Below are 278,914 nucleotides of genomic sequence, written 5' to 3' on the forward strand. Positions count from 1 at the left end.
ACTTGATATTCTATGAAAGCCGAATCCATTGCATGAGAAATGACTGCCTATGTAGGCATAATTAACCAGCACAGTGTATAGAATCCAAACGTCCATGTGCAAAAGCAGAAAGTACACAACAAACTTGCTTCAGATCTCAGGTTGCTGTCTCCAGTGGCAAGCAATGGTTTTTGTCACCAACTTAGGGTTCCTGGGCAGATCTGCAGCTGTCAGAACAGCTAAGCATGAAGTTGACAACCAAGCAAACCCAAGTCTTCAGGATGTGATGGACACTTTTGAAGCAGTTGGGTTTTATGGGTGGAAATGGAATTGGTGTCTCGGGATGAGGAAGAGGCGGGGAGCCAAGGAAAGAACGGCTCTTCTGGGAGACAGGCTTTAACCATACTCCCAGCGCACACACTGCACCCCACCGTTGGTTTCACGCTGAGGAGTGGCCAGCGCTGTGTTCTTGTCACTCCGTCACCGGAAGGTGAACTCCGATTCCAGTTGCATCTATCATACCCTGAAGGTTGAAGACGCTCGTGACAAATTGGCACATCATTTGGCACATGGCACCTTCTCCATAAATGGCCTCTGTTAGTAAAAACCTCTATGCTAGACAAGCTCAGGGCTCTCTCTCCGTGCCGGAAGCCCTGGTCGAAGGGACCACAGGCAGGTGGGGACGCCGCCCGCAGTGAGTGAGGATGGGAAGGGCGGAGGCAGGTAGAGGTGGCGCCCGAGCCTTAGAGTCTGCGACCGGCCCAGCAGCCAGGGGCGGAGTCTCCTCCAGGGCCGGAGAAGGCGGTGGCGGTGGCCGCGGCCGCGCGGTCCCCCGGGAGGACACGGAGGGACCTGGCCGGTCCCGAGGCTGCCCTCGGCGCAATGGAGAGCGCCGTCCAGGGGTCGGGGCCGTGGCCTCCATTCCGGCTCCTCCTTCTCCGGGTGGCGGCGATGCTAGGGACGCTCGTGCCACAGGTGAGAGCAGAGACGGATGCGGAGCCTGCAGATTGGGTCGGCAGGTGACCTGGGGCAGGCTCGAGGTGTCGGAGGCGGGAAGGGAAGCAACTTCCGAACTAGGGCCACAGATCGTCCCAAGTGCGCCCCTTAGGTAGTAAAAGCCTTTCAGGTTTGGGGAGTCGTCAGTTGCTTCCCACAATCACTTACCCAGGGTGGCGTGCCAGCGTGGAAGGGCGTGGGTGAGGGAGCGGCCGGCCTCTGCTGCAGGGAAAGGAAGAGGGGGGGTGTGATGTGCACAGCACTGGGGAGGGGGCGGCCTGGCTTACAATTCCTGGAGCACTCAGTTTCCTTTGAAAAGATCCATGTAAAGGTTGGGGAATGCACTGAGCCTGCGCACTCACTTTTGGAGCCAGCCTCAGGCCCTCACCCCCAGCAGACAGACCAGATCCCAAGACCAGAAAGAGGGTCTGGGATAAATGAACCAGAGGCGCTGTGAACATCTGGTCTACCTTTGTGGAGCGCATCAGAGAGCAAGCTCAGAGACACGCAGCTTGAAGACCAAAGGAGGCAAGGCTGGCATCCTACCACCCCCGCCACCACCACCAGCATGGAGCCCGCATAGAACTAAGAGGACCAAGGCAGGGGCGGCCACTCTACCCTTCTCCCTAGCTCCCAAGGGTCCAACCCATGGTTGCCAAGGAACGATGGTGAGCCAGATTGCAGCCAGTTCCAGTGTTTCTGGGGGGAAAAGTTAAAATGCGGATTTTTAAAAAGCAGATTCTCCCTGTGTTTAAGATGTCACACTAGTTCAAAGTTTTAAACACCGTGGTGGTCACTCAAACCCAAGGCCGGGCAGCCTTGGTCACCGACCTTGTCTCTATTCTCTCTCCTGCTGTGTTGCAGGTGACAAAACCAGGGCCCAGAAAAGGGAAACTAGCAGGCCGTCTCCTAACTCCTCACCACACCCCAAATCTGGGAGGAGAGAAGCTCTGGAGGCAGGATGTGGCCCATGCCGGGGTGCAGCTGGGGCACCCGGATGTTGGCGTTCCTGCTGTGTGGTCAGCCTCACCCTGTTTGCTCAGGGAGGGGCTGGAACAGACGAGGAAGCCTGGCAGGGCCCGGACGTCAAGGTGGCTTTGGGCCGCCCTCCCACAGCCACCCCCAAAGCCTTGGTTTAGGGACCCAGGGAAGCTTGGCACCGAAGACAGCTGGGCTAGTTTGGGGAGACCTAAAGGGGTCATCCCCAATGGGACAGACATAGTGACCATCAGACACAAGGCGATGCAAGTCCTCGATTTGTCATGTTCAGCGTCTGCGCCTCTTTAGGCCACTTTAGCTAAGTGTGCCAGCCTCAGTCTACCATACCTGTGCAGTGGGTACAGTAGTGGTGCCAATCTCACAGTGAGGCCCTTGGAGTCAGGGAGTGACTCTGAAAAGGCTTTTAGTTTTCTCGGAAAACCAGAAGGAACCTGGAGAAGGACAAGAAAGGTCATAGGAGTTAGACACTACCCCTCAAACCCCAGCTACCCCTGGATCGCCCCTCCAGGGACTAGGAGGTGATGTGGTCCTCCTCTGGAGGAGGGAGAATCACAGCCTGATCAAGGAGCAAGCACAAAGAGCTGCCTTTGTTTCCCTCCCACCGACTGCAGGCCTACACCCTGAGCCCGGAGAGCCTCCTACTGGTGGCCACCTTGGATGGAAGCCTGCACGCTCTCAACAAAGACACGGGGGACTTGATGTGGACCTTGAAGGATGGTGAGCGAGCAGCTCCTGCCCCTTTGAGCCCCTGCTTTGGGCAAGGGAATCACTTGAGCTAAGAAGACAGGCTCTAGTATCCCGCAAACCAGGGCCTGCAGGAAGCTTCCTGCTGACCCAGCCTTCGCCTCCCTGAGCCTCAGTATCCTCACCTGTCAAATGGGGTGAAGGATAATGACCCTGCCTCCTGGAGTTCTTGGAACTCTGGGGGATGTTGTCTTGGTGTCAAATGTCAGGCTTGGCATTGGGTACCCAGTCAGCACCCAGGAAGTGTGAGCTATACTGTTCAATGAGGGTCTGGAGGGGGCTATTCATGACCCATGTCCTTGTCCTCCTGCAGATCCCATTATCCAAGGACCAATGTATGTCACAGAGTGAGTGCACCCAGGGCCTGTTGGGGACAGGGCGGCTGGGAGAGGGGGCAGCCGCCGTGGTTGTTGGGGAACCACCGTGGCGGGGCTCATGTTGGAAGTACAGGAAGAGGATGGGTTCTAGGGTTGATGCGGTGTGCTGAGCAACTCCATGGTATTGGCACTGCAAGGACAGGCTGGGAAGCTGGAGAGAATGGAGGGCTTCCTGAAGGAGGAGGCAACCTGAGCCTAACCTTCTCCCCGTTCCACTCTGCTCCACAGAACGGCCTTTCTCTCTGACCCAGCTGACGGCAGCTTGTACATCTTGGGGACCCAGAAGCAACAGGGGTTAATGGTGGGTGTCCTGTTGCATCCAGGGGAGAGAAAGGGTAGGACCTGCGTATATGACACTGCCTTCCCAAGCACCTAAGAGAAGCAGAGCAGCTGGGACTCGAATCGGTGCTCTGACGTGGAATGCCAGTGTTGAGCCAGAACCTAGGTGGTTTTATGAAAGGGATTGCAGACCCACATGTAGACAGCGTGCTAGATACTGGCAGTGGATAGAGCAATATTTCGTGGCCTCTCACTGTGTGGGTACCACATGCATCCCTATGCCATGGAGGAAGGGGCGGGAGCTGTTATCACAACCTGAACCAGAGGGAGCTACACAGAGGGTGCCAACTGGAGGGACGCAGCCAGCCTATGGGGACTCCATCGAGGGCAAACCAACACACATGGGGCCTGAGCTCAGCCTGCCCTCCACTTTCCTCAAACCCACTGAGAAGCTGGAGTGCAGGACACCCAATCCCGTAACCCAGACACAGCCAGCTCCCAGGCACGAGCGAGGCAGAGAGAGGGGAGGAGAGGGGATCTCCTCCCTTCACAGACAACACAAGGGTAGTATCCCTTTGTTGCTAGCATGACTCTCGGTCGAGTCTTCACGGTCACGGAGGGTTTTTGAAGTTTCTCAGTGTGCTTTTGAAGAGGTTATCAAACCAGGACCACATGGATGCATGGCATCTTGGCCGTGGGATTTTTGGTTATGCCTGTTAAAGGCTACATGGTAAACAGGTTATGAGTGCTGGCTCTGGAGGCTGATGGCTCGGGTGCAAGGCCTGGCATTCTGGAAAGGCTGTTAATCACGGCACCTAAGGGCTATTCTGGAGATGGACTCACTTGAGAAGGGCTGCCCCTCATGGTGAGTGCTGTGTGTATGTGTATATGTTTCTGAGCTTTCTAGAATTTGTCCTTCTCCTTAGAAACTTCCATTCAGTATCCCAGAGCTGGTGCATGCCTCCCCCTGCCGCAGCTCCGATGGGGTCTTCTACACAGGTGAGCACCTCTTCGACCTGTGGAGGTCCAGGTCCAGCCACATGGACAGGGGCTTCAGTGGGGAGGGAGCAGCTTGGATGCAGCCATGCCAGGATGCAGCCCTCTTCTGCGCCATCTTGAAAATTGGTGCACCCTCCGCTTGTACAGGCCGGAAACAGGATGCCTGGTTTGTGGTGGATCCTGAGTCAGGGGAGACCCAGCTGACCTTGACCACCGACGGTCCCTCTACTCCCCGCCTCTACATTGGCCGAACACGTGAGTCAGCCCCTGGCAGCTCTCAACCCATAGGCTGCTCCATGAGCCCTGGGCAGCCCTGCGTTTTGTGCTTTCCTGGCTGCCAATTGCTACCTAAGTGGATTCTAGGCCAGACGATCCATCAGTCTTCAACAAACATTCCATTGAGTACTGTTGGGAGAAGAGGGAAAGAAAATATAGAAAGATGGCCCTGGCTTCTCCCATTGCTATGTTTACCTGGTTGGTAAGCACTCCAGTGAGTTCAGTTGATGAGTTCAGTTCCCCAAGCACTGAGTGCTGGGGAAACCTTACAGGAGGAATGACCCCTGGGGTGAGAGACACATCACATGGGCCTTCCTCCTGGTGACCTTGTCTTTGGGGGTTCCCAGAGTACACAGTTACCATGCATGACCCCCGGGCCCGGGCCCTGCGCTGGAACACCACCTATCGCCGCTACTCAGCAGCCCCCATGGATGGCTCACCTGGGAAATGTGAGTGCTACCTGCCCTTGGTTGGCCCTACCTTGGCACAAGGGCTGCAACTCAGGGAATGCCGAGAATGGCATGTGTGATAGAATCCCATCACATTCTGACCCATCAACCTCCTCACCCACTAAATGACAACCCTGGCCATGGCCCTGAATGACCCCCCTCAATCCCTGGACTGCCCCCTGTTTTCCTGGGCCATCCCTTAGTATCCCGACTCTCCTAGACAACCCTAACCAGGGAACTCTTACTAACTTTCCAAGTCCCGAGTGATCCTAAATGGCAAACGTGCACGCGCACACGCGCACACTCACACACGCACACACACACACACACCTGAGCAACTCCCTGTGTCCTAACTGATCCTTCCCTGTTGAGGGACCTCCCAACAGATGATAACCTTGGCCACTCCCTCGACACTGTACCTGTCCAATCCAGCTGCTCGAGTGACCTCCCTGGCGTCCCTCCTAACCCCTTGAACCCTGACTGTCGTTCTGTCTGAGACCCCTCGTAGGCCACCCTGCCACGTCACAAGCGGCACCTCATTCCCTCCACACTCCCATGTGACCTGCTGGCTTCCAGACTACCACCCTTAGTGACCCATTCTGGTGGTCGCCAGTCAGAGCATGAGTGACCACCCTGAGTCACCCCTGGATAATCTTGACTGATCTCTAACCCTGTGAACTCTGACCTTCCCTTGTCCCTGCAATCCTTCAAGTACTCTCCTCTATCCTGAGTGACTCCCGCCCCATCCCACCCGATGCCCCATTCTCAGGGGGCTCTAGGGCCATGCTCAAATGCCAGGAGAGGGAGGTTGCAGAAGGATGTGATGAGTGAGGTGGTGAGTTCAGGTGTGAGAAACAGCTCTTGGCAGAGGTCTGGGCTGCACACAGCTCTGGCAATAGACACGTTAGCATTTTGATCATGATTGTTGCCTTACAAACCAGCCCAAGACTTAGAGAACTCACCAACCACATCTCCTCGGGTATCTTTCTTGGCAGACATGAGCCACCTGGCATCCTGCGGGATGGGCCTGTTGCTGACGGTAGACCCTAGCAGTGGCATGGTGCTATGGACACAAGACCTGGGTGTGCCTGTAACAGGCGTGTACACCTGGCACCAGGATGGCCTACGGCAACTACCCCATCTCACCCTGGCTCGGGATACCCTGCACTTCCTCGCTCTCCGCTGGGGCCACATCCGACTGCCAGCCGCGGGCCCCCAGGATGCAGCCACTCGCTTCTCCGCCTTGGACACTCAGCTTCTGTAGGTGCCCAGACCTGGGGCCTAGGGGTAAGGTAGGGCTTCTGAAGGTGGAACAGCCAGGTATAATACTTAGTGTTGCACACAGATGTGGGTTGAACTTGGGTGTCCCAGGGGCCGCTGGATAACCCCATTGTTCAGCAACTGGTAGGATGAACTCTGGCCGGGGAGGATGGCGCCAGGTCTTGGCCTGTTCTGAGTGGCAGGTGCTACAACTGTTTGGTTGTTAGACACTTTAAATATCAGCTTTCCTCATAGCACTTGACACCTCAGTGTCTCCCAAGATGGAAAACATACTGAATAATCAGGGGTTGCCTACTCATTTAATTCATTTCTCCAGATATTAGTGAAACATTTCTACGTGCCAGGTTTTAAAGATACAACATAAATCATACAGTCCTCATTTCTACCTGTAGGAATCTCCAAGCCTAATGTGGGATGCAGACATGCTAAGGACCAAATAGGATATAATATGATCAAGACTGACATAAGAGAAGGTTACAATGCCATGGGAATTTTCGGAAGGGTTATCCAGGGCAGGGGGCAGCGTGGAAAGCTTCACAGAGGATGTGGTAGCTAAGCTGAAAGGATGAGCAAGAAAATGTGGCATCCAGGGATATATATATATAAATAAAATGAAAGCTAATGATTAGATCTGAGCAAAAGATGAGGTGTGGGCTGGACAGAGATTTAAAAGTGGTGACAATAGTTCATGCCTGTTTTGTTGCATTACAAACCACCCCAAATCTTAGACAACGGCCATTGGTTCTTGTCAATATTCCAAGAGGCAGTGCAGTCAGCTGGTGCCTAGGACGGCCCTGCTGGCCTCTGCACAGTGGGTGGAGAGTTTGGCCTCAGGGTACCAGACCTGAGTTGTTCATCAATACTCCATGAGGTCCCCTGCCCCAGTAAGCAAACCTGAATTTTTTACATGCAGCTCCAGTTCTAAACAAGAACACAAGAGGGCATGTTCTCCAAATTCCTTTTCCAAGCCTGTGTTTGTGTCATGCTTGCTGTTGTCTCCATGGCTAAAGCAGGTGACTTGGCCAAGGCCAGTGGATCACACAAGAGCACATAGGAACTGCAACTACCCTCTACTGTCTCTCATCTCTCTCCCCTCTCTCTTCTTCCCACTAGGATGACACTGTATGTGGGAAAGGATGACGCTGGCTTCTATGTATCCAAAGCACTGGTTCACACTGGGGTGGCCCTTGTGGTGAGAAGGGGGTCACTGAGTGGGCTACCAAGAGGGGGTGGGGTAAAAGGAGAACCCCCACCTCACTCATGGCTCTCCATCTTCTGCCACAGCCTCGTGGATTGAGCTTGGCCCCCACAAATGGCCCCACCACCGAGGAGGTGACAGTCCAAGTCTCGGGGGAGCGAGAAGGCTCGCCCAGCACGGCTGTCAGATACCCTTCAGGCAGCGTGGCTCTCCCCAGCCAGTGGCTGCTCATTGGTAAGATTCCCCTAATGAAGATAAAAGATGTGGGGGCCAGGGTTACCGCTGAAAGGCTGAGCTCACACACTTCCCCACCCTTGACTTTGGCCATGCCCTTTAGGTCACCACGAGCCACCCCCCGTCCTGCACACCACCATGCTGAGGGTTCAGCCCAATTCAGGGAGTGGGTCTGCAGAGACAAGGCCCCCAGAGAGCACCCATGCCCCAGCGCTGTTCCTGGAGGTTAGTACTGAAAGAGTACAGGGTTCGGAGGGTGCTTAGCAGGTGGGTGAGCAGTTCTTGGAACTTCCTTGAATTGTTAGGAATAACACCTGGGCTTGGGTTCAGTGTTTTTATTACTACCAGACATGCTAAAAGTGTCCAAAAAAGATATTGACCACCTAATGAAACATGGGTCAGGTTTTTTTTTTATTCTTTCTTGGTGGAAAAATTGTTAAACGTTCATGAGGTGAGACACTAACAACAGGGAAAATTTTTTTTTGAAATGCATATTTTTCTGGGAGAGTTGGACCAGAGCAGCTAATAGTTCAAAGTTAGGAGGAGCAGCCAGGACCTGGAACAATTGCTCTCAAATCCAGTTTGATCTTCTGAATAACTTGGAGCCCCTTCCAGACCCGCTAAGTTTAGAACCTCTCAGGGTGGGTGCCTGTGTTTCAAAGCTACCTTAGGCAATGCTGCTTCTCTGTGGGATTTAGGAAACCACTCCTGTGGGTACCATGACAGTTCAGGACCACGGAGAGTGCCACGTCCTCCCCCGCAACTCCCACCCCTTCACAGCCCCTTCCACTAAGGCCGGCCTTGGACTGGGTGGAAAGGATGGGTTAGGAATTCCACTCCTGCCTCACTCCCTATCCCCAGCTCCTAAGCCTGAGCCGAGAGGAACCCTGGAACCTTGAGCTGCATCGAGAAGAGGGCACTCCAACCTCTGCTCCAGGGCTGGGCCCTCAAGACCTGCTGGCAGCCAGCCTCACCGCCATCCTGCTGGGGGGCTGGATCCTCCTCTTGATGAGGCAGGTGAGCCCCTCCCCTGGACCTCAGAGCCACCTGAGGTGCTACCCAAGACAGCTCCGCTTCTCCTGTCCTGAGCCACCCATCCACTGTTTCCTTCCAACCAGCTCCATTCATGTTCCCTACCTCCCTCCCAAGCCCCTACTACTGTCTTGTGAGCCATTAGAGGCACAGAGACTATAATGTCGCAGCCTGGAGCAAGGCTGAGCTCTCATAGCGTCCTTGTGTGGTACCAGCAACAGCAGCTGATGGAGAAGCAGCAGGAGACGTCCCTGCCAGTCCCAGGCTCTTCTCGCAGTTCACAGGAAACCCAGGCCACCCTACAGGGCCAGAAGAGACTTTTTCAAAGCCCCACAGAACAAACCCAGCCATGTGGTGACTCCGAAGGTGAGTAAAGGAGATGAGGGCCGAGTCAGGGACAGAGCCAAGGCAAGGGCAGATTCAAAGTGTGTTTGCTATTAGTTCCCACAGAGGATGGTTAAGGCTAGATAAGTAGAGCACTTCAGACAGTGGGTTCTGCATACCCAGCAGGTGTCCGCTATAATCATTTCACCGCTGTTATTATCCTCAAGGATGGTGGGTGTAGGCAGAACCGGGTGCAGCTGTAGCTCCACTCGGTCAGCTTCCACAAGCTGCTTGACTCTGAGCATCAGTTTTCGCATCCTTCAAATGGGAGAGTAGCAGTCATCACTACTACTAATCACACCTAAATCATGTATTTCATATTAGTGTTAAAAATACTATCTTGGGCCTGGCACGATGGCTCTGGCTAAAACCCTTACCAGGCCATGTGGGCACCAGTTCATATTCCAGCTGTGCCACTTCCCAGCTAGTTCCCTGTTTGTGGCCTGGGAAGGCAGTGGAGGACGACCCAAAGCCTTGGGACCCTGCACTTGCGTGGGAGACCCAGAAGAGGCTCTTGGCTCCTGGCTCTGGATCAGCTCAGCTCTGGCCATGGCCATTTGGGAAGTAAACCAGTAGACAGAAATTCTTCCTCTCTATATCTCCTTTTTTCTGTAGATCTCCCTTTGCAGTAAAAATAATAAACAGATCTTATGTGGAAATGATGATAGCAAGTGACTGGGTACACATGGAAACCTTTCCCCCCTCTTGAAGAATTTGGTTTTTTTAAATATGTAGTTATGATTCGAAAGGCAGAGTGACAGGAAAGACAGAAACAGAAATCTTGTGTCTGATGATGGTTCACACCCCAAACTCCCACAATGGCTGCGGTTGAGCCAGGCTGAAGCTAGGACTGGGAACTCCATCCAGCTGTCTCCTATGGATGGCAAGACCTGCCTACTGAGTCTCACCCAGCACTCCCAGCATGCATGTTAGAAGGAACTGGGATCAGAAGTGGGGCTGGGACTCTAATGTAGAACCCCGCAAACACCTACCCCCTCCCCAGGCATCTTGTGTTTTGTTTTCCTCTTAAGAATTCTTTCTTTATTTGAAACACAGAGAGAAATGGAGGAAAAAAACATCTTCCATCCACTGTTTCATTTCTGGCCAAAGCCAGACTCCAGGGGTTCTAGCTGGGTTTCGGATGTGGCACATGGGCACCAGAAACCCAAGTCCTTGCATGAGCTGCCATCTGCTGCCTTTTAGAGGCATCAACAGGAGGGTGGATGGGAAGCAGAGTAGCTGGGACTTGAATCAAGCACTCCAGTACAGGATGTAGGCATGTCACACAGTGGTTTCCCAGGCCCTGCTCCCAAACCTCTCTCTGACGTCCATGAGCCATGAACTTAGTGCATGGTGCCTGTGGAGCTGAGCAGGGCACAGCCTGCTCGGCCACACCTGGGTCTGAGTGGGAAGTCCTTCCGCAGGTTGCCCATACTCTCTACGCTCACAGTGACGCAGGGTGGGGCCATGAACACTGGGCCCTGTTTCACACACAGCGAAGCACAGTGTGTACGGAATTCCCCCAAGTACACACTAAGGTAAGTGGTAGCACCGAGCCCTCTGGCACCCAGGCCCGTGCTCTACGCCACAGCATCAGGCCAAGTGCAGATGGGGAAGGCCAGAGAAAGGTCAGGATGGCAGGTGCCAGGTGTGTGCATCCACCGCAACGGCGGGCAAGAGTGGCTGCGGGCAGCGCGCAAGCTCCTGATCCTGCGCCCACTTCTCCAGCTGAGCAGCTCACCGTGGTGGGGAAGATTTCTTTCGACCCCAAGGACGTGCTGGGCCGCGGGGCCGGCGGGACTTTCGTGTTCCGGTGAGTGGCAGCAGCCAGGAATGGGCGGCCCCCTGGAGGAGGCCACATCTTCAAAGCCGCCCCCAGAGGAGGTGTGGCTAGAGGCGGGTCTCCGGCGCACCTGTGGCTAACCCATTCCCTGAACTGTTCTTTCCACTCAGGGGACAGTTTGAGGGTCGGGCGGTGGCTGTCAAGCGGCTTCTCCGCGAATGCTTCAGCCTGGTGCAGCGGGAGGTGCAGCTGCTGCAGGAGTCCGACCGGCACCCCAATGTGCTCCGCTACTTCTGCACCGAACGGGGACCCCAGTTCCATTACATCGCCCTGGAGCTCTGCAAGGCTTCCTTGCAGGAGGTGAGTGGAGCGAGCGGTGGGGTGGATGGCCCGGAGGGAGGCTGTGGCCTGAATGGTGAGTGGCAATGCTTTGCTCCTCAGTATGTGAAGAGCCCTGACGACACGGAGCGCTGGGGGCTGGGGCCGAAGATGGTGCTGCAGCAGCTGATGTCCGGCCTGTCTCACCTTCATGCCTTGCACATAGGTACCTGCCATGTCCCTGCCGCCTCCCCAACCTCCCTCCTTCCTGTCTTGGCAGTCAGCTCTCTCTCTCTGTATCGCTCTGCTTCCATAGTGCACCGGGACCTCAAGCCAGGTAACATCCTCATTGCTGGGCCTGACAGCCAGGGTCAAGGCAGGGTGGTCCTCTCGGATTTTGGCCTCTGCAAGAAGTTGCCTGCAGGCCGCCGTAGCTTCAGCCTTCGCTCGGGCATCCCTGGCACAGAAGGCTGGATGGCACCCGAACTCCTGAAGCAACCCCCGGGCAGCCCAGTGAGTACTTCCACCTGCCCCAGGCTGCAGGAGCCCCTTCCTGCTCTCCTGTTCCCCATCCTTCCCCGCCCCCCCCCCCAAAAAAGAATGCCCAGGTCCTGCTCAGTGGGTCTGGCTAATTGGCCTGGGAGAGGGGACCAGTTAATTGTAACGTGGAGCTGTGGCCAAGAGCCACTGGTGTTAAAGGTTTGGAGGAGTATCAGCCCACAGCAGTGTCTGACTTCTACAATATGTGGTTGCATACTGAAGTTACAGGCATAGGAGACGGCTGCTAATCCAAGTTTACCCCATTATTAGCATTGAAGAAAACTGCACATGGTGGCCGCCAGGGGGAGTTATGAGCCTGTACTGGCCGTTTATGCTGGGGAGATGCCATATCATGGTAAATCAGCTCTGCTGCCCTGGCAGAGACCCCTGGGGCTAAGGCCCACTTGCCCCCAAGGACAGGGCCGGTGTACGGTCACGACTGTCCTCGCTGTTGTCCACTGCCACATGCACAGCTGGCTGCCTGTGCCTCTGCACGACTGAGGTTTGCTAAGCTCAGCAGGGGCAGAGGTATGGGATGGAAACCACGAGGGGCCTTGAGGGGCTGCAGAGCCACGGAGATGCGGTCCAGGGAACTTCCTCAGTTCCGGTCAGCACCCACCCTGTATGGCTGCTGTTGAGGCCCCTGGGAGAACTGAGGCTGAATTCCTGGGAACCGGGATTCCTTCTCATGTACACCCACCTCCCGGCCCCCAGACCAGCGCCGTGGACATCTTCTCTGCAGGCTGCGTGTTCTACTACGTGCTTTCTGGCGGCAGCCACCCCTTCGGGGAGAGCCTGTATCGCCAAGCCAACATTCTTGCAGGGGCACCGTCTCTAGTTCACCTGGAGGAAGAGGCCCATGGTGAGAGACCTGGGCCTGGCAGAAAGCAGGAGGGAGGGGCAAGAGCCTGAGTTGGGCAGGTCTGAAGCCATCGGTTTCCTTCTGTCCCCCACCTCCCCACCCCACTAGACAAGGTTGTTGCCCGGGACCTGGTGGAAGCCATGCTGAGCCCGCGGCCCCAGGCGCGCCCCTCTGCCTCGCAGGTGCTGGTCCACCCCTTCTTCTGGAGCACAGCCAAGCAGCTCCAGTTCTTCCAGGTCAGAGGCAACCCTGGGAAAGACCCCTCCTTTAAAGTCCCAAGTTGGAGGTCCTGAGAAGAGGGAAGCATGTTGGCCCTTATTCACTCCTCAGAAGGGAGCTAGGTCCCCAATCCCCACTCTTTAACCTAACCCTAACCACCTTGGGCCCTGTGGTCCACTCATTCACCTGCTTTCCCAGCCCTCACTGCCTGCTTCTTGGCTGGAAAGCAACCCCTCTCTTTTCTACCCTAATGTGTCCCATGTACTATGCCCAGGCTCAGATTGTCCTTTCCATCTGTGACTTTGAGCACCACACTTTGCGCCTTTGAGCCTCCAGTCCACGCATGCACAGCGTGGGAACAGCAGAGGTTGGTGGTCCCTGGCCCAGAGGGGCTGCCCCCTTCCAAGAGGCCAGGATCTGTACCATCGCAAACCAAGCAGGCTTTCACTGCTTCACTCCCTCAAGCCACACATGACACTCAGCCTCCCTCGTGGCCTCTCTCTGGTGGTCCTCACGAGGCTTAGGAGTTCTGGGGGTCCTAGGACGTCAGCGACTGGCTGGAGAAGGAGTCCGAGCAGGGACCGCTGGTGGCGGCACTGGAGGCAGGCGGCTGCGCGGTGGTCAGGCACAACTGGCACGGGCACATCTCGGTGCCACTGCAGACAGGTAGGGAGGGGCGCGGCTGGGGCACAGGAGGGGCAGTGAGGGGAGCCCCATGGGGACGGCTGTGCTTGAGAATTTCTGGCCCGCAGATCTTAGGCGGTTCCGGTCGTATAAGGGGACGTCCGTGCGAGACCTACTCCGTGCTATGAGGAACAAGGTGTGTTCTAGGGCCTCTGGGTTGGGGAAAGCCCTGGGGGTCAGGCAGACCAGGCCATGGCTGAGCCAGGACTCTGTTCTTTCCAACCCCAGAAACATCACTACAGGGAGCTCCCCGCAGAGGTGCAGCAGACGCTGGGCCAGGTCCCTGACAGCTTCGTGCAATACTTCACAAGCCGCTTCCCCCGCCTGCTGCTGCACACGCACCGGGCCATGCGCAGCTGTGCTTCCCAAAGCCTTTTCTCGCCCTATTACCCACCAGCCTCAGAGGCCGGGGAGCCATGCCCAGGGGCTGCCGGGAGCTGACGCCAGCCAGAGGACAGAAGCAGCCTCTGTGCCTTTGGGCCCAAGAGTTGAACCTGTGGTGGATGCCGGCCCCACTGTCCAAAAAGGCTGGCAGGGGCTTTTGGACAACCTGGGGCTGCTGAAGTGAAGACACACCCTGGAAACAGGGATGAGGCACCCACTCAGGAAACAGGAGAAGCGGAGGAAGATTCATAAACATTTAATGTATATAAAGTCAAAGAAGGACAGTCCCAAACTCAACAGGAACATTCTGTACAATTCATACAGTGGGGTTGCGAGGGAAGGGGAAGGAGAAGCAGGCTACAGAACCCGCACCCAAACATATACAAAAAAATAACTTATGCAGCAGCCCCACCTCCGGCACGCTGTAGCTCTTGGCCCAGCCCCCAGGGCTGAGGAGGAAGAGGGGCACGTGGCAGAAAACAGCACCATGGGTGCCAACCAATGCAGGCCCCAGTGCTGCGGGGGGGTGGAGGGCACCAGTCCAGAGGGGATCAGGGGCCTAGGAGGAAGCCTTGAGGCGGTTGTTGGCCGAGCGTGAGCTCAGCAACTTGTCCACCATGGTGCGGGCGTAGCGCAGGCGGCTGGCCAGCTCCTTGCAGCAGCCGAACTCCTCCAGCAGGCTGAGGCGGTACGTACGGAAGTCCCGCTTCTCGTCAATGTAGGTCACGGCCGCCATCAGCGGGCACAGGATGAGCTTGGTATGATCCTGGAGGGAGTCGAAGACCCCAGCTGCAGCTTAGGGTATGTGGGGGAATGAGACACCCACCTGCAGCTGACAGAGAAGGAGGAAGGCTCCCCCCCGCCGTCCCACCTGCTGCCTGGGCTAGGAACTCACACCTCCTGCGCTCCAGCCCAGGTGTGGCAGGGGGGGTACTGCCAGGCACTTCATCCTCCCACACGCTGGCTCACCTGGAAGAAGTTGATCTGCACGGTGCCATTGCTGAGATGCAGGATGATGGCACTGCGCGTGCGGAACCAGGTGCGCAGGTAGGGCAGCCTGGCCAGCTCATCGCCTTCCCGCGGCGTGATGTTGGCGCCCGCCTTCAGCAGGTGCTCGCTCATGTAATTACGGAAGTACTTCAGGAGGGTGATCTGGTTCGGAGAGCAGCGCAGGATTCCAGGATTAGGGGGCCCTGACCTCTGGCAAGATCCCCAAGAGCAGCCAGCCCGGTGGCAAATCGGCACTCACCTTCTTCATCAAGGAATTGGGGTGGGAACTCACGGTGAGGTAGGACTCAGTGCCATCCCGCTCTATGTACTGCAGGCTGTCGCCGTCGTTATAGAGGATGAGGCGGGTGGAGTCATTGAAGAGGACCCCTACGCTGTTGTCACACAGCTGATAGCCTAGAAGTGAGGGGAAGGAGGGTCAGAAATGGAGTGGGGACAGACATGGGAGTGAGGGAGACTGGGAGGCCAGGGACAGAACAGGACACTGTTGACGAGACCCACAAGCCAGGAGGCCGGAGCCCATCACAGCTGAGCCACTGACCCTCGGGAGGCACCTACCGAGGCCGTACTTGTCCGAATAGTCCACCCACTTGCTGACCCAGAAGATGGGGATACAGGCGGGATCCTCAGCCTCCTCTGCGAATTGAAAGAGACAGATGACTTGTCAGAGAAGCTTGCTGGGCACTGCCCCTGGGCTCAGCCGGGGGGCGCTGGGCCCAGGAGGGGCCAAATGGACCTCTGTGACCAACAGCTCTGACGTCTGAACAAGACACGGCCCACGGCTCACTCACCCCTTCATTCAGTTGGTCAGTTTATCTGGAAGCTACTGTGTGCCATGCACATCATAGTGCAAGAAGAGAGGGGAAACCCAGGTTTCGTGGCACTTACACGCTGGTTGTAAGGACAAACACTAAATCAAAAGTCCGGATGGACAAGATCGGCAAGCTATTTGTATCCTGGCAGCACAGCAGGAAACCTGCTTGGAGTCAGTAACAGTGACAAGATGGATTGTGGCAAATGCACTAACATGTCACGTTGGGCACCTGCAACCAATTCCTTAGGTGAAACACAATAAAGAAGGCCTCGCTGGCAGAGACGTGTTACGGAGAACTGTTTTGGTCGGGTGGGAGGTTGTGATGTGCTGCTGGAGAGGGGACACTGGGACAGACATCTAGAGTGGGTGGCAGTGAGCACATGGCTATCTAGAGGAAGTGTATTCAGGGCAGGGAACGGGACGAGTGTGCAGGGCCTGGAGCACGTGTGCACCTGCTGTGTCAGCACTACGGAGTCACAGGGGAGAGGACACAGCCCATTCGTGGCCACACGTGAGTGCACCTCCCGGCGCTGGAAGACATGCCTCCCACGTTGTGACAGCAGGAGCCACACCATGGTGGGCCCTGCACGGCCAGGACATACAGACACAGGTGCCAGAACTGGTTACTGAGGCAGTGCTGGGTGAGCCCCTTCCCGCCCTATTCTCCCCTCCCTTGGCCCGGCAGTGCCCACCTTGCCGCACCAGGCCCCGCTCGGAGGGCTTGGAGGCGTTGACACTGTGCAGTTGCTGCAGCATGTCGCCGAGGTGGCACTCCAGGACCTCGTTTGTGTCCCGGAGCACTGGTTCCTCCTTCTCCCGAGGGCGTTCGGGTAAAGGGTTCTCCGTGCCTAGAAAGGAGACGGTTATTAGCCACAGCACAGAAAATGGGGAGAATCCTTGCCGCAGCTGGCATCCTTCCCAAGAGGAAACCTTCTAGCTACCATTGTTTTGGACAGTTTGTGCCAAGCTAAATTAGGGCACCAGATGCCACACTCACGCCGACAGGTACCAGGTGGTCTCTGGGACTGAACAGCATGGCCCCGTGAAGACACCGCCTGGACCTTCCCAACTCCAGCTCTGGACAGCAATTGGGAACAAAAGCTTTTTGTTTTGTATCTTTCTTTAAGAAACAAGATAACAAGAAGAAAAATCAAAGATTACTTAGAAAGGCAGAGAGAGAGAGAAAAAACACGTTTTCCATTCAGGGTTCACTCCCCCAAGGGCTGTAGCAGTCCCGGATCAGGAGCTAGGCACTTCACCCTGGCCTTCCCAACATGCGAGCGGCAGGGACCTAAGGACCTGGACCATCCTTTCTATTGCCTCACAAGTGAATTAGTGGGAAGATGGATCAGAAGCCAAGTATGCTGGACTCAAATGAGAGGCCTCGTGTAGGTTCTATCAGCATTAGCTTAACCCACTGCACCACAACACTAATCCTCCTATACCTATCAAATAAAACTAAATACATAGAAGTTTATTTGAGGGCTTGGCGCAGTGCCTAGCGGCTAAAGTCCTCGCCTTGAATGCCCCGGGATCTCATACGGGTGCCAGTTCTAATCCTGGCGGCCCAGCTTCCCATCCAGCTCCCTGCTTGTGGCCTGGGAAAGCAGTTGAGGATGGCCCAAAGACTTGGGGCCTTGCACCCACATGGGAGACACGAAAGAGGCTCCGGGCTCCTGACTTCAGATCGGAGCAGCATGGGCCGTTGTGGTCACTTGGGGAGTGAACCATCGGATGGAAGATCTTCCTCTCTGTCTCTCTTCCTCTCTGTATATCTGCCTTTCCAATAAAAATAAATATTTTTTTTTTTTAAAAAAGAAGTTTATCTGAAGTTCCTTTAATATCCCAGAAGTAGGGATGTTGAAGGATGCATTGAGCAGCTTTTCCATGAACATAGGAGCTAGTCCCACCCGCAAATCTGCCTTACACATTTATGCATGACCCAAAGGAGACTGGAATTTTAACACTGGTTCCATTGGGGTGATAATAAGCCCAAGCTTTACTATCTTTATACTTCAGTGTAAATGTTTAAGTCTTTCCCCTACCAGTGTGTGTTAGTTCTCCTGAAATATTTCCTCAAGAGAAACCCTATGCTGTGAGGACTGGTGCATTCACTCAACTGGCTAATTCTCCACCCCCAAGTGCTGGGATCCCATATGGGCGCCGGTTCATGTCCCAGCTGCTCCTCTTCCCACCCAGCTCCCTGCTTCCGGCCTGGGAAAGCACTCGGGACAGCCCAAAGCCTTGGGACCCTGCACCTGCGTGGGAGACCCAGAAGAAGCTCCTGGTTTCTGGCTTCGGATTAGTTCAGCTCTGGCCATGGTGGCCATGTGGGGAGTGAATCAACAGATGGAAGATCTTTCTCTGCCTCTTCTCTCTGTAAATCTGCATTTTCAATTAAAATAAACAAATCTACAAAAATAAATAAAACTATGCTGTGGTAGGTATCTCTAAGTGTGAACTAATGATTTTCTTTAAAAAAAAAAAAAAAACTAACAAAAAAAGGGGGAGGGGATTGCGGGAAGTGAGCCCAGGGACAGATTAAAGCCAAACCCGGCTGCATGTGGGTAACTACTGACAAGGCCGATGACCGTTCCAGACCACACAGTTCTCCCTGCCATCGGGTAAAGTTGAAAATGTCCAAAACAAAGTAATTCCTAAAGTAACAGTAGCACATTATGACAGCCCAAAGAACAAAAGAAACGTGCCTTGAGTTTATTACTGACATAAATAAGCAAATAGGAAGGTGGAGAGGTCTCCTTAGAAGAATGTCAATTAAAAAAAAAAAATGAAAGGTAGCCTGGTGCTAAAGTTCTCACTTAGTGCTAAAGTCCTCGGGATCCCATATGGCGCCAGTTCATATCCCAGTGGCCCTGCTTCCCATCCAGCTCCCTGCTCATGGCCTGGGAAAGCAGGCAAGGTCAGCTCAAAACCTTGGGACCCTGCAGCCATGTGGGAGACCAGAAAGAGGCTGCCGGGCTCCTGGCTTCAGGTTGGCTCAGCTCCGGCTGTTGCAGCCACTTGAAGAATGAATCGACAAAAAGAAGATCTTCCTCTCCGTCTTTCTTTCTCAATCTCTCTCTCTCTGTATATATATATATCTGACTTTGCAATAAAAATAAATAAATCTTAAAAAAAAATTAAAACACCACTTGAACCAAGTGATCTAGACTGACACCACCAACAGAAAGATCGGTATGTACAAGATGCTTGCCAGGCATTCTCACATTCTCACCAGAAATGCACAGCTCAGGGGCAGCCTGAAGAACTTCAACTCCAAGTTGAAGGGCATCACAGAAGAGGACTGACCGGTGCTCTCCAGGGTGGCAAGGTCAGAAAGGCAAGCTTGGAAGGCGAAGTGACAAATATCACGTAGGGTCCTGCACTGGATCATGCTACAGAAACAGTGGAACTACGGAAAAACCTGAGGAAGTCCCAGTGAAATGTGGAGTTTGATGAAAGCACCGCTCTGTGTGTGGTTCGTGTGGTTGTTCTATGGTTACACGATATGCTGACCTTCCAAGAAACTAGCGGAAGGCCATACGGGAACTTTCTTTGCAGTTTTCTTTTACAACTTTTGTATAAGCCTTAAGTTAAAAGTAACAGAAATCAGCAAACTTTAAAGTGTATATTAAATTGGTGATATACCCAGAGAAAAAAATTGTTTCAAACTGCTTTTTATTAAACAAAACAAAAATGTACTATGGGCTTGGCACAATGGCTTCATTGGCTAATCCTCCCCTTCAAGTGGTGCATATGTGTATCAGTTTGTGTCCCAGCTGCTCCACTTCCCATCCAGCTCCCTGCCTGTGGCCTGGGAAAGCAGAGGAGGACAGCCCCAATGCCTTGGGACCCTACACCCGCGTGGGAGACCTGGAAGAGGCTCCTGATGGAAGATCTTTTGTCTCTGTCTATTCTTCTCTCTGTAAATCTGACTTCCCAAAACATAAATCAATCTTAAAACAAACAAATAATGTACTAGGACCTATGCTGTGGCACTGATGGTAAGGCTACTGTCTGCAGGGCCATCAACCCATGTGGATGCCGGTTCAAGACCCAGTGGAGGTCGGCCCAAGGTCTTGGGAGCCTGCACCCCCCGAGAGGAAGCCCCTGGCTTCAGAAAGGCCCAACTCTGGCCATTGTGGCTGTTTTAGGAAGTGGACCCATGGCTGGACAACCTCTCTGTTTCTGTAGCTCTGCCTTTCAAATTATTAAAATAAACCCTTTATGAAAAAGAAAATATCAGCTATATATTTCCAGAGCAAAGAACAAATTGAACTGCAAATACAGTAAGAAATAATTTAGTTACAGGAACTAGTTTATATAATGTGGGGGAGATAAGTACGCTAATGAAAAGCAGTAACTCTAGCAGAAGATGGCTGGGAGACTGCCACGTGTGACCCGCGCCCTGACGACCGTCGTGCACTGTGGCTCTGTCAAATCATCTCCGATTTTAGGAAACACACACTGAATAAGGGTAAAGATGGAATACTCACAAAACATGTACTTTCAAACGATTCCAGGTATGTACACATCACACGGTGTTGTTTTCAAAAAGTTAATGACAAATCCGTATTATAAAAAAATTACAAATTTCAATTTTGCTGCGAAAGAAACTGATCCGTGAATCACAGACATCATTATAAATCTGGATTTTTCCCTTTAAAGTAGTATTTGCTAACCCTGTCCCGGAGAACAGCTCAGGAAGCAGTGTAAGTGGTGCTAGGGTTTTCTATGGTATAAAATGGCAAGAGGTATGAAATTAACTTTAAGAATACTTTAGAGAGGCAGGTGCTGCTCCACTTTTGATCCAGCTCCCTGTTAATCACCTGGGAAGGCAGTGGAGGATGGCTCAAGTCCTTAGGCCCCTGTATCCACATTGGAGACCTGGAAAAAGCTCCTGGTTCCTGGCTTCAGACCAGCCCAGCTCCAGCCATTGTGGCTTTTGGGGAGTGAATTAATGCACAGGAAATCTCTCCCCTCTATTCTCTCTGTATAATTCTGCTTTTCAAATAAAAATAAAACAAATCTTAAATAATACTTTGGAGAGTGGCAGGCGCTGTGGCAGTGAGTAAAGCCATCACCTGTGACAGCAGCATCCCATACCCAGCACTGATTTGACTCCCAACTCCTCTGCTTCCCATCCAGCTCCCTGCTAATGATGCCCCTGGGAAAGCAGCAGAGGATAGCTCAGGTGCTTGGACCCCTGCGCCCATGTGGGAGACCTTGAAGAAACTCCTGGATTCCGTCCGGCCTAGCCCTGACCACTGCAGCCATGTGAGGAGTAAACCAGGAGTAAAATCTTCGACTCTCCTCTTTCCTCTATAACTCTACCTTTCAAAAAACAAAACACATGAACAAAAAACTTAAAAACAACCAGAGAGGCTCCCTGAGGTAGGTGTACAGTAGCTTGATGACCACATGTGGTCAGCTCCCCCACAGCAGACTCTCTCTTGTATGTTTCTGAAATTATTCTTGTTTTATTGTATGAAACATGGAACACATCTTTGCCCTCCCCTTGGTTTACCTTTGTTAAGGACCGTGAGAGGTTTCCGGTTGCTGGGGTCCAGGCTGCTGGGAGCAATTGAAAACCTGGGCGGGATGGTAAGGCAGGTGATGGGCAGGCGGGTAGGGATGTAGCCGGAAGTGAAGAACTCGTCATTGAGCAGCTCGTGGATGGTCGGACGGGCAGAGGGGTCCGTCTGCAGCATCTTCTGGATGAGGGAGGCAGCCACCGGGTTGATGTGCTGGAGCAGATAAAGAGAAAACCCTGAGCGGGCTGGGCATGGGTGCGGACCTGGACAGCAGTACTGCCAACAGGGATGGCAGCCCCCAGGCTCAAACAGACCAGGGTGTCAGGACTGTGAGACCTGTCACACTCTCCTGCACGGAGTGTCAGCCTGTTCCTTTCCTCTGAAGACTCAAACTTAAGGTGGACACTGGCCCCCTCCAACCCCAACACATGCCCTAGCATTCTTGAAGCTGTTCATCACTAGTACAGCATCTGAGAATATGGGCTTTGAGGTCCTGCGGAAACCCCATTTCTGACCTCACACCAAGTACAACAAGCGACCTGGACTTTGCAGGGTCGCCAAGCTCAGGGTCCAATCTGAAAGCTCAGTGGGAGAGGGCCTCGTACGGGCAGCTGCAGAGTCCCAGCCTAATGCTCGCTGGTCACTCACTTATGTGTCGAAGAGATGCTCCAAGCACTGCCTGGACAGTAACCCACTGAGCTCGCAAAACACCCATGGGGCAGGGCTCTCCCCTGCCTTTCTTCTTCCGTGGGTGAGGAAATCAAGGAGAGAGAGGGGGCATGCCTGGCCTAAGAATGCCCACCAAGAAGCCGGCACTTACACCCATGTCTGACCATGAGCTGATGACCCCTTGGGATGTATTCAAGCACCTGTCCCCTCCCAGAGTCAAAGTCCAAGACCACCACATGGGAAAGCAGCCAGGTGCCAGGCCTCTGAAGAAACAGGCCATCCCGGTAATGCCTTTGTGCCAACAGCTGTGATATTCTATGTATGATTCTGTGGGCACTCAGGGCACACTAGAAGTAGCTCCACTCTACAGATGGGAAAGTGCAATTTAGGAGGTCCAGGCCATTTGCTTAACGTGGAATGGCTGCAGAACCATTTGAATGAAAACCACTTCCTGAAGTGTGAGCTGGCCTGGGCGCCACTGCTTCCTGTTTTCTCCCCTGCTGTTTATACATCTTTTGGGTTATCTATCCAACCTTTGGGAACCCAGATTGTCTCCCACTAGCCAAAAATGTTTAAGATTCTGTGTTTAATTCCAGACCCTTTACAAAAGCTGTCAAGTTGACCTATGTCCTCAGGATTTATATAGCTGAGCTCAATAGTTTATTGGGGGGGCGGGGGGATAAATCATCATTAGTCACCTTGGGAATACTGTATTCATTCTTCTTGATCCGGAGGTAGGTCTCTTTTAGGCAGGATGTCTCAAAAGGTGGTTTGCCCACTAGCAAAGTATACCTGTAAGCACAAGGTGGGATTTGACTCAAGACTCCAAGTGAAACTCAGACTTAGGTCCAGCAGAAGGGGCCAGCATCCTGTGGGCACTCACGGACTCTGGGGGGCCCTATAACACAATCCCCAAGTCTGCTTAGCAGCCCAGGGGCCAGGACACAAAGGCTGGGATGAGCCTTCAGGGGCTCACAGTTGATGAGGCCTCAAGCCCACAGGTCAATGGTTATTTCCACTACAGCTGAAAGTCAGCCAGGCCTCAGAGGCCACCAGCTACACCTAGCAGCTCAAAGCAGCAGCACCTTGTGTGAACCTGAAGATGTCAGAAACGTGAAATGCACTGATGTACCCCAGGACCCGGGTCAGCAAGAAAAGGGACAAAAAGCCCCTCTTGGTGGTCTGGATGCAGGCAGGCCCCAAAGTACCTGCTGCTAAGCCTGTCCACCCAGGACAGCCCAGTGTTTTTAAAAACACGCTGTGCGCAGGAGAAAGGCAAGGGCCTGTTTAAATCCAGGTTCTGTTCCAGGAAGTAGTCTGGGTTCTGAGATTCTGCATTTGTAACCAAGTTCCTAAGGGATGCTGCTTCTGCTGGCCTGAGGGACCCCCCCCCCCCACCCTCACACTGCTTTAAGCAGCATGGGAACTACAGGACAGCTATAGAGGTCTTCCTGAAGCCCACAGCCCAGGCCACAGAAACCCTATAGATGACACCAAGAGTGACGACGGTACCAGAAAGCCGGCTTTGTCTGGGGGCGACTCCTTTGCAGAAGCTTAGCCACGGACTGTCCCAGAGGGCACCGTGCTGAGGCCAGCAGCTCCCTACTCACATGATACATCCAATGGACCACACATCCACCTCGAAGCTGTGCCCTTTCTTGCTCAGCACCTCTGGGGCTATGTAGTTCGGAGTCCCACATAATGTCTTCTTCCGTTCTCCCTCATATTCCACTTTGGTAGCCAGCCCAAAATCCCCTGGGATGGAGGGAGAAAGGAACACTCAGATGCAGGTGGCTGGTGTGGGCCTGACCCACAAGAACCACGACCATGGGATCCCACAAGTCCTCGTTCCCCGCAGACAGTAGGCAGGCCCAGGAATCCTGCCACAAACAAGGGTCCCAGAGAGGGGCCTGGCAGTAATCGTCCCTGTCCCCTTCCTTGGAAAGGAGGTCCAAGCTTCTGCAAGGGAATGGGGGATGACAAAACTCAAATGCCCCTCCTGGCCCCCCGGGTCGGGGTCAAGCAAGTCACCTCCAAGACTGTGAAGAGGCAGTAGGGAGTGGTGGAGGCTGTGTGGCAAACCTGAGGAAGGCTGAAAGGGGCAGCCAAGGGCCACCCGTGGGAATGTTGCCCTGTGTTGCTGGAACTTCCAGGTCAAAAGTCCATGTAGTGTACCCCAAATTCAATACACAAAAATGAACTCAAATTATTATTTTTGTAATGCTGTGCTAAGGTATAAAAATAACAGCAGGTATGGCAATGGTTTGTGGCCTGTGTCTCAAGCGAAGAGGACCCCTCAGCCAGCAGTTTGGCTCCCTCCCTCCTCCTGGAGTGGCCTAGCACCTTACCTATTTTGACCTCCAGGTCCTCATTCAGGAAGAGGTTGCCCAGCTTGAGGTCCCGGTGAATCACGCGGTTGCGGTGCAGGTACTGGCAGCCCAGCACAATCTGCCGCAGGTAGTAGCGGGCCTCGGGCTCTGTCAACGCTTTCCTCCTCTTGTGCAACTCTAGTAGAGACTGGGGCAGAGGAGGAGAGAGGGTGGCGGGAAGGTCCAAGGAAAGAAAGCACCAGAGTGGCTGCTGGGCCCTAGTCCCGGGGCCCCAGGGTGGCACTGAGGAGCGAGCAGCCTTGGCAGGTTCCTCTTCTGCCCGAACCTTCCCCAGGTTAACTGCCAGCGGGATCCGCTTCCACCCTTCTCGGGATGCCCGGCTCAGCTCCTTGCAGGAAACCGGGACCTGAGGATTCCCTTTCCCGGCCTTAACAGAGGTCTCGTCGAACGGCTCTCTTCCCCGGAAACTCCACAGTCTGGACTCAGCCCGGACCAGCCGTATTCCGGAAGCTCCAGCTCCATGGCACCGCCAACCCGGGCTCCTCCTTTTGCAACCTCAGGGCTCTAGCGTCCATGACCGCCCTCCCCCATCCCGACTCGCTCCCCAAACACCTGGCTTCCAGGAGCTGCTCTCCGCAGCAGCGCCGTGCCTCGGGCTCCATTTAACCGCAACTCCCTTTCCTAGCAGCTCCAAGCCCCGGCCGCCCCTTTCCCTTAGCACTGCTTCCTTGCAGCTAAAGTCCGGGGCACCCCCCCCAAACCCGGACCCTCTCCACCAGCCAGCAGCTCCAGCAAGCGTACTCACTTACCCTGCGGCGGCAGAGCTCCAAAACTACGAAGACGAAATCACTGTCCTCGAAAAAGCCGTGGAAGCCCACGACGTGCTGGTGGGCAAGGCTGCGGTGAATGGAGATCTCCATGGACATTTTCTCCTTCTGATGCGGCTTGAGCAGTAGCGACTTGGACACGATCTTGCCGGCGAACACCTCCTTGGTGTCTGCATCTGAGATCTCGAAGCATTTGGCGAAGCCGCCCTTGCCCAGGAAGCGGCCCCGCACATAGCGCCGCCGGCTGCGTGGGTCCACTAAGACTTCGGGGATCTCTTTGGTCGGTGGAGTAGCTGCCGGGACTCCGGGAGCTGCCACTCCAGGGCCGCCGGCCTTCCCTGGCTCGACCGGTGCCCTCGCCAGCTTGGCTGCACCCAACGCTGCACTCATGCTCCCAGGGCCACTCGGCCGACCTGGCAAGGGGTCCGGGGAGAGGCTCTGCACCGCTCTGCTCCTGCCCGAATTCAAACGCGGCGCTGGGAACGTTACAGAAGCCTGCGCGCCACTGATTGGCCGCGGGGATTTAAAATCCAAACCCGCCCGCCGCGCGGGACCATGGGAGCGCACCGCCCCGCGCCGCCTCTCCGCCCCCGACCCCGCCTGCAAAACACTTGATTGACAGGAAGGAGTTGACCGCAGACACGTGGGCTAGCCTAGGAAAAGCGTCCCCAGCATAGAGAGAGGCCGAACCCCAGCCCAGGAGACTTGGGGGGAATTCGTGCCCGCTTCTCCCTTTCTGTGGGCGGTTGGGAAGCTACTGCCGTTCACAGATTTCCTGCACTCCCACGCCGCGAGCTAAAGACGCACCTGCCGGCCAGGTCCTGGACCCTCTGCAAGCCACCCCAAATAAACTAAAATAAGTAAAAACACGAGGTTGGTCGAGTTAAGCGCGCCTTCGCGGCGGGCGACTCTACTGTCCCTCTTAACTAGCATAGCTGGTCCCGAGCCCCTGGGTTATCCACCGCCCAGGAACCGACGGCATCGCCAGCACCTGCGGGCTTGTTAGCAAGGCCAAGGCAAGTTTTCAGGCCCCAGCCCAGACCTCCCAGGTTGGGTTCTACTGCCCAGGTGATTCCTGCACGTACTGAGGTTTGGGGAAGCTCGGGAGCGGAGCCCCCTCAGGACCCAGGAAAGCTGCCCGGCTTGTTTTCTCAGCTCCTAAAATAGCGAGCACTGAATTTTTTTTCCCCATCAGAGGAGAAGCGGGAAGAGCTGAATGGAAGAATGCCTGAAAACTGTCAGGTCACGGCCACATCTGACCTTTCGAGGGGTGTTTTGTTTTGCTTCTCTTTTTGGAATCTTAAGTTTATTCCCAGCAAAAGAGAGCTCAAGCTGGCTTGGGGTTGTTTGCATCCTCCATCAACTTGGGGTCAAGTTCCACCTCCACTTCCAACCCAGCTCCCTGCTAATGCGCACCCTGGGAGACTCAAGGACTTGAGTTCCAGGTTCCTCCTGACTTCAGCTTGGCCCAGCATGGCTGTTGTGAACAAGTGGGGAATGAAAACAGGATGGAAGTGACTGATCTCTATGCCTTTCAAATAAATTTAAATATACTTTTTTTTTTTTTAGATTTATTTTTATTATTTTTTCATTGGAAAGGCAGATATACACAGAGGAGAGACAGAGAGGAAGATCTTCCGTCCGATGATTCACTCCCCAAGTGAGCGCAACGGGCCCATACTATGCCGATCCGAAGCCAGGAGACTCTTCCGGGTCTCCCACGCGGGTGCAGGGTCCCAAAGCTTTGGGCCATCCTCGACTGCTTTCCCAGGCCACAGGCAGGGAGCTGGAAGGGAAGCGGGGCTGCCGGGATTAGAACCGGCGCCCATATGGGATCCCGGGCGTGCAAGGCGAGGACCTTTAACCACTTGCGCCACCGCGCCGGGCCCTAAATATACTTTTTAAAAAAGACAGAGCTAATACAAAATTTCAGATTTATAACTTTTTCTGAAAAAATCCAAAGCACTAACCATCCTGGGCTTACCTTCAACCCCAGCTTGCCATGGGTCCCAGGTCCCTCCTGTTCTCATCTGCCTGTCTGGCTTCTGAAGGCATTTGACTCGCAACCCCTGGGATGACAAAATAGCAGAGGCAGCAGCTCTTTCTCTGTGCCCTTCTTGCCTGCGAAGGTTTCTGAGTAAAAACAGATTGCAGGGCCCAGCGCGATAGCATAGTGGTAAAAGTCCTCGCCTTGTACTCCCAGGATCCCATATACACGCTGGTTCTAATCCCAGCAGCCCTGCTTCCCACCCAGCTCCCTGCTTGTGGCCTGGAAAAGCAGTAGAGAACGGCCCAACGCCTTGGGACCCTGCACCTGTGTGCAAGACCTGGAAGAAGCTCCTGGCTCCTGGTTTCGCATTGGCTCAGCTCCAGCCATTGCGGCCATTTGGGGAGTGAATCAGCAGACAGAAGATCTTTCTCTCTTGTCTCTCCTCCTCTCTGTATATCTGCCTTTCCAATAAAAATTAAAAACAAACAAACAAACAGATAAACCGATTGCAAGCATCTCTTCACTGATTTCTCATTCGACTGAGACAATGAGGACAGCAGTGGGAGTTGCCCACCCCATGCCAACCAGCAGTGCAATGCGTGTGGAGGGCAATGCAATATACCAGAATGCTATGACTTGTACTGTAAGAGGTTTTTGCTCATGGTACCTCACTTCCTAAAAGGAGTTATAATGACTGTTTATTGAATGCTTAGTGTCACGGGATCAGTACCCATGCTCTGCTTGAATAAATGCAGACGAAGCTAGCAGGTGGCAGAGCTGGGATCTGACCCACATTCCTTACCACCACAGTGACTCTCAAAATGAACTTCTCAGGCCTCCAGCAGAGAACACTACTCTTTCCTTACCTTTCTTCTTTCCTAAGCTGTTAAGATCCCTATGGCAAGACTAGCTGCATCTTATCCTGCACTCTCTCCCTAGGTCCTAGTACACGGCAGTACATGGCACCCAGGAGCGTCTAAGTAAGTGAAGACACACCTTTTCTCCTTGGAGCGTGTGTTGGTCAGGGAGCCAGGAGACATGAGCTCTCCAGAAATCACGATCCCATTGCTGGGGGCTCCAGAAGTGTTTCTGTGACCCTGAGAACTGGCAAGAACCTGGCCGAGCCAGGGCTTTGGACTCACGACCTCAGCACTGCCAGCACCATTTCAAAGGCCTTGAGGGCCCACAGAAGCCCCTCCCTGAGATCAGCCAGCTGGCTTTGACTGCCCCTGGCAACCACACGGCGGGCCAGGTGCCGATCTGTTTGAGCAACTGGCAGGGGCTCACCAGGATGTGGCTGGGGAGCACTTCTGGGCTCTCAATGGTCAGAACCCGGAGACAAACCTCCCCAGTTACTAAAACCTCTTTGGGATAGCTAAGAAACTTCCAAAGACGTGTTAAAAAGAAGCAGTTTGGCTCTTATTTTTTTTTAAAGATTTATTTATTTTTATTGGAAAGTTAGATATACAGAGAGGAGAGACAGAGAGGAAGATCTTCCATCTGATAATTCACTTCTCAAGTGTCCACAACAGCCAAAGTCAGCCAATCCGAAGCCAGAAGCCAGGAGCCTCTTCAGGGTCTCGCACACGGGTGCAGGGTCCCTTCTTCTGACGGTATCACTCCCCTTCACAACCTTTGGCCACCACATGTACCATGTGAGTACATGCCCAGCCCTAGCCATTCGGTGTCCTCTGTTTTCCCGGCCCCAGTGACAGCTTAAGACTGGGTACCTCACTGGTGAGGACAGATTAGAACTATAGCCAGAGCATTTCACTTGCCCACCAATAACTGGGGTTACAAGGCCACACCACGAAACTTGAGAACAAGGCCAGCTCTAAGGAAAGGGAGAGCAGAGATGAGAGCCAAAGTGAGGCACAGCCCTGACAACACAATGCCCTGGGATCCAGTATGAAGACCATCTCCCGTGGTCTGTGTCGTGCCAGGAGCTAAACCCCCTGCAACTCCGCAATCCAACTTCAGCCAACTGGACAGAGTTTCAGTCGAGGTTTTCCCCATCCTCCCACTCTTCTGAGAACATTCTGAGGACCAAAAGGTTTCTCCTCGGGAAGTGTAAGAGCAGTTCTCCGATGCCAGACCGGCCCCGGGGTGAGAGCCACCAAGGAGACGGAGTCCAGCTAGCCTTTGCTAGGATACACACTTGGAAACGGCATCAGCACATAATTGAAGACTCGTTCACTGTTTGTGGTAGCTACAGTTTTATCTTTCCAGCCCCTGTTGCAGTAGTAGACTGCTGAGTCCCCACCACGGGGCACAGAGGAAAGATCATGACCCAGATTAGCTTTATAACAGGGTGAACATTGCCGGACACGTTGATTCAACTGGCAGGATATGGAATAACCCACAGCAAACCACTAAGAATTTTTTCTTAGATTTTCTAAATTAAAACTGGAAAGGAAAAAAAAAAGTTTCTTTTAGGGTAAGATAGGAGGATACAGGCCTGTGGCTGTCAGCTCTCGTGTCCCAGTTGCAGGAGGATGGAAGGAAGCCAACACAAGCAGCTGCTAAGGTCCTCCCCGCTCCCTCTCTCCTTCTGTTAGGAGAACTTTCTTCCTCAGAGTTTTGGTTCCAAAGCTGGCATCTAGATTTAAAGTTTCCCTTGTCACTGTGACCACCTATAAGAAGTGGGGTACCTGATGACATGACCGACTTCTAGTCACTTACTTGCCTTGGCCCACTTGCCGCTCTCCGGCCTACCTGCCTAACTGTGTCCCTTTAGTTGAGCAAGAAGGAAACTGGCCTCAGCCAGATGTGTCTCCATGAAGCTGCAGCAGCCCGGGCGATACTGATGAGAAGGTGAGACACAGAAGTCAAAAGTCAAAAGATATATAAATCCCTGATGGGGTTTATACCTTTGGATATCATTAGCCCACAAGAATTTGAAGTGCCAGGAACTGTCCTTTGTGTTTACCTATAGTTGCTGTTTAACTTATGTCAACTTTCTGAGGTGCCACTGTTGTTCCCATTGCATAGCTTAGGTATACCAGGGCATAGAAGAATTAAGTAATTAGCCATGACTCCTAAAAAAATAAAATACGTTGCTGCTCAAGCTAGTCTTTTCCATGAATTTTACCAGAAAACAAAGCCCTCTTTGTGCCTTAATTGCCTTAAGCTGGATTTCCTACAGCTGCAACAAAATAGGTCTAACTGGATTTGTGCCAAACCCAGCTTTCACATTTCTCAATTGGATGGATGCAGGTCATATGGAACAAAATTATAAGACACCATTTAGGGGGCCTGTGCTATGGCATAATACGCTAAGCCTCTGCCTGCAGTGCTGGCATTGCAATGGACACCAGTTCCAGTCCTGGCTGTTTCACAGCCCCTCAGTCTCCCTGATACTGTCCTGGAAAAGCAGCAGAGAATGGTTCAAGTCCTTGAGCCCTGCATGCATGTGGGAGACCCAGAGGAAGCTCCTGGCTCTGGCTTCAGATTGGCTCAGTTGCAACCATGGCAGTCATCTGGGGAGTGAACCAGAGGATGGAAGATCTGTCTTTCCTCACTGTGTAACTCTGCCTTTCCAAAATAAATAACCTTTTGTTTTCAAAAAGACACCACAGAATGATATGGTACAATTTTCCCAGGTACTGCCTGCCTGAGAAGCACAAGATGTCATTTCTTAGCTTCCTGTACAGGGAAGGCTGGCCCGCTGGCACAATTCAGGCCAGTGACAGCTATAACACAGAGGGATTCCAGGACATGCCATGACAGTTTGGCCTCTAGAGATGACATGTCTACACTCACGGTCACCTCAGCTTCAAGAAACTTTGGCAGCTCAATGAGCCTTGTTCCTTGGGGACAATAACTGAAGCCACCACACAGTTAATCCAGGCTTAAAATTAAGACATGTAAAAAGCAGCGGGGAGTACCTGGCACATGGTTGAGCACCCTAAATGTTTGCAGTTGGTCTCCTGGATTGTGCATAAGTGCTAATTTGGAACAAACTCTGTGACACATGAAGAAGGAAAGTGTAGAACATCACACACACTGCTCCCACGCGTACGAGCACGAGAGGTTGGATTTGCATCTCCACCTGCATACATGAACAGCCACCTTTGGTAACGGGGATCAAGGCGAACCGAGAAGTTGCCTCACGGAGTCGAGGTGGGATCAGGCACTGGGATCATCCACTTCACTTTATTTCCCTTCCTTACTAATTCGATGGGCTTTCTGAAATTGCTTATAATTTTAAAAATTAGGTTTTTTTTTTAATGCTCAGGAAAAAAGACCACCTTTCTTCTACTTCCAGTAGTCTATGCAAAATGAATAGTCAGATACATACAGTGGCAAGCTTCCTGCCAGTGTATTCAAACATAGGCTGCTTGGGATCTGTTATATGTATATACGCTGGAAGAAATCTGAGGTGAGCAAGAGGTTAAGATGAGAGAAACTAAACTTGGCCAATTCCCAGATTCTCTCTTTTTAGAGACACAAAATGAGAAAGGACCTGGTGGATACGACCCTACACTTGCAACCAATACAGATTTCTGGTATGAGACAAGATGCACAGCAGGTGTGTGCCAAGGGCAAGGTCATCTCATCTTTTCAGGACACAGAGAAGCCGCCAGGCTGCGGAGCCACACAGTCACGGTGGGCTACTGCTTTTCCATATGGATTGGACCGAGTATCCTGTGTCCCATCTGTGACGCAGGACTCCCATGCATGTCAGAGTGTGTGAAGGAGAAATAAGCTGGTGAGGGAAGTTGACGCCCAGAGCATTGCCCCAGGCATGGCATCAAGTGCCTGACAGACAGGAGTGGCTATGGTGCAGGTGGAGTGCGATCACATTCAAACGACCTGCTCTGTGCATCCCTCTCCCCATTAAAATAGGCAACCCCAAAGCAGCATTACATTCAACTAGTGCAGATGATTACACAGCTGTTTTTGCAAACGCTACAACTGGAAATCAAGTCTCCAGACTGACCTGTTCTGCCCTATTCACTCAGAGCAGACGACAGCATTAAGTGAGGCCAACCTTATCTGCCTTCTCCCTTCTCCCCACAACAGAACTGGAAATGTTCTGCTGGCTTCTAGAAGGAAGTGGTATGAACGGCACCAGCAACTTTAATTGTTCCTCCTTTTTATTTCTGCAAGATGATTTTAACAGCCTCTCTTGTGATGAGGGTTATGTACAGGTATTCTGGAGGCAACTTTGGGGTTTATGGCAGATACAGGCAGAATGGCAGATACAGGCAGACTGAAAGGGACTGCCTGACTCAAATCTGGAACCTGACAAAATGCAAACCTTGGACTGTTGACTCCTTCAGCGGAAGCCAAAGACCGAGAACAGAATACTAGAATATCTTCTGTAAACCACTCTAGGACAACTGTGGTCATTTTGGGAGGAGAAATGCTAGTCATTCCTCTCTTCAAATTGCAATAGCCAACAGGAATCTGGGCTCTGAAGAGGCCAAGTTTCCCCAGGGGTATGAGTAATCCTGGCTGCAGGCCATATGTCAGCAGCAGGACAGCTGAGGGCGAAGTGTGCGAGTGGCGCGGTTGTGAGAAGCATGCCTGTGACAAAATCTCCACGCGGGGAGGGGGCTCTGCAGACCCACAGCAGGCAGGATCCTGCCGTCCACAGGACCAAGGCCGTGGAGCACGGAGAACAGGCGATTCTGTGTTCTGTAGATAAAGGTATGCAGTGACTGCTGACAGATAAGGTGGCAACACAACCTTTGAAGACAACTCCTCCAGATGTTCTGTTATTAAATTCTTAAGAGCTCAGAGCTCTGGTGGATTGGAAAATCCTAAAAGAACTGAGTAACAACAACAACAGAAAGGAGGGTGGAAGATGTCAGCTCTGTGCAGATGCCAACCAGCTGACTCGGTCTCCAAGTTCATCTTAGAGTTCAAGAGAATTCAAGGCATGGAGCAGAGACACTAAACTTGTGTCAGGGGCAAAAACTTCTGGTAGTAGCTCTTGGTGACATCAATCATCAGCTCCTGGGTACACTCCGGGAGCTCCCCTGAGAAGAGTCCTGGGGAAAGAAAGACCTGGTCAACCATGGGGGTCCCCGAGGAGCCTGCAGCCGCAATTTCTGCCTAGCCTCCCAAACAGACATTTGCTTTAGCTCGAGTATCTACATACTAGGTTTTCTACCAGCAGTAACAGAACATTCTACTAATCGTATCTTCTACACAAGATGACATTTCTGCAGGGAGTAAACAAACACAATTCTCCAAATGAACAGAAATATTCCTGGTTAAAAAAAAGAAAAGTTAGTACATTATTGTACACTCTGAAGATCTGAAGCCTCCCTGACAGCTTCGGATTCATTCCAGACAAAGGTTGGCTGCTACTGAGCGGCCACGGTCAGCCACCCTGAGCTAAGAAACTGCTCTTCTATCCATCCTGTGAAACTGAACCCAGTGCCCTGTGCAAGACACAGCTAAATGCTGGAACAGAGTACAACAGAGTCCCATGCACAGACAAAACATGCAGAACTCAGTCAGGAGTTTCTAGGAGAGACAATCTCAGACGCTGCAAGTAGAATGTGTACACCAATGTGACTGCTTTGAAGGACACTCTGGAAGGATCTAGCAAAATTTAAGGTTCATAGCCTAAGACCTGACAATCCAGCTTCTAATAATTCATCCCACAGAAAATCTTTTGTTCAGTTGTACAACATATAACAGTGTCAACGTACTGGTTTTTTTAGTACTGAAAAACCACGTACAACTTCTAACAATCCACTCTACCACAATACTGGTTAGATACAGTATGGTGCATTTGCCTGATAAAAAAGTCTGTAACCATTAAAAGGGGTAAGGTGGAGCTCTATATACTAACAAAAAAAGACGCCTGAGTTATATTAAAGAAAGCAAGTTTCAGAAAAGTAGAAAGAGTAATCATACAGATATATAGCATACATATATACTCTTATCTATACGTTCATATACATGAATGAACATAAATTTGCACTTTAAGTGTTTGCATGTATATACACAGAATAACTGAAAGGATAGGAAAACAATTTTTTAAGTGTATAATTCACAACCCTGTGCAAATTAGTATCTTATGATAGACTTTAAAACATGTTTGCTATACACAGTATGGCATCATTTTTAACAATTAGTAGACAACGTTCAGAAGTTCAAAGACATCACGGAAAAAGCCCACTTTCCAGTAGCTCACAGACCACTGGACACGCACATGGTGGTAGGTGTGGCCCAGCAGCTACTCCTCGGTCATTTCCATGATCTGCCTGCCCGGATCGACATCCTTTCTGGATAACTGCCTTATCACTCTGTCCTATGATACAGGTTTGTGCTATGCAGTCCTCCCTGGATGCGCTAGTTGTCCTGGGACCCTAGGCCTCAGAACTGAAAGACGGAAACCGCTAATAGGAATATCTAAATAGTACTTACCTGCAAAACCACATAATATAAACACAGGAAGTATCCTGCCAACATGCAAAAAGCAGAGGACTCTACGCTAGAGCTTTGCCAAAAGGCAGGGTAGTGATTAAAAACAACCAACCAACTAACCAAACAAACAAAAAATCCCAAAAAACAAAAACCATGGGACTCTGAATAATGGGCCTACGTGATGGTCAAGATCTCCCCACTGATCAGCTTTGAAACCCTGAGAAACCTACCCTCTCACTTACTTAATTTTTTTCTTTTTTCATTTTCTCATTACACAGTGACCACTAAGACCCCACTGGAGCTTGACTCCTTCACCACGACCTCTAAATAAAACTCTTATTTGAGTTTGAAATACCAAACACTTCCCTCTCTGCTGTTATCTATGCTGAATGGGCATATAAATTGGTACTAAAAAACCTGAATAAACTGGATGAGGCTGAGATATTTCTCTGGGAGGGCTTTGCAGTGCAAGAGGTTAAGTACATCCCACATCAAAGTGGGATCCCGGTTTGAGTCTTGTCTGCTGTGCTTCCAATCCAGTTTCCTGCTGATACACTTGAAACGCAACAGATGATGGTAGGGCGGGCCTGGCCTCCTGCCACCGTGTGTGAGACATGGCTGGAGTTCATGGCTACAGGCTTTAGCCTGGCCGAGGCCTAGCTGTAGGGAGCATTTGGGAAGTGAAACAGAGAACAGTAGATCTCTGTGACTTTGGTACTTGCGTTTTTGTATTTTTCCTGTCCTCCTGGCAGAAATCTGCCCCCTCCTTAAGGGTAACCCTTTAAGGGCGTTTGCTGTATCATTCATCCACTTGAGCATCACACCTCAAGCCACATACTGTGAAGACACGTGCCTTCTGTACCAACTTACAACTTGGGGTTAGTGTCTTTGTTTTTGACCTTTGGTAACTTCCTTACTTTCTTGTAAACCCAGTAATGCATTTTGAAAGGTACTGTATTTTAGACTGAATTCCTAGGCGTTTTTTAACAGCAGAGTTTTGAAATAAGTTACATCCACCTACTGTCAGAGACAAAACTTGCATGACTCTGGTAATGGAAACTAATCTTAGTCCTAAGGAAGTTAAAATGATCAATGGCCATGGTTACCTGGGCAGCCTGAGAAGACGGTGAACGGGGGCACCACAGTCTCGGGTGGCAATACTGTGTTGTCAAGAATTTTGCAGCAGTCCTTCAGCACACACCGGCGCCCCTGTAAATTAAAATCCTGTTAACAGAAAACAGCTCCCAGGATGTCAGTGAAGCCAGTCTGGTTTGCTGTGTGGAGGGCTGTTTTGTAACTCTGTCTCTCAATATTGTATAGCAGCCGGTGACAAAAGAAATCTGGCTGCAATGCCCTGCTTCGGGTGGTACCTGAAGAGGACAGTGAGAGAGATGGTGGAGCAGGGTGTCTCTTTGAGAGAAGGGCTGCACCCAAGGGTAGCACAGCTTCTCTTAGGCATTATAATCACATGAACTTCAGTCCTGCAAGAGTGTTGCTTAACCTTCTATTCCATTTAGGGAACGCCTGTTCTTGTCACCTTTTCCAACATCCGCAATCCCTGTGTACTGGTTAGAGAACTTGCTTTTTCCTCATGAATCATCCTTATTCCCACTTCCCATGCTTCACCTTGGAGCCCACACTCTGGACCCCAATCCTGGCCACAGCTACTGGTGAAAGGGAGTTGGCAGGTGAGCCAATGTCTGACGGGTCTCAGCTCGAGGGCTTCTGTTGAGATGAATGGGAAAAGCAGCGGTTTTGACTTGGGTCTCCCGAAGGTCAGCCTTCACATGTGAGACTCAGCCTTCACACAACAGCAGAGAAGTGATGCCAACTGGACCCTATGGAGCCACTGGGCATCAAGTTAGGACCTACTGCAGTCCTACTAGTTTATTCTAGCCCAGACTGTGCTTTGCACCTATCAGTTTAAGGTTTGTTTACTGTTTGCTCTTTTTTTTGTCAATTCCAACTGGAATTTGGATATAAAATTATTAGTTCATCTGTTCTCCCACTGGCTAGTGGTAATTAATGTGAAAGTTTGGGTCAACTTTATCCACACTAGTAATGCTTTATTCACATTAGTAACACTTCCCAATCTTGCCATGGTCCGCAGCACTTTGATAGTTAAAAATAAAGTCTGGGAGACCAATCCGAGACTAAGTTAAGAGAAAGCAGGCTCTTCCTGCCACACTAACCAGGTAGCTAAAGTCCTTGACTAGCAAGCACCAGGATCCTAAATGGGCTCCAGTTTGTATCTTGGCTGCTCCACTTCCCATCCAGCTCCGTGCTTGTGGCCTCGGAAAACAGTAGAGGATGGCCCAGAGCGTCAGGACCCTGCACCCATGTGGGAGATCTGGAGGATGCTCTTGGCTTCTGGCTTTAGGTCGGCTCAGTTCCAGCCATTGCAGCCACTTGTGGAGTGAACCAATGGATAGAAGACCTTTCTCTCTGTGTCTCCTTCTCTCTGTAAATCTGACTTTCCAATAAAAATAAATTAATTTTTAAAAAAGCAGGCCCAGTTTAAGACAGTTTAAATTTTGCTTCAGAGGCCCAGCACTATGGCTCAGTAGCTAAATCCTCATCTTACATGCGCCAGGATCCCACATAGGTGCTGATTTGTGTCCTAGCTGTCCCACTTCCCTTCCAGCTCCCTGCTTGTGGCCTGGAAAAGCACTGAAGGATGGCCCAAAGCCTCGGGATGCTGTATCGACATGGGAGAACCAGAGGAGGTTTCTGGCCCCTGGCTTTGGATCAGTCTGTCCAACAAAAATAAATAAATAAATCTTAATTTTTTTTTTTTTTTTTTGCTTCAGACTATCAAGTAGGTGACAGTTTGTCTTTTTTTGTTTTGTCTTGTTTTTAAAGATTTACTTATTTTTATTGGAAAGGCAGATCAGATCTATGGAGAAAAGGACAGACACAGAGACAAAATTCTCCCATCAACTGGTTCATTCTCGAAATAGCTACAATGGCCAGAGCTAAGCTAATCCAAGGCCAGGAGCCAGTAGCTTCTTCCAGATCTCCCATGCAGGTACAGGCTCCCAAAGTTTTGGGCCATCCTCTACTGTTTTCCCAGGCCATAAGCAGGGAACTAAATGGGAAGTGAAGCAGCCAGGACACAAACTGGCACCCATATGGAATTCCAGCACTTGCAAGGTGAGGATTTAGCCATTGAGTCATTGTGTCCAGCCCAGAAGCAACTTACAACTACAGTTCTTTGCTCCTCTAAGAAACCTATCTTCTCTGTGTTTTCTGGCTCTGTATTTGAGGGGATATATAACACAGTGTAGCAGAGACTGATGTGTCCAGATGTGGAGACATAGTGCAGTATATCTCTCTGCATCGAGGCCAAAGATGGGCTCCCAGTGAAACGGTTGAAAATATCCTGACAATGGAATTCCTTCAGTGTCGGGAAACACTTCAATAGCAGAATTATGGACTTATGACTGTCCACAAAGGATTACCTACTGTAACACTAGAGTGGAAATCAATGGGCAGGGGGTACTTGGAGAAGGGGACAGAAAGTCCAAGAGTCTATGGAACTGTATCATAAAATAACAAATAATAAAAAGAAGAGAAACTACCTTCTAAGAAAGTAGCTACTTACGGCCATTTAAAAAATGTGGCAGCTGGCTCTCTCTCCTGGTCACTCCCAAATTAACATTAACCGAGCTCTAAGAAACAGCAAGTAGTTCAACCGTGTAAAGCTGTAGTTGGATACAACGAGTGGGGCTTACCTGTGAGCCAGGAACTGCTGAGCACAGGGCCTACTTATATTCAAACTCTCTACAGTTCCCTTAATGCTATGTAAGCCCTTTGGTATTTCTGACTCTTACACAGGCCATGTACTCTAAAATGCTAACTTTTTCCCAGTCTGCTGGGTCAATTTCAATTTATTCTTCAGGTCCCCTCACTTCCATCAGATACACATTTAATGAGGTAAGGCAACACAGCAGATTACATTGCTGGGAATGAAATCCCGGCTTCACCATCTCCAACTTAACACCTAAGGTCCCCAGTCTTCTCATCCGCAAATAGGGATTATGTATACCATGAAGCATCTAATAGGCTCAGATGATTAAAGAAGGGTGAAAGGAAGGGGCTTACAGCAGATGGAAGAAGTTCTATAACAGTCACTGGGGCAGTTCAGATGCTGGTTAAAACACCCATATCCCACATTAGAATGTCTGGCTCCAATTCCTGGTTCTGGCTTCCAACTCCAACTTCTTGTCAATGTGGTGATGGGTGCAATAATTAGAATGCTGCCACTCATGTGGGTGACCTGGTTGAGTTGCCAGCCCAGGCCACTGCAGGCATTTGGGGAGTGAACCAGCAGGTGGGAGTGCTCTGATTTCCTTCTCAAAAACAAAAGCAAACAAACACCTGGCAATTACTAAAGTCAAGAAAAACTCCAGATATAGCAAAAAAGATCTATCCTTGGAAAGCTGAGAAACAGCTACCCTGCTGGGTTATGGCTTTGAGGGACTGGAGCCAGAAGGCAAGGGAGGGTGCTCGGCCAGACAGGGCCCAGTACTCACAATGACACAGTTCTTGCCAACGTGAACGTAAGAACCAATCTGAGCTGCGTTGACCACACAATCTTCCTCAATAAAGACGTGGTCCCCAATATGTAAAGGAAAGAACGCAACACTAGAGAAGAAAAAGAGAAATAACGAAAAGCCAAGGTGAAGTACGTGGGGTCAAAGTTTAACAGAACTGTAATTTCAGTTACTTTGTCTTAATAAGGAATCCTTAGGTAAAGTCTACATATTGGATGAGATAAATGACTAACAGTTCAATACCAGAGATAACAGACCAAAAAGTGTACAGAAACAACAAAGCAAAAGAGACTTTCAAAGCCAGAAGAGCCGACATGAAATAAAAATGAATGAATGTGGGCTTGGTGGTGTGGCCTAGCATAGTGGTTAAAGTCCTCGCCTTGAACGCGCCAGGATCCGATATGCGATATGGGCACCGGTTCTAATCCTGGCAGCTCCACTTCCCATCCAGCTCCCTGCTTGTGGCCTGGGAGTGCAGTTGAGGACGGCCCAAAGCCTAGGGACTCTGCACCTGTGTGGGAAACCTGGAAGAAGTTTCTGCCTCCTAGCTTCGGATTGGTATAGCACTGGCCATTGCGATCACTTGGGGAGTGAATCATCGGACGGAAGATGTTCCTTCCTGACTCTCCTCCTCTCTGTATATCTGACTTTCCAATAAAAAAAAAAAATAATGAATGAATGTGTGCTCACTCCCGTTTCCTTTGAAACACTCATGGATCACACCTTGAAGGAATCATTCTAGGATGTTTTAGGGACTGATATCAGCTTCAAAGGCTATATTTTCCAGTACCCAATATTCCGAAAATTTATTCACTCACTGATTTTACTGAGTACCCATTTTGTGCCAGATGATGCCAGAGCAGGGATATCACAGGGAGCAAGGCACACAGTTCTGTCCAGGAGGAACTTAGAGGCAAAGAGAGATGAAATCAATGCTTACAAAAGTACTTACAGCTGTGGTAAGCACCACAGAGACACCATATCAAATAGGAGACGTCATGCAGACCAGAGGTATAGGGAAGGCTTAGCCATATTTAAGACAAGCCACGAAGGATGAGTAGGATTTCTCCAGATTATCCCATTACCCAGGATTCCACAAATGCCATTCACTGCACTGATCAAGTGATCTCCCAGTCTTTTTGAATGCAGTATCCTTGGAAACCAACGAATAGAAAGTAGTGAGATGTTCACCAGTTGCCCCCTGCATTATTATGTCATTATGTCAGAAATATTTTGTCAGAGATGAGGCCTGTCTTCTTTCTGTGACCTATCACCTATTTAAACACTCCTTCATCCAGCAGGTATTTTTAGTGTGGGCCCCTCATGCAGCTGGACATTTCCTGATCTTATTACTCTCTACTGTAACACGGACAGTTCTTCAACTTTAGACCAAAGATTTCTCATGTTTTGTACTTTTATACTCATACGTTTATACTTGTACATTTTATACTCATACATTTTGCACATAGGCTTTACCTATCCTACCATTCATCAAGAAACTTTGTTCATTCTTGGTGTCTGGACTTCCTACAAGCCAGTAATGCCTGCAGCAGAAGGTGGAGACGATAATCCTAGTAGAACATCAGGTACTGCGTGAACCCACCAAAGGGTAGCACGAAGTTGGGAGGCTTTCCCCAAAAGTCTTGTGGATGAATGAATGGATAACTGAGGGTGCCTCTGTGTGACCCCATCCCCGTAGGCAGTGGAAAGCCTGAGTTTCCACACCATCACAGGCAAAGTGAGATGATTCCAGAGGACAGGCTCACTTAATTTGGGCTGTTCCCCTCCTTCTTCTCCCTAACTCTGTTATATAACAACATATCCTATTATACAGCAGATGTTCTGCTACAATTTCATTTTATATAGTAGTTCGCTGTTCCTGTAATTGTTTCTCTTCTCCTCCCTAACTCTGTCATATAACAACATATCCTATTCCACTACATTATCACATTATATATCATATTATGTAGTCGTTCACTGCTCCTGTAATTGTTTCTCCCAATAGCTTTGGAGAACCTTGAGATTTGTAGACCTCTCTTTTATCTATCTTAATATGTCCAGCTTATAAACCCAGTGGCTGGCAGAAGAAAGCTCATTACTAAAATGTGCTCTAATTTATCACACGAAATGCAGGTTGGTCCCCTAGGACAGATGCACGGAACAATCCCGCAAGGAGGAGACACCACCACAGTGGGCCTCGGTCAGTTTTCCTGCTCTGCTCACAGCTTTTCTTGGACAGTCCATATCCCAACAAGGGATCTGACTTGACCTTGACCTTTGGCTTTAGACCAGGAGTGAGCATCTAATGTAGTCTGAGTTGGTCAGATTCTCTCATCCCAGAGTCTGGTCACAAGCTCTCTGGTCATTATCTGTTGGAAGCCTGAATGGAGAAGTGACATAAATATGGGGCTGAGACAGTAAGGTGGTTCCCATTGAGAAAATGAGACAATGCAGCCAGTGAGAGAGGAGAGGAAAGCAGAAATACACAGAGAACAGTAGAGAAAAACAATATAGAGAAGGGCAGACACACAGAGTAGCTACTGTAACTCTGGCTAGTTGTCTAGTTGCAGGTTCCAGCCCCTTGGGAGGCAGCTCCTTTTGTAAGTCCCAAGTTCCACCAGATGTGCCTGTTCCTGTCTAACCAGACCACTTGATTTCTGCCATTGTAAGTGGAATGTTTCTGCCAAGTAACCATCAGCCAGACTAGGACAAGCATGCCAAAGCTGTGTTCATTATGGCAAACACCACACTACAACTCAACACAGCGGTCCCACCACCAGAAACTACATCTTGCTCAAGATCAAGTCATTAAATTGCATACCCTTTGCTGAATTTCTTGAATGGTGGCCTTATGACACTACGGCTTTTCACAACACAGTGGCGTCCAACTCTTACGTTTGCCAGATCTCCTCGGATAATACAGTCATTCATCACAATGGTCTGTGAAAACAAAGTATATATTTTAAAAATCACCATGATAATCTAAAGTATAGAAGCCAGGAAGCCTGGAACTCTCCTTGGGTCTTGCACACAGGTGGCAGGGGCCCAAACACTCGGGCCACCTTCTGTTACTTTCCCAGGCCATTAGGAGGAACTGAGTTGGAAATGGAACAGCTGGGACTTGAGTCGGCACTCCATATAGGATGCCAGCATTGCAGGCAGCTGTTAAACCCACTGTGCCACAACACCAGCCCCCAAAGGGGTGTGTTGCAAGGAAAACAAGTTCTTGCAACATTGATCATAGTCAGATTTTGTTCCAGTATATCACAAGCTCTTCCTTTTACCCACCCCATAAATAGGACTCACTTTAGAAACACCTAAGCAGGCCCATAGCAGACTAAGTTCCCAGCATTTCTTTGGATTCACACAGTTCGACCTGCCCTCCAAGCTTTGGCTGTGTGCTTGCTCAGCAAGCATCCTGGCCGCCTCTACCAGCCTCTCGCCTCCTAACACTGCCAGCCGTCTCCAACCTTGGGCTCCCACAGGCGGGTCCGCCAGAGCTCTGATCTGCCACCCAATTTTTGCACTCAGACTAAGTATTACCCGATAGGTCTAAGATTTGGCTTCCTCAGAAAGTTCCACGGGGGAGGGGGACTAATGCAATCCAAAGGTCTGGGGGGCTGTCTCACACGTGGTAAAGAGTAAGCATTCTCAGCCTGGCACGGTAGCCTAGTGGCTAAAGTCCTCGCCTTGCATACACTGGGATCCCATTTAGGTGCCAGTTCTAATCCTGGCAACCCTACTTCCCATCTAGCTCCCTACTTGCTGCCTGGGAAAGCAGTCAGGACAGCCCAAGGACACTGCACCTGCGTGGGAGACCCAGAAGAGGCTCCTGGCTTGGGCTTGGGATCGGCGCAGCTCCAGCTGGTTGCGGCCACTTAGGGAGTAAATCAGTGGACAGATCTTTCTGTCTCTCCTCTTCTCCGTATATCTGACTTTCCAATAAAAATAAATAAATCTTTAATGAATGAATGCATAAACATTAAAAAAAGAATGACCATTCTCAAAACGTCTGTTCAATAAATGAAGTGGTTTTTTAAAAAAAAAATTGAATATTTCATGAATTTGCCTGTCACCCTTGAGCAGGGGCCAAGCTAATTCTCTCTGTATTGTTCCGATTTTAGTATATGTGCTGTCGAAGTGGGCATGAAAAAAAAAATTTAAGTGTATGTGGCTGAAGTTGCAGGAGGGGAAATAAGTAAGGGACCCGAGACCAGAAAGAATTATGTATCTGAGCACAGATGCCTAGACTTCCTCCCCGTTCCCCCCGCCGGAAGAGAAAAGTCATCACTGACAGAGAAGGAACACAAATGATTTTCCTTTTAGAAACACCATTCTGAAAGCAGTCCAATAAAGTTAAGGCCTAACGTTATCATTCAGGTTCTAGATACTATTATGTATTTTTTTCCAGCATGAAAGAGACTTACAGTTATTCGATCATTTTTGCCATCAGATAAACTGGATTTGGATTTGTAAATCCTATGGGGAGTTCGTGAAGGTCTGCGTGCCCGCGGGAGCAGGGGTCGCCCTTTACCTTGCCGTTGAGAACAATGTTCTGGCTTCCACACAGCACCGACTGCCGGCTGACTTTGTTCCCAGAGGCCTGAAAACAATGGAAAGCCAGGGTGAGCTCCGGGAGTGGTTCCCGGCTTCCACCAGAAAGCTCCTTCATGCAGAAAAGGGAACGTGAACTGGGGGGTCGTCCACCATGGGATGGGCCCGGGAGGGGCAAAAGAAAAGAAAAGCAGCGATGGATTAGGACAAACCAGGCATTCAAGGGCCAGATCGCGAATTCGGATATCGTGGGTCCACCACGGCTTAAGGCGGCTGACTAGACTGTGGGTTCCACACAAAGCAAAGTAAGGAATTCACTAATATCAGAGTTGTGAAGCCTCACAGCGAAACAGCAGCACCGAGTGCACAGACAGCCCGTTTCCAGCGTTTCGGACACCTACTAGCAAGCGATTACTAGGAACCTAGCAGTTTCGAACATATTAAGAGTAAAATTGGAAATAACAATAAAAGAATCAGAAATAAACACAAACAGCGTGATCATTCAGGGGCTAAACAGCAAAGCCTGGAAACGCACGAAGGATCCCTAACTCATCCCGATCACCTGCCAAAGGGTTCTTGGATGGGTGGCTGGCTGGGTGGGGCAGGGAGAGGACGGGGCGGAGGGCCGGGCTCCCAAGAGACACGGGGTTAAAAACGGGAGGGCAGACGCCGGGACACGCGCACCGTCTCAATGTACTCGGACTTGTTGTAGAGCAGCTCGCCCAACTCCATGACCGCCGACTCCTTCTCACAGCTCCGAACCGCTGTCAAACCCCGACGGAACAACCAGGGCTCAGGATACTTCCGGCTGCTCCTCCTCTTCCGCTTGTGTGAGCAGGCCTCCGGCGTCCTCATCGACAGCTCGGCGCTCCCCCAGGCGGGCCTCCACGCGATAGCTCGGCCGTCCCCGGCTGCGCGTGCGCACATCGGCGCTGGCTTTCACTGGCGGGGCTGACTGGTGCGCGGTTCGCTCGAACCCTCCAGACCGCTCCTCGCGCTGAGGGGGAATCGCTGTCCCCCATTTTGTCGGTTCGCTTCTTGCACCCTGTTGGATCTCCTTGTCCACAGGCCCGTCGGCGCCGGCAGCTCTTTACGTTCGGCCTCCGGCCCGATGGAAGAGCCTCCCGCCAAGCCCCTCAGCTGTGAAGAGAAGGAAAAGGTGCCAGGGGTGCGCGGGAAGGGCTGACGCGGGTCACGGAACCCCGCTTTCCCAAAGATGTAGGGCTTTTCGTTTGGTTTGCTGTTGGAGCAGGGCAGCCGTATTCTCTCCAACCTGTCCGCAGCTCCCTTCAGGTCTGAGGGATGCGGAGAGTAAAAGTGTCTGCTCGCGCGTTTCCTTACCACATAACACGTGGAACTTGGTGGAAAAAAGCCGAAATCCCCCCCCATTTTAGTCACCGATTATTTGAAAGGCAAAATTAAAACGGGAAGGAGATGTTGCTATCCGCCGGTTCGATCTGGATGGCGTCAACGGCCACTTCATCCGGGTCTCCCGTGTGGGACACGATCGGGAGCGGGAGGGAGACCCGAGGCGCTGGCTGCGGCTTAACCACCGAGCACACGCCTCCCTGAGGTGCGAACCTTCTCTCACCCTTCCCACCCACTCGGTCTCGCCCGCTCGTGCTTCCGGATCGCTTACAACTGACGCTTCCACACATCTTTTTGTGTGTGTGTGTAGAATATCCCTGACTATCCAAAAGTAATAAGTACCTAGTAAAAAAAAAATTCTTTTTGAGACGGGCATTTTCCCAGATGTTACGATCTTAGCGGTTCTGCAAACTTCCGGGTTTTTGTTTTGTTTTGTTGTTGTTGCTTTTCCCGTCACATGTTTCACAGCCGCTTTATGACCGACTGATCTGCCTTAAATTCTGTGTAGTATTGTGTGGTTCCGCCGTGCCCGCTCGTTGTCTTTAGCTGTTTCTGGACTACTTGACTTCCATTTGTAGAAGTAACTTAAAGAAGTCCGTAAAGCCCAAACAAGGGCAACTTTATAAATGTGTCACTTAATGATTATTATTTTGTAGACAGGTGTTCGATAAGTGCTCTAGAAACTAGAGGAAAAACTAGACAGAGTTGGCAGTTTGTCTAGTATATTAGACAGGCAGGAGTTAGCGAGGAAAGCGATCATGGTGAGGTTTTATTGGCTGAAAGATGAGTGGCCCTAAGAGCTTCCTATGAAAAGAAACACACAGGGTGACTTTGCTGCAGAGAAAAGTCCTTTGAAACACAGAATCCAGAGAGATGGCCGAGATCTATATTCAGACAATAATATTGTGACTGAATGCGTTTATTAAATGAGTCTCTGGTGAATGCCTACTTGGTGCCCAGCTGGGAATTCAGCAGTTTCAAGCTCCAACTTCCCTGGTGGTTTGGTCCTAAACACCCTTTTAGTTGTGTTTGCCATGGATCTTCTGTGGTTTCCTCTGTTCGTGCCAGCTTTCCCTCTGATCTTCCCACAGCTGGCTCTTTCTGCTCCCAGGGCAGGTTGACTAGTCCTCAGAGATGCCTCCCAAACCACTCCAGTTAGAGTAATCTGTAATCACATCACCCTCCTTATCTAGGAATTTAGTATCTTGTGAAAGGATCTTATCTGTTCATTTGTGGTGTTTGCCCTATCCTTTACTGAGGGGTAAAATGTGTTGACTTCCCTGAATCTGACACCTAAAATAGTGTCAGGGATCCTTGCAGGTGCTGGAGAAACCCAGGGCATCGCCTCACCAGATAGTCTTTTCTGAATGACTTGAGGAGAGTAGCTCCAACTGCCTTTCAAGGTCTCGGGGCCAGAGAGAAGATACCTCACAGTGTGGTCCAGTAAATGCTGGGATCTGGTGTCTAATCTAGATTTGGGGAAGGACCCAGAACCCCAGGGAAATAAGTTTCAGGCGAGGTTGGAGGATTCAATAGGAATTAATAAGGGGAGGAAATAGAGACAGATCATGGGATGGTACCGAAAGAATGAGCAGATTGGTGCTTGGTGAGAACTGAGAGTAGGTCTGTGGGCCAGTGGCCGGTGCCACTCCCTGCCCAGCGCCTTGCTGAGGAGCCACTCCGAGCACTGCGCAGTCCCATGGGAAAAGCATTGTATCCCTTCCCTTGGAGTCCTCCTTTCCACCTACTTACTTACTCTTGTTTTTTTTCTTCCAGCTAAAGGAAAAATTAGCATTATTGAAAAAGGAATACAGCAAGACTCTAGCGCGGCTTCAGGTAAGTGAACTGTCAAAAGAAGGTAGTACACTACAGACTAAATGAAAAGATTTTCTGGATAAGAATCAAAATGTTAAAAAAATTTTATTTCTTGAGCTGCTTTTTTTTCCTCTAGCGTTCCCAAAGAGCTGGCAAGGCTAAGAATTCTAACAAGACAGCAGAAGAACAGGAAATCTTGCCACAAGTAAACCGCTCAGGTAAATACACCTCCTCACTTGTATTTTATTATGCATATCCAGGGTATATTTGGCTGCCGTTTTGCCTACAACCAGAAGAAAAGAACTAGAATAAACTCTTAACTAATATTAAAATTCATATGCCATAACATTGACTCAAGAAACCATGTTTTAGTTGGATTGTATATTTAGTTGCTCATTTTCCCTCTTGTTGTTTAGAACTTATATTGAATGCTTAAATATTGGCAATATTTTTAAAACACTTAGGTATCGTTGGATCATCATACATTCACAGGAAACATGTCTTAGGGACTGATGTTAGACAGTGATTAAGACACCACTTGTGCTGCCCAAGTCCAGTAACAAAGGGCCTGGATTGGAGTTCCGGCTCTGCTCCAATGCAAGATTCCTGCATATTGTGCTCTTACAAGCAAGGCAGCAGAGAATGGCTCAAGTAATTGAGTCTCTGACACACATGTGGGAGAGTCAACTTGAGCTCCTGGTTCGTGCTTCAGTTTGGCCTAGCCTTAGCTGTTGCAGGCATTTGGAAAGCAAGCATCGGATAGAAGATCTGTCTCCACCTGTCAAATAAATAAAAACTTTTTTTTTCTTTTAAGGTTTATTTATTCTTATTGGAAAGGCAAATCTGCAAAGAAAAGGAGAAACAGAAAGTTCTTCCAACTGCTGGTTCACTCCCCAGCTGGCTACAACGGTTGGAGCTGAGCTGATCCAAAGCTAGGAGCCAGGAGCTTCTTCTCGGTCTCCCATTTGGGTGCAGGGTCCCAAGGTTTTTGGCCATCCTTTACTGGTTTCCCTGGCCACAGCAGGAAGTTGGATGGGAAGTGGAGCATCTAGGACATAAAACGGTGCCCATATGGGATTCTGGCATTTGCAAGGCAAGGGTTTAGTCACTGAACCATCATGCGGGCTCAAATAAATAATTGTTAGATCACCTTTTCAACACGGTTCTGTTTGTTTACACCTACTTAAAAGTCTCTAGCTTGTTTAAAAATTTTAAAACTTGGGCTTTAAGCCCGGTGCAGTAGCCTAGTGCCTAAAGTCCTCACCTTGAAAGTGCCAGGATCTCATATGGGTGCTTTTTCTAATCCTGGCTGCTCCACTTCCCATCCAGCTCCCTGCCTGTGGCCTGGGAAAGCAGTTGGGGATGGCCCAAAGCCTTGGGACCCTGCACCTGCATAAGAGACCTGGAAGAGCTCCTGGCCTCTGGCTTCAGATTGCCATAGCTCTGGCTGTTACAGCCACTTGGGGAGTGATTCAACAGACAGAAGATCTTCCTCTCTCTGTCTTTCCTCTCTTTATATATGACTTTCCAATAAATAAATAAATCTTTAAGCAAAAACAAAAACAAACAGAAAAAAAAAAACTCGGGCCTTGATCTGCCTGAATGAAATGCCATTCTTGAATAAATGTTTGATAGTATTTACATATATATAATATTTAAAAATAAGAGCAGAGTATTGCTTGTATTGTTTTAAAGCAGAAATATAATTACATGCTTTTTCTTCTCCTCAGAACCTAAAAATAGAGTGTCACCTAATAACAAGTTACAGATCAATACCCATTTCGGCCAAGAAACCAGGGCAAAGGCATCTGTCGCACTTGATGTTGAGCCCGAGTCCTTCAACCCTGGAGATGGCCCAGAGAAAGCATCATATCCTCAAGAAGCTGGTGATACCCCAACACATTTTCCTTGCGGGGTCAGTGACCCTGATGGTGAGAAACAGCAGAATAAGCTGCTAGGGCGAAGAAAGCAGCAACAGAAGAAAATCTTCTCTCAGAAGAGAGAGTATTTTGACACTGATCCACCTGTCGTGTCTGAAAAGAGGCTAAAGGAACTGGAAAATGACCACAGCAAGAATCCCGGGTCACCAACTGAGATTAGAATTCAACTTTCAAGTCCGAAGCCTGAACTCCTTGATTCTCCAGTGCCAGTTACAGGATCTCACAGCGGCGGATTCATTGCACCAGCTGCCAAGCCGAATAGAGATGCTGATCTACTCTTAAGAGGAAATATGTGCTGTGATCAGCATCTTGAACGCCTGCTTCCTACAGATAACTGTGAACATTTTATTCCAGGCTTCGAAAACAGTAGCCCTGTTTCACCTGTTTGCCTGAAGGCGCAAGGCAAAAAACAGACTGACCTGACAGATAACCCAGGAGTAGGTAAAGCTGTAAGTCCAAGTAGCCAGCTGCCCAAAAGCACTAACTGCCAGGCCGGTAATTCATGTCCTAAGAATGAAGTCACTGACAACAACTTACAAGCAAATAGGAAGCAAAATGTAGAACAGAACCACGCACAGAATTCTGTCAGCTCTCCCGGTCACAGTCTGGATGGTAACAATGCAAGTCTTCAGGAAAATGACGCTGTGACTCAGTCGGAGAGTCCCAGCTCAAAAACAGCTTCTGCTTCCACAGAGAATCCCATCGATTCATGCACAGTGGTTGAAGGCCTGCCGTTTCCTGCAGAGTACTATGTTAGAACAACACGAAGCATGTCTGCTTGCCAGAGAAAAGTAGCCCTCGAGGCCGTAATTCAAAATCATTTAGGGACCAGGAGGAAAGAGTTTAAAAGCAAACGTAAGGAAGCAACGGATCGTTTAAAGCATTCCTGTAAAGCAACTGAGCAAAGTGAAATCAGGATGTCAGACGCATGCGCAGGAACAAGTTCAGAAAGTCCTTCACGGAAGCTCGTGTCGTTAACTGCGGCTAGCTCTCCCACGGGACGCGTTGAAGGCAGTAAGATCTCTAGGAAGGCAGTTACCCGACCACCTAATAGACGGCACAGGAGAAAAAGAAAACTGGTCTGTACCCCGCCGTTGGATCATGAATTACCTTTGCCAACTTGCAACATATCAGATGTTAATGGGTCCGAGGAGGAAGTCACCTCGCACAAGAATCGGGACAACAAAGCAATTAATCATGGTGACAGAGTTAAAAGTAAGTTAAAGCAGCAGTTACTGTGTGCTTGGCATGTTGGAAATGCTGTGTATTAGCTCGTTGAATCTCCACAGCAGTCCTTCGGGAGCTAGAATCCTCACTTTCTAGAGAAAGAAAATATGGCATAGGGAGATTAAAGTGACTTTATTTAGCCAGGATTCAAATCCAGCAGTGTAGTCTCAGAACTCAGGAATGTGGCTGAAAAGTTGATCTTAAAAGGAAAATATATATATTGGGCGTTACCACTAAAGTTACTATTTACTCAGATGCAGTACAGTCTTTTTTTTTTTAAGGTTCATTTATTTATTTTTAAAGGTTTATTTTTATTATTTTGTTTTATTGGAAAGGCGGATATACAGAGAGGAGAGACAGAGAGGAAGATCTTCCGTCCGATGATTCACTCCCCAAGTGAGCGCAACGGGCCGATACTATGCCGATCCGAAGCCAGGAGCCTCTTCAGGGTCTCCCACGCGGTGCAGGGTCCCAAAGCTTTGGGCCATCCTTGACTGCCTTCCCGGGCCACAGGCAGGGAGCTGGAAGGGAAGCGGGGCTGCCGGGATTAGAACCGGCGCCCATATGGGATCCCGTGCGTGCAAGGCGAGGACTTAACCACTTACGCCACCGTGCCGGGCCCCATTTATTTATTTTTAAAGATTTATTTATTTTATTGCAAAGTCAGATACCTATAGAGAGGAGAGACAGAGAGGAAGATCTTCTGTCCAGTGATTCACTCCACAAGTGCCAATCTGAAGCCAGAGGCCAGGAGCTCTTCCTGGCCTCCCATGTGGGTGTAAGGTCCCAAGGCTTTGGGCTGTTCTCAACTGCCTTCCCAGACTACAGGCAGGGAGCTGGATGGGAAGCAGGACCACCGAGATTAGAACCGGTACCCATATGAGATCCTGGCATATTCAAGGCAAGGACTTTAGGCACTAGGCCACCACGCCGGGCCCTAGATGCAGTACAGTCTTTATCTTAGGTAGAATGCTGATATAAGTAGAACAAAATGTAAGCAAAAGAATTCCTTGGAAAACTTAGATATGACCATATAAAACTAAGGCCTGAACAACAACATGCATAAAGTAGGATCTCTTTTAAGTCCATGGAACAAAACATTTTGAAGAATATGTTATAATTCAGACTGTATTCATTATTCATTACTGTAATCATATCTAATAAAATGAAATCATACCTAATAAAAATACAAAACTTGGGCCCGCATGGTAGCCTAGCGGCTAAAGTCCTTCACCTTGCACACACTGGGATCCCATGTGGGCACCGCTTCTAATCCCAGCAGCTCCACTTCCCATCCAGCTCCCTGCTTGTGGCCTGGGAAAGCAGTGGAGGATGGCCCAGAGCCTTGGGACCCTGCACCCGCGTGGGAGACTTGGAAGAGGCGCCTGACTCCTGGCTTCGGATTGGCTCAGCTCCAGCCGTTGTGGCTTCGATGGAAGGTCTTCCTCTCTGCCTCTTCTCCTTGCTGTATATCTGACTTTGGGAACAGTTCAGTGGCATTTTAGAACACACAGATTTGTGCATCCCTGTCTAAGGAAGAAACCAACAATCGGGCTCTCCCTGTGTTTACCTTTTCTGGATTTTTCGTATTAACTGATGATATCAATGTCTGGGCTCTTTTGTGTGTAGCTGCTCTCACGTAGTGTTTTCCAGAAACGCCCACCATACCGTAACCTGCGTCAGTGCTGCACGCCTTTTTATGGTTGAATAGTGTCCCTCTTTGCTCGAAAGGGTAACTGACAAGAACAATGTGATAAGAAGCATGTACCGTAGACTGCCCAATGGTCACCTGTTGCAATTGGAACTAGCATGGACTTCAGAGGTTGAAAATCTGTTTCCTTTAGGAGGGACAAAGAGAAAGGAGGGAAAGGAGAGGAATCGACATGCCCGGGGTTATGCAACCGGTAAATTTGAGCCTGAACTCAGTTCTGATTTTCTTTCCTTCCCTCACTGAATGCTGCCAACACTGCCGTCTCGAACACTGCAGAGGGAAAACTGCTTGTTAATGACTGTGCTATTTGTTGAACCCTCAGCCCGATTTCAAAGCAGTGGAACTTTTTAGTGATGTTTGAGTTTCAAAACTCTTTGTTGCCCGTTAATGTTTCTGGTTGCTTTTTCACCATTGCTTATGTTTCTGTTTTAGGGAAGGAAAGTCATTGTGAGACCGAGGACTCTCGTCCTCCCGTTAGCAACGCTTGTTTAGCTTTGGGTGATGATGCTGTCGGTGATCGCCTCCCACACATGAGATGCCAAGTATAACGGAACTATTCTCTTGTCCCAATGCCACAGGGTGTGAACTACCTGCTGAAGACTTTGGGTGCCTTCAGCTGGAGAACCTGAAGCTGTGCTCAGAAGCAACACGTGAGCCTTTTGGGTCAAAACTGTGTCGGGAGAGGCTTTTCCAAGAAGATAACTGTTTAATGGAGGAACTGACTCCGAAGCCAATAGATACAGAAATGGAGGACGTGCAAGAAGAGCATGGTCTGTTTGGAAGAGCGCACCCTAGCGAGCCAAAGCTTCAAAACCAAAACGGCAGGAAGGGCCTTTCTTCCTCCATTCTGCTTTTCACTCCCTCAGATACCGCTGAGCCTGATGCTCCTGACAGGGCCGCTGCAGATGTGTGTTCACCTGTTTTGCCCATGTTAGGTACTACTCCAGCTTTTGGCTCCCAACCGTACTGTGAGGAGACGTCTAGAGAGGGTGCTGGGCAGGCCTGCTCTCCACCCCAATTTTCTCAGGTGAAAGGCCCAGTCAGTCCTGAAGGTGATAGTAAGCACCGCGACAGTTCAGCCCGTGTGTCAGGCAGGCAAGGACAACCCACCTGGGACTGCAACTCCGGCCCCTCGGCCACACCTCCGCCAGTGGAGTCACTCAGCGTCAGAGAAGATCCACTCTGTGGAGACCCATGCCAGGAGCGACATACACGTTTGGTGGAACAGGTGCAATCTGATTGTGATTCGTAAAGGGACGGAGTGTCTGGGTGACGGGGGAGAGCGTGATTCCTGACACGTCGGCCCCTTGCTCATGCAGCGTGTTTGAGCAGGTTTTCTTGATGCTTTGCACTGCAAACAGTAAGCTCATTCTAGGAAACTTAGAGTTCATTTTAAAAATGTTGCTCAGGTGCAGGAGATTTGTCCACACTGAAGCAGTTGCATTGGAGCTTTGCTGCTGTTACTGGAAGAATTAAAAACAGGAAGTAGACATTTTGAGGAATGAGTGATGCAGACAGATAGCATCTAGTCAAGTATAGATTAACGGTGTGACTTTTGTCTCCACAGACGGAAATGGCAGATCCTTCTGCTTGTGATGACTCTCTAAACTCCCACGACCTACAATTGGTTTCAAAGTTAAAGGTCAGAAGAATATTTGCCTTATAGTGTATATTATATCTTAGATGTGAAAAACTTAATGAACTGAAAAAACATTGTTTTGGTTTCAAAACCATTATTGTTCAATTATTAGAAAGGCAGAAAGAGAGAAAGCAAGCCTGGGCTTCCCTCCACTCGTTTCCCCTCTAGATGTGTGCCAATCGCCAGGGATCAGGCAGGCCAAGACTGAAGCTGGGAACTCAGTCCAGTCCCCCACACGGGTAGCAAGGGACTCGGCTGCTTGACCCATCCCTGTCGACCCCAGAATGCACATCAGCGGGAAGTGGGAACTGGGAACAGAAGCAGGACTGCAACCCAGATGTTCCTATTCGGGATGCAGGTGTCTTCATTTCTACACCAAACACTGCCACAGCAAATTAAAATTAAAAAGAAAAAGTTGATCGATAGCCTCTCCCTCCTAATATGATCAAACACCCTGGTAAACAAATGCAGAAAAAAAGATTTGAATTTGAAGTTTATATGAAGCTGTTGCCAAGAATAACGGAAACTAAGTAACTCTACCTAAATTTAGACCAAGCACTTTGGAGAAAGAGTCAAACTGGAACCATTTATGCCTTCCTATCCAAAAAAGAATGTATGTCTAAAGTAACCAATGCAAAGATTGGATAAATAAAAGGGAAATGCAAAAGGATGTTTAAAATGGTTGAAATAGTTTTATGGGTCTTACATTATAAAAAAAAACTATATACAGAGTTACGTAAGACCCATAAGACTGTTTTCAACCATTTTAAACATCTTTTTGCAATTCCCTTTTATTTATCCAATCTTTGTATTGGTTACTTTATATATATATATATATATATATATATATAAAAGACTTTTATATATATAAAAGACTTTAGCTGCTAGGCTACCGTGCTGGGCCCTATATATATATATATTCTTTGCATATAATATCTGTTATATGTGTGTGTGTAAAAGGAGACTTCTTCCAGTCTCCTTTTAAAGTAACTGTTGATGTCATTCTGAGTCAGAGTGCTTCTGGTTCCTGCTCTGTGGATGTGAGTGCCATGTGGTGGGAAAGAGCTGGTGTCAAAGAATCATGCATCATAACTGCCTGTGAGTACGTCGTGGCTCTGTGGAAACCTCTGGATGCTAAGCGGTGGAAAAAAAATTATACGTGGCACTTCAAAGAGGTGAGTTGGAATCTTAGAGCTGAAAGAAACGTGGGCGAGCAGGTACTGTGGCTGGTTAAGCTGCTGCATGTGATACTGGCATCCCACGTGGGCGCTGATTCCTATCCTGGCTGCTCCACTTGTGCTCCAGCTACCTACTAAATGCACCCGGGAAAGCAGCGGGAGGTGGCTGAGCGTGCTTGGCCCCTGCTGCCTATGTGGCAGGCCCAGAGGAAGCTCCTGGCCTCAGGGCCAGCGGGGCCCAGCCCTACACCTGGTGATCATTTAGGGAATGAATCAGCAAGTAGAACACCTCTAGCTCTTGCTTCTCCGTCTTTCCCTCTCTAACACTGCCTTTCAGGTGAAAATAAATCTTTTACAAAGAAATAAAAAGATGTTTACATTCATTTTTGTGTCAACGGAGCTGGACAGCTTACCTTTACCAGGATCTGTGACCAGGTAGGGCAGAAGAGAGAGGAGAGGCTCTTCCATACCTCACTACCCCGGGCCAACATTTTATTATTATTTTTCTTACATATCTATTTTTATTTTTATTGTAAAAGCAGATTTACAGAGATCAGAGAGGAGGATTGTCTATCCTCTGGTTCATTCCCCAAGTGGCCACAACGGCTGGAGCTGAGCTGATCCGAAACCAGGAGCCAGGAGGTTCTTCTGGGTCTCACCCTCGCCAGGGCAGGGTCCCAAGGCTTTGGGCCGTCCTCTGCTGCTTTCCCAGGCCACAGGCAGGGAGCTGGATAGGAAGTGGGGCTGCCGGGATACGAACTGGTGCCCATATGGGATCCTGGTGCATGCAAGGAAAGATTTTAGCCAGCTGAGCTATTGTACCAGGCCATTTTTATTTAGCTTACTTTATTATTATCTTGCAGTTTATTTATTCTTTCAGACATACAGAAAAGGTGTCCTGGGTGTATTTGTAAGCCCAGAATCTAGACTCTCCTGTTAGCACCTTGTTGTATTGTATTTGCATGAGCACCTGCATAACCAGGAATAGGTTTTTATGCTGAATCTCTTGGAGTAGCCTGAAATTTCCTGTCCATTTGACTTCTAAACTTGCTGGGTTTTTTTTCTACTTTTCTGTGTTTATATCACTCTGGGCTTTTTCCACTCTCATAAGTATCTTACAAGGTTGCAGTCCTAGTATGCTTCAGTGTTAAAAATCTGTCATTTGTCACCATACAAACCTTTTCCCTTTGGCTCTACATGTTTTTCATACTTGTTTGTGCTTCCATCTTGTTCTCTGCGGTAGCCATGGCTTCAGGTGCTGTGCTTTGTGCAAGGTGCTCGTGAATCAGCGTGCATAGTCTTCCCTTCACCTGCCAGATGGATGACTTGCTAACTACCCAGTTGGTGGAAGTGTGGCTGCCTTAAGGAAGTAATTAGTAAACAGTTACGTGTACAGCTTTTGGGGATTTACAGCTTGTAGGCTGTTTTTTTTTTTCTTTCTGAACCTTCTGAAATGTGCTCTAATATTAGAAACTACCCTGATACAGTGAGAATGCAGAAATATAAACGAATGTAATACATTTTGGAAATTTCAGTTAAAAGTGAAAACCAACTGTAATGTTTGGCTACTTTGTTTTATTTAGATTCCAGTTTTACAAATAGTTCCTGTGCCTGATGTCTGTAACCTAGTGTGTGTAGCTTTAGGAAATTTGGAAATCAGAGAACTCAGGTATGTAATACGGAGGAGTGGTTCAGGCTTTTCTTCATCATTGTCTCTGGTGAGCTTGTTCTGAGTGCAAGTTATACTAGTGCTGGACAGTAGTGTCCAGATTTAAGTCTTGAAAGAATCTAAACTTAGGTGTAAAGAGAAATTTGCTTTGTTTGGTCTGATTTGGTTTTAAGAAGTATAGATATAAAAAGGGGTTTTTTTGTGTGTGTGTTTTTTAAAGATTGATTTATTTTTATGGAAAATCAGATTTACAGAGAAAAGTAGAGACACAGAGAGAAAGATCTTCCACCTTCTCGTTCACTCTCCCAATGGCTGCAATGGCCAGAGCTGAGCCAATCCAAAGCCAGGAGCCAGGACTCCCACACGGGTACAGGGTCCCAAGGCTTTGGGCCATCCTCAACTGCTTTCCCAGGCGACAAACAGGGAGCTGGATGAAAAGTGGGGCCTCTGGGATTAAAACTGGTGCCCATAATTCTGGTGCATGCAAGGCAAGGGCTTTAGCCGCTAGGCTACCATGCTGGGCCCAATAAATTTGTTTTAAAGAGAAAATTAGAATGACATGTTTGAAGTTTCCATTTTAAATTTGAAACTGTTCTTTTACTGTAAAAGTCTTTTGATTTTAAAGATTTATTTATTTTTGTTGCAAAGTCAGATATATAGACAGAGGAGGAGAGACTGAGAGGAAGATCTTCCCCCTGTTGATTCACTCCCCAAGTGATTGCAATGGCCAGAGCTTCACTGATCTGAAGCCAGAGGCCAGGAGCTCTCCCAGGTCTCCCATGCAGGTGCAAGGTCCCAAGGCTTTGGGCCATCCTCCACTGCTTTCCCAGGTCATAGGCAGGGATCTGGATGGGCAGCAGGGCTGCCAGGATTAGAACCAGCACCCATATGGGATCCCGGCACGTTCAAGGTGAGGATTTTAGTTACTAGGCTACCGTGCCGGGCCCAATAAATTTGTTTTAAAGAGAAAATCAGAATGAAATGTTTGAAGTTTCCATTTTAAATTTGAAACTAATCTTTTAGTATTAAAGGCTTACTCCTGGCTTTACCTCATTTTCCCTTTTATTTTATGTAGGGCATTACTTTGTCCCTGTGATGATAAAAGTGACAAGCAAGTACTACTGAAATCTGGAAACATAGAAGCTGTGGCTGGCCTGACCAAGAGGAGACTAGTCAGTAGCAGTGGCACCCTGGACGACCAGCAAGTGGAAGTCATGACATTTGCAGAAGATGGAGGGTGAGAAAAGTGTTGGATGATTTTATTTTACTTTTTTTTAATTATTAGGGAATGATTTTCTCACAGATTTCAGACAAACTGGGTTCCTGGGATCTCGCTGTTCTGTGCGTGGAGCTGGCATGGCAGGCATGCCTCAACACTGGGGTATGAGAGAAGCGAGCGAGACAGTTGGAATCCAGACACAGCACAGGAGGTGCCAGGGTTGTGACAAATGCAGTCTGCTGGTTCTTCCATGGTCTGCCCCTCCTCTGTGGCTTTTCGGTACCTAGCCCCTTTCCCCAGGGCCCCACTGGCTGTCCGGGCTTTGGTGACCGTTAAGACGCTGACTGTGTAAGCATACCTTTCTAGCTCTGACCTCTTTCTTGACCTTTTGAGCTGCGTGCCTACCGCCTAGGTATCCTGTGGCTAACTCAGATTATCCATGTTGACAGCTGCGCTCTTATCACAGCTCCTTCTCTGTCTTAACTCTGCCTTTCAAATAAGTAAATGTGGCACAGTGCTTAAGCTGCTGCCTGTGACACTGGCCGCCCGCATGAATGCTGGTTTGAGAGTCCTTGCTGATGGCTCAGTGCTTGGGTCCCTCATCTCCACATGGGAGATCCCGACAGAGTTCCAGGCTCCTGGCTTCTGCCTGTCCCAGTTCTGACTGTTGGAGACTTTGGAAAATGAGCCAGCCCTGAAAAGATCTTTTTCTCTGTCTCTCTCAATATATAATGCTGTCTTTCAAATAAATAAATCTTTTTCAAAAGTAGAACACCCGAAATGAGCATTCTGTTTATGATATACCCATTATATTTTATTGCTGTCATTTCTGTCTTAGGAATCAAGGCAAGGATCTTGTCTTCCTCAGGGCCTGTTGCCATAATGCAGGCAAGAGTGCAATACTGGTTTGCTTAAATTTGGCAAGTGTTAATGAACATGAGAGGAAGCAGGAAGATTGGTGGTGAGATAATAAAATCACCAGGACTTGGTGACTGGCTGGATTGGCAGAAATGAGACAGGAGAATGGCCAGGTTTCCGGACTGCTTGCCTGGGTAGATGGTATGCAGTTGATTTATTGAGATGCAGAAAGACAAGATTCAAAAAGGAAAGCTGTGAGTTTCATGAGGAATTTAAGGTGCTTGCAGAATCCTAGTAGGTGATATGAACTAGTATATACTTAGTGGATAAGGTCTAGACTGTACAGGATTACTAGTTCAAATATTTCTCAGAGGTTTGGTTAGTTTATTGTATATTGTTCAATAATATGGAGAAATGCTTACAAGCTGCTTTAGTACAAACTCATTTTGAATGTTGCTTTGAATGCAGAATCAATGAGAAGCACTTTTTGATGCCTCCTGAAGAGGCCGTAACAACTTTCGCCGAAGTCCAAGGGATGGAGGAAACCCTGCTTGGCACAACGGGGATGAGCAGTATTGTGATTTGGTAAGTTTCCACTCTGGGTACTCCATCTCCTCTGAAGGACGCAGACATACCTCCAGCTTTGTAAGTCTTGAAATTTAGAGAAGAGAATATATAAACAGGATTCTAGGGTTTGGTTTTGTTTTAAAGATTGTTTATTTGAAAGTCAGAGTTCCAGAGAGAAGGAAAGAAAGAGATCTTCCATGTTCTGGTTCATTCCACAAATGGAGCATCTTGCCTCTTTTTCCACTCTTTGCTTCCACGCAGTCTTCCATTCTCTATTGTTTTGATCTGCATCTAGTATAACTATATACGGTAGATCACAATTATGAGGATTTTAGGTGAGGTCTCTCATCCACTAAATGTGGTTTCCTGACATTTGTCTTTTGTGTAAAATTTAGGCCTAACAAGAAATGCCAGAAAATCACAATTCTAGCATTGAGTCACTGTTCTGATAGCAGTATATGAGGTACATTTGATTATGGAAAGCTTTTGTCAAGCAAGTCGGAGAGACTCACCCTTAGCGATGTAACAGATTCAATCTAAAGTATCAGACTCCTGGGAAAGTTGACCTACAATTCTTTTAGCTAAATTTGTGAGGAAACAAAACTAAGATAGTATCTTCTTAGTTTATTCCTGCATCTCCTATAAGATGCCATGATGAATAAGAAAATATTATGGGGCCCAGCATGGTAGCCTAGTGGCTAATATCCTCCCTTACACGTGCCAGGATCCCATATGGGCACCAGTTTCTAATCCCATCCAGCTCCCTGCTTCTGGCCTGGGAAAGCAGTCGAGGACGGCCCAAAGCCTTGGGACCCTGCAGCCATGTGGGAGACCAGAAAGAGGCTGCTGGCTCCTGGCTTCAGATCAGCTCAGCTCCAGCCGTTGTGGCCACTTGGGGAGTGAATTAGCAGATGAAAGATCTTCCTCTGTCTCTCCTTCTCTCTGTATATCTGACTTTCCAATAAAAACATAGATCTTTAAAAAGAAAATATTCTTGAAAACCAACTTGTTGAGAAAATCTGATATGCTTTTGTTTATGTTGTTGTTTTCTAAGGAATTTAAAAACTGGTCAACTCCTGAAAAAAGTGCACATTGATGAATCTTACCATGGTTCAGTCTGTCACAAAGCCTATTCGGACATGGTAAGTAACGACCAAGGTGACACCATAGTTTGGTTCTGTTTTTTAAGATTTATTTATTTTTATTGAAAAGGCAGATTTACAGAGAGATGGAGATACAGAGAGAAAGATCTTCCATCCACTGGTTCATTCCCCAAGTTGCCACAATGGCCGGAGCTAAGTCAGTCTGAAGCCAGGAGCCAGGAGCTTCTTCAGGGTTACCCATGCAGGTGCAGGGTCCCAAGGCTTTGGGCCGTCGTAGGTTGCTTTTCTAGGCCACAAGCAGGGAGCTGGAAGGGAAGTGAAGCAGCCAGGACACAAACTGGTGCCCATATGGAATACATGTGCATGCAAGGCAAAGACTCTAGCCAATGAGCCATAGCGCTGGACCCCTGAAAAACATTTTTTCCAAAAGATTTATTTATTTTTTATTGCAAAGTCAGATATACAGAGAGGAGGAGAGATAGAGAGGAAGATCCTCCGTCCGATGATTCACCCCTCAAGTGGCCGCAGCGGCTGGTGCTGCACCTATCCAAAGCCAGGAGCCAGGAACTTCTTCCAGGTCCTCGACTACCCTCCTAGGCACATCAGGGAGCTGGATGGGCAGTGGTGCCGCTGGGACCAGAATTAGTGTCCATATGGGATCCCAGTGCATTCAAGGTGAGGACTTTAGCTGCTAGGACATCGTGCCAGGCCCAAAAACATGCTTAACTTGTAGACTGTGCACAAGTAATTTTGGAGTAGGACTTATCTTCTGCACCATGGTTATATGTGTGACATTTAACCTTTCATAATCTGGCTTTTTTTGAGTCTGGCACAGTAGCCTTGTGGCTAATGTCCTTACCTTGCATATGCCAGGATTCAAAACGGGCACTGGTTCTAGTCCTGGCAGCCCTGATTCCCATCCAACTCCCTGCTTGTGGCCTGGGAAAGCTGTCAAAGACAGCCCAAACCCTTGGGACCCTTCACCCACGAGGGGGACCCGGAAGAGACTCCGCACTCCTGGCTTTGGATTTGCTGAGCTGAGCTCCTGCCGTTGCAATTGCTTGGGGAGTGAATCATCGGGTGGAAGATCTTCCTCTCTCTCTTCCTCTCTGTATATTTGACTTTTCCAATAAAAACAGAATAACTCTTTTTTAAAAAAATTTAAACTCTGGCTTTTTCTAAATATGAAAGTATTTAGGCATTTGAAAAGAAATGTGTTTACTTATATGGAAGGCAGACATAGAGAGAGAGAGAACGAGAGACAGAAAGCTCTTCCATGCTGATTTGTTCCCAGAATGATGGAGTCAGCCAGGGCTAAGCCGTGCTGAAGCCAGGAGTCAAGAGCTTCATGCAGGCCTCCCACACGAGTGCAGGGTGCAAGGACTTGGGACTTCTGCTGCTCTCTTTGCAACACTGGCAGGGAGCTGCCATGGGAAGTAGAATGGGCAGGACACAGACCGGTGCCCATGTGGAATGCCAGTGCTGCAAGTAGCAGTTGAACCTGCTTTGCCACAGCACTGGCCCCGAGTTAATTTTCTTCGTAAAAAGTTGCTGTTTGAGGGATAGAATTCTGATTAGCTCATTACTCCCTAAATGCCACACTTGGGCCAGGCCAAAGCTGGGAGCTAGGAACTCAGTCCAGGTCTCCAGTAGCAGGAATCTAGCCACGTGAGCTATCAGCTGCTGTCTCTTAGGGCCTACATTAGCAGAATCTGAAATGAGTCGCAGAGCTGGGACTTGAACCTGGGCCCTGGGGTATAGGAGATGGGCATCCCAATCACCATCTCCGTCATCAAGGCAGATAGTTCATTTTCATTGAAGACCTCAGTCACTATAAAATGTAAAAGATAGAAGTGAATCCTGCTAATTCTAGAATGGCCCTGTAGTTTGATTTTCCCTGTATTATTCCAAATGAGAACTTTCTCAGCTCCCCTTAACACACACACACACAAACACACACATACATTAGAACTTGTCATTTTGAAGCTGGGAGAGATCTTCCATTTTTTTTTTTTTTGCATAAAAATCACCATAATTAAATCGTTTTTGTCTTCTTAATGTAGAGTGACTGTGTCTAAATCCTAAGTCGGCTTTTGTGGGCTAGCCTAAGAATATCATTGCCATTCACAGGATTGCGAATTTCTATTTGAAGGACTCCATGCATGTTTTTATCAGTCTTCTTTCCCTGTGCCAGCATCTCCTCAGATGGAATGCATGAGCTGTAGTAAGGTGTAAGGTGAAGAGAATGGATGGGCAGCTGGCTTCCATGCCTCCGAATGGTGGTGGGAGAGTGATGATGTGAAAACTTCCTGCTTGGGTGGGACGGGAGTGGCAGGGGCGGGAGTGGCAGTGGCAGGAGACCCAGAAACAATGATTTAATCTCGGATGCTTATAAACCTGGTGGTCTTTTCTGTAATTCTTTGATTTTTGTCTCTACTTGTCTTTTTCTTTTTCCCAACATGCTCCTGATAGCCTGATTGGTTATTAACGTTTTTCTCCTCAATCAGGGGCTCCTGTTCCTTGTTCTGAATCATCCTTGCGCCAAAGATGGTCAGTCACTCGAAAAGCCTGTGTTCCAGCTGATTGCGATTAACCCCAAGACGTCGCTGAATGTGGGAGTAATGCTGTACTGTCTCCCTCATGGGCAGGCTGGCAGGCAAGTGTGCGTGGCCCCCACTCGGAGAGAGTGACATTGTGCAGGGCGTAGTGCAAACCCAGGACCTAAAGGTCACTGCGACGAATGGAAACCATGAGATAGAGCAAGACTCAGTCTCTTGTACAAAGACTGGCCAGAAGGATGACGTTTAGTGGATTATAGTCAAGTTCTAAATTCCCTGTATCTGGATCTCCATTTCAACTTCTGTTAAAAAGCACTATAACTGAATAGCTTTCTTGTTATTTTCAAAAGATTTATCCATTATTTTGAAAGAGTTACAGAGTGAGAGAGACAGAGACCTTCCATCTGCTGATATATTCCCCACATGGCCACATGGCCAGGGTAGGGCCAGGCTAAAGCCAGGAGCTTCATCTGGGTTCCCAAACGGATGGCAGGGACCCAAGCACTTGGGTCATCCCCAGCTGTTTTTCCCATACCATTGGCAGGGAGCCGGAGTGGAAGTTGAGAAGCCAGGTCACAAACCAGACCAGAGCTCACTTGGGATGCTAGCATCACAGGCAGCGGTTTATCCTGCTTCATGACGACAGCAGCCTCGATTGGTTAGAGCTCTAGGCTCCTGACTTTAGCTTGACCCAATTCTAACTGTGGCAGGTGTTTAAAAGAGTGGTCTAGCAGGTGGGGGGCCTCAATTTGTATCTCCTCTCCCCTGCCTTTTAAATAAGATGTGTAGATGTGTGTACATATTATAAACTAGTTGTTTTGCAAATAGCTTTTCATATGAGATCTGAATTGTCTTCTCCGCTTTGTGTCAGGTTCCTGGAAGGTGACGTGAAAGACCACTTTGCAGCAGCAGTCCTGACTTCGGGAACCATTGCCATCTGGGACCTGCTTCTCGGTCACTGCACTGCCCTTCTGCCTCCTGTCTCTGACCAAAATTGGTCTTTTGTGAAATGGTCAAGCACAGATTCTCATTTGTTAGCTGGACAAAAGGATGGAAATATATTTGTGTACCGCTGCACGTGAGGCAGGGCGAGACGAAAACAGTCGTTGGTTACATTTGACATGTTAGTATATTTTTTTCAGTTGTAACGGTAAGAGAGAATATCTTGAGAATACCGAATAGTTACTTTTGATCATCAGAATTAATTTTTATTCTGATGGCAGCACTACTGACCTTAAATAAGTTCATTTGTGCTTTCACTGTGAAAAGGGGTTTTGGGTTGATTTTTGTAATTCTCTGCATTTGCACTTTCAGATTAATTGTTTCAACTCTCCACATTTGTACATTTACTTTTAAAGTTGTACAGAAAGTTTTAAGTGTGAATAAATATTTATTGTGACACATTTTGCTTAATGTATTTTTTCCATTTGATTCAGGTCATTTTCAGAAAAAAAAAGTACTTTTTTTTATTTAGATGGACTACTTTGTCAATGCTTGTACACAAGAGTAAATTCAATAAATGTATACTAATATACAATATGGTTTTCTTAATATTTGAAAAGCAGAGTAAGAGAGAGGGAGAGGCAGAGAGTTTGCGCATGTGCTGGTTCCCTCCCCAAATGACTGTAAGAGCCGGGTCTGGGCCAGACCAAAGCCAAGAGTCTGGAACTCCCGGCCGATCCTCCACATGGGGAATGAGGGCCCAAGAACTGCCACTGCTTTCTCAGGAGCTGGGTCAGACATATAGCAGCCAGACTCAAACCGGCACCGATACAGGAAGCTGGCATGGCAGGCAGTGGCTTCACTCACTGTGCCACGACTTAACCCCTATAATGTACTACTTTTGTTTTTACAATATACATTTTTTTTTAAATTGGAAAATCAGATATACAGAGAGGAGGAGAGACAAAGAGAAAGATCTGACTGCTGACCCAATGCTGCTTTTAATACTTTGTTTTCGCAGATGTAGCAAAAGCAATGTGAATCCTATTAAAATGTCCTAACATGGAGATCCCGTTGTTCTTTTCTGTCCTCCATGTCTTCCTGATGCCGCTGCCTACAGGGTCACTGTAGCCACGTTTGAGTCCGTGGCCCAGATTTCCTGTTTGCCTTAACCTAAGTGGTTTGAGACAGGTTTCTAGGGTATTGGTGTGGTAGTGTGGTTTCAAGTTTTTATTTGCCTAGTATATGTAGAATCTATTTTTTTCCACATGCTTTTTATGATATCTGTTAGTGGTTTTGGTATTACCCTTTGATCCATTTTCTTCTTCTTCTTTTTTTTTTTACATGAGTTGCCAGCACAATAGTTCAACTGCTTCATCCTCTTACCTGTTAGTGCCAGCATCCCATATAGGTGATGGACCCTGGCTGTTCCACTTCTGATCCTTTTTAGGCCTGGGAAAGCAATGGAGGATGGTCCAAAACACTGGGATTCTGCACCCACGTGAGAGACCTGGAAGAGGCTCTTGGCTACTGGCTCCTGGCTTTGGCTCAGCTCAGCTCCAACTGCTGCAGCCATTTGGGGAATGAACCAGCAGATGGAAGATTTTTATCTCTTCATTTTGCCTTCTCTCTGCAAATTTGCCTTTGCAATAAAAATAAGTCTTATAGGGCCCGGTGTGGTAGCCTAGCAGCCTGGCACACACTAGGATCACATATGGGTGCTGGTTCTGGTTCCGGCAGCCCCGCTTCCCATCCAACTCCCTGCTTCTGGCCTGGGAAAGCAGTTGAGGATGACCTGGTTCCTGGCTTCAGATCAGCTCAGCTCCAGCCATTGTGGCCACTTGGGTAGTGAATCATCAGATGGAAGATCTTTGTCTCTCCTCCTTTCTGCAGATCTTACTTTCCAATAAAAGATAAATAAATGTTTAAAAAATAAATAAATAAGTCATATTAAGAAGAGCAGTCAGGATAGGCTCAGTACAATAGCGTAATGGCCAGAGTCCTCACCTTGCATGCGCCGGGATATCGTATCGGCACTGATTCATAACCCAGCTATTCCACTTCCCTTCCAGCTCCCTGCTTGTGGCCTGGGATCACAGTAGAAGGCGCCTCCAAGCCTAGGGACCCTGCACCCACGTGGGAGAACCAGAAGAAGCTCCTGGCTTCTGGCTGTGGATCACCTCAGCTCTGGCCATTGCGGCCACTTAGGGAGTGAACCAGCAGACAGGAGACCTTTCTGTGATGACGCGCTGGTAGTGTCTTGCAGAACAAGCTGGTAGAAGCGGAAAGGCACCTTCACCGAACGTGCGAGGTAGAGACATCTCAGTATGGCAGGTGTCTTCCTGGTGCTGGGCGTGCCCTCGGAGCTGACAGCCCGCCAGCGACCCTGGACTAGGTGCTTTGGGTCGTCCTGGACTGCTATCCCAAGCCACAGGCAGGGAGCTGGATGGGAAACGGGGTTGTCAGGGTTAGAACCGGCGCCCATTTGGGATCCCAGAGCATGTAAGGTGAGGGCTTTTGTGACTAGGCTGCCGCGCCGGGCCCCCAGAATTGTCAAAGAAGCAGTCCGTTCCAGCAGTGTCCTTGTGTCCCGACTTCTGTCACCAAAGCAGAGTGCGTGGCTGGGCGCAATGCCGCCAGGGGCCGCCAGGGGCCGCCAGCGCCCGCCTGCGCCCGGCAGCGCCGCTCTGGGCGCCGGCCGCGAGAGGACGCCGGGCCGGGGCGCCGCGCAGTGCATCCTGGGTCGGCGTAGCCATGGCGGCTCGTGTCCTTTCCTCTCGTGTCCGCCGCCTGGCCGTGGCCTTCGCCCCGCTGCCCCGCGTCCCCGCGCTGGCCTCTGCCCGGCCTCTCAGCACCGTCTTGTGTCCTGCTGCGACGCGGACGAGGCTCGGGGCCCCGCAGGCGGCCGCGGTGCTCGTGCAGGTGACGCGCCGTGCGGGTGGAGGGGCTCGGCAGGGGTCAGGAGTCGGGCGCGCTCGGCGTGCGACGGGAAGAGGGCCAGGCGGCCCCGGGGCAGGCCGGGGGTGACTCGGAGGACACTCGGCTGGCCGCGTGAGCCGCTGACCACGACCAGGAGGTCGACTCCCCGACGTGGCGGGCAGGGCCAGTCCCCTAAGCCTGCAGTCCGCACCCGCTAACCCGGGGTGCCCGTCTCTCCCCTTGTGGGGTGAGAGCGGATGACCCACAGGCCGGGGTGAGGGACAGCAAGAAGCCACCGTGGGCTGCGGCCTTCTCGAATATTCTGCCTTCGTTTCTCCCCGCGGCACCTTTGACCTGTCCCTGGAGGACTGGGAGAGGAGTTGCTGCAGCTTTCTTGTCCGATGGAGCTCGTGCGAGCGTGCAGCTCCCCGAGGCACCCGACTCCCACCCTCTCTGGGCTTCCCGCCATCGTTCCAGCTGACGCTTCGGAAATGGTGCTCTTGTTGCCTTAACTCCCAAGGTCAAGTTAGAAAAGCAACAACGAAAAGCCTCTTCGCGCTCACTGACTTAATACAGTAGTGGTTTGAGTAAGATCCAGGGATACCCAGGGCTGGGCTGCAGAGGTGGCACGCGAGGGGCTGCTTCTTAAAGCTCTCCGGTCACTCTTGGTGCAGGCAGTGTTGGGATTCATGTAGAGCATTGCTGATCTGGTGGTTGGTGGCACAGGGCCACCATGATGGGAAAGGTTCAGAGAGCAGCGAGTCCCGTTGCTGGGTGGGCCCTGAGGTGATGGCGAGGTGAGGCTGGAGTGCCCAGTGAATAAATGTCGCTGCTCTCCCACGTGTGACTCGTGCCTGCGGGTCACTTGGGTTAAAACGTCAATTTAAGTTCCACAGGTCTGAAAGGGCAGCCCCCAAGGTCCTGCTGCAGGGGGCCCTGGGCCGTGTGTGGAGCACTGGGGTGCGTGCAAGGTGGTCCCCCACTTCGGCTCACTTGGCGGATGCAGAAGGCCCGTCGTGCGTGTTTACGAAGGGAGTCATGGTTCCTTCAGAGATGCTGGGGGCGTGCTGGGCGCAGCCAGGAGCCCCCCAGCTCTTAACGGGTCTCCTGGGGCTGCAGGAACCCAGCTGCTTTCTCTGAAACACTAGCAGGGAGCTAGATGGGCAGTGAGTGGGATTTGAACCAGTGCCTATATGGCAGCACGATAGGCAGAGGCTTAGCGTCCCATGCCAGAGCCCAAATCCCTTGGCTTTTTCTCAAATCTTACTATGTCCCAGACTTTACTGCACACACTCCACCGAGTGCTGTCTGCTCTCTTGATTTCTGTTAAGGACATAGCCCAAGTCTCCAGCCGTGGCTCATCTACATGGGCTCATTTCATCCATTTCCTGCTGTCATCATTTTCCCTCTTTAAGGCTTCCAGGATGCTAACCCCGGAGCAGCTAACAGCGGCTTGCATCCTGACTTTGCCCTTTCACTTGAAAAGGTTAACTAAGGCAGTTTTCCTGGGTTTTAAATACAAGATGCCAGAAAAGGTAAGAAGAGCAGAAACCAGGGGAATGGCTTCCCTTGGGGGTCTTGACTGGATCCAGACCAGCCATGGTTACAGAACTCCTGGCCACTAGAGGGCAGAGCTCTGGCAGTTCCGCTGGGCACAGTAGGTGATGGCAGAACCTAGCACAGGACTGGGCTGACCCGTGCCACCTGCAAGTTGGGCATCTCTAATGCAAAAATCTGAACTCGCGTCTGAAGCTCTTTGAGGTTTGAGTTTTGGGGCATGTTCAGATGAGAAATGCGCAAGCATCATGCTCTGCTGATGCTTCAAACACTGAGGAACTCTAACCAGAAACACTTCTGGTCCCAAAGACTGGATGAGAGATGCTCAGCCAGCTAGGACCAGCCCGATGGTGACAGAGATGCAGTCAGGGCTGTGGTTGGTCTTTGTCGTGCGTTCTCCAGTAAGATAGTCCTAGGCCCCACCTCTTAGTCTCAGGGACAGACATCCATGTATGTACCATGTGTTTTAATCTCCAACAGTGTAAACTGTTACCCCACCCCAGCTTGCTCTCCTCACCCACCAAGCTCCTTCACCCCCTTACTCATTCATTCATTAATTTATTTGTTGGTTCATTCTTCTCCATGTCCCTGTCGTGGCAAACTCCTGAGGCTGGCATCTCATCAGGGACTGGATGACAGCTGGTGGCAGGGTGCTTACCACGCAGATGAGGGGTTTGGTCTTTTCTGTTAGGTGTGGCCACTGCTCTTCATCTCTGTTTTCAGCCTGCTGTAGCGTGCCTGGCACGCAGGCTGCTGAGACAGCCATGTGAATGATGAGACGGTGGCCCGAGGCTGGCGGAGGTGAGAGCTGTGCCGAAGCGGCTGGGGCTGGACGTGCCCTGCAAGCCTGTCGGCTCTGTGGAAGGCAGGCTTGTGTCCAGGCTGTCGGGAACCTCTGAGGTTCTCTGCCACTCAGAAAGTAAACGTTCGGGTCTTGGAAGGAAAGACTCATTGATGCCTTTGTACACAGCCAGCTAGCCAGGCAGGCGGCAGGCTGGCTGAGCACACACTGCACGAGAGAGAACACAGCAGGAGTAAGGGTTGGCCGGAGAGCCCCAGGGGTGCAGAAGGATCAGGGTCTGTGAGCTGCAGTGAGGCAGGCCAGGGGTGCTGTCCGAGCTGCCTGGGTGGAACTAGACAGTAGGCGCTCTGTCCAGATGGTCTTGGGGAGCTTCGCCATGGCTTCCCTCAGTCCAACATGGACCCCAGTGCTGAAAGGAGCCTTCTGCTGGGTACTAGCAGGTGTGAGACAGCAGCCCAAAGGGCATCCTCTCACTTCATGGGGAAGGACAGTTCACACCAGAAACAAACAAAAAAAAAAACCATATGTCCACCCTGTGCGTTGGGGCTCATCACACATCTGGCAATAAAATCTGGTCCAAACTCTGATAGCTAGGTGGTGATTGTTCAGCAGGCAAATGTTAGTAGACATTTGCAATATTCCTCCTCCGTGGTTGGGGAGAAAAAGGCTCATGAAAAGGCTTCCAGTAGGGGACACAAGGCCACCCGGCCGTGCAGTGAGAGCCATTGCAGGGTGAGGGCTGTTGGGCCCTCTGTTTTTCCCTCCTTCGGGTTGAAGACCAACTTCATTTGCATGGCCCAGGTCACACTCACACTGCTTACTGCTGAAGCCAGACTGTGAACCTTGAGCTCACTCCGTGGGGACTGCTGTGGCTGGGGCCAGCCCAAGAGTGGTGGCAGTGCTTTGTGCAGGCCCCAGGGTGGTGCCGCTCAACAGGGAGGGCTTCCAAGACCACCCTGGCCAGTGCCTCGGGGTGTCCTGCTGGCCAGCTGGGAAGAGGAATTCGGCTGTAGGAAGCCCCGAAAGCTTTGTCAAAGGCATGAGTAGGCTTGCGCACTTCTGTGGAGGCATGTTAGACTCATGGACCATGTCTCCTCGCTGTCCATGCTGCAGGTTCCTGGGAGCATCACGCAGCTGTGCCGCCAGTATAGCGACGCGCCCCCTTTGACCCTGGAAGGAATCAAGGACCGTGTTCTTTACGTCTTGAAACTCTATGACAAGATTGACCCGGAAAAGGTGAATTGATGGCAGTTTCCTTGGAGTACTTTAGCAGGTGGCATGAAAGTCAGTGTCCAAGAGGGCGCTCCGACTCCCAGGCTCCAGGCTGCGCTGCTGGGAAGCAGCTTGCAGAACCTCAGTGCTGTGTTTGGGGGTGCATGTCTCCCACCCTTCCTTGGGAGTACAGACGCTCCTCATGTCCTGCAGACGTTGTTCAGCTGTGCCTTTGGAGCTTGACAGTGCCTCTCAGAGTTGTGTGTGTTGTGTTTGTTTTGTTTTCCTCCACAGAGGTCCTTAAAAAAAAAAAAAAGCCTTTGGGGGCAGGCATTAGGCCCATGCTTCAGCCGCTGATCAGGCTGCCCTTGCACCACCTGGGTGCATGAGTTTGCTAGCCTGCTCCAGCGGCTGACTGCAGCATCCTGCTGATGTGACCCACATCAGCTGTGGCCCCCGACATGGGGCGGAGCTTGGTTGTAGATGTCACAGGGAGTAGGTAGGAACTCTGTCCCTTGTCCTCTTGTCCATTTTAAAAATGGAAATCCCTGGGGGTGGGTGTTTGATGCAGTGGGGAAGATGCCACCTGAGATTCTTGGGTTTCCTTTTGGGCCTGGGTTCGAGGCCTGGCTCTGCTGCCTGCTGGGTTGCATCCCGGGAGGCAGCAGGTGGTTGCATCCAGAACTTGAATCCCTGCCACCCACGTCAGAGATTCAAATTGAGTTCTGGGCTCTGGCTGTGGCTTGGGCTGGCCTCAGCTATTGCAGGCATTTGGAAGGTGAAGCACCAAGATAGCTCTTTCTGGCTAAAAATTCCTTCTTGGGACAGACACATGACACAGCAACCGGGGTGCTGCCTGGAACGCCTGTATTCCAATTGAGGCGCCATTTCAAATCCCAGCTGTCCTACCTCCCCTGCAGCTCCCCGCACATGCAGGAAGGCAGAAGATAGTCAAACACACGGATGCTGGGGCCGGCGCTGTGGCATAGCAGGTCAGTCCTCCACCTGCAATGCCAGCATGCCATACAGTCCTGGCTGCTTCACTTCTGATTTGCCTCCCTACTGATGTGCCCGGGAAATCAGTGGAGGATGGTCCAGGTGCTTGGGCCCCTGAACCCACGTGAGAGACCTGGAAGAAGCGCCTGGCTTCTGACTGGCCCAGCTGCAGCTGTTTTAGTCATCTAGGGAGTAAAACAATGGCTAGAAGGTATTTTCCTGTCTCCTTTCCAGATACAAATGAAAATAAATAAGGATTTAAAAATTTTTCTTCTTATTTGTGTTGTGTGGCTATCTATGATAGTATGTTCTTGATGTGAGGTCTGTGTTTGGTTTTATTTTTGTTCTGAGAGGCGGAGAGGAATCCTCACTGGCTGGCTCACTCCCCCGCTGTGTGTCCGCAGCAGCCAGGGCTGAAGCTGTGAGCTGGGGCTCAGGTCCGGGTCTCCCCTGCGGAGGCAGAAACCCACTGACTTGATGACCTGCCTCCCAGGGCCAGTGTTTGCCAGGACGCTGGGATCAGAAGCCAGAGTCGGGAATCAAATGCAGGTGCTGTGACGTGGGACCACAAGGCTGAACACATGCTCTGCAGTTGGCTGTGGGCGATGGGAGCGCCACTGGCTAGTTGCGGGGCCAGCTCCAGCACTTGTGCTTCAGAGCAGTTATTAAGGAGCTTAACAAAATGTGTCAAATGAAGTCCTTTCCCTGCAGTTAGGTACTTTCAAACTGCCAAAGTAGCAAACATATACCAATACCATGTATGTGCTAGCATTGTTGTTATATACACATATATGTGTGTTGGTTATGGCCTGTATATACAAGAATAATCTTTTGTATAATGATGAAGTGGCACTGTACCTACCTGTCTGTACTGAATTTTGTCTGGTTTCCTTTGCAGCTCTCGGTAAATTCCCATTTTATGAAAGACCTGGGCTTAGACAGTTTGGACCAAGTGGAGATTATCATGGCCATGGAAGATGAATTTGGTAATACATCAGGCTTGGTCCTGGATCTGCACATTGTGGCTTTTGATTCGGGTGGCTTAGATGGAAAGCAGTGCTGGGAGTGGAATGAAATACTAACAAACAGCAGAGCAGCATCCACCTGCCCTGCTCGTCTGCTAACCCTTAGGCCGACTGCAAGCATGCACAGTGCCTCTGGTGTGGGTCTGGCTGTGTGCCCAGGGTAGTGCCCAGTGCAGCACCACGGTGCCAGCCCCAGGACTTGGATTATTATTAAGATTGATTTGTTTTTATTAGAAAGGTGTGCAAATTTTCAGGGAGAAGCAAAGACAGAAAGATCTTCCATCTGCTGCTTCACTCTCCAAATGGCCACAGTGGCCGTAGCTGATCTGATCTGAAGCCAGAAGCTTCCACCATGTCTCCTTAGCAGGTGCATGGTCCCACAGCTTTGACCCATCCTCCATGCTTTCCCAGGCCACAAACAGAGCTGCCTGGGAAGTGGAGCAGCCAGGACACGAACTGGCACCCACTTGGGTTCCCAGTGCATGCAGAGTGAGGGTTTAGCCACTAGGCTATTGTACTGGGCTGAGGACTTGGATTCTTGAGATAGGGTTTCAAGAGGAAAGGTCAAAAGTTCCCCTCTAGGCAGTGATGGTGACACTTGCTCAGCCCCCTTCATGAACAAGGGGAGGAAGTGAGCCGTGTCTCACAGCCCTGCAGCCTTGGTTTCATAGACATCCTACGCCCACACCACGTGCTCTGTTGGGAGGGGCATCTGTCGTGCGAATGAAATCTCCACAAAGGCCCGTGGCTGAAGCCAGGCGCCTGCTGTGACGTCCTGCCAGGTGGATGGAGCACCAATGGGCATGGAGGCCCGGCTGAGTGAAGGAAGCCTTACAGGGGTGACCACCTTAGCGAGGGTCTGGATTCCTGAGGGGGCAGTGGTGAGGACAGCTGGGAGCGGCTGCTGACCAGCAGCAGCTGTGCTACAAACAGCCTTGGGCTGTACCGGAAGCCACCGGCCTGGGTGCTGTAAAAGGGGGGAGTTTTCTACATTGAGAGTGCTATCCCACCAGACAGCTGCAGTGCCCAGCACAATACACGGGTAGTCTTAGAACCTAAGCTAAATGGGATCGAGTCGCTGGGAACTGAGCGGAAGGAGCAGGTGCTCGTGGTTCTAAAGGGTTTGCTTTTGTTGTGCATTTGTCCTTTAGGGTTTGAGATTCCTGATATAGATGCAGAAAAGTTAATGTGTCCACAAGAGATTGTAGATTACATTGCCGATAAGAAGGATGTTTATGAATAAAATTAGCAGGTAAGTGACTTACAGAATTCTCTTTCATATAATTCATCTTTTGATGGCTCTTCAATAAAGCAAGACCCAAGAAGAAATTATAAAGACACAAATGTTCACTGCCTTATAATGCAAGCCCGCCCAGGTAGCTGTGTGTCACAGCTGCCCAGCACAGCTGCCACTGTGCATCCTCCGGAGAGGCTGAGAGCAGCTCCTTCCTAGGCCAGCTCCCTCCATCACCAGGGAGGGACTCGGGGGCAAGAGCACGGGGCGTGCTCGGGCATCACAGAGCACCAGGTTTATCCTTACTGTGCCAGTCTGCCAGCCACATGCCCAGCCAGGCAGCCTGGCCCTGTTAGTATTGGGGGGATGGCAAAGGGCCCTGTGTAAGCTCTTGTGATTGCAGACTTAATAAGGTGAGCTCACCCCTGAGTGCAGTACCTGATACAAAGAAACCTCTTAAAAAGGGCTGGGGTTAGGGAAGGCAGCTCTGGCTGAAAACACTGGGCGAGCAGTGTCTGCGCCTTTAGCTTCCCTGAATTTCGCATGTTAAGCACGTCACTTGGGTCAGTGCTAACTGCTGATCTCCTCTTGTCTTTGCTAGGCGCCTTTTTTCACCAAGGAAGGACTTGGAAGATTCTGGCAGAGATCTGCAAGCGAGAAGGCATTCTAGCATCTCGCTGGCTTTGACAGAGTGATTCTGTCGGACTTGTATTTAAATTGTTTGTTTTGCCCTTTGAAAATAAATCTGTAAAGCCACCACTCTGGTAGTCTTTTCATGAGGTCTGTGAAGCGCCCTTGTGTGTTGACATTGCAGAGTATCTCTCAGGGTTCGTCCCCTTTGTCCTTGGTGTTCCTGCCTGTCAAACACGCATGGCTTTTCCAGCAGTGTGCCTGGAACAGGTCAGCTTGACATTGCGTCTGTCAGCACTGATGACTGCTCCTAAGGGCTGGTCTAGCTCGGAATGAGATTCCTACCCTACAGCTGCTTGCTCTGTTGCTGAGGGTCTAATCTGTAAAACGGGAGGGGACCCAGGGCCAGCAGTGCTAGTGTCACCCAGACAGGGCCCAAGAATTTTGCGGCTGAGGGACTAGGAGGTAGGACAGAAGTCATCCGTGGGGTTGGGTCTGCCCTCAGCGCCTTCCCTTCCTGGAGGGGCCTGGCTGCTGAGCGCTCAGTGACCCTGGAGTTCCCAGACATCTATCTTCCTATTGTTGAGCTGCGCCTTGCTCTGAGGCAGGCAGAAATCTTCCATCTGTAGTTTATTACCCAAAAGCCTGGGAGACCTGGTGTTGGGCCAGGCAGAAGCAAGAGCCCAGAATTCACCCCTTGTTGCCCCCCCCCCAGGGTATGCATTGGCAACTGGAAGCACTCCTAGGAGTTGATTGTGGCATGTTAATTACTGAGCCCAAATGTCCACCCCTATCTGCTTTTTGCAATACTTAAGCATCTTAGATGGCTGGTGCTGTGGCATAACAGCTTAAACTTCCGCCTGCTGTGCCAGCATCCCATGTGAGCATCACTTCGAGTTCCGGCTGCACCACTTCTGATCCACCTAGAAGACAGTGGAGGATGGCCCAGATGTTGGAGCCCCTGCACCAATGTGGGAGACCTGGAGGAAGCTCACGGCTTCTGCCTGGCCTGTGGATAGTTGGGATATGGTGAACCTGGGGTCTTCCTGGGACACCTGAAGCAAGCAAGCAGCAGGTAATGAGCCAGGGCTCAAGCTAAGCCAGATGGGAGCATATGGGTGCTGCTTCATGTCCCGGTAGTATCGCTTCCCATCCAGCTCCTTTCTTGTGGATTGGGAAAGCAGTGGAGGATGGCCCAATGCCTTAGGACCCTGCACCCACGTGGGAGACCTGGAAGCAGCTCCTGCAGCCATTTGGGGAGTGAACTAGTGGATGAAAGATCTTTCTATAAATCTGCCTTTCCAATAAAAATAATCAAAGTTTGTGGCTCACACCAAGCGGAAGGCACCTGGTGTGCCTCAGATGCCCATGGCTAGCACGCCGGTGGAAGCACTGGAGGCAAGGTAATGGAAGCCTCCTCTAGTGCTTTCACTGGAACTGTCCGGCAGAGGGCAGGTTTCTCCCCTCCCCGGGGCTGAGTCTCAGAGCCCAGAATTACATGCCCGTGGCTGGCCCTGGGCACCTGCATAGGCTGAACTCCTTTGCCGATGTCCTGTATGTTCAATTTGTTACCAAAAGCCACAGCAATTCTGAGTTGTGGGTCAGACACCTGGAGCCTGTAAGAGGCTGACATAGATGTGGGAGGGGAGCCAGAGGGCTAAGTGGTCACGGGGCCCTGTCCTCTGGGTGCCAGTTCCCCTGACCATGTCTCCTGAGTCACTGCCACTCCTGGGCCTGCAGAGGCCCTGACATTCAAGAGAACATGACTCGGAAAGGGCCCAAGAGTGAAAAGTCAAAAACCCACAGTGTGGGGAAGGCAAGCCCACTGACATTGCCCCAAAGCAGAAGGCTTGTATTTAACCCCCTCCTTCAGCTCAATTCATGAGGTTTCTGCTGCAAGCGCGGGAGACCAGGCTGGAGCCCCTGGACGATGGCTTATGCCCCGCTGTTGTGGGCATGTGGCCATGTGCAGCAAGATTACTTTCTTTAAGGTTGGAGGGAAAAGCCATGACAAGTAATCATGGAAAAGCTAAAGTACAAGAGAACTTTAAGTTCATGGAAAAGGGGAATTCAATGTCTACAGGGTGCAAGAAATTTTGAACTCCACTCCACAGCACGTGTCTATCTTGTGCCATTTTGCTAACAGACCTACCTGCTCTCTCCTGCTGGGACCTGGCTGCCTGAGGGTGGAGCCAGACCCCTGTCCTGGGTTTTTCTGAAATGCGACCTGGAAGGCTACGTGGCTGTGGAGGTCCCCCAAGGCGTCTGGATCCAGGGTGAGGCCAGAGAAGCAGCTTCCCTTCAGCCCTGTAGGCCGCGGCAGAGCCTGTGGGGGCCTGTCCTGATAGGGGTATGGCTGACTGCTCTGGGCAGCCCAGAACTGACTATCCCAGGGTAAATAAGACCAAATCCCTGTAGCCAGCTTTTAATAAAAAAATAAATGTGGATACATTAAAGCTGAGTAAATAACACCAAAACTGGAAAAAAAAAAAAAAAAGGCTCTGGGCCCGGTTGCACATGTTAGTAAATACCCATTGTGACCAAATCAGGTGCATGAAAAATGAAGGAAAAGGAGACACAGTTATTTATCAAACTTTAATAGATAGACTAATCTTACAGGATAAACAATAAGACAGCTAGTCAAGGTTACACTTTGAAAAAAAAAAAATCCAGCAGCGCAAAATCTAATAGACTAAATACGTTCCTCTCCTCCCAAACAGGCATTGACTGAAAAACAGAAAGCAGAACAGAGCATACACCACAAGAGAACATGATACCTACATACACTGTCAAATAACTGCACAACTTTGCAAGAAAACAGAGAGGTTCTCACAGAGTCGCAAAATAGTGGAACCCCCCTGGGTTGGCAGGTCCACCCACAGGACGTTCTGCCCGTCACGGGGCTGCTGACCACCTGCCGTTATGGAGGTGCCAGGCCCTAGGAGGAGGAGACAGGTGCAGTCCTGACTGGAGATGACTTCCTCACAAAGCCATAGGACAAAGGGACCATCCTTTTCCGAGACAACAGGCAGGATGGAAGCTAGGAGCGAGACAAAGAGGTCTCCTCGGCGAGACCAAGGGACGCGAGGCTGCCCTGGCCTGGACCTGGGCACACCCAGTCTCCCCCCTTTCCCTTCTCAGCCCCTGGCAGGGCAAGGCTGGGACGGGTGCCAGAGCCTAGAATGGTTCCCCCAGGCACAAGGTCAAGGTAAGAGGAAGAGGAGGGAAACAAGCCCCTGGCAGGTGAACTATGGCAACACGGCAAAGTGAATCTCTTTGGCCCTCAAAATGTAAAGCAGCACCTAAGGAGCCTGCGGAGGGCCTCGCCTGGGCCCCTACTCTGTGCACGGGATTAGAAGAAAGTGCATCCATGGCTCAGATAAACCTCACTTAGAGCGAACACTAGCAGCCTGCGAAAGGCCCGTCGCCGATCCAAGGACTCCAGCCCAGAGCTTCAGCAACGCCAGCGTCCAGCGCTCCGAGTTCTCATTTGAGACTGCTAGGGCGACACCTCCTGCGGCCACATCACCTCAAGGGAGGGAAAGAAAGGCAGAATGTCTGAGAGCAAACAGCTGGCAAGGAGCCCATCAGGGCAGGGGTGTGTGATGGCAGCCTTCTCTGGCCCAGCAAAGCTTGCTTCAGGGACATGCTGGGCAAGGCCCTGTCTTTGTCCACTTGCGTGCCCCTGCCCCAGTGAGAGGGAAGAACAGTCCCTTTGGCAGTGAGGAAACTCCAGAAAGAATCCTGAGGAAACACAGATGCAGGGAATGCTACCCACAAGGAAGAGGATTTCCATCTGTGTGCACAGGCCATCTGCTCCGGACTGCAAGAAACATGTGTACATGGACACTGCTCACCGGACTGAGGGACAGAGGTAACAAATACCGCTCGACCCTTCTCCCACGGGCAAGGTCGTCCAGGCAGCTGGGGTCAGGAGCCAAGGCTCAAGACGTTTGGACTTGGTGAGCTGGACAAAGCAATATTCAAAACAGCTCCTAGGACGAGGTGTCATTTACATTATTATTTATAGATAGTATCTCCAAGTAAGGAAAGAAGCACCATTGTACTGAAAAACGCGAAGGCTCCCGCAGGTGGCGGTCCCTGGGAACCGACCCTAGCCTGGGTGAGAAGCGGTTTGGCCCTTGGGCAGCAAGGAGATGACGGAACGCAAGCTTGCACGCGGGAAGAGACGTCAAGGATGTTGGCCTCCCTGGTGGGAGAGGCCTGGGTGCAGACTGGAAGCTGAGACACCTGCTTTCAGGGACACATCTGGAGGTGCTGGTGGCCCAGAGGGTGGTCCTCCACCACAGCCCTGTGACAGCAGCAGAGGGCGGCTGGGCCAGGGACCATGGCGGCACTCTGCTCTTGGGGGATGGCTGCCACCAAGAACAGAAAGCTTGGTGACTTACTTTCTTTCAAAGGGACTGCTCCTTCTTTGAGGGTTGGAAACCAGGCAGGTTCTTGGATGCTGCACGTCATCACAAACAGAGAGTACATTTTGCTGCACGGACGCACTGACTTGGCACCGACTACACCACAGGAAGCCGGAGTCTGTCTATGTGGGCTGGATTCCCCAGCTACAGCCCGGCAGGGAAAGGCAGGGAGCACTGCCAGGAACTGGCTCACAGGGAAGAGGCGCAGGAGGCGAACACATGCTACCACGTTTTCACAGAAGGACAGGGTGGGAGGGCGGAGAATCCAAAGTGGGCTGTTTGGAAAACTTCTCGCCAGACCTTACTACACAAGAGCCTACAACCAGCGAGGGGAGGATTGCAAAGACGGCAGCAAGGGAAACAGCACATAGCACAAAGGAGTTCATTCACCTAGAAGACGTTCCCCCGTTTCAGAGTCAGCCAGGCCACCTGGCGATGACACAAGAGCACGTGACTGAAGACATGAAGGCTACAATGCAAAGAGAGTGAGCGAATCGTGAGAGCAACCTGTCCCGCTGGCGTCCTTCAAGCACCACCTGTCACCATGCCAGGCCAGAGGATATCCAGGAAGGCAGCAGCTCCGATCTCGGGGGTGAAGGACACTTGAACTGAATGCATGAGCGCAAGGACAAGTGGAAACACATGATTGAAATGCTCATTGGACTGCTTCGGACTTTCTAGAAAATGTCCCCCAAAACACAAGGATTTGGATCTGTGGCTGCCTGGCTCCTGCTCACATGGGGCCCTCGTGTGACCAGGAGCTGGGGCTTGGGCACAGCCATGGAGCTCCCTGGTAGCCCTCTGCTTGGGCCCAAAAGTTCAGGCAGGAGTCACTAGCGAGCCACACCACCGCCTCGTGAGTGTGACAGCTGCTTGACCAGAGCCACCAGCTCCTCCTCCTGTCGTGTGCCCACACGGCAGTGGCAGCTCCACGACAGGTGCCTGGAAAGGAAGTGGTGATGAGGTACCAAAAGAGGAAGTGACATCTTTGGGTTTTTTTTTTTTAACATAAAAACTCAAATATGGGAAGTGAGAAAATTCGTAAGGGGAAAGAATAAAATCAGAATCAATGAACAGCAAAATATGGCTTACTAAACCCCTCATTTTGCATACAACAGAAAAAAGAAACCCACCCCAACTCATCACAATGCAGTCCAAATTCTGCAACCAAAGATTTATGAAAATAGCCAAAATCACTGAAATCACTTTAAAAAAAAAAAGCATCAAATCATTCCCTTCTAAACATAATTGGCAGATCTACTCTCAAACACACTTAAGAGTATTCCACAAAACATGTTCTGAATGAAGATTTATTGATTTCCACCATATTAACTTTAAAATGGTATGAAGCTGACTGCAAGGAAGGGAACGGTGATTTTTAAGTTAAAAGGAAGCTAATGGTGAAAGTACATCACCTCTGGCTTCTGTCAGCATATCACCTTAGAGCGAATCGAGATTTTTTTTTTTGTCTGTTTGAAACAAAGTTCCACAACTCTGCAATCCAGGGATGCTGCAGGCTCTCCCGGCAATGTCCTTCCCTTTGGGTCAGTCTCCTGGGCCAGAGGTGAAAGTGCTTTCAAAAATACTGCCATTTGCCCAGCACAGTGTCTTTGATTGCATCCACATATTGAGTTGGAACCCAGTACACCCAGTAGTAAGAGGCTTCTGTGGGACCCAATTGAAATGCCTGGAAGGGAAAAAAGGAAAACCAAGCAGCACTTAAAAGGCTGGCAGACCAAGCAGGCAGAGCGACAAATGACAAACACCGGGAAGGGCTGGGAAGGGAAGTCACACAGCTGCACAGGGGAGCATCCTCCCAGTCGGGGTGCAGGTGGGAGACAGTGGCGCCAGCTCTGAAGCAATGGTTCTCCAACCCGACCGAGCGTGCAGGGAACAACGCTGGAGGTGTCCACTGACACGGCCTGCCTGAGCCCATCCTGAGGCACTTCTGCTCACGGAGGTCCCAAGGGCCCCCATGGCTGAGGACCGCTGGCAGCCCCAGCACCTGGCACGTAGCCACCACAAGCAGGACTGGCTGCTGCTCAGCATGGCACCCTTGCCAACACCCGCCATATCCATCAGCAGGTCAAAAAACACAGCCCGTCTGTGTGTACACATGCACGTTAAAAAGAAGAGAATGAATTAGAACCATACGTGCCTGGGGCTAATCCTGAGCCTTCACAATTTAAACCACAGACACAGGCTCCATGATATATAACACCATGTCACCATTTAGGAAAACCAAACGCAAAACAGTGCTCAGCCTTGCCCATGGCCATGGGAGTCAGCAAAAGCTTGGGGACCCAGGAGGGTGACGGGGGTAATGACCAGGGATGGGAGGGAGGGAGAGACAGAGAGGACACCAGCACGGGGGCTCAAGTTTATTTCTCAACCAATGTTTCAAAAATATTTACACTCGGTATCTCTCAGTGATGGCTATGAGGGTTGGTTACGGCAGTCTCTAAGCTGTCCTCAAGTTTTTAAGCCATTTCTCTTAACAGTGAGAGGCCACAGCCACACTCTAGCACTTCTGAGCTTTGACACACGGATCCATCCGCAGAGAGGGGAGCAAGCACTTCCAGGAGGACCAAGGTGAAGGTGTTATACTTCACGAGGTGCACAGCAGCCAAGGGGGATGCCAGACCTCTGCCGACAAGGGCTCCTGGGGGACATGAGCAGCTCCCCCAGATGGCAGGCTGCCACCTCTGCACAGAAGGGCATTCTTAGCTCAGCAACCTAGCCCCTGTGTGCCCAAGCTGGCAACACAGACATTTCCACAAGAAATGAAGGACCTTGCTAAGACCACTACAAATCCAACCACTAAAACAGAAAGGAAGGACTGAGTGGCCAGAAGAGAGCCTGCCTGTGACTCTTGTCTCATAGAAAGCAGAGAAGCAGGTGGCAGAAGGGCCTCGGGAGGGCCCGAGAGGCGCCCCAGTGACTGCCACTGCCTGGCCATGGCCTTGCCCCAACACCACCTGTGCTCTGCCCACACAGGCCAGCAGAGGGACCCTGCTGGCTGCCTAGCTATCAGGCTCTAGGTCCCTTCGACAGTTTCCCTATCAGCAGGGAATTTTCTGTCACCCAGTCTGTAGCCCCAACCCACAGGATGGACCCGTGGCTGCTCCTTTTCTGGGACCACAGTGGCCTCCCTACCAGGTGTGTGTGGAAGAAGCTGTCTGCTGGAGGGAGAACAGCCTCACACTGGCCCCCATCCCCCAGGTCAGTGAGAGCTCAGGTAGCCACTGGGCCCCTCCAGACAGGGTTTCCACCTCAGTGGTGCAGCTGCTGGGACAACTGTCCTCACTACTTTGCTCTGAGCACCCGCGGCCGCCAACACCACCCTCTGTCTCAGAACAGGAAGGTCCTCCCCGTATTCCCCATGCTCTCCTTGTCACACCACAAGGACAGCCTGGGGCCACTCCAGGAAGGATGCCTTGTCCTCCCAAGCACCAAGGCCAGGGGAGGTTCTGTTCCGACCCACCAGACAGCTTGCTGAGGGAACTTGCCTTTGTATTTATTTTCCTGGTCGAAAAACACAATGTTACAAATCAGAGGGTGGTAAAAGAGATTTCCAAAAGACAGGAACAAACACATCCCCTTCTCAAGGGCTGCAAGGAATGTAGGGGAAGGCGGGAACTGCAAAATAAATACAATTAGGAACAACTCCCCGGGGCCAGGGAGCTGCAGGCCGCTGCTACTTACCATCATGTGGTAGTCTTCGTGTCCTTCGATGGGTTCGCTGACCACATTTTTAATGGAGCCCATGGGCAATTTCTCAGTCCGCTCTAAGTCGAGAGGGATCACAGAGGTTATTCAGCTGCCCTCCTTGCCTACTTCCTCTGTCCCAGCAGTCCCCTGGGAGAGCAGTGGCTCTGGGGGCCTACAGGACACTCAAGTGATGAGCAACTGACCCTCTCACAACAGTGGGACAATTCCAAGGGGGCAAGTGGAGAATGGGGCGTGGCAACAGCACGGGAAGGGTCTCTGATTTCTAGACACGACAACCATTCGTAACGTCTGCCCAAGCCATATCTTCGGGTCCTTCCTGCCCAAGGGCTTGGGCACCTTGGCTAGGAGAGTCCTGATCCCAGATGCACAGAGCGACAGCATCCCCACGCTCTCCGAGGGGTGGGGCACAGGCGGGCTTTGGGGCTACCGTCTACACTGTCATCTGGCTTTCCCCAGCCTCCGGCCCACCATGAAACTCCCTCAACACCAATATGGCTTCTCATGATGAACCCTGGAGGGACCATTGGTCACGTGGGGTCAGACGAGGTGCAGCAAGTTGGAAGAATGGCAGGCAGGAAAGAGGAGGTGGCGAGGGAGGCTTGCAGTGAGAGGAGACTGCTGGGGTCATGGTGAGGTGGACGCAGCCGGGCTGGCTGTGAAGACAGAGGGTTGGGGAGAGGGGGACCTGCACTGCAAGAAGTGACACCCAGCCCCTGCCGCAAGCAGATGCCCGAGGTGCAGGCAGAGGTTTCCAGGCAAGAGTCAGGCCAAGGTAAGGAGGACACGTCACAGCCTTTGCAGAAGGAAACTATCCTGCCCTGAAAATAGGTGACGTGGCTCAAGAGTGCCGGGCCTGAGCTGTGAGTGGCTCCCAGGCTGTGGCTTTGGGGAGAAGGGCTCTGAAGGGGCTCTGGCAGCCTCTCAAACAAGGGCCAGCCGCTGTTTCCCACAGGAAGACTTCTACAGCACCTTTCACCTTGCAAAGTCTGCAGAGATTTTACAAAAATCAGGTACTTCTGGCTTCTCTTGAAAACTCCCAACAGGAGTGACTTGGGCGCACAGCCCTGGATGACGCTATCAGCGAGCTCAGAGCTCGCACCCCGCCTCCCTGCTCCAAACAGGGTCGTCGCTCTCAGGATGGCTCCATCACGGCTGCAGGATGGCTGCCTCCTCCACAGACCAGCACACCCAGTGTCCAAGCGCAGGAGCTGCCCTGAGCGTGGCTAGTCCAGCAGAGGACCCTATGGAGTATGGAGAGGCCACCTCACTGCTGGGATGCTTACTCCACAGGCACTGTGTCTCAAAACAAGCTGTCCCCCCCCGCCCCCCCGCCATGGGCTCGTGACCCTCAGGTGACAGGGCAAAGAGTGCTTGCCCTCAAAGTTCCCCAGAGACCTACGTGCTCGCAGGGGAGAGAATAGAACTCTCGGCCTTGGCCAGCCTGGGTAGATAAGGTAGGCGGCTTCAGGAGCTCACACGTAAATTCCTGAGCTCAGGCTACGCTCCAAAGCAGCAAAGGAGCTGCCCCTGACAATAAGATAAAGCCACGAACCAAGAGATAGCAGGTCCTTGTTTGTCCCTACATGAGCTAAACACACAAAAGGGCCCTGAAAGACCCTACAAGGAGCTGGACCCATGCCCACAGCTCTCCTTGGAGGTGTCGGGGTCTTCCCTAATCAGCCTTGGCGAATGCATTCCATTAGGCTGCCCATAAGCCAAAGGAACCTTCCAGCAGGCAGCAGCAGGACGACAGAGGCAGGGCGCAGGGTGGATTGGGCAGGCTCTGCGACAAAGGGTCCCTCGGCTGAGGGCTCTAGGGCCCTCAGGAAAGCCAGGGAGACCCCAGGACTGCAAAAAACTTGCTTTGACCATGCAGTTAGAGTTGAATGTGAAATGAAGAATACGCAGCAAGTTATCACCGATTTGTTAGAAAACTCAAGCATTCTTGGCATTTTAGTCTTTGTTCATTTTAAGAACTGGTGTGGACTGACAGTGAAATAACTTTGTTTTCCCCATGCTGGAGTTTTCCTGGGTCAGGTGATAAGGAGCTCACTCCCCACCCGCTGGCCTGATTCCTTTCCATCCAAGCTCCTTCCGGCTTCAAGTCAGGTAGAATCCCTCTAGACGGTGTGTCCCTGAAGTTGATGCGCCGCGTGCGATGGGACCCCCTAGGCCTCTCCTTAGCGTTTACCTCAAACACTGAATACCTACAGTGCTGGCCAGAAACAGGTGAATTAGCCATGGTCCGCTCCCTCCAGGAATCTAACGGGGGGCAGACAAGTCAGAGAGTAATGAGTGCTCTGGGGAGAGCTTGGTGGGAGCAGCGGCGGCGGCTCATGGGGAGGGCGGGGGAGACACTGGGGAGGGCTGTGCTGGGGAGGACCCCTCGGGAGGGCACAGGAAGAGTCAGTCACAAGCGACAGGAAGAAAGCGTGCCGGGGTGGGCGGCACGGCAGGAGCAGAGACAAGGACCTGGGCAAAGCATGTCGGGAAAGATCCCTAGGGGCACAGTGGGGCTGATAGGGTCGATGACACAGGCAGAAGGCGGGCCTGCTGTTAAGATCACTGAAGGCCACACGGAGGTATCTGAGCATGGAAACAAATGACACAGGCAGCGTGGGAGACAGGGAGGACAGAAGAAACAGCCGGGGCACGCAGATAGGCGGGCTTGATTTTAAGACTAAGTTGCAAGACAAACAGCCTTAGCTGGCACACAGGGTGGCAAAGAACGGGAACACAGATGGCTGTGCTGTGTCACTGACCAGACTTTGTAACCATCCTAGAGAGGGAGGGCCCTGGAGCAGAGCTGTCCCAGCAGGTAGCAGGGCTGGGGGAGGGGGACAGGGCGGGTGGCAGGTCAGAGGGAGGAGGGCTGCACCTATACCAGGGGCGAAGGGACAGGATGCACAGGGCCAGGCAGGGCACGTGAACAAACAAGGCGGGCCACGAACGAGACAGGACCCAGGCGGCAGGCGCGTGGCCTGCGGGCACTGAGGACTGCTCTGCTCTAGCCGAGCAACACCAGGGGAGACCCCAGGCCAAAACAGCCAGACCTTTTGGTTATTTTCAAGAGAAGCCCCTTCTCCACCCTCCTTAAAAAAGAAATCAAGAAATCAAGAAAGAGGTGAAATCTCCTGATTTTCAGAGTGTGTGTGTAAACTGATAAAACCCTTCCCAGGGGAAGGGCTGGGCCCAAGTGGCACACGCGTCACAGGCTGTGGACACGGGGCCCAAGAGCCCACGGTCACTGGGCTGATCCCCAGCTGAGACTGAAGGGAATGAGGAAGAGGGGTCTGAACAGGAGGCAGGTGTCAGAGCAGATCCAAAAGCCAGGAGTGCACGCAGTGCAGTGAGGAGCGGCGCAGCTGCATGGACGGGGAGGGGGACGAGGAGCGTGGGGACAGGCCGGGGCCTGGGCAGGCGCAGGGGGTGAGGGCTGGGGACATACCTTTTGTGCCGATCCACAGCTGGTCTTGTTCTAGCTTAAAGGTGAGTCTCACTTTCCCTCCAGACTTATTGTACATGCCAGACAAGGGGACCGTGGGCAGGCGCTCCTGGGAGACATAAGAGCACAGTGGGATGGGGTGCTGTCAGCAAGGGCTGGGTCTAGCAGTGGAGGACGAAAACCCCAGGCAGCCCCAGAAAACAGCAGTTCTCAGAAGGCCAGCTTACCTGGGCACCCTTAACAGACGGCATCACATCTTCGGGTTTTCCTTTATCCAGGACTTTCCTGTGTTGCTGGGACAGAAGTCAGACAGACAGTTAAAAGACTCAGCTGCGTCTCAGCGCGCTGCTCCCTGCAGCCGGGCCCTCTGACTCCACAGGGCAGTACTATGCCACCTAGCCCCTGGGAGGCTGGCAACGCTCTGTCACCATGCCAGGCACTCACCCCTCATGCTGGAAAGACAGAGGGACTAAATTCTTTACCAGTCTCACCTAACTGCTGTGGTAAATGGTAAAGTTCCAGAATACACAAAATCTCTACACCGCAGACTCAACAGACCCCAATGCTTATCTTCCCATACCACTACCGACAGCATTAAACATCATGGAGGTCCTGAGGGATGGCCCTCCCGCTGGCAGAAGGTGACAGTCACTTCTGTCAAGTTACCACCCTCCTGCCCTGCCCCCAAATACTAGAAGACACTGGAAACAAGCCGAGTGGCCCATAAGGGGCGTCTTCTTCCAGCATGGAGTGTCAGCCTGCTAACCAGAAAGCTTAGGAGCTTGCTTTCTAAGCAGATGCGACAACGGGCCTAGCCCTGACACAAATGCTTCAACCCTCACCAGCAGGGCAGACGCACTCGGGTAAGAAGAACCTCAACGCTGCCACACTGCTGGCCAAGGGGACCCCTGTCGCAGGCCCCAGATTCCTAAACAAGCTCAGCAAGGCCAAGGGCCCAGATCCCGGTCATTAGGGCCAAGTCACGTGCCACTGCCGGCATCCATGAAGCCAGGCCACACAGGCTACAGGGGCAGCTTGAGTCACAAATGCTTTCTGAAGCATTTGCCCGCCCCGGGGAAAACAGCTTGGAGCCTGGTAAGCCACCATTATGACTCCAGACGTGTACTTAAGCAGCATGCTGTGCCCCCAGGGTGTGGCCAGAGCACACAGGCCCTCCCAGCAGATAAGCTCTTACTTCACCATCTTACAGGGAAATGGAGATGGGAGTTGGGGGTGGAGAGTCTCCACCTGACCCCTCTGAGATGGCAGCAGGTGGCAAGCCCTCAGGTGAAGCCTGCGCACCGAGACTGCAGTGCTGCGGGAAGTGACAGTATGTCCCCTCTGAGGTCCAGAGCACACCACGACCTTCACCGCCCAACGGGCCTGGGGCAGGCTGGTCACGGGCAAGCTTGGCTGTCTACACAAACTCTTGCCTTTTCCAGATTACCTGTGACTTTTAGAAACACGTGTGGGATGAAGGATTGCTAAGAAGAAGAAAAATAAAAGGTCGTCGTCTTCTGCAGCTGACCACATCTCCTTCATCCCCGGCTACTAAAAGTGATGTTGGCTTCAGAGGACCTCCTCAGTTCTCCTGGAACACTTGGAGGACAGCTCAGCAACAAGTGGGGATCCACTGTGGGCCTGGATCCCAAGCCACCATTTTCTAACCACTCGTCCCACAGTAAAGTATCATTAGTTCCCCAAACAGCGACAATCATGTAGGTGGTATAGTATGTTAAGCCCCTGCTTGAGGACTTCCCTGGCTACCCTGCTTCCAATTAGCTTCCGAAGCAGCCCAGGGAGCAGCAGATAAAGACCTGAGTCCTTGGGCTCTGGAGGGCCAAACCAAACCCTGGGCAATTTCCCTCCTACTCAACCTCACTTGGCTTCCTGAAATGAAGCCAAAACTGCTTCCTGCGGATCCACTCAAAACTGCTGGTCTCGCCGAGTGTCTACAGCTGAGCTCTGCGACTTGGGATGGCAGGTAAGCACTTGATGGCAAACAGAAGTGTAACGTTCAGTTTAAGGGGAATGGTCTTCTCCGGTCTGTACAGCACCTACTTGGAAGCTTTCCTCTACCAAGGCCTAGTCCTAAAGTAGGTAGAGTAGAGGCGCACTGAGCCACCAGATGAGACCAAGCTGCCAATCTCAGGTGGCTATCACCTCCACCCTGCCGTCCATCATGGGCCCTGCCTGGAGAGGAGGCGTGACGCAAGGTTCTCAGCTTCTCAGGTCGGAAGCAGCCAGCCGACTCACCTTCTGTCTACACAGGGGCTCCTTCCTGTTCTCGTCCGCCTTCGCGTCCTGCTGCGCAGCGTCTTTGGGCGTGTTGACCGCTAAGACATCATTGATCGTGGAGCCAACCACCATGATCTTGGCTCCACTGGTCACTTTGATTTCTCTCAACGTCTTATCCTCGGGGACAAGTCCCTTATACATGACTTTCTGCATGGCAGGTGGGAGACCTTGGGAACACGTGGAAAGGAAGGTGGGTGGGTAACAGACCAGGAACCGAGTACTGGCTCAAGCCCTCAGGGCTCCGCAGCCGTACAGAAATGACAAACCTGGAGCCTCATGTTCTAGAACTTTCTAACAAGGGCCGGTTCTAAACATTAAAAAAACAGAATACACACAAGGCTTGTGGGACAGCCCTTGATATTCAGCAACTGTACAAGAAGCGTCACCCATCATCTGTCTGAGTTGTTCATCACCACATCAAATTTAGCAGATATTGGGAATAGAGGGTCTGCTCTTCTGGGGATTGCACATACGCGCACGCATGCACACACACGAAGGCTTCAAACAGTTTCAGACAGCAAAGCTCTCTACACAACGCCAAATTAAGGAATACAGGCCACTGTCAAGCATCGGTGACAGTCAACAGCAGCGTCCCTTAAACTTCCCTTTGGTGAATTACCTAAGACATTTGCTAAAAATAAACTCCTGGCTGCCTCCCAAATCCACTGATTCAGAATCTCCAAGGCAAGGGCCTGGGAGCTGTAAGGTTTAACAGATGTCTCAGCTGAGATTTTTGGGCGCGACGTCAGACTCGGATTTGTAAGTCAGTTTGGGCCACTTGGCAGCTCCAAGATTCTTGGGTGTCGGTCCCCGCCCTCCCCGCGGCTAATTACAAGCCACTCAAGTACTCTGTCGAGGGATCGCCGTGCGCCCCGGGAGCTGCCCGACGGCCAGAGGCACCGTGCCCAGCACCGTGCCGGCCGCGCCGGCTTGGCTGCCCCGCTTCTCACCTGTAATGGAGTGGATCTTCTGCTTCAGCTCGGAGCCCGTGCTGTCCAGCGGGAACTTCACGTCGTGCTTGGTCTTGTTCCAGATGATCTTCAGGTCCACCAGCTCCTGGCCCGCGCCGCCGCCCGCGTCCTCGCCGTTGCTGACCGAGGCCTGCGCCGCGGGGTCCCCAGGGGGCTGGGCCGGGGCCGGCTGCAGGCTGCCTTGCGCGGCGCAGGAGTCCTCGGCCGCCGCTGCCGCCGTCCCCACCACGGCATCGGCCTCCACGCAGTTCAGGGGCCGCGTGGACTCGTCGGTGGCCACGGTCTCGGCCCCCGTGTCCATGCCAGCTTCCTCCATGCCTGCAAGAGGTTGGGGGGTGGGGAAAGGAGGGTGGACGCTCACGCGGGGCTGGGCCCGGGACGGGACTCCCTCCCTCCCTCTCTCTCTCTGTCTCCCTACGGCGCCGCCGAAACCCCAGTCCCCAGTGACCACCTCGCTCCTCCCCTCGCAGTCCCAGCCGCGTCCACTTCCAGGGGGCCTGCCCACAGAGCAGGGCGCCCGCCAAGCCCGCAGCACTCACCATCCGGGGCCCCGGCCGCCGCCATGATGATTGTGTACAACCCCCAGCGCTCCCGCACGGGCCGTCGGGAAGAGACGAGCTGGCGTAGATTGGCCCCGGCAGCAGCCCCTAAGCTCGCCCAGCCTGGCCGGAAACAGGTGAAGGTTTCTATGGAGACCCGCCTCCTCCGCTTTGCCCGGCCCGGCCCCTGCCACGCTTGAGCTTTCCCGACCGCTTCGGGTACCCTACCACCTAGTGGCGAATGGGAAGCCAGGAGGCCTGCGACTTTAAGGGGTGGGGCTGAGGGCTGCTGTGGCGGAGGCGGATTGGCTGTGAAGGACTTCCCCGGACGTGACGCAGGGCGCACACACAGACACACATGGCGGCGCACATTAGACCCCACATGGCGGCGTTCTCGAAGAGGCTGTTGCGGCCCCCGGCTTGGGGCCGCCCTGTGGGACGGCGCGAGGGCAGCCTGGGCACCGATGCCGGGTCTGCGGTGCGAGTGCGGTTTGCCCCTAGTCCCACAGGTAACGGTGGTGGGATGAGGCTTACCGTCGTGTCCCCGCCCCCCTGGACGTTGGCGAGCCGGTCTCTTCCGGGGTTGTCAGGCCAGTGGGGCGTCGCGACGAACGCCCCGAAGCGTCCACCCCTCGAGACGGAGGGTCGGGTGACAGTGATCAGAAGGCGGTGTGAAGTGAGAACCAAGGGACAGGAAGGAGGCCGCTGCATGAAGCTTCCGGAGGAGCCTGCCATGCAGAATGGCGGCTCCCGCGATTGGTGCTGCAGGCAGCCAGGCAGCCAGAGGAGGCGTGGGGAAGCCCGAGAAGAGACACAGAGAAAAATCTTATTCTTTTTTCTCCTTAAGACTTGCTTGTTTTTATTACAAAGACAGATTTAGAGAGATACAGATCTTCCATCCGCTGGTTCACTCCCCAAGCGGTACTAATGGCCAGAGCTGATCTGATCCAAAGCCAGGAGGTTCTTCCAGGTCTCCCGCACGGGTGCAGGATCCCAGGACTTTGGCCCGTCTTCCACTGCTTTCCCAGACCACAAGCAGGGAGCTGGATGGGAAGTGGAGGAGCCGGAATTTGAACTAGCACCCAAATGGAAATGCTGACATACCTACAGGTGGGGGGTTAGCCTGTTGAACCACGGAGTTGGCCGCAAAGAGAGAACTTCTATTCATTGGTCCACTTCCCCACGTGGCTACTAAGGGTTAAGGCTGGCCCTGGATTCCAGCAGGTCATCTGGTTCTCCCACAAGGGTGGCAGGGGCCCAAGCAGTGCATCAACAGGGGAGCTGCATCAAAAATGCAGTTAGGTAGTACTTGAATCGCCATGCAAAGAAAATTTCCAAAGTAAACAATGTACGACCATTTCTTTCTCAGAACTCAACCACTTATTCCATGAGCGTGCTGTGAATTTCTGTGTTTGTGCTCAGGGTTCTGTACTTGGCTGTGAACTGGCCCCAGGTTGTGCAGGTTGCTTGGAGGCATCTTTCCGCAGGATGCCGAGGCCTGGGACTGTCTGGATTCTGATGTCTGTCACTGCCACATCCTAGAAGTGCATCTTGAGCCACCAATTACTTCATTTTTTCTGAACTTCAGTTTGACAGCGCCAGTAGGTTTGGGCTGACGCAGCTGAGCAGCTACTGAGCAAGATGTGACACACTTAGAAAGTCCATTTAGGCAGCAGTTAATCTTCTTTCTTGAAACTCTGCGGAACCAAGGTCGTGGGGCTCCTCCGCTGAGGTTTGTGGCGGCCCTGCCTGTAGCTAACTGAAGGTCACCTGCGTCATCAGGGTTGCAGCGGGAGGTAATGGTCCCAAAAGGGTTTACTCCACCCCAGGCTGCCTCCTGCATGTGCAATGGCAAATGAACTAATCTGTAGAGCCTGGCCTCCGGGAACTGGATGAAGGAAGGTAGAATAAGGGGGCAGGGAATGCCTGCCTTTGGGAAAACAGTTTAGTTTTCCTCTTCATTCAAGAATGATGGAAGAGCAAATATCGAATGAGGTTTCAGCTTGGGTGGAGAGACTTCTAGGTTGTGTCTCTAAGCTCCAGGCTTAAATACACCTGTCATTTTGCGTTCATGTTGGAAGCCAGCCCTCAGGGTTGCAAAGATCCAAGAAGGTAGAATTCAAAACGTGTGACGAAGCTATACAGGCCATACAGTGTACATGCAAAACGTGACTTTACAGCATTTCAAGCTGGTAGTTTTGTCTCCCCAGAGAAGATTGATTTTTTCCCGAGTTAAATGCTTGGCAGATGTTCGGCTCCTTTGCCTTGGGTTGAAAACTTGGCCTTGAGATAGATGTCGGAGTAGAGTGAAAGGGGGCAGGTGGAAAGAATTGGAGCCCTTTTCGACAAGCTCAGTCTGAAACCCAGCAGGCTGAGGAACCAAATCCCAACTTTGATTTTGTGACAGTTTGGCTGTGTGGGTGTTGGCCATCTTGTGCTTTCCAAGTGGCTGTGATGTTTTTGTCGCTGGTAGTGGCCCTGTGAGTGCTGACTTCCCGACTGGGCTGAGCTCCTGTCTCCCTCCTCCAGGCTTCCTGCACCTGGGCGGGCTCCGCACAGCACTGTACAACTACATCTTCGCCAAGAAGCACCAGGGCCGTTTCATCCTGAGGCTGGAGGACACCGACCAGACCCGCCTCGTGCCCGGGGCAGCTGACAACATCGAGGCCATGCTCGAGTGGGCAGGTGAGCCCAGCAGGGGAAAGGCACCTTGACTATGGAAGGGGCAAGGTGCTGGGGCAGGAGGCTGGATGTCTTCCCGGGGGCACAGGGTGGAGGATGAGGATTTCTGGGAAGAATTAAATACTTCTAGGCTGGGATGGAAGGTGCCATCCTGAAGATTCCTGCCCTGATCTCAGAGTGTCTGGTCTGTGCCCTGCAGTGCCCAGGAAGTGAAGGAGGTGGTAGATAAATTGGCTCACCCCTAAGCTCCCTTCCCGTGTGGGAATGCATCCAGCCCATTTAGTCTTTGGAGTTCAAAGATAGGCCAAAGATCCAAACTTTTGTTTTGTTTTGTTTTGTTTTGTTTTGTGTGTTGTTTTGTTGAAGAATATTCAGTCCTGGGTCAGATTTTTTTTTTTTAAGTAATGGGTTTGTTTTCTTTCTTTTTAAAAGAGATTTATTTTCATTGGAACAGTTGATTTATATAGAGAAAGGGAAAGATCTTCCATCTGGTGATTCATTCCCCAGTTGGCTGCAACGGCCAGAGCTGAACTCAAGCAGGAGACAGGGGTTTCTTTAGGGTCTCCCACACAGGTGCAGTGTCCCAAGGCCTTGAGTCATCTTCTGCTGCTTTCCCAGGCCACAAGCAGGGAGCTGAATGGGAAGTGGAGCAGCCAGGACACAAACCTGTGGCCATATGTGATGTTGGCACTACAGGTTGCTACACCATTACACTGGCTGCAATATATGTAATATTATATAATATATATATTATATATATTATGTGGTGATGTGTATATCACTGTAGGAGCCAAGCTTGATGTGTACAATGTCTCCATTTGATCTTTTTTGTGGGAAGTTTGATTTTGAGGATAGCTAGATCAGGGCGAACAAACCCGTAGACTCCTGTAGAGACAGGTGTGTCCACTAAAGGTCAAAATGCCAAGAATGTCCTGAACTGTGTATTTCAACCCAAGCGAATGCTTTCCTAGGTTCCTGGTCCCTGAGGGCCACCTGCAGTGTCACTGCCGTCTTCTGCTCTGGAAGGTGTTGGCAGGCACTCTGCTGAGGTTCCTCGAGTGAGAGGAATCTTTTTAACAAGGCTCACTCACTGTGATCTGGGTGCTGGGCACACTGAGTTAAAGAGCTAGCTCCCAGTGGGAAGGTGGAGATAGGCCGGTTCCTTCTCAGTGGGCTGGCAACATTGTGGACAGAAGGAACCAGGTCAGGACAGTGCGTTTTAGGTTGACTAGGCTCTTCTGAAGAGGTCATGTTGGAGCAGAGACTCACGTGAAGTTAAAAGAAGAAAAATTTCTCAGAAGAGCACATAACACATGATGCTGTTGACACAAACTGTGTGGGCCTCCAGGTGGGTAGCAGAGACCGCAAGTCCTTGAGCCTTCACTTGTCCCCCTAGGTGTACCTCAGCTAGAAACTGGAATCAGAAGCAGGACTAGGTCTGGAACCAAAACTGTTATGTGGGCATACCACATTTGGTTTAGCCATACACCAGTGGATGGGCCTTCAGGTCGTCTTGCTTTGGGGTTGAGGAGTAAGGCTACCACACACCTTGGTGTGCCTGTTCTCATGTGGGCATCAGGTTTCAGGTCTCCTAGGGGAGTGGCTGTGCAGCCCTTGGCCACCCCAGCAGGTTACTCCGTCAAAGACACTTGTTTCAGGATAAGTCAGAAAGTATATGTGCTCCAACCCTTTTCTCTGTGACAGAGGAATTTGAATGTGTTATTAACCCCAGCCAAAATGTGCTGAGTACTTGGCATGTGCCAGGCAAGAAGCCAAGTTCCCCCGTGGCTTGAGGATGAGTTAGGAGGAAGGCGCCTACTCGCGGCTGGCCCAGGGAGAGGCTGACCAGAGAGGTGTGTGCACCTGCTGTCACTTTCCCAGAGCGCTCACCCTCCCTGTGCTTTATTGTGAACCTCGGAAATGGCTCTGGCCTCGCGGTGCAGGAGTCAGAGAGGTTTAAATGGACAGTAATCGAGTGCCTGGGAATGCATGCTAGCCAGCTGTTATGTGTTGCTTCTCCATGTGTGTTACAGGCATCCCCCCCGATGAGAGCCCCCGCCGGGGCGGTCCTGCTGGGCCGTACCAGCAGTCCCAGCGCCTGGCACTGTACGCCCAGGCCACCGAGGCGCTGCTGGAGACTGGAGCTGCCTACCGCTGCTTCTGCTCGCCCCAGCGCCTGGAGCTGCTGAAGAAGGAGGCCTTGCGGAACCACCAGACACCCCGGTGAGCATGCTGGCCATCTGGGTCACCCAGTGCTGCTGTGTCACACATAAGTCACCACGTCACCTCATGCTTTTGCTGCCACCTGATTCCCTGGGTTATTCTGCTGACCTTGCAGAATCCTTCCGCTCAGGCTGCCTCTCAAAGCGGTCCTCAAATTCTTGGCCAGGTGTGTAGTTATCTCAAGGCCAGGATCTGCTTCCGTCTATGAGTGGTCTCGGGTCCTGTCCCTGCAGGCCTGGACAGAGGTGTTCCTAGTCCCTGAACCTCTCCATAAGTGGCTCACAGCATGGCTGCTGACTGCCCTCATGCCTCACGGTGGGCTGGAGAGAGAGAAACTGGAGTGCACCAGATAGTGGCTCCCTTTTATTTTCATTTTTTAGAAAGGTTGCTTATTTTTATTTGAAAGGAAGACTTAAAGAGAGAGATCTTCCATCCTCTGGCTCACTCCACAGATGGCTACAGCAGCAGAGCTGGACTGATTTGAAACCAAGAGCCTGGAGCTTCTTCTGGGTCTCCCACTCATGTGCACAGGCCCAAGGACTTGAGTCATCCTCTGCTGCTTTCCCAGGCCATGAGCAAGGAGCTGGATGGGAAGTGGAGCAGCCAGGACTTAAATCTATACCCATATGGGATGCCAGAACTACAGATAGAGGCGTAACCTACTATACCTGCGTTCTGACCATGTTGTGTTGTTTACAAGGCAGTCACTAGGTACAACTTGCTCTCAGAGGGGACAGAGTCATCAGGAGGTGGAAGTCAGAGGGCTGTGTCCCAGGCCTGCCTGTGTGTCCCAGGCAGGACCACAGAAAGCCGTTGAGGTCACTGATACCGTATTGCTCTGTGCCGTAGGATATCTCTGCTCACTTGACCGTGGCCGCTTGGCTTGCTCTAGGCATGTGTAGTGGTAGAATTGGTGTCCTGACATTTCAGTTCCTGACCAAGCAGCCGTTTGGACAGGTGCTTGCATGACCTGCACTCCTGCATTGCTTTGATTATTATTATAAATGATCTCTCTGTCCATGGTGTGGTCATTTTTTACAAACACTTTGAGCACTTTGCTGTGACAAGGACTAACCTTACAAGCTTTCCATCTGCCTCTGCCTCGGTACGTGTAATTGAATACTCGTGAAAAATAACAAGCCAGAACTCATTTTCTAACATGCAGACTAATCGCCTGGGTCTGGAGCTAACCTGCAGGTTGCAGGGTGGAGCCTGGTCCTCTGTGTTGCTAGTGGCCCCTTGCAAGGGCTGACGCTGGGTGTGCTCAGACCACACTCAAGCAGCCAGGAGCGAAGCCACACAGATGTTCCTCTTCCCATTCCGTGGCTCCTGGAGGTGGGTGATTCCAGGAGGAGACCAGCAGAGCTCCTCTCTGCCTGTCCCTGGCTCTCTTGCTTCTGCTCCCTGAGCCACAAGTCGCTGTGGCATGGCCCAGCATGCCACTTCCCTCCCTGCACCATCACACATGTGTCAGCATCGGAGGAGGACACACAGGAGAAATTAGAAACTTCCGGAGATTTGCTTCCTGGAGCCCTCTCTTGCCTGTGTTTGAAGAGAAAACTCCTTTCTCTATACTTTGTGTGTGTGTGTGTTTAAGATCTATTTATTTTTAGTGCAAAGTCAGATATACAGAGAGGAGGAGAGACAGAGAGGAAGATCATCCATCCAGTGATTCGCTCCCCAAGTGACCGCAATGGCCAGAGGTGAGCTGATCCAAAGCCAGGAGCCAGGAGCCTCTTCCAGGTCTCCCACATGGGTGCAGGGTCCCAAGGCTTTAGGCTGTCATCGACTGCTTTCCCAGGCCACAAGCAGGGATCTGGATGGGAAGTAGGGCCACTAGGATTAGAACCAGTGCCCTTATGGGATCCAGGCACGTTCAAGATGAGGACTTTAGCCACTAGGCCACCACGCTGGGCATTTGCCTATACTTGGACCCTCGCTTACCACTAGCTGGATGGGTGCCTGGGCACAAGTCTAATCTGGACTGGTCGCTGGCCCAGGGCAAGTGGATTATCCTGTACCATGGATCAACCCCTCCGGCCAAGCCTTTCATCACTTTCTCACTAGTAAGGAGGTAGGACTGGGCTGATAGGCAGACAGGCACCTGTTCATGCCATGCTGTGTGTTACATTGCTTAGATTTCACACATGGCCTTATTCTCTGTATTCCAGCCTTGGGAAACCGCTCATGGAGATGAGCGATTGCCTGTGTGTAGCTGTGAGACGAGGGTGGGACTCAATGTCCTTAGCTGCACTCTAGCTGATCTGCTTCCTGGCAGGTACGACAATCGCTGCCGGGACTTGAGCCAGAACCAGGTGGCCCAGAAGCTGACCAAGAACCCCACTCCTGCCATCCGCTTCCGCCTGGAAGAGGAGGTGCCTGCCTTCGAGGACCTGGTGTATGGCTGGACTCGGCATGAAGTGGCCAGCGTGGAGGGAGACCCGGTCATCCTGAAGAGTGACGGCTTCCCCACGTACCACTTGGCCTGCGTGGTAGATGACCATCACATGGGCATCAGCCATGTGCTACGGGGCTCCGAGTGGCTCGTGTCCACCTCCAAGCACCTGCTGCTCTACCGGGCCCTGGGCTGGCAGCCTCCTCGCTTTGCCCATCTGCCCCTGCTGCTCAACAGAAATGGCAGCAAGCTGTCCAAGAGACAGGGGGACATCTTCCTGGAACACTTTGCGGCTGTGGGCTTCCTACCCGAGGCCCTGCTTGACATCATCACCAACTGTGGCTCAGGGTTCGCGGGTAATGCCCCTGCCTGGGTGGTTGCAGGTGCAGGAGGTGTAGCATCTTATAGCCAGGGCTTTGGTTTAGGGAGCCCAGATCGGTAATTCCAGTCTAGCTGTGCAGTCTTGGCAAGTTCTTTATTCAGCATGTGCTGGTGGAGCCCAGGGCAGGGTTAAGTGCTAAGCCTCTGAAGTGAACACAGCCAGGCCAGAAAGCCTTGGAGACTCTACTGCATTGTCTGTACAGTGAGGAAAAGCGACCACTTCACTGGCTTCCGTTAGGGTTCTCTGCAGCTGCCACTGTGGAGCCTGCCACTCATACACCCCAAGATTGTCAACGTTGGCGTCTAGTTTATTCTTAGCCAAGTATTATCTTTGGGCCAAGATGAGAGAGCCCAGACTCAAAGAAACACCAGCTGGGATTACCTCCTGTGGCAGGGGTCTCTGACATTGGGACGTAGGCTGCTCTCATTGTGTGGAACCCTGCAGGCTGCCTCCACAATAGGTGCTTGCTATCATCACTACAAAACAATTGTGGGGTTTCATGGGGTTGAGTGACTTGCCAGAAGCACTCAGAGCCTGGGGACCTTGCCTGATCATCATGCCTGCCATCGGCATTGGTTGGAGCTGCCAGTCGTGGGAAGCAGCTTGCAGCATGCTGGTTCCTGAGCAGGGCTGAGCATTGGGAATAACACATACTCACCCAAGTACTACCCAGAGCTCGTAGAATCAGCACCTGGGTTACACCTGGCAATGGGCACCCTAACCCAACCCCAACAGCTCTTACCTTTTCTGTTGGGACCTGGCTTGACTTAATTGTTTCCAGACTTTCCCCCCCTACTCAGCAACAGAACCTCTTCTGAGAATGAAAGTTCATCTGGGCCCTTGATGTAGACAGGAGCAAGTGTAGTAGTTCGGTCGGAATGGAACAGGGTGCCCTTGACACCCTGGATGTTGGCCTTGACATCCACCGGGAACATGGGAGCTTCTCACAAGGCTGCGGCCAGACTGCCCACACATGCGTGACAGGCAGAACTTTCTCTGGCAGCCTGGGGACACCTTTTAGCAGGGCCTTTTTGACCTCCAAAGCCTTTGCTTTGACTTCTGCTTTGGGAAGGGCAAGAGCTTCCTCCTTCGCCTTGGGCACCACCTCGGTGAAAAACCACTTTTATAAAATCTGTTGGATGGATACTGGCCTGTGTCTGAAGGGAAGGCAGGAAGCTTAAAGGCTCGGGTGCTTTCCCTTGCAGAGAACCAGATGGGCAGGACCCTGCCGGAGCTGATAGCACAGTTTGACCTGAGCCGGGTCAGCTGCCACTCGGCCCTGCTGGACCTGGAGAAGCTCCCAGAATTCAACAGGTGAGTGAGGAGCATGGAAGTCCCCGGGGAAAAGAGCTGCTTGGTTAGGATGCAGTCCTGGGGCAGAGCATAAGCAGGCTCTTGAGTCACGTGCACCTGACCTTGACTTTGTCTAATGCTGAGTGACAACGAGTCAATCACCTAACTTGTGAAAGTCTCTGTTTTCTCCTCTCTGAAATGGGCCTGGGCAGGCATGCAGTTTTGCACCCATGTGGGAGACCAGAACAGAGTTCCCACCCCGACTGTGTGTGTTTTGGGGTATTCATTCATTGGCCCTTCAGGCCCATGAGGTCAGCTGTATAATTCTGAGGTTTTTTACACAAAAGGAAGTCACGACGTGGGGAAGATAAATTAGCAAACTCAAGTGTGTGCAGTAAGTGGTGTGCGTCTTTTTGCATGGGGTGTTCAGTAGTGGGTGTAGTGCCTCAGGAGAGAATCCTGGCAGCCCCGCTTTCCGTCCAGCTTCCTGCTTGTGGCTTTGTGCCGTCCTCAACTGCTCTTCCAGGATACAAACAGGGAGCTGGATGAAAAGCAGGATCACTGGGACAGGAAGCAGCTGCCTGTATGGGTTCCTGGCGAGTTCAAGGCGAGGACTTTAGCCGCTAGGCTACCATACTGGGCCCTCTCCTGCATTTCTGTTTTGTGTGAAGGGTTTTTAAGAGATTTTTTTTAAGGATTAATTTTTAAAATCTGAGCTATGGAGAGAGGGAGAGAAACAGAGATCTTCCATCTGCTGATTCACTCCCTGGATGGCTGCAATGACCAAACTTGGGCCTGTCTGAAACCAAGAGTCAGGAGTTTTCTTCTGGGTCTCCCATGTGGGTGCAGAGGTTCAAGGCTTTGGACCATCCTCTGGTTCCTTTCCAGACTTTCAGCAAGAAGCTGGATCAGAAGTAGAGCAGCTGGGACTTAAACCGACACCCGTATGGCCTGCCAGCATTGCCAACAGAGTTAGCATGCTAGACCGGTGCACCAGCCCGCCCCTGCTAAGATTTATTATTTGAAAGGCAGAGTTAGAGAGGAGGAGAGTCAGGATGATCTTCCATCTGCTGGTTCATTCAAATGGTTCCAGTGGTGAGAGCCGGCCTGGTCCAAAGATGGAGCCAGAAGCTTTTTCTAGGTCTGCTACAAGGGTGCAGAGCTCAAGCACTTGGACCATCTTTTGCTTTCCCAGGCACTTAAGCAGAGAGCTGGATTGGAAGTGGAGCAGCCAGAAGTTGAACTAACACTGATATGGAATGCAGGTGCATTATACCACAGCACACACTGGCCTTGATGCCCCAGGTTTAATGCAGGCAAAACTGTTATCTTCCGATATTTCTGTCACCCAGGCAGTTTGACATTTTAGTAATAGTGGTTGTCGTGGTTGTGGTTGTACCAATAGTGGTGGAAATAGGAGTGATACCCACCATTTATTTAGCACTTACTATGTCACTAGACCTGACTTGGAAACATAGCCATGAGGTCTTTGGGTTTACTCCCTCCTGCTATCCCATCTTAATACTAAGGAGGTCCTAGAAAGTCTCAGCACCACTTTCACACATTTTTAATGCCTTTTTAAAATAAGCAATTGCTACGTTGACATGTTTTGGCCAGTCTGAGTTCCAGGCAACTTCCAGAGTGTTATGTGTCCATGTGCAGTCAGTCCATAGCGCGTCTTCAGCTGTGGGATGTTGCGCTCATGCAGGCCTTGCTCCTGGGGCTGTGTGCCCGCTCCCTCATCCTCCTCACAGTCACCCTGTGTGTGAGCTGCTCCTATGGGCCTGCCATCACGACAGGGATTCTCTGCCTCCCAGGAACTGTGGGGCTTCCTGCCAGTGCCTGGCAGGGCAGGCCTCCCACTTGGGGCTGTTCTGTTCCAGAGCTTGTGGATGCCCACACACACCTTGCCATCTGCCTGACTTCTGTGTCTGAGAAAAGGAGCCTAGCCTCTGAGAATGACCCCCAACCCCCACCTGTTCCCTCTCTGCTTCCTCTCCTGGTAGCCAGGGGACAGAGTCTAATGTGAAGGTTCCACTCACAGGCCTTGCTGCTTCCTGAGGAGGACTAGGTAGAACTCTGGAAGAAGAGGATTTGAATGGACAAAGAAACCCAAACTTTTTTTTTTTATATTAAGATTTATTTATTTTTATTGGAAACTCAGATATACAGAGAGGAGGAGAGACAGAGAGGCAGAGAGGAAGAGCTTCCGTCCGATGATTGACTCCCCAAGTGAGCGCAACGGCCGGTGCTGTGCCCATCAGAGGGAGGGCTCACATGATGTGCTGTTCTTCAGTCCCTCCGTCCGCTGCCGCTTCCCTGCAGAGTGACTTGGGGTGAGCTGAGGGTACCAGCTGAGCCCCCGTCTTCTCGCACAGGGTGCACCTGCAGCGCCTGGTGAGCAGTGAGAGCCAGCGGCGACAGCTAGTGGGGAAGCTGCAGGCTCTGGTGGAGGCAGCGTTTGGCAGCCAGCTGCAGGACAGACGTGTGCTTGAGCCGGCCTACTTGGACAGGATTATGCTGCTGAGACAGGTGTGGGTGTGGGTACTCTAGGGGTCAGAGGGAGAAGGTGGGCAGGCACCCCTACTCCTCCCTTCTGGCCCCAGTGTACTGAGCAGCCGCCTCCTTCCCCCAGGGTCACATCTGCCGCCTGCAGGACTTAGTCTCCCCCTCCTACGCCTACCTGTGGACTCGTCCTACCGTGGGCCGAGCACAACTGGGGGCCATCTCAGAGAAGGTAGACACAATCGCCAAGCGGGTTCTGGGGTAAGTACTGCATGCTGAGTTCAGGGGCCCATACCTGCCTCCTTTACCTTGTTCCTCTCTTAGTCTCCTAGAATCTGGTTTTTGGGGTTACGCAAGACATAATGGCTCCAGGCTGTCTTTGGAGAGGGAGCTTAGCCAGCGGCCCAGGTAACAGGTGGTATATTCAATGGCTCCGACACACCTTCACTGCATCCCAGGTCGCCACCTAGCCAGTTAGTTCAGGGGCTTCACTTTGGTCAGGTTGCCAAACATCTTGGAGCTTCCGTTTCCTCATTTGTAAGGTGAAGGGGTACTAATTCCACCTTTTAGCATAGCTCAGTGACAAGGCCAGAAAATGCAGCTGAATTTGGCTAAGAGGTGACCGATTGCTGTGGATTTTACTGAGGCCAGCTTCAGGCAAGCCCCCTCTGTTTAAGATCTCCTTTCTGGCTCTTGCCTTAGCTTTTCCTGTCCCCCTCCACCTTGCTGGCCACTCTGTGCAGAAATGCTCTGGAGGAGACGGGGAGGGCTGGATTCTGCTGTGGGCGGTGAGAAGGAGCATACATGCAGGAGCAAATCGGAGCCACGCAACCTGGACTTCTCTCATGAGGGCTGCAACCCCAGGCTTTGCCCCTGTCTCTGTGGGCCACTGGGATTCAGGCTCTGTCAACAGTGCAGCCAGAGGAGAGAGGAGGAGAGCACATGGGACACTCTGTAATGGTCTCTTTGAAGTATGGCAGGGGCACAGCCTGCCCCTGTGCTGCTGGCCACAGTGCTTTCTGCTCTTCGCTGCCCCTTCCCTAGACAAGCCTGCCCGCAGCCGTCCAGAAGCTGCCTTTCCCATCATTTCCTGGCATTGCCCATCCTTACAGCCTGTGTCTAACCCTTTAAAGATTTATTTATTTTTATTGGAAAGTTGGATATACAGAGAAGAGGAGAGATAGAGAGGAAGTGCTTCCGTCCGATGAATCACTCCCCAAGTGACTGCAATGGCTGGAGCTGTGCCGGTCCGAAGCCAAAAGCCCAAATCCTCTTCTGGGTCTCCCACACAGGTGCAGGGTCCTAAGGCTTTGGGCCGTCCTCGACTGCTTTTGCAGGCCACAAGCAGGGAGCTGGATGGGAAGTGGAGCTGCCAGGATTAGAACCAGTACTCATATGGAATCCTGGCACGTTCAAGGCGAGGACTTTAGCCACTAGGCCGCTAGGCCACCAAACCCCCTACGTTTCTTTTTAAGAGACCCTTGCAAAGCCTTTTAGCTCTCAATGTCACAAATCTTGGCTAATTTTTCAAACTTGATATCAAGATGCAAAATCTAGTCATTCTGCCTGTTTCGCCTGTGTTCAGGCTCTGTACTTAATGCTTTACAAGTTTTTACTCTCCAGAACAGCCCTGAGCTGAACAGATAACTGTTATCTTCTCCACTTTACAGATGAGAAAATTGAGGCATAGAGCTTACACGATGCAGAGGTAGTAATTAGTCAGCCCTGTTCACACAGTGCCCTCTGAGTTCGCTCACTTGTTTGGATGACGTCTGAATTTAGTGCCACGGTTGTCTTGCCTTTCCCAGCATGGCGGCCGGGGGGCAGTTTGTAGGTCTCCACCTACACAAGGTTTGAACCAATGAATGGTTTTGCTGTTCAGATGGCAGCTGATTGAAAGTCAAGTTCTGCCACCAGCGTTCCATCGGCCCCCTGCAGGACCCTTTGAAAGTGCCTCTCTTCTAGGCTTCTGGAAAGATCTGGTGCAAGCTTAACCCAGGAGGCGCTGAGTGGAGAGCTGAGGAAGCTGTCAGAAGGTCTGGAAGGCACCAAGCACAGCAGTGTGATGAAGCTCCTGCGTGTGGCCCTCAGTGGACAGCCGGTGAGTCTGCGTCCACGCAGGGTGCTGAATACCTTGGGTACAGAGCCGACAGAGCGCACCTGTCCCTGCCGTTGACACGTGGGTGTCACAGAGAGGCTCAGAACAGGGACCTGTGCTCATCCATAGGAATTAGAGGCCATTATGGGGCATACTTTGCTTCCCAGGAGTGACGGTAGCAGGCTGGGCTGACGCTGACGCTGCCCTATGTTCCTGGATATTCTGAGGCAATTCAGCATTATTTCTGCTTTTGTTCTTAGCAAGGACCCCCTGTAGCTGAGATGATGATGTCCTTGGGACCTGAGGAAGTCCGGGAGCGAATCCAGAATGTACTCTCCAGCTAGAAGGAGCTGTGTGCCACAGAGGAGGGGCCCTGAGGAGCTCACTGCTGGGATGCTGACTGCGTTTGGGGCAGGAGGAGGGCAGCCTGAGCCCCACCAGGAAGCTTGCTGCAGGAACCAAGAAGAGAAGTGGAATCTTGGGCTGCACGCTTCATGGCTGTCGCTCCAAGGCACTGGGCCAGGGAAGCCCAGATCACCTCACCTCCTTGGCCCTGGGAAGGAAGTCTCTGTGGCTGGGGCTTAACCCTACAGTGCATATTCAAGGTTACAAGTTGGTTCATGCCAGAGTTAGCATCCACAAATCCTCTAGACAACGTGGGCTGCCGGACCAACACACGTTGTCATCCTCATGGTCTGCATGCTCTAAGTGCAAGACGCAGGTGTGCACAGGGCTGACCTCTGCCACTGAGATGGCTCCCGGGACCTGTGGCTGACTGTCCCCTCACTGTGTCCTCATTGGGTCTGTCTGTGCATGTGTTCCTGACTGTTTCCTGTGTTTCCCCGTCTGCCAAGGACCTCGGACAGATTAGATTAGGGGGCCACCACCCAGCAACCTGTGGTATCTTAATCACCTCTTTACGGGCCTGGTCTCCAAACACAGTCTGGGATACTGGTAGTCGGGCTTTGATGGAAGGATTCAGGCTAGGGGCCGGAGGGAGACTCAGATCAGTCCATCACAGTTCCACAGCAGTGTAGACTTCCCAGATCCCAGTTCCAAGGATCAGTCTGGACTGAGTGAAGTAATGGGCTTGTAGCAGGCAGGGCTGACTGGACATCAGTCTCTGGGCAGGTGTAACAGGAGTTTACTCATTCACCAACTATAAGCACTGCTGTCTTAGGATGTGCTTTGTCCTGGGACCTTGGGCACCCAGGGCTCCTCAGCTTTAAAGGTCATTTCTTCCTCTCGATGTGGTCCTGGACTCAGAAACTGTTCGCTGTCCAGCAGTCATGGCCTAGGTGCACAGAGCCGGTAAGAATACATGTGGCCTACTGACTGATGGTCAATAGCTGAAGTTTATTAACAGCATCAGACTTTTTTAAAGACAGGTGATCATGTAGGCATCAGGGAGAGGGGCTTGAGGAATTTACACTTCAACAATAAGAAGAAGTCTCCTAATACACAATTTGTTCATCTAGCAGGTTCCTCTCCTCAGTTTGTCAATTCCTGTTCCCCTGCCTGGGGCGGGAAGTACCTCTCTTTGATGTGTTATCTAAACCTGCGGACTATGGAGTTTCTTGCCTATTCATTTCAGTATTAACTGCTCCCAGGGGCCTTCCCGGCAGAATTGCAAACTAGCTCTGGCTCCACACTGGCAAGGATTCCCAATGTCCTCTCTAATCAGTTGTTTTCCTACAGATCTGGCCAGTTGTCCTCCTTCAGGGAACCTTTACCCTGCTCATCATGTCTTCTGCTTTATTTTTCCTCTTCCTTCCTCCATCACTCCTAAGCTGCAGTTTCTGCCATGAAGTGTTCTTGGGGTCTTGGGTAAATGGGGACAGCTCAAGTGAGCAGAGGATGTTGGCTGGGTACAGGAATCGCTCCCAGGCTTCAGGGCTTTCCCTGGTGGCAACTAATCTCCAGCAATCCCCACCTCCCACTGGTCATACCCTCATGCGCTTCCTTACCATGCTTGGGAGAGTTGACTTGCATAACGAGTAGGCTACTTGGAAAATGATAGATCTTGACTTCTGAGCCTAGCTCATAAACTACCTCATGGCTACCATCTTGTTCTCTCGGATCCCTTACGATGTGGGTGGCCAGCTTGTAGGTGGTGACAGAGCAGGCCTGTGTAATAAGGACTGGAGGACCCTCTAGTCAGCAGCAGCCTTGTCAGTACATCACCATGGCAGCTGATGTTCCGGGCTCAGCCAAGCATCAGATGACTGCATTCCTGCCTGACCTTTTCCTTTGCTGTGACCTCCCTGAGAGACCCTGAGCCTGTTCCACCCAATGAAGCTGGGTGTAAATATTTGTTGTGTTAATCTGCTAGGTTTCGGGATAATTTGTTACCCAGCCACAGGTAACTAACAGACTGTCCTTGCCCGGGTGTAAGAGAGCAGGATTGAAGAGTGGGTTGAGTCTTAGAAAACCCTAGTCTTTGCTTTACAAGGACACTGGACAAAGTTCTTTGATTGCAAACAATAGAAACCAACCCTGCCTCACCAACCCAGTTGACTGGAAAGTTTGAGAAAGCCAAAGATTGAGAAATCTGAAGAACCAGGTCTGGAAAAAGCCAGGAAGCAGGCCCCAGCGCTGAGAGCTGGTCCTGTCCGCGTCCCTCAGCAAGGTCATGAGGACTCTGCTGGGGATTTCTCTGGGTTTTCCCCTTCCCTTCTGGGTGAGCAAGCTGTTAAGATTCAGATTGTAAGGGGAGAGCTGGTGGTTGACTAAGGATGCCTTACTGTGCCTCAGCCCAGTAATGGGATTATATCCAGGGGAGGAGAGGTGATGTCCAAGGAAAACTGGGGGCTTTTTCTAGAAAAGGGGACCATGGACCTCGGGGAAGAGTATAGAATAAGAAAATTTGGGATTTGGCACTCCCATGAGCCTCGGTAGCCACGGGCAAGCATTTCAGGTCGTCTTCTCTTCAAATCCCACAACCCCATGAGAAAGGAGTTTTGTTTGGTGGTAGTTTTATTTTGTTTTTAAATGAAGCCAGGCCAGGATTCAAATTTGGGCCTGTGACTATCCAGAATCCGTGGTCCACTCTTTACTGTCCAGTGGCATCAGAGCTTCTGCTTTGAAGACATGAATAAACATCAGTTACAAAACTGGCTTGTAGTCAGGGAAGAGTGGATATTTTTGATGAAGTGCAGTGCTGAGGCAGGGTGCGTGTTGGCGTGGGACACCTGCCTCCCATACCAGAGTACCTGATACGCTCTCGTGTCTACCTTCCTACTAAAGCAGACCTTGCAGGAGGTTGGTAATGACTCGAGAGTCCCTGTCACCGGATGGGAGACCCAGATGGAGTTCCTTGTTCTTGGTTCATGGCTTGACCCAGTCCCAGCTGTTGTGGGCATTTGAAGATTGAACTAGCTACATGCTGGGTCAATAGGCGCTCTCCCTCTCTCTCTCTTTCTCTCTCTCTCAGATTAATAAGTATTTTTGAAGTGCTAAGTTGATTGTGCAGCGTGCTACAACATGGATAAACCTCAAGGAGATAATGTGAAGTAAAGTATTAGTGACAGGGTACACACTTTAATCTGTTTCTGTGCATTACTCAGAAAGTCCCACCGCTAGAGACAGGAAGCACAAGGCTGGTTTCCAGGGTCTGAGGGAAGGCCTGCTTCCTGTGTAAGGAGTTGAAACTTTTCAGTCTTACAGGATGGGAAGTGTCCTGGAGCTGGAGGGGGTGTGGCCTGCCACAACACAATGATGTATTTGACAACACTGAACTGGTTTCCAAAAAATGGCTCAGCTGGAAAATTTTATATTTGTGTGTATTTTGCCACAATTTTTTTTAAAATACATGAAGTTATTGCTTCTTCCATGGAAATGGACTCGAACAAGCAGCTGTCTTTCTTGAGGCTTCTGCTTAGAATTTCTAGCCATGTTTGATGGGACTTTATGCTCTTTTTTTTGGTAAATATTTATTTACTTTTATGGGAAAAGGCAGACTTACAGAGAGAAAGATATTCCATCCTCTGGTTCACCCCCAAAGTGTCCACAATATTCCGAAGCTGAGCAGTCTGAAGCCAGGAGTCAAGAGCTTCTTGCAGGTCTCCCACGTGAATGCAGGGTCCCAAAGACTTGGGCCATCCTCTACTGCTTTCCCAGGCCATAATTGGAGAGCTGAGTGGGAAGTGATACTGCTGAGAGAAGAACCAGTGTCCATAAAGGATGCTGGCACTTGAAGGTTGAAAATTAGCTTGAATCACTGCACCACCTCCAAAGAAACTACTTTTGATTAAGACTTGAAAGTGAAAAAGGGGTCCGGCGCAGTGGCCTAGTGGCTAAAGTTCTCTCCTTGAATGTGCTAGGATCCCATATGGGCACCAGTTCTAATCCTGGCAGCCCCACTTCCCATCCAGCTCCCTGCTAGAGGCCTGGGAAAGCAATCGAGGACAGCCCAAGCCCTGGGACCTTGCACCCACATGGGAGACCTGGAAGAAGCTCCTGGCTCTTGGCTTCAGATTGGTGCAGCTCTGACTATTGTGGTCACTTGGGCAATGAGTCATCGACGAAGATCTTCCTTCCTATATGTCTGACTTTGCAATAAAAAAGTGAATAAATTAAAAAAAAAGTGAAAAAGTTGGGGAACAGATGGGGTGGTTGAATATGGATAGGATGTATGTTTAATGGGGCCTAAAATTAGATGTTAATCTTTTTGACTTGGGGTAAAATTCTCTACCTGGCCAGGAACCAGGATAATAAGTACTTAGCAACTGAAGACTGTGATTGAAGAGTCCAGTATAGGATGCTGTGCAGGCCTATCAGGGGCCTTTGCAGGCTCTCGGAGCTTTGGGTTGAGTTCTAAGATAGCAGAAAGAGTGTCCAGGTAGTGAGAGCTTTACCAAGTTGGACAGGACTGTGACCCAAGCTGGGAGCTGGGGAAGAGGCTGAGGTGGCTGCTGGGCATACAAGCTGAGGCGACAGCCCAGGAACCCTGCTTTATATCAGGGTGCCATCTGATGCCAGTGGCCAGCTCTCAATTCAAGAGATTGACTATCCCGTCAAACTGGAAGGTCAGGGTAAAGCAGACTGCAGGCTTGGGTAATTATGCATTGGGTGGCGCCAGTCAGAGCTCAGGGTCTCTCCATCTCTGCTGCCCTCAGCAGTACAGCAGTCCCAGGTTGGTTCTGCTCCCAGTCGGCTGCCAGAAGCATTCAGACCCCTCTTCACTCCCTCCTCCTCCAGATCTGGTCGGTGGAGGGTGACTTCCTATGGCTGTCTCCAAAGCAAGAACTCTCCTGTAAGCACCTTCCCTGCCTCAACTTCCCCCTTTCTGATTCCATAGATTGCTGCTGGGAAAGGGTCCCTGAAGGTCGGCCTGACGCAGAGCTCAGCAGATGTGGGGTCTGCTGTTTCTTGACTTGGGGACTGATGGACACCTGGACAAAAGTAAGGACTTGCTCAATGAGTGAAGCCAAGGAGCTGCAGAGCCCCTGGAACATTGTAAGCAGGGATGTGCTATGGCGGTATTCTTGTTGGGGCAGGCCTTGGGTGCAGCAATTGCCCAGGTCCAAGTCCCATCTCTGCTTTCCATCCAGTGTCCTGCCATGTACACCCAGGGAGGTAGCAGGCGATGGCTCATGTACTCGGTACCCTGTCACCATGTTTGCTCAGCATGGCCCTGCAGAGCTGAATGAGGGCTCCCCAGGAAATGATTCAGCCCCAAACCTCAGACCAGGGGTGGTAGAGGGCCTGCCTGTCCCATCTGTAGCGATCGAGGCAAGTTCATTTACCCTGCCTCCTGTTGTGTGACTGTCTAACTCAGGCCTTCAGGACTGGGGGAGGCCTCCAGCAGGACTGCCCATCTTACTCCTACCAGCCCGGTGCTAGTCTCCAGAAACAGCTTCACAGTGGCAGCCCAAGAAGCTGCTCAACCAGCTCACCATGATCCCACCAGGCGGACACATGGAGGTAACGGTGACAGCAATAGTGATGGCTGAACCACATGACCAATGTATTTAGCAGTGCTGAGCCTGACACTTAAACATGAGTAAGATGATGAATTGTACATATATTTTACTGCAGTTTTTTTAAAAAAGAAGAATATTAACCATCAGGGCTGAACAGATCCCACTCATGTCGGTCTGTTCTTCCACACTTGTTCAATCTGTTGATGCATGGTGTTCAGCCACAGCAGCTTTTTCTGGGTTCCTGGGCATGCTGTGTCCAGTCCTGCTGCAGTCCACATGCTCTCTCTAAGACACTGTGTCCTCTCCCACTGGCCCTGTTCTCTGCTCCATTTATCACATCCCCAGGGAGGCCCCTGGGGCCCAGTTAGAGCCCAGTAAGTATTGACTGAAGGCAAGACCGGACGTGCACCTGGTTGGATCTGGTGCTCTGGCTGTGCAGTGAAGCACGCAAGAGCTGGTTGCCCTGAAGCCACCCTACTTCGTGAGAATACTGATTTGCATTGTGGAGGAACTTCGGATGGTTTGTGGTTCTTATTTTTGCAAGTGAGGCACGTGATGTAAATGTGAGTGACAGTGTTTTGCATTTAAAAGGCTGTGCAGACTTAGCACTCGATGCTCATTACTATGTCCGGGGGTTTTCAGCTTTAAAACAGATCTGGGCACAGCGTTGGCGTCCTGGTCTTTCCTTCCAGGCCAGTGTCACTCGAAGCCCTGCCCTCCACCCTTGTCCCAATCTGATGGCCAAAAGGACAGCCCTGCCAAAGGGATGGGGCTAGAGAACGCCTCGTGGCTAAGGCCATACAGTACTGTCTTTATTTATCCATCTGATACATGTTCACTGTGTGTTGGGCCATGGTAGGCTTGAGGGTACAGAGGGATAGGACTGGACATTGATTTTGGGTGCCCAGTCCACAGTTGTCTGTTACCCCTATTTATTATTACTTGCTAAGCCTGTTAAGTGGGCAAGTGTCAGAGCAGCTGAGATGTCATCACCTGGGCCACCTGCAGCCCCCGTGAGAGTGCCCGATCTGAATGCTAGCTTCACTCCAATTCCAGCTTCCTGTTCACATGCGCCACGGGAGGTAGCAGATGATGGTTCAAGTACAGGAGTTCCTGCCACCCACACGGGAGACCTGGGTGGAGCTCCTGGCTCCTGGCTTGGGCCTCACCCACCCTGGGCTGTTGTGGGCATTTGGGGATTGAACTAGTAGGTGGAAGATGTCTCACCGTCAGTCCCTGTCTCTATTTCAAATAAATAATGACATTTTGAAATAGTGAACAGAAACTTGAAGGCTGTGCCTCAGAAAGAGCCTTTTTTTTTTAAGATTTATTTTTATTGGAAAGTACAGAGAAGAGAAGAAACAGAAACGAAAATCTTTAGTGTGCTACGTCACTCACTAGGCAGACGCAACCAGCTGGAACTGAGCTGCAACAGCTGAGCCGATCCGAAGCAGGAAGCCCAGAGTCTCTCAGGTCTCCCATGCAGGTGCAGGGTCCCGAGGCATTGGGCTCTCCTCGACTGCTTTCCCAAGCCACAGGCAGGGAGCTGGATGGGAAGCAGGGCCGCCGAGATTAGAACTGGTTCCCATATGGGATCCTGGCACATGCAAGTTGAGGACTTTAGCTGTTAGACTACTGTACCAGGCCTCCAGAAAGAGCCTGTTACTCCTAGACTATAGTGACAAGTTGGGAAATGGTGAGGCTCAGAACAAACTGATAGGCAGATTTGCTTATCCTTGGACGGGTCAACTAGGGGAACACTCCTTTCATTTGAATTCCATTTTCTTACATAAGCATGTTCCAAGCAATATTTGGGATACAATTAGGCTAGAAATAACATTTATCTGGGATTCTGCTATTTTATTTGCTAAACCTGGCAGCCTAACCCCAAGGTGCTGGGAGGACACAGCATCCAAAAGCATAGAGTGGGAAGAAGAGGTACGAACTCCACATGACTTCCAGCTTCGAGCTGGGCAGGAGGTCCAGGAGTCAGGCTCCGTGCATCGGTATTTTGTGCCTGTTAGGTATTAAATGTTTGCTCTTAGACACTGTCCTGTCTAAGAATTTGGTGAGGCAGGATGCAGACAACATGAAACAGGCAGTGGGAACAGACAGCAGCGTGTATAGGCAGGGGCATGGGGACCCAGAGTGCCCATGGGGTGCCAAGGGTGGCCTCAGGTCAGCTGTGCCCGGTCAGGCCCAGTACTGGTGCTGGTGCTGGGGATACAGGCTTGAGCAGCTCCAGGCCTTTGTATATGCTAATCTCTGCCTACCCTTTCGTAGACCTCAGCTTTATCTTTTCTTTTTTCAGATTTTTCTTGGAAAGGCAGATCAGATTTACAGAGAAAGATCCTCCATCCACTGGTTCACTCCCCAGTCATGCGACGGCTATTGCTGAGCCAATCTGAAGGCAGGAGTTTTTTCTGGGTCTCCCATGCCAGTGCAGGGTCCCAAGGCTTTGGGCCAGGGAGCTGGACAGGAAGTGGAGCAGCTGGGACAGGAAACAGCACCCATTTGGGATCCTGGCGTGAGAAAAATGAGGATTGAGCCATTGCAGTGGGCCCTGTCTTCATTTCTTCATCCAGTGGGCTCCCCATCTTTCTTGGACTGGACCAGGTGTCCTTGTGCATTTGTGCTCACCGACTGGACTGTGGTCCCCTAGACAGGAGCCACATCCATGCTCTCATCTCCCTGTGTCCCCATCTATGAAAGAGAAATGTGTGTGTTAAGTTAATCAATGAATGAACTCCTAGGTTACTAGACAACTCGGGTGCCTGGCAAGAGCCAGGCAGGCAATGTAATGAAAGATTAACTTTGGCTCCACATGGTAGCCTAGTAGCTGAAGTCCTGGCCTTGCATGCGCTGGGATCCTGGTGGCCCACCTTCCCATCCAGCTCCCTGCTTGTGGCTTGGGTAAGCAGTCAAGAATGACCCAAAGCCTTGGGATCCTGAACCCAAGTGGGAGACCTGGAAGAGGCTCCTGGCCCAGCTCAGCTCAGCTCTGGCCGTTGTGGCCGCTCAGAGAGTGAATCATTGAACAGAAGATCTTTTCTGTCTGTCTGTCTTCTCTGTATATCTGACTTTCAAATAAAAGTAAATCTTGTAGGAAAAAAAAAAGATTAACTGTCCGCCGTGCCACCATTTTATTTGGTAGCCCCATTTCCTCCAGGGAAGAGAGGGGGTAAGTTTTGCCAGGTTAGCCTGATGGGATGCAAGGAGACCTGCACTGCACAGGTCGGAGCTGGGGGGCGGAACCCGTTGGTAGGCGTGGTCAATCGCGCCCCCGCCCCGTCACGTGCCGGGCTGCGCCTGCCGCGTCGGCAGCCGGGGAGCGCGCAGGCGGCGGCAGCTGGAAGGCCGGGTACCGGTGCTGGCCGCTGCTGTGGGGCTGGGCTGATGGCGGCGACGGCGGTGGCGGCGGGGACGGGGGCGACGGCGGGGACCGAGTCATCCGGGGGACCCCCGGGGCCGGCGGCGGCGCTGGAGCTGTGGCTCAGTGAGTAGCCTGGGCCGCCCCTCGGCGAGGGTCAGTGCGGCGTGTGAGGCCTCCTTCCCCGCTGCCCGGGGCCTGCCTCCGGCGGGGAAGGCCAGCCAGCGGCCTCGAGCGCAGGATCGCCAGGGCTGCAGACCCGCCGCTGCCCAGCCCCGGCTCCGGCTGCACGGCGGCCGGCGTGTGTTCGCAGGGCTTTGCCCAGCGCTGTGCCCAAGGCCCTCCTCAGGACCCCGGGGTAGCACCGATTGTCCGCCGCGGGTTATCGGGCAGGACACGCAGGCGGTGCACGGACGCTGCTGCCTTTAATGTCATAACAGGCCTTTATTCCTTCTGTGTGTGTTTCTCCCGCCAGACTTCTTAGGTTGGGCTTCCCGGAGCCCTAGGGGATTGGGGTTGGCGTGTTTGTGGCCCCCTTTACCAAGGAGGAATTGAGAGTGGAAAGGGATAAAATGCCCCTCCCCGCTACACGCGCACACTTTGTGTTGGGCTGTGGGAGGGCCTGGGGATGCTGAGACGCCTAACCCAGCCCGGCGATGTCCTTGCTCACCGACTCCGTTTGGACACCAGCAGCAGCTGGTTAACGGGATTGGGGGAGGGGCGACTGTGGTGCTGGGGGTGGGGAGCTGCCGGTCACCGTTGCAGGCTGAGGATGAACAGTTCTGAGGGTGCATTCTGGCCCCAAGGAGTCATCCAGGGTGAAGCCCCGAGAGTGGGGAGTGTGTGGAGAAGAAGGTGCAGGCCTGACTGGGGCAAGGGGGGCTGGCATCCCTCGGGGGTCAGCTACAGGAAGGCGGTTCCTCCCTGTTCTCTTTTGGCGTGGGGGGGGGGGGGCTGTTGGGCCGAATCCAGCCAGGGCAGTGGGATCCGGCAAGCTTGTTAAAGGCGCCGCCTGTAGCCCAGAGGAATTGGTTTTGGAGAGTTGTACTGAGAGGTGATTAAAAGCTCTCTTGGCGGTGTTTACCGGCCGCAGCAGGAGAGCAGGGACGAGTGGTAGGGCTGATTCTTGCTGGAGCTCTGGAGTGGAGTCTGGCGGGCTTCCCGGGTTTCAGGGTCACATAAATGATTGTTAGGGGAGCCTGGGCTGGGAGGAGGAGCCTGCTGTGTGGCTAGCACGGCTGCAGCTGCAGCTGAGAGATGCTCCCCAGGCAGTTTCGGTCAAAGAGGAGGTTTGGGAGTCTCCGGTTGCCTGGCGACACTGTATTCTTAAGATTTATTTATTTGGGAGGCAGATACATCCCATTTGCTATTCACTCCCCAAATATCCACAATAGCCAGGGCTGGCCAGGCTGAAGCCAAAAGTCAGGAACTCCATCCAGGTCTCCCATAGGGGGAGACAGGGCCCACCAACGCTTCGACCTCCCAGTACATTGGCAGGAAGCTGGATCTGAAGTGGAGGAGCCAGGACTTGGACCCCAGCCCCTGTGGAAAGCCCCAGTATTGATGAGCAGATGGGAAGAGCAGAGGAGGAAAAGGGGCTGGCATGGTGGTACAGTATGTTAGACCACTGGTTACAATTCTGTCTTCGCATATTGGAGCCTACCTAGTTCAAGTCCCAGCTGCTCCACTTGTGGTCCAACTCCATGCTGATTTTCCCATGAAAGCAGCAGAAGATGGTCCAAGTGCCTGGATCTTGTCCACCCACATGAGACCTGAGTGGAGTTCTGGGTTCCTAGCCCTATGTGAAGTGAACCTGAGATGGAAGACCTCTGTCTGTCCCTCTTGCTCTGTCATTCTGCCTTTCAAATACATAAAATTGACCTTTTTTTTTTTGTTGTTTAAATTTTTGAGAGTGAGTAGGGAGAAGCTGGAGAGCAGGGAGGTGCAGGTGGGGTGTGGTCGGTACTCTGCTTATGGATGGAGCGTGCTGAGAAGGCACAGCTCTGAGCTTGGGAACCAGCAGGTCACCCGTGAGTTCTCTTGGAGTTGGACCCAGACAGTTGGGAGGCAGTGTGAACGGCTTTGACAGGTCACATGGTAACAGCTCATCCAGAGGGAGGCCAAGAGGAAGTGTCTGGACTGAGGTGGCCCAAGCAGCTCCAGCTTCTTTGGGGGGGATGCTGTCCAAAGTGGCCGGCCCCTCTGGTCTACGAAGGAAGGCTGGAATGTGTATGCCTGTGGGAAGGTGTGCTTGAGTGTGGGAGAGGGGAGAAGGTATGAGGGGGAGTTTGAATATAAAGGAGTTTGCAAGGAGGAAGGATCAGGGGGTCTTCTACCGGGATGTTCCTTGAGGATGATGGTGTTGGTCCTCTGCAGGGGACGTCCAGGTGCTGGAGGAGAAGGAGGCCAGAGCTGGAAGGGCTGCCCCAGGCAGAGGGAAGGCAGTAGTTTTGAGTATTTAGGGAAGGAGATCAAGAGGACTGCACGTGGAAGTGAGCTATCAGTTCCACAGCCCCAGTTGCTGAGCGCTGGGGGCTGAGGCGGAAGTTAGCAGATTGGAAACAACTTGTGAGAGAAACTGGAGTCTCCCTCCCCCAAGTATCGCCCAGCCTCTGCGCCCCTGACCCTGGGAGCCTGCTCATTCACTGCCTCCCCGCCAAGACCACTAGATGCCAGTAATACATCTCCCCTTCCAAATCTTCCTTTTTAAGCTATTTTATATACATTTTAATCAAAACATCAGATTTACAGAGGGAAGGCGAGACAGAAAGATCTTCCATCCACTCACTGGTTGACTCTCCAAATGGCTGCAACAGCCGGAGCTCAGCTGATCCAAAGCCAGCAACCTGGAGCTTCTTCCTGGTCTCCCATGTGGGTGTAGGATCTCAAGGCTTTGGACTGTCCTCGACTGCTTTCCCAGGCCACAAGCAGGGAGCTGGATGGGAAGTGGAGCAGCCGGGACACAAGTGCCTGAGGATTGGTCAAGCCCGGCTCACTGACAGATCTTACCTGAGCACGCAGGGCAGTGGTGTTATTAAGATGAGAACAGAAAGGCTTGGAGTTGTGGAGCATCAGAGGTGTGAGTGCATGTAGCGCCCTTAAAATAGTGCCTGCCAGTGGCAGGGCCAGTCAGTGCTTGCTGTTCTTATCTCTGTTGTAGTTTAAGTGGCTGAGCACTCACTTCTGGTTTAGCCCAGACATCAGGAGAAGGAAAGAAATGAATCCCTGTGGTGGACTGGGCTCGCCCAGGAGCCCACAGTAGGGTGGAGATTCTTGTCCTGTCTTGAATTTGCTGTCTGCCCTGTCCTTGCTGTGTAGCCAGCAGAAATCGTTTATTTTTCCCATTGACTGACAGAAAGCTGTGGTTTTCCTGCCTGTTGGTCCAGGTTAGACCATACGTCCATATTGGGCTTTGTATCCATGGGGGGAGGGGGCGGTGAAGATGGCCAGGAGGAAGAAACATGGGGATGCAGACCCCTAGGGTGGGTACAGAGTGAAAGTACACCCACCTAGACTCGCCCATGGCATTCCCCCAAGGGAACATCGAGGGGTGGGGACTCTTTAAAAATACGCTCAGCAGGGCTGGGCTTGTGTATAGTAGGTTAAGCCTGCTATGATGCCTGCATTCCATATGAGCACTGGTTGGTGTTCCTGCTGCTTCACTTCCCATCCAGCTTCCCGCCGATGGCCTGGGAATGCAGTAAAAGGTGGCCCAAGTGCTTGGGCCCCTGTCACAAGTGTGGAGGCATGAGAGAAGCCCCTGGCTTCAGCCTGGCCCAGCCCTGGCTGTTGCAGCCATCTGAGGAATGAACCAGTGGATGGAAGGCCTTTCTCTCCCCCTCTCTGTAACTCTTTCAGTGTTTTTGTTTTTTTTTTTTTTTAAGAAGTAATAAACAGTACAAACAGTGGTTCTGTGCTCTCTGCTCACTGCCTCTCCTGCCCCAGCCTCATGTGACTGCAGGTAACACTGCTCTCCTCCCTGGGTGGACGTGCTGGAATTCACTAGCCCACCCTCTCTTGTGCTGTTTGTAAAAGCAGTGATTGGTCCTCCCATTCTAGTATCTTGCCTTTCTCCAACCCTACTTTCTTGCTTCCCTTGAGGCTCTGGGAAGGCCAGGCTTGCAGTCTGTTAATAATACAAGTTTTTTTGTTTGTTTTGGTTTTTTTTTTTAAGATTTTTTTTTCCTGGAAAGTCAGATTTACAGAGAGAAGAGAGAAGAAGATCTTCCATCTGTTTGTTCACCTTCCCAGTGGCCACAATGGTCAGAACTGAGCATAAGCAAAGCCAGGAGCTGAGCCGATTTGAAGCCAGGAACCAAGACCTTTTTCTGGATCTCCCACATGGGTGCCGGGACCCATGGCTTTGGGCCATCCTCTGCTGCTTTCCCAGACCACAAGCAGGGAGCTGGATGGGAAGTGGAGTATCTGGGATATGAACCAGTACCCATATGGGACACTAATGCATGCAAGATGAGGACTTTAGCCAGCTGAGCCCTCACACCCGGCCCTGTAATTCGAGTTTCTTGCAGACTGAGTGTGTTCTCTGGGAGCCAAGCCTGTTCTCTGCATGCACCCCTAGGGAAGCACTCTGGGGTGCGCTAGCTGCTGAGGGCATGAATCCTGCAGCCTCAGGGCTCCCCCATGCTGGGGTCATGATCCTGGGAGTTGCCAGCTGCCAAGAGATAAGTTGGCTACAGAGCTAGTCACAGTCCAAGGAACCATTTCACATACAACCAGAGTTCTCAGTTGTTGGCTTAATCCTCTGACTTGTAGCAAGTACCATGTGAATCACACACATGTGGCTGTTATTAAGCATGTGTGAGGGGCTTTCAAAAAATTTATGGAGGAGGAAAAAAAAAGTTTGTGGAGAGTCCAGCACAATTTAGCCTAGTGGTTAAATCCTCACCTTGCATTAGCCAGAATCCCATATGAGCGCTGGTTTATATCCTGGCTGCTCCACTTCCCATCCAGCTCCCTGCTTGTGGCCTGGGAAAGCAATCGAGGATGGCCCAGAGCCTTGGGACCCTGCACCCACGTGGGAGACCTGGAAGAGGCTCCTGGCTTCAGATTGATTCAGCTCCAGCTGTTGTGGGCACTTGGGGAGTGAACCAGCAGATGGGAGATCTTTCTCGCTCTCCTTTTCTCTATAAATCTGACTTTCTAATTTAAAAAAGTTTGTGGAAAATGGAATTAAAATGATTATTTTGGTGCAAAAAATATCTTGAAATCTGTTTATATAATGGGGTCTGAATAGTTCATGGAAAATGTATATTGAAGAAAAAATTATGCACAGACTCCAAGATTTTTTACACTCAACTACTTTTTCTTAAAAAACGATTTTATTTTTATTGGAAAGTCGTTTACAGAGAGGAAGATCTTCTGTTGGATGATTTACTCCCCAAGTGGCTGTAACAGCCAGAGCTGAGCCAATCAGGAGCCAGGAGCTTCTTGTTTTCTCTGAGCTTTGTGGAGTCCCCTTGTGTAGGGCCATAGAGTAATACTTGGGACCCCGTGCCTGCTTTCTCCCACCCCTGCAGATGCACCCTGTCTTCTCTGGTGGCAGTTTCTCCTGCAGCAGTGAGTGGGGGATTTCCCTGCAAGGCCTGTGGGGCCCTGGCAGCTCCTGGGAGCAGCAGATGGTGTCAGCAGCCTGATGGGACCCAGCTGCTGGGCCTCCAGTGGCGGTGGGTGGGGGTGAGGGCTGTTGTTTCCTGGAGTGTCTCACAGCAGACTGTGTGTGTGGAGACAGTTGTTTCAGAAGTGACACAGCCACCTCCTGGCAGCAGCCATGTGTCCAGCCAACTGGGCAGACGCTGCGTAGTGCATTCATTCCAAAGATAGCAGTGCCAAAGATCCCGCCCCAGATCCCCCCCCCCCCCCCCCCCCCCGCCAAGGAAGCTAGCAGTGCAGCTAGCAGCGTTCCTGAGAAACTCTGGGCAGGAAAGCAAGGCCAGTTCCCAAGAGGAGGCCCCCCCTGCTTTTGTCAAAACAAGCCGAGTAAAAGGAAAACAAACAAAACCCTGCCTCCTAGGAACTGTGGAGACCTTGGGGCTTGGGGGCTGAGTCTGTTGTACTCTGCAGTGGGCTGGGATTGTCTCTGTGTAAAATGGGGGCGGTGGGAGCCCATATAGTGGTGTGCTGTGACTCAATGGCTAAATCTTCGCCTCGAACTCTCTGGGATCCCATGTGGGTACCAGGTCGTATCTTGGCTGCTCCACTTCCCATCTAGCTCGCTGCTTGTTGCCTAGGAAAGCAGTAGAGGATGGCTGAAAGCTTTGAGACCCAGAAGAAGCTCCTGGCTGCTGGCTTTGGATCAGCTCAGCTCCGGTCATTGGGGCCACTTGGGGAGTAAACTAATGGACAGAAAATCTTTGTCTCTCTGCAAATCTCCCTTTCCAAGAAAATAATGAATCGATCTCTAAAAACAAAAGTGGCCCCAATGTGTCAGTAAAGGTAACAGTGATGTTTCCATATTCAATGACAAAAAAAGATGTGTTGGGGTGCTCAATCCAGCCCCAGTTATGCCAAGAACATGGCGTGGTGATGGCCCACAATAAGGAATCTTCCAAAATGACACCTGTAACTTTTTTTTTTAAGATTTATGTATGAAAGAGCAAGGGAGAGACAGAGATCTTCCAGTCTCCAGTTCACTCCCCAAATGGCTGCCTTGGTTCGAACTGGGCTGATATGAAGCTGGGATCCAGGAGCTTCTTCCAGGTCTCCCATGTGGGTGCAAGGTCCCATGGCTTTGGGCCATCCTCTGCTGCTTTACCAGGCCATAACAGGGAGCTGGGTTGGAAGTGGAGCAGCTTGGAACAGGAAGTGGTGCAAATATGTGATGCTGGCACCACAGGGTGGAGGATTAGCTTGCTACACCCCTGTGCTGGCCCTATAGGTCTGGCAGCTGTTACTTAGTTTTGAGCTGTGTTGAAACTTCATCAAATCCACAAGACATAGATTCTAGCAAATAAAAAATAAAAGAAACTGATTTGCAGTTAGGAGACCTCTCTGCTGCTGTTCCTTGACTTGTTCAGAAAATGACCTTGGAGGCCGCTTCTTTCTCTAAAGGCTGGTGCCTGGTAAGGGCCGGATTCTGGCAGGTGAGCTTGTTCCCACCCCCTTTCTGAACTGGACTTGTGTTTACCTGTTGCAGTCAGAATTCCTTTGAAGTATCAACCTTGACCTAACCAGTGTAGAATTACTTGGTGGAGTTGAAAGGCAGATTCTAAGACCTACAGCTTTACATAAATGGTGTGGCAAGTAGCCACTGGCAAGTCTGACTTCTAGGGGTCCAGTTCTTCTGGGAATATCAAGTGTGTTTGTAACTTAACAGATTGGGTTTATGGGGACCTAACTCCATTGTAAGTCACACACAGCTGTGGTTGTGTGGCTTCTGCCTTCAGGAGTTTTATTCTTGGCTTCTGTCAGGTATGGAACAGTAATGAAGGGTTATCGATTACTTACCACATACTGCCATAGGACACTCACTGTCTCCTTTAAATCATAGTTCTGGGCCCGGCGTGGTGTCCTAGTGGCTAAAGTCCTTGCGTTGAACACACTGGGATCCCATATGGGCACTGGTTCTAATCCCGGCAGCCCTGCTTCCCATCTAGATCTCTGCTTGTGGCCTGGGAAAGCAGGCGAGGACGTCAGCGAAGGCTCGTGCCCTGGGGTGACTACAGTCCTTGATGACCAGCAGGGAGGGAGGGGCCAGGGCTGGAGCTGTGGGGAACCGTCTTCTGGTGGAGATGGAGGAAGTGGCTGTTTGGGCACAAGGAGTAACAGCCCAGCGCCTTCACTTCCAATTGCTAGGACAGGGCTGCATGGTGCAGACTGCAGGCCAGGCTGCATGGAGGGTATCGGGAATTTTATGAAAGTCTGAGCAACCTCTGGATAGTCGTCGATTTCTCCCATCCACCTTGCGGGGCTGGGGTGGGGGCATCCTGCCCTGGGACAGTGAGGAAGGCACGTGCAGGCCGACCTCTGCTTTGCTTAATTGATTCACTGGCTCACTCGCTCGCTCGTGGCAGACGCGGTGCTTGGTGGGTGGCCCAGGCATGGTGGCCGCAGTCATGATCTACCTGCCTCTCTGTGACAGGTGTGTGTCATCACAGATGGAGAGGAGGTCGTATGTGTCTTTGTATCACGTTTTAACTACGGTTTTAAATTTTTTTCTTGACAGACAAAGCCACAGACCCAAGCGTGGCACAGCAGGATTGGTCAGCTATCCAGAACTTCTGTGAGCAGGTGAACACTGACCCTAACGGGTAAGGCGAAGCCTCCCACACACCTGGCTTTGGGGACCCCCTAGGCTGCACACAGGCCTGCATCTCAGGGCTGTGCTGGGGGTAGACTTTTCTTCCTACCTTCCCTGTTTCCAACAATACAGTGGAAACAGTAGTTTTCTAAGATTAACAAGTTTATATGTGTGTGTGTGTTAGGATGGTCATTAGCAACTCTCAAGTACTTATGAGTATTTTGCGTAGTATAATAAAACACTGCAGATTCCTGCTGGAGTGTAGCTGGGGTATGTAAGGGTACATATCATAATAAAACCTCGTCCTTTTTGTGTCATAAAAATGAAGGGAAAGGGCTGGGTTTCATTTGAGATGTTTCCCATACAGCTACATTGGACCTGAAGTATTTGGGGCCTGCGTGCAGATGTTGCCTCCCCGTGGTACTGAGTAACTGAGCTCTTCTGAAGTGATCCCAGAGTTGGGGCATACTGCCTGCCTAAGACCTGGCTCCACGTGGGCTGTGAGGCTGGACCCCAGGCACAAGGAGGCCCTGGCCACGTCAGTGAGGGCTGTGGGAATTGGTCCTTGGCTGGGACGCATGCGTGGGGCCGTGTGCAGTCATGTGGCACCTGTGCACTGGGACTCCTGCTCCTGGGGAGCGGCGGTGGAGTGCCTGCCTGTTCCTCCCTGCCCAGTCCGGGTCTGTCTGTTTTCCTTCAGTTCCACACATGCACCCTGGCTCCTGGCCCACAAGATCCAGTCTCCACAGGAGAAGGAAGCGCTGTATGCCCTAACGGTGAGTTTGATTTGCCTTGTACTGATGCTCTGAGAGGGAGTCTGCCTGTAGCACTGTCCTGCTGGGGGTTCACCCTCAAGCCTCGCACAGCAGGCTAGAGGGAGACTGGGGCCAGGCAGCCCGTCCTGGAGTAGGGCTGGGCCTGCTTTGGGAGATGGGAAGAAAGAAAGGAAGGGTTTCTTCTAGGCAGAGTGACAGAAAAGGAGAAATGTGAGGTCTTGCATTTGCTGTGGTTCTAAATGGCCACGTGGCTGGAACTGAGCCAGGCTGAAGGAAGCTTAGCGCCTAGAGCTCTGTCTGAATCTCCGACCTATAGGTGGCAGGAGCAGAAGCCCTTGGGCCATTTCCTGCTAGTTTCCTGGCTGCATTAGCAGGGAGCTGGATCAGAACCAGAGCAGCTAGTAGTTGAAATGGTGCTCCAACACTGGGATATAGGATGCTGGCATTGCCAGTGGCAGCTCAGCCCACTGTGCCACAACGTCAGCCCCAGGAAGACTTTACATTCCTATGTGTCCTTCTTAGACCAAGACTGACAAGTCCAGGTCTAATAGGGACAAGTTGGTGACACAGATGAGCGAAATCATTGGGCAAAGACTGTAACACCAGAGAGCAGTGCTCTGCCTGGGTGGGTGCTTGTGTTTGAGGGGAGCCTGGATGCTACCAGGCGTGAAATTGAACCTAAAAATGCTAGAATTTGCTGTTTCCCTGCTCCCCCCAAGAGAAACTGAAATCCAGAATTTCAAATGAATTCTTTGGTTTTTAAAAGTTGATCACAAATTTGACAGGTTGAAAATCACAGCAGCAAGTGCAGTGGCTCAATGCAAGCACCAGATCCCATCTGGGCACCAGTTTGTGACCTAGCTGCTTCACTTGCTATCCAGTTCCGTCCTTGTGTCCTGGGAAAGCAGTGGGAAGATGGACCAAGTCTTTGGGACCTTACGTCCATGTGGGAGACCTGGAGGAGGCTCCTGGTTCCAGGCTTCGAGTCGGCTTAGCTCCGACTGCTGCAAATCTGCCTATGCAATAAAAATAAAATCTTTTGAAAAAGAAAGAAAGAAAGAAAACCACAGTGTGGACCTGGTGGGTGCCAGTGGGTGAACTGGTAGGGCTCCTCTCAGGTGCCAGTACCAGGTGTCTGCCTTTGGGGAAGGGCTAGTTTTGCCTACCCACAGGATCTTTTTCAAAGGCAGGGTGACCTCAGGGTGCACACATACACACACCCCTCTCAGCTCTTCCCTGGGTGCTGCAGCCCTGTTGATCTCTGCGTGGTGGTGGTTTTCATGGGTAATGGGCAGGGCTAGCTGTGGCCGAGTGGGGCGGGCAGCAAATGCTCTTCAGCTCTGAGGTGAGCCCACGCTGCCAGCCCTCCTCTCACGGGGTTCTGGGGTTGTGCAGGTGCTGGAGATGTGCATGAACTACTGTGGAGAGAAGTTCCACAGTGAGGTGGCCAAGTTCCGCTTCCTCAATGAGCTGATCAAGGTGTTGTCCCCAAAGGTGAGTACCCGGGCTGTCCCCGTCCTCTGTGCCATCCCTGTACCCAGCCTTCAAACTCCTGTGGCGTTTCTCAGGCCAGGGGGCAGACTTGGGCGTGGAGAGAACCTGCCCACCTGTCTTAACTCTTGGAAGGAGGTCAGGCAGGTGACAGTGCTCTCCTCGTAGGCTAGAATGACCCCTTCCCTCCCGCGCTGGTGCTTAAGCTTTGGGTCTGACTGGCAGAGGAGACGGGGTCAGGGGATGTGAGCTTGGAGGCACAGGTTTCCTGGCAGAGCTGGTGACAGACATCAGGTGTGACTTGCTATGTCATACCCTCCTACCTTGTGCTTGGCATCTTTCCTCCTGGCCCTCTCGGCATGCCCCAGCTTTGTGTGAACCCACCATTGTTGCGTTCCAGCAATGTTCCTGACACCTTTTGTGCCTCCCACAACTCAGTTCAGCTCACACTAAGGGCTCAGTCCTGTCTGAATGTGAGGCAAGCTATGAGACTTGGGAGTCTTTGTGTCCCCCTGTCCCCTGCAGCAGCTGTGATGTGCTGCCCACTGCAGGTGGCAGGGTCCCCATGACCCCTCCTCCTGGCTCTGACCTTCCCTAGGATGTGCCACAGCACAAAGGAAAGCCGGGTGCTTTCTTCTATTCTATTGTGAAGACTGCAGAGGGAAGTAACCTAGAGGGCAGGGTGTTTGTGCTGGAGACATGGGGCACAGTGCCCACTGACTGACTTAGCCCCCTATGTGGTGGATTTTATTTGGGGGATTATTATTATTATCATTATTATCATTATTATCATTTTTAGTGAGGACAAAGAAAGAATATATGCTCCCACCCACTAATTCATTCCCCAGATGCTCTTGGAGTAGACAGGACTGCGTCCCTGTCTGAAACTCAGTCCAGATCTCCCACCGGAGTGAGGGGACCAGCCACCTCTCAGATTCTGTATTCACAGGAGACCTGGGATCAGGAGCCAGAGCTGAGAATTACACCCAAAGCACTTTGAGGAGGGACTTGGGTTTCTTAACCAATGTTTTCATAGCCAAGCTAAACATCTGCCCCTGTGTGGGCTCTAATTAGAACAGCTCTGGAAGTTGATGGCTTGAAAGCCAGCAGGGGGCTGGGGCTGGGGCTGTGTGCCATATGCTCTGGCCCTTGGCAGCTCTTGCCTCTGGAACTTAACCAGCCCAGAAGTGGAGTGCCAGTTTGCACGCTTTGTAAAGTCACGTCTGCCTCTCTTCCTTTCAGTACCTAGGTTCCTGGGCCACAGAAAAGGTTAAAGGAAGAGTCATCGAAATTCTCTTTAGTTGGACAGTCTGGTTTCCAGAAGATATCAAGATCCGAGATGCTTATCAGATGCTCAAGAAACAAGGTCTGACTCTGGTGTTTGTTATGTTTCCTTTAGACTCTGTGTCCTTTCTTCTTGCTTTTTTATATGCCTTGCAATGTTTTGTCGAAAGCTAGACATTGTGCTTGGAACTGTGACTAAGGGAGGGAGTCTTTGTTTCTGTGAGCAGACTTCCTTTGGGCAGGCAAGGGGTAAGCTGAGTTGGAGATTTTGGTTGCCTTAGCTGCCTTCGTTATTAGCAGATCCCAGATTCCTGTGGCTTAGCATGTGTTTCGGTTGGGCCTGATTTCCTGCTCTGCTTTTGGCTGTTAGTATTCCTCTGTTGTGCTCCTGGAAAGGGGATCTTTCTTCTTGCTTCTGCCTCTCTACACTAGACAGCTCCGGCGGGGTGGGCCTCTGTTGTAGTTGTAGGTCTTAGCTGGATGTATTTATGATCCTGTTCCACCCCAGGGAGGCCTGTGCTGGGGGCGTAGTGCCTGCCCCACCCCAGGGTGTTCTTTCTCAGCTACAGTGGGTTTCCCCCAGTGCTGTAAACGCTACAGGATCTGGAGCCCCTCCCCAGCAGGTGAACGCTTTTGTTCCTTGTAGAAGGAGTGAGAGAGGGAAGGAGGGATTTAGCTGGGCTTCAGGCCTTTTCTGTTCTCGGTGAGTCCCTGGCAAGGCCCATGGGGAAAAGAGCTTAGTTCTTTATATTGCGTCCCTCTGAGATTCTGTGTATTCTCCGAGGCTCACACCGGGCTGTCAGCTGTTCGTAGACAGTCTGGGCTGAGTTATTCCTAGAAGTGTTGGTGCTTGCCTCTCCTTGGTGGCGCTTTTCCTTAGATTTCAGAGTTGTTTGTTCTTCCTCAGTCTCGGCTCTCCGATGGGCTCAAGGGGGTTGTAGGTTCGCAGGTGGTCTGGCCTTGGGCCCCTGTCACCTGGCTTTGTGCATCCTGTGAAGGAGCTGGGAGTATGCGTTTCTTTTACATTCTGCTTTTCAGAAGCAAAACTCAGCTTCAGGGTGGGCTGTTTTCTTCTGCCGCTTGCAGTCAACAGCGGACACCTGATTAGAGATCCCGTGCTCTTTCCCGGGGCCTGGGTGGTTGTGCAGCTGCACACACTATCAGTGCCTATGAGGCCCATGGGGCACAGGCCGTGAGTCTCTGGCTCTGTTCTCACAGGTTTGGCTCTGATGCCCCTGACTTCATGATGGTTTCTCGGATTCTCTTGAGACAGAATGCTGAGCTTTAGTTACACCATGGGCCTTCTGCCGACGCTACAGTGTTTTCCTAACTGAACTTGCCCTGTGTCCTGCTGGAGACTTTAGATACTCGTGTCAATAGCCTAATTTTGTGAATTGCATGTTTTAGGGATCATCAAGCAGGATCCTAAACTGCCGGTGGATAAAATCTTACCCCCACCTTCTCCTTGGCCCAAGAGCTCCATCTTCGATGATGATGAGGAGAAATCAAAGGTAAGGACTCCACGCTGAAGGCAGCGGCTGCATGGAGTGGGATCAGAGACCCCTTCTCTTAGGGACTGTCCTGAGAAAGCCCCGTGATCCTGGCCTGAAGTGTTGGGCATGTGTGGGGAGGTGGGCTGGTGGGTTTTCCACATATGGTCTGCGTGGACTGGCTTGCTGGCATGTTCCTCTTCCTTGTCTGGGCAAGGGTTTTCCTGGAGAGATGCTCCCCAGGATGAGCTGGTGGGAGAGTGGCTCAGCGGCCCTGGTCAGGTGCCATGTGGCTGGCACTGGGCTGGGGAATGCAGGAGAGCAAGGGACTGCTGGTATGTTGGTTCAGCTCTCCCCCCCTGCCCCCTTCATTTGGTGGGCAGAGTTAACACACAGAATCTTTTTTAAAAATTTTTTAAGATTTATTTATTTTTAATGGAAAGCCAGATATACATAGAGGAGAAGAGAGAGAGAGAGGAAGGTCCTCCGTGTGATGATCCACTCCCCAAGCGACTGCAACGGCTGATGCTGTGCCGATCCGAAGTCAGGAGCCAGGAACCTCCTCCAGATCTCCCACGCCGGAGCAGGGTCCCAAGGCTCTGGGCCATCCTCCACTGCTTTCCCAGGCCACAAGCAGGGAGCTGGATGGGAAGTGGAGCTGCTGGAATTAGAACCGGCACCCATGTGGGATTCCGGCACGCTCAGGGCAAGGTCCCCAACCACTAGACCACGCCGCCGCACCCTATACACAGAATCTTCCATCCACTGGTTTACTCCCCAAATGACTGCACTGGTTGGGGTACATAGTTCGAAGCCAGGAGCCAGAAGCTTCTTCTAGTTCCCCAGGTCCCTCAGCTAAAACTTTCCTCCAGCTCTTCCAGATGTCCCCCAGGGGATATGATCTTGCCAACTCTTCTCACTGCCCCCTCCCTAATGAGCACCAGTCACCCGTGTTGTGGCATCACTGTGACGGTCTGTAAGCTGATGGTGGGAGAAGCGTGGGCTGCTGCTCTGGGCGATGTCTGTGTGCATGACGCCACTGCTCAGACCAGAGGCCCCACCTGCTTTTTCTGTGTTCTCTCCTCAGCTCCTGACCAGGCTGCTCAAGAGCAGCCACCCCGAGGACCTGCAGGCGGCCAACCGGCTCATCAAGAACTTGGTCAAAGAGGTGGGCATCCTCCCCTCAAATCTAGAGGACCTGCACGTGACAAGGACTGAGGGGCAGCGCGTGTGGCTGAGCATGTGGCTGAGCAGTTGGCTGGGAGCAGAGCTCGGGTCTGGGGCTGCCTGCAGGCCACCTAAGGGCACAGCTTCCTACACAATCACGCTCCTGTGCCTCCCAGCCACTCGCCGTGGTGCCTGGGCACCTTCTGACTGGGGCACTTTTGTCCACTGTGTGAGCACCCCCCTCACCCAAGTCTCCAGACTTCCGTGTGCCCACCCGCCCCCCACTTCCTTCTTCAGGCTCTGCCCAGGGCTTTTGCTCCCTCACATTCTCTTCCTTCCACCCCCTCCCAAAAGGAGCAGGAGAAATCGGAGAAGGTGTCCCGGAGAGTGAGTGCGGTGGAGGAAGTGCGAAGCCACGTGAAGGTGCTGCAGGAGATGCTGAGCGTGTACCGCAGGCCGGGGCAGGCACCCCCGGACCAGGAGGCCCTGCAGGTAGTGCCCCGCGGACTTCAGAGCCCGAGCAGGCCTGTCTCCACTTGCTCACAGCTGGGAAGCTCTTGGTGCTATCGAGAATGCAAACCAGGCTGTCGTGTGCCATAACTTCCTGTCATCCTGTCATCCTGCCTCCGCTCCTCTGCTCCCCAACCCCCCGCCAGCAGATACTGTTTTGCTTTCTTTTTCAGTAACTCCTACAGACAGGGATTGTACCCCGTCTGTATATGTGTCTCCAACCTTGAGCTCTGTCTGGCTTCTTTTTTTTTGTGGTAAGATCTGCTCACTTCTTTTACTGTGGCGTATGATTTGCTGTGACCATGTGTGTATGTCTGCTCACCTGCTGGTGAACGCCTGGCTTGTTCGCAGCCTCGGGAGAGTTGACAGTAGGATGCTCTATAAACAGTATGTGCAGAATCTTCAGGTCTCAGTAAATGCTGGTGGCTGTGGCATGTCATATGCTAAACGTAGGGTTAAGCTTTTTAGATGGCCAAGCTATTTTCCAGAGTGGTGGTACATTTTACATTCCTAAGAGCAACATGTAACAATTCTAGTTTTTCCACGTCACATAAATGTTGTTTTTGTTTTTAATATTGGATATCTTTGAAAGGTAGAGTTATAGAGAGATTGATCTTCCATCTGCTGGCTTGCTCCCCACATGGCTGCAATGATTGAAGCTGGTGAGTCTGGAGCCAGGATCTCATGTGAGGGTGGAAGCCCAAGCACTTAGGCACTCCTGCCTCCCCAGGCACGTCAGCAGGGAGCTGGATTGGAAGTGGAGCAGCCAGACTCAAACTGGTACTCTTTTCGTGTACTATGCTGCAGTGGCAGCTTTACTCGCTATGCCACGGCACCAACCTGAGGGTATTTTATTTTAATGTAACACCCTTTTGGAGATTTTCATACAACAGCCGTCATCACTGTCTAACTTGAGAACATTTTCATCACCCCCAACATAAATCCTAGAAATCCACCTGCCCTTATCTTCTTACCTGACCCGCCTGCTGGGTATGGACTTAGCTGTTGGACACTTCGTGAAAATGGACTCTGGTGTTTCATGTCTGGCTTCCATCACTCAGCTTCCTGTGTTCAAGAACCATTCCTGTTTGTAGACCTGTTGGGGCTCCCCTTCCTTCTCATGGCGCAGTCACACTCTGTTGAACAACTGCACCTCATCGTGTTGGTACATTCATCAGCTGAAGGGTGTTTGGCTTGTTCTGGTTGTTCCGCTGCTAGGACTAATTCAGGTTTCTCCGTAAACGTTAAGTCTTAAGTTCCCATGGGTGTCTGCCCAGGGGCGGAATTGCTGGATCATGGGCTAAGTCTATATTTACCAGACTGCCTTATGATCTGTCCCCACCCCCCAGCAGTTCGGGGGGGGGGGGTCCCAGGCTCCATGTGCTGCCAACACTTGTTCCTGTCCGTCTTTGGTGACAAGCCACCCTGGCTCGTGTGCAGTGGTGTCACAGTCCCATTCTGTCCTTCCCCTGGCCATGTTGAGCCTACTGAGCATTCTTTTGTGCACTTACTGGCCACCTGTCTATGGGAGAAACGCCGGTCTTGTTGTGGTACTAGTGAATTTCCTCCCTTCCCGTGGGCCGTTGGCACTGTCTGGCACTGTCTCAGTAGTATCGTTTGAAGTGCAGAAATGTTGAATTTCAGTGCAGTTCAGTGCAGTTCTTCTGTTGCTGGTGCCTTTGTGTACTTGCGAAGCCCGGTCTGGGTCGTTCTGTCCAGGGAGGCTGTGATGCTGCCCTGCCTGCCCAGCCAACCTGGCTCTCTTGCCCTGCATGCAAGCTGCTCTCTGCCTCCCCCTGCAGGCTGGCGTCAGCCTTCTCCATGCTGCAGCCTGTGCTGTTTGGGTGTGGGAGATCCCACAGAGCTCCATCCCACAGACCAATGGAATTCCAGATTCCAGTCTGTCTGGCAGCATGTCTCCAGCGTGTGCTGGCTGGCCCAGGCAGCTGGGACAGGGACAGGGCTGGGGGAGATTCTCGCTGAACTTACCCTCTGTGGGCAGGTGGAGGGGACAGTACTTGGGGGCAGAAAGATTGGACCCGGTGGATATTGCCGAGTCCACTCCCTCCTGTGGTGAGACGGCAGCAGGTGCCTCAGGAGGGCATTGGCGTGCTGAGCACTGTGCCAGCCCAGCTCCCTTGCCCACAGAGAGGACAGTGAGCAGGAGAGAGAGGCCGCCTTGAAGGAGAGGACGCGCAGCTGGGCTGGCTTCAGGGAAGACAGTGTGGGGTGTGCAGAACAGTGTCATCTCCCTGGCAGTGATGAGGATGGAATGACCTGGGGCGCACTCTCCCTGGGATGAGGAAGGTGGCACAGGCTGGGTGTGGCTGAGGGAGAACCTGAGGTGGGCATCACAGGAGTGTTGGGCCCAAGAGATGCTGGCATGGGTAGATCAGGGAGTGTGGGTGTTGGTGGCGAGAGTGGACACTGTCGTGTTGCTGCAGCAAGGGGCAGGGCGGGGAGCCGAGCGGTGGATTCAGAGACGGTGGGCTCTTTGCTGAGCTCAAGTCTTGTATCGTGTTTCTTACCTGCTTTACTTTTCCAAACTCGGAATGCTTGCAGCCCAGATTTTTCCTGAAACTCCCCATCACCTGTCTGCAGGACAGACCAGGGAGCCCTCCTGCCCCCGCTTCCCAGCCCTAGGCCTGCTGTAGTTTGACTGCATTGCGGGGTCCGGGTGCATTGTGAGTCAAGTTTCCCCTGCCCCACTGCAGGTGGTGTATGAAAGGTGTGAGAAGCTGCGGCCCACGCTGTTCCGGCTGGCGAGCGACACCACGGATGACGATGACGCACTCGGTGAGTTTTCTTCCCCAGGTGTGACACGGGTATGGTCCTTGTGGGCCAGGGACGGGACAGAGGGGCTTCCGGGTGGTGAGTGGGCATGGGAAAGGCAGGCCTGCCTGACTCAGAAGAGCCGTCCAGCAAGATGTAGGCTGCAGCAAGCAAAGCCTAGAGAGACATCCCCCAAGCCCCAGCAAGACAGCCAGGCGTGTGGGCGCCCAAGGTTTCTCCAGCATGTGAGAGACCCAGAAGAGCCAGACTGCAGGGGAACTCAGGGGAGCTTGGGGCGGACACTAGGGAGTTGTCCCTCTTCTCCAGTCTCTGCACTTTGGCCCCTGGCCTGCCTGTTTCTCTCCTTGTACCACCACACAAATTCCAAACGTCCTGAAGCAGTCAGGTATTAGTGTGTAGATTGTCCTGATCATTTCTCTAATCATGTGTCCAAATTAGACTGGGACATACTATGGCATCATTTGTTGGTATTTCTGTAGTCTTTTTTTTTTTTTTAAGACAGACAGACAGACACACACACAGGGAGAGAGAAAGAGACTATCTTCCATTCCCTGATTTACTGTTCTGACAACTGCGGTGGCCAGGCTGGGTCAGGTCAAAGCCAGGAGCATCCTCTGGATGAAGGGGTCCAAGCATCTGGGCCGTCCTCCAGTGCTTTTGCAGGAGCATTAGCAGGGAGTTATATTGGAGCTGGAACAGCCAGGACTCGAACGAGTGCTCATATGGGATGCCAGCACGGCAGGTGGAGGTTTAACTTGCTACAACACAGTGCCAACCAGATCTTTATTTTCTCGCGTTCATGCATACGTATCGTTGGTCTGAGTTGTCATGTTTCCTTGGTTTCAGTTTTGCTGACTGCATCCACCGTGGTAGTGATTAATGCCTCTTGCTCCCACTTTTGGTGATTGCCAATTAGATCAGGGGCTTGATCAGGTGCAGGAGCAAGAAGAATTCAGGAGGCCCCTGGCATCTGGTTGTCTGTGGATGGAATTACAATCAAAACCCCTCAGTTCCTTAGGGGCTGCGGTGAGGTCAAGGACAGCCAAGTGGAACTCGGTAAACACCTCGTGCATGCCACAGAAACACTTGGCCCCGTGAGAACCAAACGACAGAAGGTGCTCACTCTTGAGGTCCTCTCCCAGCACGGTGCCCGAGGGAGTCGCACACACCCAGCCCCGGCCCTGCCACCCTCCACTTTCCTCTAGGAGAGGTTCATTTGCAAGTAACCCAGACCCTAGGACACTCACATGCGTTTTCAAAATTTAGTACTTTTTTTTTTTTTTTTACATTTCAGTTTGAATGTCAAATTTTCATTGAAAATATTGATCTACGTTTAAAACTTTAGGAGACTCAGAAATTAAAAGCAGATTTGCATGCCAACTGATTCCTAAATACTCCTAAATAAATTTTCAGTGACTAAATCAAGTACTAAGAAGTTACTTTTTCCAAATTTGATTTTTTAGGCAAATAGAGACAGACAGCCCCAGCCACATGTTTGTTCCCTATAAATTGCTTCAACGGCTGAGAATGAGTCTGGCTGAAGCTAGGAGGTCAGAATTCTACCCACAGCACCCATGAGGCTGCCCAGGGACCTGATTTCCTGAGCATCACTGCTGGCTTTGGGGGCCAGCATTAGTAGGGAGCTGGAGCTGGATGTCCACCTGGGTGATCCTTAACTGACACGGCTAAATGCCTGAGTTAGGAGTCTTTCGATTGTTTGCGCCCAGGTTGACGAAACAGCTCTAAATTTCAATTTTAGATTAATCCCCGGCAATTAGAATTCCTGTATCCCAGAGTGCTTGGGTTCAGTTCTGGATTCTGATCCACAGTTTCAGCTTCTCACCGTTGTAGACACTGGCAGCAGCATGTGGTAACTCAGGTGGCTGAGTCCCGGCCATGTGGGAAACCTGGACTGAGTTCCTGGCTCCTGGCTCCGGCCCAGGCCTTTGGAGTGGTTTACATATTTTAAAGTCTCATTGAAAGAACCACATCTCAAGCATGTCATGTTGAATAATATTAAATGTACCTGTGGAAAAAATGTTTCCTCCTCCCTTGGGAACTAAGGATGTCAGTGTTTGTGAGATGCGGTCTGGAAGAGGCAAACGCACCTGGGAAGACAGTGAATGATAGGCCACCTGGGTGGAATTCCTGGCTCCTGGCTTTGGCCTGGCCTAGCCATTGTGACCATGATGGAAAATATTTTCTCTCTCACTCATTCTACCTCTTAAATAAGTGGGATTCTGATTGATTTCCTCAGCGGAGATCCTGCAGGCAAATGATCTGCTCACACAGGGAGTCCTCCTCTACAAGCAGGTGATGGAAGGCCGTGTCACCTTTGGGAACACAGTGTCCAGCTCACTGGGGGACATACCTGTCTCCAGAGGTAGGTGCTCCGAGCCGCATCCTGCTTCTACCTTGGGGCAGCCTGCAAGTCGCACAGGAGGAAAGGCCCCCCCAGAAGTGGAGAGGGTGCAGAAATGAGCTTGCCTTCCATCCTCCCCTGTGAGGACAGCTGTGCAGGTGTCCTTGTACACTGCCTCCAGGCTGGACCCCAGCTCCAACCACACACAGAAGCTATGACTGTGTTGTGTCTGGCCCTGGTTCTCCCAGGTACATCCTGTGGTGCCAGACAAGAGCAGCAGTCTTTAGCATTGGCTCATGGCGGCCTGGCAAGCCCTGTCACTTGGTCCGTTGAGCCCTTGGGTCCATGGCCTGGATCTCTTCAAACAAGTCTCATGGGGGTAGGAGGAGGGGAAAGACAGCTGGGCCTGCCATGTTGTGGCTGTTAGCCTGGGAGGCAGCCATGCTCAGAAACCTCGGAGCTGGCAGAGATGCCCATACTGCTCCTTCCAGGGGTGATGGGTTTTGGCAGGGGGTGAGGAGGGGAGGTTCTCTGAGCACTAATTGGGCAGGAAGTTCTGTGGCTGCTTCAGTATCCAGATGCCTGTTGAGTCTGGGACAGGGCACACGGCAAAGGAGGATGCCTGAGGGAAGTTAACGGGGTATCTGGGGAGACTTGGCTCTCACCTGATGGCCTGCCCTAACCCTGCCTCTTGTAGTCTTCCAGAACCCAACTGGCTGCATGAAGAACTGCCCCCTGATTGACCTGGAGGTGGACAGTGTGACTGAGCAGGCTGAAACTGTGGGGCCATCTTTGCTTCATCAGGACCTGGAGGCCTTAGGTGCGGGGAGTGCTGGCGGGGGCAGGCACGATGTGGGCTGGGTCAGGAGAGGGCAGGGAGCAATGCGTGCTCAGTGTGCCTGGCTGCTCAGGTGTGCACATTCATTCCAGAGCTGAGAGAGGTCTTGGCACGGGACCTTTGGTAGGCCTCTGGCTGGTCTAGTCTTTCTAAATGTCTTAGAAACAATGGGCATGGCCTTGATCTCCATGTTGAAGCAGGTCAAGTTACAGCTGTGCATCCCTGTTGCTTTCTTACAGGGATTGGTGACCCCCCTGTTGGAAGCAAGGTAAGAAGAGGGAGGAGTGGGGAGCAGAGGGAAGGGTCCTTCAGACCTGCTTTCCTGGGCAGCACCATCTAGGGGTGGAGGGTCACTGTACTGGGTCTGTGCTTGCTGGGGGGTAGGGGAGAGTGTGGGGGTGGGAGAGGGTGCAGAGCTTTCCTCACCATCCTGTGTGACTTGAACACCCCAAGGGGTTCACATCTTACTTGTTTCGGGCCCCCACTCGCACAGGGCCTTGGAGCCCTGTACTCTTGCCCTCTTCCCCCCTGCTCCAGGACACGTGTTGAGCCTTAGCCTAGTTGGTTGTCACCCATCCCCTGGCCTACTCAGCCATTCCTGGTTTGACAGGTCCCTGGCCAGCACACCGCTAAAGAAAAGCAGAATCCCACTGGTGGTGGTGCTCAGAACCCTTCTACGGACAGGAACCTGCTGGATCTGCTCTCGGCCCAGCCGTCTCCAGGCCCGCTGTGAGTGGAAGAAGCTGCCCACTGCTGCTGCTCCTCAAGCGAGGGCCAGGGAATGGCTCTCTTAAGTCGGCCCACTGTTGAGTTGGCTGCCTCTTCTCCTCCTCCCCTTTTATCCTGGGTTACTGGAACACATCAGCTTTGGCCTGGGGAATGGCTGTGTTTAAGGATGGGCAGTAGTCGGTGAGGATGTTGTCACGTGACGTTAGGCAGATTCATTCACAAAGCTTCAGTATCACTGCCTAAACACAGTGTGGGCACTCCTCTTTCCCATTTGGTGTTGTGGTCTCACACAGGGCTCATAATTTGCAGCGTGTTGCAGGCTAACTTATTTTGCAAAATGTTATGTCTCAGAGTTCCCTTGTGGGTTTCTAGACATGTGCCTTGCTGTTTTAATAAGCACATTATGAGTCGTTGTGGGGACATGTTTGAGCATAATCTGCTTGGCGATGTCCACAGTTGCCAGGGCGAGGTACCCAACAGTGTCTTTACAGTGCGTACCCAAAGGTCCCTGTGCACTCATAATGACCATTAGGGGTATTCTTGGCTTCCGGAGGAGCCCCAGTAGTTCACTGTGCACCCAGAAGCCTGAGGGTGCCACTGTCCCTAACCATGACCCCAGAGCTGTGCCAGGAGCTCATACCTATCAGCTGCCTGTTGGTGGTTTTGTGACCATGCCAGTCATCATTCTGACTTGGATGGGTTACTCCCCAGAGTTCCGTAGAAGGTTTTCAGTTTGTGTTCCCAGTGGGCATAGTCATGCAGTTTAGCATGCCATTAATCTGTGTGTCCCCATTGGGGACGGCATTTGAGAAACGACCTGAGCCAGCCACTAGTCCTCGGGGATTTCCAGACAGCTACTGCTGAGTCACCCTCCCCCCAGTAGCTCTAGGCTGTTGCTTCTTTGTATGTGCATTCTCATTTGCAGTCCCCTGAGGTAGACTGTTGTGTTGTCACTTAATAGATGAGGAAACTGGGGCTAGATGAGATTCCTTGTCTGAAGTCCTACGTGTGTGTTTCCTTCCCAATCTTGTCCTGAAAGCCTAATTAGATTCCTGCATTTCTCTAAAGTTCTTGCTAGTCTTCATGTGTGTGTGTGTGTGTGTGTGTAAATATATATATATATATATATATGTAATTTTTTAATCTTTCCAGGAATTATGTTCCACAAAAAACTATTCCCAAAGAAGTTCCACCCGGCACTAAGTCTTCGCCAGGTTGGTCCTGGGAGGCCGGCCCATTGGCTTCTTCCCCAGCCTCGCAGAATACACCTCTGGCTCAGGTGTTTGTCCCGCTGGAGTCAGTCAAGCCCAGTAAGTGATGTTTGCTGTCGCCTTATCTGTTAGACTGCCATTCCTTCCCCTCCATGTGGGTGGAGTGGCCTTTCAATTTGGAAACATGAGTGGTGGAACTTTTCCTTGGAGGTGAGGGTAAGAATTGGCTTCATGGGTGTTTTTGGTTGGGCTGTTTATTTGATAAGATTCATTTACTTACTTGAAAAGCAAAGTTAGAGAGGGGCCCAGCCTGGTAGCATAGTTGCTAAAGTCCTCGCCGTACATATACCAGGATCCTATATGGGAACTGGTTTGTATCCTGGCTGCTACACTTCCTTTCCAGCTCTCTGCTTCCATCTGTAGGTTCACTTCCCAAATGACTGGGAAAGCAGCAGAGGACAGCCCAAAGCCTTGGGACCCTGCCCCTCTGTGGGGGACCCAGAAGAGGCTCCTGGCTTTGGATTGGCACAGCTCCAGCCATTGCAGTCACTTGGGTAGTGAATCAGTGGACGAAAGATCTTTCTGTCTCTGCTTCTCTTTGTATCTGACTTCCCAATAAAAAAAATAATAAATCTTTAAAAAAGGAAAAAAAATACTAAAACATAAAAAGCATTTGGTACCTGTTTGATTCCAGGAGGGGACTTAACTCTATGCCACAATGCCAGCCCCCGAAGATATATTCTTATGTTGTATTCTTACATTTGCATCTGTCCTTGCTCCATTTATTTATTTATTTTTAATTTATTTTTAATATTGTTCACATGTCACATGCATGTCCACGTATGCCTCTGATTAGAGCAGGGAGAGTCAGGTATGGAGGAAGGTGGGTGGGACACACATTTCAGTCTTTTTCCTCCTGTGCACAGAGGAGGAAGGGGAGGGGGACGTGGTGACGCCCAAGAGACCCTCATGTGAAGAGTGTTCTGAGGGTGTTACTTGAGTGGTTTTGATAGCCCTGAAAATGTTGTCAGTTTCAATGCTCTAAGGTTGAGAAAATCTTTCCAAGGTCTGTTGGTTGACAAAGTGCACCTTGGTGCATCCACAGGCCTGGGAACAGGCTGCAAAGCTTGGCCAGGAAAATTGTCCAACCTATTCTGCGTTCCATCTTCTGGTGAGGCAGTCAGTATCCCTTGCTGGCCTAGATGAGCTTGCCATCATGTCCCCCGTATGTATCTGGACGTGCTGTCCATTGTACAGGCATCGGCAACTGAGGAGGCCCGGTCCCAATGCATACGCTCCAAGGTTGGACGACACCTTTTGTAATTTTCCCTGTGGCCAGCGTCCCTTGCCCTTCAGCTTTCTGTTAATGCTGATAACCCTACCCCTCTCGCTCCTCTTCTCATTTTGTGGTGTCACATATCCTGCCCACCCCTCCAGCTAATGTTAGAGTGGCTTAGCAACGTAATTTCTGGGTACATTTTTAATTTTACTCTTTCTGATTTCTTGTGTTTCCTTTGTTAACATTATTTTAACCATAATCACATCTCCCTCCAGAAAAGTCTTATTTTTAAAACTTGTAGAATGCTGCTTAGATGGTGGGGAGAAGAGAATCTGGAGTGTCATGGGAGGCTCCCAGAAGAACCGGGGTTGTTGCACCACGGAAGGGTTCAGGCCCAACACTGTTCTAAATGGAGCAGCAGCAGCATTCGCTTATAACACGCCCGTTCTCTTTTAGCCCTGACTGTCAGGGTGCTTGGCAGCAGTGTTAACCCATTTGGTTGGATCCCTGTCCGACAGGTAACCTGCCTCCTATTATCGTGTATGACCGGAATGGATTCAGAATTCTGCTCCACTTCTCACAGACGGGGGTCCCGGGCCACCCAGAGGTGCAGGTGTTGCTGTTGACCATGATGAGCACTGCCACCCAGCCTGTCTGGGACATCATGTTTCAGGTGGCTGTGCCAAAGGTGAGTGTACCTGCTCTCGCCTGCTCCTTCTGACTTTGCACTTGGTCATTATTGGGTACTGGGTCACTGGCCGGGGCCTTATCTTTGAGGTATAAGGGATGGAATCTTCGCTTATATTAACTTCATATGAAATGGGGAATTTACTGGCTCACTGGCTAGCATTATTGATTATGTGACGTCAGGTGCCAGTCGTTCCAGGTAGGTTATTGATGATTCCTTATCATCTGTCTCTTTCCATCTCTTCAATCAACTCTCCTCCTTGGGTCTATTCTCCTTCCTCAAAGCGGCTCCATGGTTATGTGGTCTTTCACTTTTTTATCTCAGAAAGAAATTCATTGGCATAGGATGTGTATATGTTATCCACAAATGGGCTTTAGTTGGCCTTTTTGATGTTTCTTGCATTTGTTGGACCAGTCACTTGTGTCTAAGACTAGAGGCACCTGGCCAGTCAGGATAACCTATCCACCCATTTTTAAGGGCAGCAGAGCCATAGCAGTCACAGAGGGAGGGGCTTTTCCAAAGGGAAAAGACAAAAGATATGCGTCTGTAATCCTCATGGTAATCTTAAGGTTTAGTATTTTTATAAACTCTAAAACACCCTATTTTATGAATTATCAACACAAGGCTTAGAAGTTGAACATTTTGTCCCAGGTTACAAAGCCAGTAAGAAGCAGTTAAAATCCAATCTGATATGCCCAGCTCCTTATGCTGCTTCTCAAATGCCAACTGTTGAACCCCATTTTTAGATTCATTCGCTGCATGGATGGAAAGCTTTTTGGGTACTTCCCTCAGTCACTGGAAGACATCTGGCTGGACTCCTGCTGGTGCCTTGGAGTACCACATTTCCCGAGAGCTCATGCCCTGTTGGGGGGTGGTGTGGGGATGAAGCCCATTTGTTCTCGCTCAGTGAATCTGTCGTCTGTTGGGAATGAGGTTTATGTTGGGTTTTCCCTCCCAATAGTCGATGAGAGTGAAGCTGCAGCCGGCATCCAGCTCCAAGCTGCCTGCGTTCAGTCCCTTGACACCTCCAGCTGTGATTTCTCAGATGCTGCTGCTCGACAATCCACACAAAGTATGTTCTGGCGTCTCTGGTGGCAGGGAAGTGTGTGTGGGAGGGTCACTTCCTGGCTGGAGAGGCTTTCTGAGGCCTCCATCCAGAGCGTGGTTGGTTCCAGTGGAGGGTGGTGGTAGAGCAGCCCTTGCCGGCATTTCTTGTCCTTGCAGCTTATTGGAAGCAGGTCTGTGATGGGTTTCCTTAGTGAGGTACTGAGGGAGGGCCACATGGATTCTCCCTGGCCAGGACTTCAGAGCCGCTCATCCCTCCATCTCGGCTAGACTCAGGGCTGTCTCACGGGGCGAGGCCTCTCTTTGTTAGCCAGTCTCTTGGAACGGCAGTTCATCTCAGGTCTTCAGAAGGGCAGAAGGGGCTCCTGGGGGTGCTGATCCACGATGTGTCCTGTTGGTTGGTTGAAGGCCTTGACTGGGTCAGGTATACCCAGTCACACACACGCACGCACACACTCACAGTGCTCCTTGGTGACTGCTGGGTGGGTGGAGGCCTTTTTCCTGGGCTCTGTGCTGCTGCCCACTAACATACTGCTCTTTGTTGTTGTTTCACATTCCAGGAACCCATCCGATTACGGTATAAGTTGACATTCAACCAAGGTGGACAGCCTTTCAGCGAAGTAGGAGAAGTAAAAGACTTCCCTGACCTGGCTGTCTTGGGTACAGCCTAAGTGCTCACAGGATGGACCCCTCAAGTCAAGCTTAGGCCAAGGTTACCTTTGCTCCTGAGTCTAGACAGGACTCGTCACAGTGATTTAGTGCAGAGTGCCAAGAGTTCTTTCCTGATGTCAGGCTCTGAATGCCAACTTCTGACTTAGTTCTACAGATACTGTGTGTGTGTGTATGTGTGTGTGTGTTGTGGGGGCCTGGGGGAGGGCAGAGCAGGGCTTGGGATGTGGGCAGTGTGGGAAATGCCGAAGCGTTTCTGACCATCATCTCTGCTGTAGTCATATCTGTGCATGTTCCTGGACACCGCTGTCCCTGCCTCAGCTGGGAGGCTTTATGAGCCAAAGTTTCTCTCCGTGTTATCGTCACCTTTTCATTCATCCACTGTGTGCCTTGTCAGCCTCCGAAAGTCTTGTTGCTCCCAGGCTGCTGTTCTCAGGGACCTTCCAAGGGACCTGGTTGGTCTCGGGGCAGAGAACAACCCCCCTCCCTGGGGCACTCTTTGCCAAGACAGACTTCGTCTCCACTTCCATCCACAGTTGCTGCTGCTTGTGTGTATTCGAAAAGATCTCCATGGCAGGCTTGCTGCACTGTGTCCGGGCGAGGGGCTGCCTGTGAGCCCAGAGGACCACGCCGGGTGGGCCAATCATGTCCTTTACCACTGTGCCTTAGAATCGCCTCTTGAGGGACACCCCTGGGGCGGAGGGGAGAGCAGCTCCTGGACCTGCCTCAGGTTTCCGTGGGATGGGCAGCCTTTCTGGGCCCTGCCGCAGGACCCTCCTCCCTGCTCCTACTTTTTGTCCGTAAGCATTTCTTCTGAGCTCTTTGTGCCGTCGTGTCAGTCAGTCATTATCAATCACAGCCAACAAGCTAGCCCGGGCTGTGGCCTTCCCAACCCAAGTTGGGGAACCATGATGCAGAGAGGTAAGGGAACCTAGCAAGGATCTAGGTGGCCACTGTATACACAGGAAGTCGCTGAATAAACATCGTGTAGCCAATCTGCTTTGTGGAGTGTTGAGTCACTAGGCTCCTCCATGCCACTTGGCACTTAGAGGGTGACAGATGTCTTCCACTGAAAGGGGAGGGCAACTGCATGAAGGATAAAGAGTCCCTTACCCACCTCAGTGACAAGAAGCCCTGACCATTGGAGGATGGGGGATGTCTTAGGTTTCATAGTCTGCAGGGGACACTGAGGCCTGTGATCACTTAGCACTCAGTGAACACCTACTGCTTGCTGAGAACTGGGATGTGCATGGTTCAGCAAGCCATGCTCAGCCTCATCAGTGGGAGACAGAACCCGAAGCTGGCTGAGACGACTGCATGTGGGGCTCTGACGTTGGAGTAACTGCCCTACCAGGGCATGGTTCTGCCTGTTGGGAGCTTTCCTTCACAAGATCTGGTACTTCTGTCTGTGGTCTAATGGCCTTGTGTTGTAGGCAGTCTGCCAGCACTCACTGGGTGGGTATGTGACACGGCATAACAGGTTAAGGTATGCTAGTTTTCCAGCAAATGTGAAAATTTGTTAAAACAGATACATGGTGGGATTATTTCTTTGTTTAGCAGAATTCACATAAGATTTAGTCTGAAGTCCTCCGCAGCTTTTCCAGGTTTTGTAGCTGTTAGGTGCAGTCTTTAATAGGTCTCCATCATTGTGTCGGTGTCTTCCTATAAAGAATGCCGTCACAGGCGGTGAGTGAGAATTACATGCTGAAGGACAGGCAGTTCAGGGTGCACATATGCACGTGTGCTCCAATGGTGTGTTTTCCAGGAGACAGACTCGCAGAGGGCAGGGAGAAAGGTGTCTCGAAAATGGCCCTGGTTTGTGTCACCAGTGCTGTCTAACGGAACGGCCAGGAGTCCCTCCTTTATTCCACAGAGCTAGTCACGGAGCAGCCGCCTTGAGCTCCTGCATTGTCCCGTCGGCTGGGACGCCAAGGTTTACTCCTCCCCCGATCTCTGCTGGGACCCTGGGCTGCCTCTGTGTCTGTTCCCATCCTCTGTCCCTCGGATGTGGTGGGCACTCGAAGGTCTGCCAGTGAAGCCTGGTGCCCGACAGTTGGCTCAGGCTTGAGACTCCTTGCTGCCATCCCATCCATGTTTCAGACTGAGTGGGTACCTGGATTGGGAGGTGCCACGGTTGCTTCCCGTTCTGAATTCTGAGTCTAGAACATGTCCTTTGACCCTCTGCTGCTACATGCTGTGTTCTCCTGCAAGCATCTGAGACTGCGTGGATCCTTGTTTCCTGCATTGTCTACATTGCTAAGGAGCTTGGTCCTTGTGTGCTCTGTCTCCTGCAGCCCACTACAGCCTGCCTTCCCTCATGTTCTCATTGCCCTTGCCCTGGTTTGGGCTTTCATCCCCTTTTTGGATAGTGTAGAAGCCTGCCTTCCAATGCTGAGTCATTCTTGCTGCTACCAGAACTCTGGCAAATCTGAGCCTTGAACAAATGCAAATCATTTCCGCCGGCATTCAGTGCCCTCCTAGCACCTCTGCCAGGAGTAGAACACACTTCACCACAGCCACAATAAAGTCCTTCCAACTTTGGTAATGCTGTGGTTTCATTCATAACCTTCTCACTACATAGAGTTACATTCATGGAAGGATGAGGAATTAACACTGGGCTTAAAATGCTGCCTTTTCTCTTAGTCACCATTTGAAGATAAATGGAGATGATAAACATTGAAAACAGGATGAATGGAGACCAAAGAAGGTGGCCATTGCTGTGAAAGACAGCTAGTGTAGGCTGATGGGGAGGGGGCTCCGGCATCGTGCTGGATACGAGTGGTGCCTGGCTGCTCGACTTCAGCCGCACGGTCCAGCCAGTGTGCCTCCCTAGCCCCGTTGTAGTTGTGATCAACTAAGAGCTGGGTTTGTTTTTGTTGTTTAAGGAAATGGGACAGAATCCAGTGATTCTTACCATGGTTTTTATTTCTTTAAAAAGTGCAGCCTGATTGTTTTCACCAAGAAAGAGGTGGAGCCAACTGAAACTGGAAAGTGTACTCCAGTGACTTCAAGAAGTTCACCAGAGTAGGTTGTGAAAACTAGCCACAGATTGCACTTTTAACCACAAAAAACTATGTTTTCCATGAATTTATTGTTTTTAGCTTCTATTCTTACTGGAAAACAAAGATTTATAGAGAGGAGAAACAGATCTTCCACTGGTTCACTCCCCAAGTGGTAGAAGCTGAGCTGATCTCGGACCTCTTCTGGGTCTCCCATGCAGGTGCAGGGTTTCAAGGCTTTCGGCCATCCTCTACTGCTTTCCCAGGCCTTAAGCAGGGAGTTTAAAATGTATGGGAGATAGTAAAACGGTGTTTAGGAGACCTTTAGCTACCCCATACACAGAAAGTGAACTCGATACGTGTCATAGGTCGAAACTGTAAAAGCTAAAACTTAAAATTTTAGAAGAAAACCTGGAAGCAATTCTTCAAGATTCTGTCAGGCAAAGATTTCTCTGATACACCACCAAAAGCATAAAAATGGGATGATGAACTTCACAAAAATAAAAGTTTTCTACCTCAAAAGACATCATCAAGAAAATAGAGGCTTGAGTTTGGGAGAAAGTACTTAGAAACTATATATACACACACACACAGTCTTTTCCTTCTGCTGGTTCACTCCCCACATAGCCACAACAGCCAGAGCTAGGCCCATGTAAAGCCAGGAGCTGCTTCTATCAGCACTCCCACATGGACCATCTTCCACTGCTTTTCCATCCCACAAGCAGAGAGCTGGATTGGAAAGGGAACAGCTGGGGTTCAAACCAGCACCCATATCGGATGCTGGTGCTGCAGGTGGAGGTTTGCTCTGACACGCCACTGGTCCAGGCCACAAATAAAGAAAACCATGAGTCCGAGTACGCCTGGGGAGGGAATGGAAAGAGGGCAAAAACGATTTCCAATTACAAATGAAGAACGGGACGGTAGTGTGGCCAGAATACGGAAAGGCCACATCAGGAAGGCAGTAAAACGCGGTCTTCCATGGCCAGCATGCCTGTGTTCAACCCCTGAGAGTGCCACCTGCTAGCTACCTGCCTGAAACAGTTCGCCAACTGCCTCAGGTCTTACACAGCAGCCTTCAGGAGGACAGATCTCAGTGCGCTCATCTACACAGATTTTTATAGGAAGCATAAAGTTTAGTGCTCAGCAAATGTGAACACACGTGGGCTGGCCATACCTGCCCGGAGTTCGCAGTCTTGGACGTTTATACAGTGCTGGGCTGTATAAATTTATACAGGTGGACTACATCCCGGGAGCCGAGCAGTCGCCGTGGTAACGGCCAGCCACTTCCGGGAGAGGTACGGCGTGCGACGAGGCTCAATCCCCGCTGCCTGAGCGGCGTTCTGACTGACGGACGGACGCTTCGCCCAGGGGCTGGTCACCTATCCGGGCTGTGAGTTCCGGCTCGCCCGGTGTCCTCGCACGATCGCCTGCTGCTTTATCTTCTTTGACTTCCAGAGCCAGCCCTCCAGGCCTGAGCCCCCGTGAGGGGGTGGGGCTGAGGCCCGGGCGCTGCCATGGACTTCTCCAAGTTCCTGGCCGAGGACTTCGACGTGAAGGAGTGGATCAATGCGGCCTTCAAGGCGGGCCCCAAGGAGACGGCGGCGGCCGGGAAAGCGGACAGCCACGCGGCCACTCTGGTCATGAAGCTGCAGCTGTTCATCCAAGAGGTGAACCACGCCGTGGAGGGTGAGCCGCGCGGGGGGCTGGCCGGTGGCGCGGGCCGGGGTGGGCGTTTGGTGAGAATGCCTGAGGTGTCCCCATGCAAGTCCCAGCTGGGTGTCCGGCTGTCTTCGACACCTGCTCCTTGAGGGGTGCTGACTTTCTGCCTCTGGCAGTGCCAGAAAGTTTCCTTTTAAAACTCGAGGGCGTGACTCTTGAGAGCGACCAGAGCCGGCAGAGCCTTGTGTTCGACAACAACACACTGGAAATGTTGGGGCGAGAAGCTAAGGATACTTTGTTTAATGGATCTTACTGTCTGCTGAGGAAGATGCGCTGGCCTGAATGGAGTCGTTAAACACTTGGATTTGATGTTGTTTTGAAGATTTATTTATGTATTTGAAGGGCGGGATGGGGAGAGGGAGAGAATCTTTGATCTTCTAGTTCATTCTCCAAGTGCCCCCCATAAGTGACTACGTTGGACCAGGCGGATCCAGGGACCCATGCGTTTCCCATGTGGGGGCAGAGGCACGAGCCCTTGAGCTCTCCTGGCTGGTTTCCCAGATGCATTAGCAGGGAGCTTGGTTGGAAGTGGAGCAGCCAGTGCCTTGCAGGCGGCAGCTTTCCACGCTGTGCTGCAACCCCAAGTCCATTTGTGGTTTTAAAACGATAATTATGAAACACAACACAAAGCAGCAACTAGTTCGTGAAACTCTGCAACTTGTATGACTTGTACGGATGAGTTGATTCAGTACAGACTGTTCCCCAGTCTCCGCAGGGCTCTGCTGCAAAGTTGGGGCACACGCTGTTTCCATGGGAAGCAAGTGAACCAAACAAGTACAACTTGACTTTATCAGTTTTATCAGCATGCCTGTTATTGAAAAAAAGGGCTCTATGTCCCTGCATGCTTTCTTCTATTTTGCATCTATTGCCATCCTCCATGAGCATCTTCTATGTATGTATCAAGACATTTATACTGGGGAGTGGGCTTTCGATGCCGGGTTATCTTCTGGGACTCTTGATCCCGTATGTGAGTCCCTGGTTACTGTGCCCTTTGCCCATGGCCAGCTCCCTGCTGGCACACGCTGTGGGAGGCACATGATGGCCCAAGTGGTTGGGTCCTTGCCACTCAGATGTGAGACCCAGCTTAAGACCCTGGTTTTTCATTTTAGCCTGGGCTAGCCTCAAATTGAAGATATGGTTAGCCCAGCAGCTGGGAGATATTTATCTATCCTTCCTTTCAAATAAATGCATAATTTTTAAAAAGGAGATGGAAAGCTTAGAAAACTGAGAAAAACGGGTGCTGAGAATGAGAAGTTGGCTTCAACTTGCTGCCTATGGGGAAGATGAATGAACAGTTAAGTTATAATAAGAGAGGCTTGGGGTCAGTGCAGTAGCTTTTCATGTTAATCTTCCATCTGCAGTGCTGGCGTAACATGAGTGCTGATTCGTGTCCCAGCTGCTCCATTTCCCATCCAGCTCCCTGTTTATGACTTGGGAAAGCAGTGGGGGATAGCTCAAGTCCTAGCGCCCCTTGCACCTACATGGGAGACGCGGAAGAGACTTCTGACTCCTGGCTTCACATCAACTCATCTTTTGGCTCATGTGGCCATTTGGGGAGTGAACCAGAGGATGGGATCTGGATCAAAAGTGGAACAGCTGGGCCTGGTGTGATGGCTCAATGGCTAAGTCCTTGCCTCACACGTACTGGGACCTCATATAAGCACTGGTCTGTGTCCTGGCTGTTCCACTTCCCATCCAACTTCGTGCTGATGGCCTGGGAAAGCAGTGGAGGATGGCTCAAGTCCTCGGGGCCCTGCACCTGTGTGGGAGACCTGAAAGAAGCACTTGGCTCATGACTTTGGTTCAGTTCCAACTGTTCTGGCTGCTTGGGGAGTGAACCAGTGGATGGAAAATATTTCTCTCTGTCTCTCCTTCTCTCTGTAGATTTGATCTGCATTCCCAAAACATTTTTTTTAAAGAAAGTGGAATAGCCGGGGCTTGAACCTGTGCCTGTATGGAATGCTGGCATTGCAGGTAGCAGCTTAATGTGCTAGACCATAACACTGGCTCCAAGAGTGATTTTTGAGATTGGCATTGTTGTTATTACTACTTTATGGCTTCAGAAACAGACTGAGAGAAGTGGCAGATTGCTCATGAATATTAGAGCCTTGATTGAACTCAAGCAAAACTGTTTCCAGAGCTCAAGCTGCTACTAGTATTATTATTATTTTAAAGATTTATTTATTTTTATTGGAAAGGCAGATATACAGAGAGGAGGAGAGGCAGAGGGGAAGATCTTCTGTCGGATGGTTCACTCCCCATGCGGCCGCAACGGCCAAAGCTGAGCCAATCCGAAGATAGGAGCCAAGAGCTTCTTCCAGGTCTCCGACATGGCTGCAGAGCCCAAGGCTTTGGGCCATCCTCAACTGCTTTCCCAGGCCACACAGGGAGCTGGATGGGAAGTGGAGCTACTGGGATTAGTACCGGCACCCACATGGGATCCCGGCGCGGACTTTAACTGCTACGCTATGGTGTCGGACCCTATTATTATTATTATTAGTGGCAGAGAAAGACAGAAGTTTATATTGGTTCTGTCTGCTGGTTCGTGTCATATCCAGGTTTCCCACATGGATTGGGTTGCAGGGACCTAACTATTACCTCCCGGGTTGTGCATTCAGAGGAACTAGAGCTGGGCATTAAGCCCAGGCCTTCCAACGTTGCACAGGGAGTCTCAGCTAGGGTCTGAACTGCTGGGCTAAACACCTGCCTCAGACCCAAGATTTTTATTTTGCTTGTTTAATTTATTTACTTGGAACTCAGAGAGAAAGAGATCCCTTCATCTGGTGATTCACTCCCCAAATATCTGTGCAGGCCAGGGCTGGGTTGGGGCCAGCGCCAGGAGGAACCCCAGTCCCTCAGCTGTTTCGTCTTCCTTTGTAACTGTCTTCGGAAAGGTGGCTTAATGGCAAACAGCCGTCCACCATCAGGGATGCCACCATTTATGAAAGCGCCGCCTGAACAAACCGGCCAGCTGCTTCTTGCTGCATTACTGTGCAGGCTGTGGCATACACGGTGAAGTGGTGCATGGTGCGATTTTAAAAATTTGTACATTTGAAAGAGTTACAGAGGGGGAGGGGCAGAGAATCTTCCATTCCCTGGTTCACTCCCTAGATGGCTGCAACAACCAGGCCGGGGCCTGTCAAAGCCAGAAGTCTCATCCTGGTCTCTCACGTGTGTGGCAGGGGCACAAGGATCTGGGTGATTTGCAGCTGCTGCGTTTCCCAGGCCATACGCAGGGAGCTGGAAGTGGAGCAGCTGGGACTCGAACTGGTGCTCCTGTGAGGGAGCAGCCTGGTGAATCTCACTGGGCAGCCCAGGTGCCAGCAGCAGTGTCCAGAGATGCGGTAGTCATGAACAACTTGGGCCGCTCCCACATCCACTGGCTACCATGGCCTCCAGCTCATTGCTGGACCACCGCCCATGTACCCTCAGACTCTCTGAAAACGTGTGCAGCATCTCCATGCGGGTGGCGCTCACTCTGTCATCAGCTTCCACTGCGCCCCGGGGGGAGTGGCTGCTTACACCAAGGCTGGCCAGAAGGGGAGGGCTAAGTCAGCCCAGCCAGCATCAGTGGCGTGTGCAAGGCTTGGTGTTGCCTGTAGCGCAAATGTGTCTCTATTCTTGTCCTTGCTCCCCTACCCTCCCAAGAGTTCAGTTAGATTCAGGATGGCCCAGGGCCCAGAACCCAGAGGGAGGTCAGGGGCCCGGCGTGTGTGCTTGGTCACTGGAATGCCTTCCTGGCAGCTGAAGTTTGTAAGCAGGAGCATTGCGTGGGCTGTGTCACCCATTGCTGTCTCTGCCAGGTGGTTGGAAGGTCCCAAGGTGACTCACCCGTAAGAGTTTTCTTAGCTCAGTTTCATCCTCAGAGCAGCTGGAAACTGTTTTCCAAGGTCACCCATCAAAGAAACTTTTTTTCTTCACAACATTGGGTAGACCTGCAAAATAATACTTTCTCACTCCTCATCCTGTAAACAAGGAAACAGTCAAATCTGTTTCTAAAAAGTGTTGGAATGAGTAGAAAAACCAGCCTCGAAAAAGCTCACAGAGCCAGAGGATCTGGGCATGGGGCTGGAAGGCGCAGGACAGAAAGGCTCGTGGGACGCAGAGCTTGGAGCCAAATCCGTGTGACGCTTGGTCTCTGCGCCGTGCCAGGCGGGCTGGGGAGCCTCCGCCCGCTGCGCCTCAGGCCTCTCACCCCTGGGAGGAAGCTGGTGATGCTGGCATGGACATCGAATGAGACAAGGACCAGAAAGCCCCTGGCAGAGCTGGCCCCTCCCCGGCCTCGGCTTCCCGGGCCTGGTTTCCTGTCGGTCACCGGTGACTCTTCTGATTGTCACCCGTCGTGTTGTTCCGGTTTTGTTTGTTTGCGCTGTAGAAACAAGCCACCAGGCCCTGCAGAACATGCCCAAGGTGCTCTGTGACATAGAAGCCCTGAAACAGGAGGCGTCTTTTCTGAAAGAACAAATGATCCTCGTCAAGGAAGACATTCAAAAATTTGAACAGGATACGTCGCAATCCATGCAGGTATTTTGGCTTCTGTCTTGAACGTTAGATTCTTACTTTCAAAAAAAAAAAAAAAGTCTTACTCTCCTAAGGGATTTAGGACAGAATATCATGCATGGGAAACCCATCTTAAACCCGAAATGTTTTTGTGAATGTTCATTTTTATGTATTTTCATCTATTTGAAAAGCAGAGAGAGAATCTTCTGTCCTCTGGTTCAAAGCCCCCGAAGTTGGCAGCAGCCAGAGCTGGGCCAGGCTGAGGTCAGGAACCTGGACCTCCGTCTGGGTCTCCTGTACGTGCAGGGGGACCAAGCACTTGCGCCATCCTCTGCGGCCTCCCAGGATGCTGTGGCAGGAAGCCAGATCAGCAGCAGAGCGGTGGGGATATGAACTGGCACTCACCTATGGGTATATATGTGCCAAGCTGTGGTCCCAGTGTGCTGCAACATGATGCTTCTTTTTTTAAAGCCTTATTTATTTTTATTAGAAATTCAGATATACCAAGGGGAAGAGAGACAGAGAGGAAGATCTTCTAACCACTGATTCACTCCCCAAGTGGCTGCAATGGCTGGAGCTAAGCCGACCTGAAACCAGGAGCCAGGAGCTTCTTCCAGGTCTCCCATGCGGATGCAGGGTCCCAAGGCTTTGGGCCATCCTTTACTGCTTACCCAGTCCACAAGCAGGGAGCTGGATGGGAAGCGGGGGCACTGGGACATGAACTGGCGCCTGTATGGGATCCCGGCACATGCAAGGCAAGGACTGTAGCCACTAGGCTACTGCGCTGGGCCTGGTGCTTGCTTCTTATTTCAGAATCTTACCAGCATTCACACTCTTCGTCCCCCGCCTCGATCTTTTAGCTTATTGACCATTCAAGACCTGATCAATAAACAGAGTCTGGTGACTGGTGTTTTGGGGGATGCAGAAGCTCCATAAGAGAGGGGCATGCCGCGATGCTTGTTTTATGTCGCTGATGGAAGGATTTGCCCCACGGTACCTCCCCCCTCGTTTCTGTCCCAGGTGTTGGTGGAAATTGACCAGGTGAAGTCCAGAATGCAGTCGGCTGCCGAGTCTCTGCAGGAAGCGGACAAGTGGAGCACGCTGAGCGCGGACATTGAGGAGACCTTCAAGACTCAGGTGGGTTTCTCATCGACGGGAAGCTGGGGAATTCAGCTAGGTGGAGCCATTGGTGAGACCAGTGGGGAGAGCCAGCAGCTGCACACAGCAGCCCTCCCGCACGGGCTGGGGCCGACGGGACCGACTCTGGCTCCAGCTCTGAGCGCTCCTGGTCCCCTTTGGTTTGTTCCTGCTGCCTGACTGGGAGTGCTTTTAGAAGCCTCACTGAAAATGCCCAGCTAGTAACATGGGGCTCAACGAGAGTGTGAGCCACGGGTAGGAGGGGGCGACACACCCCCTGGGCCTGCAGAGGAGGCAGCAAATTTACATAGAGAGAGGTGTTCCATCCACTGGTTCACTCCCCAGATGGCCATAATGGCCAGAGCCAAGGCAATCCAAAGACAGCAGCCAGTAGCTTCCTCCAGATCCCCCGCACAGGTGCAGGGTCCCAAGGCTTTGGGCCATCCTCCATTGCCTTCCCAGGCCACAAGCAGGGAGCTGGATGGGAAGTGAAACAGCCCGGATTGGAACCGGTGACCATATGGGATCCTGGCAATTGTAAGGCAAGGATTCAGCCATTGAGCTATTGCACTGGGCCTGCTTGTTCTTTTTTTTTTTTTTTTAAACGACGTTTATCTTTTTTTAAATTATAAGTCCAATATATATGTGCCTTAAAAAATTTAGAAATTATTTAAAGAAGCAAACAAAATGATTGATGCTCCTGTGTCTTAGTAAAATACTTTTTGTATCTCTTAGGTATTTTTTTCCTGGATGTCCATGTTTGTGTTTATGAATATATTTTGTATGTATGTAAAGATTATAGGTGCATGTACATTGCATGAAGCAAAGTTGGAGCTCTAGTGCCTATTTTTATGGCATTGATTTTACTTAATAGTAAGTTATAAGAATTTTGTTATGTAATTCTCTTCAAAAGCATAACTCACCATTTTGACTTGTAATTCCCATTTGTTACAGAAAATTCTACTTGCTTCTGAATTTTTGTTATTATACCACTAAAATCACACTAATTTTAGTACCTCAGTAAGCCTATCTCTCTGATTATTTTCTTAGGCCAGGGTTCTAGCAAATACCAAGAAAAAGATGTGAATATTTTCAAGACTCTTGAACCTGTTAAGCAGTATAGGGATGATTTGAAAAGCTTGTGAAAATTAAAGATAAATGATTTTGGCACAAAATAGTTTTAAGTTCATTCATAAGAGAGGACCTCACACAGTTAACAGAAAGTTCGTATTATTGAAAAACGATGTAGGGATTTCAAAATTTTTTTTTTGCATTAAAATAGATTTATTTCATTTTCCCACAAGCCTTCTGAAGTTGCCTCGCACGCCTTTATGATACGTGTTTCCTTTCTTTCTTTCCCTGCTTTAATGTGCATGTATTTGGAGACTCATCCTATTGAGCACGGTGGCTTTATGGGCCACTTCCTTATTTTGTGAACTGCTTTTTCTTGTGTTCAAGAAGTTGCGTTTTCTTGAGAACTGCAAGTGGCAGAGGTCTTTTCATAAGACCTCCTCCTGTTCTGATCTTTTCCAAGGACGTGGCTGTGATTTCTGCCAAGCTCACGGGCATGCAGAGCAGCCTCGTGATGCTGGTCGACACCCCGGATTACTCCGAGAAGTGTGTGCACCTGGAGGCGCTGAAGAACCGGCTCGAGGCCCTGGCCAGCCCCCAGATCATCGCCGCATTCACCTCACAGTCCGTAGGTGAGCCTGGGCCCTTCCTCACCTCTGGGCCCACCTCCTCTTTCTGCGTCTTCGGGCTTCAGAGCGCCTTGAAACTGATGAACACATACGGGCTGGCAGGAGCACGTGTTCTGACGCACGTTTGCAGCGTTGTGTCAGACATCTCCAAACACACAGCGAAGTCGACCCCAGGATGATGAGCACACCGTCTAGGTTGGAGCATCAGCCTTTTGCCACATTTGGTTTAGCACGTCTGCCCATCCGTGCACCTGTGTGTCCATCCCACTGGTCCACTAGGAGCTGTTTGGTTATGCTCCAGCCCCTGGTCCCAGCTTCCGGCTTACTCGGGGAGGGCGGCAGGGGTGGTGGCCCACACTGTCGGGTCCGTGCCTCCCACAGGGAGACCTGGATTGAGTGGCCAGCTCCTGAAACGGCCCTGGCTACCGTGGGGGGAGTGAACTAATAGCTGGGAGATCTCTCTTTCTCTCTCAAATAAATGAAATAAACACAAACTTAAAAAAATATCCTTAGAATGTTTACCTAAGTGTTAAACAGTGTTTAACACCATGAAATAAGATCCTAGGCAGTTTTTCTTATTTCTTGTTTTTTGTTTTCTATTTTTTTTAACTATGAACATGCTACTTTTATTGATTTAAAAAAAATATGAACACTTTTGATGCTGACAGTGAGTTTAAAAACAACCATTACTTTAGCACATGTTTATGCGTACTTACTGTTTATTGTGCATTTCTGGAGACAGTGATAGAGACAGGAAAGGCCCCAGCTGTTGCTGAGTTGATGTTTCCGTGGGTGGGAAGGCAATAAGCTACTGTCCAGGTATCTCAATCAAGCAGAGATTACGATTCATTCTAACAAGAGATGATGCTCTACGGAGTGGCAGGGACAGACTGGTGTGGGCTGGCTGATTAGAAGCCAGGTCGTCATAGGCACCGGCGAGACGGCATAGCACGTTAAGCCGCCACCCGTGACACTGGCATCCCGTGTCAAAGGACCAGGGTGGGTTCCACTCCCGATCCACCCCCTGCTGATGTGCCCACGAGGCAGCAGGTGATGGCCCAAGTACCTGGGTCCCTGCCACCCACGTGGGAGACCTGGATGGAGTCCCTGGCTGCTGGCTGCAGCCTGGCCTAGCTTTGGCTGTGGCAGCCGTTTGGGGAGCTCATCAGCAGGTGAGACGCATTCTCTGTCTGTTGCTCTGCCTTTCAAATAAATAAGTACATGTTAAAAACAAATTGCAGGCACAGTAAGTACTTAGGCCCTGGGGCACTGAAGAGCTTGATGTGTCGTTGGCACCACCTGCCTGTTTGTCTACGCGTCTTTCAGTTCATGTGAATATGAGCAGGAGTCACGTGAAAGCACTGCCTTTATAGGTCAGCTGGGCGAACAGCGACATTTCCAGAGGGTTCCACCTGCATTCCGGCCCAGCGGTCCTGCCGCTGACCCGGGGCCACAGGCTCCTCCCCATCACATGAGGAGGAAAGATGAGCTGCTGTGGATACCTGCTACTGACAGTGGCCAGTTAGGACCTGGACCGGCACGGCCCGAGTGGACACCCCGGGCTCCTTCCTGCCCTCGGCCTGTCTGTGGGCAGCGTTACCATTCATATGTAGTGATTACCGAGCAGATGTGTCGTCCTACCTGCAGCAGCAATCACAGGATTTTCACAAGCCAGGGCTTAAATGTCTGCTTGTGGAGTCATGTGTCCTGCAGGTAACTTTACCTGTTTTTCAAATTTCTGATCTCCAAACATGGGCTAGTTTGTTAGCTAGGTAGGAGCTGCTGCTGCTACTTTGAAAGAGAGAGAGAGAGATAAAGAGGGAGAGATAAAGTGTTTCTATTCACTGGTTCACTACCAAGATGCCTGCAATGGTCAGAACCGTCCCCAGAGCTGAATCCAGGAGCGGGGAACTCAGTCCAATTCTTCCATGGGGGTGCTAGGAAGCCAGTTCCTTGAGCCATCCATCCCTGGAGCTCCCAGGGTGTGCCTTAACCAGAAAGCTGGACTCAGGAGCCCGGTCTGAGCATAGAACCCAGATTCTCTGTTGCGAGATGTAGGTATCTTAGCCAGCCTTCTTCCGTGGAGATTAAATGCTCTCCCCCAGGTAGCAGTAATCTTGGCCTACTAGCTAGCTCACCCTGGTAAATCTTTTCTCTGAGAACAACATAACGCATGTCTTCTGTTGTCCCTTAGACCAGTCCAAAGCGTTCGTGAAGATTTTTACGGAGATTGACCGGATGCCGCAGCTCCTTGCATACTACTACAAGTGTCACAAGGTGAGAGGCTCAGGAGGTGAGCGCGCAATGCAGAAATCCCCATCCAGTCTCTGCTTTCTTTCGGCATCCACCAGGGGGTGCTCTTGTCGCAGGCCTGGATTTATTTCCTTGCCTCAGTTTGCTGCCGTCTTTGGTGCTTAGCAGCTGAATCAGGTGCGGGTGTGAAAAGCTGTCTTAGTCTCATGTTTGTCCTTTAATCACGCCTGAAGCGTCCTCCTGCCCCAAGCAAGCTTCACGAATTACTTATGTTTTCTAGGGTTGTGGAAATTGGGTTACTGAAAAACAAACAAGATCTTCCTGGGTTAAGCTCAGTTCCTTCAAGTCTGATGCCTCTGGGTCTTTTCAGCAGTAAGGCTAGGACAGGAGGCCTCCTCGAACCCCCAAAGCCATGTCTGGGGTCTGTCCAGGAGAGGGGGAGAGGGGTGGCGTGCGTGGGGGGTGGGATGAAGCGGGAGCGAGAACGCTAAGTGGGAACAGGGCCCAGCTTCAGACGGTGACCGTGGGTCTTGTTAGGAAGTCACGGGACCTCCGTGGGTACCCGATTGCCAGGACGGCAGGCATCCTGTCTTGGTGTTCCCACTAAGGCCCTCGCTGTGCTGGCTCTGCAGGTGCAGCTCCTGACAGCCTGGCAGGAGCTATGCCAGAGCGACCTCCCCCTGGACCGGCAGCTCACGGGACTCTATGACGCCTTGCTGGGTGCCTGGCACACGCAAATCCAGTGGGCCACGCAGGTAAACAGCTCGCTTGGGTTCTGGAAAGAATAGAGCCTGTGTGGGGACCAGGAAGTGGGTCCTGTTCAGCCACAGAGCCCCGCCTTTGGCAGCCGGCCCCTGTTATCCCTTGCTTCCCCCCAGGTCTCCAAACTTGAGGAGTCCATTGCAGCCCCTCTTATCGCCTCCTATCTGTATCTTAAATGGAATCTAATGGGACGGTGTTGTTGCCTGTTGCTCTGCAAAGGGGCTGGTGGAATTCCTGAAGGCCGCTATCTTCCAATCTCCAAGCAGGAGGCCAGGCCAGGGTCAGGTGGTGTTGGGAGTGAATCAGATTGTTTTTTAATCTTCACGGAAAATTTACCTGGCTTGAAGTTAGCTTTCCTCATTCCCACGGGAGTTAGAGCAAGGGTATCGTTTGAAAGGCACCCATGACCGGGGCAGAGGAGACACGGAGGGGACCCTGGGCGGGTCTGGCGGAAACTTCCATCTCTGCCTTTGCCCAGGGCACCTGCAGCCAGGAGGACTCCGAGCCGCCAGGGGGCGCAGTCGCCCTCTGCTGGGGGAGTGGCCCGCTGCACCTGTTTATGGCCTGGCTTGGTCTTTTCCTCTTTTTTTTTTCACAACGGGCAGTGACTCATTCTTGGGATGTTCATCCCTCATTTATCAGAATGTCCTCTGTTGTCCCTGGAGAGAATTCCCAAGTTACAGGCCAGGTCATTCAAGCTGAATTGGAATATTTCCCTCGGTCCTGCCTTCTTTTCCTTGAAACTAACCTAATAGAGATTTGGGTTTTGGGTTTTTGTTTTTAAAACAACAACAAAAATTCTGTTGAAGTTTCACAGTTTTTGCATAATCATCAGGGTTTTTTTTTTCAGTGAACATGTCCCCATAAATTCATTTATTTATTTTTAAGTATTTTCTTGCCATCATGACCACCAGTGGTTTAAAAAGATTTTTTTTATTTGCTTATTTTTATTTGAAAGGCACAAAATAGACAGACAGAAGCATTCCACCCACTGATTCACTCACCAAATGTCCCCAGTTAACCAGGGCTGGCCCAGGCCTAAGCCAGGAGACAGGGATTCCATTTGGGTCTCCCACCTGGCTGCAGGGGCCCAGTGCCTGAGCCATTGCAGCTACATTCACAGGGATCTGGGTTAAAAGTGGGGTAACCATTAGCCATGGAACTGGAGCCCACGGAGGATCCCAGGCGTACCACAGCACTGGGTGCTCTAGTATTTTAATATAAAAATTTAGCATATATAGATAGGTTGAAAGAATTGTTTGGTGAATATTCTACTCACCCCCTGGGTACTACAAAGACCCTTTGCAGATTCATATTTTATTATATAATTTTGTCACCTCACCCTCCTTACTGCTTTTTATGATTTTTTTTTTCCCCTTGGGGCTGGCATTGTGGCATCAGGGAAGGCTGCTGCCTGTCATGCCAGCATCACATACAGGCATTCGTTTGAGTCCTGGCTGTTCTGCTTCTGATCCAGCTCCCTGCTAATGTGCCCAGGAAAGCTGTGGAGGGCCGTCCAGGTGCTTGGTCTCCTGTACCCATCCAAGAGACCGGATGAAGTTTCTGGTGCCTGGCTTCTGCCTGGTCCAGCCCGGCTGCTGTGGCCATTTTGGGAGAGTGAGCCAGGAGCTCTCTGACTCTCCTCTCTCTGGAGCTGTGCCTTTCAAACAAGTCAAAAAATAAAGAAAGGAATAAGTTGTTAACAAAAAGAGCAAAGGTCGTTCACAACAGGTTAATTTTTTTTTAAAGGTACGTAAGTATGTATTCATTTGAAAGCCTGAGTCACGGAGAGGGAGAGAGACCTTTTCATTCCTGGGTCTGGGCCAGGCCAAAGGCACGAACTCCTCCTGGTTGTGGCAGGGACCCAGACCCTGCAGCCATCATGCATTGTTCTTAGATGCATACAAGCAGGAACTGTGGATCAGAAGCAGAGCAGATGTGTTCCAGCTAGCACTGAGCTGTGGGGTGCCGGCATTGCAAGTGGTGGCTTACTGCATGGCTCTGCTGTGCTGGTCCCACCTCTGCTTGTTTACACCTTCTTTTTTCTATCTCTCTCTCATACACACTCACTCTCTTTTTTCTCTCTTTTCTAAAGATTTATTTATTTTTATTGCTAAGTCAGAAAGGAAGATCTTTCATCTATGTGTTGATTCACTCCCCAAGCAGCTGCAACAGCTGGAGCCGAGCTGATCCAAAGCCAGGAGCCAGACCCTCTTCCGGGTCTCCTACGCAGGAGAAGAGTCCCAAGGCTTATGGGCTGACCTCAACTGCTTTCCCAGGCCACAAGTAGGGAGCTGGATGGGAAGTGGGGCTGCCAGGATTAGAACTGGTGCCCATTAACAAAAAAAAAAAGAAAGAAAGAAAAATCACAGGTGCCCAAATGGGATCCTGGAGCATTCATGACGAGGACTTTAGCTGCTAGTCTACCACAGCAGGCCCTATACCTTTTCTTGTTGATGAATGCTTGATCTGTTTCTTGAGGTTCTCAAGAATGAAGCTGCTCTGGGATGGTGACGCTGTGAAGCCAGCATCCCATGAGGCTGCTGGTTCGAGTCCCAGCTGTTTCACTTTCCAGTCTGGCTTTCTTTTAATGGCCTGGAAAAGCAGCGGAAGATGGCTGCAGCGCTTGGGTCCCTGTGCCCACATGGGAGACCCGGATGAAGCTTCAGGCACTTGGATTCAGCCTGGCCCAGGTGCTGGCTGTTGCCGCCACCTGGAACGTGAACTAGCAGGTGAGAGATCTCTCTCTCTATATATATAAAACTCTGGCTTTCGAGGTAAATAAAATATTTTTTTGAAGATTTCTTTTTAAGAGAGGAAGAGAGAAAGCATTTCCATCTTCTAATTTACTCTCCAGATGGACACAGGGCTGGAGCTGGGCTGGCCAGAACCCGGGGGCCTTGAGCTTCTTCCAGGGCTCCGTGTTGTTCAGGGCCTCAAGTACTTGGGTCGTTTTTCTGTTTTCCCAGGCACATTTGCAGAGAGCTAGATTGTGAGTGGAGCAGCCGGGAATTGAACCGGGGTCCCTATGGGGTGCCAGCACTGCAGGCGGAGGTTTCTCAGGCTATGCTATGGTGCCTGATCTGATAGGTCTTAAAAACCAAACAACAAAACAGAAACAGAAGGAAGCTGCTTTGACGGCTGTCCCGTGAGGTTTTCGGTAGGCACGGGAACTCATGTCTCCTGGGGCTATAGCTAGGCGAGGACTCTGGGGTCACAGAGGAGTATATTTAGATTTGTGAGAGACCACCCAACCCCTCTGCACTCTGGCTGCACTTGTGTGTGAGTTCCCGTTGCCCCACATCCTCGCCCGCAGCACGTGTTGGCACTCGTTCTTTGACCGCGCTGGTGGGTGTGGAGTGCTGTGTGTTAACACTTCCCCGATGCCCGGGGCGCCGAGCCACTGCTTCATGCTAGTCGGCAATTTGCATGTCTTCCTTTGGAAAGTGTCTACTTCGTTCTTTTGACTTTATTTTTTTTTAAAAATGGAATCATTTCCCTCTTTTATTTTTGAGTTGTAGGAGTGTATGTGTGTGTGTGTGTTTCCAGACACCAGTTCTTTGTCACATAGATTTCAGAGCCGTTTTCTTCCAGTCCGTGGCTCAGGCAGAGGTCTGGATTTGGGTGTGACCTGGTGCAGCTGTTATTTCCCCAGGGCTGGCTAAAAAAAGTGGGGAGGATCGGGGGGGAAATGACAGAAGCAAAATGTTAATGATTGGTGAACTTTGACAATACTCACAAATTCAAAATGTGATTTTTTTCATATAGCATGAAAGTAAAGCATTCCGAAGTCAGTGGTGTAGCAAGTAAAGACGCTGCCTGCAATGCCTGCATCCCATACAGGCTCCAGTTCGTGTCCTAGCTGCTCCACTTCAAACCCAGCTCCCGGCAGAAGGTGGCCCAAACGCCTGGGCCGTTGCCACCCACTTAGCAGACCTGGAGGAAGTGACAGATGCAGTACATACTGGCTGAAAGTGGTTCCGCCAGTTGAGTGATTATTATTATTAATATTTCCAATAAATAAGATGTATTGATCTCATTTGAAAGGCAGAAGAGAGAGGGAGAGACAAAGTCCTTCCATTTAAATTTACTCCCCAAAGGGTCCTGACGGCCAGGACCGGGTCAGGAGCGTGGAACTCCGTCCAGGTCTCCCGCGTGGACGGCGGAGGCTCAGGGAACTTACAGCATCTGCGGCCTTCCAGTTAGTGAGGAGCTGGATGGGAAGCGGGACTGGGACTCAAACAGGTGCTCCCATGGCATGCTGGCGTCACAGACAGCTGCCTGACCTGTTCGACCACAACTCCAGCCTCCTGAGCCTCTGTCCCTGGGCTTATCAGCTGTCTGCATTGTTTTCTTTGAAGCCATGTCCAGTCAGGTGGCTCGCTGCTTTTAAAATCAGCTTGGTTGTTTTTATGTTGTTGAGGTGTGGAAGTTCTTCATTTATTCTAGATTTATTTATTTATTCCATTATTAGATACATTACTTGTAAATATATTCCCTTGTTTTATGGGCTGTCATCTCTAATTTATTTATTTATTCATTCATTTATATTGGAGTCAGATCTACAGAGAGGAAAGACAAAGATCTGCTGGTTCACTCTCCAAGTGGCCGCAATGGCCAGAGCTGAGCCGATCTGAAGCCAGGAGCCAGAAGCTTCTTGTAGGTCTCCCATGCAGGTGCAGGGTCCCAAAGCTTTGGGCCATCCTCGATTGCTTTCCCAGGCCACAAGCAGGGAGCTGGATGGGAAGTGGAGCAGCCGGGACATGAACTGGCTTCCATATGGGATCCTTGTGCATGCAAGGCGAGGGTTTAGCCACTAGGCTACCATGATGGGCTCCATCTCACTTTATTGAGAGAACGTTTGAAGCATAAACATTTCTAATGTTGATATAGTTCCATCTGTATGTGAAGTCTCTAGACATGAATACACGATGTCTTGGTTTTGATTTGTGTCTTTTAAAATTTCCTTCAGCAATGTTTTATAGTTTTTGGTATATGCATTATTCAGGTCTTCAGCTAAAGTTATTTCTAAGTGTTTTATTGGTTTTTGATGGAATTGTGAGTGGGATTGATTTCATAATTTCCTTTTCAGATTTTCCCTTGTCAGCATATAGAAATGCTGCTGATTTTTTGTGAGTTGATAGCATGCCCTGCAATATGGCCAGATGTGTATTTATTGATGCTAGCAGCATTTTGATAGATTCTATAGGGTTTTCCTATCAATCATGTCCCCTGAAAGCAGAAATAATCCCGTTTTCAGTCTGGGTATCTTTCGGTGTTTCTTCTTGTTGCCTAGTTGCTCTGGCTAGAACTCCCCTTCCTCCGGCCAACAGCGAGGCCGAAGCAGGCCTTCCCATGCGAAGGAAAACGCGTGGTCTTTGGCCGCTGCGTGCGATGGTGGCTGTAGCTGTGGTGTTTCCGTCTTTAGCTTTTGTCTCTGGTTCTTGGAGGACTTGGGTGATGAAGTTGAATTTCGTCGGCTGCTTCTCCTGCTTCAATCACGAACGTCTGCCCCTTCGTTCTGTGGATGCGGCGTGTTCCAGGCACTCGTGGTGTCTTAAACCGTTCTTGGATTCCTGGTGGAATCCTGCTGCTGGGCTGCCACAGTGGGCTCGCTGGTTTTGTCAAAGGTGTTGGCTTGTGTATTCACCTGTGCCGTTGATCTGTCCATCTCTGCCTAGGGTGTCTATCTGGTTTGGTATCAGGGCAGTGCCAGCCTCATGGGTGGTGTTAGGAAGTATTCTGGGTTCACTTGCTAGTTGCTGCTCTAACACAGTGAGTGCTTCAGACTGCTGAAGTAGCAGACACCATTCCGTCTTAGAGTGTTTGCAGACGTGGTTTCTGCTGAGGCCCTGCTCTGCCAACTTGCACGCAGCGTGCGCGTGTGTGTGTGTGTGTGTGTGTGTGAGTGTGTGTGTGTGTGTGTCCAAACCTCCTGCTCTCATAAGCATACCGGTTCCAGCTGGTATGAGCTTAGACTCCCTCACCTTTTTAAAGATGTTATCTCCAGGTGTACCCATTCTAAGGTACTCGAGATAAGGATTTTAATCTAGGAATTTTAGGGGGACATAATTCAGACTATATAACGTGTTCCCTTTCATTGTTGGGAAACAATTAGATGGCCTGGTATGAACTGCTGAAGTGTTCCGTGGGATTCGCCAGTGCAGCCAGCTGGTTCCAGGCTTTTATTTGTCGGGAGCTTGCTGATCGCTGATTCAGTCTCCTAACTGGTTACTGGTCTTCTCCATTTGTTTTTCTTTAAAAAAGAAAAATCAGTTTTTAAGAATTTGTCCATTTCGTCTAAATTATTCAGTTGGTGATACAGTTATTCCCAGCGTTCTCAGGATCCTCTTGATTTCTGTAAAAATACTGTCTCTTTCCTATCCGAGTTTAATAATTTGAATCCTGTCTCGGTTTAGGCAAATGATTTCAACTTGTTGATCTTTTCAAAGAGCTAACTTCCGGTCCGTCCGATGATGGATTTCTGTTCTTTATTCCTGTTCTTTATTCCTGTTCTAATCTGCTCTAATCTGTTCCTTGGGGGAACTTTGAGTTTCGTTTGCTCTTCTTTTTCTAACTCCTCAGTTTGTACAATTAGCTTCTTGATTGAAGATCCTTCTAGAGAGAGGAGAGAGAGATGGTGGGGAGTGAGGTGAGCGCTGTCATCCACTGGTCACTCCCCAGGAGCTGGGACCTCAGGCCACATCTCCTGTGAGCGGCAGGAACCAGGACCCCAGTTCCTGGGCCACTGCTCTCCCCTGCTCGGGTGGGCCTCCGTGGAATGTCGTAGTCAGGGGCCGCAGCTAGGACTCAGACCCAGGCACGCTGAGGCGACAGATGGACACCTTTTTTTTTTTTAAACTATGCATTTATAGCTATAAATGTCTCTTAGCATTGCTTTAACTTCATTGTATAAGTTTTTGTATGTTGTATTTTCATTTTCATTTGTCTCAAGATATTTCTAATACAGTGTTGAAGGTTATTAGTTTTATAGTTTCAAGACATGTATCTTGTTTGACCTTAGAGTTACCTAAGAGCAGCTTCTATATCTCATTTCATGATTGCACACATATAGGTTAGATTGTAATTTCTTTTAAAAGTATTTAATCAGCACTGGGAATCCCATGGGCCCGGCACAATAGCTCAATTTGTAAATCACTCCCTTGCAAGCGCTAGGATCCCATATGGGCACCTGTTTGTATCCCGGCAGCCCCGCTTCCCATCCAGCTCCCTGCTTGTGGCCTGGGAAAGCAGTCAAGGACGGCCCAAAGCCTTGGGACTCTGCACCCACGTGGGAGACCTGGAAGAAACTCCTGGCTCCTGGCTTTGGATCAGCTCAGCTCCAGCTGTTGCGGCTACTTGGGGAGTGAATTAGCGGATGGAAGATCTTCCTCTCTCTCTCCTTCTGTCTGTAGATTTGCCTTTCCAATAAAGATAAATAAATCTAAAAAAAAAAAAAAAAAGAAAGAACAAACAAAACCACTGGGCATCCCTGAGGATCCCTCAGTAAATAAACTCTGTGATTCACCCGCTGCCTCAGCTGAAGTGTATAGAATGGGCAAGTGAGTGAAGCCTGTTAGCACGTCCGGGTGAGCTGAGAGATCCATCTCCACTGAACAGGTGGGTCTATGGGAGACGTATTTACAGGCCACCTGCGAACTCGCTTGGAGATCCTTCCAGCCCCAGCTCATTGAATTGTTCTTCCTCATCCCATTTTATTCCCCGCTTTCCTTCTTCATCGTCAGCGTCCTCTCTCTCGTCTTTTTGCGGTGACCCTGACAGCATTCTGTAGATTTGACAATAGTGAGGCACCAGGGGCGTAGCTCGTGGGTCTGGGCAAGTCCTAGGGTTCACTTCCGGAGCAGGTCTGTGTTTTCGCCATGTGCCTCTCCCCGACCACAGGTTTTCAAGAACCCGCACGAGGTGGTGACGGTGTTGCTGACCCAGACCCTGGGGGCCCTGGTGCCCTCCCTGCCCATGTGCCTCAGCTCGGCGGTGGAGAGGGCCGGGCCTGAGCTGGAGCTCACCAAACTGCTGGAGTTCTACGACACCACCGCCCACTTCGCCAAGGGGTTAGAGATGGCCCTGCTCCCCGACCCAAGTAAGTGTCCTGCCTTTTGCTTCTCCCTCCCTGGCTGGGCCGGGGCTTATTTGCCCTTCAGCAGACTAAATTCACAGAACTGGGAGGGCATGGGCATTTTGCATGAAAACACTGCCCTGGGCAGGTAGGTGGTGCGTGTATTTGCCTAGCCTCTTGCCGGTGGGTGCTACTGCCTGGTCCGGGCATGTGATGGTTGCTCCTGGTGGCAGCATGGCAGTTAGAAGGAGATGGAGGCCTCATCTTGGGGCAGGGGGCCGTAAGTGGCCAGGAGCAGGCAGCAGGCCATGCTGTGAGGATAGTGTTTGCTTCCTTTAGGGTTAAAACCTCAGAAAATTCACCCTGCAAAGGAAAAGGAAGAGCTGGGTTGGAGGTGCTTTCTGAATGGACAGTGGAGCTTTCTGGATTAAGGCAACCCCGGTGAGGATGCAAGGTGGCTGGGGAGCACAGGCTTTCCCAGGCGCCAGCGGAGGACAAAGCACTCCTTAGTCCCCTGTGGGTAAACAGTGCCTGCTGTGTTACATTTGTTTTTTTCTTCCCAGCTATTTTCCATCCCTGTCAAAAGCACCATAAATTGTTAAATAACTCGGACTTCGTGACGCTGTCAAATCAGGAAATCACCCCAGGAAGGCCTTGTTCTGCTGTGGCTGCTGTGTGTCACTCACTTGGTTTCTTTAATAGTTACTCTCTTTAATTACATTTGTGTTTAATTACCTCGTACATTCCAGGGAGGGTGTTTATTGTTCGGGTTCCCAGTGATTCATAGGAGTTGTTGGCACACTCACCGGTCAGATCTCAGCTGTGGGAGAGGCACGGAGCGTGTGGGTAGCTTACCAGGGGACTCTGGTGCTGTTGTCCATGTGACTCAGGGGCGTGGATGCCGAGCCTCCTGCTGGAGCAGGGTGGGATGCAGGCAGGGCGAGGAGCAGGTGCGTTCCCGCCAGAGGGATGGATGCTGTGGGTCGCGAGCCGGCCGCCTTCCACAGAGCCAGGTGGATGTGACAGTCGGCCACCTCTGATTCCTGCTGAGGTTCTCCCAAGAGGTCTTTTTTTCTTTTTTAGAGTTAATAATATAGATGAAAATTTTAAAAAGAGTAAAAACAATCTGTAATTCATTACTCAGAAAGAGTCACTGGCAGCATTCTGCTGTGTTTCCTCCCAGTAATTCAGATAAAATACACATTTGTTCACATGCACGAATATCCATGACATAAGCTATATAAGGAGCATATAGTAAGCAAATAATATAATAGTTATATATTTATATATATATTATTTTTTAAAAAAGATTTGTTTATTTTTTATTGGAAAGTCGGATATACAGAAAGAAGGAGAGACAGAGAGGAGAATCTTCCATCCAATGATTCACTCCCCAAGTGACCGTAACGGCTGGTGCTGTGCCAAACCAGAGCCGGGAACCAGGAACTTTCTTCAGGTCTCCCACTTGGGTGCAGGGTCCCAAGGCTTTGGGTCGTCCTCAACTGCTTTCCCAGGCCACAGGCAGGGAGCTGGATGGGAAATGGAGCAGCCGGGATTAGAACCGGCACATTCAAGGCAAGGACTTTAGCTGCTAGGCCACCTTGCCTAGGTCCTGTTATATATTTATATATAATTATACAGATTAAATATGTCAAATATTTAAGATATTAGTTGTATACATTTTTGTATTTGTTTTTGCTCATAATAAGAAGAATATTTTCTTATACCATCAGATGTTTTACTAGGCTTTTTTCTTAAAAAAAAAAAAAAGATTTATTTATTTACTATTTTTAAGGTGGAGTTACAGGGAGAGGAAACAAAGATTTTCCATCCACTGGTTCACTCCCCAAATGGCTGCAATGGCTGCGACGGCCAGAGCTGAGCCGATCCGAGGCCAGGAGCCAGGAGCTTCTTCCTGATCTCTCACGCTGGTGCAGGGTCCCGGCTTTCCAGGATATTCCTCTTCATCTTCGTTGTTCTCTCTGGGAGAATTCTTGGAAGTTAAATTGTTATATCATGGAACGTTTATACTGTTGACACGAACGTTTTCAGTTTTTCATGGAGCTGACCTTAGGAATTTCTGGAATGCTTAGTGTACGGGATGTTGTGAGGTCCCAGGAAGGGGAAGATGCTCTCCTGACCGAGCGCTTTTCACCGTAGTAGTTCCTTTTGCTCCTGGCCCTGGTGAGAGCCACTGGATGAGGGGACTTCCTGAGGTTGATGGGATGTGGGGTTAAGAGGGCATTGACAGAGCTTCTGGCAGATTGGTAAGATGTAGTCACCCCAAGGATGGAAGAGGAGAAGTTCCAGAACAGTCCATCTCTCTTGTGGCTTTCCGGCAGTGCTTTCCAGATTCGTTATTCATGGTTGTTTTTTCATTTCTGATCGCCTGAAGAGGAACACAACGTGGTGAAAGTGATGGAGCTGGTGGAGGCCGTGTATGGGCCGTACAAGCCCTACCAACTCAAGTACGGCAGCCTGGAAGAAAACCACCTGCTGATCCAGATCAGCGCTGTACCTTTGGTAACTCACCAAGACCCCCAGGACCCCCGGTACTCTTAAGGCAGCGTTCTGTTATGTGCCAGACCTTCACCCAGTCCTGGCAGGGGGTCGAGGTGGGGGATGGTCGTGGGATCAGGTGTGATGCATCCAAGTCAAAATGAGCCTGGGGGAGGGGGTGCTACCTGTTTTCTGTCTAAAATCCTCAATAACAAAATAAACGAGAATCAAATCTTGGGGGGGAGAGGGGGACCACAGGGGACAAATTGTGTATCTCCTTGATTATGTGTGTGTGCCTACGTTGCTTTTTTTTGAGGAAGCTATGCAAATGGGCCCAAAAGCTTAGCATTCATGGACAATGCTGTAGGGCAGATTCTCTCTGTGTGGGCACCAGCCAAGGAGATCCAGGCCATTTCCATTTCAAATCCTGTTTTGTTTTCAAGTCACCGAAGGTTGTCCAGTGTTGAGTTGATGTCTCAGGCTTGATGCTCGTTAGTTCAACTCTGTTGCTTCCTGCCGTTTCCCTGCTTTCTAGAGATATATCTAGAAACTCAGTTCCACTTCAGTTATGCTCATGCCCCTGAAGGAAACATTTGCCTTTTTCTGAATTCTTTCTTTTTTGTGTAAAATTTATTTTTATTGGAAAGTCAGATTTACAGAGAGGAGAGACAGAGAGGAAGATCTGTCCATTGGTTTACCCCCCAAGCGGTTGCTATGGCCAGGGATGAGCCTATCCTGAGCCAGGAGTCAGGAGCCTCCTCTGAATCTCCCACTTGGGTTCAGGGTCCCAAGGCTTTGGGCCATCCTTGATTGCTTTCCCAGGCCATAAGCAGGGAGCTGGATGGGAAGTGGAGCAGCCGGTACAGGAACCGGTGCCTGTAGGGGATCCCGGGCATGCAAGGTGAGGATTTGACCACTAGACCATTGCGTGGGGCCCTCAGCATTCTTTTAAAAGGGTGTCTGGTATGGAGAATTAGAATCCTAGCCTGGGAGCCAGAGATAGAAAAGGGGACCATTGCAACGATCACAGGCAAATAGAAAGGAAAAGAGAAATGAAAGAATGAGCTGGGCATCTGACCATGACTGTCTTTCCTTGCTGCACACTCTAAAAGAACTGGAGAGTTGGGGCCTGTGCTCCTGATATCCCTGTGATGGGAACCCCAAGAAGAGGGCTTGGAGTTCCTTCTCCCCGCCCCCAAACCTCCCCATGTTAAGGCTGCCTTTCCGGCAATTCTCAAGGCTGATGTGGTTTCTGTTCTGGCTCACCAGGAACATGGAGAAGTGATTGACTGCGTGCAGGAGCTGAGCCACTCGGTGAGCAAGCTCTTTGGTCTGGCCTCTGCTGCCATTGACCGGTGCGCTGGATTCACCAATGGCCTGGGGACGTGTGGCCTGCTGACAGCCTTGAAATCCCTCTTTGCCAAGTAAGGGGGCAGTGTGGGGATGGGGCTGGTTCCCTGGGAGGGCAGGGATTGTCCCCATTAAACATGTATGCATGCTGTATTCTTGCTGTGAACCCTGTAAAAATACTCACGCCCGATCCAAGAAGCCGTTCTTACTTAAAATGTTCAGTGCAGCAAAGTGCCCATCCCTTAGGCAGAGGCCAAATACCATGATAGAGTCATACAAGGGAACTCTATGCAACAGTTAAATATCAATTAAATGGACACTTGTCAATGCCTGTCTCAGAAATGCATTGGCATGTGAAACGAAAGCAAGGTGCAGAGTAATATTGAGGCTCTAACACATTTCCTATAGTTGGTTTGGTAACTTTCCCCACCAAGGGCAGGTGTTGGGTGTTTAGCCTCATGGGCCTTAGGATGTGCGTTGCCCTTGAGACAGTCCATAAATCCACGGGTGTGGCTGTGTTCCAGTCTCACTTTATTTACCGAAAAATAAATTGGGAGTGCTAAACCCTGATGTAGGTATTTTTTTTTTAATACTGTAAAAAGCATCATAGATCTCTCCAGGACAGAGGTGGGCCGTCTGCGGCTCAGGAGTCCAACCTGGCTGCCATCTGGCACTGTAAACAGAGTTTGCCTGGAACACTGCCACACCCGTTCTCTTACCTCTGCCCTGGAACTTCGTTTCACTAAGAGGGCTGAGTGCAGCAGTTGGGACAGAGACCTGGTGACTTGAAAAGCCACAAGTGTTTACACGTAGTTGGCACTAGGCCTGTGACAGAAGTTTGCTGAGCCCTGGTTTTGTGGGGGGACCCGGAGAGGGGCTGTGATCACAGCTTTTACTTCTTTTTTTTTTGGAAAGTTGTTCTAGCCTTGTCATTTTTTTTTTTAAGATTTATTTTTATTGGAAAAAAGAGGAGGAGAGATAGAAAGGAAGATCTTCTGTCTGATGGTTCACTCCCCAAGTGGCTACAATGGTCAGAACTGAGCTGATCTGAAGCCAGGAGCCAGGAGCTTCCTCCAGGTCGTCCACATGGGCGTAGGGATCCCAAGGCTTTGGGCCATCCTTGACTGCTTTCCCAGGCCACAAGCAGGGAGCTGGATGGGAAGTGGAGCAGCTGGTATTAAAACCAGTGCCCACGTGAGATCTTGGCATGTGCAAGGCGAGGACTTTAGCCGCTAGGCTACTGCACCGGATCCAGCTCTCACTATCTTTTAAAATATTATTTGAAAGACAGAGAGAGAGAGATCCTCCGTCTACTACTGGTCCACTCCCCGGTTGGTTGCAACAGCCAGGGTAAGGCCAGGCTAAAGCCAAAACCTCAGAGCTCCCTTTGGGTCTCACCTGTGGGTAGCAGGGACTCAAATACTTGGGCTGTCAACTGCCTCTTTGCCAGGTGTGTGAGCAGGAAGCTGGTTCCGAAGTGGGAGACAGCAGCTACTGCAACTGCTGCTCCATTAGGGGAGGCGGGCTCTCCACAGCAGCTTAACTCAATGCACAGTGCCTGCCCTCGTTGTCATTTTGAAATGTTTAAAGAAGGAACATAGGGACCGGCATTGTGACATAGCAAGTTAAGCCACCACCTGCACCAGCAGCATCCCACAGGTGTGCTGGTTTGTGTCCTGGCTGCTCTACTTCTAATCTAGCTCCCCGTGAGGGACTGGGGAAAGGCAGTGGAAGACGGCCCGGGGACTTGGATCCTTGCCACCCATGTGGCAGGATGGCAGTGCCCAGATGAAGCTCCTGGCTGCTGGCTTCAGCCCAGCCCAGCTCTGCCTGCTGCGGCCATTCGGGGAGTGGACCAGCAGGTCATCTGTCTCTGTAACTGCCTTTCAAATAGACAAAGCTTTTAAAAATATATATATGCAGATTCATATTTTTATGTAATTAAGAATGGAAAAAAGGAAAGCAATGTAGACCGCATGTTCTGGGAGTCCATCTGTATGAGATGCCCAGAACAGGTAAATTAGAGAAGAAAATAGATTTGCGGTTTCCTGTGGCTGAGGGACTTTAGAGGAGGTTGGGGATGGATGCTGAGGATATGAGGTGTCTTTTTCGGGATGATGAAAACATACTTAGCTCATGATGATGTATAACCCCGGAAATATACTAAGAGTTGTACTCTGTATTAATTAGACCTTAACTGAAAGAAAAAAGGAAAGAAGGGAAAAATAGAAATGACATTTAGGTAGAAGAAAGAGGCAACCTCATGAGGCTGGTGTCTCCGACCCGTCTGATGCAGCTGTGGGGTCCCTCGGCGCTTGATGCGCACAGTCTCTAGTTGGTTGGCATATCCAAGAGCCCTCCTTGGTGGTCTCTGACAGCGAAGCTGCCTGGAGCCCCTGAGCTCCCTTCTGCTGAGCCGAGTGCTGCTTGCTGAGGTAAGTTCAGGGAGTGCTTGTTGGTCAGGAAATACTGCGGGTGTCCCTCTGAACTCGGAGGGCCCTTGTCCCCAGTGATCTCGGTCACTGCCATGGACATTCACACCTCCGGAGGGCAGCTCTGCTGCAGATCAGAGGGGCTGCCACCTGTGCCCAGCCTGTGCCCCGCCTGTGCCCCGTACAGGGACAAGGGTGTGGTCCCAAGAACCCATGTCTATCCCTGTAGGAAGGGGAGCATCAGCAGCAAGTTTAACCATAAGAAGCTTTGCCTCTTTCTCGCCCTGTCACCAACCGGGATTTCGTGAATGGGAAGAATTTTGGCTTTGAGATCTAGATATTGTGTTACAAAAATAACATAAATAATGCTTTTAGAAATTGATTTATTTGAAAGGCAGAATTACAGAGAAACAGGAGAGAGAAAATGAGACTCTTTCATCTGCTGGCTCACCACCCAAATGGCCATAAAAGCCAGCACCAAGCCAGGCTGAAGCCAGAAGCCAGCTGCTCTGTCTGGGCCTCCTGCGTGGGTGGCAGGGATGCCGTTTTCTGAGGCATGGTGTTAGGGAGCTGGATGGGGAAGTGGAACAGTCAGACATGAACCAGTACCCAAAAGGGATGCTGGTTCTGCAGGCAGTGGCTTTACCTACTGCACTGCAAAAAGACATTAAAAAGAGCATGTCCTTCCATTCCTGTGCATCTTTAGTTTTTCTCTGAAGGACATTTTTTTTTGGTCAGGTTTGAACATTTTGCTTTTAATTTTCTGATTTGCTGCTTCAAACGTAAAGACTTTCTGTTGATCAACTTTTTTTTTTTATCCAAGCACATTTGAAAAAATTACTTTTTATTCCTTTCTTAGAGGGAGAAGGACAGAGAGCTGCCATCTGTTGATTCACTTTCTGATGCCTGCAGTGGCCGGGGCCAGGGTCTGGGCCAGATGAGAGCCACGGCCTCAATCTAGGTCTCTCACAGTTGCTGGCGGGGACCCACCTGCTAGAGCCCTTAGCAGTGGAGGCAGGACTTGAATCAAGGAACTTGGATATGGTGTGTGGATGCTTCAGCTGCTAGGTCAGACACCTGTTCTCATTAGCTTTAGATATTAACCTCCTGCCCTTCCGCCGTGAGAAATGAGGGCTGGGGCTTTTAAAGGTCTGTTCCTCAGTTAGCGTAGTTCAGACGGTGCTGATGAATTGGGTCACCTTCTCTGGAAGGGAAGGTTTGGAAGTTACCAAGGTAGCTCGTGTTTAGGACAGTTTTCAGGCAGAACAGTGTGAAGCTGCCTTGAGCAGAGTTCGAGTGGGACATTGATGAGTGACGAGGAGGGCTTGAGGAAGTGTGCTACGGAAGGCAAGGGGAAGGGGTGGAACTGAAAGTGTGGTCCCCTTTACTCTGCTGCCAACGTGGGGATAACAGGTAAGGGGCTTCATGGTGTGGTGTAGCAGAGTGTCTGCTGTCGGGGCCGCCATAGCAGCTAGCTTTTCACACTTTGCTGTCTAGGAGCTGGTGGCTTAGGGAGGAGCAAGGGAAAGGCGTCCCATGATGCACCCTGTTCTCACGGGGCCTTCTGGTCCCCGTCCTCACCACACCCTCCTGAACACATGCACGTACGCACTCACGTTCCAAGAAGTTTACATCCTTAAAAATAACACCAGTGCATGTCAACTTTTTTCTGTTGCTTTATTTTGCCCTACTCTGCCATTTATTTAACTTCACAACGGTGCCGTCAGGCAATAGAGAAGCATTATTAAATCCATTTTACAATTTTTATTTGAGAGACAAGGAAAAGAATGCCAAGTGAATACTCCCATCTGTGATTCATGCTGCAGGTGCTGTGGCAGCCGGCACTGGCCTAGGTTTTGGTCAGGAGCTGGGAGCTCAGTCCAGGTCCCCCTGCGTGGGCAGCAGGAGCCCAGCTACTTGAGCCATCATCACTGTTCTCCTAGTGTCTGCTTGAACAGGAAACGGAATTCAGGAGCTGGAGTTAAAGGCAGGACCTGTGGTGTGGGATGCAGGCATCTTCACCAGCATCTTAATCACCGAGACAAGATGCTGCCTGCCCTTTCTACCCCCACATTTGTATTAAAGATGAGGAAGCCGAGGCCCTGGCACTGAGGGCCTTGCCCGCAGCTGCAGTGCCAGTCTTGGAGTCCCCAGGAGCTGCTTCCTGGACGCCTCATGCCCAGTGCTGTGCTGGTTCCTGGGGCTCTAAGTCGGAGCTCCAGGGACAGAGTGCCTGTTCTCACAGACGGTAGAGCCTGCAGCAGTGCTAAGCTTTACGCAGACGCACGCTTGGTGTTGTGTGTTGCGTACTGTGAAGGAGCAGACCGCAGCGGCTCCACGGCAGGGTCTGGAGGTTTTGTGTCCACTTCTGGGTTCCTGTGCTCTTGCCAACCACGAAACTTGAATCTCTCTGCCCTGGCTGTTGGGTCTCCATTCTGTCCATCAGGATGCTGCCAAGTCCTGGGCATCGGCAGCATGTCTTGTGTCCTCCCTCCTCCGACCCTCACCCACCTGCTCCTAAGGTCACGTCTGCTTTCTACGGTGGCTCCGTGATGTTTTCCAACAGTTCTCCGAATCTGCTTCTGCAGAAGTGCACTTGTTTCTTCGTTTGGGGTGGAGGAGTGTGCCAGCATCTTCCCCCATGGTGGGTCACCTGGGACAGCCTGGGGCTGTCCACTCCCTCCCGTCCTCCGGATCTTGAGCATGTCTCTATGCTGCCGTGTTGGGCCTCTGAGATGGTCTGGCCTCACGGGGAAGCTCGTCCGTGGGTGGAGTGTTGTCTCAGCCTTCTGTGGGAGCACCTCTCCCCCAGTCTCCTGCGCCCAAAGGTGTTGTCCAGCCGTCGGCAGGCTGTGCAGGCTGCATGGTTCCCGGTGTTTTGAGCGCAAGCAGGCAGTGACAGTTCACCTTGTCGCTCTCCCCTTGCCTGCAGGTATGTGTCTGATTTCACCAGTGCTCTCCAGTCCATACGGAAGAAGTGCAAGCTGGACGACGCGCCCCCCAACGCCCTTTTTCAGGAAGATTGGACGGCCTTCCAGAACTCCATCAGGTGAAGCTGGCATTACAGTATGAGTGTGTGTCTGGGGGAGCAAGCATAAAATTTGTTAATTTTTACTTTGTTAGAAAGGTGGAGAGAGGGCCCGGCGCGGTGGCACAGTGGTTAAGGTCCTCGCCTTGCACGCCCGGGATCCCATATGGGCGCCGGTTCTAATCCCACCGGCCCAGCTTCCCTTCCAGCTCCCTGCCTGTGGCCTGGGAAAGCAGTCGAGGACGGCCCAAAGCCTTGGGACTCTGCACCCGCGTGGGAGACCCGGAAGAGGCTCCTGGCTTCGGATCGGCATAGTATCGGCCGTTGCGCTCACTTGGGGAATGAATCATCGGACGGAAGGTCTTCCTCTCTGTCTCTCCTCTCTGTATATCCGCCTTTCCAATAAAATAATAATAAAAATAAATCTTTAAAAAAAAAAAAGAAAGGTGGAGAGAAAAAGACAGAGGTCTTCTGTTGTCTGGCAAACTCTTCACACGCCTGCGACAGCTGGATCTGGGTCAGACCTGAGTCAGGCAACCAGGACTGCATCGGAGTCTCCCCCATGGGTGGCAGAAAGCCGAGTACTTGAGCCATGACCTGGCCCATCACAGGGCCTGTGCCAGCAAGAAGCCAGAATTGGAGGCAGAGTTGGGCCAGTCAAAAGCCAGGAGCCTGGAGCTTCTTCCAAGTCTCTCAAGTGGGTTCAGGGACTTGAAGAGTTGGGCCATGTTTTTGCTGCTTTCCCAGGCTATTGACAAGGAGTTGGGTCAGAAGTAGAGCAGCTGGGACTCAAACCAGCTGCCCATACAGGATGCCAGCACTGAAGTCAGAGGCTTATCCTACTATGCCATAGCACTAGCCCTAGCCAAAGGTTTTTGCAGAGGCCTAAAATAACTCAGAGCTGACGTTGGAGAAAATGCCCCCCTGTTGGCTCTAAGGACAGTGGCACCCAATGGTGAGGCACTACTACTAGGCCTGGAGAGGAACAGGCAAGGGTGCAGCAGAAGGCACTTGGGTGATCTTCACAACTTGTTGTCCTGTCCAGACTGTGGGGTTTCCCTTGTGACCTGTGCCGCTATCTATCTCAGCTGTACCAGCATTTATTCTTGGAAAACATTGCATACAAGTTTGTCCAGTTGCACCTGAAGCAAGTGGAATATTTTTTCCTTCTCATAAAAGCTTTCGTATGATGGAATGCCTAGATACCCTGGTGATGAGAGAAAAGTTAAAAGTTAACCAGACCTGAGATGTTTTTAATCCTTGGATTTGTCCCGACATTATGAATTTGGCGTTGAAGGACTCAGGAGCTGGAATTCAGAGCCTGGCATAAAATTTGCTTGACAATTAAAGGATTATTAAATATAGATATGGTGCTCTGAGAAACAAGTGGATTAACCTCCATCTGCCTTTGGTGTGAACAGAGGGAAAGACTGGTATCAAACTGGTTGGACAGACACTGCAAACAGCAGGCAGCTAGCGAACATTTGCAACGTTTGACTTAAAATTTTAGACACAAAGTTTTTCTGATCCCCAATCTACCCCTCCGTTTTTTAAAGATAGCACCCAGTATTTTGGAAACTAGAACTTATTGGAGGCCACAGTTAGCCAGCCCTACAATTCCGCAGAGAGGTCAGGAGTCTACCTTCTACAAAGGAACCATTGCAGGTACTAACCACTTTCCCAGAACCTAGCATCGCCAAAAGGAGCAAATAGTTAGAATTTTTTATGAATGAGCCTATGTGTTTGTCCTGTAAATGTTGGTACTGCCTGCTACTTGAAGTGCTTTCTGTTTTGTTTAGAATAATCGCCACCTGTGGAGAGCTGCTGCGGCAGTGTGGGGACTTCGAGCAGCAGCTAGCAAACAGGTAAGAGAGGAGGAGCCCTTGTCCTCCACAGGCCAGTCCCTGGGCTCCTGCTGGGGACAAAGTGTCTCCAGGCCCCGGCACAGCAGGGGGGAGTGTGTGGGCAAAGCGGGAAGCCACAGGGCCCCAAGAACTGTCTGTACCCTAGATACAAGGTGTCATTATTGTCATCATTAAACATTTATTGGGCATCTATAAAGGGCAAAGCTCTGGCCTACCTAGTACACGATTTGGGTTGCATAGAGAAGTTTCAGTCTAAACCAGGAAACAGTACATCTTGTTTCTGAATTACAAATGGGCTGGGTTCCTGCTGTGTGTTTGCAAGTCAGTTATTGGGACTTAAAATAAATTTCCCCATAGAAATGGTGTCACAGGCATCGCTCCGGCCCTCAGGGTCAGCACACAGCATCAACTTTGACCCAGACAGGCCTGCCTTGCGGATTCTCCAGCGATATCCTCTGCGGCTGCGGCTGGCCGTGTGTGTCAAAGGAGAGTTTCCGGGGTCCGACCTACAAAAAGTCTTTCGTGTCCCCTTTGACCTGAGACTGACAGGCCTTCTTTCTCTGGGAGGTGGCTCCTTCCCCAGTCCTGATCCTTCACTGGATCTCAGCAGGGCTGGCGGCTGGCTGGCCGGGAGGTGTGTGGAAGTGCAGTATCTTGGGGTGTGGTGTGAAGCGAAAGGATGAATGGGACCCAGCAGGAGCAGGTGGGAACTGGCGTGTTGCTGGAGCCTGCACTCCATGGTGGCCCTTCCTGCTGGCGACGTCTGCCTTCCTTTGGTCTTCAGCCCATAGCCTACCTCCCCTAGCTGGATTGTGTGTGTGTGTGTGTGTGTGTGTGGTTTTCCTCATGGGAAGATCTTGCCACGGGGCAGGTGGGAGCAGCTATCACTGTTCCTGAGTCTAGCACAGCACAGAGCACCACCGGCAAGGGAGGGACTTTGTGTAAATATTGTAAACAAAGCAATGGTACCAGCATCCCACTTGTGCACACACGCATGCTCGTGTGGAGAGGAGTCTGAGGTTGAGGGGTACTCACAAAGACCCCCAGGACTTGAAATGTAGCATTTACACATCTAACAGAAGGGCATGCATGCATGCAGCTGCTTATTTTTCACTTACTTATGCCTGTATTTTGGTTCAAGAGGCAAGGGGGACAGAATGAGACAGAGTGAACTTTCTGTCTATGGATTCATTCCCCAAATGTCCCCAACAGCCAGGGCAGGGCCAGGCTGAGGCCTGGAGCCTCAAACTCCATGCTGGCCTCCCCTGTGGAGGGCATGGATCCAGTTACTCCATCCAATCCCTGCCGCCTTGCAGTGTACACATTAGCAAGAAGCCAGGATGAGTTAGTGGAGCTGCATACAGAATCTAGGTATTCCAGTATAGGATGCAGGCATCTTAACGTGTGCCTTAACCACCAATCCAGATTCCTGCCCCTTTATTTTCTTCAAGTAGCTGTTCATTGTAAAATCAGAACAGTGTACAAAATGAGAGCTGAAAATCTGCTTGATTTAGAACCCATCTTCTTCCTAGAAAAGACATTGCTAACAGTGTCCTGCCCTACAGCATTCGTTGCTCTCTGGCATGCAAGGACTCGGTGTGAATTGAGCACTAATCCTCCTAGGGCTGAAGAGACAGGTGTTTCTCTTCCCATTTTTACAGAGAGGCTTGAGGTGTGGATTTGCATAGGAAATAGCAGTTCAGATTAAAAAAAAAAAAGAAGAAAGAAGGAAAGAAAGATTTGCTGCTGTAGCTGTGTTTGAGAGATGGCAATTTGCACCTTGATGTGGCCCACGTCATCCAGTGTGTGAGGACATCACCGAGTGGTGTCTGCCCTCAACCATGTGGGTTTGGGTCAGACATCCTGCCACATCCAGAAGTCCATTTTTCCCTTCATCCATTAATGGATTTGACAGCCCAGGGAGTTAGGAGGGAGCTGGTTCAGAAGCTGCGTGGGGACACAGTGGAGGAAAGATGAAGTTTTCCACCTGCACCAGCACAGAGAGGCTGAGAGTCTGGCCTGGACTTTGGTCCAAGACATGAGCAGCTTGGGTGTGTAGCCTCTGTAACAGGCGACATCATCCTGGAAGCCTGTTCCCTGGGGAGGGAGAATCGCCACCCATCTGTGTTCCCAGCCAGGAGGCAACTGGCACATGTGTGACAGCTGCCTGTAAAGCTTATCTTATCTCATATCTTATCAAGCTCCCCTGCAGAATCCGGACTGCTGCTGGGGACCACTCCCCACAGTTAGCACAGGCAATGGCACTAAACTCTCCAGGCTGTCTTGGTGCTGGGATGATGTTGCCTGTTGGGCTCCATTTTTATTTTTTTTAAAAGATTTATTTATTTATTTTTATTGGAAAGTCAGATTTACAGAAAGAAGGAAAGAAGAGAGAAAGATCTTCCATCAGCTGGTTCACTCTCCAAATGACCATAATGGCCAGAACTGAGCTGATCTAAAGCCAGGAGCTTCTTCTGGGTCTCCCATGTAGGTGTAAGGTCCCAAGGCTTTGGGTCATCCTTTACTGCTTTCCCAAACCACAAGCAGGGAGCTGGAAGGGAAGTGGAGCAGCCAGAATATTAACCAGCATCCCTATGGCATCCTGGTGCATGCAAGGTGAGGATTTAGCCACTATGCTACCATGCCAGACTCAGCCTATCTGGCTCTTAAAGTCAACATTTTTTTTTTTTTTTCTGTACAAGGAGATCTTCTTGTGAGTTTAGGGTTCAGGAAAGCAAAGCTGAAGTCACCTGAGGGATTGTCCTCTGCCTCATCTTGGGGAGACGCAGGGAGAAGGGCATGGTTCCTTTTCCTGACCCCACTTTTGGACCAATGTTTCAGGTGAACCCTGCTCACTTAAAGGTTTGACCTATGCCTTCTGATCTTCCAGTCGGACAAAAGCCACATGAATCCAGTAGAAACTGGGTTTTGGATCTTGGATTTTGATTGTTGTTTTTTCCCAAGCTAGTGACATGCAGTGCTGTTTCGTGTTGCTGGGCTGTAGCTCTGGGTCTCATCTCTGCTTCGGGCTGAGTGGGATGATGAGTAGGTTAGGTGGATTCAGTGCATTTTGACTTAACACATTTCAGTGCGTGGTGGGTTTATGGAATGTCATCTCATTGTAAGTCTAGGAGTCATCAAAAATGTTAGTGCAGTAATTCGGTCAGGCAGTCAGAGTTTGGGAATGCAGTATAAATGTACAAGTTTCCATGACTAGGGAGTGGGGGATGACTTGGCAGGAAGAGGAACTGCATTGAGGCATGCGATGACTTGCGATGCCCCCTCCTGCGGGTGCAGCTACTGGTTCTGCTGGCACAGCAATGAGCAAGTTGGCACCTCTTGGACTACCCCCTACCTTCATCTCTGAGCTTCATGAGGGTAAGGATTGTGTTTAAGAATCTGATATCCCCAAACTCAGCCTAGATCATTATTTGGCGGACAAACGTCATTTCTCAATGATGTGAGAATGTCCTTTTGATAATGAAATCAAGTATTCATTTCATAAAGGTTTAGTTCACAACTCTGGTCAATACCAGGAAATTAAACAGTGGACGCCAAGGACCAGGTCATCTAGTGGATCAAGTGCGGGATAGGAAGAAGATGCTGTTTGTTTCTTTGAGGTCAGAGTCACATTTATTCTGACATTTAAACTGCAGTCTTCATTATCTAAAGCATTCCTGACATACCTGCTTGTCTTCACCTTGGCTGCTGTAAGGTCATTCCCTCCTGGGCCACCTGACCCTGAACCTGACACACCTGCTGCAGTAACCCTGCAAAGGAGAACAGACTTTCCTTGGCTTCCAACTTTCTGGCCACCAAACTCTGGTCACCTATCATTCATTCCAGGGTTACTGAGTGCCTGCCGTACATGGGCACTGTGCTGGGAGCTGGAGATGCTAGGATAAAGAACACGACTGGACATGACTGTCCAGTGGGAGAGGAATGAGACAGTGTGTGAGTTCCACATAGCAGAGGCAAGAGGCTGATGGGAAAGAAGACCGAGTACCTATGTGGTGCACTAGGAAAAAGCAGAGGAAAAGCCGTGGGAGCCAACCCTTTCTTATAATTAGCTAATTTGAAAGGCAGATTAAGAAAGGAGGGAATGGGGGAGAGAGAGAGAGAGACAGAGATTTTTTTCTATGTACTGTTTTACTTCTCACATGGCCACAACAGCTGGGACCAGGGCCAGTCCAGGCCAAAGTCAGGAGCCCAGAGCTCCATCCAGGCTCCCACATGGATGGCAGGGGCCCAAGCACTTGGTCTATCTTCCACTGTTTTCCCAGGTGCATTAGCAAGGAATCAAACCGGAAGCAGAACAGCCAGGACTAGAATGGTACTCTGATATGGGGTTCCTGCATGCAGGTGGCAGCTTAACTCACTGTGTTACAACTAAAGGCCTGGGAACCAGTGAATCCCAGAAGAAAGAGTAGGATTTCCCCAGGTGCACAGAGGAGGAATGGATAAAGGCAGGTGTTGGGGGACGGAGGGATGGGTGAGCAGATAGATAGAAGGGCCTGGCAACAAGAGCCCTGGGTACCCTGCCTGGACGGTTTTATTTTGATCTTCAGGAACTGAAGAATCTTTGGGAAACAGACAAAATCAGATTTGCCTTTTGGAAAGTTCATTCTATTAACCTTGAGGAAGTCCCACAAAGGGAAACTGGAAGGAGGAAGACAGACAACAGGTCAGTACAGGACAATAGGGCCATGGCAGGCCATTGTACAACAGACAAAAGGCCCAACCCAAGCTACTTGTAGGTTTAAGTAACAGGACAAACCAACTTGACCCTGCTGGCCGAGGCAGGTGGCTACCTGTGTTGGTGGTGATTTGGGAGGAGGGTCCTCTCCCCAGGGTGTTTTTGCAAGTTCACGTGTTGCTCGGCCAACTCTGAGGATCTGAGTGTGTGCCACCCAAAGTCTCCTGTGTCTAGAGCAATGTCTTCGTAAGAAATCATGGCAAAGAGGTCAGGGAAGTAGCCATATTGGCTGTCCCAGGATCTGCAGAGAGTTCATAGAAATGTGTATTATGAAAAAAATTGTTCAGACTTTTTTTTTGGCACCAACATTAACTTAGCTTTAATTAAATTTTCCATGAACTTTTTGAAGTTCATTTGTGGAAATATCTCTACACTTCAAGCATATAAAAGCAGAGAAGCAGAGCCAGGGGAAGCCAAGCTGAAATCTTGGCTTAGAGGCGGAGATTCAAGGTCCCCGGCTGTCCTGGCAGCCAGCTACCCTGGGGAGCCTCAACTAGGCAACCGTCTGTCTGAACAAAGATGGATCTCTCCTTATCCCCTAAATCATAAAAGTCCACTGTACTAGCCCGGCATGGAGGACAGGTGAGTCTATGAATGGAGGCCCACAGGGAACAGCTGTCCCAACCAGCAAGTCCACTGTCTTGCCCGACACTCTGGGTGACGGTGGTGCCTGTGGCTCACCACGGCATGGACCTGTGCCACACCCCAATGCCCCTCTAGGTTGCTTTAGACAGGACACCATCTCCAAGGGGTGGGAAACTGAGACTGCCCTGGTGTGAGCTGCCCGTCACATGAGGAAGATGGCATGTTCTGTTGGCATTAGATGATGTGGAAAAGAAAACCATGTGGCTTCTGTGGGTATCCGGGTCTAGCCCCCTCGTGCATGGTGAAGAACATCTTCACCTCCTTAAAGGCTGCAGGATCTTAATCCCATCTCCCTCCTGAGGCTGCCCTGGGCTTCCTTAAAGGAGCTGTTTGCGACTGCTCCCAACAGGAAGTTCCTGCCAAACAGCTCAGGGCGCCATGGTCATCACTTTGCTTACAGGATTTTGTCGACGGCTGGCAAGTACCTCTCTGACTCCTACAGCCCTCGGAGCCTGGCCGTCTTTCAGGAAAGCATCTTGACAGACAAGAAGAGCTCTGCCAAGAACCCCTGGCAAGAGTATAACTACCTCCAGAAGGAGAGCCCTGCCGAATATGCCAGCCTAATGGAAATACTTTATACCCTTAAGGTAGGAGGCGAGACGGGTGGCATGCTCATTGCTTGCGAAAGAACACCTTTCCCTCGTCACACCCTCTCTGGGACCCAGGATTCTGGCTCTGGCTGTGGGCCCTGGGCTGTGGCACCCAGCGCCACCTCTTTTCTGTCTGATTTATGTTGGGACATGTGTTTGTTTATTTGCTTTAATTTTTTTTTTTTAGTATTTATTTTATTTATTTGAAAGGCAGAGCTACAGAAAGAGAAAGAGAAAAAGAGAAGTTCCATCTGCTGATTTACTCCCAGATGGCTACAACCAATAGGCTGGATCCAGACCGAAGCCAGGAACCAGGGGCTTCAACTGCAGGCAATAGCTTAACTCATGACACAACACTGGTCCCCATGTTGGGATTTTAAGGAGCTAACCAGCTAAACTGGACTGAAACCCACAGACATACGTATGTAGAAGTCAGCTGGGTGGGTCTTTATCCCTGATGTAAGCCGGGTTGGCAAATAGGGCTTCAGAACTGCGGCCAGGGAGCTTGCCGTCACCGGCACAGGTGGGGCTGGATCATCCCCTGTTACCAACGGAGATGGAGGCAGACGCAGACTGCCTGGAGGTGGGAGCCATGAAAGGAGACCCCAGGCAGGCTGCAGAGAAGTCCCTCGCTTTCCCCAGGGGAAAAGGACCTGGTTAGAGATGCCAGGAGCACACCCTAGGGCAGGATGCTTACAGGGAAACAGGAGGACTTGCGTATCTAGCCTCCTTCCTAGGTTGTTCGTGTTAAAGTCTTAGTTTGACTTCCAGAAAACTTTGACTTTGAGCTTTGGACTTCTAGGGTTCAAGAAACTGAACTTCACAACAGATGGTATGAACTTTATACCTCCTGGGAAATGGCCCTGGGTGATGGGATTGAGGTGGGCACCCTCTGCAGAGCACTCTGACCCCACCTTGTCTGGTTTGATCCTCATTGTGTGAGTGAAGGGCAGAGGAAACGCCATTGTCCCAGCACCGCAAATGTCACAGGATGAATCGCAGGAGGGGCCTGCGTGGTCTGAGTGTCCAGCACCGTCCTCCAGGGCCTCACCTACTGCCTGCACCTTGGCCCTCCCACTGGCCACTTTTGAACTTGACAAACACACCACCGGGAGCCGTTCATCCATGCCTTCATGATTAGGTTAAAGCAACTCTGTTTATCTTTATTGCTGATCTGATTTATGTCTGTGCTAATCAGTTCATTTATAATCGCAAGGCGAAGGGTCCATTTTCCATCTCTGGGTTTTTCTCAGGCCGTTTGGCATTCCTTGGGACTGCACACAGGGCCGGGCGAACTCTGACCATCAGCCGACGGAGCTCACCCACTGCCTCCTGGCAGTTGGGGCTCTGCCCATCACTCTGGGTTACCCTGAAGCTTCTCATGCTCCCCTCCTGCTCTGTTCCTGAGGGGCGCTCTCAGGGTTCATTTCTAAACTGCCAACCTCGAACATCAGAGACTTGGTGACAAAGTGAAAACATGGGGTCCAGGGGCTGGTGCCAAGGCTCAGTTGGCTAACCCTCCAACCGATAAGCACCAGCTTCCCATACGGGTGCTGGTTCATGTCCTGGCTGCTCCACTTCCCATCCAGCTCCCTACTTGGGGCCTGGGAAAGCAGTAGAGAATGGCACAAAGTCTTGGGAGACCCTGCACCCACATGGGAGACCCAGAGGAGACCCCTGGCTCCTGGCTTTAGATCAGCTCAGCTCTAGCTGTTGTGACTGTTTAGGGAGTGAACCAGCAAATGGAAGATTTCTCTGTGTGTCTCCTTTCTGTAAATCTGCCTCTCCAATAAGAATAAATAAATCTTAAAAGAAAAAAAGGAAGAAAGAGTCCGAGTTCCAGGGTGGGTGGACTGTGACTCAGTGGTTCTGGGGCCAGAGCCTGTCTAACTGCACCTGAGCATCTTGGAGGCCTCCCTGTTCTCCCTCCAGGAGTTTTTAGAATGCTGACCCCGCTGAGCCCTTAGTTGCATTCAGGGCCTCACACACTGTCTTTTGGGTTCTCTCGCCTTAGGAAAAAGGGTCCAGTAATCACAACCTGCTGGCTGCGCCCCGCACCGCCCTGACCCGGCTCAACCAGCAGGCCCACCAGCTGGCCTTCGACTCTGTGTTCCTGCGCATCAAACAGCAGCTGCTTCTCATTCCCAAGATGGACGTGAGTCTCCCCTGCCCGCTTCCCCTCCCATGACGCGGCCGCCCCTGTGACGCCCCACTCCCACCCCCAAAGCCCCCTGGGGTGGGGGATGCCTCCTCCTGCAGCGTGTTCCAGCTCTGAGGGCTTTCCACCTCAACTCCCCTGGGCTGGAAAGAGGCAGTTCAGTGCACATCTCTTATCTTAATTGCAGTTAATCAGATGTTTTATTTATGGGCTGTTTCTTAGGATTATTAACGTCGCTTGGCCAACCTTCCCTGTGTGGAGCAGCGTTAACTGCGCCTCCCCGGCGGGGGAGGTAAGGCCGACTACACGCCGCTGCTCGGGGCGGGCTGGCAGGAGAGCAGGTTGAGACTGAGGCCTTTTGCCGGGCCAGAGCCGGTTGACTTGAGATGTGGTCACGTGTTTCCGAGGCGGCCTTGGCGGCTTCTGCCCTTGCTACCTTTTGTGTCTGGCTGCCTCACACCCTCTTCTCTTTCCTGGTTGTCCAGATTCTTTTGAAGACTTGCTCTGTCTATCCACCCCCTCACCGCCCCCAACCCCCCAGCCTGCATGTCACTGCATTACCAGGCAGGACAGCCTCCTGGTTCATTGATCTTCCTGATGACTCAGGTTGACTTGGATTCCAATCTGGGGGTAAAGTCTTCTTTGGGAGACAGTCTGAGTGATGGGCCTTTAGCAACCAAGAGACCCTTTGCTTTCCATTGTTCCTCCCAACCCCCCAAAGCCCAGTAGTCTGGGGGTCAAGGGCCACTGGGTGACCCTGACCAAGTCTCCTCCCCTCTTTGAGTCTCAGAACCCCCTTCTGTAAATGAGTTGGAGGGTCTTTCTGCCTCCTGAAACTGGGAGCTTCCCATTCGCTATGGTCTCTGTGGGCAGAATGTGACGAGAGCTGCCCCATGCAGGTTGTACATTTCTGCATCGAGAGGAAGGGGGAGGCGTGAGGTCACGTGGGCGACTGACAGCTGTGGCAGGTGTGTGGTCAGCCACCGCCTCCTCATCCCGCACGGTGTTGTTGGTGAGATTCAGGGGAGATTTCCGATGGGACAGAGCTGAGCACAGCCCCAGCCCCAGGGTGGGTGCTTTTAAGGGGTCATTTTCTTCCTTGCTGTGATTTTCATTTGTTTAAAGAGAAATGATTTAATTGATTTTTTAAAAAAATTTTTTTAAAACATTGAACTGACTCATTTTCAAAAATTCAGTCAAATCAATACAAAGAAAAAAATGCAAGAGATCCTTTTAAAACTTCTTATCTAGAAATAAACAGTGTAAGCATTTGGTGTGCATCCAATTGGGCATTGTTTTACCCTAGTTGTACACTCGCTAAAGGCTGAATGGCTAGGCCATGGCGCCGGGCCCCACAGTGAGGTCTTAACTCTGTGTCCCTGGGATCTCCTTTTCTCCTTCAGTCTCCCGGCCACAGCGCGAGTCCTTGGGAGTGGAGCAGCCCAAGGGGTGGCAGTGGTGGTGTGGGAGCCCACAGGCTTACAAAGCCAGGGCAAACACTCGGGCCTGAGGGGTTTGGAAATTCAACCCGGCTCATGAAATATTTGTTTTTGACATTTGCTGGTAAACTGTATTGTCCTTTTATAACATAAGACGCTAAGCCAACAACACTACATTCCATTTCAAAATGAGTTCTTGACACTTGCCGATCTTATGTGGTGACAGATGGAGAGATAAGCCCAGTGGAAGGACATTTTCAATGCCTTTCCAGCAACTCAAAAGTCTTCTTGGTTGTTTCCCAGTCGTCTGGTTTTGTAGCTGCTCCTGACTGGAGGTGGCCCTGTCTGTCCATCGTCCCCACTGCCTGCTCCCTGGAGTCTCGCCTCCTCTCCGAGGCCTCTCCCAGGGCTGCCAGCCTACCATGGTGCTTGTCCACAGGCTGGGCAGTGGAGATACTTCTCTCTGCCCTTTCTGTCCTATAATCCTTGCTTCTGTCCTGCCCCATGACCCTCACTTCTGGGTTAAAACTATCACCCCGGCACCGTGCTCAGACCTCCAAGGAAAAATAAATTCCTGTACCTGCTCGGTCAGTGTTCCCGTACTCAGTCATCTTGGAAGTGTTGTCATGTATTCTGACAGTTTGGACCAGCATCCTGCGATTTGCAACTCATTGACTTGTCCTCTCTGTCTGTTTTGAACATCAGATTTCCCTTCTCGCCTTATAGCCTTTGTGGACAAGAAAGCCTTTTTCTAGGTTGATGTTCAGAGCTCTGCCTTCCCCAAGTCTGATTTCATGCATCCATGACCAGCCCCTCTTCTTGCTGTCCAAACTTCTCCTGACTAAAATGTGACATCTGACGCTGAGAACTCTGGAAGCGGAAGCCTGCGCGTGTGTGTGTGTGTGTGTGTGTGCGCGCATGCATGTGTGTGCATGCAAGGGCATAGGACAGAGGACATGATGGTTGGTGTGGGGGGATGCAGGCTGGGTAGCTCACATTTCTCTGTCTCTGCAAAGCCAAGCAGGAGACAACATGCATCCTGGGTACATCCAGGTTAGCAAGGCTGGTTGGAGTGTTCCTTCCCAGTGGATGGCCAGTTAGCTGGGGACCAGGTAGGATGGATTCACAGGAGCGAGGATTCTCTATAGCATCCAAAAGGAGTCTAGAAAACTGAAAGGGCATGGCATGGCGTGGCACTGGGCAGCCTCTACCCACCCTCCACCCCTGCCCCGGGCAGGGAGCCCAGGGGCGGACAAGTCCCGGAATGCAACTTAAAGGATCAAGCAACTGGAGCAGGCAGCAGGTGGCCACAAAAGTCACTTCCCAAGTGCAGCCAGAAAGGGCCTTTCCCAGGCTCTTTTGAGGGCCCTGGGCTGAAGTGTGTAAACATGTGTGTGCTGGAAACTCCGTACGGAATGCCAGGAAGGCTGAAGGGCACTTGAACTCCAGGAAACACACGTAGGTTCTGCTGAGGTTCTCCTGGTCAGAGAGGGGTCACGAGGAGGGCAGAGGGACTGCGGCTGCTGGGTGGGTGAGTGGGGCCTGAGAAGCGGATTGAGAAGGGAGCAAGCAGCACCTTTGAAATGCAGGACAGTGGTGTTGGTGAGGGAGGTTCCCCCTGTGGAAACAGGTCACATGGGCTTCCCATGGAGGACTCTGAGTGTTGAAGTCCCCCACCCCGGGAGGGAAGGGGGAGTGAGGCTGTCTGTGCAGGCCACTTCTTCCAGGAGGTCCTCATTCCATGCAGAAGCTCACACCGAAAGGTGTCTGTCTCATTTCACTGTCAGTGAGATACACGAAGGGACTGGGCCCTATGCCAAGGTTCAGATGAAAAAGCAGAGTTGCTCATTCAGGGATCTGTAAGAACACAGAGAAAAAGAATCCTTCCTTTCCCCCCGGCTGGGAATTTCAGAAGGCCGAGAGAGAAGGAACCCCTGGCTTCTGGATGGGGTGGTTCCGAAGGGCAGCCTTGGCCCCGAGCGATGTCTCTGGGGAGGCCGCGTTCTCCAGGCCCTTTCGCCTGGCACCTGCCCAGGGACTGTGGCATCATCACATCCTCTCCTTCCTCCCCCAGAGCTGGAACACGGCCGGCATTGGAGAATCCCTGACGGACGAGCTGCCCTCCTTCAGCCTCACGCCTCTCGAGTACATCAGCAACGTAAGTGCTTCTGGCTGCTGCGCTATGGTCCAGGGTGGACCATAGAATCTCAGACCTCATCCTGAGGTTTCAAAGCTTTTGACATTTTTAATTCTTTCTTTTATTATTATTATTATTATATATTTTAAAAATTTGTTTGAAAGGCACAGAGGGAGAGAAACAGAGCTACTTTCCATCTGCTGATTCACTCCTCAAACGCTTATGACAGCGGGGGCTGGCCCAGGTTTAAGTCAGGAGCCTAGAATGCAGTCGGGGTCCCTCACGTGGGCTGCAGGAGCCTGTGCACTGTGCTGTCTGTGCCATCGTCACCTGCAGCCTCCCTCCCAGTGTGCACATTAGCAGGAAGCTGGCATTGGGAGGGGAGCCAGGAAATTCAGACTCTGTGTACTGCTGTGCCAGATGCTCCCCCAACATGAGTTCTGATCTTGGCCCTTGTAGGTTACGGATTCATTATCACGTTGGCACTGGTGGGTGACTGCTGTGGGCAGTCACACCTGGGTCCTGGAGGCTAAGGGAGTGTCACAGAGGCAGGCGATGGCATCACACCCTGCCTCATTCTCACCCGTTCCCATCTCTACTGAGGCGAGAGATAGCCAGTGCTTATGGGCCTCGATGTCAGGAGTCCAATGGGACACTCCAACCTGGGAAGTCAGGAAGCAGGTGGCCTGTCTCTGACTTTGTTTTTTAGAAGCACAGCATTTACGTGGTTTTGAGATCAAACTCATCCAACTTTGAACGAGCAAGCTATACTGTGTGCCAGGCCCTGTGCTGAGAGTTTTCATGCTTAGCTTCATGGCAGCAGACTTGTCCTGTAGGGGAAGTCGTGGGCAGCTTCCAAGTCAAGGAAAATGCAGGAAGCCCTGCAGGGGAGCAGGGCCACATGGATTCCTCATGCCTTCTCAGGCCCCTGCCCTGGGCACTGGGTCACCCAGGGCATCTCGTGGCTTTCGCTTCCCTTCCTCCCTGCAGCCCAGCTCAGCACTCTTCAATGTCAGTGTGCGCATGCGCTGCCCGCTCACCTCTCCCAGGGAGGGGATTCAAGGTAATGCCTTGCTTATGCCTTTGCCTGAGAACCGGGTCCTGAGTGACTGCATGGCAGTAGCTGCAAAGGGAGCTTACAAGGAAATGTTGCCCTGAGAAGGAGTGTCCGGAGTGAAACTCTTAGGATGTAGGCTGCTCTTTACAACCAATGGGAATGGGCTTATTTTTCAAATCAAGAGAATATGCTTTGGGGCCATTGTTGTGGCATAGTGAGTTAGACCTCTGCCTGTGGTATGGTATCCAATACTAGTGCCAGTTCAAGTGTCCCCTGCTCCACCTCTGATCTAGCTCCCTGCTGGTGTGCCTGGGATAATGGAGAAAGATGCTGTAAGTGCTTAGGCTGCTGCACCCATGTGGAGGACCTGGAGGAAGGGAGCTCCAGGCTCCTGGCTTTGAATCTACCCAGCTCCGGCTACTATAGTTATTTGGGGAATGAATCAGTGGATGGAAGATCTCTCTGTCTCTCTCCTTCTCTCTCTATGAATCTGCCTTTCAGATAAAAATAAATAAATCTTTGAAAAAAGAAAATATAATTCATATCTCTACCTAGATTGATTTAGAACATGGTGTTGCTGGGAGGGAGTTGAGAGGTAAGGTTGACAACAGCGAGGCGTGGAGAAGCGAGGGAGGCTGGGCGAGTCACGGCGGTGGGTCGGTGGGCTTCCTGCCGCTGTGAGCTTCTTCAGTGGTCTGCAGCACCGTCCCGTAGGCTGACGAGCAGAGCTTGTAAGAGGAACATCTGCTGGAGACACACCGCAAACGAGGATGGTGTATGCTCGCGTCGGCCAGGTGAGACGTGCGTGGTCTAGGTCGCATCTGTGAGAGGGCAGGAAGAGGCAGCGGGGGCCAAGAAACAGCAGCCACTTCCCCAGGAGCCACTCTGCCAGTACGCCGGCTGCTTTCCGTGCCTATCCCTCCGGCTGTGGTCTGGCTGAACATCCCACAGCCAAACGGTGCTGCCAAAAGTTATTAGCTTCATTTTCGTCCAACCAGACATCCTGAGAGTTAACAAGAAATTACACCAGTGGGTTTTTTCTTTCTTTCTTTCTTTTTCCTTCATTGCTTAGTATAGTCTTTCACTCGAAGGAGGCATGTGACAACTTACCTGACTTCAGAAAGGTTATAGGAAATGGAATTAAGTTTATTTTGGTGCAAAATAATGCTGACACCCTTGCCTAGTTTTTCCATGAGTGGACTCTTGATGCACCCTAGTATATTTTTTACCCCTCCAACCCCAGGTGTTGTCTTAACCAGCATTATCATACCTGCTGGAAAGACAATGCCTGGGCTGGCCCAGCATCCCTGTTTTGTGCCTGCACAGAGATGTGCCGCACGGAGTAGTGGCTGGTGTGTATCAGTGCCTTCTTCTGTTTCAGATCGGGCAGTACATCATGTCTCTGCCCCTGAACCTCGAGCCTTTCGTCACGCAGGAGGACTCCGCCTTGGAGCTGGCACTGCATGCCGGAAAGCTGCCGTTTCCCCCCGAACAAGGTGAGAGAGAGAGAGAGGCCCCGGGCGCCGCACCCGCCATCCCAAGGGCAGTGGGCATAAGATGGGTGCACACATTTCACACCTGTACCGTTCCACACACTGCACACGTACCACTCCAGACACGCACTGAAATTGTGGTCAAAATAAAAGGAGACTCTCCACCTTTTACCTTGCTCCCTTCTGAGCCACTTGTGACCAACACACTTCCAGCTGGAGCTGGCCTGACTGTTTCACCATCTGGGAGCAGATGCCTGCAGGAAACCACAGTGTCCCTGTGCCAGCGAGGCAGTGATCCTGAGGGCCCAGGGCCTCAGCCGTTGGTGGCAATGGGAGTGAGCTCCCAGGGCAGGGTCCCAGCCAGCACCTTCTCCCCTCTGCTCCCTGCTTAGAGGTCCCCGGGCCATATAAAGTGACACCTCCTGAAAAAACAGTTTTCCTTGTTAGGACAAACAGAAGCTGTTCCATCTTGAGGTGGCATTTCCTGTCTAGTTGCCTCTGGCTGTCACTTGCTCCCTGCTGCTGGAAACTCCTGGATCTCTTAAGAGCCAAGGCAGACATGTGTCCTTGCTCTCATTCTCTGGGCCTCACCGAGATGAACAGGGACTCCATACTTGCCGAGCCAAACTCATCTTGACTCCTAATATGGGGCCTGATAGGTCTCCCACGGCAAGGCTGAGCAAAGCAAACACGTCAACACTTGGCTTATAAAAGGCTAAGCGGTTCAGAGGCATCGCCACACGGAAGGTGAAATTATATCCCCGGGTGACAGGTCAGTGGTTGCTGAAAGGCTTCCTGAGCAAATGCAAATACAAAGAGAGCAAGACAACCACAATTCCTAATAACTGAAGTGCAATTCAAATCAGAAGAAGGCAGATGGGATGAGAGTGATGCTTTCCTGTGGGTGAGAGGGGGCCCCCCAGGCGGCCTGTAGTGGCCAGTGCCCATCCTGGTCCCCAAGCTCTGAGAGACACGAGACGAGCTGCCAGACACCTGAGGACTCCACAGAACCATCTAGGGTGCAGATAACCCCATGCCTTTATTTTAGGCTTTCACAGAGCAAAAAAGAAAAATTGAGTAAAAGAAGAACTGAGCAGTCTAATTGAGGTACTCGATTTAACCTACACATAAGCTTTTTTTTTTTAATTTTGAATTTTATACTATAATTCCATAGGGTCTGGTGCTGTCTAGCTGCTGGTCCAGCACTCTTCCTGAATGACTTTTTCTAGATAGAAGGAGGTTTAAAAAAAAAAAAAAACTTTACGTGTGTGTGTTTCCTATGAGGAAATAGAAATTTTCCAGGTATCCTAGGTCTGTGTGTCACACGCAGTGAGTTACAGCAGAGTCATCTACAGCAGAACTTTGACCTTGTCCCTGACCTTGTCCTGTCCTGAATGAGGTCACCCGTGCCTGGCCCGGGGCAGTGGTGGCGGGAATCCCTTGAAGACAGCAATGGTCGCTGTGGGGCTGTGAGTGTGGGTCAAGGAAGAACATGCTATTGGCGTGGAGGAGGCTTGGCCATCCGTGGTGGGCCTGGCTGAGGGGCGGGCGTGGGCAGCTCCTATGAAGATGGGTGGTGGCAGACCTGTGATGATCTCAGGGAGAGTGGACATCCTTCTGTTTTGAGAATTAGACATTCTCTCTCTCCCTCCCACCCCCTTTGTCTGCTGATGTACTCTTCAGTCGCCTGTATCCACACAGACAGCCCAGGAGGCAGTTGGGAGCTGGGGACTCAGTCAAACCCGCCCACAGAAGTGGAGGGACCCAGTCCCTGGAGCCAGCCCCTGCTGCTTTCCCAGGGTGTGTGTGAGATCAGGAGCTGGAGCTGGGGCTCTGGCATGGGACGCAGGCATCCTGGGTGGTGAGTGAACTACTCAGCCCCTTCTCTGATTCCCACAGCGCCCAGGAAGTCAGAGCCATCTCTGCTTCACAGGTGCACAGCCATCTCAGGGAGCTTAGGCACCATTCATGGGTAGTGATGGATGGCCTTGAACCCCAGTCTCAGTGTGGAGATGATGCATATGGAGGCTGGGGGACATCCTCTCCTACCCCCCTGTGCCAGAGCTGCTCACCTTCTGCCTGTATGTTTGGGGCTGTCCTCTCCCTCCTGCCAGCCTCCAGGGATTGATGTTGCTTGGCCTCACCTGATCACTTCCTTCTCAGAATGCTCCTTAATGCTCAGGCAGCATCCTTTGACCTACAGAGTCCTCCGTTTCCTGGGTTTTGTTCCCACTGAGACCATGAGCCCCCTGGCAGGCCCTGGGCAGAGCTGCCCAGTGGGAACTTTTTCGGGTGACCTGTTGTTCCCCTTCCAGGAGATGACTTGCCAGAGCTCGACAACATGGCTGATAACTGGCTGGGCTCCATCGCCAGGGCCACCATGCAGACCTACTGTGACGCCATCCTGCAGATCCCGGAGCTGACCCCACACTCCACCAAGCAGCTGGCCACTGACGTGGGTGCGTCCCCATGTGGGGGTGGGCGGTGGCTCAGAAAGGGTGGGTCCTCCCTGCTGCCCCTCAGCGTGCAGGAATTCTTATCTCTCTAAATAAAAGGTTGGCTGTGGAACTAGCTAGAAAAGCAGACTGTCCAGGCCGCCCACCTCAGCTCCTCACCCCCCCCCCAGATGGTCTCACTCAATGAATGCACAGTGAACATCCCTGACGTCTGAATTTCAAAAAACATCCCAGGGGAGTCTGCGCATTGAGGAAGGCTTCAGTGACGCAAGTCACGCAGCCTGGATCTGCCTGGCTTTTGCTCCGTTGGTATAATAATTACCAGCTAACGTTTATTAAGCTCCTGCTGCATACCAGGCATGCCAGGCACTAAACCAAGCCCTGTACCCATCACCTTAGGCAATGCCAGGCTCTCCCAGAAGGCAGGTGCCTCGTCCCCCGTCCTTGCTACTTGAGTAGTGGAAGGCCAGAACCGTTGCCCTGTGAGGCCATGGTGTGAAGGCTGCCCTCAATCTCAGGGTCATGCCTTCTTACCCTGCCCAACCCTCCCATCACTGCTGGCTGCACTGCTCAGCTGTGGTGCTCTAAGTGTGGGTGTGCTACTGGCATGTGACACAGGAGACCCTCCCATCCTGACCCTGTGTCCTGGCACCAGCTGGTCTGTTCTTCATCCCAAGGCAGCTCTTGTCTGTGTGTGCATGTGTGTGTGTGTGTGTGTGTATTATATAAGTAGAGGTGATGGACACTAGCTTTCTTAAAATTTTCGCACTCAGGCCAAGCTCTCAGCCTTGTGTGACCCTGTTGGAAAACCCCCGAGTACAGGCCACCTGCCGAGGGACCTCGTCTGTGTGCGAAGGTCTCCTCTGTTCCTTGGGGTGGGGGTGGCCTCCGTGGTTCCATCCCGCCTGATGCCACCACGTCCTTCTCCTCCCCATCCCCCTGCCCCACCCACAGACTACCTGATCAATGTGATGGACGCCCTGGGCCTGCAACCCTCCCGCACCCTGCAGAACATCCTGACACTGCTGAAGAGCAAGCCTGAGGACTACAGGCAGGCCAGCAAGGGCCTGCCGCGCCGCCTCGCCGCCACCGTGGCCACCATGCGGGGCGTGAACTACTGAGGACGCGACTGCGGGAACGGTGACCTCCCAGCAACTGTGGGCGGGCTGTCCTACGAAGACGCGATTCTCCCATTTCACTGAACAAAGCTCATAAGTCGGAGGGGTGTTATTTATCAGACGGGACTTTGCAGACGATTTTTTGTAAGTGATCTGATCTGAATAGATATGGTGAAATGCAAGGCGTTAAGTTTCCTTTCTTCCTTGGTCGGTGAGTGCTTGGGCGAGGCTCCTGCTGGCTAGGAGAGCGAGGGAGGACTCGTCTGGGTGGGAGGCAGCGTTAGGGAGCACAGGCAACAAGCACCTTCGGCCTGGTCAAGGGGAAAGGTTGGGGGACCCAGGTCCTAGGGTGTCTTGTAAAGATTGTGGCTTTTACTCCCCAACCCTCTTTTTAGAAAAACTTTGCAGGATGATGTGAATTTTGCTCTTTTTGGATAAGACTGTAACAGACAACATGCTCTGAATGACTTAGAAATGCAGATTAATTTTTCTCCATAACTGGATGTCGGCAGGTAAAGGCTAACTGAGTGGCTGGGCAGAGTCAGGGAGCAAAACTACCCCCTTTGCCACCATGTCCTCTTTCCCTCTAGTGACAGAAGCCTCTGCATTGTCACTTACTAGACAGGTGACCTTGGGTGCCTCACTTCACCTCTCTGAACCTTAATTTGCTTATCTGCAAAATGGGCTGGTAGCGTTTCTCAGTGGTTATGAGCACAGGACGAAATCACACCTGGCTGGGTGCCTGGCATGTGGCAAACACTTGATGCAATGCAGCCATTGTTTACTGCCAGCGGATGGTAACAGGCAGTGTGGTGACAGCTGCTCCCATTAAAAGCCACGGGCACAGCCGGCAGCATGGTAACCACGCAGAGCCTCACAGCCGGGGCTCCAGTCTGCTGAAGAACCTGGCTCTGCACTGGAGGGGACCGTGGCTTCCTCCAGGCCCTCACTGCTTGCACCTGGCAAAGCTGCCCTTGGCATCAATGTCTCCACTACCACGGGCACCTGGCGATAGGCTGGCTCGTTCACCTTGCAGACTAAAGAATCCCACGGTATTGGGCCAGGAGGGCTAGGCCTCAGAGGTTGTGTGCTAAACCCAGAGGTCCTTTGTCACCTGGAGCTGGCAGGCAGATCTGCACCTGCTAGACCCCGTTCTTCAGTAGCAGCTTCAGAGTTGCTGTTTGGCCGTGAAGAACAGGAGTGGGTGCTTGGTGCAGTGATTGAAGCGCTTGCCCTGTTGGAGTGCCTGGGCTTGCCCTGTGGCTTTCCTGCTACCCCTGGGAGGCAGCAGGGGGTGGCTCAGGTGGTTGGGTTCCTGCCACCCTCAGGGGAGATCTGGGTTGAGTTCTGGACCCCCGGCTTCAGCCTCAGCAAGGGCCCGCTGTGAGTATTTGAGGAATGAGGTAGCAGATGAGAGCGATTGCTCACTCGTTCTCTCAACTTAAATGCAAATAGAAATGATTGTGAATTTCAGAAAATCATTACAAATGATTTGTTACTGTAGTGTGTCCCAAATATTGCATGCATGATCTGTGTTGTCTGTCTGAGAATCAGGCTAAAGAGCAGCCTGGCAGCTGGCATACCTAGGAGTCAGGCCACTGGCACCCTTGGACTCTGGGCAGGGCAGGTGGATCCAGTTGAATGCCCCCCCCCCCCCCCCCCGTATTGGCGGCCTAAAGGCGGCTTCAGGGAAAACCTGAAAGGAGCTTCGAGAGTCAGAAGAAAGGCGGATGCAGTGGCATAGTAAACTAACCCTCTACAGCACTGGCATCCCATATGGACACTGGTTCTAGTCCCGGCTGCTGTTACTTCCAGGCCAGCTCCCTGCCTGTGGCTTGAGAAAGCAGTAGAGGATGGCCCAAGGCCTTAGCTCCTGCACTGTGTGGCAGACCCAGAATGTCCTGCCTCCCAGTTTTGGACCTGCCCAGCTGTGGTTATTGTGGCCATTTGGGGAGTGAATCAGTGGATAGACAATCTCTCTCTTTCTCTCTCTCTCTCTTCCTCTCTCCCTATTCCTCACCCCCATAACTCTGACTTTCAAGTAAAATAAAATAAAATTTCAAAAAGAGAGAGTAGCCCCTGGAGCTTATAAAGAACAGGGGTTGACTTGGAGTTTTCTACTTTTATTTTCCAGAATGAAGATTGTGCCCACACCTGATGCTGTTCCTTGAGGGAAAGAGAGAGGAGAGGAGGGGAGGGTAAGGGAGCCTGAACCTGGTGCATGGACCTCAGGGCGTGCCATGTGCTCCTCTCAGGCCCAGAGCGACTGGCACTGGGAGGGCAGTGGGTGACTACCAGGACAGCCATACGGCAGCAGCTGGGGAGAGCACAGTTGCTTCCTCCTGTGCCAGCCCCACGATCCTGGAGAGGGGTACACCCTTGCCGTGGAGCTGGCTGGTCACTGCTGGCCTCTCTGTGGGGAGACAGGGGTTCTGGCCTCTGACACTTCCAGCCCAGGTTCTTGCTGCGGAAGGAAGGCATCACAGAACGAGACCATGGACCACAACTGGCCTCCTCTTCTTGGCTGTAAGTCCTTGGGTTGCCAGGGGCAGGGGCAGGCTCTACACAGCATCACCCTCGCTATCAGACTCCATGATGTCCAGTGGCTGCAGGCGTAGGGAGTCATAGTTGGGGGGTGGGGTGCCAGGGATCGGTGGAGCCTGCTCATGGGAGTAGGTCTCGGTTTGGAGGCTGCTGGGGCCGCTGGGACTGGGAACATCTGGTTGGAAGCCCAAGTTGCTGTGTGCCTCCACCAGCTCGGCCACAGTGGGTGGCGGGCCAGCGTAGCGGGCCTGGGCCCGCCTCTGCCGCAGGCCCTTGACAAACGCCACCAGCTTGATAATGGTGATCCACACGAAGTCGATGATGATCTCGGCAAATTCAATGAGGCACAGTACGGAGCCCCCCATCCAGAAGCCGAACTGGCCGCCCAGATTGGACAGCAGCCAGACGATCTGGGGGAGGGGAGACAGAGGACCGAGGGCCTTGGTGGAGGGCTCAACATACTCCTGAATTCAGCCCAGCCTTGAGAACGCTAGTGTGTGTGACTGTCCGGCCGTCTCAGCCCAGGGTACTGCTTTAGGGACATCCTCACTGCTCCCCATGGGGCTTAAATGGTTCCCACTGTCAGGGTACAGGGGTGCAGGGTTTTCCCTTCACCCCTAGACTCACATTGTTGGCGGCCGACTCCTCAATCGTGCGATAGTTGAATTCTTGGAAATAGATGTTGAGTTTGACCACTCCCTTCCTGCAGAGGGTGGCAAGAAGGGCTGTGGCTGCCAGACTCCCATGGGGACCCCAACACAGAGGCCATGCAAGCCAGGGCCCCTTCCCCAACCCTCACATGCCCGCCTTGGCAGGTGATGATATCCAAATGAGAATGGCTAATGCTTGTTGGCCTTTGCTGCTGTGTTACCACCACACCCATTCTGTTTCCTCTCAGCTTGAAGTAGCCCTGCAGACCAGTCCTGGGCTCCCTTTTCCTCTTGCCCAGCTTGGGCCCTGGGACAAGGCTCTGAAGCCTTGCGCCAGCACCAGGCCATCACTTGGTCCAGGCATCCCCATCTTCAGACAGGCTTGCTGGCTCATAACCCCAGGCTTGAAACCGAGCCCCTGCCCCTCTGTGTCTGCTTGGACTGAATGGCTCCTCTTCCTTCCCCTCCTATTTCTCCCCCTCTTCCTGCCCTTCCCTCTTCCGCTCCTCCCCTCCTTTTTTTCTCCTTTTCTTCCTCCTCCTCTTTGGAGTTAACTCAGATTTCCTCTCCCTGCATTGACTTCCTGGGCTTCTGGATATGTCGACCTTGTGTCTGGGCACTCAATGTGGGTCTGTGTGGGATGGATGGATGGAGGCATGGATGGAGGGATAGATGGACAGACATGGATGGGGGGCTGGCTGGATGGATGGGTTGATGGATTGATGTAGGTGTGGATGGAGATAGGGATGGAGGGATTGAGGGAGGAAGGGATGGATGATGTATATATGGATGGTTTTGATGCATTGATATAGGTGTGGATGGGGGATGGATAGATGGGTGGGTAGAGGGAGGGAGGGATGGAGGCATGGATGGATGGATTTGATGCATTGATATAGGTGTGAATGGAGGCAGGGAAGGATGGTTGGAGGGAAGGCAGGCCTCCAGATGGATGAGTGAAGAATGAGTAGATGGATGACAGATGGAAGAACAGGCTCCTCCCTGTAGGGGATGGGGGTGGTCTCTGTCTCTTGGCTGCCTTCTTACTCTCACTCCCATGGCCTCCTTCTCCAGGCCTGTCCTGCCTCTGTCCAGTGTGGGAGAGTGCCCAGGGTAGCTGCCCTGTGTCCAATAGCCTGCCCAAGACCCTAGCTCTTCTCCTCTCTTGCCCACCCCTGGCTCTGCCCAATCTCACCTGCTCAAGGTGATGTTGGTGCTCTGATCCCGCTCCTGAGACAGCACATGGAAGATCCAATCCTGGAACCCCGTCAAGAAGGCAGAAGCTGAGAAAAGTGGTGCCCTCCCTCCTGGCTGTGGGCCCCAACCCCCCCGTGTGGAGCTGGATCACTGGCTGACACCTCCCCGGAGCTCCTTGGGGGACCATGGGTTAGGCCAGGGAACTAGGGGAAGGACACAGGGAAGCAGTGGCTGCTGGGAGAGGGCAGAAGAGCCCAGCCATCCTGTCACCAGGCCTTCTTTTCCTTGGGCCTGGAACCTGCTGCCCCCCCACCTGGAGGTCTCCACAGCTCTGCCCCGGCTGGCTCAGCCACAGCCTGCAAGATCTGAGTGTGGTCACCAGGTAGCATGGACCGACTCACGGCTATCCCTTCCCCTCTGCTTTGCCATCTGTCTTCCCCCTCAGGATTGGGCTTCTGTGCTCTCCCCTCCCAGCCTGCACCCCACACACTCGCTGAGCACAGATGCACACACGGCTATGACTGTGCCTTGAAGTAATAAGACCTCTTCCAAAAGCTCTTAAGACATGCACTTTGTTTAAAAAAAAAATGCTGCATGGATTTCCCAAAGGTTTTTTTTTTTTTTACCAAAACAAGCTTATCTTGTAATGCCATTTTTTTCATGAACGTTTTGAAGTTCCCTTGTGTAGCATTTCTCCCCCACTACTGCGCATGATCTGTGAGGCATGGACTGTGATAGCCTTGTTCAGGACTACTGTTGTTTCTAGCAATGTGTAGGAGTACTGATGGAGGGAAGGGAGGGTGGGGGAGAAAAAGGAACAAAGGAAGGGAAGAAGGGAGAAGAGGGGAAGGAGGGAAAGAAGGAAAGGAGTGAGGAACGAGAGGGAGGAAGGGAAAGAGAAAAGGGGGAAGTCCTATACCCCAAAGTGCTTAGCCCAGTGCCAAGGTGGCAGGGCAGGAGCTTGACCCTTCCTCCGTCTCACCTCAGAGGCCTCAGAAGGCCAGTCGGCCATGGAGATGGTCATCTTGTATTGAGTGTCACTGGAAGAGACGACCCCAGTTGTTACTGCACTGCCAGTCCCACCCCCAGTCCCCTTCTCCCCCCACCTGTGTGCACCCCCAGATCACTCACTTGCACGACTGTTTGCACATGCGGATGCACGTCTCCCTCTGGGCCTCGCTCATCCGTAGACCCAAGTAGCAAGAGACTGAGCAAGAGACAGGACAGGGGGACAGGGCCTTGGAGAGCAGATTGTAGGGGCCTGCCTCTCCCCCATGGAGCCTCTGGCTGACCCCTCCACCCTCTGCTCCCTGCCCAGGCCAGTGCGGATGGGGGCACCTCCTGGCTTTCTGGTTCGGCTCCGCCAGCCCAGCCTGGAGTCATGCACTCCACACACCTGAGACCCGGCTCATTGGGGTTCAGCAGCGTTGCCTTGGCTGTCCAACAGCCAGGGCTAGGACATGCGTGAGGGCACAGTGGCCAGAAGGAACACAAGCCTCCCTTGTCCGTCCTCTGTGTTGGCTTTGAGAGGGATGGGGTTTCTACCGCAGCCCCAGTGACTTCGGGTTTCACACCCTTGCAGGTTGCCATGGTGACAGGAGCTTCCTCCCAATCTCCTCCAGCACCCCACGCAGACATGGATGGACACACAGTACACATGTGCACACACATGCACAGCACAGAATCCACAGTGCACAAACGCAGACACCTACACACATATAGACACACCCAGAGCGTTCCTAAACAGACACAGGGACACATGTGAACCCTGACAGCTCTGTGCCAGGCTCATGCACACATGGGTTTGTCCCTGGCAGCTAGACACTCACCCCCTGGAGACAGAGTCACTCTGACCCATGGACACGTCAAGCACACGCCTGGCACAACAGAGGAGGAGAGAAAGGAGGCCAGGGAGAGGGCATGGGAGGACAGTGGGACCGTGCAAAGTGTTGTGCTCTGCCTCTCGGTGGTGGCCAAGGCCCACTGTGGGCAGTGGGCACAGCTGGCAGAGCCTGTACTCACCCCAGTCTGGGAAGTCCTGGCTGTTGCAGTATTGCTGCCCAGCGGGCAGAGGGTACAGGTAGTGGGCGCAGCGGCAGTTGTAGATCATGTGGGTTTGGAAGCAGGAGTGAAGACAGGCCTGGGGTGGGTGAGAAGAGAGCACAGACATGGCTGGGACATCCTTCCATCGGTGTGCAGGGGAAGGGACCCAGAGAGCCTGGTGGCAGCCAGAGGTGGCCAAGTCAGCCAGAGGGTGGAGTGGGGCACCTGAACAAACAGGAGTGAGAAAGAAACCACACTATCACGCTCAGGGCTCCTGGGCATGGAGGTCAGCTCCAGGCCCCCAAGCTGTGCCTCAGTTTCCCTATCTACCAAGGCAGACCAGGTGAGCATGTGGCAGGGACCCATCAGCTTTGCCAGGTGCCAGCTCATGCCCTGCCAGGAGCAAGGGTTGGGCTCACTGTGGGGGGTCAGGCAAAAGGGCAGCTGCCAATTCCAGCATGAGGGATTAAGGGCAGCTCCATAGGGGGACTGACTTCTGGGGTCTGTCAAGCAGATTTCCTCATTCCTGAGATGGCCATGATAAGCAGATCTCCATTTTTTGATCGTTAAAAGGATTACACGATGTACCATAGGCAATGCACTTGCATAACCTACCATGATTAGCATATTCATAAATGTGGCTGTTATTAGGCTATTACAGCTCTATGGGAGGGATGGCTGGAGGGGTCAAATGAAGGCCAAACATGAAATCGCTTGCATTCTTCTGGGAGATCCAGGAGTGAGATCCCCTTGATGCCTGGGTGGCCCCAAGGGCATGCGCCTGCTGGGGTATGGTGGTGGGGGGTGAGAAACAAGCAGCCCCAGGCCTGCTGAGAAGCCAGAATGGCCCATGCCACCTACAAAAGTCCAGCAGAGCCAGCATCCCAGGGACCTGAGGCATACAGCAAGAGCATGACAGAGATCTGGTACACACCAGGCCTGCACTACACCCACCTGGATGGAGTAGGTGGTATTGTAGCTGCTGTAGAGGTTTGGAATGGGCACGTCAGAACCGTTCCTGGTGCATGTGCTGTAGGGCTCACCCATGCGCTGCAGCTTATCCTGGGTCCAGACAGGATGGGCTGGGTCCAGTTGCTGGTGGATGAACCGGGCAGCCCCCTACCTCCCACCCAGCATTGCTGAACAGAGGACTGGAACCCCCAGGGAAAGCTGCAGGCCCCACACTTGCCACAGAGGGCGCCAGACGGCTCACCTGTCCTCCCACCCCCAAATCCCAATCCTCCTCCTCCCAATCCCAACTCCTTTGGGTTGCCACCATACCACCAGGAACCCAATGGACGTCTCTGTCCCCGACATGGCATCAATGCCCTCCTGTCGGATGAAGGGATAGGAGCGTTGTTCGTGCAGCATGAGCCGGACACCGGTCGTGGATGCCAGGAAGGGGACATAGTCTTCCTGGCCAATGTCCAGGATCAGCTTCAGACCTGTGGCGAAGGAGAGACAAGGGCCTCGGGATGAGGGGGGCGAGGGACCCCTGCAGCAGCTGTTCATGCTCTGCCCTCCCCACTCCCTCACAGTAGAGTTTCTGTCCCACCCTCACAGATACACCTCCCAGCCTCTTGTCTCCAGCCCCACGGGTACAAACCGAGACTCACCAAACTCTGTGCCTGGATTGGCCGAGGGCAGGGCCTTCTCCGTCATGCCCCAGTTGAAGATGAAGCAGTTGCCATAATCAGGATAGAAGATGGATGTGAAGTTTCTGAAAGGATCATCATGGGCTGGCGGCAGACCAGGGCCCCCCTACCATCACTGACCATGATTGACCATGATTGACCATGACCGACAGGCCCAGGCAGCCAGAGAAATGGGAAGGAAGGAGAAGCAGGGGGGCCTTGCTGGGATTGGGGCTTGGCTCTCTGAGTTGGCTGTGAGTTGTTTATATAAAGATATTATATGTATTTATTTCAAAGATGTTTATGGAGAGAGATCTGCTGGGGTTTGCTCCCCATAATGACTACAATGCCTGGGACTCAGCCAGGTCAAAGCCAGGAGCCAGGAACTCCATCTGGGTCTCCCATATGGGCAGCAGTGGCCCAGGCACTTGGATCCTCCTTGGCTGCCTTCCCAGGTGCTTTAGCAGGGAGCCGGATTGGCAGCTGGGGCTCAAAGCACTCACATGGGAGGCCGGCATCACAGGCAATGGCTTAATCTGCTGCACTACAGTGCCAGGCCTAGCCATGAGTTATTAAAAACAAACAAAAAACCAACTTCCATCAGTCTCATATCCCTCAGCTCCCAAAGCTGTGTGCTCATCCTAGCCCCAGAACCTGGTGTGTGTGACGCGATTTAGGATAAATGTGTTTGCAGATCTAAGTTTGCATGATCTTGAATGCTGTCACCTGAGATTATCTGCCTGGCCTTCCATCCAGGGCAGACGTCCTTGTAGGAGACAGAAGAGAAGGCAATGACCCCGAGGAGCTGCCCACATGAAGCTGGGGCTGGGTTACACAGGCTCAAACGTGGGGGGAGTGTTCCTGGCTAGAGGGGGCGAGGGAGGGCGGCACCCTGTCGTGCCATGCCTCCAGTCAGACACCTGTGCTCTCCTGTGTCTAGGGATGGTGGTCATCTGTGGCAGCTCAGGAAATTCTTGTAGGACTCGAGAGCAAAAGGCCTGGGTCTGCCTGAAGAAGCTGCTGGGACCCTGAGAATGGCTGAGTAACTCCAGGAACTCGGAGTGCCCTGGACCTGACGCTGCAGAGGACTGCTGGAAGGTGAGAGGGTCAGGAACTCCACACAGCTTCCTGGAGATGCTCCTCAGGGGAGCTCAGTCAACAGCCCAACAACATGGGCTCTGGGAAGATGCTCCCTGGCACGGCTTGTGCCGACTGTGGTTGGCTTCATATTTATCTGTTTATCAGAAAGGCAATGTTACGGAGAGAGAAGGACAGAGAGGGGGAGGGATCTTCCACCTGCTGGTCCACTCTCCAGACAACTGCATCAGCCAGAGGGTTAGGCCAGGCTAAAGCCAGGAGCCCAGTGCTTCAGTTGGATCTCCCACAAAGGGGCAGAGGCCCAGGCACACGGGCAGTGCACTGGATCACAAGTGGAGCAGCTGGGATATGAACCAACACCCATATTGGATGCTGGTGTCCCAAGTGGCAATTTTCCCTGCTATACCAGAATGTCGTCCCGAGGCCTGGTGATTTTGATCCTGTTTAGGACACCAGTATCTCTATCAGCATGCCTGGGTGCAACTCCTGGCTCTGCTTTCAAGTCCAGTGTCTGCTAATGTGTGCTCTGAGAGGCAGCCGGTGATGGCTCAAGTGCTTGGGCGCCTGCCAGCCATGTAGGAAACTTGGGTGAAGTTGCAGGTTCCCTCCTGGCTTTGGCCTGGCTCAGTCTGGGCTGTGGTCAGTCATCTGAAGTGAACCTGATTTTCTCTCAATTTCAACTAATCAGATACTTTTAAAATGTTGCTAAAACATTGTTATCTTGTGCGGATATGACCCGGACTATTGAGAGATGAAGATGATGGTGTCAAGGATGCGTAGTGGGATGGGAAGATGGGTCCCCATGTTGGGTTTGGTGTTGGGTCCAGGTGGGTTCATCCAGTGCTGGTCTATGTGTGTGTTCTCAAGTCTCCCCAAGACAAAAGCTTTGAGAAACATCCTGGGATGTGATTTAAAAAACAAAACAAAGCAAAACAACCTGTTCCTTTTCTGTATTCAAAGAGCGTCAAATGATGTTAAGAAGAGTTCATTGACAGACTCATCTTTTCCAGGGGTTAGGAACCTGAAGCTGTGTGTGACCTGGGAATTCATTAGGTCTGTCCCTGCCAAGGAAACTGCAGGCACGTGAAATTTCCAAGGTCCACAGCAGGCTGTTTTAAGTTGATCATTCTGTATGGCCCATGAATGATATTAGCAGAAAAAAAAAAAAAAAAAGATTCCCCACCTTTGTTAGGCCTTCTATTCTACATCAAACATTCACAGAGCAATTTTATGGGCCAGCCTTTGTGGAACATTCTGGAATAGCTCATCCCCACTTTTAAGCCTCAAAGTCACCCTAGGAAGTTAGGTGTCATTTTTTTCCAATTTTCCAATAAGGAAACAAATTCCCATGTCACCCCCTGGGCCAACAGAATAAAGTGGGCCCTGGGCAGGCTGGGGAATTAGACCCCAGCAAGCTGACCCCAGTCCCACCACTGGCTGTTGGGTCTGAGCTGTTTACTGATGCTTGAAGCTTGGGTTTCTTCCAAGGTGAATGAGGAATCAGGAAAGGAACACATTTCTTCACCTGACGTACACAAACTGAGGTGGCCTATGGGCCAGGGACATGGAAGACAAGACAGGGCTGCCCTCCCAGTCTATGCGATGTCCCAGGGACATGAAAGCTAACAGAAAGAACTCCCGGGGGCCAAAGCTTGGAGAGCAGGGCCAGAGAACACACCACGTGCGTACAGCCCAGTCCCTGGCGAAAACAAACAACATGTCAGAGTGGAGAAGCGGCTCTGCTTCCTTCATAAAGGACCCCAAGTCACCAAGACACCCTCTTGGAGAGGGTGCTGGTCCCCACTCCCCTCCCACAGGCCAAATGCTGGCCCCAGTGGCCCACTTCCAGGGCACCGTGTGGGAGCCAGGTGAGGGTAACGGTCTGAGCCAATATCACTTTGCTCATGATATAAGCCCCAACTGATCTAAGAACAGGGCAAAGGCAGAAAATCTAGCAAAAGGTTCTACATCTTGGAATCCAAGGAAGTAACATGTGTGCACACACTCAGGCTTTCCCACTTATTCGTTTAGCAACCAAACATTATTATTATGATCTTTGCTGAGCATGAGAGAAGTAGAAGACAAAAAACAGCAAAGGGACATGCTTCCCATGATAAACCCAGGAGCCCAGTGAAGAGAAAGAGGAAATTCCAGCCAGAAAACCAAACCAGAAAGCCATCTAAGAAATGTTAGCATTGTCAAGGTCATCCACCCAGGAAGTCGGTGAAATTGCCAGGAACGAGGGAGATAGATAGCGTGGGCTGCCGAATGGGGTCTTGGGGCAGCAAAGGGGAACCGGGCAGAGCTGAGGGAAGCCGAACCAACGAGCTGAGTCCCTGCCGCTCCCCTGGGAGACCCCAGATTGGGCTCTGGGTTCCTAGCATTGGCCTGGCCCAGGGGGGCATTTGGGAGGTGAACCAGCAGGTCAAAGCTCTTTTTCTCCCTCTGCATCACAGAATGAAGGATTGAATGCAGTTGAACCTCACGCCATGTTTCCTGTGCATTGGGCATGGTTATGAGCCTGCTACATATGTGAACCCACACCAGCGCTGAGCTCCTTGCACTATCTCCATTGTCCAGATGAGAAAACTGAGGTACGGAGAGGATGGGTAGGGTGACCAAGGACATACAGAGCTGGCGTCCAGATCTTAGCAGTTGGGGCTGGGGTGCAAACATGGTTCACCTTTTCCCTACTCTGCAGCTGCCATTTCTTGGGCATTTCATCATGTCCATGTGGGAGACCATGGAAGCAATGCCCACCCAGCACAGTGCCCTAAAGGTGCCACCCAGCACAGCACTGGGCCGCCGCCTCTGGGAAGCCCACCGGAGGTGCACACAGCTGTCCCCAGCCAGGCTGGGCCTGGGGCCACACGCTCACCGGTGGTTGCAGGGCTCTGCCCCAAACAGGCAGGCCAGGATCATCCGCTCAGCTGACGAGCCCATCTGTTCCAGCTGCCCGCGTGGCACCTGTGAGAAGATGTTGGTGGCCTGCAGGGCATACCACTCGGTCACTGCCTGGGTAGCGCTGGTGAAGTTCCGGAAGGTGCACACAGTCCCGTTGAGACTACACTGTGGATGGCCAGGGCAGGTTCCAATGGGTGTGAGGAGCTGCAGGCTAGGACTTCCCTCCCCCAACTTCTGGCTGCTCCCCCAAAAAACCCAGCAGGGCAGAGAGGAGTGCTTTAAAGCTGGGGCACACATGGGTCGGGAGCAACACATCCTGCTCTGCTGCAGCCAGCTGTGGGACCACTGCCTCTGGGACTCCCACGGCAGCCCTGCCCATACACACGCAGATGACAGATACACACCACACACAGACACACAGAAGCACACACACATGCAAAGACGACAGATGTCCACACATACACACACACACACACACACACACACACACACACACACACACAAACACACAAAACACAGTCATGGCTTTAGCTCTCAGCTCCAGAGCACATGACTCATGGCTGGCCAATCACCAGAGCCTGCCATCTTGCCCACAGTGATTGGGAGGTGAGCTGATGACACTGTTGAGCTGGTAGGAGGTGGGTTTGACACTGATGGGCCCCTCCATGGGACAGAGCCTGCTGGGGGTGAAGTCAACTCACAGAAAAGCTAGAGCAGGATGGAGAGAGATGGAGGCCTGTGACAGCACCTGAACGCCTAGGTGCAGCCATACCTGAACCCAACAGAGCCCTAGGCTTCTCATTTATATGACCCAGTGAACTCCCTGCTTTGCTTAAGCTGGTGCGAGCTGTCACCTGGATCCATACTAGTTTTGAAAACCTTCACAAATACAGGAAACAGGCCCCATGTCCCTCCCCCAACCCAACAAGACTTGCATACATTGAAAAAAAAGAAACCGCCCATCAACCTTGTTCAACAGACCCCATCGGTTGAAGTGCACCTGGGACTACTTACTAATCTCATGGCTACTTTACACCCCTGGGCATTGCAGGTCTGTCCTGGCGCTGGGTTGCTGATGGCCAAGCCGTCTTGGTCATGGCTAAAGAGGTCCAGGACCACAGGGTGCTGTGGGTCATGCTCGTCGATCAAGACCAGGGGCATGTAATTCCACAGGGTGAGGTTCAGGGTCTTGGTGGTATTGGTGGTGTTGGCCTGGCGTGGCTCGGGAGCCAGGATGCTCTCCAGCACGGCCTCCATCAGCTCGTCCAAGTCCTTCAGCAAGTGCTTGACCTTGGAGTTCCTGGAGGGGGAGGGGCTGATCAGGAGCAGCCCTTCTTGGGCTCCAGCAGGTCTTGTGCAGCAGCCGCCAGCTCCCTGGACCCTTCCATCGCTCATTTGTTCATTTGTTCTCCCGTGAGTTGGCTGAGCATCTACTATGTGCCAGGGATGGCAAATTGGGGAGCAAATGAGACAGACAGGACTCTTTCCTTATGAGCTTTCCTTTCTAAAGAGAAGGAATCCTTGCAGCTCCTGGCCACTCGCCATGCGCTGGGTGCTCCATGGCTTTCTGTCTTTCCCCCTTGATTCTGTCATCATCCTCACAGAGACAAGGAAGGGAGGCTAAGTGCATCACTGTGAGTTCCCAAGCTCCTCTCAGGCAAAGCTGAGGTTGAGACCAGGGTTGGGTGGTCTCCCCAGTTGGGGAGGGGGATGCTCTGATTGCTCTCCCCCAAGGGGCCAGAGGAAACTGCAGGGAGGAGGGGAGGGCTGTGGTCCTGGGGTGGAGGGTCCTACTCCTCCAGCCATGATTTAGGAAATCAGCTCCTCCTTCAAGGAGGCGGAGAGGACAGCACCCAGATCTGTCCTGCATCGTCTCCCAGCAGCCCCTGGGGATCCCATGATGGAAATGGTGATCAGTCTACCTGGGAAAAATGAATCCATTCACAAGGGGTTATGTAGAGGGGACCCAGGCCCTGTGTCCCCAGTGACTACAATGTAATTTACATGAGATGTGGCTCCAGAGTGTGGTTACTGGAACCGTGCGTTCTGGCTCTGGTTGGGGGATGTCCTGTGGGACTGGGGTCCTGGCACGAGGGTGTATGTTAGTCAGAGCTAACACTGGCCCAATCCTGGCACTGCTTATCCTCCGAGCATCCACCAACCACCTGTGTGCACACAGGAAAGAGGACCCACCCCAGGGCCTTTGTACATGACATCTCCCACTGTTTGGGACACTGTCCTTTGGAAGACTCCCTTTTGTCTTTAATCCTGACTATTCGGAGTTTCCACCTTCCCTTCAGGCATGCCACTGAGTGGTGAAGGGGTAGCATGGTGGAACGATTTAACAGTGGCAGTCCTGGCGCCAAATCAGGCACACATTCTAATCCCACAGCTGCTCACTGTGTGTCTCTGGCCCAGTCTCCTCACCTCTCTGAACCCACAGTTGTTCAGGTGTAAATGGGGACTGGTAGTGCGTCAGTGCTTTGGATGGTTGATGATAGGCATTCCACATGGGACATGCGGCACAGCGACTGGTGTAGCAGAACTGCATGTGTGGAGGACACAGTATTCATTGCTATGTATTCAGAGTCTGGAACCAGGCCTGGCACATAACAGGTGCTCAGGAAACAAGGAATCCAGAGAAGCTTTTAAGGTTTTCTTTAAGCCTAAGAAGCTTGTGAACTTGGGATCCTGTTGCAAAACGGTGAAAGCAAAGAAGCAAGGAAGGAAAGAAACAGGGTAGAAAGAGAGAAGACAGAGGAAAGAAGGAAGGGAGAAAGGGAGGAAGGGGAGGAGCCAGCCAGGTGCTGGGAGCAGCTCCCACTCCTGAGACCACCTACTGGAAGGGGCTGGCATTGCAGATGGTGACGGCAGGGAAGTCCATGGCCTTGAAGCCCATGGAGAGGGAGACGCTGACCTCCCAGTCCAGGTAGGTCTTGATGAAGATGCCCCACTGCCAGCAGACGAGGGAGGCGAAGAGCAGCGTGATCAGGAACCACATGGCCTTCTTCTTGGGCCCCTCACGGATGATACGCTTGGGGCCATGGGTGTTAGTGTTGTCACAGTACCACACCAGCAGCTCCTTGTAGGTGTAGCCAGGGCCCTTCTGCAGCCGGTGCAGGCACTTCAGCAGGTACTTCTTCACCTGCATCATGGTGCCTAGAGAGAGAGAATGAGCTGGTGAGGTTGCATCAGCCAGGATGTCAGCTTCCACTAAGAAGAAGCTCCATTCATGGCCAGAGATGTGGCTGTATTTCCTGACCTCCCCTCCCCTGCCATTCTTTATTCTTTTCTTGCTGTAACCATCTATCCATTTGGCCATCCACCAATCCATCCATTCACTCACTACCTAGTGATCCACTTATCTACCCAATCAACAAAAAAAGCATTTACTTTTTAAAAAATTATTAACTTCAAAGATAAACAAAGATGCAGAGAGAAAGATCTCCCATTCATTAGTTGGCTCCCAAATGTCCATAACATTTGCGACTGTGCTAGGCTGCAGCCAGGGGCCAGGAACTCCCTCTGGGTCTCCCACATGGGTGGCAGGGATGCAAATACTTTAGCTGTCCCCTGTGGCCTCCCAGGGAGTAGCATTGGCAGGCAGGGGCAATGGCAGTGGAGCTGAGGTTCATATCCAGGCACTTGGATGCTGCTGGCTGCAGACATCCCAGGTGGTAAGTTCCTGACTACACCCCACACCCACCCCACAAAGGTGTTTCCTGAGTGTCTGCTGTCAGGCACGGAACTGCCCCCCACACACACACACTCAGAGATGAGCAAATCAGGCAAGGGAACCCAACACACTGTGGATGAGTTACTCAGATTGTTAACTCCTCAGTTCTCCCTGTGTAATGAGAGGATGATACTTACATATCATTAGCATGATTGCTGGAGGGTGACATGAGGTAATGCACAGTAAGGATGAAGCACAGTGCCTAGGATGGACCGCTGGCCCAAGTGCCAGTCACCACCATTACTGGCTCTGGGTGGGTCAAACACATGTTAATCTGATCATGCATTTAAAATGCACAGTCTCCCTTGGTAGATGAAATTACAGCAAACTCAAAAGCTTCTGCCCAGCAAAAGAAGCCATCGCCAGAGTAAAGAGACAAAAGACAGAATGGGAGAGAATATTTGCCAACTATTCATCCTACAAGAGATTAGTATCCAGAATATATAAGGAAGTCAAACAGCTCCACGGCAGCAAAATAAATAATCTTTAAAAAATGAGCAAGGGATCCAAATAGACATTTCTGAAAAGAAGACTTGCAAACACAAATCAAGGAAATGCAAATCAAAACCACATTGCGGTATCACCTCACCCCAGTAGGAGGACCACTGGCAAAAAGACAGAAGTAAAAAGTGCTGGCAAAAATATGGACAAGGAGGCTCCTACAATGCTTGGGAGAACATACACGGATACTGCCACCCTGTAGAACAGTCTGGAAGTGCCTCGAAGAACTAGAAGTCCTGTAGGATCTAGTAATTCCATTGCTGGGAAGCTACCCAAGAAAACTGGAATTGGTACACCAAAGAGACATCTACCCAATCACGTTTATTTCTGTATTATTCACAAGATCCAACAAATGGAGCCAGCATACTTCTGCTGCTAGACACCTGTCAATCAGCAGACAAGTGGATCGAGAATATATATCCAACAATGAAATATTACTCAGTCATAAAACAGCAACGAAACTTTTCACAACTGTGTGGATGGTACTAGAAGTTATAGTGTTAAGAGCAATAAGTCAGACATGGGAAGATAAACACTGCTTATTGTCACTTATATGCGGAAATTAAAAGCATTCACTTCATAGAAGTGCAATGGGGAATGGCTGGGAAGGGTAAGAAGAGGCTAGGCAAAGAGAGGAGGGATGTGGGTTTAGGTGCGTGGTTAGATAGGATCTTTTTTTAAAGATGTATTTATTAGGTAGATTTAGAGAGAGAAGGAGAGACAGAGAAAGTTCTTCAGTCTGCTGGTTGACTCCTCAACTGGCCAAAGCTGAGCTGGTCTGAAGCCAGGAGCTCCTTCTGGGTGTCCCACGTGAGTGTAGGGTCCCAAGGCTTTGGGTCATCTTCTGTGAGCCACGGACTGTACAAGGTGCTGCATAGGTTACTTCAGCCTTACTTGGAATTTCTAAAACTACACAGGTGCAACAAAGATGGCTTCATCCAACCAGGATGGCCCAGCCCCCAAGGCTCATCAGGGACCAGCAGGGAAAAAAGGGAGAAATAAACAGAGTTCCTCTGACATCCTACCTGCTTCTCCCCTCATGCCATCATTTGAATTCAGTTAAGAGAAGGGCTCAGCTTGGCGCTAACAGGCCCTTCAAAGCCCTCTGACTTCTGCCAGCCTGTCCATTAAACCATGCGGGTTCAGGTTCAGAATCTGGCTGGACAACAATATTGAGTCTGCATGAGTAACACACAGTTTTTATTGGGTTTACTTTACAGGGTGACTCTTGGATATATAGCGACTTTACACTGCCTTATGTTCCTAAGTGCATGTGAGTGGGGAAAAGGGGAACGTGGAACTGGGAAGCACGGTCGACATTTTTTGCCTAGCAATTATTTTGTTCAGTCCCAGATCACAGTACCTGGGCTCAATGTTCAGTGCCTGAAGACCCTGGCAGGCAGCAGTGATGATGGCTCAAGCACTTGGCTCCCTGCCATCCACATGGGAGACTTGGATAGAGTTCTTGGCTCCTGGCTTTGGCCCTGGCCCAGTCCTAGCTGTTGTAGATATCTGGAGTGTGAAGCAGTACGTGAGAGTACTGTCTGCCTCTCCAAAAATTCACAAAATGAATAATAAAAAAAGAGAACAAAACAATCAGACCAAATCTCATGTGAAACTTCTCCAAGTCCCTGTCTAGTCCCTGTAGCAAGGGTCATGCTGATGCGAGCAGGTGAGTCCCACGCATCCTCCGAGCACAAGCTGAGCGCTAACTTGGTCCTTTGACTTGTCATCTGAGTAAAAACTTTATGAACATTGTCAACAACCTGACATCGCTGAGGTCAGAGTTTCCCCTCAAGGTGACGGATGGTTGGTCCGTGGCCATGTTTGGGATGTACACACAGGTTTTATAGAGGAGTCTGAGTCAGCTTATGGTTTAAATCAATCCAAACAAGCAAACAGGAGACCGAGTCCTGGTGCTGACACTGGAAAGAGTTCACACAGCCAGTCACGCTTCACAGGGTCCCAGCTCGCTATCTATAACCTTAACCCTGAACTCGCGGGACACGTTCGCAGCAGAAAGTATAGAAGCAGTAAGGTTGCAAACAATTGAAAGTATAAGACACCTGCTGCCTTCCAGAAACACCTCTCCCCCCAGGTTTCACTCACAGAGCCCTGAGGCTGTTGCCTGGGGAGTGAGGTGGATGGTGCTTAATTGGCAGCTAAATGTGCTGTTTGTTCTATTTTGATAAACGGTGCAGTAACACTTTCCCCCCTGAAGGAGAAGTTGCCAGTGAGTATGTTGTATTGGATTTGCAGGGGAGTCTGTTGTTGTAAAGTACCGGTTTTTTGCTATCGTTCTTTTTATTTATTTGTTTATCTAAGTGACAGACTGAGAGTGAGGGGCTCTCCCATCGCCATTGACTCTTTAAATGTCTGAGACAGTGAGCGCTGGGTCAGGTGCAAGCCAGGATCTCTTGGAGGGATCTCCCATGGAGTGTGGAGTCCAAGCACTTTGATTATTATCCACTATGTTCCTGGGCACATGAGCAGGAAAGTGGATCAGAAATGGAGCAGCCAGGACTCAAGCTGGTGCTCAACTAAGGCAGATGGGTGTGCTAAGTGGCACCTCAGCTCTCTGCACCACAACCCTAGCGCCCCTACAATTATTTTTAAGTGATAGCTTCATTGAGATAGAACTTACATACCCTGTAATTCATCCACTAAACGTGTCAAGTTCCATGGATTTTTGTGTATTTACAAAGCTCTCCAACCATCACCACAATCCATTTTAACATCTTCCTCTCTTCCACAACGTCCTGTGTCCATGAGTCCCTCATTCCTCCCTTCACCACTCCAGCCCCTGTCCCCGTCCCAGCAGCCACTCATTCACCACGGAGCTGCCTGTTGTCACTTACAGCCTTCTGTGCCAGGCTTCCTGTTCTGCCCATGACAGCCTCCGAGTTCACCCCCTTTGGAACACGCATCCCACAGCATCCCACCTGATGCAGACATGGCATCTTGTTGACCCACTGACTAAACTGACGGGCCCTTTTTCGGAGTGTTTTACTGATTGGTTACACTGATAATACTAGCTATAAGCAATCACACATATCTTCTTTTCCTGAACAGAGACAGGTTTTCATTTCTCTGGGGTGTAATTTTGGAGTTGATAACATGATAACTGGTATGCAGTCTTTTGGAAAACTGTCAGATGGGGTCAGAGACGCCTCACAGCAGGCTAAGCCACTGCCTACAAAGCCGGCATCCCCAAACGAAGCACCAAGTTTGAGTCCCTGTAGCTCCACTTCCCATCTAGTTCCCTGCTAATGCACCTGGGGACACAGTGAAGGATGGACCAAGCACTTGGTCCCCTGCTGTCCTGGAGGAATTCCAGGCTCCTGGCTCCAGCCTGGCCCAACGCTGGTTGTTGGAGACATTTGAAGAATGAATCGGCACATGAAAGAGTCCTCTCCCTCTTGCCAGCCTTCTCCAAAGTAGCTACACTGGTTTACTATTTTCCTGGTAGTTCCTAAGGGTTCTATCTTCTCCATAACATTTGTTATTATATTTTTTTTAATAAGTGATCAAAGCCATCTTAGCGAATGTGGAATAGAATCTTATTCTGATTTGCACTCTCCGATAGCTGCCAGCTTGCACATTCTTAGGAATCTTATCTCCACCTATGGTCAGTGTGTCTTGGGAACAACAGCTATTCAGATCCTTTGCAATTTTAAATTTAGGTTGTCTGTTTTAGGAATAAGCTCCAAGAGTTATGTATATATTCTATACAGAAGTCCCATATTAGAGATAGGCTTTTCAAAAACTTCCCCCCATTCTATGTGTTGTTTTCTTCAGTTTCTTTTTATTTATTTATTGCTGTGATTTGAGAGGAGAGAGAGAGAAGCAGACTGAAGACATGGAGGGTTTCTGTGTCCAGTTCACTCCCTAAATGCCTGGGGCTGAGGCTGCATCAGAATCAGGACCTGGGAGTTCAACCAGGTCTTACACACCTGCAGGGGCCTGGCTACTCCAGCTGTCACCTGCTGCCTCCCAGGGCAGGAAGTTGGAATCAGGGGCAGGACCCGGGCATGAACCCCCGACACTGCAGGGTGCGACAGGTGCCTCTTAACTGACATTCTAATTCCCCAGGGAAGACTCCTGCCCCGGCCTTTCACTTTCCTAATGATGTCCTTGGAAGTGTATTTTTAATCTTGGTAAAAACTCATCAAGCTACATGCTTGTAATGGACAGATTTTTATCATGTGTAAATTATATATCAATAAAATTTGAGCAAAATATTGAAATGTAATGCCATTTCAAAATTATGAGACCTCAGAGCTTTAAAAAAAAAATCTGGATTTTTCTTCCTTAAAAAAAATCATTTTATTTGAAAGCCAGACAGACAAAGGCAGATTTTCCGTTTGCTGGTTCACCCCTCAAATGCCTGTAATAGCCAGGTGTGGGCCAGGCTGAAGCGAGGAGCTGGCAGCTCCATCTAGTCTCCCACAGATATTGGGGGGGGTGGCAGGGGGCCCTAAGGACTTGAGCCCTCACCTGCTGGCTTCCAGGGTGTGCGTGAGCAGGAAGCTGAATTGGAAGCAGAGGAGCAGACACGGGATGTGGGCGACTCAAAGGCAGCTTAGCCATTAGGCCGGACTATCACTCCTTCCTTCCTCCTTCGGAAAGTCAGAAAAAAACAGACAATGCTGCTGCACGGCAATATTCTGCTGGAGCTGAGTGGCAGCTGTCCCCTGTTTAACCCAGGTCTCCCCAACCCCTGCTGTGTTATACCCAGCCCACTGTACACATTATTGACTGCTTTGGCTTATGTGACATCTGACTCCGTGACCCCTGTTAGCTTGAGGCCAGATGCTTTCATTAAAATTCACTTCCCCCGCCCCCAATGGCAAAATGTCCATTGCTCCAGTTTATCAGAGAATATGAGTTATAGGGTGCTGAATTTTTTTTTTAAACAGTTAATTGCAGGTTAACTTGAAAATGGACTTGACTCTGGTTATTGGAAAATCCTGAGCATGACTGATTCTTTGTCTTCCAGCGCCTGGTCGGGTGTCAGAGCTGGAGGTGGGTTTACTGTCCCAGGTTAGAGGTGGGGAGGAGAACGTTAATGGATGTAGTCGGGGCCTCTCTGGGCCCAGGACACTCACGGGGCACTAATTCTACTGATCAGTGCCAATATTAGCTACCTATCCAACACCCCGACTTGGGTATCCAGATCTCGTTCTTGACTTAGGAATCAGAGCTGCTTAGCAAAAAATAAAAACTAAATAAAATAAAATTAAATTTAAAAAGGCAGATGATCAACTTTGGTGCAGGAAATGTACAAGAAGATCTTTATGATACCAGAAAGTAGAGGATTATAGCAAGACCATTGCAGTCAAGAGGTTTCCTTCAAAGAGATCTTGACGGCAAAGATCAGACAAAACCAATCTACCAAACCAACACCTGAACAGCCAACAAAAATCCTCACAATAAATTGAAACAAACACATACCCTTCCTCCCCCCAGCCCCTCCCCAAAAGTTCAGGAGTTTACGGCAGCACACAAGTGGGGAGATTTAGTGAAATGTGAATGACCTGCTGTTACTGAAGGAACCCTGCTCCCTGGCTGGGAGTGCAGTGGCTAGGATGGCAGAGAACTGCGCCATTCACAGCACAGGTCAGTAAATCACAGCCCCCAAACTCAGTGCAAGGTGCACTGCCGTACTGCCTGGAGCTACGAGTGACGGGTGTGTATATAGATGTATATATTTAAAGGTTGTCAAGAAAAGATGAATATATGACAAAGACCAAAATACTAAATATCTGACCTTTCCTGCAAGAGCATGCTAACTCCAGATTTACTGCATCCTACACCTTCCCAGGAACTCAGAGGAAGCCTTGAACATGAGATTCTTATTTATATATCCGTAAACTTGATGTTGCTTTCCCTACATCCTTACGAATTCAGTGTTTCTCTAGCACCAGCCACTTGCATTCTGTCTTCACAGGGGGACTTCGAAATGTGTAAAAGTGGGGTTGAAAGGCAAGTTTATTTTGGATGCACTGGTGGTTTGAAATTCATGCATGGCATTATTGTTTATTCTTTTATGTAGCCCTTCTCCGGGACCTTTTTGAAGACCACAGGTAGGGAACAATGTATCCACTTAGGTTTTGCTGAAATGACTTCCTCCTCACCCACCTGCTAAGAGCAGGCAGCAATGTGACACCTGTGAGATAACAATCTCTGATGGTGGGGTGCAGGGCAGGTACCCCACCCACCCTCCCCCATACATATTAAGGTGGCTCCTTCAAAAAATAGTCCTGCTGTGAACCACATGAAAAAATCATCTTGCCTCTCACCCTTTAGGAATTCTTTGCGAGTTGTTTTCCATGGCTGGAGCACGTGCTAATCCAGGGATATCCCATGCTTCTCATGGCACCTGGGCCGGAGGGAGGCTTCTTCCCGCTGCCCTCCCAGGCATATCGAGGCAGGTGGGGCCACATTTGTCTCAGAGAAGGTGGCCAGAGTGCAGAGGGACCCACCCACGGTGCCAATGAATCAGAAACAGGTCTGGAAATAGAAACCAGGTCGCCTACCTTCCAGCCACCTCTCACTGCCACCCTCACGCAGGACACCTGACCTTATACACCTGTTCTGGTGGGTGTTGGGGAAGTCTGAAGTGTAGCCATGGGCCAGCTGTTTGCCCCTGTAGGCACATAGGGTCCCAGCAATGACACTTACAGGCTTCCCTTACAGCCACACTCAGCGTGACCAAGAGGAGATGGCGAAGGTCTCATTGGAACTGACCAGAAATGGAGAAAGGGGGAGTGTGGAACAGCATTGAAAACTTGTGCGCAGTTGTGTAAAAGACACACACAAAAAATGACAGAGAAATACAGAGGGATTTACTTGTGTGTTCCTGGGGAGTACAGTCACGCCTTCAGCACCCAGAACAAAAGGGCAGCTGCGGTGCAGCAGGGTGGACATGGCTCTGCCCTGGGACTGCCTGTGGCACTCCGTGTTGGAGCTCAGGTTGGAGTCCCGGCTGCTCTACTCTCTCCCCATATTCCTGCTAATGCACATGGGAAGGCAACAGAGGATGGCCCAAGAGCATCCTGGTTGGAGGGTTGAGGATAGAAGCCAGATCCCAGCCCAAGTTCCATGTGCTCGGTGTGCTGTGCAACACTGGGCCAGCTACCCAGTCTCTGTGCCTCTCTTTCCTCATCTGCTTCATTGAACAACCTCACGTGGATTCCTCCAGTGTGTGCCATAAAAGCCTGTACCAGGGGCCTGGCACGGTAGCCTAGAGGCTAAAGTCCTCACCTTAAACGCACTGGGATTCCCACATGGGCGCCGGTTCTAATCCTGGCAGCATCACTTCCCATCCAGCTCCTTGCCTGTGACGTGGGAAAGCAGTCGAGGACAGCCCAAAGCCTTGGGACCTTGCACCCACATGGAGACCTGGAAGAAGTTCCTGATTTCCGACTTCGGATTGGCACAACTCCGGCCGTTGTGGTCACTTGGGCAATGAATCATCAGATGGAAGATCTTCCTCTCTGTCTCTCCTCCTCTCTGTATATCTGACTTAGCAATAAATATAAAATAAATCTTAAAACAAAAAAGAGCCTATGCCAGTGGGGGATGATCTGTTTCCAAAGGGAAAGGGAAAACTGCAATGTTTCCAATATCTGTGGTTTTGGCCAAGACAAACACAGCTCGATGCCAGGTGGTGATACGGGATGGGCTTGAATGTGGGGTAAGGGTGAGGGTGACGGAGTGAGGTGTGGCCTCCAGGTGCTGGGCCCTGGGCCTGGGTGGGGCATCTGTGTGGTACATTCGGTGTGCTTGTCCCTTGGCTGGTGCCAAGACACATCCCCAGGCGAGGGGTCAGGATTTTAAAGATGATGCAATTATACCTTTTTCCTGGCTGAAAAGTAGGGCACTATATATACATTTTTTCTCATTCAAGGACCAGATAGGACTATAATTTGATTTTAAAGTTTTGAAAACTTTTTTTTTTAATTAACTTTTTGTTATAAAAGTTGCACAACATTGGGCTCAGTGGAATGGTTCTTTCTACTGGCTAATCCTCTCCCTCCAAGTACCAGGAATCCCATATGGGTGCCAGTTTGTGTCCCAGTTTAGCTTCCTGCTGAAGTGCTTACAAGGACAGCAGTTGATGGCCTGAATGCTTGGGTCCCTGCCACTCATGTGGGAGACCTGGATGGAATTCATCGCTTCCGGCTTTGGTCTGGCTCTATCCTGGCCAATGTAGGCATTTAGGGAGAGAACTAACAGATGGAAAAACTTCTCTCTCTGTTTCTACCTCTCCGTGTCCCTCTGCTTTCCAATAAAGTGGTTTCTGAAGACAGAGGCCTCCCGTGGCAAATGCAAGGCGCAGAGGACCGTTGGCCAATTTTCTGTTCCCTTACCATACCAGGACAGACTCTGACACTCTCGGGGTCTTGGCTGCCTCTCGGGAGCCAACCACGCCGTCGTCGGCTGCATTTCTTCAGGTGGACTCACTTTTGTTTTCACTCGAGTGCATGCTTTCTCTGGAGCAAGAATGTGCACCAATCACAGGTTGGATGTAGTTAATTACACACGTGCTGTAATCCTGCTTGGCATTAAATACTGACTCCTCAGCGTATCTGGGAACCATCTGCCCGCACTGCTCCACACAGGGACATGGATTCAGCAAAGAGCCCTTCTTGTCTCGGAAGCTCTCCAGATTAGATCAGTTTGTGACTCAAAGACGCTGCCCCCTGACCGCTCTGTCCCCCAGCTGCGGTGGCTGGTGGCGTCTCCAAGAAACCAGCTTTGTGGGTTTCTCCCCCACTGGGATAGGATTCCTTCAGGCCTTCATCCCAGGATGGGCCCAAGACACGTGTCTGGCCATGCCAACCAGAAGACCGTACCCTCTAAGATGTTACATGTGATCACAGAGACAGGAAGGGAGAGGGAGACACAGCCAGACAGTGAGATCTTCTATCTGCTGGTTCGCTGTGCGGCTGAGGCTGGGCCAGGTCAAAGCCAGGAGCCAGGAGGCCCATCTATGTCTTCTACATGGTGCCAGGGACCCAGATACTTGATCCGTCATCTGCTGCCTCCCGGGGTGTGCATTAACAGGAGGCTGGAATCAGGAACAGAGCTGGGACTTGAACTTGGGTACCCTGACGTGCCATTCAGGTGTCCCAAGAGGCCTCTTTATCCCCGAGGTGAATATCGACCTCTAGACTAAAAAAGAACATGTTAAGCTTCCTAGAACTTAAACACAACCTCCAGGAGCCAATGCTGTGATACATTTGCGGCCCTGGCATATCATGGCCTGGCTACTTCAATTCAGATCCAACTCCCTGCTTGTGGCCTGGGAAAGCAGTGGAGGATGCCCACAGCCTTGGGACCCTGCGCTCACTTAGAAGCAGCTCCCAGATCCTGGCCTTGGATTGGCTCAACTCTGGCTGTTGCAGTCATCTGGGGAGTGAACCAGTGGATGGAAGATTTTTCTCTCTGTCTTCTTTTCTCTCTAACCCTGCATTTCCCATAAAAATAATAATACAATAAAATCCACTGCTGGGCAGACTCTTGGTTGGCTGGGATTGGGTTTGTATGATTTGGCACAGTAAAAGCTTGCAGTTGGTTTACAAGAATTTCTTCCATTTTCCAAACATTTCACTTCCATTCTTGTTAAGACAATTCCAAAAGCAATGCAAAGTGAGAACAGTTCCATCAATGAGGAAAAAGCTTTGGTGCGTCTCAGGTGGCCTGCTCATTGCTTCTCAGGGGCTTGGGACTGGATCTTCCCTCAGGGAACACGGGGCGATCTCGGAGAAGCAGCCCTGTGTCATTCCTGCTCAGCTCCTGGCTCCCGTACCTTTCTTGACAGCTGCAGTGCCCAAGTCTTTGGCCAATCCGGGCTTTCTCCTGTGCAATTAAAATTCCCCAGGAAAAACAGCCTGCCTACCGGTCCCAGGGCCAGGGGAGCTGCCACCATGTTCCAGTCTGCAGATGAACTGGGGGCATCCACGGTGAGCACCTCGCCCCCGTCCTTGGCAGCCGAGCAAATGGCTGCTTGCCCAGGGTGGGTGGCACGTGTGGACAGTCAGCAGCAAAGAATGCTCTCAGTTTCACTTCCTCCTCTCTCCCTCTCTGCCTAGGCTGGAGGCAACGTGGGCCAGTTAGCATCCACCTCGGAAGTCCTACTGGCTGGAATTACATCAGCCCTTGAGTCAGTTGTGTCATCTGTAAATAGTGCCACCAAAGCACCTCTCTTTTTCCATGAGAATTATGGGAGAGACTGCATAGAAAAATCGTTGGTAATGTGTTAGGATGAGTGTTGGCTGTTCCTGCTGTTGGGATGAAATAAAGTCGATGACACGGAGGGGACTCGTGTGAGGCTGGCTGGACACTGGTAAGCTCAACTGTCCTCGGTCACCTCAGTGTCACTTATGCTCAGTGGCTTCCGGTGTTTGCCAGAGAAAAGCCAAGCCCTTGGCTGCACTGCTGAGGCACCTCACCACCGGCCTCCACTTGCACAGCTCCTTCCATGCCCCATCACTTCTCTTCAAGATCAAAGTGATCATACTTTGAACATCCACTGGGTCTTCGACAAATTCATGGAAACGGATATTATCAACAAAATGATGCCTGGCGTTCAAGTTAATTTTTGCACCCAACACATCTTTTAATCCCATTTTCATAGCATTTGTTTTCGAAATCCCCCCAACAAGCTTAATCAAATCAGTTCTTAGAATGATTGAAATCATCTGTTGATTTTTACTATCATTTTATAATCATTTTAATTGCTCATGTGTTTCAGCTAAGTTCTCCTTATACTGGATGTTGCTAGAATTATTTATATTGGACACGGAACAGTGGTCAGCACACGGCGACACTTAAATATGGGTTACCTGTCAACTGGCACACAGCTGCTGCCAATCACCGCTTTTTGAGCATAAGCAAACTTGGTGTCTGGAAAGTTGCAAGGCAGGGAATGGGATGCTGTGTCATGGCGGTTGACTTAACTAAATAATCATAATTAATATCTACTGCCGTACTGCTTGGAGCAGCACCTTTGGTTAAGCAGCAGCGTCCGCCAGGAACTGTCACGGCCCTTTAAGAATATCATCGCGCTTAATCCTTGAGTCAACCCTGGAAGGAGCTGTGGCCTCCACGGCACAGACATGTGCCCAAGGTCAACCTGCTGATGAGAATCAGGCTGCCTGGGATTCTCCCACCTGTCAGCTGGGCCTGCCCACCCACTCCCTGCCCCACAAGGGGCTCCCCGAAGCCAAAGAGGGTTTCCAGAGTGGAAGGAGGGAGCCCCCATGGAGGCAGCTGGCTCCCTGCTTTCAAGGGCTAGCTTACAAAACCCAGCAGTTCACAATCTCTGATCTCTTCAAGCTCACTCATCCAGAGCCAGCTGCCAGGCCTCTCAAGTTCAAGGGCTGTGGGGAACAGCAGGTCCGGCTCCAGATGGACATTCTTGTTCAAGGCAGTTACAGCCAATGGCACTCGGTCCAGCCTATCCCTGGCACTGCTGTGGTGGCCTCAGCAATTTGTGGGTTGTGGCTCCTCTCCTGCCTCTCCCTCCCCCTATGACTTCAGGTGTGGTCCACCTGGGACCCTGCATCTGGGGCCCAGTTCTACTTGAGCAGGACCCCTGTAGTGTCTGCAGGGGACACCGCCTTGGATGAGACCTTGGTCGCCGGCTGCACAGGTCAAAACTCCTTGGAATGGGGAAGAGGTTACTGCAAATGGACAAGGAGTTCTGGTGTCTCAGGGTTTCCCTGCAGGACCTTAAACTGTGGGCTTGAACTTGAGGAAACTGCTCAGGGCTGGTTATAGATGCTTTACTTAAAGAAGCCAATTAAGACTTGATTACCAATGTGAGATCTGGGTGGCCAGGAGTTTGACCTGAGTTAGAAAAGTAGCATGCCCCCCCCCCCCCCCGCCACACACACAGCGCGCGAGAGAGAGCACATTTCCATATGCTGTTTCACTCCCCAAATGGGCACGATGCTCATGACTGGGACAGACCCAAGTCAGGATCCTAGAACTCCATGCATGTCTCCCATTGGTTGGCAGGGAAACAAGCACTGCCTGCCCATGCACATTAGCAGGGAGCTGGATGAGAAGCAGAGCAGCCAGGGCTTGAACAAGAGTTTACATGAGATGCTGACGTGCCACTGTTGATGTTGGTAGTGGAGGCTGTGATGATGTTGACGGAGATGGTGATGGGGGTGATGGTAGTGGCAATGAGAAGGCTGGGGAGGATGGCAACAGCGATGGCAATGCCAAGGAGGGTGATGATGGCGGCAAAGACGATGGTGCTGCTTGGTGAGGTTTTTTTTCTCCAGCAGATGGAAGCCTTGGCTTCTTGCTTAGAGGCAGCCCGGTGAAGCAGAGGAGGGGTGCTGAGGGAGGTCCTCCAGGCTCAGCTGAGCCCCATGACTAGCTATCAGCTACAACCAAACAAACTCCCCTATTAGAAGCAAAAATGCTAAGACTTTCAGGCATGTCCCACATTTGATTTAACCTTGACTTAGGAATTGCCGTGTGCCAGGTACTGTCTGGAGCACTTGACACCTGCTGTCCTCGTAACAGCCCTAACAACGGGAGAATTACTATCCCCTCTGATATACCGAGTGAGAAAACAGAGGCACAGAGAGGCTGAGCAACTTGCCTGAGGTCACACAGCTTAGAAGTGACCGAGTTAGGAATTGAGTCTCCTGAATCTTGTAGGGGCAGGAGAAGAGTGACTGAATCTGGGCAGGGCTGTAGCCCAGCACGTGAGGCAGCTGCGTGTCATGCAGCTGTGTGTCATGCTCCCACATGGGAGCACCAGCCCCAGTCCCCACAGCTCCACTTCCAACCCAGCTCCCTGCTAATGTGCCTGGGAAAGCAGCAGGAGAGGGCCCAGGTGCTAGGTCCCTACCACCTCTGTGGGAGACTGTGTGAACTTGGCCAACAGGCCTGGAAGGACATGGGCCTCATTCTAATTACAGCAACAGCAGCAATTGCAAGTTGGACTGTGCTAAGAGTTAAGTTTAAAAGAAATGAATCTGTTTGTTTGAATGGCAAATAGATACATACATACACACACCTTCCATCTACTGGTGCACTCCCCAAATGCCTGTAATTGCTGACTGTACAACCTGTGGCCCATTGGGGTGTCAATGGCAGACGTGAGGCTGACCCAGCGTTCGTCTTTGGAGCGATGTGGTGTGTCTACCCTTGGTTGTGGGTGACAGAATAGAGGTGTGTGAGACCTGCGCATGTGTGTGCATGCGTGCTTGTTGGTGCACACATATCTGTACATGTGTATACATGGGTGTGGGCATGTGTGTTACTTGTGTGTGCAATGGAAAAACAGGAGCTTAAGAAGGAAGTTCAGGACAAAGAACACGAATGTGAACTTATTTAGTAATAAACTAATAATAATAAATGTTATTTATATAACATTATATTATAATAAAATTATATAATATAATGTCATTTATATAATTTTATATACTATTATAATAAATAATAATAAAGCAGAGAACCCAGTAATGAAAATCAATCAAAAAATTGCTTGACCTACATTCACGGTGAAGAATCAGGCAACATAATGGAAATAAACAGGCTAAACGGACACGCAGCGGATGGCCAACTTTCAAAGAAATAACAAGGACAGGTGAAGAGGCAAGTGGCAGGATTTGGACACACTTCACCTGTCTAGGACACACCTGCCCACAACATTATCAGGCATGGTACACGCCTGCTACAGGCGCCAAACGACTGCACGCTGGCCTTCGGAAAGCTCGGCGCAAGACGGACTTTATAAGCTAAGCTTGTTTGAGTGAAAAAAGTTTGAAATCCATACATCGTGTCCCTCACCCCCAGATACATCTTTCTCCAGGAAACTGGGGGTCAGGGGCTGGACAGATAGGGAGGGAGGACAGCGGATCCGAGGACTCCTGAGAGGCCCGCATCTCCTCCGGTGGTGGGGCGCAGATCTGGTTATTCCTGCAGGCTGGGACCCGGGCAGCTCTGCTCCCCGCCTCCCCACTCTCCAGTGGGGGTGGAGCTCTAGTGCCTCTGGTTGATGGGGGAGCGGGCGGGGTGGAACAGATTCTGCCTCAGTTTCCCCTTCCTCGTTAGAGGGAAAAGCAACTCCAACCCACAGCTCAAGGTCGCACATCCTGGATTCCCAGCTCCCTCCCTGTCCAGGACACCCAAGGACGCGCCAGTTTCATCCATGAACTTAGCTCCAAAGAGTCCTCAGGGGTAGAGAGCGCCAGCACCGCCCCAAAAGGAGAAAGCCACACCCCCAGGGGCGGGCCTGGCTCGGGACAGCGCCCCTGCCCTCGTCGCCGGCCTCGAGCGCCGCAGCTCCATCCTCGGCTGGCCCTTAGTTTTCCCCTCTGTAAAGTGGGGGCGCCCGATCAGCGCAACTAGCGCGGACGGTTCGGACGGCACCTCCGGGAAGCAGCTCACCCCAGCCGGCTCCGGGGTGGACTCGGCGCCCTCCCCGCGGTCCCAGACACTGCGGGCGCACGCCCCGGGGATCGGGTCCCGACGGTGCGAGGTGGCGGGGGCGCGGCGCGGAGGACAAGGCACTCAGGCGCCCTCCGGTGGGAAACTGAGGCCGAGACAGCTTGAGGAGGCGGCGTGGGCCGTGGCGCAGGGTCGCGGGATCGCGGCGCGGGTGCAGGGGTCGCTGTCTTACCTGCTCGGGGGCGGCTCGGTTGCGCGCTGAGGGCAGCGACGTCGTCCCGTGCTGGGAGAGCGGCGGCCGAGTGCAGGTGGCGCTGGGACAACCCGGCGGACGCGGCCAGACCGAGGGAAGGGAGCGGCCGAGGGGCGGAGCCAGCCCGGAGCCGCCACCCGGGCGGTCCACTCGGTCCAGCTGGGTTGCGCACCGTGGGCCACCTCCCATACTCCCGGGTTCCCACGTGCCACGTCCGGGACACCTTCACGTGGAACCCCTCTCCGTATCAGGATACTTGCAATACTCACCAAAGACCCTTCCTTTGCGTGCCACCGGGGCAGCCGCACTCTCTCCCTGTCCCCAATTCCCTCCAGGATTCACCGCAGGCTGTGGAGACACGGGGATACCCAATTTACCCCATGCGAGCGGCTACCATCCGGGTTCGCCGGCCGCTCACGCCTGACACCTGTGCGTGCGGCTGCGCCCCCGCAGGCATAGGGCTTCCCTTGGAAGGAGCTGATTGCCCCCCGGGACGTCGCTGCGTGCCAGCCCTTTCTCAGACGCCTCTCCTGCGCTTTTCCTCCATCAGCCCCTCCAAGGTCACTTCTAGATTCCAACCTTCCCGTCCTCGGCTCTTGTCTCTACTGGAGCGATTCCAGCCGCGCATCCGGGCACGTGATCCTCCCGCTCCCTTGCTCGTGGCTGGCCCCAAGCCCAGGTTAGGGTCCGAGTACGGTTTATCAATCCTCCTTCCCTCACACAGCCCTGGACTGGAGTTGACATTGAATCCTCATCATAAGAGGCTCAGCGATGGAACCCTGAAGTGGTGATTGTGTCCTGGTGACTTTGAATAGCTCAAACCACTAGTACAATTGCTAGAGTAGCAGGTACCTGGGAGTGGATCTGCCCTGAAGCCATTGGCTGAGTCTCAGCACTGCCTGTCTCTTCCAGCAAGGCTATGGTCAAGGCTGCATCAGAATCACCAGCCAAAGTAAACTTATCTTTCCAAGTCTGGAGCCAGCGGTGCTGGGTTCTTAGCATTAGAAGGCTCTGGAAGACACCCTGCCTCTAGCCTGCACTTTGCCTGCCCTTCAAGTCAAGGCTGTAAGCACCATGACTTCAGTCACTTGCTTGCCTGGTAACCTTGATACACAGCATTTCATTTTTAAAAAAGATTTTATTTTTATTTGAAAGGCAGATATACAGAGAGAGAAGGAGAGACAGAAAGATCTTCCACCCACTGATTCACTCCCCAGATGGCCGCAACAGACGGCCGGAATTGAGCCGATCTGAAGCCAGGAGGTTTTTCCAGGTGTCCCATGTGGGTGCAGGGTCCCAAGAGCTTAAGCCATCCTTGACTGTGTTCCCAGGCCACAAACAGGGAACTGAATGGGAAGTGGAACAGCTGGAACATAAACCAGTGCCCCTATGGCATTCTAGCACATGCCACTAGACTATTGCGCTGGAGTCATACAGCATTTCATTTTCTGTGTCTTTCTCCGTAGAGTGCCCCAATACAGTAGTTCTCAAAAGTTTTGGGTCTCAGGTATCATTGGCACTTTTAAAAAATTCTCTAAGGGAGCAGGTGTTTGGTACAGCAGCTCAGATGCCACCTGGCACACCTGTAACCCTGTGGCAGGTCCCACAATTGTGTGGCTGGCCCTGGTCCCCCTGCCAGCTCCCCTGCCTAGGCAGAGCTGGAGAGACGGCAGGTGCTGGTTTGGGTTCTCTGCCTTCTTGACAGGTGTGTGTTTGGTTCCAGCTGACCGGCCCAGGCCTGGCTGTTGCGGGCGTTTGGGAAATGAATCCGTGGATTTCTTTTTGTCTCTGGTTTTCTCTGTGTCTTTCAAGTAAACACAAATAAACAATAAATTATTAAAGACCTGGGATTATTTTAAGTGGGTTAATTATCTCACTTGATACTTATCACATCTGAAATTACAACAGGCGGCTTAAAATGTGTGTTAATTCACTGAGCCCTCCAAATATTTAGTTATGTTGACATAAAATGCTTTCATGAAAAACATCTCCAAAGTGAAAACATTTAGTGGTGCGCCGTTTGGCGTTTCTGTGGCTCTCTTTTAGTGCCCAGTTTGTTTAAAGAGGGCTGGATTCTCCCATGAGCCTCTGTGGCTGATCTGTTGCGATCTCTGGCTCCAGCTGGAGTGAAAGAAGAAAACCTCGATCCATCAAAACTGGCGGCCATCGATTTTGTGCTGTTAGGGCAGGCGCCCACATGGTTAAAAAAAAGGCCAAGGACATCTTAGCATTATAATTATGTTTAAAGTCTGTTTAAAGATTGATTTATATTTTTATTTAAAAGGGGTACAGACCCATCTGCCGGTTCACTCTTTGAATACCCACACAGCCAACACTGATTCAAGCCCAGCCAGGGATTCAACTCCAGTTGAGTCCATGTGAGTGGGAGGGACCCAGGGACTTGAACCATAATCTGTGTCTTCCAGACTGTGCATCAACAGGAGGAAGCTGGTTTGCAAGCAGAGGAGCTGGGGCTCAAAACAGGCACCCCCATATGGGATGCAGGTGCCCCAAGTAATAACTAAACTGCTGTGTTAGTACCTGCCCCTCTTAATATTATTTTGACAATAATTTGGGGGGTTGGTATTGTGGTACAGTAGGTTTAAGCCATAGCCAAGGATGCTCTCATCCCATGTTGGTACCCACTGGAGTCCTGGCTGTTCCACTTTTGATCCAGCTCCCTGCTAATGTGTCTGGGAAAGCAGTGGAGGATGACCCAGTGTCTTGGGACCCTGCGCCACCCAAGTGGGAGACTTGAATGAAGCTCCAGGCGCCTGCCTTCAGATCAACTCAGCTCTGGCTGTTGTAGCCATTTGGGGAGTGAACCAGCAGATTAAAGATCTTTCAGTCTCTCTTTCTCTCTGTAAATTGGCCTTTCCAATAAAAACAGATAAATCTTCAAAGAAACAAAACCAGGGATCAGACCAACGCTGTTTAGATTGAGGACTTATGTTTTGAGTCCCACAATGTTTCCCACTGGGCCCTGTTGTGGGACACCATATCAGGATATGTTTCCCGAAGGACTGTGCTGCTGAGAGCAGCTTCACCCCATGGAGGTCCTCCTGGCTTGTGGGGTCCCGTGTGGGAGGCTGGGGGACGGTGGGGAATCTGGGCCTGCTGGAGGGGAGGCTTGCACACTTTTAGACATGGGCTCTAAACTACAGCAAACACAGAGCAGTCATCTCACTCCTGACTGCATTGGCTTATCCTGGTGCTCCCCCTTTCCCGACAGGCACCAAAGCATCCACAAGGACATCGCCCAGGTGGGCCATTTGGCCCCATTAAAAATAGCTATGTGTATTTTTCAACATGTGTGCTAAATTATGACAAAGGGAAATTTATGTCTGGATGCACTGGGGGAGGGGACCTAGAGTCTCATCAAATACTTTTTTTTTTTTTAAAGATTTATTTAGTTGAAAAGCAGAATTACACAGAGAGGATAGAAAGACAGAGATCTTCCATCTATGGACTCACTCCCCAAATGGTCACAATGGCTAGATCTGGGCTCGTCTAAAGTCAGGCACCAGGAGCTTCCCCTGGGGTCTTCCATGCAGGTGCAGGATCCCAAGGCTTCGGGCCATCCACTATTGCTTTCCCAAGCCACAGGCGGGGAGCTGGAAGCGAAGTGGAGCAGCTGGGACTCTGACAGGTGCAGGTGGCTGTTTTAACTGTTATGCCCCAGCTACCATTCCTCTTTGTGTCTTTTTTTTTTTATATTACTTCTGCTTTCTTTACTGAGCTCAGCGTAATTCTAGGACATGTTGGAGACAGGAAGGAGGATTCCGGACCAGCCCTGTGGGTCCTGGTGTCACTGGGGCAGCAGACGGGGAAGCCACTCTGCTCTTTGGAATCACCACTTTGTGGGGACAGTCAGGTGAATGTCGCTCTGTTCTTTCGGGAGTGACGGGATTCTGGCCAGGCATCCCTTCGCCTAGCCTTGATTTAGTTCTGGGCTCTCCACCCCTCGTGTATAGTTAGATCACTGGGGCTGCTGACTTCCTTTGGCATCACCCCACTCGGGACTGAGATGGCCTTGGCTTAGCTGCTAGCACGTTGCCTTTCCTTGGGATAGTGAGCTGTTGGTGTGGGGTTCATGGCATTGAAGGAAACTCCCCCCAACGGCTTTTGCTTTGGGCTGTCAGGATGTGCTGTTGGCCTGGGATTGCTCATGCAAGGAATTCCACTAAGAAAGATGACAGAGAGAACTGTGCCTGCTGTCAGCCTCCCACCAGCACGGACTCCCCCCGCCGCCCCCCAAGTCATCCCGGAAGCAGTCTCCTCCCCCAGAAGCTTCAGGTGCACCAAGTCCCACCGTGTCTCTTCTTGGATTTCTGTGGCTTGCATCCCAGAGGCTGACTGTGGCAGACGCTTTGTGCAGCCTCCAAAAGCAGGAAGTCAGGAGGGATAGCTAATCCAGCTGCAGAATCCTGACAGACTGGAATGTCTGGCCCCAAACTGGGAAGATAAATGACGGCAAACCGGCTCAAATGGACAGCCTTGTGAGTCAGGATGGGAAGCTTGACCCGAGAGTGTTACATAGCCTCTGTGCAGGACAGCGCCACCTGCAGGTGTGGGAGCCTCAGGTCCCTGGTCTGAGACTTGGTGGGCCAACTCCTGACCTAACTGCCATGGGCACAAGCTGAGTTTGTGAATTTTCTTTTCTTTTCTTTTTTTTTTTTTTAAGATATATTTATCTTATTGAAAAGTCAGATTTATAGAGAAAGATTGAGACATAGATATTTCATCTGCTGGTTCACTGTCTAAGTGACTGCAACAGCTGGAGCTAAGCCAATCTGAAACCAGGAGCTTTTTCTGGGTCTCCCATGTGAGTACACGGTCCTCGACTGCTTTCCCAGGCCACAAGCAGGGAGCTGGATGGGAAGTGGAACAGCCAGGAGTAGAACCAGCACCCATATGGGATCCCGGTGCGTGCAAAGTGAGGACTTTAGCCACTATGCTACTGTGCCGGGCCCCAAAATAGACAAATTTTTTTAAAAAGATGTTTTGAACCAAAGTTTAAAAAAATCAGGATCTATCATGCACAAGTCATTTTTCTTGATTCTCTAGAAAACAAATGGCCAGGAGACCTCGGGGAAATAGGGTTTCTATTCCTGCTGGTGGCTCTGGGTTGCCCTCTCCAGCGGTGTGCAGGCTCTGCATACCCAGGCTGTGGCATTTGCTTCTGCCCCATGGGCATTTGAGCACGAGGCCTCTGCTCTGAGCACACGCAGCTGCCTCCCCTGGATGTTTTCCTCTGGCCGGCCAGTCGCTCAGGAAAGCTCTGGGCCCCTGCCAAGCCTGGAAATGTGCCCTATATTCCCAGAAATCGAACTGCAGAGGCTCCGGCTCCCCCCGGGTGCAGCCAGCCTGGTGCACGTGGCCTCGCCCAGCTACTCGGAGCGTGTCCCTTCCCATTGGCTGGCGTGAAGAATGTCATCAACTCCCAGAACCTGCACCTGCAGGCGGGAAGGATGGGGGACACACATGTTGTCATTTTGCTGCTGAGATTTTCATTGTTGCTGGGAGAGATCAGGCCACAGCTTGGAAACTGCGATGCAGTAGCCCTGTGTAGTGCTGCCCAGAACTTTCTAAGCCTGCCGTCGTGACATAGTGTTAAAGTGCATGCTGCCATTTTCAACTGAAAACTATAAACTGAGTAGTAAGAGGAATAGTGAAAGATCCATGAGATGCTTCTCGCTCAGTCATTCAACAAACACTGTGTTCTAAACGCGTGATAGAAGGTAGGAAGCAAGACACAATTTTCTGCCCTCCTGGTGTTTGCATTCTCCCAGGGGGAGACAGAACACAAATCAGTAAGATAACCGTGGTGGAGGAAAATGAACGTGGGTCTGTGGAGAAGGGGTGATGCTTCTGTTTTAAATGGAGGGATTAGGAGCAGGTGTTAGAAGTTGAGGATATGCTGCCAAGAGCCTGGAACCCCATCCTGGTCTCCCACATGGGTGCAAGGGCCCAAACACATGGATCATCCTCTGTCGCTTTCCCAGACACGTTAGCAGGGAGCTGGATCAGAAATGGAGCAGCCAGGATGCCAACCTACATCACAGGCGGCAGGCGGCAAATGTTAACCCTTCATTTTAACCAACTACTTTCACGTGGTCCTCTGAGCATCCCCACTGTTCATTCCCAGAACCGTTCCATCTTCCCCAATCAAAACTCTGTCCCTAAAAACATCATGTCTTCCGCTTGTCCTCTGCACCCAGCAACCCTCCCACCACCCCGTTCCTGCACCCGTCTGACTTTCTGTCCTTGTGAAAGTGACCATGCTGACACATTTTTGCTCTTTGTGGACTGAATTCTTTCACTTAGCCCAATGTCTTCAAGTTTGTTCAGGTGCCAGAATTTTCTCCTTTATTTTAAGACCAAATGATGTTACATTCTTTGCATCCACTAACTCTTGCTCACTAACTCATCTGCCAGGAGCTGTTTGCTTGTCGGGGGGGAGGGCAGTGTGGAGAGGGAGGCACATAAATGCAAACTCTTGCTGTTTGACTCTTTTGCTTCTGTCAGATGCATCTGGTTGAAAGTCTGGAAGGTTCACTCTGGCCATGGGTGTTTGGCCCAGCAGGGAAGATGTCCGGGTTCCAAGCTGATGTCTTAGGCTGGATGCCCGACTTGGGCTCCTTGGGCTTCCACGCAGGTGTGAGGCCACGGGGATGGCTCCAGGAACTGGACCCTGGCCGCTAGCGTGGGGGTCTCTGGATTGGGTTCCCAGCTCTCAGCCTTGGCTTGTACGCCCGTCGCCCAGTCCTTGTCGGAACCAGACAAATCATTCTCTCTGAGTCTGTCTGCCTCGAAAATAAATATGATAAAAAAGATTTTCCCTGTAAAAACTGTTGTGGATAGATCAGGGACCATCAAAAGCAGAAATCAGCGAACAAGAGGGGGCTGTGGAGGCGATGGGAAGTGACCTGGGAGATGACATTAGCTGTGGGATGTGGGAGAGAAGCTGCCAAACCATAACTGCTGTGCAACATTATTTTGTGAAACCTTATAAAAATCAAATATATTTTAGTTGAGGGTAAGTGTGTTTATATAAACACAGAGAGACAGTTCTAGTGGGTGCTTGTACATTGCAAATTAACAGGGGTTACTTCCGAAAAGAAAAGAGGGGCTGGCACAGGTGCTTGGCAATGTTGTTAAGGCTCCACGTGGAAGGCGACATCTCACATCCCAGCATGTGGATTGGATCCCCGGCTCTGTCCAACCACACTCCCCGACCCTGGGAGGCAGCAGGTGATGGTTCAAGCGCATCAATCCCCCAAGCTGTGGAACAGGCCAGGGTTGAATTTTTGACTCCTGATTTTGGCCGAACAGACTTCCTGGCTATTGAAGGCACTTGGATAATGAACTAGAAGATGGTTAGATCAGCGTCTCTCTGTCTCTCTCTCTCTTTCCTCCCCCCCTTCCTATCTTCTCTCTGCCTTTCAAATAAATAACAGAAAAAAGAAAGGGATGGAGGGGAGTCAGGGAATTTTTTTCCCTTGGCTATGTGACTCTTTTGTAAAGGAGCATTTTCAGATATCACTTATGTCATTAAAAAACCCTAATAAACCATATATATTCTTTCGATAAAAATACAGAGGAGGGCTTGATTTAATTTAGGACTAAGTCCTCCTAGACACTGGTGAGTTTCATGAGTCACATGCACTTTTGAAGCTATTTAATTGTAGCCTAAGTGGGTTCCTGCTGGGAGGAAGGGGCCCTACTTCTGGGCTCCTCTACTGAAAAACAAAAACCTTCAGAACCAGGGAGTGTTCACAGCTGACGAAGGACCAGCCTGTGCTGAAGAAGCCAATAGTTGTGTACCTTAAAAACTAGAGTTTCATCACACGGCTGCTGCTACTCCCACTTGTATGTCTCACTTACTGGGGCAGGCCGTGCTTGTAAACATTTTCTGCAGATTAGCTTGTTCAGCGCTCACAAAGGCCACGGCCGTTGCTGTTGTTTCAGCCAGCCCATTACCCATCTTGGTTTTCCATTGACCAGACTTCTGTTGTATGCTCATATTCGGTGCTGAAGGGGCCGTGGGAATGCTCGGACAGGGGCCATTCCCTTGCACCCTGGCTCCTCATGGTTGATAATGTCCATTCAGCAGCCAGCTGTATTCTTTTAAAAGTATTTATTTATTCATTTTGGTTCACTTGAAAGGCAGAGTGACACACACACACACACACAGAAAGGAAGAGAGGGAGAGAGATCTTCCAGTCATTGCTTTATACTCTGAGTGTCCACAACAGCTGAGGCTGGGCTGAAGCCAGGATCCAGGAACTCCAGCCAAGTTTCCCACGTGGCTGGTGGGAAGTCAAGTATTTGAGCCATTACCTCTTACTTCCTGGGATATGAGGTGGCAGGAGGGTGGATCAAGGACAGGTGATCTTGAGTACTCTTCAGTGTTCCAAGTGGTACCCTACCTGCTGCACCATAACACTGCTCCCCAAATAATCCTTTTGTGACCCAAGTCATAGTGAAGAAAGAAAAGCTAAAACTTACTCACCACCTCTGCAATGCCAGGCCAGCCCTCACATGGCTCCTGTGATCATGCCTCCTGCTGTTGACACCTCGTGGAATTTTCACTGTTAGGAAAGCTGACCTAGTGGCTTGCTTCTGGTCGCTGAAGGCAGCCAGGGCAATGGCAGGTCATCTCTGGGATGGTGTTGCATAAGCTTGTGACTGCCATGTGGGTGGCTTGCTCTCCCTGGCTGGCTTTGCTGAAGCAATTTGCCACCTTGCAAGGTGCAGGTGCAAGAACCTGTGAGGACAGAGTCCAACAGCTGCCCAGGAACTGTGTTCCACCAATAGCCACGTTTCTTTGAGCTGCTCTAACACCGAATCTGTAAAATCTGTCTTTCCCTAAAATCCCTCAAACATCTTTGCAGTTGATTCAGCCACCCCTCCCAGCCAAGGGCCCCTTGATGTGATTCTCTCTCATTCGCCTCCCCCAACTTCTCTTTCTCTCCTCCACACCAGTGACTCATCCTTGAAGTAGCGGGATCCATTGCGTTGCTGGTAGAAGGAGCTATCTTCTCAGCTCTATCTGATTTCTTCTTTGGGGTGTATTCAACTACTGGAACTTGGATCTTGCTTGGAGCAGAGTTTTGGCTCTACGTGACCAGCAAGAATTCTTCCTGGGTGGTGGTGAAAGCGTTCCTGTTGCGTCACGGCCGAGGCTCACAATGATGGGCTGTCTCATGTGAGGCTGAGATTGATGGGTCGGCTTGGTGGCAAGGTGACACCTCCCTGCTAAGTTGTTTCTGGTCTCGTTCGCAGTCAGTTCTGTATGGGCTGACAATTGGGCAATGTGGGCCTATCCAGCTTTCCTTAAACCTCACACCTCTGAGTTTCCATTCACGTTGATGACCACCACCTGAGTCAGTGATTGCACCTGAGGTTGCAACATTCTACCACTCTCCTTCCTTCAGCCCTTATGAGCTGGCATTCTTCTGCAGAGAAAAAATTCTTTCCTTTATGGACTCAATGGGTTCCCTTTAATTGGTATTGTTTTTAAAGATTTCATTCACTCACAGCCTCCAAGGAGGACAAATTAATTCTTTTCTTTTTGGTTCTCTCTCACTCTGCCTTTCAAATAAATAAATCTTTAGAAATAGATTGTAGGGGCCCGGCGCGGTGGCGCAAGTGGTTAAAGGTCCTCGCCTTGCACGCCCGGGATCCCATATGGGTGCCGGTTCTAATCCCGGCAGCCCCGCTTCCCTTCCAGCTCCCTGCTTGTGGCCTGGGAAAGCAGTCGAGGACGGCCCAAAGCTTTGGGAACCTGCACCCGCGTGGGAGACCCGGAAGAGGCTCCTGGCTTCGGATTGGCATAGTATCGGCCCGTTGCGCTCACTTGGGGAGTGAATCATCGGACGGAAGATCTTCCTCTCTGTCTCTCCTCTCTGTATATCCGCCTTTCCAATAAAAAAATAATAAAAATAAATCTTTAAAAAAAAAAAAAAAGAAATAGATTGTAGGGGGAACTATTTGTCATTGTGATTAAGACACCAATTGGGGGGAGGGAATGCCCAGCCTGGTAGCCTAGCGGCTGGAGTTTCAGCCTTATGTGTGTCAGGATCTCATGTGGGTGCCGGTTCTAATCCTGGAGGCCCCACTTCCCTTTCCACTCCCTGCTTGTGGCCTGGGAAAGCAGTGGAGGACGGCCCAAAGCCTTGGGACCCTGCACCCACATGGGAGACCTGGAGGAAGTTCCTGGCTCCGGGTTTTGGATCAGCGCAGCACCAGCCACTGAGGCCACTTGGGGAGTGATTCATCTTCCTCTCTGTCTCTCCTCTCTGTATATCTCACTTTGCAATAAAAATAAATAAATTTTTTTAAAAAGAGTGAATGCATGGTCTGAAAATAAAATAAAAATGAATGTTAGTGGAGAAACTCATAAAATCTAAGCAAAAAGATCAACTGCATCTTCTTTTATTTGACAAATTTTATTTGTTTTTGATTCATTTGAAACAGATCTAGCATGGGTGAGGGAAGGAAGGGGAGGGAAGAGAAGGGAACAAGCGATCTTTTCCCTGGTTCACTTAAAAAGTGCCTGCATCAGTCAAGGCTGGACCAGGGAGATTCTGTCTGGAACCCTAACCAGGCTTCCCATATGGGTGACAGGGACCCAAGTACTCAAACCATTTTAACTACCTCCAAGGCTGTGTATCAGCAGGAGGAAGTGTGGGAGCTGGGACTTGAACCAGGCACCCTGCCTGACTCTGCATGTGCTTTGAACATGACCACAATCCCAAGGAGTCTTTGCTCAGCTTCTTTTCTTTCTTGCCCAATAAGTGTCTGCATTCCATTTGGATTTGATTTCCAGATTTTTCAGGTTACATCTACCCCTGGGCCAACACTGAAAAAAAAAAAAAAGCAGTAGATTTCGCAATGGAGATTGGGATATTTTGCGTTTCTTCTTAGAAACCAGCAAATGTGAGCATGCTGGACTCACGTTACTCCTTGGCATAAATTCACAGCAGCCTGGTTAGGGCTGTCGTGGTGGGATGGGAGGCATGCTCTTGAGTTTGACACAATCCTGGCAACTCCCTATAACCGGTTCATTCTGTGGCTTTGTGTAAGCTGCTGTCATATGAGGTTATTGGCTCTGGGTTAAGACTTTGGTGCCTGCTGCCTTCCCCTCCCTGTCCTCCTTCCCTCATTTTTAGGAAGTACCATGTATATGCCAATCTCCTCAATCTTCCTTCCTTTCACCATCCTTCTTCTGCAAACTGTATTTCCTAGGTTTTCCTGCCAGTTGGTCGTACAGTTTCTTGATAGCATGTGCTCTCAAAGAGGCCCTGGTAGGGGATTGGAAGGTGGGTTAAAGGGAGGAGCCAGGGCATGCCCCCATCATGCAACCTCAGAGAGAATTTGCCAGCATACTTGCAACCTTCTGGGTGGCCTAACTCCTCACTGGGCAGCCCCAGCTCTGGGCAACCATCCCTGCAGAACCAGCAGTGACAACAGCATCCTGCCCGGGCTGTCAGTCTCCTCTTTAGCTTCTCAGCTGTTGGGTCTGTTGTGTAACCCATTTCTGTATCTAATTCCCTCTGTTAAAAATACCTGGAAGAGTCCATGGAGGTACTTCAAAAATCCTGTGGGAAAATGGAATGAAAGACAAATGGGTATGTGGGAAGCACTTAACACAAGGATCCTCTTGTGGTATCTGTTTCAAATCCCAGCTACTCCACTTCTGATCCAGCCAGTTGCTAATGTGCCCCTGGGGGAAGCAGTGGTGATGGTTCATGTGCTTGGGTCTTTGCTGTGCTTGTGGGAGAGCCAGCTTGTGTTCCAGGCTACCGCCCTTGGTCTGGCCCAGCCCTGGTTGTAGTGAGCATCAGCGAAGTGAACCAGCAGTTGGCTTGGTCTCAGTCTCTCTTATAAAGTAAAAATAAATGTACACATTAAAAAAAAAGAACTTTTAAAAATAGCTTAAAAGTAGTTCATTTTGGTGCAAAAATTTTTTGGAATCCATGCATAGTTTTTTGGAAACAAGCATTTTCCACAAACTTCTTGACGTTTCCCCATATTTTTCTGCTGCAACAGATATGATCGCTATCCTAGTAGGACGTGTGTTGACTCCTCCTCTTCATCTGCATTTACTTGTGACTCGTGATGAAGTCCTTTGTCACTTGGCCTCAGTCTGCGTGTCGGAAAGATAGGCTAATGACAACAGCCCTCTCATAGTTATTAAATGCAATTATGCACATGAGGTACTCACTTAGTTCCTGGCATGTCATAAATGCTCAAAATGCCATCTATTCCTATGCTAGGCTACACGACACCAACTGCACCTGACACACGGTGGGAGGGACAGCTAGGCACTTCTTTTCCTGTGGCTCTCAAACCACACAGGCAATGTTCATGGGGTCCTTATCATGTACCAGTGTCATAACTTAGTTACTCTTGATAAATATGATTAAGGAGTAAGAGTAAGTGTTAATATTTTCTTTCTTCCTCTCTTCTCTCCCTCTTCCGTTCTTTCCTTCCTTCCTTGATTCATTTATATATATGTTTTTTATTGGAAAGAGATATTTACAAAGAGAAGGAGATATGGAGAGAAAGAACTTCCATCTGTTGGTTCACTCTCCAAGTGGCTGCAATGGCCAGAGCTGAGCCGATCCGAAGCCAGGAGTGTCTTCCAGATCTCTCATGCAGGTGCAGGGTCCCAAGGCTTTGAACCACTCTCTGCTGCTTTGCCAGGTCACAAGCAGGAGAGCTGGATGGGAAATGGAGGAGCTGGCACATGAACCTGTATGGGATCCTGGTGCTTGCAAGGCAAGGATTTAGCCACTAAAGCCACTATATTGGGCCCATGCCCAAGACTAAGCTAGGTAGAAGCTAGACATTTAGTGTTTATTTATTTATTTAAGAAGCTTAGAGACACAGGAAAAGAAGGGAAAGACGGGGAGGGGATGTAGAGAAAGATCTCATCCACTGGTTCACTTCCCCAAATGCTTGTAATGGGCATTGTTAGGCCAAGGCCAAAGTCAACAGCCAGGAATTCAATGTAGATCTCATATGTGAATGGCAGGAATGTAACTGTCTCTACAACCTTCCCTAGGAATTGGAGACCTCAGGAATCCATGCTGTGCCCACAGCTACCCAGCCAGAATTGGGAGTCAGGGTCAGGAATCAAACTCAGGACACTTGGAAATGGAATAGACAGTGTCACCACCAGACTAGATGCCTACTCCCGGGAGCTGGTCTCCTATATGGGTGACAGGAACCCAGCACTTTGAGCCATCGCCCGCCGTCTCTCAAGGTCAGCATTAATAGGAAGCTGGAATTAGGAGCCAGCATGAGCTGCAGGTGTCTCAGTCCCCAAACCCATCCCTCTGCTCATTTCCAGGTGAGAGGATCCAAGCACAGAGACGCTGTGTAACTCACATAGGCTCTCACAGCTAAGTCAGAGGAGGAGACCTGATTCCATTCCAGTCCAGTCTGCCTCTCAAGCCCATCTTTACACCTGCTGCTCTGTGCTCCTCCGACATGTCAGACGCCTCGCTCGGTGGCTGAGCCAAGGTGGCTTCCCGGCTGGAGAGCTGGGCACCTAAGCCATTAAATGCCATGTAGTGTGTTGCATGCTGCCCTTCCCTTTGTGTGATTGTTGGGACTTACTCATTCACTCAGCAAGTTCTGGACACAAATAATGTACCTGTTCCTGTCCTGAGGGTGGGGAGCTGTGCCACGTCTTCCCCAGCCACAGTGTGCGTCCTGGTGGGAGGGGAAGCTTCTGGCTTTTCCTGTTTCTATTCCTGCAAAACACAGAGCCTGTGTCAGTCTGCTTCTTGCTTTTTCATTTGCTTCCTGCGTGACTTTAGGCAAGTCGCTTGGCCACTCTGTGCTGGTTTCTACAGGGTTCACAACAGTCAGACCTACCTTGCAGGCTTGACACGAGGGCAGAAAGAGAGGAGGAAGGCTACGCCCTTAGCCAAGTGCTGAGTACACAGCCAGGGCTTAGTGAGAAGTTGTTGGTACTGTTTGCTAGGGATGGTTGTTAACTGTCCGTGACCACCGCCAACGGAAGAGGCTTGTGCTAAAATGCTGCCTTGCTCTGTTTTGGCAAAGTTTGGCTGGTTTCCAATGGACAAGTCTCAACAGAGCCAGGGCAGTGCTGCCAGGCAGGCCGGCCCATTGGGAGGGAAGACACAAAGTCAGCTGCTGTTTCCCAGGGGCCGTGTAAAGACATTGCAAAGAACCCGGAGCTTGGGGCTGCCTCTCTCCACCCCTTCTGCAAGCCTGGCCCTGCCTGGCTCCCCATCGGGTCTTGCCTGGCTGGTTTCAAAGAGCAGCAACCCTTTCTCATGTAGGAGGTCTCCCTTGCACGCCGCAGGCTGGGGTGTGCAGCTACATATTTGTGCTTGGGGCACCTGTACCCATGTGGGAGACCAGGATGGAGTTCCAGGCTTCTGGCTTCAGCCTGGCCCAGCACTGGCTATTATGGCCATTTGGGGATGTGCCAACAGATATTAGATCTCTCTGTGTTTCTCTCCCTCTCTTTCTCTTTCTACTTCGCGCCCCTGCCCCGTAGCCTTGTTTTTCAGGTAAGTAGATGAATGAATGACTGAATGGATAGAGATGTCCAAAGTTTTTCCTGAAATCCAACCCCATCTGTCTGTCTGTTTCACAGTTTTGGGTGTTCGGTTGACATCTTCCAGGTCACAGTCAGACCGAAGGCAGTGCCAGAGTTCTCTTTCCCAACTCTACAGCTTCCAGACATGCTCATTCTTGCTAAATGGAAATCCCACTTTTTTTTTTTTAAAGATATTTTGTTGGAAAGGCAAATCAGATTTACAAAGAGAAAGAGAAGCAGAAAGATCTTTCATCTACTGGTTTATTGCCTAAATGGCTGCAACAGCTGGAGCTAAGCTGATCCATAGTCAGGAGCCAGGAGCTTCTTCTCGGGTCTTCCATGCAGGTGCAGGGTCTCAAGGTTTTTTGGGCTGTCTGCCACTGCTTTCCCAGGCGACAAGCAGGGAGCTGGATGGAGAGTAAAGCAGGCAGGACATATGGGATCCCAGCACGTGTTGGGTGAGGGTTTAGTCTTTGAACCATTGCACAGGGCCTAGAAATCCAACTTTTCAAGTTTTCAGACCAAAGGCCTTGGAGTCTTCCTTCAACTCTTTTAAAAAGATTTATCTATCTATCTATCTATCTATCTATCTATCTATCTATCTATCTAAAAGTCAAAGTTACAGAGAGATAGAGGGTGGGAGGGACACACACACACACACACACCTGCCATCCTATGGTTTACACCCCAGGTGGCTGCAATGGCCATGGCTGGGCCAGGCCTAAGCCAGGAGCCGGGAGTTTCTTCCAGGTCTTCCATGTGGATGGCCAAGTACTCAAGTAACCCTCTGCTGCTTTTCTCAGGACATTAGCAGGGAACTGGATCAGAGACGGAGCTGTTTGGAGTTGAAGACCCAAGCAGAATGCTGGCATTGCAGGTGGTAGCCTTACCCACTATACCAAGATGCTGGCCCCCTTAAACCGTTTTTTGAAGTAAAATTCACAAAGTGTAAAATTAGCTATTTCCAGGTGCACAGTCTTGGGGCAGTTGGTGCATTCACATGTTGCACAACCACTACCTCTATCACCTACAAAGTGTTTTCATCATCCCAGTGAAAAATCCCACACTCATTCAACAGGCATTTCCCTTCGTCCAGTCCCAGCCTCTGGCCTTCAGCCATCTGCCTTCCATCCACGCGGATGTCCCTGTCCTGGATATTTTGTAAGAGTGGAATTGGGGAGCCAGTGTTGTAGTACTGCACGTTGAGTCAAGCTGCTGGTCACACGCTGTTGCCTCATATCAGCGCACTGCTTTGAGTCCTGGCTGTTTTGCCTCTGATCCAGCTCCCCACTTCTGCGCCTGGGAAAGCAGTGCAAGATGGACCAAGCGCTTGGATTCCTGCCAACGGTTTGCTCTTTTATTTCAGGGCTTTGATCCTTTTATTTCTTATGCTTAAAGACACTTATTTATTTGTGAGGCTGATGTTGTGGCCCAACAGGCTAATCCTTCACTTGCTAGGTATGACATTTTATATGGGCACTGGTTCGTGTCCCAGCTGCTCCCCTTCCCATCCAGCTCCCTGCTTGTGGCCTGGGAAAGCAGTGGAGGATGGCCCAGAGGCTTGAGTCCCTGTACCTGCGTGGGAGACACAGAAGAAGCTCCTGGTTTCGGATTGGCCCAGCTATGGCCGTTGTGGCCACTTAGACAGTGATCAGAGGCTGGAACTCCATCTCTCCTCCTCTCTGTGAACCTGCCTTTTGAATAAGAATAAACTTATTTAAAAGGTAGAATTTCAGAGAGAAAGAGGGAGACAGAGAGCAAGGAAGAGCTCCATGGTCCTCCTTGTAAAATGGTTCCCTCTCCTGTCTGTTCCATTCTCTTCCTTTGATTTCTTTCTCTCCACAGCCACAGTTATCACCAGCTAACCTGCTGATGAGGTGTGTACAGGCTGCATGACTGGGGCAGGAATGTGGGCATGTTGGGGGCACTGCTCTATTCCCGTTTGTAGAAGCCACAAGTGGTGCCTTTCTGATCTATAGAGAATTCTTAACAAATATGTGCTTGATGAGTGAATTTGAAGTTCTTCCCTCTTTTCCCTGGAATAGTGTCTTATGTCCAAAGGGCTTGCCAAGCACCAGGAAAGTGAGAAAAGGTGTCTTGCATCTCTCACTGTCACATCCCCTCCAACACTGTGCCCCTGTCTTCCATGCTTTCCTAGCCAGAGGCTCTCCCCATTGCCTTCCCACACCCTGCCTCTGTGTTCCCTGAGCCTCCACCTTGTTGGTACTCTGTAGTCTGGTTCTTACCAACATCACTGACATCCTTGAGCTCCATGGACAGTTCTCGGTCCATTGAGCACGCATAATGCTGCAGATTGAGCATTTGTTTCTCAGAATTTATGTGCTGGAAACTTAATTTCCCAAGTCCTGTATGAATGGAGGTATTGGGAGGTGGGGCCTCTGGGAGGCGAGTAGGATTAGATGAGGTCATGAGGGCGGGGCTGCATGAGAGCACCAGTGGCTTTGCAGGAGAGAAGCCCAGCTGGCACAAGGCTCTGCCTCACCATGTGACATGCGCCCCCTAGGTTACGGAGCCTGAGGAGGCCCTTATCAGAGGCCAAGAGGGTGTTACTGCCACACTTGCGGCCTTCCCAGCCTCCTGAGCCATGGCCAAAGTCATCTTTGTTTTCCAAATCACCTGATCTTACTTACAGCAACAGCAAATGGACTAAGACGCATGCCTTGTTGAGGTGATCTCTTTCCTTGGTTTACATGGTGCTAAGCTCTCATTCTCTTTGTTTTGAATGTTCTGGGCCAGTTCCCATCAGAGGCCTGGGTGAACTCCACTTCCTCTGCCTACCCCTTACATGTCAGCATCTCTATAGAGTTTCACTCCTGGCCCATGCATCATTGGCTGCATGGCATTTCCGTCTCTTAGTGTCCTATAGATACTACAAACTGGACAAATCCAAAGTGAAACTCACCCCACCCCCAAACAGTCAGGTTTATTGTGCTTGGCGAACAGTCTCCAAACATCCAGCAATCCAGCCTGGACATTCAATGCGTTCTTCATTCCAGGTGCAGCTCTTTCGTTGAGTTGCCCCTTGAGCCAGTCGCGATCCTGTAATCCCATTGCCTTCTACAATGTTCTACTACTCTGCTCAGCCATGCCAGTAGAGCTGAACTACCATTTTTCCTCACTCCTGATTCTGACATCTTCCCGGGTTCTGCTCCAATGTACACCCTCCACACAGAAGGCAGGGTAATGTTTCTTAGAATATGGATCCGATGCTGAATTTCAAAGCCTTCTCTGGCTTTAGTGACTCTAGAGGTCAAGTCCTCAACACAGCGTGTCGTGTTGCTCCAGCTCTGTGGTGGTTCTCCCTCCGTGGCCTGCCTCCCCAGACAGCACTTCTTTCTCTTCTGTACTCATAAGGTTCCATGCTTTGCCCAGTAGTATTAGTAATATTAGTAGTATTTGTTTGCATTGACCTACTTGCCTGCCACGCTGCTCTTCCGCGCTTCCTTTTTGGCTCCCGCTTCCTCCTGGGCTCTCTTGCAGACCCTCTAGGCACCAGCGTAGCTGCCTTCTCCCAGGACATTTTCTGCATTCTTCTGTCTGGTGCAGCATAGGCTAATCTGTGTCCACCAGATTCTGATGCTTTTTTTCTCCTCTTGGGCACCCAGCTGGACTACAATTCCCAAGCTCCCTTGCATAGATGGGTACCACTATGTGATTGAGTTCTGACCAATGGAAAGTAAAGTGAATAACAGACACCCGTGCAAGGGTTGACCCAGGAAAACTTCCCATCATCGTTCACAGTCTCTCTTTCCCTCTTGCCAGGTGCAGGCGGAGGATTCCACGGAACACTGACATCTCTGGGGTAGAGCTGTGGAGCCGTTACATGGGAAGTGGGAGCCTGGATTCCTGAATTACTGTGTGGAGTAGTAGTATTAGGCTGTAGCACTACTAACCTCAACCAGTATTAGGTTGTAATGTGAGTAAGGAATAAACTTTAAAGCTCCAAGATGTGGGGTTTATTTGTCACAGCAGCTGGCCTACTCTGATAAATACTTTTGGATTAATCATTCCCTCCTCCCTCACCCCCATTCATCCAAAGAATCCTTCCTTTCTGCATCATAGTCTTGTGTGGGCTAAACGGCCACAGTGTCTTTCATGCCAGTCTCTTTCCCATGAGGCTGCAGGAGGGCACGGGTCATGTCTATGTTGTCCGAGGCCTGAGCTAGCACCCAGCTCAGCACCTGGTCTGCAGCAGCCGCTAGAGTAAACACTTGTTGAATTGTTTCTGTGCTTGTTGAGTTCTCGAGTGTCTGTTTTGGTCACTTGCCCAGGACTGAATTCTCCTTGTATCTCATCAGTCCTCTTCTCACACTCAGGTCTGGCCTTGCGATCCGTCTAGAAGCCACGGCAGTCAACGTTGATTGGCTACCTGGAATTCCAAAGGTCACCGGGGCCCCCAGGCCTGGCCCTTCCCTTCTCAAGCCCTCGCAGGTCCCCCCAACACTGCCTGATTCTCTAAATGTCCCTGTCTGCCCTTGGCTGTTGCATTGCTGCCCGCTGGACTGGATTTCCTCCCGAGTTCTGTGGCTCTCCTAGTTCATGGCCCAGGCTTTTGGCAATGAAAGAATCACTGAGATATGCTGATAAGTGAAAAGAAGAAAGCAAGAAAAGATTTGGCAGATTCGACTCAACAGTTCATGACAGCATATCACAAACTATACAAAGAAATGTAAGACAGCAGTTGGAAAATGACAAACATAAATTTAAAAGCTACTTGAAAAGAAATAAAGAAAAACAAAAAAGAGATAAAAACACTACTTGTCTGATTTGATCAATATATACTGCATGTGTATGTTGAAATATTGCATCATACCCCATAAAATGTCCAAACATTACATGTTGATCAGATATATGTATTATATGCTAACGTTTTAATGAAAGACCAATGTTTATATGTGTGTAATCTTTGAAAATGAAAGCTGTAAATAAATAACAGCCAATTTATGTAAACTCAGTGAAAAAAAGTAGAGACAGGACACAGGATACGTGTGTACAGTTGTTTGTGGAAAAAAAGTAACAAAGATAAATACTCGCAGGCATTGACGTTTGCATAAAATATATTTTGAAAAATTATTTGTTTAGGGGTCAGTGCCATGGTGTGGTAGGTTGGACTTCCACTTGCAGTGCCAGCATCCCATATGGATGCTGGTTCTAATCCTGGCTGCTTTACTTTCCATCCAGCTCCCTGCTTGTGGCCTGGGAAAGCAGTGGAGGATGGCCCAAAACCTTGGGACTCTGCACCTGCATGGAAGACCCGGGAAGAAGCTCCTGGCTCCTGGCTTTAGAGCTGCTTGGCTCCTGCCATTGCAGGAGTGAACCATTGGGGAGTGAACCAGAGGACACATCTCCATCTATCATGCCTCTCCTTTTTCTCAGTAAATTTGCTTTTAAAATTAAAAAAAAAATCTTAAAAAAAATAATTGATTTAGTTGAGTGAGAGAGCTTCCATCTGTTGATTCATCTCCACGTACCCACAATGATCAAGACTGGTTCTGGAGCCAAAGCCAGGAACCTAGACTTCACCCCACATCTCCCTTATGGATAGCAGGGCCTCAAGTACTCCACTTGAGTACAGCCATCAAGTGCAGCCACCACTTGCTGCCTCCCAGGGCACGTGTTATCATAAAGTGAAGTCAGGAGCCAGGGCCAGGTGGTGAGATGCTGGTATTTTCCCTGCTAAGCAAAAACCCCTGCCCCTGCATAGAATATTGTTGAAATGTGTTATAAACTGGAAACAAGGGGTGGGGGGAGGTAGAGTTCCCAGAGTTGTGCGGGAGAGGGATTCATCCTTTGACAGTTTGTACTGTGTGTAGGCTCAATGCTGGCCCCAAGGACGGCCATCTCCGAATGCCTGGGACCTGCGACTGTATCACCTTAATGCAGCAAAAGGGGCTTGGAAGATGTGAATAAATCAAGGCTTTGGGGGTGGGGGGTTATGCTGGATTATCCTGAATTGGTTCCACATAACCCCAAGGGTCCTCACAGGAGGGAGGTAGGAGGACCAGATGTGAGAAGCAGATGGGACCACGGAAACTGAACAGGTGGGAGAGATAAGAAAGCAGTGAGAGAGTGGGGTGGCCAGATGCTGTGCTGCTGGCTTTAAAGATGGAGACGGATGCTGGATACTGCTGAGGGACACAGCAGCCTCCAGCAGCTGAAAGGTGAGTAGCAGATTCTCCCTGGCGCCTCCAGGGCAGCAACCTGGCCTTGCCCATCCACTGCTCTGAGGACATCACATCTGATCTCCAGAAATGCCACCAAGTCTGTGGCTATTTGTAACAGTGGTCAAAGCCAGCTAGCACGGGGAACTGGCAGCCTCAAGGATGTATCTTCAGAATGATCTTCCACATCCAGATTTCCAGCAATGTTAGTTCAGATGCATATTCACCCCAAAATCCCATCCCACAGAAAGAAAGGCCTGGGAGTCCAAAGGCTTATGTGCCTGCAGGTGGAGCGGCTGCCCAACTGGTAGCAACAGGTGGTCACGGGGATGGGTCGTTAATGCAGGGATGGGGTGTCCACCCCGGGGAGAAGTTCCACCGCCATTGCAACAATGAATTAGAGTCATGCCAGTTAATCTGAAAGCTTTCCACGAGGTATTACTGAGTCAGCAAAGTAAGGGAGAAAGATACAAGTGTGGATAAGATCCTCTTTTGGTTGTCATTATTAATAAAGACAATACCAAAAAACTTGTATAGGGATATTCTTGTTTGTAAAGTGTCTGTGTGTGTGTGTGTGTGTGTGTGTGTGTGTGTGTGTGTGTGTTAAATGGGAGGGAGGGAGAAATGGAGAGAAAGGTGAGGCAAGAATAAGGATTATGTAAGAATGAAGGAAAACACAGGAGGTCATGCACTTGATTTTTACAGATTACGTGGGAGGGAAGAGGAGGAATGAAAGATGGGGAGGGCGAGAAAATATTAATAATAAATAAAAAGGACTGTTCAAAACTATGCACAACTGTGAGCACACCTGCCAAGGGGGCAAGTTCACATGCAGGAGAGCCTGCGGAGCACAGGAGGACGACAACAGCCTCGGCGTGTTTGCCTTGGGTGGAGGAGGAGGGCCAAGGAGCAACCACAACAATGCAAAACTCAGGCTCCGGAGGCTGGCCGGGATCAGCAACTCGTTCTGCTCCCTTTGCCGTGTGAGACTTCGGATCAGTTCCTTCATCCGTCCGAAGCTCCACTCCTTCCTCTTCCCTGAAGTGTGTCTCTCAACGGTATCTGCCTCCAAGTGGATTGCTGGGCCGAGTGAATACATCATGAAGTCATGTCTGCCTAGCGCTTGGTTCCCTGACCAATCAGCCGTTACTGTCAATCACTAGGGTCCCCGAAGCTCTCTAGGCACTCAGGAACCCACTGAGTGGGCATGTGACGCGAGGGCAGAGAGCTACAAGTGTGACTTGCTCTATCTGTGCTTATGAACTAGCATGTGGTTTGAGAGGGCATGGGTAGGACTAGCTCAGGGTCTCCATCTGTCCAGCTGTGGGGGCTGCTTTGTTGGGAGGGAATACTCTGTTCCCCATGGAGGCATTGCTTGCTAGCCCAGTGATCCCCCGGAAGCAACAGGTGGTCATGACGTTATGCTGTAAATGCAAGGATGGGGTGATACCTGTGATGGGGGATCTTGCTGGGCAGCCCTGGTTGCAAATTGGATGCTGGAGACTGTGTCCTGGGTGATGCGTCCTGCTCACTTGGGTGGTACCTACGCTAGGGCTGTGACAAATCCGTTGGGGTGAGAACCCGGTGCCCACATGGCGTGCAACAAGCTAGCACCGTGGGTGGAGACGTCCGAGCAAACAGCGCGAAGCCTCGGGCTGCTTGCAGAGTGCTGTTTCAAGTTCTCAAAACCCTCAGCCTGCACATACCAACCCTGACCTCACCCTCATCTGCTTTCGTTTTCTTCACGCTTGCCCGACAGTTTCCCCACCTCGGTATTTTCAAGTTTTCTTTCATTTAAACAAGTCTGTTGCTTGTCAACAACGTTGAGCTGATGGTGCTCTTGTAAAGCAAAGACCGGAGAGTCCTTTTGTCAGGGCCTTTAACCCCTTTACACATCTTGTCATTGTTGGTAAGCCCTGCGGAGCGCTTGCCATCTTTTTTTTGTGTGTGTGCGTGCTTTTCTGTTTATTTGGCGTAGTTGATGTTAATTCTCTTCTTGTTTATGTCTCTTGCTACTCGGAAATTCTACATCTTATTTTCATTTCATTCATGATTAACAAAATTTTGAACACACTTTCTGGACTAAGATTTAATTGAAAAAAAATTTTTTATTAGTTTGAGAGGAAGAGAGAGAGAGAGAGAGCTCCCACTTGCTAGCTCCTTTCTAAATGTTTGCAAAAGCTCAAGCTGGAGCAGAGCCAAAGCTGGGAGCCGGAGCTCAATGCTGGTCTCCCATTTGGTGGCAGGAATTCGGCCATCCTCTACCACCTCCCAGAAGTGCATTAGCAGGAAACTGGAAACAGGAAGGGATTTGGGGCTCATATCCAGACTCTCCAATACGGCATTCAGGTCCCAAATGCTCGACCAGACTTCTCCTCCTCTCCCTGCTGAGCTGAGATGAATTCAAAGCTCATTGTTTACCAGGCACTTTCTACAAACACCTTGCATTTGTCTTTGAGACTGACCTAAGGAAGCAGGGATGGTGATTCTCCCACTTGTATAACAAACACGGAGAATCAGAGGAGTTGATCACACAGGAGGGTGTACACAGGGGAAGTGCAGAGCCAGGCTTTGAATCCAGAAATTCCGTGGCTCACAAGCATGTGGCCATCCATTCGGCTGTGCCACCTGCATTTCCATGGAAACACTCGAGACCTAACGACACCTGATCATTGCCGATAGCATCAGATGGCCAGGATCAAGGTCTTCCCACATGAGACCAACCCCACCCCGGGCTCCGAGCGGAATTCTCTTTTACCCATCCTTGTGTTGACTCAGGCTGTGCAAATGGACTTCAGCCTAATGCCTCTTTGTTGCTTAATGTCCCTGGCTTCGGGGCCTGGACAGGGGCTGTGGCCCAGACCTGTCCTTAAGGAAGAGGAATCTGCCAGTTTCAACAAACTCTTCGTGCCATGTGAAACGTGGACTCTGGGACAAGATGGCTCCACAGTCCCTGGCTGTGGGAATCTGAGCAGGTGCCAGACTTCTCTGAAGTGCAGAAAGGAGACTTCGAGCCACAACCTCATCCATTTGTTACGAGGCGAGAATGCCTTGTAAAGCGTTTCGCACAGAGACTGGCACACAGAAGTATTTATTAAATATTAATAATGCCTGTACTTGTTATGACAGGCACCACTTGCAATTAGAGTCAGTCTCCTGGATTCTGGTCAGGGTGTTCTGCCAGTACAATAGGAATCCCCCACCCCCGCCCCCGTTCCTTCGTTTGTCCCCTGTACTCCTCTATAGTTGTGTCGACTCTTGTATTTTCTTGAGGCATTTATTCATTCATTAGATTCTCAGGGTCACAGCCAATGGTGGTAATTACCAAATACACTCATGAAATCTCATATTGACACAAGGAGAACACATTCCGTGCGGCTTCCAGACACAGTTCTAAGAACAGAAATAGCTTCCCTTTCTTCCTCTCTTCCTTCCTTCTCTCTTCTTTCTTTTTTTCCTTCCCTCCTTCTTAATTTTTCGAGAAAATTTTCTTTAGATTTGCGTTACAAAGCTAATGCTTCAGTAAATAAAGATTCCAACCAGGACCGTAGTTCAATGAGAACAGAAGCCCCAGTTTTAGGTGATGTAGCTGAGTAAATCCAACGAGCTGTCCTTCCGCATGATGTGACGCAGCTCTGCAGGCATTCCTGCTTTCCATTACAAGTATATGCTGATATTTTGTTAGCTAAAATATTTTCTTAATATTTACTTATTTATTTGAAAACTGGAGTTACAGAGCGAGAGGGAGAAACACACAGAAAGAGAAAGAGAGAGAGAGAGCGAGATCTTCCATATGCTGGTTCACTTTCTCCAGTGGCCAGGGCTGAGCCAGGTGGAAAGCCGGAGTCAGCAGCTTCATCCGGGTCTCTTACGTAGACGGCAGGAGCCCAAACACTTGGACCATCCTCTGCTGCTTCTCCCAGGCACATTTGCAGGGAAGAGGAGGAGAAGCAGAGCAGCCATAGCTAACATGCGATGCTACAGCGCTGCCGCTTATTTCATATCAAAACAATGTATGATACAATGTTTAGATTTGATCTGTTTCTTGCTTTGAGATCTTGGTCAAGTCTCCATCCCCACTATTCCCACTATTCTGTAAGAATCTCTTTGGAATTTTGTACGGATACCACTTTTTTTTTTCCCAGTGTTGATATTTTAAGAAATCTTTTCTATTCAGCAAAATGGATTTGCATGCATTGAGTATTATTCAATCCCTTTCAAATGAGTTTTTAAAGTTTTTTTTTTAAAAAGCTACTTCCTGCACATTTTTGCTAATAAATCCGTCTGTCTTTCTCACTTCGCCCTTCAAACAGAAAAAGAAAAAAAAAATTAGAAACTTCTTTCTTACAAAAAATCAGTATCAAAATTTAGTGGCAATTGAAAAACAGGGGGGCTTAGAGCAATAACCTAGTAGCTAAATCCTTGCCTTGTAGGTGCCAGTTCATGTCCCAGCTGCTCCACTTCTCATCCAGCTCCCTGTTTGTGGTCTGGGAAAGCAGGAGAGGATGACCCAGAACCTTGGGACCCTGCACCTGTGTGCGAGACCTAGAAGAAGCTCATGGTTCCTGACTCACCTCTGGTCATTGAGGCTACTTGGGGAGTGAATCAGTGGATGGGAGAACTTTCTCTGTGTCTCTCCTCTCTGTAACTTTGATTTTCCAATAAAATAAACCAGTCTTTAGAAAAAGAAAAACTTGGGAGAACACACTTGTAGTATAGATGGAAGGGTTACAATTCTCAATTACTCCTTATAAGGACCCTTGTAAATAAGGAAGGCGCTATATTCACAAAAACGGGAAAAGTATGTGAGCAGGTGACTCACGAGGGAGCAAACGTCAGTAGTCCATAAACACGTGAAAAGAAGAACCTACCTCACAAATATAAATAAAGTACCAGGGAAAGGCTTCATTTACCCAAATAGCCTAGCTTTTTAAGAAATAATTATTTATTTAAATTTTGAGAGAGAGGGAGAGGAGTGAACACAGAGAGGAGATCTTCTGTCTGCTGGTTCACTCTCAACGTGCCCGCAGCATCTGGGGCTGGGCCAGGCTCAAGTCAAGCGCCTCACCCATCACCTGCATCCCAGGATGCATCCCCGGCTGTGCATTAGCAGGGAACTGAAATGGAATCACGCTCAGGCACTGCGATACAGCATGTGGGCCTCCAAAGCAGCTCTTTAACTTCTGTGCCTAACACCTGCCCCCAAATTAGCATAGATTTCAAAGAATGATACTACCTTCCATTGTCCAGTGTTTGGGAAACAACACACAGAAACTCCAGGGGATTGCACAATCTTCCTGGGTGCCAGTTTGGCAAGAAGGGTTGGAAACCTCAAACATATTCATGCTCTAATAAAGGAAATAATGATAGATGTATCCAAACATGAATCTTGAAGGATATTTATTTATAGTAGCAGTACATTGGAGACAACTTATTTGCCAAATAGTATTGTTTAAATGCTCCTTGGCACATTGAATGTCCTGAAATACCCACAGCCATTCAAAAGGATGGTGCTCAAGTATTTGATCTGGGACAATATTGACCCTGTATCACTTAATTAATGGGTTTCAGGCTTGACAATACATTAGAGACACCTGAAGGACTTTTGAAAAAGATTTATTTATTTACTTACTTACTTATTTGACAGACAGAGTGGTAGTGTTGGGGGGGTGGCAGACACACACACCCTTTTCATTTGTTGGTTTACTCCTTAGATGATTGCAACAGCCAGGACTGGGCCCAGGCTCATCTCAGGAGTCTGGAATTCCATCCCAAGCCTCCATGTAGACATCAGGAACCCACACACTTGAACCATCTGCAGCTGTCTCAGGCACATCAGCAGGGAGCTGGATCAGAAGTGGAGCAAATGGGACTTGAACCAGGTACTCTAACACCAGATGCAGGTGTCAGAGGTGTCAGCTTAACCCACTGTGCCGTAACACTTGCTTCACCTGAGGGATTTTTTTTTTTACAAAACTTTTTAAAAATTAGAATTTTAACTTTGGGACAATTATAGATTAATCAGTTCGGCAATCAGTTGTTGAGAAAGGGGTGTTCAAGAGTCTAACTGTAACTACAGATTTGTCTCTTAGCTCTCTGGGTTCTTGTTATTCAGTTGATGGTTTCTTGCGCACACATTGAACGTTCCTATGTCTTTTAGGTGGATGATCTATTCATGGTTACACAACATTCTTCTCTGTTGCAGGTTATTTTCTGTGCTCCGAAGTCTGCTCTGTCTGATAGCAATCTAGTCAGTCTCTCTTTCTTTTGTTCATGTTTGATTTGAGTGATATGTTTTTTTCAGCATGTTACTTTCAAGCTTTCCATAGTACCATAATTGAAATGGGCTTTGGCTGACAGTACACAATTGGTTCGTGTTTCTTCTCTGCCATTTATAGTGCAATTAATACAGTGATTCATACAGAAGGCCTAAGACTACCATTTATTTTAATTTTCTCTGTGTGTGTGTTTTAATTTCTCTGCTGTGTTCTTTCCTGCTTTCCTGTGGACTTCCTCAGCGTATTGTTTTTGTTGTTTAGAATTCCATTTTGGCTTATTGGTAATGTTTTCGAATGCATTGCTTTATATGGGATTTTTTTTTTTTTAGTAGCTGGGTTAGTCCACTGCTATAGATATTTTATTAGTTTGAGTGAAATAGAGAAGGCTTACCCTCCTTTATGGCTCTTAACCCTCCTCAAATATTTAGAACCTTACCAATTTTTGCTTCATCTGTCAACCATAATTCAGCAAACTTGAAAGAAGAGAGCTCGTGCTATTGACCCCTGTTTTATTCTATTCTGTTCTCATGTCCTTCTCTATGTGCCATCCCTAGGATTCTGGGTTGATAGTTCTTTCAGGCCATGAAAAGTATAGCACCACTTCTTCAGGCATTACTAGCTTTTTAAAAATGAGAAATCAAATTCCAATGGATTTTAGTTTTTCATTTACTGGTAAGGTGTTGTTTTTCCTTGTTTGTGTTGAAGCTATTTTTCCTATCTTTGGTCTCCAGAAATCTAATTCTCATCGACTGGCATTGATTTCTTTGCGTTGATCACGCTCAGAGTTGCACAGTGTTTTGTTGTTTTTTTTTTTTTTTAACTCTGTGGGCTTATGTCTCTTCTCCAACTTGAAAAGTTTTAAGTCATGATGTCATCCTGAGCTCTTCCAGCTCTTTCGTTTCTCCTCCTAGAACCCCAGTGCTGGGAACATTAGGTCTTGTGTGCTCTTGAAGTTCTGGCCTCAGTATGCTTATCTCAATCTTGTTCAGATGGAGTCATTTCTATTGCTCTGCCTTCCAAATGAATGGTTCTTTCCTCTGTCCTTTCTATTCTGTCTGCTCTGCCTATAAATATGATCTACTTGGAGATTCTTATCTCTGTGAAGGAATTAGCTTGTGCGATTGTGGGAACTAGCGAGTTTGAAATCTGTAAGGCAGCCTGCAGGCTGGAAACTCAGCCAAGAGTTGATACAATCTTGGGGCAGAATTTCACTTCAGGGACCCTCAGCTTTTGCTTTCAACTCTCTGAAGCCCACCTGTGCTATAAAGGACAATCCCTTTCACTTAACGTCAATTAATGGTAGACACGAGCTACATCTACATTAGTGTTTGACCCAATTCCTGGGTATTAAGCCTCACTGGATAGACACATGAAGTTGATCATTGCATTCTCAAGAAGTCCCTGGAGGCAAAAGGCATCTTTGGTCTTGGGTTGGGGAGGAAAAGGGGGAAGATAATGACTAGGCTTGTGTTTTTAAAAGATATTTAGGTGGAGATGAGAAAAAATGGACTGGAAAGTGGCAGAGAAGGTCTGAGACCGCTGGCAAGAAGGATGTTACAGGTTGCAGGTGGTAGATGGTGGTCCAGGCTCTGGTGACATTTAGGAAACTCCAGCAAAAGCTTTTGATTACTGATCGGGAATATTGATAGTGAGATAAAAGAGTGCACCAAGGATTCTATTTCAGGAATCCTTGGACTTTAAGAACCTCGTCTTTGAATAACTGATGTCCCAGTGTGGACAAAACAGAAAGTTGCCTGCAATCAACTTTTTCATGAAATGACCTTGAATTGACCCCACCTCCTATCTGACTTGTTTCTGTATCCTAAGATGCCTATTGCATAATCAAAACCCTTCCTGTTGAAAACACAGCTGGGAGAGACAGAGTAAATGGAGGGAACCATGGAAACCATTCTCCTGGTCCCAGCACCAGGACATAAGCTAACAAGAGTGGTATGGCAGGAAGCTAAGAAACCAAACACACACAGACTGTCACCTTGAAACAGATGCCCTTTACCGTCACAATGTAGTTGTCCCAAACATCAGGTATTCCTTGAATTTCCACCTGCTTTTTGTGTTGCCGTTTGTTTTGTCCACTGGGCAAAACAAATGGAGGATTTACCTGCTCTGTTCTTGGGACAGGACGGGAAGACCAAGGTCACATTAGGACTTCTCTAGGTGTGCTTGGTTTTAAGATGCCAGGTATAATGAGAAAAGACAGACCAGCGTCTCTCCCACTCTGCTTCAGCACCATGAAGTTGACTCAGGTGCTGATTAAGAATGTGGGGACAGATGATCATGAACACACCATGCTAATGACTAGAGAGCCGAGATGAGCTCAAACACTCATTGGTGTCTCTGAGCTCAGAAGCCCTGTCTCCTCAAGCCAAAGTCTCAACCTGAAGACTTAAGGGGCCTTGTGAATGCAATGATCCGTATCTTCTGGTAGTCATGTCACTGGGGAGTGTCCTTGCATGCTATACTTTGATCTGAGTAGTAGGCAAAATCATTGTATATGCAAGTTCTGTTTGTACTGCCATTGACTGGTTTTCCCTCCAAATCCTTGCAGTGGTTAGGGCTGGGCCAGGCTGAAGTTAGGAGCCAGGAACCCAGCTCAGGTCTTCCCTGTAGTTAGCAGGTACCCACTTGAGTCGTCACCGTTGCCTCCCATGGTTCTGCATGGCTGAATGGCTATGGGACTATAATTCAGGCACTCTGGCATAGGATTTAAGTGTCCCAACCCTCATTCCAGCTGGCGTCCCAACCAGCGTCTTAGCCACTGTACCAACCACGGCACTCCTCTCTCCAGCCCAAGGGAAAGGTTTGGGTTTGGTCACATGTTGGTTTGAAAACATACTTCTGCATCGGTGGGGACTCATTCACTTAACTAGGCAAAAATCCAATTCGAATGGACTTTAGCCCAAAAAAAAAAAAAAAAAAAAAAGGAGTCGGTGGGGATTCATTGGTATCCATATTCCTCACAGGGGCTATTGTTGTCATGTGTAGGATTGAGCCGATGGCCTCAGAAACTCTTTGTTTCCATCTCCTGGCTCTTTCTTCTGGCTTTTGGCTGCTCTAGGCTTCGCCACCCCTCTAGCTCCAAAGACAGCCCCAGGCTGGACTCTGCCTGGTCTGCCTTGGCCAGGAGCCTGCTCCTGCACCAGTCACCATGGCTAGAGACACGGATGCTGTCTGCAAATCTGGTTTATGTGACCATTCTCTTCCTGAAATCCAGTCATGGCAAGGCGGTCTTAAACTTTTTCTTTCTCCTTCAGAGAGTGTACCAGGCTCCTCCCTGCCTCATCCCAGCCTCTCTTTACAACCTCAGCTTCTAACTCCCCTCCTCTCTCCCACACCCTGTGTTCCAGCCACAGCAAACTACTCCCCCTTTCCAAACAAACGTGAACTTTCATTTCTCTGCCTCTGGACACACTGTTCTTCTTGCCAGAAATATTCATTGCCTGTCACTCATCCTCTCTGATCCCAAGTCATGTCCAGGAATCACTTGGGTAGAGTTATTCCATTCCCTCTTGGGGTTCCTGCTTTCTGCTGCTGGTGCACACAGCTTGACCTGAGCAGGTGTGATGGTTCCTTCTCAAGCCACAAGGCCTGGCCCTGGCAGGCAAAGGCTGTGCCTCAGTGGTGTCCAGGACGAGTTAATGAGAACACAGACACTCAGGCAATGTTTTGGGTATTTCTCCCTTTTCCTTTAGCGTAGGATCGATCCTGTATACTTCCCATTCCGACAGCCGGTAACTTTGCCTTTTCATTGAAGCACTGTCCCCAGGCTGTTAGAACTGGCTTTTCCTGCATAATCCAGAAAACCAAAACACTGCAAAATTTCTGTGTCCCAGGGACAGTCCTTAAGCAACCAAGCATTGTGGTGTGAGCATACCTGCCACTCTGCATGAGTGAGCCAGCTGTGGGGCTAGACCCACCCTGGGTGTGAAGCTCCCCCGAGGGCCTGAGCCACAGATGTGTCCACAGCTGGTCTACACATCCCCTGGCTTAACCCACTTCCCTTTCCCCGTCCCAATTGCCCATTCTCCCACTGGCTTTTTCAGGGGAAGGGGCAATGCTTCCCAAGAGATCACCTTGTCGTAAGTCTGTCCTCCATCTCAAGCTCCCTAGATTGGCTTCTGGAGAGCTCAGCCTCCAACAGAGTTGGTCCAGTCATGAGAAGGGACAGAATAAGGAATTCAGGAATTTGTTAAGCATGTGTGGATCACCAACTGCACGGAGGAAACAGGAGCAAGATGGGACTATTAATTTGGAATGTGTCTTCTTTGTTTTGTGGACACTCAACAGCTGTATGTATTTATGGGGTAGAGTGTAATAATCCAACACATGGGAAGTGTACTGGATTCAATACATATTGGATATAATTCAGTGCATTGAAGGTATAATGACCAAATTAGGATAATCAGCATTTCCATCTCCTTAAACATAACTTTTTGCTATTATGTGTTAGGAAGTACTTTTGAAATGCATCATCAATTGTTGTGGGCTATATTACCCTTCTGTGTTAGAGAAATCAAACAAATTCTATCTAGCTAACTGTTTTAGTATTGCTTATCTGGAGCAGGGATGTATCTTATTTATTTTTTTCAAAGGACTTATTGACATGAAATAAAGCAAGAATTACGGAAAAACAGAGAGATTGTCCATTTGTTGGTTCACTCCTCAAATGGCCACAATGGGACAAAGCCAGGATCCCGGAGCTTTGTCCATCTGTTCCATGTGGGTGCAGGGCCCCCAAATATGGACCATTCTCCAGGCACATTAGCAGGGAGCTGGATTGGAAATAGAGCTGCCTGGACTCAAAATGGCATCCACATGGTACAGTGGCACTGAAGGGACAGTTTCACCTGCTATTCCATAACTCTGGCTCCAGGGTATATCTTCTTAACACAAACAAGATTGACCCAAACAGAAAAGCAAATGGTACACAAGCTGAAATGTGATGAACGGCAAGCAGATGTGGGACTTGACAAAAGTGGGATTGGTGTGGGCAAGAGCTATTGCGGGATGGAAGGAGAGCTTGCTGTGCAGTTTGGCAGGGAGATGAGGTGGCACAGGCCAAGATCCTCTAGTAGAGAGATGAGGACCTCAAGTCCAGGACGTGCAGACTTGCAATCGATTCAAATGACTTTGGACTTTATCTCACCTGGTGATGGGAGTGAGGTGACAACATTAATTTATTCATCCCACAAACATTTCACGAGGGCCTGTAACGAGTGTCACACCCCAAAAAGGTACAACGTGTGCTACGGGAGGGTGTTTCTTAGTGGAACTCTCTGTTCTGGCCACCGGATCCTCACTGTGCTTGCTAGTTAGATCCACCTGACACCCTGGACAGATTTATTTTTCTTCCGTAGTTTAATCACGGGTGTCTGATGTTTTTTCTGGCCCAAAGGCAAAGCATTCTCCTTGTAAACATCCAAACATTTGGGGAATGGGTCACTACAGGAAAAGAAGTGGACTGCAAATATATTTTTAAAAACTATATAAATAAATATTTTAAAATATATAAAGAGTACTGGAAATATTTTTAAAGCTTTATTTTTATTTGAAAAGGAGAATTAAAGAAAGAGAAGGAAAGATAGAGATTTTTCCAGCCATGGGTTCAATCCTCAAATAGCCACAGTGGTCAGAGCTGAGCCAGGAGCTTCTTCTGGGTCTCCCACTTGAGTACAGTGTCTCAAGGACTTGAATCCATCCTCTGCTGTTTTCCCAGGCCATAAGCAGGGAGCTAGATGGGAAGTGGAGTAGCTGGGATACAAACTGGTGTCTGTAGGGAATGCCGGCACTACAGATGGAGAATTAGCTTGCTACACCACCATGTCAGCCCCATGGACATTTAAAAAATTATATTTATTTATTTTATTGCAAAGTCAAATATACAGAGAGGAGGAGAGACAGAGTGGAAGATCTTCTATTTGCTGATTCACTCCCCAAGTGAAGGAGAGCTGTGCCGATCTGATGCTGGGCTAGATATGTGGGTCTCTAAAGCTGGAAGAAGGGACCCAGGAGAGCAGGGAGGGTTAGCAATAGGCTCTGTCTGGATGTCTGGGGCCTGGACCAGGCTGGTGAGGGTAGCCCAACTCCACCGGAAGTCTGGGGCTCTGTCCCAACTGGCTGAATCCTCGGTACAAGAACACAACCTGGAGCTGGAGATGCCCAGTTCTCTGGTGTGCCTCCTTCCTTCCTGGTTCCTCTTTCCCATTGGGCCACCTTCCAAGGGACAGAAATCTTGGATGCTCTTTATGGAAAGTCTGTCCTCTGGCAAAGCCACCAGCTGGCTGCTGGCCTTTAAGTTGTCATCGTGGTTGGCTGTCACATGTCCCCAGGGCCCAGCAGTACATGTAGCTGGCCAGCCCCAGTCCTGGAACTGGCTGGGTCCGGGCTGCAGTCTGGAGCTCACATTCTTCCTGGAAAGGCCTGGTGTGTATCTAGGTTTTTCCATCAGGCTGGTGACAAAGAAGCATGTACGCACAGGGCACGGAGGACAATGGTGAATCCTTGGGGAGATGAAGGACTTTGGTGTGGCCTGAGAAGCTTGGTGCCTAGGCCAACAGTGGGCAAAAAAAAATGCCCTAGAAGCTCTGACGGCTGTGCTGCAGGAAGCTCTGACAAGCTAGCTCCTCGTGGCCTGGCTCGTGATGGCAAGAACAAAGCAAAGCTAGACACGACTCAGAGGCCTGTGGTAGGAAGAGGGGCTTGCGGCCAGGTCCATGGGCTGATCTGTATGTTATCCGCATGAGAAGGGCAGGGACCTCAGCCTGGGAAAGGCATGGTGTTTGGCGAGGCGTGTGTTAGACATCTGTTGTCACATAGTAAAGTGCTCCAGCGTGTGGTGATTTTCAGGACTTTCAACAAGACCTCATTGTCTTTCTACTTTGTGAGGATTATGAGTTCAAGGTTCTGGTTTGGGGTTTCTCATGGAGCTGTGTTGTCTGCAAGGATGGCTTCTTTATGGGCTGTCTCGTTGGTGCTGATATCTGCAGGAGCCTGGAACTGCCTGAGGATTCTCCTGGCTCAGCTGCTGAGCTGCCCCTCCACCTGCCACCTTCCCGAGAGTGCAAGGTAGAGATACCTAAGTCTCTACGCTATCCTGGCCTTCGGAGTCACACCCCATCACTCTGTCTTGGAAATCAGTCTGTCGGTCTGGTCCGCATTTTAAGGAAGAGGAGCTAGGCTCTACTTTTCAAAGAAAGGAGTGTCAAAGATTGGAGGGTGCATTTGAATGCTAGCCTGTGTGTGGAGTGATGCCATTTCTGTATTTGAAAATGACACACACCTGTTTCTCGCCTCTTAGGCCTTCTACCACCCTGGCTGTGGGGATTGCTTCAAGGATTCACTCAGAACCTGAGAGCTCAAAGCCCTTTGTTGTGAGGCTGCTGACCTTTTAACATGTGCATCTTGGGTCATGTGAGACCGTCTTGTCCATCAGCATTGAGAGAGTTCTGAAGAACCCAGAGGGAGGTATAGCCCTAAGAACATTTCAACCCCAGGGCAAAGACACGCTTGAAGGCTAATTCAGAGAGAGAGAGAGAGATCTTATGAGCTAGTTCATGTCCCAAATGGTTGCAATGGCCAGAGCTGGACCCAGGCTAAAGCCAGTGTAAGTGAACCCAGGTGTCCTGTGTGGATGGCAGGCATCCGACCACCTGAGCCAGCCCCACCACCTCCCAGGGTCATTAGCAAGAAGCTGGAGTTAGAAGCCACAGCCAGGACCTGAACCCAGGCACTCTGATAGGAGAGGCAGGTGCCCTACCCACTAGGCTAAACACCTGCTCCCCTTATTCCTCTCACCCCCTGGGCTTTCCTGTTACAGAAAACAATACATCCTCTTTTTAATTTATGAAGGCTTGAATTGGGCTTCTCTCCATGGCTAACCCAGAACACCAGCTGAGTCTGTAGGTTTGGTGCTGGTACTGGAGTTTATGGGAGAAGTTGGCAATGAAATCAGCATTTGGTTTTGTCTGACTCTCACTAGGAAATGTCTTTTGGATGAATCATTGCCTTCTCATTTCTCCTGCTGTCACCAATCTAGTTCGGGTCGTCGGATCCAGAGGGCTTGGATCCTTGCAGTAGGCTCCTGACTGCCATGCCACTCCTTTCCTATGTGTGGTGTCACCCTGCTGATAGATCAGAATTTTGAAACTAATGTGATCATCTTTGTCTTATGCTACAAAATATTCAGTGACATCAACATCTGGAGAGTCAAGTTCAATTACTTCTGTCTGGAACTCAAAGTTGCCCAAGATTGACCTTAACCTTCTTTCCCAGCACCATGTCCTATTGCATCACACACAATTTTGTTTCCTATGTAAATTTAGGCTTGGAAGAATAGAGCACTGGGGCCCAGTTAAGGCCACACTGGGGATCATGGTAGGCAGCCTCCAAGAGTCTTGTGTCCTGTGTACCTGTGCCTTCCTCTTCTGCAATGAATAGAGCCAATCTGTGTAGTCAAGAGGACACATTAACTTGGCTATACAACAAGGTCCCCGGGTATTTGGCTAAGGGCTTTTTCTGGGTGTGTTGTTGGTTGAGCGCATTTCCTGGAGAGACTGGCATTGGAGGTGGTGGATAGGGTGAAGGAGATGCTGTCCCCACATAGGTGGGCATCATAGAATCAACCAGGAGTTGGGACAATGGAGGAAGGATATATGGGCCGTTCCTGGCTACTTGATCTGGGACATCAGTCTTCACCTGCCCTTGGACTGGGACTTAGATGGGGCTTCCAGTTGTCAAGACTTCCGATGCAGAGTGGAGCTTACTCTATCAGTTTCCCTGGTTTTCCTGGGTCTCCCATTTGTAGCTGGGACTTCTCAGCCTCCATAATCCAGTGAGCTGATTTCTTGTAACAGTGCTCCATGTTCCTGCTCTGCTCTTTAAGGACTCACTTGTAGGCATATTCATTCCTCAAATCTCTCATCTAATCTGCTTATGTCTTCTCAAATTTAGGACTTTCTACTTTATTCATTTTTGTTGTATTGGAAAGACACACATACACAGTGTGAGGAGAGGGGAGGAGAGAGGGAGAAAGAGTTAGTTTCCATTTTCTGGTTCTTTCCCCGAATACCTACAGCAGCCGGATCTGAGCCAGGCTGAAGCCAGGAGCCTAGAATTCAATCCAGCTGCCGCATTTGGGTGGCAGGAACTCAAAAATACTTGAGCCATCCCCTGCTGTCTCCCAGAGTGCACATCAGCAGGAAAGTGGACTGGAAGCGGAGCCAGGACTTGAATTAGGTACTCTGTTATGGGATGGGGGCATCCCAAGAGTTGATTTGACCACTTGATAAACACCTGCCTCTAGAACTTTTTAATGTACTCTTTAGATTCACTGGCTTGATTTTACAGAACACACAATTGTCCACTCACTGTCTCCATTGCTTTTCAGACACAATAAGCTTTCACCTTCAGAATATGTTTGTGTTCCAGGGTTATCTTCTTATCAAGAATTGCCTTAGATATTTGGTGGCTCTTGCTGTCTCCAGGATGACCTTGTGTCCTTAAATGTTGTTGTCTGGGCAGAAAGAGTAACACATCCAGGGACATTTGCTCTAATTTCTCCTATCTGTGTCCATATATGTTCAGTCATTATTTTGTTTGCTCATTTCCAACAGGAGGAGGCCTTTGTTTGCTCAACGCTGGACGTTAAAATGGGCTCCACAGGCTCGTTAAATATTTTGGACCTAGACAAAGAGAGGAGGGAAAAGTTTATGTTTACTGTACCTTTGCCCTGGTCAAGAATCAGTGACGTAGAGAGACTGGGACCGAGCACCAGTCCTGGGCAGACAGGAAAGGTTGTTCTGCCTTGGGCGACGGGCCCTTGGTAGTCGTCACGTTGTTGGCAGCTGTGAGGTTTAAGTAGGGGGCTGGAAGTGACACCTTCTTTAACAAACCCAGCTGGCCAGGCTGGGGTTCCTGCTTGGGAGCAATCGTGTTTAGCCTATAACAGCTCCTGGTCTGAAAACACATTAGCAGACACCTGAGCAGTATTAAGTTCTGCTTCCCCTTCAACCACACCTTTAGCCCCCTGGTATTCCCCACAGAGCTAGCCACCAGCATGGCTACCAGGCTTTCCACTTTGCTGGAATATAATCCTGGCCGGACAGCATCCCACCTTCACTCTGGTATGAACTCTGTATGTTTTGCTGTAACTCCCTCATGTTTCTGAACAACAATAAATGCTCATATGCCCCATTTTTTTCATGTGTGTGGGGGGGATAGAGTCTTCTCTTTTGAGGAAAGTTATTAAGATCTCAGAGCTGTGGCTCCCTTTTTCTGTAAAATGGGAACAAAGCTCATGCCTGCCTGGTAGGGCCCTGTGAGGATAAAACCAGTTCCTGCGTGTAGCACATTCGCCTCCTGTTTGCATGTAGTAAGAGTTGACTAGACAGGAACCAGCGTTGTTCTCTTGCTGGCAACCTTCAGAGTGCATCTGAGGGAGATGAGGCTTTGCAGGTGAAGCTTCAGCCTGCTCTTAGCTCCCCTGCTGGGCTGGCCAAAGAACAGTGCTTTCTTTCACTTCGTGGTAGCTCAGAACACCTGAGTTTTGCATTTACAGATGGCGGCTAAGGCTGCCATCACTCAAATGAGAAGGTCAAAAAGCTCACTAGGACTTGGCTCCATGCCTCAGTGGCTAAATCATTGCCTTGCCCATGCCAGGATCCCATATGAGCACTGGTTTGTATCCTGGCTGCTCCACTTCCCATCCATCTCCCTGCCTGTGGCCTGGGAAAGCAATAGAGGATGTCCCAAACTCTTGGGGCCCATGTGGGAGACCTGGCAGAAGCTCCTGGCTTCAGATCAGCTCCACTCTGGCTGTTGCGGTCACTTGGGACACCTGCATTGCATTTAGGAGTGCCTGATTGCAGTCCCAACTCTGCCCTATTTCCAACTTTCTGTTAATGTGTACACCAGGAGACCAAGATTGAGTTCCCAGGTCCTGCCTTCTGCTTGGATGTTGCAAGCCTTTGGGAAGTGATCCTGCAGATAAAAAAAAAAAAAAAACCTTCTCCATGTCTCCTGACCTTTGAAATAAAAATAAATATTTTGCAATGAAGTAGAATGAGGAGAGAACCAAGGAGAAAACCACAGAGGAAAATCAGAGGTAGGGGAACCAGCAAAGAGGAGGAAGGGGCAAAAACCAAAGAAATAAGAGCAAAAGCAGGGGTAGGATGCACTAACAGCAGACATCTCCAGGGGAAGTTTGATTCCATGGAAAAGAAACACCGCTGACTCTTAAACACACAGGACTGACTCAGCCATACTTCTCATGGAAGAAATGCCTATTAAAACAGGGAATAGGTGTCATTAAAAAAATAAAAAGGCTTCATTTTTCTAGAGCAGTTTCAGATTTACAGCCGAACTGAGAGGAAGACACAAAGATGTCCCACGTAACCCTTGCTCCTCCTGTGCATGGCTATATCTGTCATCCTCAAAAAACAAATGAAGCAACTTCGTTGATTGATTCATCTCACCAGTGAGCAATAGAGAGAAAAGAAGAAACACAGAGATTTTTCTGAGAGAAGTCACATGGACCAGGGTTGGGCCAGGCTGAAGCCAGGAGCCAGGAATTCCATCCAGGTCTTTCACATGGGTGGCAGGGGCCCATGTACTTGGATCAGTGGTTAGGGGAGCTGGCACCGCAAGTGGAAGCTTAGCATACTATGCCACAGTTACATCTCACTCCCTGACCTTTCTACACAGTCTCCAGTCTCTAGAATCTTCCAGAATCTCACTTCTCCCAGAACGCCATCTAGCCAGGAGCTGGTAGGATGCAGTCTTCTTGAACTCTGTTCTTTACTTGGATTTAGCGCCCAGCTCCAACTCCTGACCCCAGCTTCCTGCCAGTGTGCACCCTGAGAGGCAGCAGTGGTGGCTCAAACAAGCAGATTCCTTGCTACCTCCCTGGGAGACTTGGATGGGGTTTCTCGCTCCTGGTGCGTAGATCCTGGGCTGCAGCTGTTATGGGATTTGGGGAGGGAATCAGGGGATGGTAGTCCTCTCTCCCTTTCTGTCTCTCAGATGAATAATTAAGTAAGTTTTAAAATATTTAAGTACATTACATTAAAAACCAAAGAGGATACATGAGTAGCCATTAGCACACGGTAAAGATGCTCAGGTCATTGATCTTAGGGAAAAATAGAATGACACCACTCAGGCTGTGGGCGTGGCCACAGTGACAGACTGATGACGCCAAGGCACGGGGTGGCTAGTGTGCTCACCCTGGGTTGGTGGGAATGTGAAGCGATGCAGCCACTTCTGAAAGCAAGGCAGCAGTTTCTTAGAATGTTAGACACACACCTCCACAGTGACGCAGCAAGTCCACTTCTAGGAATGTATCCAGGAGAAATGAACACTTTATCATGTACAGACTTGCAATGGAATGTTCTTAATAGTTGTATTCAAAACAGCCCCCAACTGGAAACAACCCAAACACCACCAATAGGTAAGCAAATGGTACAATAAAAAGAAATGGACTAGTGGCAGTCTCAACAAGGTTGATGAATCTTCAACAGGCTATGCCAAACAGAAGATTCCGCAAACAAGTCAGAAAAACCCACAAATATGTGTGATGATATATCATTTTAGAGGCGTAGGTGTTTGGTGTGGTGGTTAAGGCGTTTCTCGACTTGCCTACATCCCATATCTGAGTGCTCAGTTTGAGTCTGGCACTCCCAAGGGAGATGTGGATTGAGTGCCTGCCTTCTGCCTTTAGTCTCACTGAGCCCCAGCTGTTACAGGTACTTAGAGAGTGACCCAGTGGATGGACGATCTCCCTTTAATTCTAATTCCAAATAAAATTTAAAGGATTTGATTTTTAAGAAAATACAAAATTGTAGCAATTATAAGCAGATTCATGGTTGTCAAACATTAAGCAATTAATGGCAAAGAGGCGGGGTGACAGAATTTTGGGGTGGTGGGAATGTCCCCCTATCATGATGGATTGCGTGACTGTATATATTTGCCAAAGCATCAATTGCTTATGCAAAACTGTAAATTCCATATTAAAAAGGCATGCTAAGCAAATACAGGCTCAGTTTAACAGCCGTACAGTTTTTGACAGGGTGGCCCGGTCCATCCTGTTCAGTGACAGAGGTGAGGCCTGATCTACAATGTTCAGTTAAAGTGACATTCAATAGAAAGAGGACACGGGAAGGGTCCATCTGGTTGGATTCTCCAGTGGCAGCTTTGTCTGGGCAGGGAATGGGGGCAGGTTGAAGGGTCAGTGAAGGATAAAGAAGTGGAGGCAGTCACCTAAGGCAATTTCAAGGACAGCGTAGGTGCTAAACAAACATGGCCCGAGCTCTCTACTTACAAAAAGGAATGTACACGGGTACTATTGCTGCAAAACCATCTCCTGCATGCTGGCATCCCAAATGGGCACCGATTCAAGTCCTGGCTGTTCCATTTCTTATTCAGCTCCCTGCTAATGACTTGAGAAAGCAGTGGGAGATGGCTTGAGTGCTTGGGATTCTGCACCTGCAGGAGAGACCTGAAAGAAGCTCCTAGCTCATGGCTCTAACTTGGCTCAGTTCTGTTTGTTGTGGCCGCTTGGGGAATAAACCAGCAGATGGAGAAACCAGCAGAAGATTCTCTCTCTCTCTCTCTCTCTCTGGTGCATGCAAGATGAGGACTTTAGCTACTAGGCTACCGTGCAGGGCCCCAAAACAAAATCTAATGAAGTGGAAATTATGAAGCAAAAACCAATGTCTTGGTTCCACCCTTTGTTCTGGCCTCCACTAATGCATCCTTTAGGAGGCAGCAATTGATGAATCGAGTACTTGGGTCTCTGCCACCCAAGTGGGAGGTGAGCAGTTGGTGGAGCTTATGGACACCCAAGACATCCTAGACTTGGCCAAACTGAGTCACGCTGACCCAAGAATGCTGGCAAGCAGGGTGTCCCCAGTCATCCCAGAAGATCAGAGTTCTTTGAAACTCAGTGAAGTTGCATACGCTGTTGGTCTCCAGCCTGAATCCATCGAGGTAGAATTCCACGGAGGAGATCTGATCATGGTTGGGTACAACAGGTGTCCTGGGTGGTTTGTAGCTTGAAGGTTGCCTGAGGAATACCGAGGGGAGGGAATGTGTAAGGCTGGCTGCTCAGGAGGTGCCCCAAAGACTAGCAGCCTCAGACTCCCCCTGGGAACTTGTCTTTCAATCCCTAGAAAAATTAGAATCTGCATTTTCCATCCGATCCTGCAATGACTCACGGGCCTATTCAAGTTGGAGAAGCATGATCCAAGGAACAACTCCTCTCATCAAGGTGTAACTGGTCACCTGACACAATTGCATTACTGTCCCCAGCAGGCTTGGTGAGCCCTCTGGCAGACAGAAGCTCCCACAGGGACTGGTCTTGAGTTGTGAGGGAGGTAAGGCAAGGAGGAAGAGGTGGGGAGAAATGTTTGCATGTAAGATCTAGGAAGGAGAGAAGATAAGGAAGAAGGCTGGTGAGCTGGCGTTTAGGGGACTGAAGGGGTCTGGAGATTGGGTCAAGAACGAGATTAGAAAGAGGAGGAAGGGTGCAAGGTAGAGGGATGGGAGGTGCTTGTCAAGGTGCAGCCTGGGGAGTGGGTGGCTGCTGAGGAATGAATGCTGAAGTTATTGTACGTGAGGAATTCAAGAAATGGTGAGAGTCATTCAAAGTTCAAGTACATTTGTTCAAGATGAGGACCTAGGTTTGTGTACTTAGCCACTATTCTTTGGGCACCCATGTGACTGCGGCGAAGCTCATGCCCTTGGAATATGGTGAGTATAGGATAAGGACATGGCTAATTAGAGTTTTCCATCTCCCAACTACTGTGATTGGTTCAGAGCTGGGCATGTGACTGAGGTAGGACCAATCAGGATTCTTCAGTGAGCCTGGCACATGTATGCTAGGGGAATAAAATCTTGTTTCCTTTGAGATGAATGAGCTGGGAGAGCAGTAGCAGCTTGAGGGGTAGTTGTGGGGGTCAGAGATATCTTCCCATCCTCTAGAAAAATCAGAGAGGAGGCAAGGAAAGGCAGTGAGATCAGGAAAGAGGTGGTGAGGGATGATAATGGATCTGTCTGTCCACCTGGGTCTGTCCATGCTTAAACAAGGTGCATCTGCACCTGCTTAATGTAGGCGAGTCACATTAGCCCCTGATCCTTCACCGAAGTCAATGTGAGCACCTGCAAATCAGAAAAGAGGCAGGCAGGAACTGAAGTCTGCAGGCAGTGTGAAACAAGGGCCTCTACAAGGGTGGGTGATGTGGGTGAAGATGAAGGGATCCTCAAAGGGGCAGGGCTGCAAGCAGTGGGGGCGAGGTGGTAGCAAGGCCCTGCAGAAGCCCCAGTCGGCCTTGACGACGGCTGCAGTCAGGAAAGCAGCCTGTTATGAAGACAGGACCCTCAGGACCAGCTGCTGACTGCGCCTCCTTGGGGTTTGGCCCCTGACCCTGACTGAGCTGAGCTCTCTTCTGGCTATGGCTAGCTATCTGGCCATGGCTGGACTCGATCCCCTGACCATTTGGGTTTCTTTTCCATCTTTCGTTTTAGACTTTTAGACTCCTTTAGACTTGTTCCTTTGGAACAAGCTGGCTCAGGCAACCATAGTCCCCCACCCCTTATTTCCTGAGTTATATACATCATTCACAAAACCTAGAACATTCCCCTAAAATCACCGGCCATGACCCAGAAAACAACATCCGATTTTCCATCTGGAGAACCAGTTGGTGACTTCCCAAACATTCCTCCTCTCCCCAGCACCTCTGACGCACGGGAGGAAGTGGTGGGCGCCTCCCACATGCTCTATAACCCCATTGGTTTCTATATGTTATTCATCAAAGGCCATCAACTGCATTTGCCCAACTGTGGCCCACTCAGCTACCTGTAAGGGGCCTGACTGCCTCTGGTGTGTGTCATAACAACACAAAACAAACAAACAAGCAAGCAAGCAAAAGCCTTGAAAACTCTACTCAGGATCTTCCCAGAGCTGGGTCCTCCATTAGACACTTGATACCTCCTTTGTGGGATTTACTCCTCACTGTGATCTCATGCAGTAGAAACTGTTATTCATCTCTTGACAGATGAGGAAACTGAGGCACCTGCTAGTTAAGGGGTTGCCCAGAGTGACACAATTAGGAGGTGTCAGGACTTGGACTGGAACCAGATCTGACCTTGGGGCTTGAAAGATGCTGACTGGGGAGGTGGGTGGTGAATGGATAGGTGGGTGGATATGTGAGTTGGTGAATGAATGAGTGTTGGTGACAGGTGGATAAGCGGCTGGAGGTGAGATTTTTGAAGAAATCTGTATGGCGCTTGGCAGACAGCTGTGGACTGATTCCCATGAACAGCCGGGCTCACCATCTTGCTCAAGTGCCCTCTGCTGTTATTTTCTTTCTCCTGCTTATTCTGAATCAGTCTCATGTTGCTCAAACTTTGGTTGACTTCCCTCCGTGTGAAAAGATAACTCAAGGGATAAATGGAGGGAGCCGGTGGTTTCTCGCATCTGTCCTCGCACCCTCCGAGAATGCAGAGATGAGAGGTAGGAAAGCAGAGATGAGAGGTAGAGAGTGCTGGTTGTACTCTCAGGTTTACAGACCCTGGATCCAGCCCTTCTTGAAGCTCAAGATCCAGGGACTTTTCAGTTACAGGAGCCTAGAAACACATTATTTTATTTTTTCTTAATCCAACATGGAGTTGTTTTGTCCCTTGAAAACAAGATTGCTAACACAACATTGATTGCTTTTGCATAAATACAAATGTGTTTCTAATAATGTCGTTCACAAGAACAAAAGAAGACTGTCAGACACCAGAGTGCAGGCTGTCCGTCGAGCCAACACCCTCCCTGCAGGTCGGGCAGGAGACAGGTGCAGACAAGGCTGGCAAGAGGGAGCCAGAGTGCTCCCTAACAAGCAGCCCTGTCTCACCTCCTCCGGCCCTTCCACCAGCAGCCGGGCACAAAGAGGCTCCTTCAGCCGGCAATTAGAGCACGTGTCTCAGGAATCCTGCTCACCCAGGCCTTTCCCCACCCTGGGCTGGTCCCGTCTCAGGAAAGGAGCTGGGATCCCTTCTCAGTGAGCTGGGAGGTGGCAATGGCCACATGAGCCAACGCTGGGCCTGGCCAAGGACATTCCCAGGGCATCCACTGGGGAGGTTGGCTGGCCATTTCTCAGGGCTGTCTCATGGGAGAGAGAGGGAAAGAGGAGGAAACAGAGGTATTTGTCCCTTGGGGGTATTCCCCTGAGTGCCAGCCACTGTTGACAGCACCTATGTGACTGCCCACACACCACTTTCCTTCTTGTCTGAAATTTAAAAATATTGTGCAAGGGCCTCCTTTGGGTGCAGAGGGCCAAGTCTCAACACCTGCATCCACACGGTCCCAAGGGTATTAGTTCCAGATGCTTCACTTTCAATCTGACTTCCTGGGTGTCTGGGAAGGCAGCAAAAGATAGCTCAAGCACTTGGGTCCCTGCCCCAGCCACTGCAGTCATTTTGATAGTGAACCAGAAGGTAAAAGATCCCTTTCTCTCCTCTCTCTCTCTTTATCATTCTGCCTTCCAAATACATGAATATTTTTTAAGTTGGACAAAAAAAAAATCATAAATCACAGAAGAATGAATAAGACACATATGAAGGGTCTTCAAAAAGTTCGTGGAAAATGCAGGAATGAAAATAATGCATGCATCTCTAGTTTTTTTTTTTCCCCCGCCAAGATAAGCATTTTTATTTCTGTTTTCCCATGAACCTCTCAAAGCACCCTTCTACATTAGGTCTTTAATAATGGGGGGTGTGGGTATTTGGCCTAGGGGTGAGGAAGCTGCTTGGGGCACCTGTAACGCATATGGGAGTGTCGCATTTAAACCCTAACTCCACTCCTGCTCCAGCTTCCTGCTACAGTGCATGCTGGGAAACAACAGGGATGATTCAAATGAATAGGGGCCCTGCCACCCTCCTGAGGAATTGGGGTTCAGCCAGGTCTAGTCCAGACTGTTGGTGACATTCGGGAAGGAAATCAATGGAGAGCAGACCTCTATTTCTCTGGATTTCAAATATGATGATGTGCAGCCACCCCGACCCAGTTGTAGCATATTTAGTAAAAGATTTATTTTGAAAGAGAGAGATGGAGAGAGAATGAAAGACAGATCTTCCAATCACTGATATAGTCCCCTGGTGACCATAATGGACCAGCTTCATCTGGGTCTCCATCAGTGACAAGGGCCCCAACGATTGAGCCATCTGCTCTAGCTTTCCCAGGCTATTAGCAGGGAGTTGGATTGAAAGCGGTATAGCCAGGACATGAACCAGCCCCTCCTAGACGAGATCACAGAAATGATCTTTCATGTCTGCTGGCTGATTCCACTTGTCACAAAGCTTTCAAGTTTCTGCCATATGTCAGAACACCCTTCCTCTTGATAGCTGAGTAAAAGGAAACGTCTTCATTACTGCTGACTTCTTCCTCTGCCCAGAACATTCTTCTCCTAGATATATCCGCATGCATGACTCCTTCAGTTTGCTTGGCTCACACCTTCTCCAGGTCTCCCTTCACCAAATAACACCGGGATCGGCCCCCTTCCCCGTCCCTCCTCCATTCTGCATTTCTGTTTACCCATAGTCCTTTTCACTACAGCCATGTAATTGACTTCCTGTTGCTCCCAATTGTTTTTCCATCTCTCCCCAGGTAAGATGTGAGTTCCATGAAGGCTGAGAGTTGTCTGCTTGGTGTCCAGACACAATCCCAACTCCTACAGCAGTGCCTTGGCACATAATAAGCCCCCACGGGAGGCTGGATAACCCCTCTGTGCACCCCAAAAATTCACACGCAAAGCCCTGAAACCTGTATCACGTTGTAAGACACAAGAAGAGGGGAAGGTCTCCAGAAGGGGACACTAGCCTTGGTTGTCTGGGTGGGTCCTGGAGGCAATCAGAGGTGTCCTTGGAAGACAGAGGTGGGGACTGGAGATGACACAGAGATGAGAGGGGCACAGGGCTCTGTTGCTGGCCTTGAACATGGAGAGAAGAGATCAGGTGCCAAGGAATACCAGGAAATATATTCTGCCCTCGAGAGCCTTGGAGGGCACTGAGTTCTGCCCATTCCTGGATTCTAGCCCCCAGTACACTTGTTTCAGACCCACGGCCTCTGGAGTCATCCCACAGTAACTTTCTATTGTTGGAAAGTCCGGCAGCCATGGCTCCCTCGTTCAGCACCCGAGGCAGATTAACACAATGCTCCACACACATGTGCGCAATGAATAAACACTTGTTCAACGCGAGGCTCGAGGAGACAGAGGCATTGTTTACGACCAGCAGAAGGGGCCTGAGACAACAAACACGGGGGACTAATGAGGCTGTTACATTGGGAGAGCTGCCAGCTATGCTGGAAAAAGGAGAGGAACAGGGTGAGAAACTTGGAGACCCGTGGGTACCGACTGGGGCTTTGATTCGGTACATTAAAAGAACGGTTTTAACGAATTCTTTAAGAGACAGAGAAAGATCATTTGCTCCCCAAATCCTGGAACTGGGAACTCAGCCCGGGGTGTCTTGTAGGGCTGGCAAATACCCAGCCTTCGGTGGGATGAGCCATCGGTGGGATGAGCTGTTGCTGGCTGCCTCCCAGGATGGGCATTGGCAAGCACCTGGAATCGGAAGTGGAGACAGCAGTTGAATCCCTGGCACTGCAATCTGAGGTATGAGTGTCCCAATTTGGATCTGTTTGTTTACTTTGAATATTTATCTTAGTTATTTGATAGGTAGAGGGAGAGAAGACTCTCCCATCTGCTGATTCACTCCCCAAAAGGTCAGAGCAGCCAAAGCTGAGCCAAGTCGAAGCCAGGAGCCAGGAGCTCAATCAGGGTCTCCCATGTCAGTGGTAGGGGCCCAAACACTTGAACCATCTTTTTGCTGTTTTCCCAAGAGTGTTAACAGGGAGCTAGATCAGAAGTGCAGCAGCCAGGACTAGAACTGGTGCCGATATGGGATGCTGGCATCCATGTGGAAACTTGACCTATTGTGCCCTGCCACTAGACCTTCCTCCTGGATCTGCACCACTCACCCCTAATTGTACACACTATACTATCTAATGCTTAGCTTGCTAAGGCAAAGGAAGGCCAGAGACGGCCATAGTTGTGCCTGTCCTTGGGTGAGTAGGGAAAGAGAGAGAACAGGATCGGGCATAACAGGTCTGTTTGCCACCCAACATGATCATTGGAGGGTGAGTCCTGCGCATCAGGTGGTGGCGAGCCCCAGGTTCTTTGGTTCAATTGCAGGTAGCAATTGGCAAGAGGCCAGGCACCGTTTACTGCGGACTTCTGTTCAAGCACGGGGGGGGGGGGGGGCGGACAGCAGAGAGGAAGTGCACTTCACTGACTGGCTCAGTGAGAGCAGTGGGGCAGGGGATTTCTCGGGCAGGGCGGTGTGGCAGTTTCCACTCGGCCGGGGCACCTTGCCTTGTCCCTGATTAGTGCTGAGGTCGGCAGCTCAGAGTCCGGGACAGAGCAGCACACACTGGGGCTGCTCCGTCCTCAGCATGCAGGGACTGCTGGCCTCCGTGGCTGCCTCCCAAGGGGGCCTGGGGCTGCTGCTGTCCTACACTGTCACCTCTGATCTGGGATGGCAAGGTCCTTTGGCTGAGTAGGTCGGGCTAGAGCTCGGAGAGGACCCGAGACTTCCTCTGAGGTAGATACACTTGACCTCCGGGAAAATCTTTCATCTGAAAGACATGTGGTTCTGTCCTTGTGTGGTTGTGCATGCACCAGTTAACTCACAGAGTGGACATGAGGTGACCTGTCTGTGCCTCTGTTTTCTGAGCTGGGAGAATTCCTTCAGTTGATTGGCTCGAGGTTCTTAGCGGAGTTCCTCGCAACTAAAAACTGCTCTTGAAATACTAGCCATCAAGGTCATTATTGTTATTATTGTCATTTGTTTCAAAATGTTGCCATAAAAGCATCCATCTGCACAGCCCTGTATCAATCTGGGAACAGAGGTGACACCATTCCTTCTTTTGACAGTCCATGGTCTAATGAGAGACAGACAAATGAATTTGTGGCATAGCAAATCAAGCTGCTGTTTGCAAAGTCAGTAGCCCAAGTGGGCACAGATTTGAGTTCTTGCTGCTGCACTTCTAATTCATTTCCTTCCTAGTGTGCCTGGGAAAGCAGTTAAGATGCTCCAGGATCTTGGGCTCCTACCCATGTGGAACATAGGGCTCGTGGCCTTGGCCTGACCCAGCCCTGGCCTCTGTAGTCATTTGAGGGGTGAATTAAGGAATGCAAGGTATCTCTTTCTGTCTCTCCTTTTCTCTCTGAAATTCTATCTTTCAAAGAAATAGTTGTGTGTATGGTTTTTTTTTTTTGAAAAATTATATCAAAGGGAGACAATGCTATTGTGGTAGAAGCACAAATTCTTGAGACGGGGTGGAGGGGAAGGCGTGACAGAGGTGTTGGTGTTTGCTCTTGGTCTGAGGGGACATGCAGAAGGAGAGAGGGAAGCGTTTGGACATTGCAGAAGCCAGGCAGGCCTGGAGACAGTTGGTGCCACAAGGTGTGCGCGCCTGCATGCAGAGAAAGCAGTAGGGGGCTATGGGTTCCAAATGTTCCCAGCTTCAGTGTTGACACACCCAGCAGCTACCAAGCTTCTCTGCAAAAAGTGACTTTTCCCAGCCAAGGCTGGTCAAGTCCATGAATCTGACAGCACAGTTCTCCCACCACAGCCACGGGGGGAGGAGGAGGAAGCTGCTTTCTGGGCAGTGCCCCGTCCACATCTGCAGCGGCATTTCCTGTCAGCACCAGCTACAGCCACCAGAGCCCAGCATGGGACAAGAGCCAGGCTGGCAGTCTCTGTAACCTGATGCTGGCTTCCAGCAGCCCTGGCTTCAGAGCCCACTGTGAAGGGGCACTCCATCCGGCCTGGGGTCACCATGACCTCCCTGCTGGCTGGGAGGTGCCTCTTGGCAGTGCCAAGTCTCATGAGAGCTGGCGGGGAAGCCAAAGGGTAGGAGCAGGTGGCCAGGCAGGGTCCTAATGGCCCATCGCTCAGTCTCTAACTACCAGCAATTGCCATTGCTGCAGGAATGAGTCCCGAAACACTAACCTTTCTCCCACTCCATTCTGCCTCACAGCCAGGGAACTAAGCCCCACCTCTTTCTTCTCACCCCAAATGACAGCAGCCGCATCCATGAAAGGCTTGGATTAGATACAAGATGACCAAAGCATAGGCTACAGAGGCTCCAGCCCAGAGCACCTGGGTTCAAACCCCAGTCCAGCTTCCTCCTGTGGCTCAGCTTGGACCCAGACCTCTCTCAGCATCAGATTCTTCACTCACAAAACGGAGAAAGTTATGCCTGCTTAGCATGCTGGTTTCTGGAGGAAATATCTCAGGCTTTGTTATCTTCAACCATCTGTGTTATAACCGCTCAACCCTGCTGTCATAGTGATATGTAAATGAGTGGGCATGGCAGTGTACCAATAAAGCTTTATTTATAAACACAGAAATGTGAACTTCATACCATTTTCATGAATCACAGAAAATTCTCCTTTTGACACGCTTGAGCTGTTCTGGCTCCACTTCCCATTCCAGCTTCCTGTTCATGTGCATGCTGGGAAGGCAGCAGGTAATGGCCCAAGTACTTGGGTCCCTGCCACCACATGGGAGACCCGGTTTGAATTTCTAGCTCTGGCTTCAACCTGACCCAGGCCCAGTGGTCGTAGGCAATCAGAGACTGAACCAATGGGTGAAAGATTTGTCTGTCTCATTCTCTGTCTCATTCTATCTGTCTCATTCAGATAGGATTAAAATAAATAAACAAATAAATAAACAAATAAATAAAAATTCAAAGCAATAACAGAGCATTCTTGACTCATGGGTGGAACCAGGATGGGGCTAATGAGCTCTAGTTTCCCATTCCCTATGCTCATCTGTATTAAGTGCTCCACAAGGTCCCTAGCACACTGAGCATCTTCTGTGTGCCTAAGACATGCTAGCTGTTTGTCCATCTAAGGCTGAGGGTAGGAGGAAGGGGCTTTTTGTGGTAGCTGGCTTGCTGGTAAGGGACAGGCTACTGGGGGAAAGACTGGTGTGGAGATGGTCAGTAGAAGAATAACGTAGGGACAATCTATAGGTGCCCAGACCTTTATGCCCAGCCATGCCCTTGCACTGACTTGCTTTTAGGTAAGGGTCTAGAGCACTGTTTTTTGTGTAGGACGACCACTTCATCTGTGGGTCCCAGAGCCAGGCCTTCGCCAACACCCCTGGGCCTGCCAGAGGACACAGAGGACACCTCGCCCCAGAGTCCACAACAGAACTCAGTTTATTCACAAACAGCCCCAGCTACAGAGATGGGGCCTCTTCCGGTCCTTGGCATGGAACAGCTGTCATCTAGTTTCCTAAGGTCACAGCTTTAGGCCTAGCTTGCACTGTAGGAATGGTGACTCCGGGGACCTGGGGCTGCAGACAGGTCTTTCTCTCTCAGGACCTGGTGAAAGCTCACTTCCGGCCAAAGCACCTGTTTGGCAGAAGTGTTAAGATCGCCGCCTCATCCCCGTCCACTTTTGGTCTTGCTGGAGGGGTCCGGTGGGTTGCCCTGCACATGCCGAGCCGATCTGGTTGTGTACACCTGAATCTGGTTAGTGTCTTGGAAAAGTCCAGAGTTGAGGCAGAAGGTCCCCCTTCCGTGCCGGGAAGCAGGGTCTATATCCGCAGGTCATGGCTGTCGGTTTGACTTCATCTTTTCTTCCCAGTCCTGCCTCAGGGCTCCACTGGCACCTGGGTGTCTGTGAGCTGATGGGGAAAGCTCTCTAAACGCAGGGTGTTGTATCTGGGGGGCGGTGTCCCGGGTACCTGGACCCCAGGGCCTGGAGGCATGTGCAGTGCAGAGGAGAAGGTGGGTAGGTCGTCGTCTACTTCCAGGGCGGGATTCTCGCAGCCCTGTGAGCTGGGGGGTGCCTCGGGGCCGGGGGCAGCCTTCCTCTGGGCCCACCACTCCTTGGCTTTCTGCCACTGGCGGCGTGTGATGATGGAGAGGGAGTCGATAAAGAAGACTTCAATGATCTCGATAACGCAAACCACAGAGCAGCTCATCCACAGGCCCAGTTGGCCACCGAAGTTGGACAGAAGCACCTCGATCTGCAAGAGGGCCCAAGGCACACTGTCAGGAGGGACCCCAGTTCCCAAGAGAGACCCACAGGCCCTGGCCCTCAACAGGCCTGAAGGAAGGAGTGCGAAGGCTACTCCCTAACCTTTGACCACCCCCCCCCCCAACTCTGTCAATTTGCCTTGAGGCCGGCTGGTCCTTGGCAGCCCTTCTTTTAGTACTTATTTATTTATTTTCATTTTATTTGAAAATCAGAGGGATAGAGAGAGAAAGAGAGATGTCATCCACTGGTTCACTCCCCCCAAATGCCTGCACAGCTGGTGCTGGGCCAGGCTGAAGCCAGGAGCCTGGAACTCAATCTGACTGGGTGGCAGGGACACAAGCACTCCAGCTATTGCTTGCTGCCATCCAAGCATCAACAGGATACTCAACTGGAAGCAGCAGGCACTCCCACATGTGATATGGGTATCCCACATGGTACCTTAGTGCTGGGCCAGATGCCTGCCCCCTTTGGCAGCCTGAGCCTGATTCTGCTCCCTAAACCCAGCCAGAGGGATGCAGATATAGACCCCAGACAGACTCTGGGAAGGCTGCCACTTACACTGTTGGCTGGACTCTCCATGATGGATCTCTGGTTGAGGTCTTTGTAGAATATGAGGAGTTTGGCCAAGTCTGTCCTGCAGAAATTTCAAATGGCAAGCTCAGATAAGTCAAGAGCCTGGATTATTACGCTCCCTCCACAGAGCCCGAGCTCTGAATTTCCCAAGGACATTAGAACCTGGACCATGGGCCTCCTTCTTCATCCCAGAGCACCTCTCTCCATCTTGGATCTAGTTCTCTCATCATTCATTCATTCATCAAAAACTTTTTCCCAACCTCTAGATTAAGTCTTGGTTCTGAGTCATACTTGCAGAGCATTTGACATTGGTAATTGTTTGATTGCAATCTCAAACATATACAGGAGGCAGGAAGGTAATGTAAATGAAGGAGGTAGGCTAAGAATCAGGTCATAGTGATAATAAGCATAATAACAGCTTGGATTTATTAGGCACTTCCTGTGCTGTCAAGAACTATTGTTAAGAACTTCATGTGAATTAATCCACCAAGTTCTCTCAATGACTCTTTGGTTGTTAAGGAATATTTTAATCTTTCCTCCATCATGCAAATATGAAAACTGAGACAAAGATGGGTTAAATAATTTGCCCAGTGCCTCATTTGGGCTAAGCCAGTTTTCAAACCTGGAGAGATCTGGCTTCCAAGTTCATGGTCCTCCTAAGCTGCACTAAACAGCCATGAACTAGAAAGTTCATGCTGATTCCCAAGAAGCAACCGTTACTCAGCTGCTGGGAGTTACACAAGAGTAAAGCGTCTCTGTTGGTAGAGCTTTAGCTCCGTCAGAAAATGCTGCCAATCATGAGTTACTTTGGGAAGTTAAATTTGACCTAGGGAGTGAAAGTGGGTTAAATAGTTTGCAAATGATCGGTCCAAGCCTGCGTCTGTAGGGGGCAGCATCCACTCCCGCATCCCCCACAGCATTTACTGGATGCATAGTAAATGTTGGAGGACAGCCTCCTCACCACCTCAGGGCACGTGCAGCACAGGGCGCCATGGAGATGCTAATGGCACAGAGAATAGTGCTTTTGTATGGTAAGAGTTTGAGGAGGGGGTTCACTCTCCCCTGCCTTCCTCTCCACCTATGGAGGTTCCTAAACTGAGGCCTGGGCTCCTAAACTGAGGCTAAAGATCCCTTGGAAATGAACATTTACATGGAGAATTCAGGAGGGAGTAGAAGCTGCAACGCTCAAAGGAGTCATTTTTGTTTGTTTGTTTGCTCACTTGCTTGCTTGCTTTAATCAAGTGGGACAAGACCCATCAATAAACCATGAAATCAATGTGCTGGGCCATGACCAGTATCTTTTACAAACGTAAACAGAAAACATAAGCTTTTTTTCAAGGAGATATTCCAAAGGCTTACCAGTTGACTGGTTGGCATGGATGCTAGTGAGTCAGACAAATGTGCTGAGAACAGCCAGAATGGATATACAGGGGATTTTGTACAGTTTATGGAAAAAATGAAACGAACAGGTCAATGTATTCAAACACAAAAATTTTTGAAATCTGTGCATCTAGGAAGTATTTAAAGAATTCAAGCTGCATGAATGGAAAAACTATGCATACATTTCAAAATATTTTGCACCAAAACAGACTTAGTTTTTAATTCCATTTTCCATGGGTTTGTTGCTGTGTCCTTGTTTTTATAGCCAGCCCTTTTGATCTGTGGATCCCACATCCTCCGACTCAACTAACAATGGAAAAAAATTTTTGAGAGAAAAAAAATATCTGAACATCTATGGATCTTTCTCTGGGTCATTATTCCCTGAACAAGACAGCGTAGCGTGACTTACCTTGCTTACAATGACTTAAAATAATACATGGACATTGTATTATTATAAATAACAGAGAAAATGTAAGCTATACAGGAAGATGTGCATGGTGTATATGCAAGCATTATGCTATTTTGTATAAAATTTGAGATATCTAGATTGTTTTTCAATCTGAGAAGAGGCTCCCACGGCTATGGGGAGATGACTGTGAATAACTGGCATGGCCATGCTGGCATGTCCCGTCTGAAGGTGCTCTGTGTAGAAGGAAATGCTGTCTCCTGCTTTCTTCCAGTTGTATATCCACTGGACCACGGTGTAAAGCAAACACAATGCTGTGGGCCATGGGCCAAGAAAAGTTAGAGCAGGACTTGGTTTGTGAGACAAGGCCAATAAATATTTGTTGACTCCATGACTAAGTGAAAGCAAAGGAGAAGGTTTGACCATGAGGATTTTATCAGGGCCCCTGGTGGGCAGAGATGCAGGAGAACTTACTTGTTGAGCTTTTTATTTATTTGCTGGCCTTGATCCCACGTGAGAACAGGGAGCAGCCATTTCTGCAGTGGAAAAAAGAGAGTGGATCTGGGGGGTGCTCAGTATGGCCTGAGCCCAACCAACCCCCTCATAGCAGGTTGGCTCCCTCCTGGACCACCTTCCCTCCTCCCCAGGCCAGAGGATACAGAGTGGATGGCAGGTGGAGTGGGAAGAATAGACAAAAGATCTCACCTCCGAAACCGTAGATGGCCACTGTGCCAGGCTGGTGGTCAGCGTCCACTCCTTAAAGCTAAGGGTGGATGGAGAGTCGTGAGTAGGGGCGGCCTGGCCCAGGCCCATCCCACCTGTGCCTTCCCTCCATGCCCACTCACCTGCAGGATTCCTTGCACACTGACTGGCAGCCCAGCTCTTCCCGGACAAAGGCCTGGTAGAGTTGATAGTAACAATACACTGAGGAGAAAAGAGGGGCTGGAGTGAGCTGTTGGGGTTCTGATCTTTGCCTGGAGGGAACTCTGGGTTGCCCACTTCCACCAATGTCATTATTAAGTATTTCTCTTCCTACTTATTTGTATACAAATGCTACTTTCTGTTGTTGGGAAGCAATGGAGTTATGGTTAGGGATATGAGAAGTGGGGTTAGCTCTGTTGCTTCCTGGATGCATGAAATTGGGCAGGTGGCTGAACCGTTCTGAACCGTGGCTACCTATTGTATGAAAAGGTACCATCAGTAGTTCCTGCTGTCCAGAGCTGGCTGAAGTGCTCACACAGGCTGGGGTGTACCGACTGGTGTGTATGTGAGAAGTACGTGTTCCAGGCGTGCTCAGTAATGAAAGTGTAGCTCTAGGTATCATCTTCCCTGCTGGGTTCCAGGGCAACAAGGACAGGACCCTCTCTCCCTGCCCCTCCCCAGGGCTCGCCTTGCCCAGGCTGAGCCTAGTCTGCTGTTGGAGCATGGCAGGCCGGGAAAGGGTGACACTCACTCCAGTTGGGGTGCTGCTGGTAGTTGCAGTAGTTGGCTGCGGGAGGCAGAGGCTGGCTGTACTGGGCACACCCACACTTCTCCACCATCTTCATCTGGAAGCATGAGTAGAGGCAGATCTGAAAGAGGAAACCCCAGGGTTCTCTTAACTCCTTGCACACAGGTGCTGTGAGTTCCCTCGCCCTCACCACCCACCCCCAGCCTTGGCCAATTGCAGGGACACGACTGAACCTTCTGCCAACCAGGCTGGGGAGGTTCCCTCCTTTCAAAGGGAGCAAGCAAGAATATTTGCAGAGAATTAGACCACTGAGACTCAGGAGTTCAGGCCAAGCTGGGGCTTCTATCACAGAGCTAAGCCAAAGAGTTACCATGAAACAGAAGAAAACAGACTCCACATTCCAGGCCTTGCGCCCAAGCCCTCCACGTTGGACCTTCAGGAGAGCATGAGCTAGCATAGCATGCATGAAGCCTATAGCATACAGGCTAACTGCAGGAGATCTGAAGGTGAGTGGTTAGGGTTCAGATCCCAGCTTGGCCACCTGCTTCCTTGTGAAGCCTCAGGCAAGTCACTTAACCTTTCTGAAGCTTTGTTTCCTCTTCGAAATGAGTATCCTAATGCCTGCTCTGTGAGGTTGCTGCGAGCATGAACTGCAGTACTGATTTGAGATGTGAGCACTTATCACTATATATTATCCAAGAATATCTTCCCTATAGGTTCCTTATTTATTGCTATTGGTCTTAAACTCCATTTGAAGGGGTAGGTATTAGGGTACCAACATCACATAGCACTGTGAGGGTTTGAGTCTTAGCTACTCCACCTTGAACCCAGCTCCCTGCTAATTGCACCTAGGAAAACGATGGGTGATGGCCCAAGCACTTAGGCCCCTGATAGTCATGCAGGAGACCTAGATAGAGTTCCTGGCTTCAACCTGGCCCAGACCTGGCTATTGTAGACATCTGGGGAGTGAACCAACAGATGGAAGATTCTGTTGGTCTCTTGGTCATCCTTCTTCCATCTTGGTCTCTCTGACTTTCAAATAAATAAATCTTAGAAAAATAATAATAAACTTCCCCATTTGATTATAATTCTGTTCTCTATAAGCAGACTCTCCATGGCTGAGTCTGTTTCCACCCCAATGCCTCCTCCTACCCAGCTCTGAGGATTCCCCTTCCTTTTATTCTGCTGGGAAAATTTTCCCCTCAATTCCGGGGCTATTCTGGTAGGATGCAAACTGCAGACTCCTGGAATGTGATGTATGGCAAAATAGCTAATGGATCCCAAAGGGTTGGAAACTCAGATGCCTGCTGGGCCCTGTGCAGTCGATAACTCTGAGGATGGAGGTTGGATAGAACAGTGGGGACCAGAGCATTCATGCCCAGTTTCAAGGGGGCACTGCTTAACCTGCAGAGATGTGGGCTCAATCATGCCAGCTCATCTTGTTTTTAAAGAGAATTGGGAAATTTGGACTTTTCTTATGAATTGGCCTGACTTTCAAACACCAGCCATCCAGCCTAGAGACTTGGGGACTGCCACCTGCAAGGAGCTCACAGCTGCCAATCCACAACCTCCACTCCCATCCAACCTCCCCCTCCTCGCTGCGGCTTTTAAACAGGTACAACCTGCCCAAGGTCACCAGCGGAAGAGGGCCCTTGAAGCGTGGGCTTGGACGCCAAGCTCCTGACCTCTGAGCCAACGTCTCTCCCAGGCTGCCTGGCTCCTCTCCCTCCTTTGCCAGGCCCATTTAGGAATCAGCCTGGTCTCAGCTGTACATTATGTTCCCCGCAGACTTCAGTGAATCAACTGGGCTCTGGTTACAGATGGACTGAAAAGGACTGGAACCAGCCGGCATCATTTGCTTTTGAGGTCTTTGGATGAACCCCAAGGATTCTTACTGGACTTCCTGGTCCTAGGCACACCCAAGCCTACATGTTAACTATATCTTCTGGGCTCAGGCCACGACCTGGGGTTGGGCACGCTCCTGCCAACTCATACCTGGAGGGAGTAGGTCTTGTTGTAGATGTTCTGAATGGGCACATCACTG

The 278,914-nt window shown here is 50.7% G+C and overlaps 11 protein-coding genes and 1 non-coding gene across 14 annotated transcripts in view; 6 read left to right on the plus strand and 6 right to left on the minus strand.

Moving 5' to 3' along the window:
- Window positions 1-861: 861 nt before the first annotated feature.
- Window positions 862-14,074, plus strand: ERN2 (endoplasmic reticulum to nucleus signaling 2). Its single transcript, XM_040973717.1, has 22 exons — window positions 862-954; window positions 2,586-2,691; window positions 3,032-3,065; window positions 3,324-3,396; window positions 4,301-4,373; window positions 4,521-4,628; window positions 4,997-5,098; window positions 6,094-6,358; window positions 7,493-7,571; window positions 7,664-7,811; window positions 7,915-8,036; window positions 8,673-8,828; window positions 9,059-9,209; window positions 10,956-11,040; window positions 11,181-11,370; window positions 11,452-11,554; window positions 11,645-11,841; window positions 12,583-12,730; window positions 12,839-12,966; window positions 13,492-13,615; window positions 13,702-13,769; window positions 13,862-14,074. Exons 1-22 carry the CDS (start codon window positions 862-864, stop codon window positions 14,072-14,074), a joined length of 2,766 nt encoding a protein of 921 aa, XP_040829651.1.
- A 183-nt stretch (window positions 14,075-14,257) lies between these two features.
- PLK1 (polo like kinase 1) lies at window positions 14,258-26,740 on the minus strand. Its single transcript, XM_040973195.1, has 10 exons — window positions 25,182-26,740; window positions 24,391-24,559; window positions 23,653-23,797; window positions 22,741-22,834; window positions 21,367-21,586; window positions 16,532-16,687; window positions 15,584-15,661; window positions 15,267-15,421; window positions 14,987-15,169; window positions 14,258-14,783 (listed from the first exon to the last, which is right to left on the minus strand). The coding sequence occupies exons 1-10, from the start codon at window positions 25,587-25,589 to the stop codon at window positions 14,577-14,579; spliced, it is 1,815 nt and encodes a 604-aa protein (XP_040829129.1). The 5' UTR covers window positions 25,590-26,740; the 3' UTR covers window positions 14,258-14,576.
- A 5,530-nt stretch (window positions 26,741-32,270) lies between these two features.
- Window positions 32,271-44,535, minus strand: DCTN5 (dynactin subunit 5). The gene is made up of 6 exons (XM_040973196.1): window positions 44,373-44,535; window positions 43,669-43,737; window positions 41,956-42,074; window positions 39,114-39,225; window positions 35,685-35,787; window positions 32,271-33,188 (listed from the first exon to the last, which is right to left on the minus strand). Exons 1-6 carry the CDS (start codon window positions 44,418-44,420, stop codon window positions 33,091-33,093), a joined length of 549 nt encoding a protein of 182 aa, XP_040829130.1. The 5' UTR covers window positions 44,421-44,535; the 3' UTR covers window positions 32,271-33,090.
- LOC121152090 lies at window positions 43,176-43,282 on the minus strand. The gene has a single exon (XR_005883224.1). It is a non-coding gene; the product is annotated as a U6 spliceosomal RNA (small nuclear RNA).
- Window positions 44,536-44,684: 149 nt separating the features above from the next.
- On the plus strand, window positions 44,685-63,937 carry PALB2 (partner and localizer of BRCA2). 2 transcript variants are annotated; one of them, XM_040973197.1, is made up of 13 exons: window positions 44,685-44,847; window positions 46,833-46,892; window positions 47,008-47,089; window positions 48,602-50,026; window positions 52,328-52,977; window positions 53,317-53,391; window positions 54,402-54,563; window positions 56,150-56,235; window positions 57,311-57,472; window positions 58,781-58,897; window positions 59,934-60,021; window positions 62,490-62,638; window positions 63,412-63,937. In XM_040973197.1, the coding sequence occupies exons 1-13, from the start codon at window positions 44,800-44,802 to the stop codon at window positions 63,620-63,622; spliced, it is 3,315 nt and encodes a 1,104-aa protein (XP_040829131.1). In that variant the 5' UTR covers window positions 44,685-44,799; the 3' UTR covers window positions 63,623-63,937. The 2 variants fall into 2 exon arrangements, with proteins under 2 accessions (XP_040829131.1, XP_040829132.1); XM_040973198.1 differs by lacking the exons at window positions 47,008-47,089; window positions 48,602-50,026; window positions 52,328-52,977.
- A 2,281-nt stretch (window positions 63,938-66,218) lies between these two features.
- On the plus strand, window positions 66,219-73,983 carry NDUFAB1 (NADH:ubiquinone oxidoreductase subunit AB1). Its single transcript, XM_040973199.1, has 5 exons — window positions 66,219-66,404; window positions 69,874-69,996; window positions 71,867-71,954; window positions 73,145-73,245; window positions 73,829-73,983. Exons 1-4 carry the CDS (start codon window positions 66,237-66,239, stop codon window positions 73,234-73,236), a joined length of 471 nt encoding a protein of 156 aa, XP_040829133.1. The 5' UTR covers window positions 66,219-66,236; the 3' UTR covers window positions 73,237-73,245; window positions 73,829-73,983.
- A 5,601-nt stretch (window positions 73,984-79,584) lies between these two features.
- On the minus strand, window positions 79,585-89,495 carry UBFD1 (ubiquitin family domain containing 1). The gene is made up of 7 exons (XM_040973200.1): window positions 89,276-89,495; window positions 88,716-89,054; window positions 87,724-87,932; window positions 85,695-85,760; window positions 85,471-85,576; window positions 81,996-82,078; window positions 79,585-79,977 (listed from the first exon to the last, which is right to left on the minus strand). Exons 1-7 carry the CDS (start codon window positions 89,298-89,300, stop codon window positions 79,867-79,869), a joined length of 939 nt encoding a protein of 312 aa, XP_040829134.1. The 5' UTR covers window positions 89,301-89,495; the 3' UTR covers window positions 79,585-79,866.
- A 162-nt stretch (window positions 89,496-89,657) lies between these two features.
- Window positions 89,658-106,216, plus strand: EARS2 (glutamyl-tRNA synthetase 2, mitochondrial). Its single transcript, XM_040973202.1, has 9 exons — window positions 89,658-89,784; window positions 91,805-91,960; window positions 93,991-94,180; window positions 96,459-96,931; window positions 98,163-98,271; window positions 100,629-100,782; window positions 100,886-101,016; window positions 102,721-102,856; window positions 103,114-106,216. The coding sequence occupies exons 1-9, from the start codon at window positions 89,658-89,660 to the stop codon at window positions 103,195-103,197; spliced, it is 1,560 nt and encodes a 519-aa protein (XP_040829136.1). The 3' UTR covers window positions 103,198-106,216.
- Window positions 106,217-112,155: 5,939 nt separating this feature from the next.
- On the plus strand, window positions 112,156-141,301 carry GGA2 (golgi associated, gamma adaptin ear containing, ARF binding protein 2). Its single transcript, XM_040973205.1, has 17 exons — window positions 112,156-112,273; window positions 120,330-120,414; window positions 121,105-121,180; window positions 122,576-122,674; window positions 123,914-124,037; window positions 125,363-125,466; window positions 126,533-126,613; window positions 126,967-127,104; window positions 129,837-129,918; window positions 132,173-132,298; window positions 132,975-133,097; window positions 133,355-133,383; window positions 133,726-133,844; window positions 134,997-135,154; window positions 136,853-137,022; window positions 137,984-138,094; window positions 138,648-141,301. The coding sequence occupies exons 1-17, from the start codon at window positions 112,174-112,176 to the stop codon at window positions 138,756-138,758; spliced, it is 1,836 nt and encodes a 611-aa protein (XP_040829139.1). The 5' UTR covers window positions 112,156-112,173; the 3' UTR covers window positions 138,759-141,301.
- Window positions 141,302-143,089: 1,788 nt separating this feature from the next.
- COG7 (component of oligomeric golgi complex 7) lies at window positions 143,090-191,108 on the plus strand. 2 transcript variants are annotated; one of them, XM_040973203.1, is made up of 17 exons: window positions 143,090-143,441; window positions 147,850-147,998; window positions 148,995-149,111; window positions 150,646-150,814; window positions 153,006-153,088; window positions 153,697-153,819; window positions 161,729-161,927; window positions 164,299-164,426; window positions 165,672-165,826; window positions 171,117-171,233; window positions 173,012-173,077; window positions 178,879-179,065; window positions 181,083-181,223; window positions 184,740-184,823; window positions 187,241-187,355; window positions 189,668-189,811; window positions 190,763-191,108. In XM_040973203.1, exons 1-17 carry the CDS (start codon window positions 143,270-143,272, stop codon window positions 190,927-190,929), a joined length of 2,316 nt encoding a protein of 771 aa, XP_040829137.1. In that variant the 5' UTR covers window positions 143,090-143,269; the 3' UTR covers window positions 190,930-191,108. The 2 variants fall into 2 exon arrangements, with proteins under 2 accessions (XP_040829137.1, XP_040829138.1); XM_040973204.1 differs by having other exon boundaries at window positions 143,367-143,422.
- A 2,379-nt stretch (window positions 191,109-193,487) lies between these two features.
- On the minus strand, window positions 193,488-206,144 carry SCNN1B (sodium channel epithelial 1 subunit beta). Its single transcript, XM_040973900.1, has 12 exons — window positions 205,834-206,144; window positions 204,008-204,293; window positions 202,968-203,158; window positions 198,974-199,077; window positions 198,639-198,802; window positions 198,312-198,419; window positions 197,337-197,454; window positions 196,446-196,521; window positions 196,297-196,354; window positions 195,313-195,374; window positions 194,098-194,173; window positions 193,488-193,880 (listed from the first exon to the last, which is right to left on the minus strand). Exons 1-12 carry the CDS (start codon window positions 206,142-206,144, stop codon window positions 193,488-193,490), a joined length of 1,947 nt encoding a protein of 648 aa, XP_040829834.1.
- Window positions 206,145-272,672: 66,528 nt separating this feature from the next.
- SCNN1G (sodium channel epithelial 1 subunit gamma) overlaps window positions 272,673-278,914 on the minus strand; it is a 24,464-nt gene continuing 18,222 nt past the window's right edge. The window contains exons 6-12 of the mRNA XM_040973902.1: window positions 278,866-278,914; window positions 276,874-276,991; window positions 276,266-276,344; window positions 276,126-276,183; window positions 275,895-275,956; window positions 273,620-273,695; window positions 272,673-273,050 (exon numbers count right to left, since the gene is read on the minus strand). The exon at window positions 278,866-278,914 is cut by the window's right edge and continues 50 nt beyond it. Of these exons, the coding sequence (XP_040829836.1) occupies window positions 272,673-273,050; window positions 273,620-273,695; window positions 275,895-275,956; window positions 276,126-276,183; window positions 276,266-276,344; window positions 276,874-276,991; window positions 278,866-278,914 (820 nt within the window). The remainder of the gene's footprint in view (window positions 273,051-273,619; window positions 273,696-275,894; window positions 275,957-276,125; window positions 276,184-276,265; window positions 276,345-276,873; window positions 276,992-278,865) is intronic.

The sequence above is a fragment of the Ochotona curzoniae genome, unplaced genomic scaffold (assembly GCF_017591425.1).
Source record: "Ochotona curzoniae isolate NIBS_2020 unplaced genomic scaffold, NIBS_Ocur_1.0 contig_2321, whole genome shotgun sequence".
In the NCBI taxonomy this organism is placed as follows: Eukaryota; Metazoa; Chordata; class Mammalia; order Lagomorpha; family Ochotonidae; genus Ochotona; species Ochotona curzoniae.

Coding starts and splice junctions, on each gene's coding strand:
- ERN2 (XM_040973717.1), top strand. CDS start 862: ATGGAGAGCGCCGTCCAGGGGTCGGGGCCGTGGCCTCCATTCCGGCTC. Junction 2,692..3,031: donor GATGTGGACCTTGAAGGATG/GTGAGCGAGCAG, acceptor GTCCTCCTGCAG/ATCCCATTATCCAAGGACCA. Junction 12,967..13,491: donor AGCAGCTCCAGTTCTTCCAG/GTCAGAGGCAAC, acceptor TGGGGGTCCTAG/GACGTCAGCGACTGGCTGGA.
- PLK1 (XM_040973195.1), bottom strand. CDS start 25,589: ATGAGTGCAGCGTTGGGTGCAGCCAAGCTGGCGAGGGCACCGGTCGAG. Junction 23,798..24,390: donor GGACCTGGAGGTCAAAATAG/GTAAGGTGCTAG, acceptor CCTCCATCCCAG/GGGATTTTGGGCTGGCTACC. Junction 21,587..22,740: donor ATGAATACAGTATTCCCAAG/GTGACTAATGAT, acceptor TATCTGCTCCAG/CACATCAACCCGGTGGCTGC.
- DCTN5 (XM_040973196.1), bottom strand. CDS start 44,420: ATGGAGTTGGGCGAGCTGCTCTACAACAAGTCCGAGTACATTGAGACG. Junction 43,738..44,372: donor AGTCCGAGTACATTGAGACG/GTGCGCGTGTCC, acceptor CATTGTTTTCAG/GCCTCTGGGAACAAAGTCAG. Junction 39,226..41,955: donor TTCAAGAAATTCAGCAAAGG/GTATGCAATTTA, acceptor TTTCTTCTCTAG/TGTTGCGTTCTTTCCTTTAC.
- PALB2 (XM_040973197.1), top strand. CDS start 44,800: ATGGAAGAGCCTCCCGCCAAGCCCCTCAGCTGTGAAGAGAAGGAAAAG. Junction 50,027..52,327: donor TCATGGTGACAGAGTTAAAA/GTAAGTTAAAGC, acceptor CCAATGCCACAG/GGTGTGAACTACCTGCTGAA. Junction 56,236..57,310: donor TTGGAAATCAGAGAACTCAG/GTATGTAATACG, acceptor TATTTTATGTAG/GGCATTACTTTGTCCCTGTG.
- NDUFAB1 (XM_040973199.1), top strand. CDS start 66,237: ATGGCGGCTCGTGTCCTTTCCTCTCGTGTCCGCCGCCTGGCCGTGGCC. Junction 66,405..69,873: donor CGGCCGCGGTGCTCGTGCAG/GTGACGCGCCGT, acceptor TCCATGCTGCAG/GTTCCTGGGAGCATCACGCA. Junction 71,955..73,144: donor GGCCATGGAAGATGAATTTG/GTAATACATCAG, acceptor TTTGTCCTTTAG/GGTTTGAGATTCCTGATATA.
- UBFD1 (XM_040973200.1), bottom strand. CDS start 89,300: ATGGCGGCGGCCGGGGCCCCGGATG. Junction 89,055..89,275: donor GGCGGCCGGGGCCCCGGATG/GTGAGTGCTGCG, acceptor AACCTCTTGCAG/GCATGGAGGAAGCTGGCATG. Junction 85,761..87,723: donor AGCCCCTGTGTAGACAGAAG/GTGAGTCGGCTG, acceptor CTTCTGTCCCAG/CAACACAGGAAAGTCCTGGA.
- EARS2 (XM_040973202.1), top strand. CDS start 89,658: ATGGCGGCGTTCTCGAAGAGGCTGTTGCGGCCCCCGGCTTGGGGCCGC. Junction 89,785..91,804: donor GTTTGCCCCTAGTCCCACAG/GTAACGGTGGTG, acceptor TCCCTCCTCCAG/GCTTCCTGCACCTGGGCGGG. Junction 94,181..96,458: donor CGGAACCACCAGACACCCCG/GTGAGCATGCTG, acceptor GCTTCCTGGCAG/GTACGACAATCGCTGCCGGG.
- GGA2 (XM_040973205.1), top strand. CDS start 112,174: ATGGCGGCGACGGCGGTGGCGGCGGGGACGGGGGCGACGGCGGGGACC. Junction 121,181..122,575: donor AAGCGCTGTATGCCCTAACG/GTGAGTTTGATT, acceptor GGGGTTGTGCAG/GTGCTGGAGATGTGCATGAA. Junction 127,105..129,836: donor CGGACCAGGAGGCCCTGCAG/GTAGTGCCCCGC, acceptor GCCCCACTGCAG/GTGGTGTATGAAAGGTGTGA.
- COG7 (XM_040973203.1), top strand. CDS start 143,270: ATGGACTTCTCCAAGTTCCTGGCCGAGGACTTCGACGTGAAGGAGTGG. Junction 143,442..147,849: donor GGTGAACCACGCCGTGGAGG/GTGAGCCGCGCG, acceptor TTTGCGCTGTAG/AAACAAGCCACCAGGCCCTG. Junction 171,234..173,011: donor GCCTTCCAGAACTCCATCAG/GTGAAGCTGGCA, acceptor TGTTTTGTTTAG/AATAATCGCCACCTGTGGAG.
- SCNN1B (XM_040973900.1), bottom strand. CDS start 206,144: ATGCAGGTGAAGAAGTACCTGCTGAAGTGCCTGCACCGGCTGCAGAAG. Junction 196,522..197,336: donor CCAGGACTTCCCAGACTGGG/GTGAGTACAGGC, acceptor TCTCTTGCTCAG/TCTCTTGCTACTTGGGTCTA. Junction 196,355..196,445: donor ATGTGCAAACAGTCGTGCAA/GTGAGTGATCTG, acceptor CGTCTCTTCCAG/TGACACTCAATACAAGATGA.